The 288,358-nt window shown below is 41.6% G+C and overlaps 1 protein-coding gene and 1 long non-coding RNA gene across 3 annotated transcripts; both read left to right on the top strand.

The window, feature by feature from the left end:
- Positions 1-56,515: 56,515 nt before the first annotated feature.
- Positions 56,516-59,074, top strand: LOC118625779. The gene is made up of 3 exons (XR_004958723.1): positions 56,516-56,716; positions 58,305-58,537; positions 58,861-59,074. It is a non-coding gene; the product is annotated as an uncharacterized LOC118625779 (long non-coding RNA).
- A 34,185-nt stretch (positions 59,075-93,259) lies between these two features.
- On the top strand, positions 93,260-223,695 carry ACVR1 (activin A receptor type 1). Of its 2 annotated transcripts, none has more exons than XM_036254739.1 (11): positions 93,260-93,313; positions 146,193-146,494; positions 165,607-165,680; positions 187,412-187,675; positions 189,801-190,012; positions 193,802-193,901; positions 198,275-198,421; positions 206,041-206,316; positions 208,425-208,622; positions 221,592-221,722; positions 222,490-223,695. In XM_036254739.1, the coding sequence occupies exons 3-11, from the start codon at positions 165,614-165,616 to the stop codon at positions 222,622-222,624; spliced, it is 1,530 nt and encodes a 509-aa protein (XP_036110632.1). In that variant the 5' UTR covers positions 93,260-93,313; positions 146,193-146,494; positions 165,607-165,613; the 3' UTR covers positions 222,625-223,695. The 2 variants fall into 2 exon arrangements, with proteins under 2 accessions (XP_036110632.1, XP_036110630.1); XM_036254737.1 differs by lacking the exon at positions 93,260-93,313 and adding an exon at positions 134,907-135,081.
- The last annotated feature ends 64,663 nt before the right edge of the window (positions 223,696-288,358 follow it).

Here is a 288,358-nt window from a genome sequence, read left to right as displayed (position 1 = left end):
TTCCCTTGACTTCTATCTGTATATTTTCCAACAACCTATTTTTTGTTACCTTATTTCCCTCTCTTTTGTTGTTATTCTTATTACTTTTTATTCCCCTTGCCCTCCACCTGTAGCTTTTTCTCTAAAGACTTTGCAAAATAAGCAGATTCTGTGCCTGTGGAAGGTGCTGAGGCAGACTTGAAACCCACCCCAGTCATCTCTTCCCACGTGAGTCCACATAAGGTAACAGCTCTCCTTTTTTTGTTTTTAGTTTTTGAGGGTTTTTTGTTTTGTTTTGGTTTTTGCCATTTTTATTAATTTATTTTTGTTACAGATTTTCTCCTTTTCCCCCCTTAGACAACCTCTTCCCCCCCACCCCCACCCCCACCCCAGCATTGTTGTCTAGGTCCATTGGTTACCCATACATGCATATAAGTTCTTTGGTTTATCTCATCCCTCCCAGCTGCGCCCCTCCTCTGAGGTTTGTCAGTCTGAACCGTACTCTTTTTCTATGTCTCTGGGTCTATTTTATTCATCAGCTTATTTTGTTCATTATCTTCCACAGATAAGTGAGACCATGTGGTATTTGTCTTTCTCTGATTGACTTATTTCACTTAGCATAATACTTTCCAGGTCCCTCCATGTCGTCTCAAAGGATACAAGATCTCCCTTTCTTACAGCTGCATAGTGTTCCATTGTGTATATGTACCACAACAGCTCTGTTTTCTTTTTTTTTATCTTCACCCGAGGACATTTTTTTCATTTTTTATTCAGATAAAGTGGGAGGGAGAGAGAGAGAGAAAGAGAAACATCGATGTGAAAGGGACACATCGAGTGGCTGCCACCCGCACGACCCAATCAGGGCCGGGGACAAACTGCAACCGAGGTACATGCTCTTAGTGGGAACCGAACCCCGGTCTCTCTGGACCGCAGGCCAATGCTCTAACCGCGAAGCCAAACCAGCCAGGGCCTTTCTTGATGCAAATTCTCTCTGGTTAGCCAGAGATGGCTTGATTTAGTTCACAATGAAAGAACAAAACCTCCTATTACTCAGCTGTATATTTCCAGGCACTTGCAACTGGCTTTTTACTTCCTCAAATTCCAGACTGTGGCTGGCAGTCTTTCTCCCCATTCCAGGTTATAGAGGCTTGGAGTTCCCTACCCCACGACCACAGAAATCATTAACATACAAAGTTTTTTTAAAACATAGCCAGAAATAGATTGTTCTGAGAACAGGGACAAAACCATGAATCCGAAGGAACTAGAAGATCAACCCATAGGACTGAAATAGATGTGATACACACACCCAAGGAAGAGTGTCCAAACGAAGTTGAAGAGCTAGGATATGCTGGATGCTGCCCATGCGTTCCTCCAGTCTACTCTTTTCCCTTGCCACCCTTCTCTGAATCTCAGGCAGGAGGCTGGGCTATTAGACTGTAACCACAGGCTCCTTTGCCTCTGGCTTCCTGTTGGATTTCCCTGGTGGAGAGCACTATAGATCAGAAAGAGGTAGAAGTCAGGGTATCTATTCACTGGCTCCCTCCCCATGGGGTCACTACAGGCTGGCTGAATATTCCAGCCCTGTCAAGTGCTCTCTCTCCCGTTCTAGTCACCATTTTTTCCTTTGTCCCTTCAGGTCTTGGAGAATAATAGTACCCTTCTACTAGCCAGGGTCCTGCACTATCCCTCATGATTTCCCTGTAACCTGTCAACACTTTTGTTAATAATCCCTTTATTAAAGTCTCTTCAAATTACCTAGTTTGAGTAGACAATCTGTTTCCTGCTGTTAATTTGATATTTACACAAGGTCTCTGCTTTGGCATGGCAGAGACAGGTATATTTGAAAACTTGCAGTGGGAAATTATTAGGAACCCAGTTACCTGAAAACTAAGGCTCACAGGTGGAAATTTAAGTCACAGTTTACACAAAACAAAGAAGATACTTCTTTACTGAGGATTAATGATACAGAAAGGTGAATATATTTACTGACACCTGGGTACCAAACTCAAATTATTGAAAATAGCATAAGATTTACTGTGCCTTTATTATAGGCCAGGCACTGTGCTAAACTCTTAATGAGGAAAGTAGGTAGTGTACTCAGGAATATATTACATGAACAGTAGAGGGGAAACACCCGTCTTTGACTTTCTTAGCACTGCATAACTTTAAAAGCCAGCCTTAGCCCTGGCTGGTTTGGCTCAGCGGTTAGAACGTCAGCCTGCGGTCCAGAGAGACCCAGGTTCAGTTTCTGCTAAGGACACATGCCTAGGCTGTGGTTTGTCCCCAGCCCTGGTTGGGGTTGTACAGGAGGCAGCCACTCAATGTGTCCCTTTCATGTTGATGTTTCTCTCTCTTTCTCCCCCTCTCTCCCTCTTACTCTATCTGAACAAAAATGGAAAAATGTCCTCGGATGAGGATTAAAAAATAATAAAAATAAAAAAATAAAATAAAAGCTAATCTTAAAAGGATCAAACCATTCCTAAGTAAATTAACTATGTCCTAGAACAAAACTCAAGAACATGTATAAAAATACAAGACTATACTGCATCTTGAAATGTAAAATTCACAATTGCTAGCATCCAATAAAAAATTACCAGGCATGCAAAGAAGTAGGAAAATCTGACTTATAGTGATAAAGAAAAAAATAAATTAAAATTTACCCAGATTGACACAGATAATAGAAATAAATAGCCCTGGCCGGTTTGGCTCAGCGGTTAGAGCGTCCACCTGCGGTCCGGAGAGACCCGGGTTCGGTTCCCGCTAAGGGCACGTACCTCGGTTGCTGTTTGTCCCCGGCCCTGGTTGGTCGTGCGGGTGGCAGCCGCTCGATGTGTCCCTTTCACATCGATGTTTCCCTCTCTCTCTCTTCCTCTCTCTCCCTCCCACTCTGTCTGTACAACAAGTGGAAGAATGTCCTCGGGTGAGGATAAAAAAAAAAAAAAGAAATAAATAGTCAAGAGCATTATAATCCACATGTTCAAGACAGTAGAGGAAACCATAAGCATATTAGGTAAATAAATAAATAATGGTAAAAAGAAGACCCAAATCAAACTTCAAGTTGAAAAAAAAAAAATACAATGTCTGAGATACAATGTCCAGAAAATATACAGGATGGGATTAAGAACAGATTAGACACTGCAGAATAAAGTGTTAGTGAATTCGAAGACAAGTCATAGAAACTTCAAGATAAAAAAGACAGAGGGAAAAATGATCAACAGGGCATCAGTGAGCGGTGGGACAACCACAAGCAGCCTACTATACATGTAATTGTAGTCCCCAAAGGAAAGGAGAGAGAATAGAGAACAGAAAATATATTTGAAGAAATAATGGCTGGAAATTTTTCACATTTGTTAGAAAACACAGACATCCACATCCAAGAAACTCAATAAACCCTAATGGAAAGAGCATGAAGAAACCATACCAAAGCACATCATAATCAGATCAGGGAGCCCATCTTTATGGCAGCAAACCTGACAGTTCACCTGGCCTTCAAATGAGGGCAACATAGAGTGTTTCAAAGATGTGGGTATTCCCTTCATTAAAGTATTTCCCCATGGCTTAATGAAGGGAGTGCGTTCTGGGTCTCCCAGTGGAACATAGGTATGGGGATGGGTATATAAGCTGCATATGACAAATCTCCCTAAGTTGGTGGATTCTGTCTGCCACATGATGTCAGGAAAGCTCTGGGATGTCAACTTATTAAATGTAGGACACCACTGAGTACAAGTTTTAGTCAATCATCCAAGAAAGACGTTACAGCCACCTACCTCCAGCTGCACAAGCTTAATCTCTAGAAAGTGCACCTGTATCAATGAATTCAATCCAATCTACTGTTATATTTTCTTTGGACAAATGCTCTTAGAATGCATGCCTAGAAATGTTCCCTAGGTTTCTTTTGATATATATGATTGGCAAAGTCTTGAAATTCTTTTGAGGTATAAATTATGTGTATCCACCCCACCCAGGAGCATACTGCGATTTGTCCCAATTCACAGGTCATTGGTAAGACGGATGGGTTGTGATAAGTCTCATGGAGAATATACATCCCTTTCAAGGCATCTTCCCCAGGTGAGGTTATCACAGAATTTTCCCAGCAAAGGAAATATAACCATGGACTGTGATTATGGAACCACATGGTCTTACTACAGATCCATTTCTCAGAAATGACTGAGCTATTTAAAAGCTGGAATGGCCTACTGAAGACTCAGTTGCGGTGGCAATTGAGAGACAACCTGAAAAGATAAAGTTCTGTCTTACTAGGTGCAGTACATGCTTTGAATCAGAGGCCATTACATGGTGGCATCTCCCCAACAGCCAATATACAAAGATCTGGAAATTAAAGAGCGGCCGTCAAGTAACAATCTGCCCTGAAAAGGTAATTCAAAATGGTAACTCTAGTGGAACCAGAAAACGTTAACAATTTAAAAATAGTTATTTCCAGTTCCTCGTCTTGCCCTCTCTTCATTACCACTAAGCCACAGGGTTCTAAAAAAATATATTAAAATCCAATTTTAGCTACCTAAACATGTGGGGATCTTCGTACATGTTCACTAGTGTATTATAACATAATAACCTTTTAATAAAAGAAATGAGCAAAGATTTCCAAAATGAGCTGCAGAGTGCCTGGCAGCAACAAAACATCGGAGAGCCAAAAAACAAAATATTATGTGGTGTCCCAAATATGTTCTCCTGATTCCCTGATAAGCTCTCTAGTTTATCCTCCTATATGATCTAATAATCCAACAGATGCAATCCCCTAATGTTACAGGCAGACAAATTAACCTTAGAGTCGAGGGCACGATTCCAAAGAAATGTTATGAGAAAACAGTAGGGAAGGATTCCTGCTGCAGCCTCCCTTCAGCCTGCAGTGCCTTCCTACCCCAGGGATGTGAGGGCACGCTCTTGAGGTTAAGCGTCATAGGTCAAGTGGGTGTGACTATCTTCTTGGTCTTTTGGTTGGTTAAAAAAATACTTGCTGTGCTGGAAGCAATTAATGAGAAGAGTAGCTGATGAACTTGGTCTTCTGGCAGAATCTTGGCCAGACTGAGCTGTGTGGCTCTAGGGTGGAGGCATGTCCCCTCACATGCTGAACCGGTGCAGAGCCCTCCCTTCACACGGAGAAATCTTGATCGGTTTGGGCTTGATAAACTTTGCTGGCCTCACCCTGAGACCCCTGCCTGCCTTCCCAAATGTCAGTGGACACCCGGTGGATGGCAGCTAGACTTGGTATACCCTGGGACATTTGCTGAGTGGCCACAGCCCCAGCACTGGCTCTGAATTTGAACCTGTATAAGTCTGGTGAACACAACTTGCCCCTTCCTGGTGCGTCCCTGAGACCTATTTCATGCAACTCAAGTTCCACCAGAGGCTCTTCAGTGACTCAGCCTCTCAGGTAGTCGCAGTCCAGAGGCAGGCGGAGGTAGACCTTGGGGGTGCTTCAAGACTTTTGCTGACCTTCCCCGGAGTCTGGTGCTGGTAAAAGCTGGCTTTGTTGTGCAGCTTTGTCTTTCCTGCTCACACCCAGGCCCAGCAGAGGCAGCCACAAACAGTGGATTGCACAGTAGTTCCAAATAGGTTGCCCAGGGCCAGATACAGGCAGCATCTGTCATTGGCCTGCACCAGAGTCCCTCCCAAGAGGCCCAGAACCAACACATTCAGTGTCCAGCTTCAGTCAATATCTGAGCAGGATCCAATTAGCTTCACAAGGGGCATATCCAAAGGGAAGTTTTGGCAGGCACCAGACCCTGCTGAGGTGAATTCCACTTTGGTTGTCAGCACCTGTACAGCAGCTCATACACTGTGGTCGGGGGCAATTCTCATAGCCAGCCTGAGAGTAGACCCCACACACATGAGCCAATACCAATTAAGACTCAATTACAACAGGAGGGTCCACATAACTCACACAAGGGGCATTCCTGGAGCACCCAGATCAGGGGATCATGGAGACTGTACTATTGGGTCCTGTAAGACACCTACTACATAAGGCCATCTTACCAAAACTGGGAGTTATAGCAGAACCACCTAATACAAGCAAACACAAAGAGGCAGCCAAAATAGGAAGAAAAAGAAACATGCCCCAAATAAAAGGAATGGAGATCTCTCCAGAAAATAAGTTAAATGAAATGGAGGCAAGCAGCAGAATATACACTCTTTTTAAGAGCACATGCCACATTTTCTAAAATAGACCACATGTTAGGACACGAAACAAGTCTCAATAAATTTTAAAAGACTAAAATCATATCAAGCATCTTCTCTGACCATAATGGTATGAAACTAGAAATCAATCACAAGAAAAAAACTGAAAATTGTACAACCGTATGTTGGCTAACTAACATGTTACTAAACAATGAATGAGTTAACAATGAGATCAAGGGAGATATCAAAAGATGCCTTGAAACAAATGAAAATGAGAACACAACAACCAAAATTCTATAGGACACAGCAAAATCAGTCCTAAGAGGGAAATTTATAGTGTTACAGGCCTACATCAGAAAACAAAAATCACCTTGCCCTGGCCAGTTTGGTTCAGTGGTTCTCAAACTGTGGGTCTCAACCCCTTTGGGGGTCGGACGACCCTTTCACAGGGTCACCTAAGACCATCAGAAAACACATATTTCCTATGGTCTTAGGAACCGAGACACCGCTCCTCTCTCCGTCTTCAGGCGGGTCTGCCCACATACAGATATGCCCATATACAAGTACCTGGCATGATGACCTCATCACACCAACCCCATCACATACACCCCATACAAGTACAGGTGTATGTGACAGGGTTGGCACCATAATGTACTTATGCAGACCAGTCACACATGTGTAGAGAGCAGCTACTGTGTAGAAAACAGCTACTGTGTTGAAAGCAGCAGTATTCGAGGTAAAAACGACACTTCATGAATTATAATTACTGGGTAAATGTAAAATCATGTACTATAAAATTAACTACTGCAAAAAAAAAAAATATCTGTACCATGGGAACTTAATCTGGATGCTGATCAGTCTTTTTATATTCAGCTGTGGTTGATGTGAATACTGCCTCCTTGTGATAGTAACAGGTATGAAAAAACAACAACAACAACAACAAAAAACCCAACACAGAGAATGGTAAATCATAGGAAGCTTTAATGAACTGTATTGACTAAACTATGCCATGTATCATCTTTTGTATCATTAAAGCTATTGTTAAATATTATTTTTGTTAGCAAACCATCCCATGACAATGGATCATGTAGAGAAGAACATTAAGAAAATATAGTGAGGATTTTTTAACAGTATGGTTTTACCTTAATAATTACAGCAGGAATTGAGAAACCGCAATGTGTTAGTTGTTGTGAAGTTCAATTAGCCGAATCTATGAAGCCAAACAAACTAAAATGCCATTTTGATAGCAAGCATCTGAGCTTTGCCTGCAAGGATGCCAACTATTTTAGAAGCAAAGCTGATGGACTCAAGAAAACCAGACTTGATACTGGTGGCAAGTACCACAAACAAAATGTAGCAGCCATTGAAGCTTCATATTTGGTGGCACTCAAAATCTCCACAGCTATGAAACCTCACACCATTGCTGAGGATTTACTGTTGCCAGCAGCAAAAGACATTGTTTGAGTTATGATCGGAGACGAATTTGTTAGGAAATTGAGTGCAATTTCCTTATCTAATGACACTGTCCACAGAAGAATAGATGACATGTCTGCTGATATTCTTGATCAGGTAATCCAGGAAATGAAATCTGCTCCACTTCCAATATTTAGCATCCAGCTTAATGAATCTACAGAAGTTGCAAACTGTTCACAGTTACCGGTTTATGTGAGGTATATTAATGATGACGACTTTAAAGATGGGTTTCTTTTTTGCAAACCTCTTGAAACGACAACTACTGCATGTGATGTATTTGACACAGTTGGTTCATTTCTGAAAGAGCATAAGATATCTTGGGAAAACGTTTGTGGTGTTTTCATAGATGGTGCTCCAGCTATGCTAGGATGTCGATCTGGATTTCAACATTTGTTTTGAATGAGTCACCAAAAGTTGTTGGAACTCACTGTATGATTCATTGGCAAATATTAGCAATGAAGATGCTGCTACAAAAGTTACAAGAAGTAATGAAAAGCATCATAAATTCTGTCAATTTTGTAAAGGCGTGCATTTTAAACAGTTGACTGTTTTCACCACTGTGCAACAAGTTGGATGTGCCAAACAATGCTCTGCTATTTCACACTGAAGTGAGATGATTATCAACAGAAAAAGTTTTAAAACATGTTTTTGTGCTTCGTGATGAACTCAAAACATTTTTTAATCAGAAAGCAAGACAGCAGTTCGAAGCACTTTTTAGCACTAAAAGTGAACAGCAGAAAATAGCTTACTTGGTTGACATCTTCGCCATCTTGAATGAGTTAAATTTATCACTGCAAAGAACAAATTCAACATGCCTCAATTTGTCTGAAAAGATCTGATCATTCCAAATGAAACTTAAGCTTTGGCAAAAATAATTGGATGAAAATAAAATTTACATGTTGCCTACCTCATCTGCTTTCTTTGAGGAACATGACATTGAACCAGACAAAAGGATTATGATGATCATTTCTGTGAAAGAACACTTGCATATGCTTGCACACAAAATTTCATTGCACTTTCCAAATCTACCTGACACCCCATTTGCGCTTGCCAGAAGCCCATTCACAGTCAAAGTTGAAGATGTTCTTGAGACAGCACAAGAGGAGTTCATTGAACTTATTAACAGTGATGCAGCGAGAACTGATTTCTCTACAACACCAGTTACAAAATTCTGGATCAAGTGTTTGCAGTCATATTCTGTTCTGTCTGAGACTGTGTTGTGCCTTCTTCTTCCATTTCCAACAACATATCTTTGTGAAACAGGGTTTTTCCACTTGTGGGTTACCAAATCTAAATACAGAAGTAGATTTGTTGTAGAAGATGATCTTTGTTGTGCTCTTGCAAAGACTGCCCCAAGAATTTCTGATCTGGTGAGAAAGAAGCAATCTCAACCTTCCCACTGATGTTGGCTTTGTATGCATACTGTTGCAAAATATGGCAATGTAGTTTACTGTTGTTATATTAAAACTGTTACCCATGTTACACCATGCTTCAAGACAAAATTTTATTTACTTGTAATTAGAAATAAATATTTCACAATATATAATTATGTATTATTTTTGTGATTAATCACTATGCTTTAATTCTGCTCAATTTGTAACAATGAAAATACATTCTGCATATCAGATATTTACATTACGTTCATAACAGCAGCAAAATTACAGTTATGAAGTAGCAAAAAAAATAATTTTATGGTTGGAGATCACTACAACATGAGGAACTGTATTAAAGGGTTGTGGCATTAGGAAGGTTGAGAACCACTGGGTTAAAGCATCAGCCCATGGACCAATGAGTCATTGGTTCAATTCCAGTCAGGGGAACATACCTTAGTGTCGACCCATGCACCAAGAGGTCTCCAGTTCAATTCCTGGTCACAGCACATGTCCAGGTTGTAGCCCTGATCCCCAGTGGGAGGCATGCAGAAGGTGGCCAGTCTATGTTCTCTCTCATTGATGTTTCTATCTCTATCCCCCTCTCCCTTCCTCTTCTCTAAAATCAATAAAGAAAAAAATTTTTTTAAATCAATAAAAACAAAACCAAAAATAACCTCAAATAATCTATTTAACTTTACATTTAAAGGAGCTAGAAAACAACAACAAACAAAGCCCAAAGTGAGGAGGAGAAGAAAGGAAATAACAAACATCAGAGCAGAAATAAATAATAGAGTCTAAAAAAAATTACAAAACATTAATGAAACCAAGAGTGGGTTCTTTGAAAAGATAAATAAGATTGACAAACTTTTAACTAGACTCATAAAAAAAAAAGAGACAGGAACCAAATAAATAAAATCAGAGATGAAAGAGGACCAGTAACAACTAACTCCATAGAAACACAAGATATTGTAAGAAAATATTATAAACAACTCTATGCCAACAAATTGGACAACCTGGGTGAAATGGACAAATTCATAGATGCATACAATCTTCCAAAATTGAATCAGAGCGAATCAGAAGATCTGCACAAACAGATTACAACTAATAAAATTAAAGCAGTGATTAAAAAAATATTCCAATAAACAAAAGTCCTAGACTGATGGATTATCAGGTGAATTTTACCAAACATTAAAAGAAGAAATAACACCTATCCTTCTCAAACTATTTCAAAAAATTCAAGAGAAGGGAAAACTACTAAGCTAATTTTAAGAGGCCAGCATTATCCAAATTCCAAAACCAGATAAGGATACTACAAAGAAAGAAAATTGTAGGCCAATTTTCCAGATGAACATAGATGCTAAAATCCTTACCAAAGATATTAGCAAACTGAATCCAGTAATACATTATAAAGATCATACACCATGATTAAGTGGGCTTTATTCTGAGGATGCAAGCGTGCTACAATATCTGCAAATCAATATATGTGGTAGACCACATAAACAAGATGAAGGATAAAAATCAAATGATCCTATCAATAGATGTAGAAGAAACATTTGAAAAAATCTAGCACCCATTTATGATAAAAACTCTTGACAAAGAAGAAATATACCGCAACATAATAAAGGCCATATATGATAAACCCACAGCCAACATTATATTCAACAGGCAAAAACCAAAAATGTTTCCCTTGAAATTAGGAACAAGACAGTAGTGATCATTTTACTCAACATAGAACTGAAAGTCCTAGCCATAGCAGTCAGACAAGAAGAAAAAATAAAAGGCAACAAAATTGGAAAGGAAGAAGTAAAACTGTATTATTTACAGATGACATGATACTGTATATAGAAAACCTTAAAGTTTCTACCAAAAAACTACTAAAATTGATAAATAAATTCAGTAAAGTAGCATGACATAAAATAAATATTAAAAAATTGGTTGCATTTTTATACACCAGTAATGAACTATCAGAAAGGAAAGCTAAAAAAAAAATTCCATTTACAATTGCATAAAACAATAACACAAAAACCTAGGAATAAATTTAACCAAGAATGTAAAAAACCTATACTCAGAAAATTATAAGAAATTGAAGAAGTTACAAATAAGTGGAAGCATATACCATATTCATGGATAGGAACAATTGACATCATTAAAATGTTGTCTGGCCATTGTGGCTCAGTGGTTGAGCATCAACCCATGCACCAAGAGGTCGCCAGTTCCATTCCCAGTCAGGGCACATGCCTAGGTTGTGGACCAAATCCCCAGAGGGGGACATGCAGGAGACGGCCAATCAATGTTCTCTCTCATCAATGTTTCTCCCTCTCTCTCCCTTCTTCTCTCTCTAAAATCAATAAAGAAAAATAAACCTCCATACTATCCAAAGCAACCTATAGAATCAATGCAATTCCTACCTAGGTATTTCACAGAACTAGAACAAATATTCCAAAAATTTATATAAACCACAAAAGATCTTGACTAGCCATAGCAATCTTGAAAAGAACAAAGTTTGAAGAATCACACTGATATCAAACTATACTACAAGGTCATAGTAATCAAAACAGCATGGTACTGGCATAAAAACAAATATATATATATATATGTCAATGGAACAGAATAGAGAGTCCAGAAATAAATCCACGGTTTTATGGTCAATTAATATTTGACAAAGAAGGCAAGAACATACAATTGGGTAAAGATAGTCTATGCAATAAATGGTGTTGGGAAAATTGGACTGATAATTGCAAAAAAAAAATTAAATTGTACCATCTTCTTACACCACACAAAAGAATAAACTAAAAATAAATTAAAGACTTAAATATAAGACTTGAAACAATAAAAATCTGAGAAGAAAACATAAGCAATAAAATCTCAGACATTTCTCATAACAATATGTTTTCTGATGTGTCTCCTGGGGCAAGGAAAACAAAAGAACAAATAAACAAATGGGACTACATCAAACTAAAAAGTGTTTGCACAGCAAAGGAAAACATCAACAAAGCAAAAGACAACCTACTAAATGGGAGAACATATTTATCAGTGATACATCTGATAAGGAGTTAATACCCAAAATTTATTTTAAAATTTATACAATTCAACACCAAAAACCTCAAACCCAATTTTTAAAATGAACAAAAGACTTGAAGAGACACTTCTCCAAAGAGGTCATACAGATGGCCAATAGACATATGAAAAGATATTCAATCATCTGATGTCACTAATCATCAGAGAAATGCAAATTAAAACCACAGTGAGATATCACCTCACACCTGTCAGAATGGTTATCATCAATAAATCAACAAATAACAAGTGTAGGTGAGGATGTGGAGAAAAGGGAACCCTATGCACTGTTTGTGGCAATGCAGTCAGGTGCAGCCATTGTGGTAAACAGTATGGAGTTTCCTCAAAAAATTAAACAGAATTATCTTGGAATATATCTGAAGAAACCTGAAATGCTTATTCAAAAGAATATATGTACCCCTATATTCATTGCAGCATTATTTACAATAGCCAAGGTTTGTAAGCAGCCCAAGTGCCCATCAATAGATGAGTGGATAAAATAATGGTGGTACATTTACACAATGGAATACTACTTGGCTATAAACAAGAGGGAAATATTACTTTTTGTGACAGCATGGATGGACCTAGAGAGTATTATGCTAAGTAAAATAAGCCAGTCAGAGAAAGATAAATATCATCTGATTTCACTTACATGTGGAACCTAATGAACAAAGTAAACAAACAAACAAAATAGAAACAGACTCTTAGATACTGAGAACAGACTGACAGCTGTCAGAGGGGAAGGGATTTGGGGCGGGGGGAGGCTGGGTGAAAAAGGTGAAGGGATTAAGCAAAAAATAAAATAAAACCTTGTGGACACAGACTACAGTATGGTGATTACCAGAGGGAAAGGGGAGAAGGGGAAGTAGAAGAGGGTAAAAGGGGGAATAAATGGTGATGGAAGGAGACCTGACTTTGGGTGGTGAACACACAATACAATAAACAGATGATGAATTACAGCATTGTACACCTGAAACCTATATATTTTATTAACCAATGTGACCCCAATAAATTCAATAAAAAATTTTAAAGTATTATGTTTACATTATTTGTATACCTTAACAAATATCTCTTTAGAATACAATTTATCACTCAAAGTATGTCATATTGTCCTAAAATTGCTTATGCAATTTCTGTCCAGAGAGTGTTTCTTTAGAAGAATTCCTTATTAAACGTGTCATTGATATAAGCTCTGACAAACTTGGCCTCTAGTAAAGCAAATATGGGACTTAGAAAAGTGGCCGAGCTCCTATGGCTAAGATCTGAGCTTACCCAGGAGGATGGTTTTCAGGCTGCTGCTTCTATGCTGAGCTCTAGAGCTGTAGAAGGATTTGATAGCTGGGCAAATCTTCGAAAGAATATCACTCACGCATAACAATGACTATCAAAGGTTTAGGATCTAATTCTTATTTACAAATCATTTTTAGGGGCTTGAAATTAGGCAACAATGTACAACAATATGACTCTGAGTCCAGACTGGAAACCATCCAGTTATTTGATAAGGGATACACAAGTTCAGGACAACATGTAAGAGAGTAAATTAATCATAAAATCATTTTAGCAACAATAAAAGAGCTCAGAAAGAATTAGAACCTAGCTCTAAAGGAAGTATGTTTAGGGAATAGTCATGTGTCCTAACCAGAACTATGATAAATAAAGATATAGCCAAAGCTACGGTAAACTACAAAGAAAAGCTCTTCTCTCCATAGGAGACGCAATTTTCCTCATGTAGGCATAGTAGGTGTCATGTGGTAGTCCAGTATCTTCTGCTCTCCTAAGGTTCACAGTGTGCACCTTGGTTTGACAAGCAGATAGAAGGAAAAAAAGTAAATAGCTTTAGATCTAAACTGTTTTTTAAACGCCTATACCGAAATATATTCTTACACTGAACGTGGACTATATATTGGTAAAACCAATCTGTTAGGACAATTTAGCAATATATATCAAGGGCCTCAAAAATGTACGTGTCCTTTGAACAGGATATTTCACTTTAGCCTAAGAAAATAATCAGATATTTTTACTATGGTTACATAGAAAAGAAATAAAATGCCCAACAAAGTAATTCAAGTGTTATTTTCTCACAATGATTACTGCTCATTATATGAAGTAGAAAGAAAAACACAGGTAGGTTATAATTCATGTGCCCATTATTTTCCATTTTGTAGTTTTGTGTGTGTGCATATGACAAACTATGAAAGGACTTAGAGTAATTTTTCTAGTTTTTCTTTGTTGCATTTTAAAATTTTTCTCTAATTAAGAAAAAATAGCTTTCTTTAAGAAAGATATTAAGAGTAGCCAACTACTTCACAGAGTATTGTGACTTCGTGATTACATAAAGTGATTGAAAATAAGGCATCCGTGCCGTCCTGCTCACATAGGATGTTCTTCTAAAATACCTTTCTTCATCTTCTGTAATAGCTGCCTGACTTTGTGGGCCTCTGATCTCAGAAACATTGTGAAATTGTGCTAATATGTGTTTCATCATTCCTTAATTATTTGTGCCAACTGATGTGAGTTGAAATACCGAAAATATAAAAAAGATAACCTTAAATGAATTTGGACTTGGACTTGGAATCTGACCAGACGTATGTGCTTAGACATAAATGTATTCATCCCCCACTAAACCTCAGACTTTGTCTTCACCACTTCTTGGACTGGCTCCTACCTGCTCATTCTAAGGAGGTCCCCAGGAAACAAACAAAATCTGAGAAAGAATTGTTTGGTGATGGATATTTGACTCTGAATTGTAAATATTCATACATATAAATGCAAAAACACCCATATGTAATTATCCATATATTTATAGTCCACCTATAATATAGTAAATTCTCCATATGTCTTTGATTAAAGGGAGAGTTTTATTTGTGTAGATTCCTCCGGATTTGGTGGAAATGGTGACTGAGGTAATGCACAAAAAAGATGTCAGGACTGGCTACATAATTTAAAGGATCAAGTGCAAAAGAAAAATATGGGGCCTCTTATCCATTCTAAAATTATGAAGAACGTCATGATGGGAAACCAAGAATAGGACCCTGTAGGTGTGTAGCCACAGGTCATGTGCCCATGAAGCCAGTTCTGAGTCTTGGAGTCAGGTAGACATGAGATTACATTCTAGGTTTTTCATTTATAAAGCTTCAGTTTTCTTATCTGTAAAATCAGAGTAATGAGAGTATAGTGTCATTCTCAAGATTGCTGTGACAACTAAGACATTATACTGAGTGGATGGCACAGTGCCTGGCTTGTTGGGACACTGCTTGCCTTCTAAAACGTAAACTTTGAGGGTCTCTCCCTGACTTAAAATTATTTTTGGTTACCCATTATCTACAAAAGAAAATGAAAATGCATATTATGGCACATTAAGACCTTTACTATTTAGGTTGTATCCACTTCTCACGATTTCACCATCCACTACTCTCCCACAGGTATCAAAGTCCAAAATATAATGTGTTTTCACTTTTCCTTAAGGGTCAGTAATTATAATAGTCATAAGTGGCATATGTCAGAAACAAGACGACAGGCTCCAAATGGAGTTACTTATACTAAATCCAATGCCACCAAACCAAAGCTTCGTTACAGTTTTGTTTTGGTTCTCTCAGAAAATGAATATTAAACCAGTCAATTAGGAATCAACTGATCAGCACCAGTTAGGTTATCAGCCTAATAGACCCCTGTCATTCCCTAAAGGAAAGTGATCTTGCAATAACCAACCCACTTTAAAAAAAATCTAGTATAACTTCCTTGTTCCTGCTCCCTTTTGCCTGTGAGTCTTTCATTTTGTACAGTTCCTCTGACCTCCTTTCTATCTGTGAAATCAGATACTACCCAATTCAAATTGATTTTTGTTTAAACTCTTAAATTTTTTAATATGCTTCGCTTATCTTTTTAACACATATAATAATGGTTGATTTGTTCCAGGCACTGTGCTGAACATTCTGTTGGAAGGAACACTTATTCTCCAGTCTTGATGTTTCCTCCCATGAGAGGGAGCTCCATGAGCTGTAACACTCCTGGATACCTCTCCCGCCTTCTGGTGCTGTGAATGATCTCATTGGTGAGCTTGGAAGAAACTGGTTCTTTAAAGTCCAGCCTTTTCTTCTCTTTCTGTAGCAAATGTCCTCACAGGGAGCATGTGTTCTCAATTTACCTCAGGCATGCTGTTAGCTTAGAAGCAAAGATCTTTGCCCAGAGGGAGACCTGTTGTCTAGACTGCTTGTGATCAGGTGGTAAGTCTACTTCTGGTGTTTGGTGCCAGGAAGCCCACACTCTCCCATGTCAGCTTTTCCAATGATAGTGTCTCCTGTCTGCCTTACTCGTGTCTATTTCTTAATTGGTTCAGAACTGGGTGAATGACAATGGGTATTATTGATCAAAGCCATGAAAATACAGGCATGCTCTTTCCTTTATTTCACTTCACAGATGTTGCATTTTATTTTTTACTAATTGAAGACAAGGTCATCCACCAGCAAAAAGATGACAACTCACCTTGGTGCAAGAGTCGCATTATTGAGGGGGGTCTGGAATCAAACCCACAGTAACTCCAATGCATGCCTGCACCCTAATACTCTCTACATCTCTTAGCTCCTTTAACCCTCACTACCATATGAGATGAGCATTTTTGTCACCCAGTGTTTTACAGAGAAGTGAGGATTAGCGATCAAGTAAGTGGCATAGTCAAGATCTGAATGAGTTCTATCTGATGCCAAAGACTATGCCCTTAAATATTCTCATTTTGTTTTTGCATGAAAGTTTAATAATGAACAATAAGAACATTCAAATTTTGGGTTGATATAGAAAAGAAACCCAAAACAGTACTATATCCAGTGTACTTATATTCTATTTGGCAGAAAAGTAAGCCAAGCTAAACTTAAATTCAACAAATGCTGAATTTTATTTTAGGAAGAGCAAGCTGCAATCATAATAAAGAACTGTATTTACAGCTAACAGCAATACCCATGTTACTCTATAGGTCTTACACTATAATATGAAACTGCATTTTATGATCTACAAGGTCTGAGGTATAAACAGTAAAAGGTATCTCTTTGGAGATTTTTCATTAACCAGCGACTTTTTGTGGAATTGTTTTGTCTGTCTCTTCTCAAAACGTGCAAGGCGTCCTGGCTAAGTGGTTAGAGCATCGTCCCAGGCACTGAAGGGTTGTGGGTTCCATTCCAGATCAATGGCACACACTTGGGTTGCTGGTTTGATCTCGGGCCCCGGTTGGGGCTTGTACAGGAGGCAACCAATTGATGTGTCTCTCTCACATCAATGTTTCCATCTCTCTCCTCTCTCTCCCTCCCTCCTTTCCCCTCTCTCTAAAAGTCAATGGAAAAAATATCCCTAGTGAGGATTAACAACAACAACAAAACATGTGCAAGACATCTCTTTGATGGTGAACCCATTCTGATGTGAACATCTGACTATTTTCAACATTCTGGGAACTTCTCCATACACACCACTCCCAATCCCTGGGAAGGTTTGAATACCTACCCACTTAGTCAAAAGAAGGGAATTTAAACCAAGTTTTGAGGTAGCAGACTGCCAACTTATGACCACCTGAAGAATGAGCTCTGCCTACCTTTCCTTCAAGCAGGTGCATGAATGAGTCATCAAAACTTCACCAATGCTTTAATTATTTATGCTGATCGCAGTCGTGCTAATAAGAGAAACAAGGAAAGGGTGCAGTGCCCCAGAAGGTCTACAAATTCTGGCAAATTCAAATGCATCCACTTATATTCATAACACAGCCCTTCTCCGTGATTCTAGTCACTGTGTTTCACAAGTATTTCTACTAAGACTCCACCCCAGTGCACCCCTCTCTTGTGGCCATAAGAATGTCAACACCAAAATATTTTCTTCTTCATCATGTCTGTATCCCTCATACTTTGTTCACCAAGGTGTTTTTCCCTCTCTGTCATAGTTGTCTAATCTATTGATTTAATGCATCATAGTTCTACTAAGAAAGCAACATATACAGAATACTTCCAAGCATATAAATACTTTTTAAATGTAGGTCTTTCTACATTTCTCATATATATTACCTGACCTGACATTTCTCCCTTTTTTAATATAATGTTGCCTCTTTAACATTCCATTCAAAATTGCAACCGAAAAGGCAAAGAAAACAGGTGAAGGAATGTAATTTCTACTCCTTGTAACCTTCATTATTTATCAAATATACTCTCCTTTTTAGAACCATCTTCTCAGCACTTCAAGAACAGCCAGTGTTCGCTCTTCTACGGGCCCTGTGAATTATGGCAAGCTTCAAGAATCCTGCCTTGGAAAAAGCAATCAATGAGATTAGTGTGACACTTCTCTCTGTTGAAGGAAATGTCTTTTCTTTGAGAGAGAAGGTTTACTGATGGCAATCCAGAGGAGATTCTAGAGAACAATCGTAGATTCAAAACATGGGTATTAGTCTGCATGGCTGTAGCACCTTGTTTACGAAGAGGCTTCACTTTTATTGTCTCACCGATATTCATAAAACCTGGTATCACAGAGAATATTTCAAGGTAACATTGGTTAATAACATTATATAAATTTCATGTGTGCATTATAATCAATATATGTACACTCTGTTGCATGCTCACCACCAAAAGTCTAGTTTCCCTTCATTATCATATATTTGACCCCCTTTACCCAATTCATCCCTCAGTCACCCCCTTGCCCATTTTTCTAATTGACAACTTGAGGCACAGAGAGGTAAATGACTGGCTCAAGAACACATAAAGGGCCTGGCCAGCGTGGCTCAGTGGTTGAGAATCGAACCTGCACTGAGAGGTCGCCAGTTTGATTCCTGGTCAGGGCACATGCCCAGCTTGTGGGTCAAATCCCCAGTGGGGGGTGGGGGGATGCAGGGGGCCAGATGATCAATGTTCTCGCTCATCAATGTTTCTATCTCTCACTCTCTCTACCTTCCTCTCTCTATAAAATAAATTTTTTTAAAAAAGAACACATAAAGTGTGACCAAGTTAGTTTCAAGTTATAAACTTTGAATTTAAACTCCCCTCAGTAATCTGATTGTGAAAAGAACTTCCAGCTCCCACATTTCCTCAACTACATCCCAGGATGTAGAGAGTTCAAGAGTACGGCACCAGCTTACTTTGTCTTATTGCATGGAAGGGTACCCAGGCCAAGACTGAAAGTTTCGCATCAGGCCACAGGACTTTCACGCTGCCCAGTCGTCTTGAGTTGCCTCTCTTCTCTTTTCTCCTGTCAAGTGCTTTAAGTAGGCACTTCTAAATAGTTGATGGTGGTTACTGTGGTAACAGACGCTTAGGTTTCAGCTAGAAATGCCCCCTTTTAATGAGGCAATTTCAAGAATATTTGTGATAAATTACCAGACCACAGACTTATCTGTGGGACATTTTAGCTTGGAAAATCTAATAAAAAGAAAGCAGAAAGAATGAGCAGCAAATGCAATTGAGAAAATGGAGCTGGATTTGGAAGGGATGCCAGGTCTGACTACCAAAAGCCGAATCAGAATCAATTCAAACCAGAGTTTTAAATTATAAATGGCCCCTGAGGGGCTACCCCCCAGAATGAGCCAAGATTGCTCAGGAGGTGGAGTGGCACAGTGAGAGGTGGACAGGGCAGGAGCTGAGTCTGTCCCACAGAAGGCTGTGTATTTTAAAGAGCTTCTGTTTGCTATTTTATTGCTGACTGAGCTGTCTAAATATCAGCAACAATCTTCCTTTCATTTCTTCATTTCTCCATTTCTGAAACCAATAGACACCGTGACCTGGAGAGGACATAACCAACTAGAATGTGGAATTTGGCATTAGTGAATTTCTTCGAAACCTCGGTTATTCATAAACCCCAAAGACATAGCAGTCCTGATAATAATGTTCCAGGATTCTGTTATTAATCTCTTATCTATTTTGCAGAAAGATAAAAGGACTCTAGTACGTTGCTATACTAGAACATGAAAAGAAAGATATTGTAATTACCCCCAAAAAAAGACATGTCAATAATCCTTCTTATATTTTTATATAAAAGCATCCCTCGTCTAGATAAGATAGCTTAGGTTTATACCTGATTGAAAGTAAGAGGATAACCGAAAGAGCTTTCTCGAACACTTTCTGGCTGGGCTCCTCAGGCCCCTGCGGGAACGTCTTACTCTTGCTGCTCACGGAAAAGCACCAGAGAACAGATGCATTACAGCTTGTGACAGGAGAACAGCCTGTGTCCCACCCACTCCCTCCAGTCCATCTGGGAGGTGGGAGAGACAGGGAGCCCACAGAGAGGGGGGCTCTCCTGGGAATCCCTCGGGGTACCATGGCTAATGGTACTTTATTTTCAGTAGATGGCACTGTGTCTACTGAGATAAGCAAAGGGAGTCTAGATGGGAGATCCAATTGTTTCTTGAGAAAGTACACTGCGTATGAAAATGCAAGGAGGTTTTTTTTTTTTTTTGGTTTGTTTGTTTTTACTTAGTAACATAATAACACAAATACTATTCAGTATTCATGTTAGCACCGTCTTTGGAGCTTAAGGAATTTTATGATTTATTATTCTGGCTCAGACTCAGGGCTCTGGTGGAGCCTGGGGCCATTCTATGAAGGATATAAAGTTGGAATAAAATAAATCATTCTGAGTGTTCACTCATTTTATCATCCAAACACATACATCAGCACCTGTACTCCATCTGTGCCCTGGATTCCCACCCTGTGCACCAGAGTCCTCTTCCCCCACACCAGGAACTCTGACATCTCAGTTCCTGCCCAACACCCAGAAATCCTCACACCCCACGAGACAAGGCAACCAGAAGAGTTTCATGTACATTGATGATCCCGTGTAGCAGAACTGTTCCGTGGCCATGCACACTTAGTCCTTTCTAACAGATATCCATTTTTTTCTCCACTGAGTGATTTCAGAAAAGTCGACTCCAGCACCAGAAGACAAATCAAGTTTATTTTAAGGCGGTTGTGGTCTTTGAAATGGGAGGAGAGACTCAAGTTTGATTCTAAGAAAATAAACTCTCCACACAGAATGCAGGATGTAATAGATGAAAGGAGAGCTCTGAGCTAAGCACTGTGCTACAAACTTGATAGAATTCTTTTAGTCTTCACAATACTCTTGAGATAGGTACTATGCTACCCATTTTACAGATGAGAAAACTGAAGCACAGAAAGTTTGAATAAGCTGCCTAAAATCACCCTTGCGACTGGCCATATGACGAGAGTCTAACCATTGGAGAAGTCGGCTACGGGACTTCTGGGAAAGAGACATGCAAAGAGAAACATCTCATTTCTGTTCCTTGACATTGCCTTCTGAATGTGACCCCTGTAGTAGAGCAGTCATCTTGAGACAATTACAGGAGCCAACCTAAGACAATAAGACAAAAGTCTGAAGATGACAGAGCAAAATTAAAGAAAGAATCCTGGGATCTTGATGATGCTGTTGAGCTGCTGAATTAACCAACCTTCAAACTTAAGACTTATGTTTAACCACTTTGAAATATATTTTCTGTTACTTGTAACCCAAAGTATCCTAATTAATACAACTTAGGACTTAGCCATAGATGATTAGAAAAAGGACTAGTGTTGAACCAAAAGCAGCTATCCATAGGGTGACTGCCAAGGAGCCAGGATAGGAGAGTCCACCCATGAGAGCCTCTATATTGGATCATGTCTAATGAACCAGTCAGATCCTTTCTGGGGGAGCCTGAATAAGGTAACATTTTCTCCCATCTCATTGGGAAATTCTTCCCATTGATTAATCTATCTCTCTTCTGTATCTTCAATGTTTTCTGCTTATACTAGTACCTTCTTAAATACCATTAAAATTTTTATATTAAAATCTAACATGACACCTTTGTCAAATACAGACTTTCTTACATAAACCACTCTAAACAGCGTCTATTTCACAATCAACTTATTACAATTGTTGTCTCCAGTTCTGATCATTTAACCGATGGCAATTTATACCTGCAGTACCCCAAAAGGACATAGTCTCTGATAAATGTTACAAATTAGTAATAAAATAGATTATCAATTGCTGAGCAAAAAACTGCCCCCAAATGTTGTCATTTAAAACAGCAGCCACCATTCATTTTGTGTCATGAGTATGTGGGTTGACCAGGCTTGAGTGGATATTTCTATTCTGCGTGGCACTGTCCACAGCTGTGGTCATCTGGAGGCTTGAATGGACCGGGGCATCCAGCATGGCTCGTTCACATTGCTGGCCGGTTGTGATGGCTCTTGGTTGGGAGCTGTCCTTCTCATGGTCTCCTCCCTTGTGGGCTTCCCACAGCATGAAGCCCAAACTACCAAAACTGAAGGGGAAAATAGGCAACTCAACAACAATAGTTGCAAATATCAATATCACACTTTCACGAATGGATAGAACAACTAGGCAAAAAATCATCAAGGAAATAAAAGACTTAACACTATAATCTAATTAACAGAAACCTAAGCAATAACCTATTTAACAATCACAGAATGCACATTCTTCTTAGATGTACAGGGAACATTTCCCAGAGTAGAACATACTAGGCCATAAAACAAGTGTCAATAAATTGTAGAAATTGAAATCCTATAAAATGTGCTCTTCACCCACAGTGAAATAAAAATAAGAATTAAAAACAGAAGGAGCCCTTGCCCGTATGGCTCAGTGTTTAGAGTGTCGGCCTGTGGACCAAAGAGTCTTGGGTTCAATTCTGGTCAAGGGCATGTACCTTGGTTGTGATTTGATCCCTGGCCCTGGCTGGCATTGTATGGGAGGAAACCAATCGATGAATCTCTCTCACATCGAGGTTTCTCTCTCTCTACCTCCCTTCCTCCCTCCCACTTTATCAAATCAATATAAAAATATCCTCGGGTAAGGATTTAAAAAAAAGAAGAAGATAATTTGGCAAATTAAAAAAATACCTGGAAATTAAAAGCAATCATAAATAATCAAAGGGTCAAAAGGAAATAACAATAGAAATTAGAAAATACATTGAGACGAATGAAATCAAACCTACACACACCAAATCTTATGGGATGTAATAAAAGTAATGCCTAGAAGGAAATTTATAGCTTTAAATGGCTATATTAAAAAAAGAAGATCTTAACTCAATAACATTAAGGAACTATATAAACAAGAGCAAACTAAACCCAAATAAGACAAAGAAGAAATAATGTGTTAGAGTGGCAATACATGGAATAGTGAATAAAAAAATATATAGAAAAATCCACAAAATAAAAGTTGTTTTGTTGAAAAGATGGACAAAATTTATTGATTTTTAGAGAGAGAGGAAGGAAGAAGGAGAGACAATAGAAACATCAATGAGAGAGAAACATCGATCATCTACCTCCTGCACTCCCGCTACTGGGGATTGAGCCCACAACCCAGGCATGTGCCCTGACCGGGAATGGAACCAGTGACCTCTTGGTGCACAGGTCGATGATGCTCAACCATTAAGCCATAGTGGCCGGGCAAGACTCAAAAAGTTTTGAAGTGCATGCTAAAAATATGGATATTAAGGACAATGCCGGTTAGAGCTCAGAAAGAAAAGAAGAGAGCTGGAAAGAACGCTTCCATTTTGTTGTGAATATATAAATTATTATAGATTTATAGACTATAACATTGATAGAAATGCGGGCATTAAGGCCATTGGTGGGGTCTCAGATGGAAATGAGAAACATTGAAAACTGAAGGAAAAGTGATCCCTGTTATATCGCGATTTATAGAAGGTTGAACTTGCAAATGATGAAATTGGATATTTAGCTGAGATTTCTAAGCAAATGTTGAAGGAGAGTCTTGGTTCCTCTGAACTACTTACAGAAAGGGCAAGGAGACAGAACTGAATTGAAAAGGGAATTGTTAAACAAAAGGAAGCAGAATGTGAAGATTTGGAAAACTTTCAGCCTATCCATATAGCAAAAATTGAGAAAGCGTGTATTAAAGAGAACAGCAAGGGTTAGCTGGGCGATCACTTGGTAAAGAGTTCATGGGATAATGAGCAGAGACACTGCCAGACTGAACTGAAGAGAATGGAGATGAGAGAAAATGAAGGCATGCTCTGGGACTTCATCGATTTAACAGGACTGGACAAGAGTATATTCCTTTCAAACATAACTATTCTGCCAGTAACCATCTTTTCCTCTTCCTTCCTCTTTTCCTCTTTGAATGCAGATGTATGATCCAGAGATGATGCAGGGATCTTTCATTCATGAAGTGATGAAAGAATGGATTTACCAGGGATGGCAAAGTGGAAGAACAATTGAGTCATAAACAATAACAACATCATTAGTGTGGCACCAACCCTGGCTGGACCAACTCTAAAAGTCTTAGTTAAAAAAGAATGTTATAGCCCTGGCCGGTTTGGCTCAGCGGTTGGAGCGTCGGCCTGCGGTACAGAGAGACCCGGGTTCGGTTCCCGCTAAGGGCACGTACCTCGGTTGCAGTTTGTCCCCGGCCCTGGTTGGTCGTGCGGGTGGCAGCCACTCGATGTGTCCCTTCACATTGATGTTTCTCTCTCTCTCTTCCTCTCTCTCCCTCCCGCTCTATCTGAACAAAAAATGGAAAAATATCCTCTAGTGAGGATAAAAAAAAAAAAAAAAAAAGAATGTTATAAACTCTGCCTAAACAATAGTCAGTTGGGTTTTCTGTTACTTGCCATCAGAAGATCAAGTTATTTTTAGAGATGTAATATTGATACGTGTATTCAGCCACCCAATCAATAAGCGGGTATTAAACATACACTGAGTGCCAGGTACTGCTTAGCACAGAGCTTCTCAGTAGAAATGGTATAATTACTTCTTAGCATTTTCAACATTTGTGGGAGGTTTTTCTGGTTTTACAAAAACTGGGGGCTACTGGCATTTAGTGGGTTGTGACTGAAAATGCAACATTTCTTAAAATGTATCGAACAGTTTCATGCAGGAAGAATTGTTACCATCCTGCACACTTTTTGACAGCCACCGAGACATATATTTAGGTGCAAATGGTGATTTCAATGATCTGAACTTACTACCTAACTCAATCTTACAAGTAAATACCAAATACTTTCTACACATGTTCAATAGATCCAAATTTTCTAGAAATTTTCTGTTAGAAATTTACCATAAGTTGTTCCCGACATTTAGGAACCTCACCTCATGAGTGGCGATGCTGCACATGATGTATGAGACTCCAACATGACACACCTGTGTCAGACTACAGTTACCGTGATCTCATGCACATGGCGTCTACGTACAGGTGCCAACATCTGACTGTGGTATTGTGTCTCTTGGTCGCACCTAGACGTTTATATCTTGAAGTACATACATTTTATTACAAATAATTTTGCTTTTATTATTCCTTTAGATTACAGTAGGCATTGTATTGTTTTTTTACAAATAAGTATTATACATAAGTTGTAGTAATTTAAATATTAATTTAATGATAGAATTGTGAGTTTTATAAAATATTAATCATAAAAAGGGAAGTTGAACCCTGGCCAATTTAGCTCAGCGGGTAGAGCATCAGCCCGACCCCCGAAGGGACTCAGACTGGATTCCTGGTCAGGGGCACAGACCTGGGTTGCAGGTTCAACGCTGGCCCTGGTTGGGGTCGTGCAGAAGGCAACCAATTGGTGTATCTCTCTCACATAACGTTTCTCTTTCTCTCTCTTTCCCTCCCTCCCATTCTATCTAAAAGATCAATGGAAAACTATCCTTGGGTGAGGATTAACAAAAAGGGGGGAAGTTGGGCTTTGATAGAGCTAAGAATTAACTGGCTTTAATATTAATCTCATATCTTTACGAAATTGTTAAGTACCAATTAATATTTTTTAGTGAGATGACAAAAAAAGTCTAAAGACAAAGCAAGCCCCTGGTTTGGAAAACAACTTGCTCCCCAGCCCGGACCGCCTGCCTGTAGATGTTGAGTGTCTGCGCTTATGCCCTGCGGCTGTTTGACTCGATATGGAAGCTCCTGCCCTCGACCCACTGCCCCTGCTCCTGGTACCTGCTGGGGAGGGTTGTCAAATCATATTTCCAAGAATGTGGACTTCTTTCTCTTGAAGCATGACACCTTTTCTCTGAAAGGGGGACCCAAATTAGGAGGACCTCCCGATGTGTTGATAAACAATGACAGGAGGAATGTGACTCACCTAAGACCATCAAAAGGCAGCAAATGTTAAGAGCTGGAACTGAAATCCATATTTTCTGACTCCTGAGGCTAAATTAGTCTTAATCCAATGGGGTATGTTTTATATTTTGGGGGAAAAAAATGGGGGGATGAGAATATCTGTATATAGTCCAAAAGATCCCACTCCTCTTGGAGCTCAGTAGCTTTAAAAAGGTAGTTCACACTTACGTGTGAGCATCTCCTAGCAAACCTCTCTGTTTCTGAGTAATTTCACATGCTTGAGTTCCTTCCAGCCTACAACAGTCCCATGTTCTCACTTTTTAAGTGAGGTTAGTGGAGGATGGAAAATGGCAAAGATCACAGAACTATTCATTGATAAGGTGGGAACTCAACTCCCTGAAGTTCTAGCTGAATTTCTCTAATATAGTAAAGTACATAAAGGGAGTCAATGTTTCCCTCTTACTGTGGCTTTAAAAGGTCCTCGTTAGCCAGTTACACTTGGTCTCCTGTGCCTTCGTCACCATTCCTCACTTTTTCCTCCTCATCCCTCGTATCGGGTAGGCGAAGGTTGCTTCCCTTTTCTTTCGGGATCTTTCCATTTGACTCTACCAGGCACATTTCATCTGAGCAAATTATCGGAATCAGATAAGAAATTTCAAACACAATGTGACACTTGGACTAGCCTCAGTCTTGGGCAAATGTCTGAAAATCACCATAGTTGAGTTCATCATAGCTTCATATTTGTGACCATCTGCCCTTAATAAATACCCATAAAAGGGTTATAATACCCCATGTATTAATTGACCCTATAAAACGGCCCGTAATTTTAGGTGGCAGCAAGAAGGTAGTGAATGAAAAAGAACAAGAAAATGTACACTATGTACTTTGTAATTAAAAATGTAGAGGGGAGCTTAAATGGCATTTTTCTGAGCAACTATTCTGCCACTTTTGCAAATAAAACACTTGTGGCTACTAGTGACACATGCTGAACCAGTGGTGACTTGACTATAAGACAATTCTTCCTTGCCCTGGCCGGTTTCGCTCAGCAGTTAGAGCGTCGGCCTGTGGTCCTGAGAGATCCGGGTTCGGTTCCCGCTAGGGGCATGTACCTCGGTTGCAGTTTGTCCCCGGCCCTGGTCGGTTGTGCGGGTGGCAGCCACTCGATGTGTCCCTTTCACATCGATGTTTCTCTCTCTCTCTGTTCCTCTCTCTCCCCCGACCTCTACCTGAACAAAAAATGGAAAAATGTCCTCGGGTGAGGATAAAAAAAAAAAGACAATTCTTCCTTAATGAACAGCAATTTGGAGGTAGGTGATCTAGTTGGTCTGGAAACTCGTGGTGTAGTCAAGCATCCTGGATTCTCCCATCTTTCCTGGGGGCCATCCTCAGCATTCAACCAAGTCTCCCATTGTGGTCATACAGTGGCTGCTGGAACTCCAAGCCTAAAAGTCTCATGCATCAGCTAATACCTAAGATCAATACCTAAGCAGGAAGGAAGTGGGAGTGGGCAATAGGAGATTTTCTTCACATCTTGTGACCAAAAACACTAACTGTACTTTTGTTCTGGATATGCTTTTCAAGAATGTTTGTATAGCAAATAGCTTGGAAGACACAGTAACTTCCTCCATAGTAGAGGTCAGTTTGTTTACTGTCTGTTTTCACAAAGAAAGTATCTCCCTCCAGGGCAAAGGTAAGGCAAGTTGCTTGCTGTTCATTATAAAAGTTCAGGTTCCCCAAGCCCAGGGTTCCTCAGCCAGCACTAACGCACTGCATGTCTAGTCACACCCCATAGCGGATGGGAGGTGGAGGGATCTGACACAGACATGAAGCTCCTGCTGCTTGTGGAAACATGACTTAGAGTTTTTATACCTGGCTTGGAAGTTTCGTGTCTTCTGTGAGCACCCACGAAACCATGGCAGGCTAACTTGTTAGTTTGCAAAGAGGGCAAACACTCTGACCTTTCACAATGCTTAAGGCACACATGCTTTCTCGAACAACAGGATGTTTCGTGATTATCTTGTGCTTTTTGTGCTCCAGCTCTGGAATCAGCCACTCCCTCAGTGAGCCTAGTTCCTTGGGGTAGAAAATGGTATTTAAACGCCACATCTGAGTGCCAAATGTGCTCCTTACTATTAGCATGTCACTGCTGCCAGTACCCTCCCTGTAGACACAGCCACACACACACTCACACACACACCTGCATCTATTTTTTATTCTATATGTATTAAAAACCAAGCATTTACACCAATGCCTCCACTAATCCAAGAGCAAGAGTTTGTTCTAATCTTCTCTCTCTCTGTCCTGACACTAACTTTCTCTACCAGTGAGTAAACTGGTTCCCACTACCTTTTAAATATTTACTTGTTTTATTGATTCCCCAATTCTGTTGTCATTCTCTCTTCCAAATATATGCCTTCCTCACCCTGATCAGCTCTTATTCCCCAGTCTTCACTGACACCGCTCACATCTTCAGAGTAGGGGGTGACAGGTGGTATTACTGGTATTAGAGGTCGAGTTTTCCAGAAGCTCATTCTGAGATAGAGTTTAATGTGAAAAATAATTATTAGAAATCAACACTCATAGGAAGAAGGGGAAGGAAGTATGACTGGACAGAGGGAGAAGCTGGCTACAATGCAGTTCTGCAAAAGTCTTCACTAACCCGCTTGGAGCACTGGAATATCTAGAGAGCCAATCAAAGCTGTTGCACAGTAACTCAAAAGTGGTTAGGTCTTTATATACCCACAGACAAGCCAAGGACTGTAGGCTACCTTGAAATGGGTGTGTTCTTGGGCAAGGCAATTGTCTGCTGCTGAGATCAACGCTGAAGGAGTTGACAAGTAGAGCAGCAAGTTTTTCCTTGAAGAGGGATCATGGTAACGCATGTCCATATCCATTACAGCCTACCCTGTGCGTCACTCCGATACATTTTCTAGGTACATACACACATATTTGGAGAGCTGTTCTTCCAGAACTCTGATGTACTTCTCTTCCCAAAAGAAACTTAGAAGAAAAAGGTCAGTGGAACAAATTATAGCTGCTACCACTAGAGCTGATCTTAGGACCATAACTGACACCATCTTTCTCCTCCAATATCTGCTCTAGATTCCTCTTACTTCAGCACTGCTTCTTCTGGTTTGGGTGCCTCATGTGATGGTGTTGTCAAGACCCTAATACCTGAGGGGTATGAGCCCCTGGACACCATGCCCTCTTGAGTTCGGGGTTGCTGATACGTCTATTTACTATCACAGTTGAGGAAAAGAGTACAAAGAAAGCATGCAAATGTATTAGCTAGGTGCCACACTCACTGATGTATCCCTGCCCCCTTTGCACAAGAGCAGCTCTCGTGACTCCTGATTATCAGAGAGCATTATCCCTGCCAAGACAGCAACTTCTCCCCATTTGCTAGCCCCCGGACACAGGAGCTCGAGTGCCTAGGTAGCAGTGCAGTCTATATTTTAATGGGACACTTGCCGGGTCCCCCAGCAAAAGTCTATCCCCTTTGGAAACCAAGAGCTATCATCCTGTAGAGTCTAGAAATATGGGAACAGAAAGAACAAAGTCCCCAGTGGCTCACTGGGAGAGATGGTAATTGAGATCACTCCTGCTTTTATCCCCTAGTCCCTGGACCCATGTATTCATTTGACCAAGGGATACAGTGTCATAAACATTTTTTAAATTTAGTCTTCAGGAGGTTGGATGCCTTTTCTTACAAGGTGTTGCTTCTAATCTAGTGTTTCAGCTGTGTCCTCCATGGGTCATTTTAATGCTCCATCAGATAGTTCCTGAGTAGTATGGTATGTGACCAGTGGATCCATTGGTCATAGGTCCACTCTCATGCCTCCTTTGCAGGAAAGTGGGCTCCCTGCTCTGATACAGCGTTATATAGTCCTTTCCCATGGATAAAATATTTATAAGTTCTTAGACAGTTATAGAGGCTTAGGCTTTGTAGGCAGGAAGAGCAAGTCCACTCCCAGAATATGCGTTTATTTCTGTTAGAACAAACCTCGGGACTTTCCAGGATAGAAGGGACTCACGCAGTTAACTTTGTACCAATCGACTCCTTGAGGAATAGTACTATGTCAGGGGTTCGGCATTGGTGTCTGCTGCTGGCATGTTAGGCATTTGATGGTAGCAACAATTACATCACCCTTGATGTGTGGAACTCATGTAGAGCACCCACCTCTCCCACCATGGCCACTATATTCATGTACCCATTGAACCAGCCCTGGAGTAGCTGATGACAGAGACCAGTGGAGTAATCTTATTGAGTTGACTCCAGATCTTCCTCCATGGTTGATGCTCTCTGGTGGGCATTAACATTTGATATGAAGATCTTCACACTATTTCCCCCTCTCCTATATGTTCATCCACCTTCTTGTTTCATTCTTTCAACCTTATTCTTTCATGGACGCCTGCCCATTAGTCTGCATACTCAGGTCGCTTCTTTCACACAAAGTGGATAAACACGCACGTCACCCAACACTCTGCCCATCGGGAGAATTTTCCCTACTACTTTGTTCAAAGCCACTTCAGAATGAAGCTGTAGGGCAGCTGCTTTCATTTGTAAGCACCCACATACTAAGCTGTTCTATTTGTAAACCAAACTTGGAGTACTTGTTCTTCCATCAGCTGGTGATGAGAGATTCCTGATATGATCATAGTGAGGTGAGCAAGAAGCACTGGACACAGTGGTGAAGGTCGTGGGAGTCTGGGTTTGTGCAAGCTGCTTTTGCTCTCTAGCCCTTCTCGTGCTTGGAGCTCATGCTCATCTTACAACAAACTGCTGCAGGGCTCAAGCAACCTTTTGACTTGAAGGCTCCATGCAAACCCAGTTCTTGATAGGCAATTCTAGAAGCATGGTTATTTGGTGTCTTATGGTCAGGCATTTTAATCGCATATCAGAAGTTGTTTGTGTGTGTATGTGTGTGCGCATGCTTTTTAAGTATATAATTCTTGTGGCAGAATCTCAGGAGTCTCTGCTGTTGTTTTCCCACTAGGTTTTGCCATAAGACCAGGCACCACACTGCTGCTGTTATCTCTGATACCACAGGACCTGCAGGGTCTATGGCCCAAACCGCAGGGCTGTTGCACTGCAGCTCCGATTTGCTGCACAACTCTGTTTTGTACTGTGATCTACTCAAAGCTGACAACATTTCTTGCCACCTGGTATATGTGCTGGAGAAGTATTCTCTAGTGTGGAATATGTTCTCTTTAAAACTGAGAGCAATCTGTCAAGCATAGGAGTTCTTTCTTTGTAGTCGGAGGTATAAGATATAATGATTGTCTTTTACTTGGGAAGGTATGCCCTGAAGCACCCCTGTCTATAAGACTGCAAAACTTTACTTATATGTCAAGGCTTTGGTTCTTTATAGGATTTATCTCACGTGGAGCATGTGAGTCATAGTAAGTCTTCCAGTGTGCTAGCCACTTCTTATTCATTAGCCTCAATTAGCATAAGATCATTGAAGTAATGGGTCAATGTGAAGTACTATGGGGTGTCCAGATGGTCCATATCTCTTTGGACTATATTCTTATAAAAAGCAAAAAATTAACATAGCTTTGGGGCAAAACCGTAAATATATATTATTAACCACTTTAAGTAAATGCAAACTGTTCTGATGTCACTTTTTATTCAAATATAAAATAGTGCATTTTCCAAGTCAATTGCCATGCATCATGTACCTGAAACCATGTTACTCTGCTCTAGCAAAGATATTAATCATATCTAGTACATGGCTACAATTATGGAGGTAGTTTGTTTAAGTTTGCAGTAAACTATCACTTTTCCAAGATTCATTTGGTTTCTTTTGGAGGCCAGATCGGCAAATTAAATGGAGATATGATAGAGTCCATCATCCTTACATCTTTTGCATCCTTAAAGGTGGCACTAATTTTTGCCATCTACCCTGGGATTCGATCTTGGTTTGGGTCCTTGGATGAGATTGAGGGGATGATGGAGTATTTTCCGAGGCTTCTACTTGGGCTACCCCATTAGTATTAGAGAGCCCTTACTCTGAAGGCCAAGAACTCAAAGTTGGAGTTGTGTGAACTACTACATAGGTCAATCCCAATTATATATTTGGGGATCAGACCCTGGCCGGGTTGGCTCAGCAGTTAGAGCATTGGCCCATGGACCAGAGATTCCTGGGTTCGGTTCCCACTAAGGGCACGTACCTCAGTTGTAATTCATCCCCGGTCCTGGTTGGGGTCATGTAGGTGACAACCACTCGATGTGTCTCTCTCACATCCATGTTTCTTTCTCTCTCTTCCTCCCTCTCTCTCTCCTGCTCTATCTGAAGATAAGTGCAAAAATGTCCTCGGGTGAGGATAAAAACAAAATTTTATATATATATATATATTTCATGATCCTCAAAGATATATATATACACATACATGTATATATGTATACATATATACATGTATGTGCATATATATATTTGAGGATCATGAAAACGACTGCTGAGTGGATCAACAGATCCAGTAGGTTTACTGTAAGCAGGACCTTGGTCAAGACTCCATGAGCCTCCATTCTAATAGGGTGATACTTTAGGTTACTGATTCTCAACATCAAATAAGAACTTCTTTTCCCACAGTCCCCAAAGTATTTGGGATACCTAATTATAAGTGATTATTTAGTTAATAGGTTCTGCACCTGAAAACTAATTCAGGTTCAGTAGCTAAGCAAGGGATTATAACATTTACTTTCCCTCAATCTGGTGGCCTTCCCTTTTGCATTTCTTCTGATAATACAAGCTGAGTTACACCTTTGTTGGATACCCATCTCTTTAGCCCTTAGGGATACTGTGTTCCATTAACCATCTCCATTACCCTCGGCAGGTGAGACTGATGACTCTGCTACTCACTAAGAAAACTGCACTCGCCTTGTTTCTGGCGGTTAAGGGCCACTACCTGCTCTATATTGTTTAGGAATCCTAACACTCCCAGTGCTATCATTGGGCCTAACTCTGTAATGACCTCTCCTACTGTCAACCCTGTCTTTTAAAGGAGATCCATTACCAAACTGTTTAATGATGCTGAGACCCTCTCACCAGTGCATTATTTATGGCCTTGGCATTAATGTAGCCAATAGTCCTTCCCATTGTATGTACTCACCTGTGTACACAGAATGTGTCTCTCCCAGCCTTACATCTACAGGCATGCCTCATTTTATTACACGTCACTTCATTGCACTTCACAGATGTATATTTTATAAATCGAAGGCAAGACCCAGCAAAATGATTACAACTCATTTCATTGCAAATTCCCTTTACTACAGTGGTCTGGAACAAAACCTGGGATAGCTCCGAGGTGTCATTGTATATCCACTTCTGCATTCCGTGCCCCTTTCTCCACTGCCTACCACGGGAACTCTGGCATCTTAGTTTAATTTAGCATGAACCATCCTTTTCCCATGCTTCTAAGGGCCATACTAGTGGTGAGTTCACACCATCTCCTTGGATCCTTGACAGGATCTTATATTTTGAGGGTGTTCATAAATCAATAAACTCTCTTCTCTCCAATGTAAAACACCAGCCTGATCGATGGAGAAGCCTCAGATTCCAGTCCAATAATGCTCCCCCGGCTCCTAACACATTCTAGTTAGGTCTTGTAACTCCTTTGGGTGGTCTCTATTCTTTTGTATCAGGCCCAGCATGTCTCCATTTGTGTTCTGTTGGAACTTAACCCTAGTTATAGGCCTAACGACAAGGAGGAGAGGTGGGAAGGCACAAGCTGCCCCACAAGAAAAGGCTCTGTATTGTCTTCAGAGCTTGTAATGCAAAGGGGTGATGACTTCTGCAGGCCAGGGTTCAGAGCCATCTGAGGTTCCAAATCTTAACTATCTACCCAAATGTTCCCAGCTCGAGTGTGAGTGTTCCATTTCTCCTAGCTATGGTTCTGATCTTGACATATCAGAGTTGCTTTGAGTCAGCATTTAATCTTTTCCTATTATTGTCATCACTTAAAAAAAAAAAAAAAAAGAAGCCTGTGTATCCATTTACATGAGAGTGGAGTGTACAAGCATTTAAAGAAGTTTGTGAAAGGAAACATCAGATTTCTGACAGCAGTTAACATGGAAGAAAGTAAAGTGGGAAGATGTGGCAAGAGGAACTGGAACTACTTACTGTGCATTCTTCCATGTAGTCTGCTTTTTTTTTTTTTAACAAACATTTATACAATATTTTAACATATTAGAAAAAGTAAAATGATCATTGCCTTGGAGGAGAGATCTGAAAGAAGGAAGAAAGTGTTAGCATGGTTCTTGATTTTCCCCCATGAGGTTTGACCTCTCTTGACCCCATCCCAAGGAGAGAGAAGGAATGGGCGAAGACCATTGTGCAATGAACCTGTCTCCTGCTCCTGGAGAAGGTAGAAATGATAGGTAAAGGGCTTATTACCTGTGGTCAGCCACATTTTCATTCCTTCTTCAGAAGGGGCCTAAGGGTTTTGAGATTGCAGCTCAGATCCAGGGGCAATGGGAATTGCATCAGAAGCAGATCAACCTGTGTGCCTGCCGTGGAAAGGTGCTTCATCGGGGGGAGGAGGGGGCGGTCTCTCGGTGATGCCCCAGGAGGAGCTGAAGCTGTGCATTAGCAACTCTTCTCAGCCTTTTGGCAAATTAGGAGGATAGAAAAGAGCCCCCAAATCTGTATAGATGGAATAAAGCTTCTATCTCTTAAAGCATTTCATTAGACAGATTTTAAATACATTTGACAAATGTATTTATTTGGATGGTGTCTTGGCTTCCTGAAACTGCTGTAACAAGTGATCCCAAACTTGGTGGCCTCAGACAGCAGAAGTGTATTGTCTCACAGTTCTGCAGCCCAGGAGTCCGAAATCAGCGCCACTGGGCAGAAATCAGAGCATCAGCGGTCTGTGCCCCCTCTGGAGGCTCTAATGGAGAACCCTTTCCTTGACTCTTTCCATTTCTGTGGCTTCAGTATTTCTTGGCTTGTGGCCACATCACTCATTTCTCCTCTGTTTTCACATTACTTCCTCTGTGTGGGGTGGGGTCTCCCTCTGCCTCTTTCTTATACGGACACTTGTGGTGGCAACTAGGGCCACTCAGCTACCCAGGACAATCTCTCCACCTTAAGAACTTTAACTAAATCACAGCTGCAAAAATTCTCTTTCCTTCTAAGTTAACATTTACAGGTTCCGGGGATTAGGGCCTGACATTTTGGGGGGCCATTATTTAGTCTGCTACAGATGGACTGATTTAAAACATGTAATACATAAAAAAAAAAACAACAACAAAAAACAAAGCTCTGAGTTTTCAAAGAGCAATCTGCTTCTAAAACCCAGAATTGAGAAACAATGGCAGTTTTATATACTGCCAATCGGAAAAGAGACACTGTATAGATGAAGACACCATGGATAGAGAAAAGAGTTGGCGGTTTTGGATGTGAGCTCTAGACACCCCCTCCACACCCCTCACCTTCTGAACCAGAACCTCTCCATCTGATGCTGACCCTTATTGAAAGCATAGGCATGGATACTGGTGTACAGGCTCCAGGTCACAGTCCAGCTGCTTCTCATGGGCACCTCATGAGCTGACTTTTGCGTAATGAACAAGGATCTGTTTGTTGACCCATGTAGGATACAACAAGCAGGAAGTCAAATTAGAGCAGTAACACTAACTAACATTTATTAAGCATGCATTATAGCCCCAGTATGAGCAAATCAGCTCACAGGTACTGTCCTATTGAATTCCCAAAGCTAACTTTTGAGGTGGACTGATTCTTTAAGGCTCTTTGTTGGTATCCTACATAAACACAGGATTTATTGGACAAAAAGCCCCTGGACTTGCTCGTGAATCAGCGGACCTGCACAAACAGGGTCGGGCCAGGCAGAAAGGCCAAGAGCTCAGTGGCTGTCAGTCACTGCACTTGGTTCTTTTCTCCTTCTGGGGCTCTGACGTCAGAGGACTCTACCTACACCGCATTCCCCCTCCATGGGGGTTCCCTCTCAATTTGAATTCCAAGCAGAGTTCACCTGACTCTGCAGGGACAAAGGTGCTCTCGCTGGCCTTGCCCGGGACAAATGCCTCCCCTGTGCCAGAGGAGCAGGTCCAGTTATGAAAAAGGAGCGAGGAAGAGGACGGAGCAGACCAAAGTGATCATGGCTTCATAAATGGTTGCCCTCCTATTTACTGATGGAAAAATGGTGAAGCTCAGAGAATTTATAACTTCATAAGTTGGGAAGCCAGCATTTGAACCCAATTCTGCCCAACGCAGAGCCAAGATTCTTAACCAAGTCTCACCCCAGTATCTGCTATCGCCCAGGAATAAAAAAGGGCAAATTCTGAAGCAGTTTCCACATGAAATTACCAGGAAGAGTCGTGGTATCTTAGCCAATTCTGAGACCCAGAAAAGTAACGGTACAGTGAGAACTGTCTCTGTTTGTTCATTTGCTGGGTGTTTTGTGAGCAGCATTGATCGCTAAGCATTGGGGATGCAGTGTTGAACAAGATAGACACGTTTCAGAGCTTAAGTCCGGTTGCAAGAAGCAAAACTCAACTCAAACAAGTGTAAACCAAACAGCACTTGTTGGCTCAAGAGAATAGACACTCTGAGAGGGAAACAGACCTCAACAAAGCTAGATGCAATGCCATCGAGATTTCTCCCTTTCTCTCTTCATCTTCTGGATCTATGTTCGCCTGCGTTCGCTTTACCGGCAGGTAGGCTCCCCCACAGGAGGGCAAAGATGGGGACCAGCATCACCAACAGCCAGCAGCTGCAAGAAGATCCCCGTTTCTCCCAGCATTGGTGGCAATTCTGAAAAAGGATTCTGACTGGCCCTTCCTGGGTCGCGACTCCTGTGTCCACTCCTATGGTGGAATACGTGGGACCACGTGATTGACAGACCCACCAGGATCACGCAGAGTGAACTAAACATAAAAGAGAAGTGGTGACCCAGCAAAGGGGGGAAAGGCTAAAAGGCAGAAAAGGGGTTTTCCGCTCCCATGACCTAAAAAGGTTCTACCTTCTCCAAGCTTTTTCTATCTGCACAGTCGCAATTGTAGGTCCTGGAACTGCAAGTTGATCTTCCCTCTAGATGAGAAAGTAAGCAGGCATGTGAAACCCTTTTGCCGTCCAGCTAGTTAGAAAGGCTGAAGGGCTGACCTACAGCAGCAGAGTCTACCACCAGCTGCAGCCTTGTCACCGGAGAGATCATTTGAAATGCAAATCCTTGGGCCCCCCTCACCTCGGGAGTCAGAATGTTCCTGTTAGGATTCTTACACATGCAAAGTTTGGTCTAGTCTGTAAAATGATGGAATTGCAGGAAGGACACTGAGGAAAAACAAGATTCGGAGGTGGTAGAACTGAGTCAAAGCTGGGGTGAAACCTGGAGAATGAAAAAGTAAACTAAAGGGACGTAAGGGAGGGAAAGAGAACCAGGCACACGCAGCCGCCGAAGCAGCTCTTGTATGCACAGGGCAAGTTCTCAGGGGCCAGCCACGGCTTTCGAGGCCACGAGGGGTTTTGTGTGGCTTAGACGACCTCTGCAGCATGCTGCTAGAAAAACAAATTTAGGAGGCAGAAAGGTCTGAATGCCCATTTTGCCACTCATCAGCTTTATGAATTTAGGCAGATGACTCACCCTCCCTAACACCAGTCTTTGGATTCGCAAACTGGGGATGATGATACCTTCCTCCTCACTGTGTTCTCCTGACACAGTGGAATACGTGGGACCACATGATTCCGAGAGGTACAATGTCTGCAAAATAGTTGTTACCCTATCACTTGCCTCCCCTTTCTCTTAACTCTGTCTGAAGAATGGTGTCCAAGAAATAGGAAGCATTTAGGAAGAGAAAGGTTTGGATTTAATATGAAGAAGAGCTTTCTGACAACTTGAGTCACTTTACAGCCAGGAACTGCATCCTCCTTGTTATGGATTGACTGTGTCCCCCTCAAAATTTGTATGTCGAAACCTCAAACCCCAATGTGACTGTATGGAGGTGATTATGGTTAAACGAAGTTTCAAGTGTGAAGCCTTATGCAATAGGATCAGTGTCTTTATAAGAAGAACACCAGAGAGCTTGCTCCAACTCTGCCATGGGGGGACACCGTGAAGAGGTCTGCAAGTCAGAAAGAGGGCTCTTACCAGGGACTGTTTCCTGCCAGAACCTTGATCTTGGACTTTCCAGCTTCCAGAACTGTGGGAAAATGCATTTCTGTTGCTTAAGCCACCTACCTGCAGTGTTCTATTATCACAGCTGAGCAGACTAAGCTTTTCTCTCCTCTGGCACCAATACGACAAGCTGAGCGGCCGCCTCTCAAAGCTACACAGGGACTTTGCAGGAGGACGGTGAACTGAGAACAAACTGTCGCTCTCAGTGTATCCCATTAGAATCACCCGGGGAACTTTTTAAAAAGTACTGATGCCCCAGCTCTCTCTCCCAGACCAATTAAATTGGGATCTCTGGGTGTGTGCATTTTTAAATCGTATCCCAAGTGTTTTAACGTGCTGCCGAGGCAAGCTTGATAATCACTCCCTTAAGAGATCTAAGACCCTTCCAGCTCAAAGTTATTATTAATTTATTAAAACTTACATATGGAAACATAAAAAAAGAGTATGTGTCATGAACCCTGGTTTGCAAATACAGAAGAAGGAAAAAATAGAATTGTGCGTTTAAGCTCTCAAGTCACTAAACAAATTAATAGTGAAGCTATAATATCATATCTTTTTGTCTATGACCTTTGGAATTCTCTAATAAGATGCAAACTACCATTAGCTGGGTAGTAAAAAACTTGTTGTTTTGCTAGGCCAGCATCCTACCCCTTGTGTTGGAAGCAGCTTGTCTTGGGGGGACTGCTCCTTCCCATTCTATGTGGTCTTAATAGGACTGTCCATCACAGGGCCTCCCCCTGTGTCCCAAACTAAGCCAATCAGATGCTTTCTTCAGGGAGAATAACAGAGGGATTCTACATGGATGGCACTGGATTGTTCCCACGGCATGACTGAAGAAAGAGGGTGTATTTTTTACTAAGATCTTGTAGTTTCCTTTCTTCCCAAGATCTAGCTCTCAGCATTTTCTTTAACTCTGTGAGCTGCAGAGGATGCTTCCCATAAATTTCTCTTTCCACCTAGGTGAGACAGAGCTTCTTTTAGTTGCTTGAAGAACTGTTTCAAAAATTGGTACCTGGAAGTGAACACTACAAGCCACAAACTCTCAGCTGTGGAAAGAGCAGGAGGAGGCAGGTGCAAGGCAGTGAAAATTCCCTGATTCAGTTGAAAAAGTAGATTGAAGCCAGTTCTTTTTCTTGTGATTCCCAGTTTTCACAGGAGCCAATAAATGTCCTTTTTTTTTTTTTTCTTTTGCTTAATCTTGTCTGGATTAAGTAAACTACTTATGTAAAATGCAAGGGCTTACACTAGTAAGGTGTTCTTCTCTTTGTGGTTATTTGGGCGATTGATGGGTTGGGGCTCCCGTTGGGTGTGCCTTGGAGCACTTCTAAAAAATCCATTAGAGTACCCTCAGTGAACATCCAGACCCAGCCCAAACCAAGCCTTTTGCTTTTACAGACCTCAAATCAATAAATGAGAATAGGAAATTTAGGTGCAGAGAAAAGTACCCAGCGAAACTCTCCATCTTCCCAAGCCTGTTGTACTTACCAGAAGGAGTCTATGGAAAGCAAAAGGCAGAGCACAGCAGGTGGGCATAACAATAATGATGATGACCACCATTTGTTAAGCCCTTACTATGTGCCAGACACTGGGCTATTATGGCATTTAATCTTGGAAGAGTGATACCATTATAGTTTGTTTTATTTTGTTTCTAAGGTTGAGCTGCAGATGCACAGAATTGAATTGATTCCGTCATTCTTTTCCGTTACTGGCATGATATAATCATCTGTCTAGACATGACCCCTATTTTTTCTTATCTTCTTTATCCCTCATCACTAAGTGTATCTAATGTATGTCCTTCCGATCTATTTTCCGTAGACTTACAGATCCACAAAAATATGCAGTGTAGTGTCTGCCTTTAAAATATATATAAATGGATCACTGCATGTCCCACTCTGCAATTTGCTTTTTTTATTCAGCACTACGTTTCTGAGATCCATCCATATCGACATATAGAGAGAGCTAGTTCATCTGTTTAAACCGTTCCACTGTACACTATCATATATATATATACATATATACACACACACACACACACACACACACACACAATAGGGTACTATGTATTTTCAACCCTGATAGCTATCTAGATTGTTGCTAATTATTTTCTATTACAAAAAGTGCTTCAATGGCCCGGCTGATGTGGCTCAGTGGTTGAGCATCAACCCCTGCACCAGGAGGTCACCAGTTTGATTCCCGGTCAGGGCACATGCCCAGGTTGTGGGCCCAATCCACAGTGGCGAGCATGCAGGAGGAGGCCAATCGATGTTCTCTCTCATTGATGTTTCTATCTCTCTCTCCCTCTTTCTTCCTCTCTCTTTAAAATCAATAAAGAAAAAAAATTTTTTTAAGTGCTTCAATGAATAATCATATACATGTCTCTCAATGCATTGGGTAAGAGTTTGTAAGATTTACCTAGAAGTGGACTTGCTGGGCCTTAGATTTCATGCATCTTCAGTTTTAGTAAATCCTGCCAAGTTACAAAGTACCTTTACTAATTTATACTCCCACCAACAGTATATGAGAGTTCTTGGAACAGATGCTATTTTTATCTCCATTTTACAGATGAGGAAACACTCAACATGTCCAGAGTTAAATACTGTATCTATCTGAACCATGTCTATTTAACTCCAGATCTACACTATACAATATCACTATACTATACACACTAATTAACAGTTAGAAAAACATTCAGCTTCAAGTGACAGAATCTCCTAACAGTGACTTAAGCAATATGGGCATCTATGATCTCACTTAATAAAAGCCCAAGGAGATTCCAGAGCAGTTCAGTGGCTCAGCTGTGTTATCAGCAACATGGACACTTTCAGTTTTTAATTTCACCATCCTTAGCTATTGAGTTTTCACCCTTATTTTTTTTCCTCTCATCTGTAGGATGGCTGGCATTGCTCAGGCACCATGTCTGAGTTCAGACAGAAAAAAGGGGGGAATGGTCCTCTTTATGGGAAAGAAAAATGCCTCTTTGAATCTTCACTCAACCCAACCTATGCCCTTTTATTGCCTCATTGATCAGAGCCCACTTCTGGCCCAATCTTCAGGCAGAGGGAATGAGATTATTATGTCTGGTTTAGATCAAGCACGACTCAGCTACTGAGGCTGCAGGGAGGGTTTACCTTCCTTCATCTCAAGCCTTCTCTGTGCCTAAAACCTGTTCTGTCAGCAAGAAAGAAAGGCAATGACTGTTGGATAGCAACTTGTGTTTTCTTCTGTCTGTCTGACCTTTTCTTCTCAGATTCCCCCCCCCCCCCCCATGGCTTCTCCTCCCCATTCAATTGTTACATATTCGTTTCATCTTGGGCCACTTCCCAAAATACTTAAGACCAACAGATGGCCAACAGGTAAAATTTGAGTTAGTGCCCCTGCTGTATCCTCTCTCCTAGGCTGATAGCACCCATTTTCATAGCTTCTACTATCATTTACATACTGATAACTCCTAAACGCGTGTCTCCTCTTTCCTGAGCTACAGATCCATATGGATATAGCCTACTTAGAGACTGTAAGACACATCAAACTCAGCATGTCCAGACTGAGCTTTTCGCTGCCCACCTACACGTGCTCTTTCTCTCTGTCACGTCTTGTCTCAGTGAATGCCATCCCTTCCACCCGTTGCCCACATGAGAGACCCTTGAGGCTTCCCATACAACGGCTCTCAATGTGTGTGCTTTTCTTCACTTCCGTTGCAAACACCTGGATTTAAAACTTTGTTATTAAAGTTTCTGTGGTGTGGGCCAGCAGTATGGGGACCAGGATTTTAAATGCAGATCTCAGGCCCGACTCCTCAATCATAATCTGCATTTTGACAAGATCCCCAGGCGATTCATTAAAACTTGAGAACTTCTCATCTTGAGACTGTTTTTTTAAGCATAGTGCTCCTTTTATTTATTTATTTTCTTTATTGAGTTTAGAGAGAGAGAGGAAGGGATAGGGAGAGAGAGATAGAAACATCGATGAGAGAGAACATCAATGAGAGAATATTGATTGGCCGACTCCTACACGCCCCTCACAGGAAATTTGGCCCATAACCTGGGCGTGTGCCCTGACCCAGAATTGAACCGGGGGCCTCTTGGTACATGGGTTGATGCTGAACCACTGAGCCACAACGGCTGGGCTCATCTTGAGACTTTTGAGTGGTCTTATTAACTGGTCTCCCTGCATCAGACTCTTGCCCCCTAAAACTTTCTCTATGCAGCAAATTTCCTAAGTCACTTCCCTCATTAACTCCCTGTAACTGGCTCCCCACTGCTTTGGAGATTGAAGAACTCAAAAACCTACAGAATACAAAAAGTCTCATGGAAGTTTCCCTCCTGCGTGGTCCCCAGCCCCATTCTATCTGCCCCTCTGGGTACCAACCCCTTCAGTCTCCTTCCAGTACCTATGCCAGGCCACATGTTTCCCAAGCCAGTGACTTTTTGCCTGCTTCCCCCCTATACCCAGCATGATCTCATCTGCCCTGGCACATGGCTAACTCCTACCCCTTCAACTCCTCAGAGAAGCCCCTCTTTTACAGCCCATGTGAGGTCATGTGAGAACATGAGCCACTGTCACGTTCTCTCTGCCCACTGAGCTCCTTCCTAGCTGTACGTCAATAAAGGCGTGTGCGTGTCATTGTTTAACGGCAGTCTTCCCGCACCGCATCCGAGTTCTAAGACAACATCAGCTCTTACACCGTCACATCCTTCCGGTGCCCGACACAGTGCTCCATCCATGTTACACACTCAAAGAGTAGCTGTTGACATGATGAGCACGAAGGACTAACCATCTCAGGGAGTTTTCCTGGCTCAGGGTGGCCCTGCTTTCTTAGTTCATCTGGAATCAAAAATCTGCAAAACGACTGAGGAGGTCCCAGGAAGTATAATTTGACCACCAGCAAGCTAATCGGAGAAGAAAATGGCCAATTCTGACAGATGTATCCCGTGCGCGTGCTGGAAGAAAAACAGAAGCAGCCCGCCAGAGAGTGGTGGTAAACATTTTGTTCCCTGGGCCAGTGCCCACCTCCTCAATACACTCGTAGGCTGACCTTTAGAAGGACTTTTGTGTAGTGGGAGGTCTCTTTCAACCTCCAGTGAATAAGGGTGTGAAGTGCTGTTTGCTTTATTTCCTTTGTTCTCTGGCTGAGAAAAGTCTGGAGGCGGTTGAGTGAGGCTTAGTAATACAATTGCCTTTCCTTTGAAATGCTAAAGAGGGTTTCTGCTCCTGGTTTAGTATAATCTGAGAGTTGTAAAGGTCTGGAAGGGATCCACTCTCCTTTCTTGTGCATCTCGTTTCCTGCTGGCTAGGGGCGACTTCACAATTAATAGAAAAACCAAAGTTGTAAAAATGTTGTCAACTTTGCCCTCCAAGCATTTCTGCGTGGTGAGCCAGTGTAGGAGAGTTAAATGCTGAATTTACAGGGAGGGCCCGGAGAAAGGCTGGCTGTAGGAAGTCCCCGATCTGGAGTTGGCCAGAGATCCTGGGGTTTTTGGCTTTCTCCTCCCCGGGAGGGGCTGGAGTCAGAGGTCCATTTGATGAAGAGGGCAGCTATTCAGTCTTTTGACTCCCACACAGACATGGATCTGGGTTTTGGAGGAGTTTGAAATTTATAAAATTTGGAGGGGATTCTTTAAAAAAGAGAGCACAAAAATATAAATAAAGCCAGATTCCGAGCTTTGGAAAGAACAACGGTCCTCTGTGGCTTCATGATGCATCTACCTCTGCCCCAGCAGAATGTACTGGAAAAGCTGAGGATTTGAAGGCCTTAGACAAGTTACTCACTCCCGACAGCCTTAATTCTGTGAAATGGGACCCTCTGCCCCTCCTCCACAGCAATGGTTCTCAACCTGTGGGTCGTGACCCCTTTGGGGGTCGCACGACCCTTTCACAGGGGTCGCCTAAGACATAACACCAGCACAGTTACAGTTATGAAGTAGCAACGAAAATAACTTCATGGTTGGGGGTCACCACAACATGAGGAACTGTATTAAAGGGTGGCGGCATTGAGGGGTTTGAGAACCACTGGAAAGAAAAATGCATGAGAAAAGAGAAGGTACCTACCATAGTCGGCCCTTCGTAATTCACAAATTCTGCATCTGTGGATTCAACGAGCTGATACAGGTGTTCAGGGGGCATGAGGACCAGAGTGTCTATGACCCACTGTAGGTTCTTGGCTTCCCACAGAAAGAATTCAAAGTGTAAGCCAGCACAGCGTTTAAAGTGAAGCATTGAGACAGAATACGGGCTGCTCCACAGAGTAGCCCCTCCCTAGGAGGATTTATTTCTTTTATTGAGATTCATTTAATTAAGTGGTATGGCATTCAATAAAGGAGAACAATATTTAGGACTTTTCCAGGAAAGACTTCTCTGAAGAGCCCATGGGTAATTTTGTTTCCTTATATGGGCTTTCCGTGTCCTATCATGGCTCAAGGGTATGTCATTTATCATGCTAATGTATTACAAAGAGCGTATAATAAGGCTGGGGGTTGCCATGCAGCGAAATTAGTAGCCATGTTGGATTGAGCTGGTCTCTGTGCATTCTAAGCCATAAATCCGTTGGGGGTTGGTCTGACTACCTCCTAGACAGTCCTGGTAGCTGTTATCAGTTACAGTCATTTCACCACATGCCCTAGTTCATAACCACAGATGGAAAATAAAACTTGAACTGGTTGCTGATGTGTACTGTGTATTTAGGCCTACCATGATTGCGTCTGTCCTGAACATATACAGGTATTTATTTCTTTCATTATTCCTTAAACAATATGGTGTAACTATTATCTACATTGTATTAGGTATTAGGAGCAATTTAGAGATGATTTAAAGTATATGAGAGGATGTGCGTAAGTTAAATACAAATACTGTATCATTTTGTATAAGGGGCTTGAGCATCCTCAGATTTTAGTATCCAAGGGGGTGGGGGAGGTGGGGTGGGGTCCTGGAACCAAGCCCCATTGCGTACCAAGAGACAGTGTATTTGAGAGGAGATGCTCAATAAAAATCTCATATTGGAGTCCTGGCCAGTGTGATTCAGTGGTTAGAGTGCTGTCCTCCTGAGCACTTGAAGGGCACGTACCAGTGTTGCAGGTTTGATCCCCCGCCCTGGTTTGGGTAGTTCAGTAGGCAACCAATTGATGTGTCTCACATCGATGTTTCTCTCTGTCTCTCCCCCACCCACCTCTCCCTCCGTCCCTCCCTTCCACTCTCTAAAAATCAATGGAAAAAATATCCTCTGGTGAAGATCCAAAAAAAAATCTCATATTGGAGACCTCTTGTTGTAATTGTTTTAACGTGATTTCAAATCCACTTGTTTGTCATTGAAGTAAAATTGTCTCAATTTTCTTATTTATGACAAAGACAAAAAGGTTGATTTTCAAAGGAAAGTTATTTTGATATAAAGAAGTAAGCTTCGTAAGGCTCGTTGTATGTTGTTGTTGATTAGCACATTGCCGTTCAGCTGCTTAGGGACCTGCTGGAGGCTCATTGACAAGAAGCTGTGGAGAAGCCACTAACGTAAGGGGACATTTAGACTATAATTGTAACAGAGGGAAAAGCTTGTTCTCTCTGCTGGCCTTTGGCCTTTGGCCTTCGGACACATAGTGCCTGCTGCAGACCTGCTAATTAACTAGAGAAAGTCTGCTTGAGGCTGGAGCTGCCCCTTTGTCAGGAAGAGGTGGGGGAACATGCATAGAGAACTGGACGTAGAAGTGGTGGTCAGCTGACGGGCCAGAAACAAAGGGATTTAGAAATCATGAGCTTTTTCTTGGCTCTTTTCAGGCCTGGCTGTCTCCAGTCCCCAACTCTGGCCTCACTCGTCCACCCTCGCTTTGATCTAGAGGACACCTGAATTTTGAGTTCACTTAAGATGGATTTGAAAATTTGTTCTCCAAACTCTGATCTATTGAATACTGGCCGGTCTTTTGAAGCATCAGGCACACAAAACATGTACCTGTAACATAAGTATTGAGAGTTTGTGCCAACTAGTCAAGAGCTGTGGTCTCCCCGAGGCACACATGGCTGACCTACCTCTCTGAAGACCCCTAGGGGGTTAGCTCCTGTCTACGGGCTTCTCATGGACAGTGGCAATAAACTGAGCCATGACCCTTGAAGGAGTGATCCTGCCTGTCAACTCCGGGGATTTGTTCCCCCGCAAGGGCTTTAGCTACAAGGGGCTCCTGGTTGGTTAAGCCAGCTCTCCAAGAAACCAAACTTGTATAAAAGGTACCCCTCTAAATTTGTACTTTATTCCTTTCACACCCGTCTCCGGGAAAAATAGTGTAATGAATTTATTATTGCTATGGCGTGTTTTTTTTTTTTTTTTTTTAATTTGGCTTATTAAGAGATATTATCCTGTATACTCTGGTCTTAAGAAATTATTATACTTCTCAAAACAAACCTGTGTTCAATAAATTGCTGCCAAAGACCAAATCAATTTTGGAGTATAAATTTGCTACCTCAAACACCTTCTCTCAGTTATAGCTGCATTCCGGGCTACCTTCTCCTTTTCCTTAGTTATCTCCTTTAACTTTTTTGAAGTTTTTACAGGTATTTCTGCAATCCATCTGGAATGCATATTATTACTTGGAAACTTAATGGAAGTTCCCAGAACTGATAGCTGAAGCGAACAAATTTCGTTGGACATCACAAGGCTTTCTAATAAATTTAATTTACTTTTTAAAGAGGCCATACAAGGCTGTTGGTATTTTGTTTGTTTGTTTTTCCTTTTTTGGTTTACTTAATGTGGTGTTAAGTTGTTTTGCTACTGTGCAAAAGGTAATCCAAAAGTCAGTCTGGTGGTAGTGGTGGTGGTGGTAGTGGTGGTGGTGGTGGTGGTGTGTGTGTCTGTGTGTGTGTACAGGCTGAGAATCATATTGCTTATGGTACCTAATGTTTGCCATACCTTACCAGTTTCGAGTTTATAATCCTGAAGACATCTGAGTTTATAATAAATCAAAATCATCTAGTAATCCAGAAAGGAATGAAAAAGGAAGAAGAAAAACACAAAAATGATGATGTGAAATTACAGAGAGCAAGTAGGTCAACAGCACTGGCATTAGTTGGGAAGCCTCTGGCCTTGTGCTACCTCGTTTAACTCCCAGCTTTGCCATTACCCATTTTTAACCTATAACTGTTTCTGTTTGAACTTTGTAAATCTACCTTTGCTCATCTATAAAGCTGGAATATTTATAGGACTTTCCTAAGAGATTCGTCGTGTGGATTAAATAAGAAAATCCTCTCAATGTGCTAAAAACAGTACCTGGAACGGGGTAAACCCTCCATAAACATTAGTTATCATAAACATTAGTTATCACCTCCTGTTTAGTCTGTAGTGAGCTTTCTATATGTAGCCTCATGTTCACAAGGTTAAATGACCTGCCCAAGATGGGGAAATGCAGGAGTTTAGATAAGAATCTTATTTTAACACGTCTCCATTTATTGCTCTTTACCAAATCAAAGCTCCATTGATTTGTAAGAAAAATGTCTTTTTCCAAGTATCCAAATGTGGGGGAATATATTTCTCAGAAGTGAAGTCTAGTACTGCTCTTTCCATTACACTATATCGTGCATCTCTCCCTCAGATTCCCCTTTATTAAAACTGTCACAAGATACACTGAGAAATATTAAAACGTTTAAGAGTTTCTTTGAGCAAAAATAAATTTGAATCAGGCAATCCAATCGCACAGGTAGAAAGGAGCTCCAAGGACCTATACAAAATAAAACACATTTTGTTCAAGGTTACTTTCCCTTATGGGATGATACGGTCTATCAGGCAGATCACCTAACTACTGCTGATCAGGTGATTCCTGATGGACTGATTTAATATTGCATTTCTGGGTGAGCCATGCTGTACCTAAGTTAAGTCTCAGTTTGGTGCCATTGGGCTTAGAGCATAAGCAACTCCATTTGGGGCTTGTTGTCTTTTTTCTTTTTTTTTTTTACAGCATGTTGTCTTATAGTGGATGTGCCCATTGCCAGTATTATTTATTAGCTGGATTGCATGTAAATACATCAGTGTGAATTCTGCAGAGATTTTGGTTGTTTGCTTGTTTGTTCTTTTGTTTCGTACCTTCCATTTTCATCACTGCAAGATGTGATCCAGGCACTTGGTAGATCAAACTGGGAAGACCACTCTTTTCCTTTCTAAAGAAAACTACGAGGCAACTAACCAGATGGTGATATTTAAAATTGTATCCGAATTTAAGTTTTGAGCTAACTACTCTGTAGGGCATTTCAGCGGAGGCTGGGGAGACCTGGATGTGGAATCCCCCTGTGGGGAACAGTGTGATGTAGGAAATAAACTTCTTTGCTGTGCAGGAACCAAGTTCAGTAGCTACTTCTTCAGCACAAGTAGCTTTGAGAGTTTGGACAAATGACAGGGTTTATAAAATGTCACCAATAATTTCACCCAGCCTGCTTCTGAACGTCAGGGTGAGGATCCAGGATATAATGCGGTGCAATGTAATGTGTGTGGATGTGCTGACAAATGTAACCTCTGTGAATGGAATTGTTCATTGCTATAGCTCGTTACTCTGAGCAGGAATGAGATGGTGGAAGCTGGGTAAGTCGTGGATAGAAGAGACATATGCGGATGATTGTGTATGTATTCTAAAAGTCTAAAAGGGTATATGCCAAATTGATTACTGTGGTGGGCTTTTATATTTACTACTGTATTTGTAGATTGCTTGAACTATTTTTACAACAAGCATATATTTAAAAAAGTTTTTTTCTTTATTGATTTTTAAAGAGAGAAGGGAGAGGAAGAAAGAGATAGAAACATTGATGAAAGAGAACATCAATTGGCCGCCTCCTGAATGCCTCCACTAGGGATTGGGCCCACAATCTGGGCATGTGCCCTGACCGGGAATCGAACCGGCAACCTCTTGGTGCACGGGTCGACGTTCAACCACTGAGCCACACCAGCCAGGCATAGCATGTATTTTTTATATTTTTATTTCAATAAATTTTTTCAAAAGCAACAAAGAACCCTTGTGCTAAAGAGAAGTTCTTTCAAAAGTTGTTATTTGGTCAAATTGAATCCATTTTTAACACACCTTATTCCAGTCCCTCACCTCACCCCACCATGTTATCAGATCATGTGAAAACCAGCCCCTACTAAACTATTTCTTGTTAAATTCTATAGCCTAATATTTGGTGGCTGGTGGTTTTTGTTACATACCCTCATATAAGAATAGAATACCTCTTTTGAAAGAGCAATGACTGATTTTCACACTGCTAGTTATCAAGATTTATAATCAAAAGGGAACCAATTTGAGCAAAGAATCAGAAGTTTTCTCAAATCAGAAGCATAACATCTCAGAAACTGAAAGTTCCCCATTAGAGTTTAATGACAAAAAACTACCTTTCAGGAAAACTAAAATATATGGTTTCACCTCAGTGGCCAGTCTTTGTCTGGTGCTTTTGCTGGTAGGATTTCCTCCTCTTCACTTAGAAGTTGGTCACATGGCCCTGGCCGGTTTGGCCCAGTGGTTAGAGCATCGGCCTGTGGACTGTAGAGTCGCAGATTTGATTCTGGTCAAGGGAATGTACCTCAGTTGCAGTTTGATCCCTGGCCCTGGTCATGGTCAAGAGGGAGGGAACAAATTGATGTTTCTCTCTCTCTCTCTCTCTCTCTCTCTCACTCCTTTCTTCCCACTCTATCTGAAAATCAATGGAAAAATATCCTTGGGTAAGGATTAAAATACATAAAAATTTAAAAAAAGAAGTTGGTCACACATGCCCTGGCTGGGTTTTGCTCAGTGGTTAGAACATCGTCCCGTAGACCAAAGAGTCACTGGTTTGATTGCAACCAAAGGCATGTACCTCAGTTGAGATTTGTCCCTGCCCTGGTGGGGGTCGTGCGGGAGGCAGCAAGTCAATGTGTCTCTCCCACCTCGATGTTTCTCTCTCTCCTCCTTCTCACTCTGTCTGAAGATAAATAAAACAATATCCTCGTGTGAGGATTAAAAATAAATAAAAAGAGAAAAGAATTTGGTCACATGGTTATAGCTCTATCCTCAGCCCGGACGGGGCTTCTCACAGCTCTTCTCTGGAGATTTCTGTCCTTATTCCCACGCATCTGGTAGCATCGTCTGCATATAATTTCCAAATATGTTTCTCTAGCCCCAACCATCCTTTTCATTTCTGTAAGGCTTTTTGGTTATGAGCTCAATTTGGGTCCATTGCTGGTATCTCAATCCAAACATGCTCAAAGCCAAATTAAATTTTTTTTCCCTTGTACATCATAATTCTCCTCAACCAGGGTTGGCTAGGACTGTCCTTTGATCTTCAACTTGTCCCTTCTCTGTGTCCCTCTTCCCCCATAATCTTTTGCCTGTATTTTTTATCACATCCTTTGCTTCTTCTCATCTCCCTGGTTCAGGCTCTTGCTGTAAAAATAAAACAAGCCCCGGCCGGTTTGGCTCAGCGGTTGAGCGTCAGCCTGCGGACCAGAGAGTCCTGGGTTTGGTTCCCGCTAGGGGCATGTACCACACACAAAAAAGAGAATTTTAAAACAAAACATATGAGTAAAGAGATACAAGCAATGGGGCGGTCAGAGAAGCCGTCACAACAGGACTAGCATGTGACTCAGAACTTGAAAGATATTCTCCTTGAGTAGAAAAAGGTATTCCAAAATAATGGAACAGCATCAATAGAGGAACTTGAGGCACCATAATGTCTGGTATCATGAACGAAAGGCAAGGAAGCAAGTAGGGCTTCCAGGTGGGCTATGCATAGATATTGCCAATGATTAGGCTGGATAGGTATATTCATTCCTGGAAGAACTTGAATTTCATTCTTTAAGCAGTAGAAAAATACAGACTTATTTTATGAGAAAACCTATTGGGGGAAAAAAACTGTGTGAAAGTTAAGGAAACACAACATACAAGCATGAACTATCGCCATTGGAACTGGTGCACAACATATTTGCTCTTAGAATCAGTTGTTTCCGTGACTAGTTGCTTGTGGGAGCAGGAAGGGTGGGAGACAAAGGTGCTAGAGATGACTCTGAATTTGGTAGCCTGGTGTTTACAAGCAAATTAACCGACGCTCGATCTGTGTTTGTGAATGACAGCAGAGTTCAGTCTTAGGCATGTGGAATATGATGTGTCAGTGGGATATACAGGTGGAGGCGTCTAAAACACACTATTAATTACCTCGGTGAAGCCGATCGCCTGGGTAGCTCCCTGTTGGATAGATGGCTTTTATTTATATATTCCATCAACAGAAAGACAGCTTGTCTGGTCCTGAACCCACCATGATCCCTTACCCTCACCTTCCCGCTGCCCCATTTTAGTTAATGACACGTTCATTTTCCAAACTCCTTTTCTATTACCTATGAGCTGTTTTCCATTCCTCTCTCCTTTCATGCTCAGATTTACTTAGGCACCAAATCGTATTGATTTTTCCTTTACAGTGTTTCCCACTTCCACATATCTTCCGCCTGTTCTAGCTCTACTGCCTAGTTCTGGTCCTTATTGTTTATAGCCTAATAACCACCTTCTAATAGGGCCCTTGCCTCCAGCCTGTTCCCTAACAACCTAAACCCCTCCAGTGATCTTGCTACCTCTTTTCTCATAAACTCCCATTGACTTTTTGTTACCAATGAGAGAAAGTTCAAATTTCTTAATATTATAAAATTTCTAATATAATATATCTACTCTAACCTTCTCTTCAACCAAACTGACCTATTTAGTATCTAAAAACGATTTTCTCTGTCCCAGCCTTGGTTCATGCCTGCAATTTTATTGGAGTACACATAAAGGGTAAAAGATAAGTTTACAGAATTGCCTCGAAATCGATTAGATCGTCCATAATAGAAGAGAGGAGCTTGGTATACTGGCAACATCTCAAAGGGGACTTGGCAGAATATACCTGCCATGTGAGTGTGCTCCAATCACAGACCTAAAGTCAAGGGAAGGGAAGAAAAAGAAAAGATAAAATGTGGAAAGAAAGGAAGGAAGGAGAGGAGATAAAAGAAAGAGAAGCATATGAATTAGCCAGGGATGACACATATATCAGAGTTCTAAATAATAGTCTTTCTAAACTTAAAAGTGATTTCCCTCTTATCTCTGAGCTAATCATGAGCAGACACCAGGTCCTGGTTCTCATGGATTCCGAGCACCCAGCACCAACACCTGTCTTCTTCAATGAAAAGGTCTCAGTTCCTTCACGATCCCCAGGTTGTATTTGGCAACCATAAAGACTTCGTTTGCTTTCTGTGTGCCTTTTTCCAAGATGTCCAAAACGATATTGGGGGGTGGGGGGGACAAAACACTCTAAAAAGAGATTTTAAAATATGATCTACAATGAAAAACATCAATTTTACCCAAATAGTCTTATTTTTCAGTACATTTCCAGAATCATACTTGACTTTCTGTCTTATCGCCACCTTATGAGAAACTTGAATCATTCACTTTTTCCAGCAACGACCATTCACTGTTAGTCGCTGCCCTTGCTAAGCCGTATACTGCGCTCCTCCTGATAAGTGCATTGCTCTGTGCTAGTTGAAGTTCATCCCTCCCGACTCCACCTCTTCTCCATCTTGCCAGACCATTTGGAATTCTAATCCTGTCCTGGATGCTAGCCTTCCTAACTGACGATGGGTGTCATCTGCTAACAGCATGTATCATCTGTCAGCTTGAGAAGCTTATTTTCTGTTCTATCCATGTAAATTATTGATGAAATATTAAAGAATCAGTCCCAGAATGGAGTCCTGTGGGACATGATTTCTAATATCCCCGAGTGTGACATGAGTGCCATTGATAGCAAAGGCCGCCTACCACAGAGCCACACTTCCCTGGGGTGTCGTTTGAATGCAGACCTGGGGAGGAGAATAAAAAAGTCTTTCACAGAGCTAGGGAACACTTTGGGGAGAAACTCAACATACTGACTGCCCACTTTTCTGTTCGCTACTCCGTGTGTGTTCATGCAGTGAACCCTTCCACGCTCCCTAAGGCTGTCCAGTCCCGTGGCCCGCAACACGGACCCCGAGGCTGTGCGAACTGCCTGAGGCTGCCGTCCTCTGGCTGTCTGACCTTGACAAGACACTGCAGTTCCCTGTGCTTTAGTTTTATCATCTTAAAAATAAAGAGAATAGAAGTCACCTCAGAGAACTGTTCTGAGGGTTCCATTGCATGTAACGCACTTAAACGGTACCAGGCACATAGTGAATTTTCTAGAGATTTTACTGTCATTATTATTCCTTATTCAAGCTGCAGAAACTGGTATGAAGTGGAGCCCAAATGTGAGACCCAGGGGTGTCTGATTCCAAATTGTAAGCTCTTTCCACTCTCCTGGGCTGACTTAGATTCACAGCCCACATATTTCTGGAAGAGACTTCAGATGGCCACAGCGATCAGAAATGCATTCGCTTACACTGAAACCTGATTATTTAAACCGATATATTTTCAGTGGGGAGGTGTTTCTATTTGATTAAAACTTTTTTAAAAGCCAGATTATTTTAAGAGAAACATGTTAATCAACCTATAGTCAAAATAAAAGCCATAGAATCTTAGGTTTAAAAAACTGTAGGGATCATCTACTTTCATCTACAAGTTAATAAGAATCTCTTTTGAAGTTTTTTCTTTTTACTTTCTTTATTTTTCTAATTACTTAGTGGTAAGTGCTCAACGTAAAAAACTTGGAAAAACCTGAGAAACCCAGAAGAGGAAAATCACCCATAGTTCAAACACTAATGGTAATCACAGTTAATGTTTTCATGTATGTACTCTGTAGTGTTATTTTTTCCATACATAAATTTCCTTTATACTATATATATGCTATTTTAGTAGCCTGCTTTTTGAAACTTAGTAATAGATTTTAAGCATTTCCTATGTTATTATTATTATTCTTTAATCTGTAAAAAGATAAATCATATGAGAGTACCATAAATAATCCGACTACCCTCTTGTTGGACATTTAGCTTGGTTCTATTTTCTTTCCTACTATTATAAATAAAACTGTCACAAAGAGCCTTGTATTATGTTGTTGCATAATTCTCTCATTATGCACAAATCCTTTTTATCCTTAACAGATGGTAAGCCAGCCTCTGTTTGATCACTTCCAGTAACAGGGAGCTCACTTCTTTGCCAGACAGCTCATTCCATTTATGGACAACTCTAATTGTTAGAAAGTTCTTTATTTTTAACCAAAATCTGTTCCTCTTAACTTACACTCGTTGATTCTAGTTTTGTGGTCTGGAATTACCCAAAGCAATCTTTCCTTTTTGTATTTGGCAGCCCATCAAATACTTGAAGAATGCCATAATAAAACTCCCTAAGTATTCTCTCCCTGAAGATAAATATCCATGCTTATGAGCCTTACGATAAAAAAGGATGAGGAATTGATAGCAGTAGGGGGTTCCTCATGAAAGATATAAATACGTAACATCATATATCCCTTTTTGCTTTGGCCTCCTGGAAGCTCAGAGCCTAACTGGTTATCCCATCTTTGTAACAGTATAACCTTATCTGCTGCATATATGTGCACTATCTTTTCCCTTAGGTCTGATCATTCTATTTTGCCTATATTTTTCCTGGCTTTTATATTTTCCTAAAAAATAAAAATGAATCATGTATACACCTGTAAGCTCTGTACCTCTATAGTTCAGGGTGTATTATAAGTTCTCTATTTCCTTTAGACATTTCTTTGTATGACATTAGCTGATCATTTTTCTTTCTTCGCACCATCTCAGTATACATGCGTGTCTTTTACTTCCAGAAACTTCAAGAACAGTGGATTAGTTTTAATTCCATGCCCCCCCCCCCTTTTTTTCTGGTGCAGAAGCTTAATGGAATGGGAGGATAGAAAAATAATCTCCATTTTCCTGAACCATAAATAGTTTCTTTCAAATTGTTAGTATTGCCTGGCCGGTGTGGCTCAGTGGTTGAACATCGACCCATGCACCAAGAGGTCGCTGGTTCGATGCCTGGTCAGGCACATGCCCAGGTTGTGGACCCAATTCCCAGTGGGGGGCATGCAGGAGGCGGCTAGCCGATGTTCTCTCTCATCAATCTCTCTCTCTCTCTCTCTCTCTCTCTCTCTCTCTCTCTCTTCCTTCCTCTCTAAAATCAATAAAGAAAAAATATTAAAACAAACAAACAAAACCAAATTGTTAGTATCCCCTCTGTCACCCAGCAGCACCATCTTCAGCTCTCGAAAGAAACAAACAAGTGAGAGCACACATCTCTCCAGCCCTCAGACCAGGACGGACATGTATGTGACACTGCAGGGTGGACACACCTTTCCATACCCACGTGAGAATGGGGGGGGGCTCCCCACAGCGCCTCTGATGGGACGGTAGTATTATCCTCATTTTAAACTAAAGAAACAGAGGCTCTAAGAGGGGAGACCTGAACCCAGGTCCCCTAACTCTGAATCTGAAAGCCGCTCCCCGCCCCTAAGCACAGACACTTCAGAAGATCTCTAGACTGACCCCGGCCTCGAGGCTTCCACCAGCGATGGACAGGAGGCAGCTGATTCTGCTTGTTCCTCCTTTCGCTGGAGGATCCAGCTCTGATTATCCTCTTCCCGCAGAGAGAAGCGTGGTGGCTGCCAGTTGCATATGGCTTGACGAAGATAGGAGAGGACATAAAGACGGCCCCCCTCCTCCCTCTGCTCTCGGATGGGAATCAAGCAGATTGTTTCCTATTTGGAGGAAGTGGATGTGAGAAACCTAAGGCAGCAGGCAAACCTCAAATGGGTGAGAATAAAAACCACTCCCCCCCCCTTCCCGAGGTTCTGCCTAGAGGAGCCAGGTATGAAGGCAGCAAGGTTGTCTGCGCCAGAGAGCTAGACCGCCTGCCCCAGGAGCTTCCTGCCTAGAGGTGCCCTCCTGACGGGAGGCTGAGATTGCCCCCGGCCTCCCTGGAAGACCTCGCTGCTGGCAGGCTGGCCTGGTGTCACAGCTCAGAGTTGAAACCCTCTTAAAAATAGCTCTGTGCCTTTCTGGGTTTAGCAACTCGCACTTGAAAAGCTCTTTATTCTTTATAATGAATAGAGAGCAGGGACTTTTCACTGAAAAAGAAGAGCTCTAACACAAAATCAAGACAGACGGAGGGTGGTTCTTCTTTTGAAGCGGTGGACAGAGAGGGCTTTAGCACTCAGCTCTCCCAGGTATAGCCCTTCCCTTGGATTATTCTTGGAATAGAGGCATGGAGAGGCTTTGAGCCGCTCTGCTGTCAAAAGCGTCTGTGTGTGGCGGGCGGTATTTCTTTTCAGGCGACAGCACTCGCTAGAGACCAGGAGAACAGCCTGAAGTTGAAATTTCAATCTAATTGATGGACTAAAGAAGCAAAAGACCTGAAAGAAAGCCTTGCTCTTTGCCTTCCAGATGAGATCGCGAAGGCTTGCACCCCTCCCCTGGAAGGCGGAGAGGGGCTGGAGGCAAGTGGATGGGAGAGGGCGGTCAGGAAGCTGATGCCCACCTGCCTGGGCCGGGAGGTGTTGCTGAAGAACCCTATTTGTCAAAGAGCACAGATTGCTCAGTTTGTGTCTTTTCCAGAAAGAAAACGGAGTTCAGATAGAGGAATGAGGTAAAATTCTTAGTCCCCAATGTCAAGTCTTGTTTCAAAGAAATGTATTTTCTTTAAATCAAATGCGATGTAACTCCCAGGATCCCACGGAGCCGGCGAGAAATTCATTCTCAGCTATTCTTTGGGTCTCTTCTTCCACTCCAGACATAAGCACCGGGAGGCATCTGTGTTGCAGGGGAAAGTGGGGTAAAACATCTGAATTAGGCAGAGTAACCAAATTAAATACCTAAGTTTTCTAGTTATTAGACAGAAAACTCCAAATCACAGTGTCTTAAGAAGTGTATTTCTTACTCACACGACGTCCAATGTGACGATCCTGGTCAGGAAGACATTCTGGGCAGCGCTCCTTGGGCATTAACTCAGGGATCAGCTTCCTTGCCACGTGGGCTCTTCCAGCATCCTCTGGGCATTGCAGTCCTTCGTTCCTGCCCCTCGGACCACAGAGATGTTGGAGGTGGCAAAGGAAGGATCTTGAGGACATCTTTAGGAGCCAGGCAGAAAAGTGGTGTACATGACTTCAGCCCGTATTGCCTCAGCCAGACTCAAGCTCTTGGCTCCACCTGGATGCAGGGGCGCTGGCAGAGACATAGAGTTGACCTTTGTGCCCAGGGAGGAGAGGTAAAATAAATATTGATGACATTTAGCAAGTTCTACCAAATAGCTAATCTCCAGGTCACATCGTTTTTTCCTGCTCTTATCTCTCTTCACCCCGTGTGGTCCTTGGAAGCCTGCTGCTCTCTGTTGCAGTGGGATTAAGTGAAGCTGCAAGCTGTACCCTGTGTGATCTTTCTGCGTCCCCTGGTCAGGGGCATCATAGACCTACAATTCTAACCTTTCTCTGTCTAGGGAACAAAATCTGTTTCTCCTTCTCTCTGATCTTCCTCCAGAAGTCCTAGCCTAAGCTTGTCAACATGTTGCTTGTCAGTCAGTCGATGACTCAACCACTTTCTTGGAATGAAGGGAAGATAAAAATACAAACAGCACAATGCAAATCAATATTTCAATTAATCATCATGCCACCAAAGTGCATGAGACATTCGATTCAAGACTTCCACAGACTCTCAAATTCAAGAAAATCATCTTTTTTATTTTTAGCCCTTTTTTACTTCATTATAATCAGAAATGCCCCCCTCCCATTTTAGCATCTTTTTCATAAAGAAGTCATAATCACCATGATGGTATAGTAAAGAGTAAGAACATACTATACGCCCTGGCCAGGTAGCAAAGTTGATTGGAGCATCATCCTGATATGCCAAGGTTGAGCTTTGATCCTCAGTCAGGGCACTTACAAGGAATCAACCAAAGAATGCGTAGATAGGTGGAACAGTGAATATCTCTCTCTCTCTCTCTCTCTCTCTCTCTCTCTCTCTCTCTCTCTTCCTCCCCCCCCTAAAGTTAATGAATAAACAAAAACAAAACAAAACAAGAAAACAGAACATAGAGTGGAGTTGGGGATGTTGGGCAGTTGACTAGGTTGACAATAGCTAAGAAAGCTGATGCCATGTACAGTTATGAGAGTGAGCCAGAGCCAAATGCCTCAGCAAAGTAACACATTGTTACTGACCATGGATCTTTGAATCTTTTACAGATAGTTGAAAGCTTGGAGTGACAATTGCCATTGTTTGTTTTAATTTTTCCAAGAGATAAGACTGGATAGAAGTTGATCTGGTGGCTTTAATGAGTTAAAGTCTCTGGACCTTGGGAATGACATTCCCAAGGAAATTCAAGTGCCATTACATAGCCACAGAAATCTCAGAAGAATTGTGGCTCATGGGAGACAAAATATGGAGAAGCAGTCTGATTTTCAGGAACGGAGGAAAAGTGAGAATCATGGAAACTACAAATGTATAATTTGGAGTCTGGTTTATTGTAATATGCATCTAGATTTTACTAATAGATAATATATGACATCTTAACAGAACATAATAATTGCTGTGGACTGAATGCTTGTGTTCCCACCAAAATTCATAAATGTTGGAACCATAAATCTCAATGTGATAGTATTTGGAGATTGGGCCTTTGGGTGGTGATTAGTCATGAGAGTGAAGCCACGATGATGGGATGATGCCCTCTAGGAAGAGACACCGAAGCCAGCGTGCACTCTGTTTCTCTCTCTCCCTCTCTCTTCCCTACCCCCATGTGAGGACACATCAAGAAGATGGCAAACCAGAAAAAGAGCTCACCAGATCCTGACCATGCTGGCACTATGATCTCAGACTTCCCAGCCTCTAGAACTGTGAGAAATACATGTCTGCTGTGTAAGCCACCAGTTTATGATAATTTGTTACAGCAACCTGCATTTAGACAATAATCACTTTAAATTATAACCCGTTTGTTCAAAATAAGTCATAACCAACTCGTTACTTTTCCTGTTTTAGTTGTATCATTGAGTTATCAGATTTGGGGACTACCATAGACTGCTTCCATCTTGATTGTGTGGAAGGCCTCGATAGTAGTATATTTTGTTGAATTTGAAGCCATTGAATAATTAGAGTGTTGTTTAAGACTGAGCTTTGGGAAATTAATTAATAACACATTGCTCTTACCTGTCTAAATTCTAAAACATTAAATAAATAAACTCAGGTATCAACCCAATAGAGAAATAAATCTTAGCTTTGTTTTTAATAAAACTGATGGGAGAACATGGTTGATTATGTGCCCACAATCTGCCCCCTATTCTAATATCCCAACCCTCACACAGTTAAAATCCCCCATTCAGTCATGGGCACAGCTGGACTACTGTGGGTCTCCCCCTAGGGGGCAGCTCAGTGCTTGATGGAGGAGGACAGCTTATTATGGTCCTGAAAAGACAACTTCAAAGAACTCAGAGAGGACGTGGTTAGGCATTTTTAATGCCTTCTCTAAAATTCACCCATCACCAGGCTTGGTTGGAGATAGAGGAAGTGAACTAGAAGTGGTAGAAGTGATGATCCCGACATTTCTGGAAGGGCGGATGTTCTCACTTTACTGGTCAGGTTAGGAATGCGTGCAGAGGGTAGAGGGGCCACTTCGGCAAACAGTGAAGGAACCTAGAGGCAGTCTTCTCCTCTTGCTGCTGTTTCATCAACATGTTGCTCTTTGATCCGTATGAAGATATACAGAAATATATATCTTTTTTTTTGAAAATAGTATCAAAATAGGAAGAATAGCTCATTATGACAAATGATGGAACCACAATAAAAAATTACATCAACTGAATGCAACCTAGGCTGGAATCTTCTAGATACAACTGAATAGCAGTAAATGTCAAGACCTTTATTTAGGTTAAAACGTTTTAAAAAGAAAACTCCATACACAATGCAATTGCTCAGATACAGGTGGAGACAGACAGCTTTGACATCGATGTATATAAAAATGTCCTAAGGGCTTTAGTTCATCTGAACTTAATCTGACAACAGCAATCCACCTGATAAAAAATGTTAATGCAGGCTCTGTGTGTTCAGGAATTGATCGCTTAGAGTGTATCCCCTGGCAGGTGCTGTGCTGGGTGCTAGAAGTTGATGGTGGCACAGTATCTGGAATAATCTCTCCAGTAAAGTACACATACTTTGAGTCACATTAATGAATTAAAATGGAGCACTGGGGGGTAAGGACTTAGTTCTATTTCTTCAGGTGTCCCTTAGGCCATTTCTACTAATCCATGAGAACAATATTTGAATATTTTATTGGTAAGAATTATATTACCTGGAAATGACAAAAACGCTGACATGAACTAGCTTAAACAATAAGAAAATTTAGTATCTTTAGTTAAACTCTCCAAATGTAGAGCAAACACAATATCACTGGAGTTGGGGACCTGTTTTTCTGCTCTTCTTTGAACTTTCAGCCTCCAGGTGGAGGCTTTTTGGCTCCTCTTGTGGTTGGAAGATGCTACCATCCCTCCTGGTACAAAATGCTTCTTCATGTGAAAGTCTCTCTTCCAACCACTGAACAAAAGTTCTCACCTTTAGTCTAATTAGGTTAATTTGTATTATATGCTCATTCCTGTTTTAACAGCAGGCTTTAGAATAATGCCATGCACTGATTGGCTTAGGTCTAAATCCAGGAACCAATCACTTGCGAGGGATCAGAGTCACTCCCATTGGCTTGAGTTGAGAATAGGGTCAGCTTTCTGAGAAGTTTGGGAAACATGGAAGAGGGGGCTTGTGTAAATAGTATCTTGGTTCTGTTTGAAAGGAGGGAAATTGTGGGAATTAATGCTAAATAGGCAACTGGAGGAGAAAGAAGCTCTTATTGGATTGGTGGGCTTGGCCACGAGAAACTAGACAGCTTTCCTTTCTCTGTTTCAGGAAAACCTGTCTTCTAGTGGTGGTACATTTCTTTATGTGCTAATAGCTGTAACTCTTACCTTCAAAACCTTGCACAGTGGTGTAGATTCAGTTGTTCTGCTTCTCTGTATCTGACTGTCAGATAAATTCAATTAGGTGGGGTTAGCTTTGTGCTGATTGTGCTCAAGGTCCAGGTTCTACTTTCCAATCTGTTTCCTGAAAATAAGGATGACCTTTCAATCTTCATCTGTTGGATTTCAATGTCTATTTCTAATTAACTCATAACCAATAGGAGACATGATTATCAAAAATCTAAAAATCTCAACAAGTATGCCCTCAGGAGCAAGCCAGCAGCATCTAGAGGATTCTGAGAACTCTGTCACACACAGGAAATGCAGAGTTCAATATTGAGACATTCAGCTGCCATCAGATATGTAGATATATCGGATATGCAGAAAGTTCAAAGGGTGCAAATTTTCCCAGGCATAGCTGTGGAGAAGGCTGTTCTGCTATAACAAGAACCCTGTCATCAAATGTATTCACACACAGACTGGATGACAATCTTTCATGTATGCTTTAAAATGGAGTTCTGCACACTTGGGAGCTTGAACACAGTTATTTCTGGTGTATAATCCAACATTTAGTTCTATGGAATCTTGTTCTGTAGATATTTTAGACCTGTGATTTTCAAAGTGTGGTCCCTGGAGCAGCATCAGCATCACCTGGGAAGCTGTTAGAAAAGCAAATTATCAGGTGCCACCCTCGACCTCTGCTTATGAATTGAATTGTGTCCCCCTCAAAAAGATGTGTTGAAGTCTTCAGTGCCAGTACATGAAAATGTGAAAGAGGGCCATTGCAGATGTAATTAGCTAAGTTAAGCTGAGGTCATAGTGGAGTGTGGTGGGCCATTAACGCAATATGACAAGTGTCCTTAAAGTAAAAGAGACAGATCATAGATACAGATACACAAGTGGAAAATGCCATATGATGATGGAGGCAGAGATTGGAGTTATGCAGCTTCATGTCAGAAATCACCAAAGATTGCCAGCAAGCCACCAGAAGCTAGGAAGAGACAAGGAAGAATGTTTTCCTCCCTAAGGATGGTTTCAGAGGGAGCGTGGCCTTACCAACACCTTGATTTCAGACTTTTAGCCTCCAGAACTGAGAGAGAGAATACATTTCTCTTGTTCTATTTCTTTTTTTTTTCCAAAAAAAATTTTATCTTTATTGATTTTAAAAAGAGAAGAAGGGAGCCCTGGCCGGTTTGGCTCAGCGGTTAGAGCGTCGGCCTGTGGTCCAGAGAGACCCGGGTTCGGTTCCCGCTAAGGGCACGTGCCTCGGTTGCATTTTGTCCCCGGCCCTGGTCAGTCGTGCGGGTGGCAGCCGCTCGATGTGTTCCTTTCGCGTCGATGCTTCTCTCTCTCTCTCTGTTCCTCTCTCTCCCTCCCACTCTACCTGAACAAAAAATGGAAAAATGTCCTCGGGTGAGGATAAAAAAAAAAAAAGAGAGAGAGAAGAAGGGAGAGAGGGAGAGAGAGAGATAGAAACATCAATGAGCGAGAACATTGACTGGCCGCCTCCTGCATGCCCCCACTGGGGATTTGGTTACAACCTGGGCATGTGCCCTGACCGGGAATCAAACCAGCGACCTCTTGATGCATGGGTTATGCTCAGCCACTGCGCTACACTGGCCAGGCCATTTCTCTTTTTTTAAACCATTCAATTTGTGGTAATTTGTTATGGCAGCTCTAGGAAACTAACACACCTACTTAGTCAGAAACTCTCAGATTGATGGCCAGCAATCTGTGTTTAATAAGTCCTCCAGAGGAGTCTGATGCATGCTAAAACTTGAGAACCTGATTTCTATTCTGGAGCCAAACCAGTGCCTCTCACTCTGACATGCATGTGAATGAACTGGGGACTTGGTTAGAACAGCGATTCTGATGCAGTGGACCTGCAGTGGAGCCCGAGGCCCCACATCTCCTAGAAGCTCCCAGGTGATGCCAAACTGCCGGTCCACGGACCAGACTTTGAGTAGCCAGTATCTGGATCCGTACTGTCCAGCAGAACTTTCTGTAATAATGGAAATGTCCCATATCTATGCTACCCAGTAAGAAAATCACTAACCACGTGTAGCTGTTAGACACTTGAACTGTTGCTCTTCTGAGAATTTGATTTTTTAAATGTGTTTAATTTTAATTAACTTAAATTCACATAGCCACATGTATGACTGCAGGTCATCACCTTGCTCCTAGAATGTTCTGCATAGCTTTCAGGGCTCTCAACTTTTGTTCGTCGGACTTACTCAGAACGTGGTCGTCAGGGCTGGCGGGGGTGTGCCCTATGTAGTAATATCGGCGCTCCGTGGTGCCTCAGGAGCCACTGGAGAACATAAAGTAGATGGCAGGGTCTTTGCCCTTAAGCAACTTTCTGTTTATAACCAACTCTCAGTTGTATTTCTGCCAAGCCTGAAAGTGTTAGTTCGATGTGAAAGGGTAGGGGTGGGGGGAATTAAGCAATAATTAGAAGAGATGATGCTTGGCAGGGGCTTTTTTATCTCAAGGCTACCAGATTCTGTTCATGGAATTTGAGAACATGAGTGATTTGCATATGTTGCATAAATTTGCATCTTGTATTCAAGAGCCCTGACTCCAGCTCTATGAAGTACAATTTAATTAATTAGTGGAACCTACTAGCGTTGTATTCGGAACAGAATTCAGGCCATAACACCCACGAAGTAGCTAGCTGTTGACAACAATGCAGGAGACTGCAGACTAGGTCAGGAGGCACAAAAGTCAGGGGCAGAAGAGGTTCACAGCAGAAGGGGAAGGAGGTGTCAGGACCTTTGCTGCCATCTCAGACCCCTGCCAGCTATGCCCCTCAAGCCTTTGTGTTGGGGGTGGTTTATCGTCTACAAACAGCACTGGGTCAAATGAAGTTCCCCGAGCGAATGGAAATGGGCCTTTTGTGCCAGAGAGTGTCTGTTTCCCTGTCGTTGGCATCCACACCCATCTTGTCTTCTTTCTTTGCCTACCGCTGAATTCTGCATGGCTGTTCTCAGATCATTCTAAAGAGAAAAAAAAAAAAAAAATGGAGCAAAAGAGAAGATGCCAGGCCCTGGGATAGGAAGTTAAAAAAACACAGGATCTTTGTCATGAAGGAGCCAGCACTGCCGCGGGGAGAGGGACAAATGAGCGGTGACACCATACTGTTTGGAAAGGGAAGGATCTCGCAGGAAGAGGAGGGCCCACAGGACACAGAGACAAACTCCGCTCATGTGGAGGGGTGGGAGGAAAGTTTTCACACAGGAGGAGCTTAAAGAAAGAGAAGGGCTGTGGGTGGGATAGTGGGTTCCAGGAAGAGAGAACAGCATGTGCAGAAACAGCGTGGTGTGTTGAGCAAACTGTATCACTAAATGGGAAGGGGCGGAGGGAGGTCAGGGAGAGGTACAAAATCCAGACCAGCCTATAAATGCTTTATTAACTTGCTTTCAAGAGCAAGGGGAATGTAATTAAAATGGGGCACTTTGGTTCACCTCACCTAGGAATGGAAACGTGCCAGAAATCTAAACAGAAAGGCTAAAAGATCTTTCCCCGAGGAACAAAGTCATTCCCCCCTGGCATCTCCTCACCTATGCTCGCTGTAAATCTGCCCTTAACACTTCCTACACATGCCCCTTTCCAGGAGAACCCAAGTCCTTTTATGACCCCAATTGACGAGAAACAAGCACCTGCATAGTGTAAGCCCTGTTTTGCTGCCCATAACTAAATGTACCTTACCTTCTGGGTGGCCTGTAGAGGTCAGTGAGAGCTGAAGGGTCATTCAGAAATGATCATGCTCACCACCTGGAAGAGTCCCCTTGAACTATCGCAGCTCTCCATTGTGTTGATATTTATTCCCTCTTTTGTGGGGAACCTCAGGATCAAATGTGACACCTATGTGTAGCCCCAGGGAAGCTGCAGGTTTGTATGGCACCCCCTAGTGGCTAAATCTAAGAGACCCCTCCCTAGCTGTTGCGCTTAAGGCTAGAGACTTAGTGCCTCCCCTTGCCTGGGCCCTATAACTTGACTGTATCGGAGGACTGGCTTCCATTTCTCATTGATTTGCTAGATATTTCAGAAAAACACAAAGTATAGAGTATAAAATAACTAACACTCACCTCACCCTGGCCAGTTTGGCTCAGCTGTTGGAGTGTCAGCCTGCGAACCGAAGGGTCCTGGGTTCAATTCCTGGTCAAGGACGTGTACCTGGGTTGCAGGTTCAATCCCCGGCCCTGTTTGGAGTCGTGCAGGAGGCAACCAGTTGATGTGGCTCTCTCACATCAATGTTTCTCTCTCTCCTCTCTCCCCCTAACTTCCTCCCTTCCACTCTGTCTAAAAAAATCAATGGGAAGATATTTTCGGGTGAGGTTTAACAAAAACCAAGTCAAATAAAAAAACCCTAACACTTATGTACCTGCTCCTCCATTGATGGAAGAACACATTTCAAGATCAACTGAAGACTTTGTATATTCCTTCATAACCTCATTCCTTTCCTTCCTTTCAAGAAGTGATCACTGTCATGAATGTGGTGTTTATTATACCAAAGACCTGTCTTTATATGGTTATTATGGTACATTGTGTTTTAAATATTTTATAAAAATGTTATCTAATGGTGTCCCAGTAAATGTTTAACAGCGGGCTCTCCAAGGAGGGGAAAAAACAAAACAAAACCCCGATTTAAAACGTGCCAATTTCCATGGTGTAAATATTCCTACCATGGCCACTTTTTTTTCTTTTTAATTCTCAGCCAAGGATATTTTCCCACTTATTTTCAGACAGAGTGGGAGGGTGAGAGAGAGAGACATGGACTGGTTGCCTCCTGCACAACCCTGACCAGGGCCAGGGACCAAACTGCAACAAGGTACGTGCCCTTGACCAGAATCAAACCTGAGATTCCTCAGGTCAATGCTGTAACCACTGAGCAAAACCAGCCAGGGCCCACCATGGCCATGTTCAAGCCACCACATGATGTGAGTGAACAAAGACTGGGGAAGAGATGGACCCGATAGGTGTGAGCCAGCTACAGCACCTGACTGATTTATATACTGCTCTACACATCCTGCAGAGACTTGATTTTTTTCCCTCAACATTATTATATTTGCGATTTATTCATATGGATATGCATTTCTAGGATGTTTTCACTTATTCTTTATAGGATTAATTGCGCTAAAATTTAGTTTTCCTTTTGATGCATATTTTGGTGGCTCCCAGTTTTTTGACTCTCACAAATAATATACATAAGAATCATTTCTGAATGCACTTCATGATGCACTGGCACAAAAGACTCCAAATCTCAGTGAAACTGCTTGGGCTTTGGATATGCAATGATTCAACATGACTAGATTTTGCCAGATTTTTCTCCTAAGTAGCTGTAACGATTTACCCTCCCACTAGCACTGCATGAGAGTCTCATTACTCTCATTTTCTCCTATTCTCAGTTTTGACATAAGTTATGGACTGAATTTTGCCCCCTAAAATTCGTACGTGAAGCCCTAGCCCCCAATGTGACAGTACTTGGAGATAGAGTCTTTAAGAAGGGAATTGAGGGTAAAGGCGGCCATGCTGGTGAGAATGAGATCTGGTAGAACGGGTGGTCGAATAGAAGAGAAGAGACCCCGGGCTCACTCCCACTCTGCACCGTGCACAGGAGGGGCCTGGAGGACCTGGGAGAACGACCATCCTCCAGCCAGAGAGCTCTCACCGGAAACCAGATTTGCTGGTGCCTTGATCACAGATTTCGAGGCATCAAAACTGTGAGAAAACTCTTTCGTGGTTGAAACCACTCAGTCTGTGATTGTTTAGTTATAGGAGTAGCCCAAGCAGACTAATAAACAGACTTTATTTTTGCCTTTAGACAGATGCAGTTCTCTCTTCTTTTCTGAAACTCTTTGTTTCCTCCTAATCAAACCACAACTATTATCTAGTTCGGAGAAACTCCCAAACTGGCCTTTCCCTTAATAATTCACCTATTTACTTCTCTTCCCTCCACTGCACTTGGGCTGGTTTTCTCAGATCCCCAAATACCCTGCTCATTCTCATCCCAGGACCTTGGCCAGAATTCCCCGTCTTCTTCCCTAAGCACATCCACCTCTGACCTATTATTATTATTATTTTTTTATCCTCACCCGAGGACATTTTTTTGTATTTATCTTCAGATAGAGCAGGAGGGAGAGATGGAGGAAGAGAGAGAGAGAAACATCAATGTGAGAGAGACACATCGACTGACTGCCACCCACACGACCCCAATCGGGGCTGGGGACAAACTGCAACTGAAGTATGTGCCCTTAGCGGAAACCGGGGGAACCGAACCCAGGTCTCTCTGGTCCGCAAGCCAACGCTCTAACCACTGAGCCAAACCGGCCAGGGCTCCAACCTATTTTTTAATACACAATTCAAATGCCACTAAGAATTATGATTCCTGGTTCAAGTGGAAGAAAATCCAAACCCAACCCCTGTAGGCACAAAAATGGAAATCTGGGTTCAGGAAGAATAGAAGAGCTCTTCTCAGGGGTGCCAGGGACCCAAATAGTGCCATTAGGTTCCTCTTCTCATGTCCTACCTCCACCTCACCCTGCCTTGAACTTCATCTCTCCTTCCACAGACACTCTTCTTCCAGACTCAGGGCTGACACAGGGCCCCGGAAAGCTCCAAGCTTACGTCATTCTCTCTAATGCATAAGCCACAAGAAAGCTTCCGTCCTTCCTCATTTATAATGTTGGAGGGAGGGGCTCATTGGCCTCATTTGGGTCAAGTGCCATTCCTGTGTTCAGTCATCCTGGCTACGAGGATATGGTACTGTGACAGCTAAGCCTGAGGCATACATCCACACGTGTAGCCGGACAGTCACTCCACCGGAGGGTTTGGCATTGTTAGGATCACATGATATGGTGACTGCACACCTGCTAAAACCGCACGGAGGGCAGAAGATCAAACCACTTAAAGAGGGGATCTTTGATAAACACAAACAATCTTAGCTGCCATGTCTGGTCTGTGAAGCCACCTTCTCTGGCCCTCACCTCTTCTCCACTTCTGCATGGATACTGTATTTAGATTATCTATCAAGTATCTTGTGTTCCATGCTAATTTATATTCTCCTTAAAGTTAGGGATCATGTACCTTTGTAGCCCCTAACAGAGAACAGAGTCTCTATGAGGCATCTGATAAATACTTGTTGATTCTTAGAACCTGTGGCCTGCTATTTCTAATGGGAGCATTTCTTTTAAATCCATTCTTATCATCTTCAACAGTAGTTTTAACTCCGATTAGAATTTTGAAGGTATAATGAGATTCTGGAGATAATAACATTGCCAGAAATTTGTATGATGCATTGCAATTTAGGAAACACATTTCGTGATCCTTACAACTGAACAGAAGGCAGGTGCTATCCCCATTTTATAGATGAAGAAACTGAGGCTCAGTGTGGTTAGGTGTCTTGCCTAAAGTAGACCAGCTGTTAAGTGGCAGACACAGATGAGCTGCATTTTGACTGGGCTTTGGGAGCAAAGTTCTCTCTCATCCCCTAGAGAGGGCCGAGTGCTGTGGGCAGTGTGATGAGATCTCCTGGAAACAGCACCCTGGGGCACTGCCCTGAAGAAGCCCCCGATGGCCTGTCCATCATGAGAAGGGTCCAGGAATGCATCAGCCTATGGAAACGACCTACACCTGGGTACTCACCGCCTGCAACATGTGTCTGAAGCCTGGAACCCAAGCATCTTTGTGGCCCCGGACGTTACCGAGGAGAGATTCAGCCCACATTTGAATGCCAGATGATAGAAGCAAGTGGCCAAGCAGCGCGAGCATTGTTGCCAAGTTGGAATGGGAGCAAGTGTGACTAAGCCAATGGGACTAGAGGTGGCAAACAATCGTGTCTGGTTGGAACCGAGCACTGTGTTGGTGATAACACTTCCAGAGCAAGCAAGGGTGACCGTAAATCCGTGTTCCGAGGAGCCCTGTAAAGGAATGAGCCGCACAGACTTCCGTCGGGGACAGAAATGCAGGTCTGGCCCGTCGTTTAGCCTCCGCAGGAACAGAAGTCGGCAATGTCATCGCCAGGCCTGCTCTGCCTGCTGCCGGCCCAGCAGAGCTTGAGAAGGCGGAACTTCAGGCCCAGACGTCTTGTTTCTGTTGCTTTTGCCAGAGAGTTGCTCCAGAGGAGGTTCGCATTGTGTTATAATCACATGGTTTGCAAAATGATAGTTAAGAGTCTGTTAGCATTTCCACCCCAAACCTCATATTTTCAGCTGCTCACAGTGACTCAAATATAAGAATTCTCTTTAGGCTGAAATTTGGCACACAGGGTCTTAGGCCCAGCTGGGGAGCAATTTCAACCTTTTTTGGGACCGGATTTCAATAACATCCATTTGGCTGTTTTTGAATAACAGCAGAAGCACAACAGAAGAGAAGTGAGCATTTTTATAGCAATGTGTTACCATTATGTGACTCAAAAACGGATCCTGGGCATGCGGGGGGGCACCCTAGTAAGTCTCAAAAAACCCTGGTAGGTGATTAGCCTTTGAGTGGACTAAACATGTATGCTATTTTGAATCTACATTAAAAACCCCAACCACTTGTCTGCTGTTCAGAACAGAGGAAAGATTGTGTTTAATAACATATTGTGTTTTTGAAAAAGCAGAGTTGACTCAGGAACAATGACACATACCAGAGGATATTGAATTTCACGACACCCACTCCTTGGTGCAACTGGGGCAGCGGCAAATTGTAGGGTGCAACTGAGTCCCCAAATGTGGAGGAAAACATTGGGAGGAGCGGGGGGCAGGGACAGAAAGGCAGCAGTATGACTGCAGAGATAGGAGGAATATTGCTGGCGACCGAAGCTCAGGGACCCAAGATCTGGTTCTTCCTTCTGGAAGGAATACAACATCAGAACTGAGAGTCCCTCCTCCCTCCCTCTGCTCATTGACGACAACTCATCAAATCACAAATGACAGAGTCCAGAAAACCAAAATGATACCACACTTATTTTTAAATGAAATATTTCAGAAACATAAAGGAAGGCACTGAGAATAATATAACTCATACGTACCCACCATTCAGTATATGAAATAAAACTGCAAATACAGTTGAAGTCTCCTATGTGTATTTATCAGCTTTTAAAAATGATTTCCTTGTCTCTTAATATGAATGTTTACTGTTCTTCTCTTTAGAGAGGATACGTCTCCAGTTTGTACTTTATAGAAGCAATTATCTGTGGTTCCTCTTCTTCTTCCTTCTATATTATTAAAGTTTATCTGAATTCTGTTTAAATGTATGCCCCCCACCCCATGCCCCAGAAGTTCCAAGGTTCTACCACTGCACAGTAGTCACCTATGTCAAGGTTGGGAACTTGAGATTCAAAAGTGCCTTTCTTGGTTAAAGTGAAATGAAGACAATTTTCCTCAACCACTGTCAAAATGATGCCCTAACATACCTGAGGAACTTTCTGGCTGTTCCATTGTAAGGACTGATGCCCAGAGCCTCTAAATTCAGCCTTCTGTCCTATGAAGCTTGCTCTTCTGCAGTTTAAGAAGGTTGCCTACTGACATGGCCATCAGCCCCTCTCCTGTGCGATCAATGCCTTTGCAAATAGAAACCTTGACTTGCAGGCACACTGACTCAGGTTCTCTCCTGATCTCCCAACCGTGACTCCAGGGAGAGCTTCTAACCACACTGTAAAGTGCCAATTCTGAGACTTGGAGAGACATTGGACCCAAGAAGTCGCAGTGCAGCAAGCTGCAGAAATCCTGACAGTTCCCTTTCCAGAAGCCATTCCCCCACCTATTCCCGGCTCCTAGACTTCTGATTTTGTTCAGGTATCGGCTAGTCGTGTGCCTCAGGGAGGCTGGGCCCCTCTCCATTCCTCGGGCAGGAAAGAGCATGGCACACTGGGCAAGAATCTGGGCTCAGGACTCCTTCATTCAGCAGGTGGGTGATGTTAGGTGAGTTGCTAAAACTCTATGTCTCAGCTTGAGTCCTCTTGTCAGAGATTGTTATAGCGGGCATGTTGGGTGTGGTAGAGTTTAATGAAACAAAAAACCTGGGAACTTGTTAAAGTTGTTGAGTCACGGAATTTAGAAAGCACAGTACATAAGCTCCCTGAAGGCAGGGATTCTTGTCTGCTTCATTCACGCAAACATCTTCAGCGCCTAAGGCAGTGTCTGGCACATTGTAGGTGTTCCATAAATATCGAATGAATTGAAATGACTTGAATTCCAGATTCATCACATTTCAGACAAGACTTTTTGTTATATGAGGCCATAAATATCCTTACTTGTAGCCAGAAAAGCATCTTGGTGTAGAGATACCATTTGTGTGGACCATACACCATCCTTTTCTTGGATCTGTCCACTCACACCTAAGCCAACATGGTTGTGGTAGGAACCAAGTTAACACAGTGTGACTCTAGGGCCGCAGTTAATTCATTCAGGGGTGTGGGACTCAAACGGGACCAACCATAGTCTTTCCCCAGGAATTGGGAATTAGACTAAGAGATTCAATCTCAGTCTTGCTGTTTTTTGAAATGGAGGAAACCTGAACTTGTGGCCTGTTGGTAGGTGTATTTCCTGGGTGTACTCATGAGCATCACAAACAGACTAGCAGTTAGCAAGAGGACAGAATGGAGCAGGTGAATGGAGAAACCAGACAAAGAAGACACAGAGACTGCTCGTGCCGTTTAAGTATGGTCCAGTTGTTTTGAGATCAATCCTACATTTCAATTCTTGGGATCTGGGAAACACAGATTTTTTTTTTTTTTTTTAATAATCAAGTTTTTAATAAACCCCTTAGGGATTTTGAATTGGGTCTCTGCTACTTAGAGAGAAAAGATCCTAAATTTCTAAAATTATAGCTACGAATTCTGAGAAAACGACTCTTTACTTATATAACTTACCTATATCCCTGAAGCTGAAAACTTTTTTATAAAGTAGAAACACTGAGAGACAAAAAGAACCCAAAACATAACTGTAAACCTTTGGGAACTTTCACCATGAACAAACTCTATGAGGCTAGGTTGTCTCAAGTCTACCTTTATGCCAACGTTTACAGCCTTTCCAGTCCGACCTTTCTTTGTTCGTACAAACATGGTGACTAACGTGAGACTCTTCAAGGTTTACAATGCTGTGCTCCACTCCCCCCCGCCCCAGTTTTTCCATGTGGCACACTCCATAACTGGAAACCCTTTCTACTTTTAGCAGTTCAGCATTGAACTCTTGGAGTTCTTTTTTTTTTTTTTTTTTGGATTAGTTTCAAATCATTGCATGGTCATGCATTTATTTTATTTTATTTTTTTCCCGAGGCTGCATTGTATAATTCCAGGAACTCTCTCTCTCTATTAACCTGAAACTGTTGCTGTGTTCCATGTTGATAATTTTTTACTAGACCAGAAGGACCATCTGGTCTAAGGCCATGACTCTGTTGGCCATTTCTGCAGCTGCTGGAACATCTGTATATTCTGGTTTACCCTTTTATTATTGTCTGCTTCCCATTGCATGCAGTCTAAGGCCTGGGGACTACATCTGTTTGAACTTTGTTTGTGGGGCTCTGAGCATAGAGAAGTGTGTGGCTTGGAACACGGAAAACATTACTTTCAGAAAACTGGATTCAGGGAGTCATGCTAAACAGAAATGATGAGCGAGATCTGAGTCCAGGAATAGGTATTGAATTCCATATTCAATTCCTAGCTAAGAATGATTATTTTCAATGTTCCCACCTTTCAATGCTTTGATCTGAGCCCTACTCACACAATGGTTATTTCCTTGTAAGTACTTGTTAGTTAAGTTCTCTGTTTAAACATTGAGTTTTTATTTAGGCTTTTTAGAATTGTTCACCATACATTCTTACTCTTTAACATGTATTCTCCTCTTCTCTCTCTTTACACACACACACACACACACACACACACACACACACACACATTTAAAAAAAACAATCTTTAATGCTGGATCTATACTTGGCCAACATCTTCAAGGTCACTGATGTTACTTGCCTGTGCTGTGTGGGAGCCAAAGAGAGTGAGTCATCAGGGTGAATAATACCTCTGTAATACTACCAGATTGTGTTTGTCTCCACTTCAAAGCTCTTAGTTTTAACAGAATAGTATTTCTTCATCCCGCCCACCCAAACAGCAGTCTGGATAGCAGAGAGGCAATGGCTAGATGAACAGTAACATCGTTTCCATAAAACGGACTATGCCCACCCCACCATGCCCGCCTCCTCCCAATTTTCAGGGCAGACTTTTTCTTTCCTCCTTCCTTCCCTTCCTCCCTTCCTCCCTTCCTTCCTTTTATTTCTTCTTTTTGCCTCACCTAGAAGTATAATTATGCCTTTCTTGATCAGTATTCAGTCACTACTGCCCCTTTAACTCTTTACTTTCTTTTCTATCCAAAAACGAGTTTGTGACTTTCAGTTTGTCAAACAAAAGGAGGAAAAATAGAAAATAAATCATAGGAAGAAAGGAGAAAAGTAAAGAGGGAGGGAGGGAGGGAAGAAGGAAGGAAGGAGAGAAAGAAAGAAAGAAAGAAAGAAAGAAAGAAAGAAAGAAAGAAAGAAAGAAAGAAAAGTGTTTACACCCTAGAACCCATTCCCATCCCTACATCACCCTCATGATTCCTCTTGCAAAGACTCTGCTCTAAAAGGCATGTGCCCTTGGCAGATGGCAGGCAGAGTGGCCCTGATGAAAAGAATCATGGCAGAACCACCATTCTTAAGCACCTAACCAAGGTGCCAGGTGCTTTATACACACCTGTCACGAAATCAGCGGTTCTCAACCTGTGGGTTGCGACCCCTTTGGGGGTTGAATGACCCTTTCACAGGGGTCTCCTAAGACCATCGGAAAACACTATTTCCGATGGCGATTCATAACAGTAGCAAAATTACAGTTATGAAGTAGCAATAATAATAATTATATGGTTGGGGGTCACCACAACATGAGGGACTGTGTTTAAGGGTTACGACATTAGGAAGATTGAGAACCACTGCACTAAATCCTCATAACTGAAATAAGCCTTAGTATCTTTTTATACATGAGTAAAGAGAGGTTCTGAGACATTGAAGTACTTGCCCAAGACAACAGTCAATTATCAGAAAGGGAAAAAAATATCTAACTCTGTATGATACCAAGATCCATGCTTTTTTTCTCAGCTACTTGGATGAGAGGGAAGATACTAACCAGTCTCAAATTCCTAGCGTTTCCACGCCCTTCATTTACAGATGCCAATCTGTGGAATAACTTGAAAGAGTATAATTTTCTTTGATCATTCCTGTGTCACTTCAGCCCAAAGAATGCCCTCATTGTTTCTGACGGTATTTAGGAGTTCTTTCATACATTACTGAATAACCTATCTTAGACATTTTGCCAATCTTCATTCATGTCCTACATGTGCTAATCAAAGTTCTTGTAGACCTAATGTAATGACATAATTGATCATCCAAACTGGGAACTTTTGGTAACAAAAAGGAGTGCTGTCAATAACGACACTGGGCGACCCAGGGCTGCCCTAGACAAACTGGGATATATGGCCACCCTCTCAGGACACAAAATAGCCAAGCTAATGCCTCCTCTGGACAAAGGGAGTATGGGTAGTCCAGCCAGACCCAGACGCCATGCAAAACAAGAGAAGAGAGGTTAGCCCTGGCCGGTTTGGCTCAGCGGTTAGAGCGTCAGCCTGCGGTCCACAGAGACCCGGGTTCGGTTCCCGCTAAGGGCACGTACCTTGGCTGCAGTTTGTCCCCAGCCCTGGTTGGGTCGTGTGGGTGGCGGCCACTCGATGTGTCCCTTTCACATCGATGTTTCTCTCTCTTCCTCTCTCTCCTTCCCGCTCTATCTGAGTGAAAAATGGAAAAATGTCCTCGGGTGAGGATTAAAAAAAAAAAAAAAAAAAATACAGAGAAGAGAGGTTATAGGGAGGGAAGCTAACACTACCAGACCTAAACCTCTGTCTTGCAAGTAATTGCTGCATTTCTGCGCCTGCGTGCGGAGGATAGCTGGAAATAACTCAGAACTAGAGTTATCGTTGTCCTTGATGCTCAGGGAAGTGGTTCTCAAGCTTCTGTGTGCTTCAGAAGCACCATCATTTTTGTTTACAATGAGGATCCCTGGCCTCCATACCTTAGAGATGTTGAGAATATCATCTGAGGTGGGCTGAGGAAGCTGCACTTCAACACCCCTCTATAGGGATTTGCTCTAAGTAAATTATGAACTACCCTGGGAAGGAAAACAGTGTTTTATGATAGAAAGGCTTTGCATATTTACTCTATAAAGACAAGTACGATTTCAGAGGAATTTCCTGCAGGACTTAATAACACAACTGTTTACAACATGAAGATTTATTCCCAGATACCATCTGTATGGCCTGAATTACCATTTAAATCAAATAATTTAAACCATGTTAACCTTATAATTACTTTCAGCATAGACTTGGGGATTCTTAGACACCACACACACACACACCCACACACACACGTACACTCAGTATCTTTATATCGAACTCAAAGAAAAGAGGGGACAGCATTTTCTATGCTTTCTGATAATTACAGTAATAATAGTTGCCATACACTGAGTGATTTTCTTGGCGAGGAATTCATATACATCCCCTTGAATCCCAAAGCCCTCAGGAGTGAGTCATGTTAGCTCTGTTTTACAGGGGATGGACCACAGGCTCATAGAAATTAGGTGACTTGCCCCAAATCTCCCTGTAACTGCCTTGTCCTTGAAAAGTTTAGTGACCACATAAGCACCCTGTGAGTACTAAAAAAAGTTTGTTGGAAGGCCACATCATGCAGGTAAGCTAGTAAGACCGTTCTGGAAGAATAATTCCTCGTCAGAGAGCCCTGAATGCTGACCTTGAGAAATGCTGAGGTGTTAAGCTCATTGTTTGTTAACACTTAGGCAACTTGGGGGATAGAGCTAACCCTTTTCCAGGCTGGCCTTTTGTTGGTTGTGCTGCTGCTCCGCTCCTTACTCACATTTTCAAGGAAACACAGCAGAGTGACTGTCGGTGACCACGCCCCCTTCCTGCAGGCGGCCGGCTCCTCCCAGCCCGCGGCATCTCCACACGCAGCGCGTCCTGTGGCAGGTGCGAGTTGGTGTGTGACACATTGGGTAGTCATATTTCTCTTCCCCGTGGCCCTCCAAAGCCCTTTCCAACATAACTTTCCCCCATCTGTTCTCGTTTGCACTGCATAATAGGAGACAGGTTTTGGAACTTGGGATTCAAAAAAAAAAAAAAAACATTAAGAGAAAATAAAAATGAGATGGAATTTGAGCAGAAAGAAACTCTCTGGCTTCCCCGCCCCACCCTTCTCAGTTACGGGGATCAGTACCCGAGTATTTAATCGATCACGTTTTTACTCTAGTCCCATTGATTCTCTGGATGTGAAGAAATAGGAGAGCATTTTAAAAAATCTCTCTAAACTGCCTCGTAGCCTGCGTAGCAATAATGTCCACAGCCTGGCCCCTTCGTTAGCAGATACAGCGTTGCCCAGTGCTGGACTTCAAGTTTTTCCACATTTGCTCAGAATCTGTAATAAGTTACGTTAATCGCCTCCCGCCTCCCATCATTCTCCATAAAATGGAACGTGTGATGTGACTTTTAGAGCCCTTGGAGCCGGGTTTGCCGAAGTGCCATCAGCCCACCTATGTGTGCGCAATGAATAGCTTTGGAAATGGTACAAGCATCTTTAAATTGTAAAAGCAATGAATTTCGTCTAATATATTAGGGGGGAAAGTACAAATGGCACAGTGTACCTATGATCTCACAGACATTTTTGAATGGGATGAGGCTAACCTAGGCGTTTGTGATGAGAGAGTGAGCGCATTTAGAGAATGTTCAGGAACAGTGAAAGTGAGTGGCAGAACAGAAACAAGAGCGTAACATGGTGACTGAGGAAGGACGGCAGCAGAGCAGAGGCTCCTTTATTCTCTACGGTCCTTTCTTGAAAAGCTTTCTTGGATGGGCCTCTGGTTCCGATATTGGCTAAACCATCATCCTTGGGCGACGGCCAGCTGCCACCAGTCTCCAAGGGCTCATATTCCTTTTGCAGTCACAGCCTTCTTTAAGAATCTGATGGCTTCCTCCAGAAAACTGGACATTCCCACCTACAAACAAAGTACTGGATATGAGTTCTGGGTTTTCAGGACCACTTGGAGCTCACTTGTGGACTCCTGGAGATTTCAGGTCCATAAATTCAAGGTATTGTTCACTTTCTTGGCAACACTCTTCTCTGCTTTCTGAAGTTCACATGTCAGCATTGGTGCCTTTAAGCTGCACCTTCTACACGTCTACAAGGAACACTGTCTTCCTCCACTGCCTGCCCAGCGCAAAGCCACCCAGCCAGCTGCCTGCAGTCATGTAGGTAGTACAGAAAATATACACTCTCTTCCCTCCCTCCCCTCTTTTTAAAACCAGAAGGGTCTGTAGTGGGGAGTGTTGTTGCTTGCCCAGTTCACTTCCTCTCCCCTTGGGATCTGCTCCTCCTCACTCCAACAATGTGGTACGTGCGAGAGCTGACATTTCTCCAGTGGCTGACATTTCTGACTGGCCCAGAAAGAGGCACCACCCCAAGCCAGACCAATCAGTGTTTTCCCATTTTCCATCAGAGCTTGGAAGGAGAGGCACGTGATATAAAACTGAGGAGAGGGTCCTTATTGATTAATTCTGCAGATAAGAGTGCCAGGTGCAGACAGGTGATCTGTAAATGCTTTTGATGATATTGACTTCTTCAGCAGACCCCTTTGGTGCTGAAAATGTTCTGGTTTAGAAATCACTTCCATAACTCCCACTGTAGCTTCCCACCGTCTCCCCAAATACCCAGTTACCTGTGCGAAAGGTGGTAGTAATAGAAATGAGAAGAGTAATGGAGACTGTTAGCATGTACTGAACATACCCCAGACCTTGTCCCACCTCCACTGCATGTCCCCTTGTGCCCCCTACTGCCCTCAGCTCCCTCATGAGGCTATTATCTTCTCTACTTACAGAGAAGAAAACCGAGGTTATAGAGTCAGAAAGTGCTAGAACCAGTGTGCAGAACCAGGATTGCCTCACTCCAGACCTAGCAATGTTTTCTTTTAAAGTTTGGACTTTTTGCTATTCAGAGTAGTGAAATATCTTATTCCTGTCTCTGACTTTCAGTTGTTTCTATCACCCACCCCACCCCCTCCTCAGTCCTTGCCACTCCAAGAATTTTTGTCCAATTAAACCAGCCGGTACAGATGCATGTCTCTTCTTTTTAACTCAAATGGTAGCATATGACCCAATTTCTTGAACTTTGCTTCCCCCGACTCCAGTTACTACTCTGTTGAGGAGCTCACATCAATATATTGCAAACTTCCTTTGTTTTTTATTTTTAAAGCTTCATAGTGTTCCATTGTAAGGCTGTGTCATTATTTAGGGACTTTGTATCCTATTAATCCTTTTAGGTTGTTTTCAATCTTTGACTTTCACATATAGTGCTAGAATGCAAACCTTGTACATACATCATTTCACAGTTGGGTGAGGATATGTGCAGGAAATATTCCTAGAATGGACTTGTAAGGTCAAAGGATATGTGCACTTGTAATTCTGCAATATAATATCAAGTTGCCCTCCACAAACCTTGTACAAACTTCCAATTCCACCATCATGTACAAGAATAACTTGCAGTATTCTTGATGATTTCAAGTTCTTTTCCTACTCTTGCATCTGAAAGTTTCACCTTCTTTAAAATGTTTCATTTAAAAAGAAAACCCTAAGACTTAAAGTTACTTCCTGCCCCCTGGTATCTCTCTCTCTCTCTCTCTCTCTCTCTCTCTCTCTCTCTCTCTCTCACACACACACACACACAGATTTTTTTTTTCTTCCTGTTGTACATTTTAACCTACTTTGCTTAGAGCTCCCCCTAGCTTCCAAAGGAAGCTTGGAGGATAAACAGTTCAAGGGCTGGGATACTCTCAAAGTCGGTTCTGCTTAACTGCTCCACCAGCAGATTGTTCATCTCCAGACCATTTACCGCTAAGCCTTTCCGCGAGGTTTCCAATAACATCTTCTTCCACAGTCCGACGTGCCCACCACAAAGCCTCCTGCCTCCAGCCTTCCCAGTAGTTTGCACCAATTGCGTCTTTGCTGCCACATCGCTCTATTTATTCTTCACATTCTTTGGGAGGTTAATGACTTTGTGGAAATCTAAACCAGCCCCTCCTCAGGAAGTGGCAACAGTCTCTTGGAATAACAGAAACAAGTCTTGAAAGAGCTCTTGAATTCATCAGTATTTTCCATTAAAAACCAAAAGAAGTAATGACATGCATAGAAATTCAAGACAATATAATGACCAGTGACCAAAATCTGATATATTAATCTGGACACTGTCCTTTAAGAATGAGCATTCAAAAACTGTCTAAGGGAGGGACAGAAGCACCCTCCCTCCACCCCCCTTCTTCACAAATTCACATCCCTTTCCCTCCTTTAAGTCATCTCTAGATATTAATTAGTTAGCAAAGAGGAAGAACCAGAAGCAGTATATTCTTTGTAGTAAGAAGGCGTTGTCTTCTCAGGAACTCAAGTTCAGTTCAGAAACTTTCAAACATGGTTTTAAAGGCTTTTGTGAGTCAACTGTTAGTGAGTCACACAAAAGGGTCCTTTATTAATAAGCATATTCTGTTCATTATAGAGAAATGAAAGCCTCAGAATAATTCTCCAAATGTTTAAAGAGAAAACAAAAAACAACATGGTAAACATATCAGGACTTGATGAGCTGTCTAGGTAATTGGTTGTTTCTGTGCACCTGGTTCCAAAGACAATATTTAATGTGTTCTGTTCATTTTGCTCGGAGAAGTAAGTGTTACTCTACCCCCCCCCCCCGGATCACATCTGCATTAAAATTAGGGACGGCAGAGGCTTGTTTTAGTGAGTGGAAATTTATGCACATGAGTTGTCTCTTACACGGAGACAGCAATTATACCCTAGAAATGCAGTCTGTGGGAGAAAATGACATGTTCAACGCCGGGGAACGAAAGCCTAATGCTAAGGGGACATTAACAAGGTTGGGAACCCCCTCTCAACAATTAACATGACCATTTACAAAATCTGCAATCTATAAAATTATTTTAAAAACATGTTTTTCAAAACAAGTGGCTTTTTCTCCTTCGTTCTTAAAAAAAAAAAAATTCAGTAGCAACCATGAAGAATCTATTCTATTGTAACAAATAATATTTTTAAATCTCTTCAGATTTATTAATGACTGAAATAAACAAATTCCCAAGAGTGGTAGGTGACCCCTGGCTTAAAACAACCTTATAAGGACTTGGGGGGAAACGTGGCCAAGAAGTTTTTCACATTTACGTGAGGAAGTTGTGGTGTTTGAAAGCATCAATTTCTAATCAGAATTCTAGAACACAGGAAAATTGAACATAGTATATACAAATAAAAGTCCCTATTAGCTAAAACTGGTTTTAAACAATGCTTTGTTGGTTGACTTTTTAAAAAGGACAACGCTTGCCCTGGTCGGTGTGGCTTAGTTGGCTGAGTGTCGTCCCATGCACGAAAAGGTCACCAGTTCAATTCCTGGTCGGGGCACATGCCCAGGTTATGGGTTTGATCCCTTGTTGGGGTGTGTTTAAGAGGAAGCTGATCAATGCTTCACTCTCTCCTTTCCTCTCTCTCTCTCTGAAATCAATAAAAACATACTTTAAAAAATCTATTTAAAAAAATACAAAAAATTATAAAAAGGACAAAGCTGGAGCCACCAAAATGGATTTAAGTTTTTTCATTCTCTCTGTCCTCTCTGGAAACCGTAGGACATGGACGCCAAAGGATGTTTCCTGCCCTCTTTTCCCGTGTCCTCTCCACCTTTGTGCTTTCTGGGTACATATAAATTACCAATGACTGAACTTTATTTCATGTCCTAATTGTATCAGCAATAGAAAGATGTAAGCCCTGCTTAACTAAAATATGTTACAGCAAGTGAATTTGTTTTTGAGGTTTTCTAAGTTTTTAATACTTGATTCTAATTTTTGGTGTATGTGTATGTGCAATTTTATTTGTTTTGCTTCAAATTCTGAGTGAAAGCACTGTAAGTTTTTATTGATCAGTTATGATCAATAAACTTTGTTGTTGTTGTTAATCCTCACTTGAGGATATTTTTCCATTGATCTTTAGAGAGAGTGTCTGGGAGGGGGGGGAAGAGAGAGAGAGAGAGAGAGAGAGACATCAATGTGAGAGAGACACATTGATTGGTTGCCTCCTGCACAACTATGACTGGGGTCAGGGATTGAAGCTGCAACCCTGGTACGTGCCCCTGACCAGGAAACAAACCTGTGACCGATCCTTTGCTCCTCCAGCCAACACTCTAACCACTGAGCAAACTGGTCAGGGCTGCTATGAGGTTTTATGTTTTGTTTTGTTCTTGGGAAACTTGAGTTTTTCAATTAATTTTGGTATATTTTCAGAAAGTAACATTTATAGAGTAACTTCAATGGACCAAGCATTGGGGAAGAGCAAGCTACAAATTCTAAATCCCAACTGTGAAAAATACTAGGAATTTTAAATGTAAACAAACATGAAAGAAGTAGGTATAAGTGTTTTTAACATAGTCTGAACCACCAGATTGCTGAATCATAAATATTGTAAAACTATGGCAAGGCAACATGATATATGAGAAGGGGAGTGCTAGAATGGAATTAAGAGAATGAATTGTACATTGTATTGATTAACTACCTCTTTTTTTGGGAACTCACTCAAATTCTTTAGGCCTCTATTTCTTTTTAAAAATATATTTTTATTGATTTTTAGAGAGAGAGAGAGTAAAGGAGAGGGAGAGAGAGACATCAATGTGAGAGTGTAACATGAATCAGCTGCCTCCTGCACGCCTCCTACTGAGGATCAAGCCTGCAACCTGGGCATGTGCCCTGACCTGAATCCAACCAGCAACCTTTCGGTACACAGAATGATGCCCAACCAACTGAGCCACATGGGCCAGGACAAGCCTCTATTTCTTCAACAGTTAAAAAGTAAAATGGAGGTGGAGTCCACTAACCTGTTTTCATCAATAAATCAAAGTCATCCAGCCCTGGCGGTTTGCTCAGTGGTTAGAGCGTCAGCCTGCGGTCCAGAGAGACCTGGGTTCGGTTCCCGCTGAGGGCACGTATCTCGGTTGCAGTTTGTCCCCGGCCCTGGTTGGGTCCTGCAGGTGGTCGATGTTTCTCTCTCTCTCTTCCTCTCTCTCCCTCCCACTCTATCTGAACAAAAAATGAAAAAATGTCCTCGGGTGAGGGAAAAAAAAAAAGTCATCCACTTCATCATTTATCAACAAATCAAAGTCATCCACTTCATTATTCTCAACAACAACAACAAAAATAAGTGGGTTGGGGAGAAAAGGAGGACACACTGATCTCAAAACCAAAGGAGACTTACTGAAAGGTCGTACAACCAAACCACGGACGGGCTCATTGTCTAGATCCGCATGGATAAAAGACTTTTCTGAGAAAATCTAGGCAATTAGAATCTGAACTGGGGATTGGATGTACCAAGTAATCATTGATTTTGTTAGAAATCTATTTATTTTGTTAGGTATGATAATGACATTATGATTGGTAAGCAAATGTCTATATGTGTTAGAGATACTTAATGAAATATATAGGAATTGAATGAAATAATGGCCGAAGTTTACTTTTAAATAACGCCCCCCCCCCCCCCCCCCGAAAACCCTATCATTCTATTTCAGTGGCTGAATAGTGAGGGCTGTAAAAATATACAGCAATTTAAAAAATTTTTCACAATCAAATAGTTATCTAATTAAGGCTGTGTTGGACTATTACATTTTACTGATCCTGCCTGATACATAACTAACTGAAAATCAAGTGGAAGCAGATAATTCATGGGGGAGGAACTTCTGATGAACATTGATTGGTTAACAAATCTACACTTTTTTGTCAGTGGGGAGCCCTGATCTCTAGCGAGGGTAAGCTTTCCAAAGCGAAAATGCATCTCAGCTCGAGAGGTTGTGTACAACTGCCTTTGCTGTGTGTTCACTCAGGTCAATCAATTCCCCTTTTCCTCTCTCTTTTCATTAAGTAGGTTATGTAGCCATTTTAAATCCAGGAATAATCAGTCAACACGTTTTCCTTGCTGTGCGTGTATTTCTTTTCCCTTCCAAGGTCCTTTCCATTAGAAAGAGATTCAAATGTTTTCACATTCTGAAACTCCAGTTTCTTACATGTGATCAGAATAACATCGTTAGCTGTTAAAAAACTGAGACGTTTACTTCCTTCGTTCCAAATCGGATTTCTGCGTTAGAAACTGGAGGATTTGGTAAACTTTTGGACTCTGTAGTGGAGCACTAGGAGGAACCCAGTCATGATTAAATTTCAGACTGTTCTTGGCTTAAAAACTCATGTTTGTCGCCCTGGCCAATTTGGCTCAGCAGTTAGAGAGTTGGCCTGTGGACCAGAGAGTCCCGAGTTCGGTTCCCGCTAAGGGCACGTACCTCGGTTGCAGTTTGTCCCTGGCCCCAGTTTGGGGTCGTGCGGGTGGCAGCCACTCGACATGTCCCTTTCACATCGATGTTTCTCTCTCTCTCCCTCCCTATCTGGACAAAATATGGAAAAATGTCCTTGGGTGAGGATAAAAAAAAAAAAAATTAAAAAAAGAGAGAGGGAGTCAGTTCCACTGCAAAAATGTGAGAAATAATAAGTGAAAACCAAGTTAATCTTTAAAAGTTGTGTATAGATTGGAATTTCTATCTTCATTGCTCAGGAGGAAAGAAAAAAAGAAAGCTCTTTGTACTCTTATCGATAAAAATAACACTAATACTCTAGTGGGAAAAGAGGTAAAGGTCATTAATAAAAAAAATTAGAAAAATATAAACAGTCGATACATTTATGAATAAAGTAGAACCTCATTAGTAATCAAATAAATGCAAACAAAAATAGAAAATTTTTAAAATTTCCACATTGGCAAGGATAAGAGATATAGTGACAAAGAGAGTAAAGGATGTAGACAAGCCACTGGAAACAGTTTAAATTACTTGGTAATTGAAAATACAATACAGATTGCTATTTTTAGAAATTTATCCTAGGGAAATAATGAGATGCGGTTAAAAGTTGTGGTATATCCATAGGTTTAAATCAGTAGAAAAATCATACCCTCAGAGAATATGTAATGCCTTGAAAATGTTCAAAATATAACTAAGAAGAGAAAAACTATGTGAATTTATGTATAAGAATATGTATAGAAAAGACCAAGAGAACATTATTTCAAATACGTATGCCTACTTACATTGGAAATAGTAAAATTGTGATTTTACTTCCTTTGAAACACTCTCTATTACTTCTGTATATTTATTTTTATAGTGAATATTGGTTTATTTTAATTTTATTTCTAATTTATATTTGTTTATTTTTATTATAAAAGCAACAATTACTGCAAAACTTCTAGCAAAATACAACATAAGAATAAACAGTATAAATATGATGAGCGACTGCTAATGTCTATAGTGTTTTATTTGTGCGGTGATGTTTTAAAATTGATCACAGTGCCAGTTGCACAACTCTCTGAATATACTAAACACCATCAAATTTACACTTTATTTTCTTTTTATTTTCTTAAATTTTAATTTAAAATTTTTATTAGGCAATACATTCACATATTTCAAATTCAAAAACCACAAAACATATTCAGCAAAAAATCCCTTTTCCTCCATGAATTTACACTGTAAATGAGTGAATTGTATGGTATGAATTATATCTCAATGAAGTTGCTATAAAAAAGGAAAGAGTATAATGATCTCTGCATTGCCACCGTCCCAAGATTGCCACTGTCAGCCTTCCAAATTCATTTCTGTGCATCATACATACTTGTTTAAAGAATACAAATAGGATCACACCATGCATACTGTTTGAAAAGTATTTTTAAATACAACATGCGTAATTTTATAATCAGAAAGTATAATCAGACTAAAGGGTAATTAGGAGAACCCAGTTCCAGATCCAGCTTCATAACTACCTGTGAGACCTTGAGGAGGCCTTTTTAGGGACAAACTTTTTTCACATGTAAAAGGCAGGGCTGGGACTACGGCCCTTTGTACCTTTTAAGTTTAGAGTTCTGTGAGTCTATGCTTCGTGAGTGGGGATGTTATGGGAGAATTGCATGGATTGCCTTTCTCCATTGCTAGTGAGAGCGGGGATCTTGGGGCACTGCTGGAATAGCATTTCCAGAGGCCCCCATGGGAGAAGGAGACGTGGTAAAAAGCTTTACAGGCATGAAATTATATCCCTTAGTTTGCAAAGACCCATTTCCCTTAAACCAGTCCTTGAAGAGGGGTCACTGGGAATTCAGCAGAGCTAGAAGCAGAGCCAGTGTCCAAAGCTTCCGTTCCATGATGGAGCTGTGTCCTGGGTAGCACCAGACTATCTGCAGTCCATTAGTTTATTGTGTGTGGGGTCTACATGGCCGTGAGCCATGTGGGTGAGAGTAGGAGCATGAGAGCCCCACAAGCCAGGAGTCAGGTGCGAGTGGCAAGGGAGCAAAAAGGGCCAGGAGGGAGGAAACCCTTTTGCTCAGGAACTCAAGTATCTCAGATTTGGTGCCCTTGAAGTGGCCACACCCACTCTGGCCAATGACCCTTCCCAGGTGTGATTGACAGGCAAACACCTCACCTGTAACCCAGACCTTATTGAGTGTGCGTCTAAACTGCCTCTGCCCAGTCCCTTCTCCATCCATCTGCAGGGAACAGACCTGGAGAGTGTTAAACTGCAGCTTCCTGGCAAAGCTCTACAAACGGCATGCCTGTACTATAGGGCCTTCCCTTTGCTTCTTTCCTGTTAACCAGGGTATTACATAGGTATCAGGATACAATAACAGTAGTAAACACTTGGGTGTAATCACTTTATTGTAATAGCAAAGATTATGTATCAATAGGGACCGGTAATCTTTAAGATATAATGTTATGTTGATTATAAAAAAGAAAGCAAAGAATAGAAGAGTGTATAGCATGTTACTAACCTTTGCAAAGCAAAAGAGAATACACATATACTTTCATACGTCTACAACATTTCTGTAAGGAGACATCCAGAGAAACTGGCTTTAAGGAGAGGGGACTGGGTGGCCGGGCAATGGTTCCAGAACTTACTTCTCCTTTAGTGCTTGTGCATTTTGTATCTTTTTTAAACAATAAAATTATCATTAGGGAAAAAAATCTTGTTCATAAAGAAATATGGACGTCTTGGGTGTAATGATAAATGATCTTAAGCAAACTTGTCACTTATTCCTTTTCACTCACTACCCTGGCCTAATCCTCGTGAGACCCTCATGGTTGGGAGGGGCCCCCTCAGTCAGCGGCTCTGGCCGTTTCTCCCCATGTTCCTATCACTCCAGTCACGCTGGCTCCTGTCAGTTCCTTGAAATCTTAAGCTCCTTGTCCAACGCGGTATTAGCAACTTCAGAGAACAAGTTTCTTAGGAATTTCAACTCAACTCACGAAATTTCAAAATTGAAAGACCTCTGAAAGGCAACTCACTGCTCACCTGATACCTGCGGAGAAACCAGGCTCTGTAACCTGGAGTTACCTGTCCAAAGTCACACAGCCATTCCCCTGCTATATGGAATTAACCTTAGCAGCTGCTCCCTGGAGTTTTATTAAACAAAAGTAGGTTAATAAAAAGGCAGCCTTTGGATTTTAGATATTGGTAGAGGGGGCTACACAAGAACTTGGAAAATTAATTTGATTTTTTTTATCCATGAAAATGTCTTCGTGATGCCAATGCTCAGAGGGACCAATCAGGCAAAAGAATGTTCCCTAAAAATGAAAAGCCACTGTGATGCTGGATTCGACCCAGATTATATCTGAAGTATATTTGTTTCATTTGAGGGATAAATTAATTTGGTCATCTTGAGGGCATTCATCGATGGGATTAGCTTTTAAAAATCCACACATCCACAATATAGCTAAATTAACCATAGATGAGTAAATGAGAAACTTGAGCAGCTTCAGAATGTGAGCAAGGCTAAGAACAGGCCTGATAGCCATCTAGCCCTCAAAGTCACAAGGAAATGGTCACAAAGACGCAGGCAAAGGATGAGGGAAGGCTAGCCCTCTGGGAAATTTTCTTCAGAAAGAAATGGACCCACCAGCAGAGCACAAACATGCCAAATTCGAATTCCACTCTCTACACCTTATCTCCCACTTCACAAATATAAACCTGTATACCTTCTTCATTGGTTAGGTTTTGCTCCGTGATTGTTAGATCCTTTAAAAATACGTAAATTTCTATGTTTACAATGTTTATTATTTCTGCTTATAAAAGTAATGTTATAGAAAAGTTGTAACACATAGACATGTGTAAAGAAAACAAAAGTCAACCATATCTATGATCCAAAAAGATACTCACTGCACATCCTGGAATGTCTCCTTACAGTCTCTCATCTTTGTATATGTATATGTGAGCATGAGGGGTTCGTGTGTGCACGCAGGTCATGGGACTGGAATATTCCCTTAAAATTTTTTTTCAACGTGTGCCTTATTGTTGGCCTTTTCAAAGTTGTTAGATTATCCTTTTATACAAATCTCTGTGCAATTAATGATTGTTTCACAGCATAAATTCCTAAAATGGGATTAAAGTGACAAAGGCTATAGATATTTTAAGGCATTTGATACACATTACCAAGTTCCCTTCAAGAAATTGTTTTCCAGTTTATATTCTCTAGAGCAACTGAGTGTCCTTTATAAAATTAGTCTTACCAACAGAGAATATGTTTAATTCCTGACAAATTGTGTGAAATATTTCATTTGTTTTGTTTGCATTACCTTTTCTTCAATTTGTAAATTTCTCCCTAATGTTCATATGTAATAATTTTGTCTTTGCCTGTTCATGACATCTGCCCAACTTTCTATTAAAGTGTGCATTTTGTTAATTTGTAAGAGTTTCTTTTTCTTTTTTTAATATATGAGAGATTTTAACCTTTTGAGTTTATGTTACAAGTAGCCTCACTACTTGGCTCCCCCATACCCTTTTAAAATATGCTTTTATTGATTTTTTTTTTCATCCTCACCCAAGGACATTTTTTCGTTTTTTGTTCAGATAGAGTGGGAGGAGAGAGAGAAACATTGATGTGAAAGGGACACATCGAGTGGCTGCCACCCACACAACCAACCAGGGCCCGGGATAAACTGCAACCGAGGTACGTGCTCTTAGCGAACCGAACCCGGGTCTCTCTGGACCGCAGGCCGACGTTCTAACCGCTGAGCCAAACTGACCAGGGCTGTTTTTAATGATTTTAAAGAGAGAATGAAACATTGATGTGAGAAAGAAACATCAATCAGTTGTCTCCCAAAAACACCCAGACAGGGGATTGAGCCCACAACTTAGATATGTGCCCTGCCTGGGAATCGAATCCGCAACCTTCGGGCATACAGGGCGATGCTCCAACCAACTGAGCAACCTGGCCAGGCCCCCTTCTTTTGATTGTTCCTGAAAAAAATTCTAAGGTAAAGATTGTACATAATCAGCCAACCAATCTTTTTATTTTTTCTATAGCTTCTACTTAGAAAGTTTTTTTTTCCCCATTCAAAGATACGTATCTACCTATATTTTCTTTGAGTTAATTTATAATTAAAACATTTTTAAGCTCTTCATTCCTCCTGGAAATATTTTCAGGGTTGGTGTGAGAGGATTTTTTCCCAAGTGCTTCAACATCACTTTAATGAATAATCTTTCCTTTCTGCAATGGGTTTGTAATGCCTCTTTTAACACATGTTGGCGCACAGCCACACACCGGTTTGCATGTAACCTTCTGTGCCAGGAGTGACTGGATTAACTTTCCCAAGTGGTTAGTAAGTGTAGGCAGTTTGAGGGCTCCCTGTGTAGTGTAGCTCCCACAGTTCCTTGAATATGGTAGATGGCCAATAAAGTCTCGTATAAAATAAACAATTAATGACTCATTCATACACCTGGAAAAGTTTAACTGGAAGATAAATAAGTGTCTGTCCTGACTGGTTAAATGTTTACCTTTTGGGGAAAAGGGTGCCGGGCATGATAGGATTTCTAGTGGCCCTTTCAGGTTATGATTTTCTCTTCCACCCCCTACTATTCTGATCCAGTCATTTTGATCTTGGGAACATAGTATTGGGGTGTTTTTATGGGCTTCAGGATCAGGACTAAATTCCAGCTTTCAAGGCCTTTTAATGCATCATTCTCCAAGAAAAGTTATGATGCAGCCGGGTCAGTATTTCTCATGCTTGAGTAAGATAGAGACATCATTAAAGGTCCCATGGACCTTCAGCGATGCCTTCAATGATTTTCATTACAATATCATTTGAATAAACTGCATGTTCTTATAGGTACATAGCAAAAAAGGGTACTGGGATCATGGTTGCCTGATAGATATTCATATGATCCAGAATATGTGTCATTAATATGATATTAATTTCTTTGAAAAATATTGTAACTGAAGCAAGAGCACAAATTTCATGGATTGCCTAGAGAACCTGGAGGTCCCCTAAGAGTATGTGTCTTGGTTCCAGTCTAACAGAACAGAACTATGAGAATCAGTTTACCATAAACCACATCTGGCTCTCCAACTCAGCCCACTTTCTAAGTAGTTTGAGTGCCTACCTAGTCTTCAGTGTCAAGTTAATGTGAACAGTCACTAAATTAGATGTAAACTAATTTCCACATGCTTGTAACCATCATGCCACTATATAGGAACTGAATGTGAACAAAACTATAAACCAATGCTTCAAATGACTTTATTTAATGAGACAGATGATATTGTTTTGCTGAACAAAAATGTCTGCTCACATCATAAACTCGGTACTGCTGCTTGTGAGGAGCAGGGCTTTGAGCTCTACGTGCCCATACTGAGGAGCAGACTTAATCAGAATTTGTTCATTCCTTCCACCATTAATCTTTATTTTTCTTCAAGAAACCTTTAGAAATTGAATAGCAGTACATTAATCAATCAGGATTCTCATCAACAACAACAGATCTCAAACACCCCACCAAACTGCTGATGGAAGTTGATACATATAAGTAAGCCGATTTTTGCCTTACAGGTTTCAATAAACCATGTTCTGTTATACCATTATAAAAGAAAAACTCTCTAGAACCAAAAAGAAAGAAGCTTCGAGATGAAAGAAAATTACTCACTGAAACATTTTAAATGAAATCATTTTTCTGTATCACATCTGAGTGCAGAGAAGCCATGGTTATTGCCTGTAAGTCTAAGAGCTTAACCATAACTAGGAAGCTTTCTGCAAAATTTTATAAAATAAATTCCCTAAAACTTATAGGAAAATATTGTACAGGACTTTTAGGTCGCTTAAGACCCTGTTCCCTAATAGATTTTGAAAGCTGTTGACTTTTAGAAATGAACATGTTGATCTGGGCGTAAAGGAGGAGGATATGCAGAAAACAGAAGAGATGCCAATTCACAATGCAGCAGGCAATTAATTAAAGAGTCCTGCTCCTTGAAACATATGACAGAGGAGATCTGAGAATCTTCAAATAACAGAAGATGTAGTTCTTCCAAGTTACTTTAGTGGTGTGTTTTCCACCAGAGTTAGATCAATGGATTAGATATTGGGGTAAGGCAGAGGTTCTCAGCAGGGGACTATTTTGCCCCCCTCCCCCACCTTCCCCAAGGAGACATTTGGCAATGTCTAGAGGCATTTTTGGTTGCCACAACTATGGAGGGAAGGCATCCAATTTGCATGTAATGGACAGAGGTCAAGAATGCTGCAAAATATCTTACAATGCACCAGACAGCACCCACAACATTTATTCAGCCAAAGATGTCAATAGTACCAAGCTTGAGAAACCCTGGATTAAAGTGTCCAAGCCCAAGGACCGTTATCATTGTGTGGATGAGGCTTGTGTGGAGGGCTGTATTCTCCTGCTCTACACACACACACACACACACACACACACACACACTCAATCCATCAATCAATTTGTGTTGCAAGGCCACAAGAACTACCTAGAATCCTCCCAGATAGATTCCTGGAATACAAGTTAATCACAGGAGGGGTGAATTAGAGAATTTTTTGCATTGAGCCAGCCACACAATAAGAAATCACTGCAGAAGGAACAGATAAAAGGAACAGTTAAAACCATAACAGGATTCACTAGTTCATTTATTCACTTATTCAGCAAACCTTTATTGGGCACCTCCATGTGCCATTCTGCTAGGCATGATACATGGTGAACACAACCAAACCTGGTCCCTGCCTTCATGGGGCTTCCAGCCTAGAGACTATAGGGAAGATTACCAACAAGAGGCCAGTAAAATGAAGACTGTAATGTACAGGACTGAGGAACATTTACCAGCATCTGAAAAAGCCTCGACACGTGTGTAATCTCATTCTAACTCCACAACAAACCTCCTGAGACAGGCTCGAATTCCTTCTTAGAGAGCTTAAAAATGGGCCCAATGTCATACAGTTTGTAACTGGGCAGGTAACACTGAGGTCCCTGCTATATTTTTCTGAAGAGCAAGGATACATCTAGGCACTCTTGTTTGATCTGATGTGGAATTTCCTTTCCTGATCCCCACCAATCACAAGAACAAAGCCCCTTTTCCCCTTATGGAAAAAATGTGCCCGGCCTTCTTCATCTTCTTGCTTCTATAATACCTGGGGATTATTTTCTAGCTGTTTCATGTATAAACGCCTTGTGTTCCTAATTAGATTGTAAACTCCTGACCTGCAGGGCCCACATCTTCCATTTCCTTTGCAAGCCTTTGCAGTACTGCAGTTACCCAATAAATGCCTGCTGCATAAATGAACCTGTAGAGATAAAAATACTCTATGGTATTCCCATTTATGGCTTTCATGCTCTTATTTTGCTTTGTGATAGGATTGTACATTATAAGCTTCTAGAGGGCAGAGAAAATGGCTTAGTGCTTTCCTTACACTCGCAGACACCATGCAAAATTTGATCCTTGCATGCCTTTCTGATGCTCTGGATAATATTAGCACACTGGAGTGTTTTTTGTGTATCTAAGGACTGAGGTTGTCAGCCTTTCTTTGGCGGGGAATGTTCCTTCCTCCCTTCCTCCCCCCCGTAAACTCTCATGGCGCCTAGGACAGGGCTAGATTACTGCAGGCACCCCCCCCCCACACACACACACCGCCCCTTATTTATTACTAAGGAGGTGGACTGCGAAAATGGCAAGCTCCGAGGAAATGAGCAAAGTGGAAGGGGATTTGAAGGCAGATCAGAAATGGCCTGGCTGAGAATGCTGAGGCTTCTCTCTCAGAAGCCATCCTAAGTGTGACAAGCAGAACTCCAGCCGCGCGCCGCCCGCAGTCCCGGGGCCCGGGAGGCAGCCAGGCAGCCAGCCCGCCCGCCCGCCCGCCCCGGGAGCTGTCCAGACGGCCCCGCCCGCGCCTACCTGGGCACTCACCCGCGCCGCGCCGCCTCTCCTCCTCCCACCCCGGACGGGAGCCCGGCTCGGGCCTGCCCCGCCGTCTCCCCGCCTCCGAGGAGCCCCGTGGGCGGCGCGCTCGCAGCCTCCACCGGGCGGGCGAGACGGCGCGGGGTGCGCCGGGGGCGGCGAGGTCAGGCTCGCCGGGGCTCGGCGGGCGGCCCCTGGCCGGGCGCCTGCAGGGGGCGCGGGCACGGCCCCGCCCCGCCGCCTTCCCTCTCCCTCCCGGCTCCCTGGATCTGCGCCGGGAGGAAATGATGTGTTGCTGCCTGGTTAATCACAGCTCCAGACACTCATTGGCCGAGCGCTCCGCAGCCACTTCCTTCTCCTCCTCCTCCCGCTCCTCCCGCTCCGGCTCCTGCTCTTTGCAGCCGCTGCCGCCGCCGCAGCCTCCCCCTCCGCGCCGGGGGAACTTTCCTGCTCCCTGTGATCGTCTCCCCCGCCGATCCCCGGGCAAGCCCCCGCCCGGCGGCCCGCCTCGCCCGCGGCCGTCCTCCCAGCCCGTGCCGCTGCGCCTCGGGAAGTTTATTCCGCCCGCCCTCCTCCCCTTCCTTCTCCTCCTCCTCTTCACCCCGCCTCCCCTCCCTCCCTCGGCTCTTTCCCCGCGGTGGCTGCCGCTGCTGCCGCTGCCGCTGCTAGGCTGCTCCTCCGCCAGCCGCTCCGGTCCGCGGGCTGGAAAGCCCCTGGCCCCACGCACCGCCCCGCTGCAGCCGCCGCCGGGGCCTCCGATCGGGGCGGGCCGCCGGCCCTTGGCCCCGCAGAGTTCCGGGCTCCCTCGCCGGCTGCACCACCCCGCCCCGCGCCCGCCGGGGCAGCGCGCCCCACTCCGCGCCGACCTGCAGTGCCTGGCTGGCTCGCACTCCGCCTCCCCCGGCTCAGCCCCGAGCCGCGGCGGGACCAGAGGTGAGGGCAGGTCGCCGGCCGCGCGGGCCAGAGCCGGGGGGATCGAGGGAGGAGGGAGCCTAGCGGGAGAAGAGGCAGGGATTGGAGGTGGGAGGGTGGGCGTCTGCGGTGCCTCCCCCTCGCTTCATTCTTTTCTCCTCCAAGCTCGAGCCACTCTCGGTAGGGAAGCAGCCGCAGAGCCAAACTGTCTTGCTTTGGGCCTGAACTGCTGGTGGGATGTGGGAGAGGGCAGAGGCATGGAGTAGGGGGTCTCTGGTGTGCAGTGTGTGTGTATGTGTGTGTGTCTGTATGTGTATGTGTATGTAGTGAACTCCTTCAGGGTGTACGCCAGTGACTTGTAAATTGATCTGGCCGCCTGGCCACCGGGCTCACCCTCCTAGCTGTTCTTAGGAGTAAAGGGATGGGCGAAACACCCCCACCCTCAAAATATCCTTCTCTTCCAAGAAGGATTTTCTGCTGGAGAGACAGCCAATAAACTCTGCTCAACTCCCTCCCTCCCTCCGTTCTTCCTAGCTGCAGTTTCAAAAAGCTTCAAAGCCAGGAATGTGGGATTCATCTTCCGATCCCCAGAAGGCAAATGTGGTTACAGATGTTGCACGGTACTTTGCCAAGTTTAAAACCCTTCCTTCAACACTGTAACCAAAACAGTGAGGCTAGAACCCTGGGCGCACTGGGAAGAGACGTGGGCCTCTGGGGCCACCGGATTCACTAACTTCCGTCTGCTTCTAGACTGGCTCAGCTCTGTCCAGTTTGTGCCAGATAAGTCTCCCACCCCCTTTTCCCTGGAGGTTTGAACGCCCCTTACACGGGAGAGAAAGCAGTAGAGGAAGCTACTTAGGAGAGGAAAACATTCCACTTAGTAGAAGGAAAGCCTTGATTAAAAAGTTGTGCTTAATTTGGCTTTTGGAGAGAGGTAGCAAAGTAATACAATGGATTTATTAATTTTATTGGGCTTTGTTTTAATTTCTTTTTCTTTGAGGTGTGTGAGATGGGAGTTACACGATAAGAAAAAAGGGACTAATGTCATACATATATTGTGTATTTTTGAAAAGAGGCCTCAAATTGAGACATAACCCAGTGGTTTTTAAGGCTGTTGGCGAGATACAGACTGCTCTAACAGCCCAAGGGAAGGTGGTGGGAAAAAAATAGACACCACCTCCCTTTCCCCCCAAAAAAATTCTTCCTGGAAAGGTGGTGTTAAGAAATTTCAGAGATGGGCTGATCCAAGTGGCGGGCCTTAAATGGAAACACTATAGTATGTCCTGGCACTTGTCTCTGGAGGTGGGTGGCTGGCCAGGGGCCCAGGGTTGGGCAGCCAGCAGACACTAGACTTGTGCTGAGCTCAGACACTGGGCTTGCCATCCAGATTTACAGTTTGCTTAAGTATGAAATATGGGCCTCACCCATTTCACTGATGGGGGCACAGGGGTCAGGAAGTTATCTTCAGCCCGGATAGGACTCGGGTCACTGGTCTTCTAACACCAAATTCCTTTTTTTTTTTGGTGTGTGATTAAGTTGTATTTGTTTTCTGTCCTGAAATAAAAACAAAAACAAAACAAAACCAGAAGTCTTTGGAAGCTGAAATGGGTATAGGCCTTAAATTGATGGAATTGTGCGTTGGCTAATAGCATTTGTACTGTTACTCCTCATGCAAATACTCTAAGGTGGTGTATGATGTTGCAGTAAATTCTAGAGAGATGGCAAAAATCAAGGGCTGGGATGGGAACAGGTTAGGTTCACATGCTCCTTTTCCAGAAGTATAGGTGAGTTTTACTTGAAATGGTGAGAGTAGTTTTAAATAAAACTTGATTTAGGCAGTAGTTTTACAACTTTTGTGCTTTGGGAGAGAGTGATCATTTGGATCCAATAAGTTTCATGTTATCTCTAACTAATTTATAAGAATAATAAGGATGTGGAGTAAAGATGGAGGAGAATGCCACATTCCGGAATGTAATTACAGGCATAACTCAGAGGTATTGCAAGTTCTTTTCCATACCATCACAAAGTCACTGTCACAGTCAAGTGGAGCTGGAGTCTTGCCTTCACTTTGTAAAAAAAAACGCAACACGTGAAAAACAATAAAGCGAAGCACAGTAAATGAGGTATGCTTGTAGTTAATTTTATAAGCAAGGAACTTAATTCCATTAGTAGCATTGTGATGTATTATTTCAAAGTAATGATTTTCCAAAACTTTTCACTTGTCCATGGAACAGATAACAGCGATTGAATCAGTAAAGAGAAACTGGGTCTCTATCTCACCCTTGATTGTACTGAACTGCGTCCTGTTATGATCCTGATAGGCTTCTAGGTAAGGTTGGATTGAGTAGTGAAGACTTCTGGGAGAGGGGGAAAAGGGGCAGAAATGGATTTGAAAAATGATCCTGCTATTCAAGGTCATGAGGTGAATGTGGAAACAATGCGCTTATAGGGTACTTTAGGCAAAGAGGAGCTGGAACCTGTCCTCTGTGCTTGTTCTGCTGTTGGATCCCTACATCTTGATTCATTTTTATGTGAAGACATCTACGCACAACTTGTTAGAACTTAGGGAGAAGCAAACTGTTGATAGGAGAAAAACCCTCTATGTGTTTTGAATGAACTTGAACTTGACAGATATGATGATTGGGGGAGAGGGGACTGAGTGCTTAGCTCTTTAGATGTACTTTTAAAACAATCACATTTTACAATAACCATATATTTTCTTATTATTTCACTCCTTTACGATAACAAATTGAGGCTTGGCACACCTGAGTTGCCCAAAGTTGTAGTGGTAGAGCAGGGATTTGAATTGGGAGTTTGTGGGATTCTGGAACCCATGCTCTTGCCACTTTCTCCAGTGTTTGCCGAATTTCATTCATTCATGCACTGTCTTCATGAGTTTACCATAGCTATGCTAAGTCTTATTGGTCCACAGTAAATTTTTTTTTTAAAGCAACAATCACTCTTTAAAGACATTAGTTTTAAAGAGGAAACAGTATATCACCGCCATTTTTGGAAAGCCAACTCACTTGTTAGGAATAGGAGGTAATTATAAAGATGCATTCTGTTTCTCTTGAAACCCCAATTCAAGGTAATTATCTTGTGTGTGTGTGTGTGTGTGTGTGTGTGTGTTGCTGGAACATGGGGATAAGGGTGAAGGAGGTGGGTAGATGACCCCGTATTGGTGATATTCTGATTTTGGGGTTCAGTAACGGGTTCATGACTGCCGATTTGTTTTTAGACTTTATCACCTATATACACGATACATAATTTTTGTAAAAAGATAAAGAAAATTAAACACATAACCATCAACATGATGATTGCTTGGGGACTGTTCACTGCTCTATGCTGACTTAGCTTGGTGCCTGTGTGAAGAAGGCACATAAGAACAAATGGCTGATTGACAAGACCCTAGGTGATAATCTAAAGCAAAGATGATTGTTGCTATACCCAAGTAAGATGGAGGCATATCCCCTCCTCTGTTTTCTCTTGCTTCCACTCTCATTTCCAACGCAGGTTTCCCCTGCTCTCCGAATTAGAGTGTTCCTATGAAAGCTTTTGTAAGCCGAAATGGCATAAAGCGAAAAAGCAATTACTACTAATTTATATGGAAAAAATTTTGAGCATCCCAAACCCCCAAAATAACCTATGAAATCATACCAAATAACACATAAAACCCAAAATAACATTAACATATACTAAAAGCAGGAATGCACAAAATAAATGCAGATAAAGCACAGATGCTCGCAGACAGTTCAAAGCTGTGGCAGCTTGATGCTGAGATGCTGAGTGTGGTTCCTGGGAAGAGAGCTTGGTGGTGCCACCCTTCGCTGCTCCGGGTGCTGCTGCCACTCTCGGCTCCCAGAAAAGCAAATGCTGTTTTCCTTTTGGGCTTTTTTTTTTTCATAAAAGCGAAAATATTCTTCAGATTTCTTTCTGTTCGTAGAAACACATGCTATTGCAGGTCTTTCGTAAAAGCAAGTGGTGTCACATGAACTTTGAAGAGCGGGGAATTCCTGCATTGTGACTAAAATAATAGCATGGGTTACAGTGTGGCTTCTCCTGACTGGTTACAGGAGAGCTGGCACTTTTCAGCATCACCTTGTCTTACACATCGAGTGCTCCGGATGGGACAAAGAATGCTGTCATGAAGTGTTAAAATGCTTTTGCTTTTGCCCAGTGGTACGTGTGACTGTTCAGACCTGGGAGCTGGTAGTTAAGCTTAAAGCAGTGCCTGGGTACACTGTTAACAGCATTAAACTGATGAGGCTGGGAAATACAGCCAGTGGCGATTTTAATTGGAGTTCACTTAGTCTCCTGTTTTATTTTCCCCTAGCAAGTATTGGGCACTGTGGCTTTTTTCCTGGAAATGAGGATTTGAATTGGGTTTCCTGGTACAAAAATGCCTTCTTTGATCTCTTGGAGTGAAAACTTTGTGTTTCTTTCTGCGGCCAGTTCCAGCGCTCGGAAGAACCAGTGGAAGGTTCGCCTCTTCGCTTTAGCAGTTGGCCATAGACTGCTCTCGCTTGCCACGCTTGTGTGAGAAGTTCCAAACCAGCATCTGGCTGTAGGAAAGGGCATTTATATTAAAGGCTCCTTTGGAAAGAGCTTCACCAGGTCAGTGTGGTTGGCGCACCAGGGCCTTTGGTTCAGATGGGATGTAGTTTTGCTTGAACTTATGCTCTCAAAATTAATAAGAGACCCAGCAGCTTCCTTTTCAGAGTTAAAACAAATATTCCCCTGCCCCCAATATTCAAACTGACTGCACCGTTGAATACGATTCCTGTGTTCTTATGTGCATTTCTGGAAATCTGAGCTTGTTTATATGTCTGAAGACTCTTGTGGGATCCATGAGAGCTTTGTTTTCTGGAGCCACCACCACTTGGCTGTTTGATTTTGGGGTTTTAGTCTCTGACCAACATTCCACTTTGCCCATTACGGTTGCTTCATTGTTTGCTCTGGGTATTTGGCCTTTATTTCTGTGACTGGGAAAGTGACTTTAAATTTTAGCCTTTCCTAATTGCGTGAAGGCTGTTTTTTTGGAGGATGGGGCAAGGTCAGGGGTCCCATTTGGCACAGACCCTGACGTGTCCCCAAGAGTTCAGCCCTCTCATCACAAGGCCAAGCCTCGGCGTTCTTTTCCTGGGCCTCGCCCTTCCCCCCACTTTTGGGGAGAGCCAAATTCTTCAGGGCTCGGAATAATCTCATGGCAAGCAAGAATGCCTCCCGGATTTTGCCTTTTGACATTTCTCTAGCGTTTTATCATCTTCACTACTTATTCTGGGACTTGATTGATCTCTTTGAGGGCAAAGACTGCAAGTTATTTATTTCTCCATTTATTTGTTCCACACAATTCATTCCCCTTCACCAATTTAAAACGTTTCACATTCTCTCACTGGACTTCTTGAGGGTAAGGACTGTGTTTTATTCATCTTTTGTGAATCTTTTGCATCCAACACAATGCCTGGCCTAGACCACACAGTCAATAAATCGTTTTTTAATTGTGGAGAGAATGAATGAATGGATGGTTTGCACTTTAGGGGAGCACAGGAACCCAGTCCTTTAGGGTCTGAGTCTCAAAGAAGATGATACCAGACAGAGTGGGCCTTAGGAATGAGTCTGGAAAGCAGGGACGAAAGACATTTTAGGTAGAACTTTTTTTTTTTGGTTAATCCTCATCTGAGGATATTTTTCCATTAATTTGTAGATAGAGTGGAAGGGAGGGAGGGAGAGAGAGAAATATCCATGTGAGAAAGACACATTGATTGGTTGCCTTCTGAATGACCCTGACTGGGATCAGGATCGAACCTGCAACCCAGGTACATGCCCTTGACCAGAAATGGAACCCGTGGCTCTTCGGTCCACGGGCTGACACCCTAACTGCTGAGCCAAACCAGCCAGGGCTAGAAGGAAATTTTTTATACCTCTCTCTTTTAAAACAGAATATTAAAACTTGTACTTAGTGAATTCAACAAATATCTATATGAATGTGTTTCCTTTTCTGGTTGTATTTGGATTTAAGGATGATACCTCCTTCATTAGGAAGAATATCTCAACTAAGGCTTTATATCCTGCAGAGCAAGCAGTCCTGCCGTGTGTGTGTGGCTGGGACTGAAACACTGGTGAACTGACTCCTTTTCCCTGACTTCTCCTGTTGCACATGTTCTCAGACAGTTGACAGTGAAAACAGTGTGGTAGACAGAGCTCCTGTGAGGGGTGGAATGTGGATGACTGCTTTGGAAATGGTTGAGACCCAAAGTAGACTCCTTCTTTGATGGGTTTTAAGGGTTGACGTGAGTGGGCATGCAGCCTAGATCTTTTCCGCTTGAATACTGGATGGCCTGGTGACGTGCTCGTCCGTGAAGGCCAGGACGGGCCTCTGCTGGCTGCCATGCTGCATGGCTGCCGTTGAAAATTAGATCGCTCTACCTTTTGTTCTCTTTTAGCCAATTATGGAAAAAAAGTATTGATTGAAGTTCTAAAAAATAGCCTTGGCTTGGATGAGAAATGTACTGAGGGTAGAAAGGAAGGTAGGGGTAGTCATGGACAGAACTGGATATTAGATATGGGATGGTACTTGGTGATTAGAGAGAGGGTACTGAGAAAAATGTGCAATAAAAAGAACTTGAGTCCCGCTGGTGTGGCTCAGTGGTTGAGTGTCGACCCATGCACCAAGGGGTCACCAGTTTGATTCCTGGTCAGGACACATGCCCAGGTTGTGGGCCAAATCCCCAGTGGGGGGCATGTTCTCTCTCATCGATGTTTCTCTCTCTCCCTCTCACTTCCTCTCTCTAAAAGTAGAGGGGCCGAATTGAGGAGATATATTAAACCAAGTTCTGAATCCAGTGTTGGAACTATTAATAAATGCTGTTACACTCTTGGTGAAAATACAGGGTGCTTGATCACTCTCCTTACGTGGTTAATGCTTATAAGGAGATACCACCAAGAAAGCTGGAGCAGTTGGACTTGTAACTTGATGTCAGGGACTTACACAAAATAAAAATATATATATAAAGAAAAAGTGTGGGTGTTTATCTAGAGTGACCCTTGCCTTCCTTTTTGGGGAATAAGGGAAATGGTAAGGGACTAGTGTTCCAACGATATTTTTTATATGCTCTTTTGAACTTGAAGAACTGGACCATTGTGCACAACAGGTGGCAAGAACAAATATTCTCTGACTTTATGAGTCTGGTCTAGTAAAAAATGGAAAATCTCCATCTCAGAGATTATATAAACATGAATGTTCAATTTCAGTGTTTTGAAAACATTTTTGACTCTCGGCAATTCACTGTCCATCACAACCGAGTACACACACGTACATACACATTAAAAATAAAGCCGATCATCCTAAGTGAAACAAGCCAAACAGAGAAAGACAAGTATCATATGATCTCACTTATTTGTGGAATATAATGAACATAACAGTCTGAGGAAGGGGGTAGTTCCAGAGATGTGGAAGTGCGGTACAGACTGACAATCCCCCAAAGAGGGGGTGGTGGGGGAGAGATAAACCACAGAACTTATATGCATGTGTGCATGACCAGTGGACATGGACAACCAAGCTGGGGATGGGGGGGGGGGGGGAATCAGTGGGGGAAAAAGGAGAAACATCTGTAACAAAAATTAATTAATAAAAAAAATAAATAAAATAAAATAAATAAAATAAAACTATATACCTGAAACGTATATAATGTTATTAACCAATGTTACCCCAATAAATTTAATTAAAAAAAATAAAGCCGAACTGCAAGTTTCATAATATTGCAGTGCTTTCCAATTTCTATTCAGTTTTTTATTTAAAATGTTCAATTTCTATCAAGTTTTTACAACTTGCTAATGGGTTCTAACCAACAGTTTGAAAACCAGAACTGTTGTGGGTACTGTAGAAATCAGCCTTACTTTTTTTTTTATTGAACAGTTGCTAATCTGGATGAGATGTTTGTTTTTCTTCTTGTATGAATCTCAATCATTCTGCAGAGGGTTCCCACCTCTCTGCTCCCCCACCATCCCTCACCCCACTGTTTTTTAATCTGTGTAGGGGTCTTTGCTTGTTTCTTCAGATCAGATTAAAGTGACTAATGTATGCTTTGGACCAGCTCCTCATCTGGGTCCCAATCAGCATCAAAGGTGGGGCTAATTAATTTAAGTTGGTGGCAGGAGCCACTGAGCAGCCTGTTCGTTTAGATTACACTTTAATGGGATGGTGACTTTCAGTAACAGGGGACGGCAGCAGTGCCCGGACAGGTGAAGTGCACCAATGGGAGAGAGGTGGGGAAGATGACCACGCACATCTGTTGTTCAGAAAGGCAAAATGAGGTTAGTAGGGGACAGCTCTTTGCATTCAAAGATGTAAGTAAGAGCTTAATCGGTGGCAGCAGTCACCATCATTTTCCTTAATAAGGTTTCCCTGCCTTGCCGCTGCCCGTCATCTCTCCCCCTCTTTGTCCTTCATGTACTAAGCATTTACCGAGTTTAGTAAAGCTGAATTGAACTTACGGTGCACTTGAGTAAGGGATTGAAGAATCACACATGTAACTATGAGTGGCAGAAGGCTGAGTATCTTGGTCATAAGATACAGAGATAAAGATCAACCAACACCTTGGAGGAAGTGGCTGTTTGGCTGGCCTTTGAAAGATACCATTTTGATGTTATCATTTTGAGAATTATCTCTATGTGTGTAGGTTGTGGAATAGGCAACAATCCAAAGCCAGGGAATGGGGCAAGTAGATATGAGTAGTTGGCTTTTGTATAGGAGACAAGTTGTACAAAACATAGTTGCACATATTTTTAATCTTAGAATCAGACATAGTGCCTTGAGGTGCAGCTTCTTGGAGAGGTGTCAAGATTTGAGACAACTGGAAGGAACAGCAGATTGATGTCTCCGGTTTTGTTCTAATTCCAGGGCAAAGTATACTGAGTAGGGTGGCCAATACTTAAGTGGTTAGATTGCACACCCTCCCCACCTTTTTTTTTCCAAGTGTATATGCTAACTCCTGGAAGTTAAAAGTGCTTTGTGATGTGATAGGACTGTATAGAGTACTTTATAGTGATCACTGTAAAATAAAACTTCAAAATGGAGATTTAGAGCCAATTTATGGTTTATTTTGAATGCCAGGCTAATGGTTTTAGACTTGATTCGGAAAATAGCAACAATAAGATAATAAATAATACATGTGAAGGAGGCTCCAGCCAGGCCCCTTTTATTCTCCACTTAATGTTCACACCCACTCCTGAAGGTACCTACTTTTGTTATGCCCATTTTACAGAAGGAGAAACTGAGGCTTAGAGGGGGTGATAGAAAAGTTTACGGTCACGTATCTGAATTTATATAACCCAGGCTGCATATTCCCAAGTCATCATAGCAGAGGTTGGGAGTTGGTGGTCCCCGGGCTGACTGTCCCTAACAGTTGTGTCCTCTTTGATAATGCATTTAAAACTTTCAGTTTTGAAATGGTTGCCAACATTTAAATATGGGGAAGTTTCCCACAAAAGGTCCAAATTTCCAGCTGCTCCTGCAAAACTGGAAGCTCTGGCAGCACCAGGCCCGTATTCCTGCAGGGACCTGCCAGAGCTCCTTGTAATTAAGTCTGTGTGAGGGGACATGTATGCTGTGTTCCCAGCCCAGCTCATTCCTGTTTTCTCCCAGACACTGAGGCCCCGCTTCAGTTGCAATCTCCCCTTTCTTCCTTCCTTCCTCCCTCCCTCCCTTCCTCCCTCCCTCCCTCCCTTCCCCGCTTCACTCTTGTACACTAACAGATTTGTTCCTGTAGGCCTGAGACCCCTGATCTGTAGCCTCCTGTTGAACACAGATGATTGGTAGTGGTGAGGGTGCGTGCCCAGCAGCTAAGGGGACAAGAGAGTAGGTGGGATTAGGGTTTTGGCCTTGGGCTGAAGGAGCCATAGGGTGAATTAATCATTTTTGCGAAGAGAGGGAAGGATGGGTGGGGAGCAAATGTATCTGACTTTGGAACCTGGATGACTAGGAGAATGGTATCGATCTTAAAAAAAACAGCAGAAACAGAAGATTGTTAGGAGGAGCTGGTTTGGGATAGGGCTTGGTGTTGCCTTTCAGCGTGGGTGGAACAAGTACAGAGAAAAGGGCTCACTGAGTCCGGTCAGGAATGGAAAATACGGCACTGGAATTCCGGTGATAAGGATTGGAGCCGTGGCTTTGTATTAGCAGTTAGATCTGTGAGACAGGATGGACAAAAAGGCCATGCTGGGGCATTGGATCTGGGGGAGAGGTCCCTTTTGGAAATGGGAAGAAGTAGGCTAAGGTTTGAATGATAAAATAAACTAGCTACAAACAGTTCAAAGTCTCTTATTGACATTTTTGGGTCAAGTGCCCTATCTTGCAAATAATCAAATGTTTATCCTAATAAAGGAGTACAATAACAGCCTTCACCATTTGAGCATGGAAATTGGTAAACATCTGCTGCAGCATCAAAGACAGGTCTGCTGTTTGATGGGTGACATCTGTAACTTATGTTTATGCCTATTTCACAGAGCCTTACCTATTTAGGTGAAAGGGACTCTAACAATGATTTTTTTTTTTTTTTTTTTTTTTGAGTCACAGGTGATAGAGTGGCTGCTGGAGCCCTGAGATGGGGAAATTCGCCAGGAGAATGACTGCCTGGCATTTATTTTTGCCTTTAGCCAGTTTAGAATGGAATGTCCTTTTCTAATTCAGATGATTTTTTTTTTTCTTTCTTATCTTAGTGTGTTTGTTTGGGATCCTCTCCAACTCATTGTTACTTAATCAGTGAGGTCCACCCCAGTTGCTCCCCTTCTCCCACTTGGTTCTGTTTTGATCGCTAAAGGGCTTATTGTTCCAGGACATTCTCAGCACAGGTGGAGTGAAGCCTTCTCAGATGTGAGTATTGAGCATGGAACTCTTCCAGGAGGGCATTTTATTTGTTCTCAGGGACTTTTGTCCAGAAGGTTAGTCTTCTTTTTGAGCCATACAACTAAAAAAAAAAAATCAAATTGGTGTTCTTATTTCTAATTTATAGATAGCTTTATTTCAATACATGTGCATCTTAACATGATGCCTGTAATGTTTTTCTTCACATCATATATTTTTATTCATTATGATATTTTATGTTTTAGAAGTGATACTTGTGTTATGTTACATGTGCTCAATGCAAGACTTGAAAGATAGGAAAGGTATATAGCGAGAAGTAAATTTTGTCCTCCAGTTTTTCCTTTGCCTTCCTGGACAAAAACCGTCACAAACTAATTACGTAGTTTTCCTGTGATATTCTTTACATTAACAAACATATACTCATGTCCTTTTCCTGTATATTTATTTCGTATTGTACACATTTCAGTTCTGTACCTGGCTGTTTTCACTTAACAGTACATCCGGGAAGTGTTTTCTCTATCAATATAAGCAGAGTTTCTTTATTCTTTTAAAAGGGATTTCATTGTTTGGATGTATCATAATTTATTTAACTAGTCTTTTACTTGTTATTTTAGGTAATATTATACCTTAAAATGTTGCAGTGACTATTCTTACATGTACTACTGTATTTACTGACTTGTGTATAGATATATATATATATATGTAGATCTGTCTGTCTAGCTCTTACATATCTGGAAGTAAATGTCAAAGACTGAAAGGTTGTACCATGGGTTGGGTGTCTGAGTTGTGGTAGTGAAGCAGTGCATGATGGAAGTGAGAAAGCAACCCTTAAGGCTCAAGCACCAGTTTTATCTCTGGAGTAAACCAGTTTTGTGGCCCAAGAAAGTCACTTTCTTAAACTTTTTTTTGGGGTCATATTTTTCTTTTCATATTTGTCAAGAAGAACATAGATGCAGCTATTTCTGAAGTTTGATAACTTGTTGATTTGCTTTCAATCTCTCTTCTTTTTCGTCCTTCCAGTAAATGGAGCTTGATGATTTTTTTTTTTTTTCCACTATGTAAGTTTTGAGTTTGTGAAGAGCCCTGGGCTTCAGAAGCCTTGCTAACCACAGCTTTACTTTGATTGTTTTAAAGCACTCTGTCTGGTTTGTGCTTTAAGTTAAAAGCAGAGCTTATATGGCTGATTATTGTTTTTTTTTTTTTTTTTTTAATTTAATATGGTGAGTGGTAAGTGGGTATTTAGTGACCAAGAAACCCATATAGTCAGCATTTTATTATTGATCAGAAATAGAGGCAATGGATTTTTAGACTTAGAGAAAAGTTTTATTTTTATAATAGCTTAACAAAAAAAAAAAAGCAATAGGCATATGATAGACAGTCTTTTAAGAAACAGCTACATTTTATTTATGACTTTGGAGCAGGCCAGGGCAGTTAGCTTTTGATCTTTTAAAGTATTTTGTAATATGAAGAAGGCAGAGTAGGGATTATTGGAAAATCTGAGGTATTTATCTGGTAGAGTTTAATAAGATGGTTGGAGTTTCTGGTGGTTACCAAATTAGATGTATTTAAAAATTCAGACCCAAGTAAATAAAATTTAATATAAAATTCACATTTGTTCCCTATACTGCATTTTTTCTTTAGAATTGGCCCCTCAGAATTAAGTAGTGTCCTGGATTTTTACATCTGAAAGACTTGGAAATTTTGGACTGCTAATGGGAATGTAATTTTCCTGGAAAAGATTTTGAGTTCTTGGTTACTCATTAAAAAAATAAAATAAAATGGAAACAAAATTTCTACAATAATATATATGGATATATATTATATTTAACTTTTATTTGTTATATATTTATAAAATGGGACATTATGTAATCACAAAAAATATTATTTTAGATTAATTTTCAGGGACAGATTGTACCTTAAAAGTATCTTCCCAAAGAGGCTTTTGTTGGCATTTTTATCTAGTTAGATTTCTTTCTTCTTTCTTCTATCTTGCATATACTCCCATATATACTATGAGTATATCTGTAGGTAAATATCAAGTTCAGGGGCTATATTTGTGTGTGTGTGTGTGTATGTGTGTGTCTGTGTGTCTGTGTGGTGTGTGTGTGTCCTGTGCCTAGTATACACTGCTTATAGTAGGCATGCAGAGATTTTTGGAATGAATGGATGACGATGGGGGGGGGGGGGTATATAAAACAACATTCCATAGATAAAGCAGGACACTAAAACAGTACAATTTCATATATATAAATTATGTATAGTTCCATAGTACTGTTCCACAAACATTAATAAACATGTAACATAGTACAAGTCCAGGTTTGTAGTTGTATACATATGGATATAGAGAAAAGAATACCAAACTATTAACAGCTATTGTCTCTGGGCTGTGGGTTGTGCATACTTTTGAAGAGAAATTTTTCAATACAAAAGAGTGAAGTAAATATTAGAAGATATGTCACCTCGATAATGTATTTTACCCTTTCAGCATTAAAGGTGGTCACCTTACCTAAAATGATGTATTACAATACCATGGCCTTTTCTCCTCTTGAGTAAAATGTAGTGTGACAGGTTTTATATCTGCTTTAGAATTAAATTATTATCTGAGAGTTGCATTTTTAAGAAACGGGTTTTAATTTCACATCAGTTGGAGTTAAAGGGTAGTGAAAGTATATTAGATCTAGTACAAGCGTCTAATTATAATTATTGACACATTTTCAGATGCTCTCTTAAATGTGATACATTGCCTATAATTTTGACAGCTCTGACTGCATTAAACCTGCTGGAGTACTCTTTTTCACAAAGGTTTGTTTAAACTTAAAATTGTCAGAAGGATTCTTTGTGAAGTACATGAACACAGATTTGGAGGTCAAATGGTGTTTTATTTCCCACTGTGCTTGGTGATTTTAGTCTGTTAAATGTTAATCAGAAGATTATCTGGGTTTAGTTTTCATTTCAAGAAACCGGGGAATTTTATCTTTTTTGTACAAAAAAAATGGGTGATGATATTCCTTTGTGATTTGACTTTAATGCAATGTGAACATCGATTCTATTTATTTCTCTTGTTGAAGATTCCCAACCACAAAGCTCCAAACCAACAGATTTGATTCTGCACACAACCTTATTTTTTAAAAGTCTTCCCTATGCCAAGTGTGTGCATTATCTCCTTTGTGTGGCCACTCCCTCCTTCTATGCAGATTTGCTGCGTGGTTACAATGTGCCAGGCACTGGGCAGAGGAAGACTAGACTCAGAGAGCTCAGCGGGAGAGGCAGGAAAGCAAGCAGCCAGGCCACAACAGAGCAGAGCACCAAAATGGAGCTCTAAACGTGAAGTAAAGCTGGTCATCTTCTCTGGGGAATGATGTTCTCGACCATCTTGAAGGCTGAGTAGGAAGTTCCCAGGTGGGAAAAGCACCTTTGAGGCACAGAGGCTGGCAGGAAAGAGCGTCCTTTAGAGCGTGACCAGAGCCCTGCTACTCAAAACGTGTGGTCCTGGATCGGCGCTGGCAGCATCGATTGGGAGCAAGCATCACTAGAAATGCGGGTCCCAGGCCTCCCCCAATCCTTCTGATTCAGAACCAACATTGAGTCTCCCCAGGTGATGTAGATGCTTCTACAAGTTTGAGAAACGCTGGACTGGAACCCAAGAAGGTATCAAAGATGGGAGAGCTGGGAAAGTGGACGGGCCACCTGCTAAGGAATTTGGACTTTTTTTTTTTTTTTTAAGCAGGGGATTTGATAACAAAGAAATAATATTATCAGATTTATGTTTTCCTAAAATTGTCTGGAAGTATAGGAAGGCAACATTTACAAAAAGTTTCTCAAAACTTAAATGATCGAGTGCTTCACAAAAAACTGGCCTCAACTATTTTGAGGAATGAAGGGCATTCTGTCCTCTCTGACAGTGTGAATGACCATAGTACATTGGAAAATCTGAGAAGCTGGTATGGAGGAAAACCATTAACTTAATCATTTATCCTAGGCTATCCCTGGGGTCTTTTCAAGTTTATTCCATAGTGGAGCCATTTGTAGCCACACAGCTGTTAACCCCCCAGGGAGAGTGGATAGCATTTGCTGAACACATTTTGGGAAATGCTAGCACTCATTCCTAAACTTCAGACACGGCCTGATCTGAGTAGGGTGACCAGCTGTCCAGTTTGCCTGGGACTGAGGGGTATCCCAGGATGACAGACTTTCAGTGGTAATGCCCTGGGCAAACCAGGGGGACGCAGGCGCCCTTTCTGTTTACCATACGTATAACTGTTAATTTACTTTTTTCAATGGGCTCAGCCTTGTCTCTTACAGGCCTGTTTCAGGCTTATTCTAATGTCTGCACACTGGTAGCACGTGAGGAGTTTACAGAGCTGATGCCCATCCCCACCCTACAAGGTTGTCATTTAGTTGGTCTGGGGTGTACCCTGGGTGGTGGCATTTTTAAAGGTCCCCAGGTTATTCTAAGTTGCATGAATGTTTGCTCAAAGCAGTTATACCTGTGGAAATACAGTCTTGATGTGCACCTTGCAAATTTATTTTACTGTATACTAGGAAAAATCACTCATCATTAAAATAAAATAAAAACATTTTAGAAGCACTTAGCATCATGTTGGGGGGCCACCAGTAGTGTATGCTCCACACTTTGAGAAACACGTGTGCAAGCAAGGGGAGCAGCATGCTGGCCAAAAACTGACACATGTGGCCAGAGAGGTTGGTGGAGGTTTCAGAACTGGGGGAACTGATCTGATCTGGGGCAAGAGGGGGAGAATCTCAGGGTACTTGCGGGGGTAAATGGTACATAACGGAACAGGGAGGAGTGGGGAATGCAGGGAATTTGATAAGTCCTGTTTGAGAGGCCTTGGGATGTCCAGGGGGAGCTGTCGGACGGTTGTCAGAAGAAGGGTTGTAGCTCAGAAGAAAGGGCCGGAGACTGATGAGAGTCTCCCAGGTCCAGGTGGCAGTGGGGTTGCGGGTGGGGATCAGGTTGCCTGAGGAGAAGCAGGAGAAGGTGTTGTGCCCCAGGGTTGACAGGATGAGTGCAGGAAGGACCCGGAGAGGAGTCTGGGAACAGCTCCAGGAGTAGGAGGGATGCTAAGGAGAGAGCGTGTCTTCCTTCACTCACCCAGAGGAAGGGAAAGCTCCTCCGTGGTAGTTCTGTGAACCAAATAGATAAGCTCTTGAGGGCAGTTTGGGTAATTTAGGACTTCGTTTGTCATGTTTGTATAAGTTTAGCAGGAGGGAGGAGACAAGGTTATAGGGGGTTGAGAGGAAGGAGGAGGTAGCTAGAGCAAGTGACCCTAGAAAGTTTTAACTGAAGAAAAAGCCTGGGATAGTATGGGACCTTAGGGAATACGGTTTAAGAAGTAGTCATCTTTTGGTTACTCATGGAAATGATTTCAACGAGGAATAAACATGACAAGGAATATTCATATGTTTACAGAAAAATTGGCGGAGCCCTCTGGGGTTCCATAAAATGGCTTTACTTTCGAATCATAGCCACTCACCTTTTGTCCTTTTGTCCCCTTTTTCTCTTATTATTCCCTAGACACAGCAATGTCAAGTTCTGAATTTATATGTTTATAAATGTCATTAAAGTTTTTTTTTTTATGGTGATGTTAGCATATGATTAAATATTCAACCTTTGTTTTTGTGTAGCTCACATTTGTGGAGGGCTTTGCAGTTTACCAAAGCAACTCCATATCCTTGTGTGAGCCTCTAATAACCTTTGTACAGAAGACAGGGCCAAAAATAGTCTTTCCATTTTATAGAAAAGAGAAAAAAGAAAGACAGGGGAAATACCCTGAAGTTTAAATATGTGCAAAAGGACTTGCCGGTGATGAGATCCTGGTCTCCTGGCACAAAGGCTCTTCTCTGATATTTGGGGAGGGGTGGGGGTGGAGAGCGTGTCTTCCCCCGCCCCCCAATTCATTTGTCAGTTACTTGAGGGCAGGGACCGAGTGTCCACTGAGGAGTAGTTTAATGACTCCTTCACCTGCTATGCAGAGGCCTTGGGTTATGGCAGAGGCAGGAGGGCCTGTTGGCTCCGCCTTCCCACTCACAAGGGCTTCACGGTCTTGACAGCACTTGCGAATGTTAAGGCCCCAGAAACACACCAACAGCACTGAAAGAAGGTGTCATGGATTGTACAACTTTGAACTTGTGTCTAATTACTGGACCATGTAATTATCTTGAGACTAGCCTAATAATACTGCCTGGCATATTCCATAAATATTTTAAACATACGCACTTATTGTCACTGTGTTTTGGCATTTCATTATATTTTAATCCCAGGTGGCATTTACCACGGGAGGCTTCAGAGTGGTCCTCCTTGGTGGCTGGGATAGCTGGTGCGTGTGTGCAGGGAGGTGAAGGAGAATCAGCCCCTCGCGAAGCTCGCAGTCCAGTTGAGCTGATCTTGTGCTGTAGCCCCTACAAGACACACAATGGGCACTCAGTAAACACCTGTTAGCCCAGCCAGTGGGCTCAGTGGTTGAGCGTCGAGCTATACACCAAAAGGACCCATGCACCAAGAGGTTGCTGGTTCGATTCCCGGTCAGGGCACATGCCCAGGTTGTGGGCCTGATCCCCAGTGGGGGGCATGCAGGAGGCGACTAGTTGGGTGTTCTCTCATCGATGTTTCTCTCTCTCCCTCTCCTTTCCTCTCTCTCTGAAATCAATAAGGAAAAAGAAATTAAAAAAATAAAAATAAATGAATACCTGTTATTTTGAATCAGGGGAGATGTTATTTTGGATTACATATCGTCCATTTTATCACAGTGGACCACTGTTGAATTTTTTTTTAAAAATTATCTTTCCTGTGAATCGTTGAAGATACGGAGTTAGGATGTGGAGAAGGGAAATAATGAAAGAAAATAAAGACGTGGAATCAGCAAGTTTTAGGACAAGAGCCGGGAGGTTTTGAGTGAGCGATGAAAAGTTGAAAGCAGGAAGGGGTCGCTCAGGGGAAACTGGGAAGCTAGGAGGCACCTTTATTTTATTTTATTTTATTTTATTTTATTTTATTTTATTTTTTTGCTTTTTCTTCGCCTACAGCTTTTATTTAAAGATATTCAAGAAAAAAGGGTAGTTTACTTGGATATATGTATATTTATTTGACCAGTTTCTAGACCTGTTCTTGATGTATAAAAGTGAGAAAATGTAAAACCACCACACACTCCATTGCTGTCTGGCGTTTGTGGGACACGCTGCTCAGGTTACTAGACATTCCCAAGCCTTAAAAAGAAAAGAAAATAAATAAATAAATTAATTTATTTTGTTACAGCTGTTTCTCCTTTTTTCCCTATTGACACCCTCCTCCCTGCTCCCCTCCCCCCTCCCCTTCACAGTATTGTTGTCTGCATCTGCTGGTTGTTCATACATGCATATAAGTTCTTTGGTTTATCTCTGCCCGCCGTCCCCCCCACCCCTCTTTCTGAGGTCTGTCAGTCTGTTCCCTACTTCTGTGTCTCTGGATCTGTTTTGTTCATCAGCTTATTTTGTTCATTATATTCCACCAGTAAGTGAGATCCTGTGATACTTGCTTTCCCTGCTTGGCTTACTTGGCTTAGCATAATGCTCTCCAGGTCCCTCTCCAGGTCCCTCCATGTCGTCTCAAAGGGTAAGAGTCTTTCTGCCTTCCAGCTGCGTAGTATTTGTGGAGGCTCTTTTACAAGAGCATACCGAGGGGAGAGGAGGATGACACAGAAGTAATTCAAATCTGATGATGTGTTAGAGGGGAAAACAGAAGGCTTTTCAACCTTAATTATAGCCACAGGACAAAAGCACATCTGCAAAAGCACATCACAGGCCCTGGCCAGTTTGGCTCAGCGGTTGAGCGTCGGCCTGCAAACCAGAGAGTCCTGGGTTCAGCCCCCGCTAGGGGCATGTGCCACAAAAAAAAATTAAAATATAAAAAAATAAATTTTTTTTAAAAAAGCACATCACAACACTTTTTTTTTTCTACCTTTGCTCAGGGCTGGTAGTAGATAATCTCTTTTGTAGAGTAGTACATCTAAGAATCTGCACTTCAGTAAACATTACAATTTACTATTTTTTAGAATGCCATGGGTTGAGGAAGAGGAATGACTCCCTTTCTTGTATTTACATTAAGATGTCAAGCCACTTTTTCATTATGAAGCGAGGAACTTTTTAGTCATCGAGGAGATTTAGGCAGATGAGTTCATGTTTGGTCATCAGAAACTGTACCATTAGGAGCTTGTTTCTCTTGAGAGGAGAAAAAGGCAAAATGTGAGTCAGAGCATAAAGTCATTTCCCTCCACTTCATTCAGCCACCCTCCTGCTGCAGGACCATCAACTCACAAGGGCAAATTCGATGGTAATGACCGCTGGCTTTCATAGCGGGACTTTACAGTTTATAAAGCCATTTCCCCAAGACCACCCAGAGTTGTGCTCCGACGCTATATAAAGTTGGCACTTCTGAAGTGTGGGCACAGGTGAGCTGTGTTTCTAGGGAAGGTGCTCTAATCAATTTACAACCACCTGCAAGTCTGAATGGGATAGAGTTTTCTTTTGTGAGGAGGGGCTGTCCATCAGTTGGTCATTGGCATTTATGAGACCTGTTAAAAGGCGATAAACTAACCCATAACATTGGAAAGGTATAAAGTCTGTTTTATGGATAAACACTTTGCTGTACGTTTAGTATTTGCCAGTTCTATGGCAGAACGCCATCATTTTCTCCCTTTCTGTTTGCTCTTGATCGTTCAGAGCTTTCTACATTGTGTTCTTTTTTCCTGGTGATGGAGGTGAGCATCAACACATTGTGCAAATTTCTAACTAGAAATATGTCTGTGGGGGACGGATGTGAAATGGGAGGAATAAAAATGCTTCCATCTTTTCCTTCCTTCAAACTTTTCTATGGTCTGTTTGAGTCACGCTTTTATCGGTTCTTTGTTTTTTCTTGAATACCAACGATGTGTTAGGCCCTGTGCTGATATGTGTTGGTGACACAGGGACCAAAGGTGCTCTTGCTGGCCTCGGAGAGAATTCACAGCTTAGTCAGGAAGACGCATGAATCAGCGGTCACAGTAGAGCTCACCACGTGCCCACAAAGTCTGCAGCAGGTGCAGCAGCAAGTTCAGGGGACCGCCTCACCCGGTTTGGACGGGAGGATGTAGGGAAGGTTCTGACCCAAGCAGGTATTAAGCGCACACTTTAAGATTCACTGCAAATCAGCCTGGTAGTGTAGAGGCAGGTGGTCTAGTGTCGGGAATATTCAGTGTAAAGGAGAAGGCACAATAAGAGCATGGTGTGTGCCGGAAACTGAAAGTGTTTGGTAGCTACAGTTTAGGATACCTGTGGGGATTGAGTCATGAGAAATGGGTGAAGGTTATGCTATGAGGACTCCTTATTTTGAGCTGAACAATTCAGATCATACTCCTAAATAATGCTAGCTGCTAGGGAAGTTTAGGTAGGAAAAAGATCTGATTAGATTTGGATTTTCAAACAATCACTGGCAACAGTTTTTGAGGATGATCTTAAAAATTTTATCCATCTACCTATGCTATGGACCGAATAATGTGTGCTCCCCTCAAGTTCACATGTTGAATGCTAACCCCCAGTGGGATGGTATTTGAAGAAGAGGTCTCTGGGAGATACTTAGCTTTAGATGAGGTTGTGAGGGTGGGGTGCACATAATAGGATTGGAGCCCTTATAAGAAGAAATACCAGAGGACTTGCTCTCTCTCTGTCATGACACAGTGAGAATGTGAACTAGAGAGAGAGTCCTTCTCGGGAACTGAATTGGCCACATGATTTTGGACTTCCCACTTCCCAGCCTCCAGAACTGTGAGAAAATAAAGTTCTGTTATTTAAGCCGTTCAGCCTATGATTTTTTGTTACGGCTTTCTGAGCAGACTAAATACAATCTATTTTATTATCTGGGTGATTGTGAAACTAGGAACAGGAAGGATATTGCAGTAATTCAAATAAGTAACAATCATTTGGCGGCTGTGGTCTGTTTAGAAAAATATTTGAGCATGGAACTATTCATTTTAGCTTAAACACTAGTTTTGAGTTATTGTTGTTAAAGCATCACTGCTATGATAAGTCTATGGGGGAACTTTCTCAAATATCTCAGTGTGCTATTGTCAGAGTAATCCATGAATGCCCAGCGTCTTTTTATTGTCTTTTATTCTGCATCTTGGTATGGCTGAATTATCATTACCTGATACACCTCAGGGTTACATGTTAGATAGTCCTCCCCTGCTTTATCTAATTTTATTTATTTATTTTTTAATACTCACCCTAGGATATTTTCCATTGATTTTTAAACGGAATGGAAGGGAGGAAAGGTGGGGGTGGGGAAAGAGAGAGAGAGAGAGAGAAAGAGAGAGAGAAAGATCGACTGGTTGCCTCCCACACCACCCCAATGGGGCCAGGGATAGAACCTGCAACCCAGGTATGTGCACTTGACCGGAATCAAACCGGAGACCCTTTGGTCCTTAGGCTGACGCTCTAATCTCTGAGCCAAACTGGCCAGGGCCATTTCAACTGTTTTATTAAAAAAAGTGTTTTTTCTTTATTGATTTTAGAAAGAGAGGAAATGAGAGGGAGAGAGAGAGAGAAACATCCATGAGCGAGAACATGATTGGCCTCCTCCCGCATTCCCCCACTGGGGGTTGGGCCCACAACCTGGGCATGTGCCCTGACAGGGAATCAAACTAGCAACGTCCTGGTGCATGGGTCCACGCTCAGCCACTGAGCCACACCGGCTGGGCCATTTCGACTGTTTTAAAGGAATTGATGTTTGTATAGTTTTAGGAGTTCCATGTAACCTGTACTTACTGGGAATTAATACCATTTAGAGGGTCATGGACTATGGCAGACGGGGACTTGAAGTACACGTGTTTGTACATGTGAAGATGTGTCTTAAACATGTTATCCAGCGCTTCCTCCGCCGTATTTGCAGGTTGAGTCTCGTCTCCTTTCCCAAGGCCTTGCTCTTTATTTTTTTCTCTGCCTTTTCCCCTCAACCTTCTCCAGTTTATTCTCTTTGCTGGTGTTTTCCCTTGAGCTTAGACATAGGCCTATATCTTCTCTGTCATTAAAGAGAATGTTTGGAATGTTACAGCTTTCAAAGGCGGCTTCCTAAGGAGCATTCCAAAAAACGAGTCCGTGTTCATTGCTGCCCCACCGCTTCAGCTCCTGGCCATCTCTCCGGAGCAGCATTTATTCCCTCCCATCTTCTTCCAAGTTGCTCCCATTCACTAAATGTTTCTGAAGTGACAGGTTGAGGCCTGTTTCAGGGGTGTCCTTGTTTCCTCAGGGGTCTCTTCTTAGTGGTATCATAGGGGTAGGAGGAGCTATTTAATCCCACCATCCAGGGCTTGTGATTGCCCTGCTTAGACCCTCTGAGTGAACCCCCAGGCTTCAGTGAAATTCTGCAAAATTGGAAGATGCAGTATCTACTAAGACCCCACTCGGCCTTTGGATAACTCTGGCTGTCCTAAGGTGGTTATTTTATTTATTTTGTCTATAATAAATGCAGCTTCTATTTATCCTTTCAGTTATAATTATATTTTTCAGCTATACAGACTAGAATATAGTACTATATACACATGCTTGCAGCTGTAATATTCACCCCACTTTTCTGTTATCCGAACAAAATCTCTAGAGCTTCCAAGTGGTCCTCATCATCCGCCCACATTGTTGCTGATGCATTGTTTGATTGAAAGAAGTTCAACATTGGTATCTAGACCTACCGCAATATTCCCGACTGGGCTTTTCTCCCCTCTAATTTTTGGATGTCCATGCTTATATAATGCAGCCCAGACTGCTGTGCGTTTCAGACGGCCACACTATGCTTTTCACTGAGTTGACTAACAGCAGAAATCTCAGTCTTTGTCCCAGATGTTGCTGCTAGGTGCGGTTTCCCCTGCATTCTTCTTGTGGACTGGTGCCTTTGTCTTTTATTCCCTTTACTACAAGTAGGAACTTAAATGACCTTGACTAGTTTTCAGTTTGTCAGGTCTTACCTGTAGCAGTGGCCTGTTGCATGGGGTTCCATTTCCGTCACTTTAGGACAACACGAGTTCCTTCTACACTGCACTCTTTGAACGCAGTAGCTTACAGATACATCTGTATATCTTTTTGTCCACCTGGACCTCACAAGAGACTTTGTCAGATGCCTTGCTAAAATCCAGAAGTGTATGTTTCCTTGAACTTCTAGTTTCAGAAACTTATTGACAAAGGAAATTTGATTAATCTTTTATGACCTGCTTTTAGTATCGGGGTCCCCAGGGATGATCACTTTCTAAATGTTTAAACTCTAATCTCAGATTTTGCCTGGGACTTTGCCCTGGTTCTCTAGTCTGTTTACATTATTTCCTCATTTTTATTTTTCAAAGCGTTTATTGATCACTTAATCCTTTCTGACTTGATTCTCTGCCAATTCCTTGTTCCTTTCCCTGGGGACCTCCCCCCCCCACCCACAATTTTGGGATTTTTTTCTGAGGTAGCTTGTTCTCTTTTTTCAGTCTTCATCCTCTAAGATTCTCGATACTTGAATTGTCCATTAAGGTAGTCACTAGTCACAATTTACATAGAGATGTAATTGCCTCTAAGGAATCTACTGCCTTCAAGTTGAAAGCCAGAGCAAGAATCGCTGACACATGGGCTAGAAGGTTAAGGTTGACTATTCTGGGAATCAAGAGAAGAACACGGAGAAGTAGTGGTCATGATTTGACTTGCTTGTTGCTGTTGCTAGGTTGTACATGTATATTTGTGGCCCTGTCTACTATTAACAGTGAGTCATTTTACAAATAAATATTAATAAATTTATGTGTAGAGTATTTTAAAAATAAAATCCTATGTGTAGTGTGCCAAGAGATAATAAGCGTTGGAAGCAAAATAAGTCCTTAAATTTTGTCTTGTGATTCTGCGAAGTGATGTTATTCAAATAGTGCTAGGTTATTTGAATACTATACAATAAAGTTTGCTGTCATTTTCCAGTGTTGGAATAATTTCTGTATGCTTCAGTTTTTGTAAATACTGCCACACTTAATATTTCTTATTTATTAAGCAACTTTTAAAAGATATTCACCATAGTAAAAAGTGAAGAAAGTTGGAAGTATTTAAAAAATAAATTTTGATTTTAAGAATTCCTAGGAATTTTATTTTCTTGTTCCCAAATCCCAAAGTTGGGTGTCTGTAGGGAATTTGGGAACAATAGTCCATAGTGCTTGTCCCAAGTACTGTTTGTTTCTGATCTGTAATGTGATAGGTTCAGAAATTGAGAGTAAGTGTTGAGAAACTCATAGCACTTTGATGTTGCTGTGATTGAGCATGTGATTGGTGGACCCAACTCACTGGACAGACAGAGTGGTTTACAAAAGCTTTGGCCGATTTTGGATGGTAAATTTAGTTGGATAAGCACTGGTCTAGGTGAGAGATACTGATGGCTTAGCCCAGGCTTGGAGATAAGAGAAGAGGTCAGTTGGAATCAGGATATACTTTGAAGATAGAGCCAGTGAGATTTGCTACTGGATTAAATGTCAGATTATTCTAGATTATCTTTCTCTCTTAAGCATTTTATTTGTGCAATGTGGACAGTTATGAGATCTACACTCAAGGCGTTGTATTTACATCAAGTATTTCTCTGAGCTTGCTGGACATTTCTTTGCTGCTGTATACTCTTCCAATGTAATCATGTAATTGCCTTGTCCTTCAACCCCTCAATTGTCCACCATTGTATAGAGAAGACTGCTTAGGTTGATTTAAAAAAAAAAAAATTTTTTTTCTTTATTGAGAGAGGTTTAGAGAGAGAGGAAGGGAGAGGGAGAGAGAGATAGAAACATTGATCAGAAAGAACATCCATTGACCGACTCCTGTATGCTCTCCACTGGGGATTGGATTCACAACCTGGGCATGTGCCCTGACTGGGAATCAAACTGGCAACCTCTTGGTGCATGGGTTGATGCTCAGCCAGTGAGCCACACTGGCCAGGCATGCTTAGGTTGACTTTCAAGACATGTGGCATCTTCCTTCAGACTCTTCCCCAGGGTTATCTTCTCCCATGTCCTCTTGTTCTCCTAACTGCACTGTTCTAGTCAATCTATTGCTGCACAGTACACCACCCCAAACTTGGTGGCATAAAATGACAATCATTTTATTATGCTCACAATTTAGTGAGTTAGAGATTTGGAAAGTGCATAGTAAGGACAGCTTGTCTGTGTTCCACAGTGTCCGGGGCCTCAGCTGGGAATATTTGAAGGTTGGGGCTAGAATTATCTGAAGGTTTATTCGCTCCCATGGCTGGCAGGTGACGCTGGCAGAGAGCTGGAAGCTCAGCTGGGACTGTCAGCTGAGCCACCAAATGTGGTCTCTCTGCACAGGCTATTTTGAGCTTCCTTAGAGCATGGCGGCTGAATTCCAAGAGCCAGTGTCTCAGGAGACAGGAAATGGAAGCTGCTCGTTTCTTAAGACATGATCCTAGAAACTGTTACAATGTCACTTCTACCATATTCGTTTGGTCAAGCTGTTACAGAGCCCAGATTCAAGAGGAGGGGATATGTAATTAACCTCTAGGGGAAAAGAGAGACAAAGAGCTCTGGGGCCATGTTTTTTTAATTTTTATTTTTTTTTCTTTATTGATTTTAGAGAGAGAGGAAGGGAGAGGGAGAGAGGGATAGAAACATCGATCGGTCCCTTCCTGCATGCCCCCCACTGGGGATCGGGCCCACAGCCTGGGCCTGTGCCCTGACCGGAATTGAACCGGCGACGTCTTGGTGTGTGGGTCGACGCTCAACCACTGAGCCACACCGGCCGGGGGAAGGGCCATGTTTTAAATCTGCCACAGCCTCCTGCTTGCCAGACGTCCTCTTCCTGGACTGTGTCTGAGTTCCTCTTTCCGCAAACCTCTCTCCCTGCCTCTGCCCTCCACCCTCCCAGTTCAGCCTTTCTCACACCTCCTGTGGCCAGAGCCAGTTTCTCCTTCCTCAGTGTTTCCATAGCATTCACTACTATTTATAATTCTTCTGTGGTTTTCTTTCTTTCTTTCTTTCTTTCTTTCTTTCTTTCTTTCTTTCTTTCTTTCTTTCTTTCTTTCTTTCTTTCTTTTTATTAGTAGATTATAAACTCTTTGAAAGTAAGGACCATATCTAGTTTTCCTTTATGTCTTATAACAGATAGGTTCCTTGAATTGAACATTCAATGTCCAACTGAGTCTCAAATTTGGGACTCAGATGGGTTGGGACTTGGTAGTGGTTAAATGGAAATTTTTAATGAGAAAATTAAAAACTTTCCTTTTTAATACAGATTGTTTCCAAACTTTAAAAAAATTGGCTCTCGGTTGTAAAGTAAAATATCTAAATCTTTCTCTCTTATAGTCATAAAATTAGAGGAGATTACCCCTTTTGATATTATCAACATCTTCCTGTCCAGTTTAATCTCTGCCCGTGCTTTGCAAACTGTAGGTTGTTATCTAGTCCTGGACCAATGTAGTGAGTTACCATCACCACTAGAAATAAAAGGAAATAAAAGTTTGGAATAAAATTTCACATCTTGTACCCTGGCCAGTGTGACCCAGTTGGTTGAGCGTTTCCTGTGCACCAAAAGGTCGCAGGTTTGATTCCTGGTGAGGGCACATGCATTGGTTGTGGGTTCGATCCCCGGTCAAGGCATGTATGAGAGGCAACTGATCAATGTTTCTTTCTCTCATTGATGTTTTTCTCTCCCTTCCTCTCGCTCTAAAAAATTAATGAAAACATATCCTTGGGTGAGGATTTTAAAAAACAACTCACAGCCCGGCCAGTGTGGCTCAGTGGTTGAGCATCTCCCATGTACCAAAAGGTCACTGGTTCGATTCCCGGTCAGGGCACATGCCTAGGGTGTGGGCCCAATCCCCAGTGGGGGGCATGCAGGAGGCAGCCAGTTGATGTTCTCTCTCATTGATATTTCTGTCTCTCTCCCCCTCTCCCTTCCTCTCTCTCTCAAATCAATAAAGGAAAAAAACAAAACAAAAAAAACACAACTCACATGTTGCAAGAGTAAGAACTGCTTTATGAAAGTTTTGTTTCAGTTTTATACATGTTATGTGTGTCATGAACTAAAATGTAAGATATTTTTTATTACAGTTGGGGTTTAAAAATTTTGGAAGGCATTCTCCTATATAACCCCCTTCTAAACTCTTAGTATTCTAGTTCATTTCCTTTGTTTCTGTATTTTTAGTTTTTTCCTTTAGATGAACTTTCTCAGGACTTAACTGCAAATCTTCCTGAGGACCATATGTACACGTTCTTTATACTCAATCTTTTCTTCACCCATCTAACCTCTTTTTATCATAAACCTCAGTGCCCCAGTATGACATATGTTGCTTTCCCTCTTCTCCTTTGTAGATGTTAAGCCTAATCTCCTGTTCTCAAGAGGAGAAGAGGTGGAATCAGCTTATTCCTTTTTTCTCTTTTATACTTTTATGGTGGTATAGCACGCATACAGTAAAATGCAGAAATCCGAGGCATTCACTCCATGCATTTTTATTTATTTATACTTATTTTAAAAATATGTTTTATTGATTATTTTAGAGAGAGCAGAAGGGAGAGAGAGATAGAAACATTGATGTGAGAGAGAAACATCGATTGGCTGTCTCCTGCACACCCCCAACTGGGTATCGAGCCTGCAACCCGGGCATGTGCCCTGACCAAGAATCAGACTGGGACCTCTCAGTCCATGGGATGACACTCAGTCCACTGAGCCACACCAGCCAGGCTCGATACATTTTTAAATCTGTATTCTTCAATGTAAGTATCATACAAATGAAGATATAAAACATTGTCATCATCCCAGAAGGAAATAGCTTATTCTTAAATCCTTTTTGGAGTGAGGTGGGTGGGTAAGTTAGTATATTCTCTCCAACTCCCTTGTATGGCACATGTAGATAAAAATGTTGGGTTTTGAGATGCACAAAGGTCTAAAACAACTGAGTTAGGGAGTGTTAAAACAGAGGATGTTGAACATGAGCTTTGGAAGAATACAACAGGACCAGCTAGGGTGAACCAAGGGAAAAAGCAAGAGAGAATCCTTTCTGAAAGAATTCAGGGGAAGAAAGGTTTATCTGAATTTCCGAGGAGAAAACATAAAACTTGACTTGCTATTGCCACTGTAACAAATTATGAGAAACTTAGTATCTTGAAACAACACACATTTATTGTTTAACAGTTCTGGAGGCTCTGAGCGGAGAGTCCATTTCCTTTGGCTTGTGGTCCCTCCTCCATCTCCAAAGCACAGCCCTTCTCTCTGTTTCCATTAGTCACATTGCCTTCTCTCTGCAGTCGCAACTCCCCCTGCCTTCCTCTTAACGGGACACTTCTGATTAGTTTATAGCACATTCAGATAATCCAGGATAATCTCCCTATCTCAAGATCCCTAATTTAATCACATCTGCAAAGTGCCTTTGTCACATAAAGTAACATTCCCAGATTCTGGGGATTAGAATGTGGGTACTTGGTTTCTGTTCTTCAAGAATCTCTCCTCACAAAGGGCAGGTCTGCCGGATATTTGCTTCTAATTCGCCCCTTTTGAATATTAGATTAATTTTCCTTAAACACGACATTGTACATTTTATTCCCTTGCTCAGATGTCTTCTGTGACTCCCCTGTTAGCTAATGAAATTAATATGACCTAGATACACATTGAAGTCGCTTTTCACCCTAAGTTACATTTCAAGCTCTCCTCTCTCCTTACCCTGTAATGAGGCAGCGTGCATTTCCTCCGGGTTCGCCAGCTCGTCTTCTGTCCTTGGAGGTGTCTTCCTTCTGCGTGTGGCCTGAACCCAGCCTCGAAGCAGTGTTTTTCTCACCATCTGTATTAGTCTCCTTGGACTTGGATAACAAACGACTACAAACTTGGTGGTTGAGAACAACAGAAATGTATTCTTTCCTGGTTGGGAGGGAGGCTAAAGTCAAGGAGTTGGGCCTGGCCCTGCTTCTCTGAGGGCTCCCGGGAGGGGCCTTCCTGGCCTCTCCCAGCTCCTGGTGGCTCCTGGTTTTTCTTGGTTTGTGGCTGCATAATCCTCTGCTTCCGTTGTCACAGAGCCTTCTCCACTTTTCCTTTGTGTGACCATTATAAGGATAGTTGTCATAGGCTTTTGGGCCCACCCCAATAATCCAGGATAATCTTATTTTGAGATCTAGATTTTTTTAAACAGATTAAAACAAATTTTTTTTTTCTTTATTGATTTTAGAGAGAGAGGAAGGGAGAGGGAAGAGAGATAGAAACATCGATGAGCGAGAACATTGATTGGCTGCCTCCTGCATGCCCCCCACTGGGGATCAGGCCCACAACCTGGGCATGTGCCCTGACCAGGAATCCAACCGGAGACCTCTTGGTGCATGGGTCGACGTTCAGCCACTGAGCTACACTGGCCGGGCTTGAGATCCAGATTTAATTACATCTGGAAAGACCCTTTCCCAAATAAAACCCCATTGACAGGTTCTAGCAATTAGGTGTGGACATATCTTTTTGGGGTCCACCATTCAGCTCACTACAGTACCTCAGCCAGTAGTTGTTTATTTCTTTGACCTTTTTAACTACTGGCATAACTACAAGATTTGAAACCCCTCATCTCTGTCCTATTATTTTGCTCTTCAGTGGGAAATTCCTGCCTTTTCATCAGCCTTTGAGAGCCAGAAGACTTCTTTGGCTATGCAGCTCTGAGCTCCTGGCTAGCCCGTGGTGCCTGCGGAACTGAACAATAACACAAAGCATAGGATGTAAAAGTCCTGGCTTGGTGATTATGAGGGTGCTATTTTGAAATACAGGAAGTGATCTTTTTCACTCCAAGGTTTTTGTTTATTAATTTCGGGTGGTTTTCTTCGAGGAGCTTGTTCTTTCTCCGGAAGTTGGAGTGAGGGTTTGGGAGGGAGTGGAGCTGAGCGGTGTGGCAGAGCCTGGAGGAGAGCGAAGACGGCAGGGAAGGGCACACCTAGCAGGGATGTGGCCTGGGGGTCTCCAGGGAAAGCTGAGAGGCTAGTTGGCAGATCTGTTATATTAGTTGGGAATTTGTCATACCTGGTCTGGAAGTCTTTCTCTTCACTGGAATCCTTTCCAGCGGGTTTACAAAACTAGAAGACAGCTCCTGTAGGCACCTGAACTTGATTTCCCTCAGCACGATGGAGGCTGTGCCAAGGGCAGCCCCCAACCTCCTTCCCCGAGGAGATGCCTCAGAGCGTCACCTGCCCTGCAGGCTGGTGCTCCTTGGCCTGCCCTGTGGGCAGAGGTGCTTTCGGAAGCTCGCTGTGGGCACAGGTCTTAGGCTGTGTTCCCAACTATTTTCTTTTCTTCATTTGGCTTAAATCTGATTTTTTTATATGTATATGTATATATGTGTGTGTATATATATGTGTATGTATATGTATATATGTATACACATACATACACACATTCACATATGTGTGTGTATATATGTATATGTATATATGTATACACATACACACACACACACACATATATATATGTGTGTGTGTATATATATATATTTCCTTTTTCTATTGTTTCAGTCTTACTTTGAATGGATGCTGGCTGTCTAACCCTATTGTAGTTTGAGATGTGCTCCGATGTGTTTCGTACAGCATTGTAAGGTGACTGATTGGTATTTTCAAGCGGATTATACCTTCATTTGGAGTTTTGGTGTATCCACGAATCCTCCTATCCCTGCACAGGCCTGTGAAATGTAAGCAGCACGCGCAGTGACGGCAGTCTACAGCAAGGTTGCTCCACCAGGCATGCGTTAACCCTCTCCCGTAACATTGTGGCTGGAAAGGAATGCAGAGACTGCACCATACTGGGTGATGGTGTCTGGCAGGTGCAGGTTTGAATTTCATTCTGTCACTCTCCAGCTTTGTGACATTAGGGAAATTATTTAACCTCTCTGAGCTTCCATTTGATCATTTCCAAAGTGTGGGTAATAATTCCTATTGTATTGTTTGTTATTCATGTTGGGAGGAGTAAGTATGGTAATTAATATGCGTGCAAAACTCTAGTGTAGCAGTATCTGGTACCTGGGAGGAGTTATAAAAACGTGTGGCTGCCATCATTATTTACTTTGCAGAGAAAACCAGGGCACTGGCAACATTAAGGAATGGTTCCAAGTACCCACCATAAGTATCTAGCATGCAGGATTTTGTAAGCAGATCATTAGTGTGTTGTGTTACGTAGCGTTGGATACATCAGTCATTATAATCTGGCTGTATGGTATTCATTTGGTTAGTTTGTAGAAGGATTGGAATTTAGCATGAATAAGAACACACTTATTGGCTATGTTACTGAGCCTGAGCAGTGGTCATTTTTAGCTTTGTGAAGCTGTACTTCCCCTTGGTTCAAGGTTTCTACCTCCGAACTCAATGGAAGGATAGAATTTAGAGTGTGGTTTAATTAGTGTTAAATTTGTATTTGTAGGAATAATTTTGTGACTGTTCAAGTCTGAGACGTTTATTCGGTATCACTTGGCTTTTATAATAGAGATGTGATTAAATATATTGTTCTTTGAACTAGGAAACCTTGAATTCACACACTGCCTTGCTAGTTTTCAGGTAAAATCACAGTCAGTGAGCCTTAGAATAGTCCTGCCCAGAGTCATTGTTTTGGATTAAAATTACTTTCCCTAAGCCCCTTTGTATGAGAGATCATTTCTGGGGTTTCTAGGGGTGAAAATAAAAGACAAGGCACCAAGTGCTGGAAATCGAGGAAGTTGGGTCATCATGTGACCTGGAATATTGGTGGTGTGAATGGATGTTAAAGACTTTTCCCAGGGTTGATTAGCTTATGGGTTGAATTTCTTACATAGGCGCATGTACAGGAATCTGCTCAGATTTGGGCCTTACAGCAGGAGGTGTGGTTAGATGAATGAAGTCACTCCCAGGTGGCGTTTTCTGCTGCAGGTAGCATGTGGTGGGAACTTGGTTGCATGTACTGTTGTACCTCCGGTGCCTGAAGCTGTGCCTGCTCATTGAGGGTGCTCAGTACATAATGGATAAGTACACGAACGTCTGTCTACGGGAAGGACAGGCAGTGAACTTGGTTCAGAATGCCCTCTGTATTCCCTGCAGTCGATTACTGGATGGGCCTTTCCTTGGGGTCAAGAAGTGGTGTGGAAGAGAGATCCGTCCTCGCTGGGGGCAGTTATATGTTGGGACACCAACTGTAGGTCTGCGCTGTGCCAGGTCCAGGAGATGAATGGTACAAAAGACGGTACCCAGGGCCATCTTCAGTATTTGGACCATTGTAGTTTCTGTTTTTCAACAGTGGGTAGAACAAGGGTTATTTCCCAAGAAAAGTACTGGGGTGATCTCTGGGTTCACAAGATGGGGTGGATCGTCAAACATTCAGCCTAAATCAGTCCCGAGAACTTTGGTGCACTCCTTGTCCCTGAGAAGCAGCTGGTAAGTGTGGTCATTTATTTGTTTATATTATTTCCCTGCCTGAACAGTCTTAGTGGCCTTTTTGTCCTTCTTTTCCGTTTCCCCCAAGTGAGGAGTCAGGGCAAGCTCCCTCCACCCCCCTCCTGTGACCTACTATCCTCATATAAAAGAATTGATATAAAGGTTTGAAATCCCTAATAATTATGATTGAAAGGGGTTGAAAGGGAGTTGAACTCATTCTCTCCCTCCCCCTCTTCTATCACAATGTTGAGCCTGTGTGTTCTTCCTAAGGACCAAACAGATCTCCTTCATACGGTTTTCAACTTGAAAGGCTCCCTTTGATCTTGGGGGATCGGAGGCCAAGTATGGACGAGAGGAGGACGAGAGGAGGGAGAGAAGCGTGGCTTGCCAGGGTGTGGCGTCAGCTTGTATGGCTCACATTTCCTGGTTTTGGCCACACCTGGTTGGTTGTGCGGCATTTCGTGGGGGAAAAGCCTGCAGTTCTGTTACCACCAAGGGAGCAGGAACTGTGGTTGTTGTCAGTCCAGTGGCCAGGAGGATATTTGTAATTGTCGTGAGTGGCTGTGAGCCCACTGTGGTTCTGGATATGCCTCCTGCTTAAAGTCTCCGGTGTTCTTGACCAAACCCTGCCCTTGCTGGCCAGACAGTGTTAATGATAAAGAAGAGAGGGCTGCGCATGTGAGCTGCGGATGTGGCCTGCGGGATGGCCTGGGCGCTCTCCGCCTGCAGGTGCTGATGCTTTGACTGACCTGAACCCCCAGCGGAAGAGCAGGTGTCCCCCTCCCACCTCCCTTCAGGGCTGCGAGGGTCTCCTGGCCTTTCCAAGCTAGCCTCATCGACGTGGTGCTGACAGACCACTCGCTATCCAGAGTCCCCTTGCTCTCTGCCACACGGTCCAGGTTGGGTTAGGATTTATGACACCAAAAGAAAATGTGGATCATGAATTTAGCTTCTTCATTTCTCCTTGAATTCAGGTCAGATATTTAGACTTGCCTTGTGGAAGGGGCCCAAAGCAGGAGCCGGTTTGCATATTTTAGCTCACGTTAGCATATAAGGGTTAGAGGAGAAAAGTGAAAGAGTATGTTCTAATGGGAAACAAACAAAAATGCAACTTCTTTCTTGTTTATGTGATCAGGTGTAACGTGCATTCGTGTTAATTGGTGGGTGTTTTTAGAATGGAATGATGGTTCATCGGTTAGTCTGCCTTAGAAAGTGATGGAAAATACAGCCCAGAGTAGTCTAAGTAAGATGAGAAACTAATGGCTGCCATACTGGGGAGTCCAGGGCAGGGCAGGTTTTTGATCTGGGTTGACCCAGGTCCCAAGCAGTGTGCTTGGAACCCTCTTATTTCCCCCTAATTATTCTTTCTCTGTCAGTTTTTTTCTCATGTAGCCTCTCCCTTCGTGGTAGCGAAATGGCTATGACGTATTCTCCCAGGTTCAAGTGTAATGAGAAAATCAAACTTTCTTGTTTAGAAGTTCCTTTAAAAACCTGACAGGTCCAAACTGATTGGACCAAGCTAAGCGAAATCCTACCCCACAACCGAATGCCTTGTGCTGATTGGTCTAGCCCCTCTCCCCCAGTGTTCAGGCAGACTAGGAGGGGGCATGTTCCCAGTCCAAAGTCAAAGTCAGGATCGTGGAAGGGGGTAGTGTGTACAGAAGAAGCTGGAGAGGTGAACAGTTCCTACAAAACAATGCTATAAGGCACATATTGGAGGCTTATAGAGTCTTGTTCTTGGATCTCCTGCATTGTTGCTTAGTGGTTACCACCTCGGTTTTCAGGAAGCAGTAAGTTCTGGGTGTGTTTTCTAGGTCATTCTGGTGTCCCCTAGAAGCAGAGGGCCAGTGATTTTGCTTCTCCAGGGATGCTCCCTGCAGGGTATCAAATTGCAGTAGGTCTTAATGGCTGCCACACTAGGTCACTCCGTGGTGTGACATGAGCTTAGTTATCTTTCACTGTGTGCCATTACATCAATGATTGTAGCTGGACAGCTCTTCCTGACATATGTTTGTATGTCACTGAAAACACATGTTCTGTTTCTCTCTGGCCATTCACATTCATTGTAGGTGACTGTCTTGTCTGCATGGGGCTGGGGAGAGGGAAGGGAAGGCTGCATTTTGGCAGCACTTCAAGCCTGGAGCAGCATCCTGCAGCCAGCACCATAAGCTGTATAATTTGTCCACAGAGGCCTATGCATTATAGAAATGAAAATTCCTTCTCCGAGAGCCTTCATTGCTTAGCACGCAGCATTTTGGCTGTCAGAAACAGCTGGCCCTGCAGGGTGGGACAATGGAAAGGCGAGACCAGAGAGAGGCCAGTGCCTACTCAAGTCTCCCACTGCGAGAGGATCAGGTTTCTGAGACTGTCATTAACAACAGACTGCCAGGGGCTCTAAGGCAAAGCTTCCAGGGAGCAGCAGCCTGTGGCTCAGACAGTTAGTGATTTTCCCTTCTTTTTTTTTTTTTTTGCTGAATGGAACAAAAAGATGTATTAAAAATAAACTATTAACGTTTGTTGACTCTCCAGTTTTGGCTTTCCCTAAATGTTCAGTGCTGATTGTGTCTTCTACTTGTGGAGGAACATTTGTGGGGAAGTCAGTCCCTTCTAACCTAAGTATAGCTGTTATTGGTGCATTTTAGAAAACTCAAAAAGGAGCAGGGGAGAGGTGTCTGAGGGGTTGCTGGACATCTGCACATTGGAGATTTGCAACTTTCAGGTTCTACTCACGATGCTGAAAGGACCAACATCGAGGACCCACAGAGGCATGTTCAAGCATGAAGGAGAAAGCCTGTATGCAGTGTCCCCAGACGCATGGACTGGGGACAGGAAAGGGACAGAGCTGCTGTGTGGCTTGACCCACACAGCGCTGCTGTGGGAATCTGCAGTGTGGCTGGCTCCGTGCATTGCCCTGTATTGATTCCGTGACTCACAGAGCAGGATCTCAGCAGAAAGCATACTTAAACTGCAGAGGAGACAGCTGTCTGTTACAGGAGGACATCTTTTCTGGGTTCGGTGGCGCCAGTTCTTTCCTATTGGTTTGTCAGCTGGAGATGTACATAAAGGGTCCTTTTCGGGAAAAAAAACCAAAACCCATTGTTTTACAAATCCTCTCAATATTATTCTTGACTTTTATCATAATTTTTTTTTTATAACTGGACTTCCTATCTAGGAAAGCAGTAGTATTTTCTCTTTTTTTAAAAGCTACATGTCAAAATGTTTTTTTTGTTGTTGTTGTTTTTTTCCATATAGCAAAGGTCTAGAGGAAGTCTGAAGCCATGTGGGGAGAAGCACTTTGCCTTTTTGAAGTGAAGAGACATTGGTGGCTGAAGATAAGTTTGGCTGTTGGACTTTTGTTGTTCAGCGTGGCTTTCCCTCTAAATCTGTTTCCCTTTTACATGATAGAGGCTGAAGTTCCCAGATGTTGTTTGGATTAACGAGGGTATGTGGGGAGGGAGGGGAAAAAAAAGCTTTCTTAATGATAATAACAGAGTCAGACTGGCTGGTTCTGTACTGACAGGAAAATGGAGAGATAAAAACTCCATTAATGGTGTGTGCACTGTCTAAGTAGCTAATAAAACAATGCTGTCCTCACTGGAAACCGGTCCCAGACTGGCAGCGCCCTGTGCCAACTGCAGGAGACAACAGCTGCAGAGAGGGGCAGAAGTATTCAGTCGAGAGTCTGTGTGAAATGACTGGCTTGGGGGCGGTTCTTTTGTTCTCTTCCTCCTCCCACTTGCACCCATTTTTCTTGATGAGCCCTTCTTAATGCTCGATGTTCCAGAAATTGAACCACATCTGATTAAAACTTAATGGTTACTTGCAGAATGAAGTTGGCTGGTAGTTTCCAAGCCTATCTTTCTAGGTTAGTTTGATTTTGAGACCGTAGAAATTGGTAATTTCTATACAATGTATCCAAGGTTTCCTGTCTAAGTTGGATAGTTCTAGTTAAGAACCAGGAGAAGAGTCACTTGTCCAAGATGGAGCGCTGCAGTCCCCCGCAAATATCTTTGAATTTCTATGCTCAAAATTAGTAGCAAAACGCAATTTTTTTTTTTTTCCTGTTCCATCTCAATTTGGAGAGTGGCAAAGGCTTGGTTTAGTCGTGTTCATTGTACGTGGCCTTTCTGAGCCCATTCTCCGAGTAAAGCCTTCTGCTCAGACCCTGGCCCTGGCGGCTAGGTGCAGGGGCTCCCACCTTGGGAACTTACGATCCGCTGGCCAGGTGAGCCTCAGGCCTCCAGAGAAGGGAAGGGCAGAGGTGCAGTTTGAGTGGGATAGATGAGTGGGATAGAAAAGCAGCTCAGAAAATTCAAGAGAGGCCATCTGATGATCTGGTCCTGTCCTTGTTGAGTTCAGTTACTCTGACTTTTTACTTTTTGGTCTGTGAGGCGGAGAGAGCAGTTATTTGAGTGTTTACTTTTGTGCCAAATCCTGTGTCGCAGACTTGACATATATGAGGAAGTTGGTGTCTGTAGCCTTCGTTTGACAGGTAAAAGGGACAGAAATCTTGAGGAATTAAGTTTCTCAAGGCTGCAGGGTCTGTTTCTCTCGTGCTTGGGTGCAGCTGGAATGAAACACATGCTATGAACCAACAGTATGTTATTTACTGCACATAATTGCCCTGGACATCCAAAGAGGAGGTATGGGGAGTTCTTTATCTAGACCCATCAGAATGCGGGCGGTGGGGGTAGGGACATGCACCGCTTTTTAAATCCTGCAAGGGCTCTCTGGAGGAGGAGTCCTTATTCTGCAGCACAGTCCCTTGAGTGTGTGCCCTTGGGCAGGCACCGTGCCTGGGGACGGGGACTCAGAGCTGAAGAGGACAAAGTCTTGCTGTCAGAGGGTCGCTGCCATTTCCTGGTGGGCAAAGCCAGGGGCAGGGAGAACAAGGCTGGGTAGCCAAGCACCCCCGGGGAAGCGAATCTTGAGAAAAGTACCTGGTGCTGGCTTGTCCCAGTCACCCTCGGAAATGAGGGCTTCGAGCACGCGGTGAAGACGGTGGGTAAAAGGGTAGGGAAGAGCAGTAAGGCATGGTTTTAAGTGCAACCCGTGTTTCCCTTTTGGAAACTACAAGTGGATTGTGAGCTGTCTCAGGATCCTGCCGCAGACCTCTCTCTCGCAGGCCACTTCCAGGCCACCCCTCGGGGCCGGTGGCCACAGCATCTCAAGTGTGGTTTCTTATCTCGTGACTAAAGATGGCAAAGTAAGATCTAAGGGAAAACTATGTCCTTTTAGATAAAGCCTTTATGCTGGTCATTTTTTTTTTTTTTTTTTTTTTTAAAGTTTGCAGTGTAGTTTTGGTGAACTAGAGAGACTGTTCTGTGGAAAGTACGATTCCTTGGTTATTCATATTAGCTATTGAATGGCCTCTAGCAGGTCATGCATGCATGTCTGGGCATCGCTGTGTTAATTTTGTATGTTAAAAGGACTTGGGTGAGTTCTAGATGTGACACTTGGGTTTTCATGTTAGGATTTTTATTGTATAAATTGTTCCATAGTATTCTTTTTCTATTTATTTCTTTATTAAATTTTTTTTTTTTTTTAAATTTTCCCAAGGATATTTTTCTACTGATTTTTTAGAAAGATGCCCTGGCCAGTTTGGCTCAGCAGTTAGAGCGTCGGCCCGCGGACCAGAGAATCCTGGGTTCAGTTCCCGCTAAGGGCACGTTCCTTGGTTGCAGTTTGTCCCTGGCCCTGGTTGGGGTTGTGTGGGTGGCAACCACTCGATGTGTCTCTCTCACATTGATGTTTCTCACTCTCTTTCTCCCTCCCACTCTATCTGAAGATAAATGCAAAAATGTCCTCGAGTGAGGATTAAAAAAAAAAGAGTATGGGGGTGGGGAGGGAGAGAAACATCAATGTGAGAGAGACACTTTGATTGGTTTCCTTCGTGCATGACCCTGACTAGGGCCGGGATTAAACCTGCAACCCAGGTACATGCCCTTGACTGGGAATCAAACCTGAGACCCTTTGGTACTCAGGCCAATATAACTGCTTAACCACACCAGCCAGGGCTCCATAGTATTATTGATAGATGTTCATACATGCATCCATATTAATAAAGAAGATGAAGTATTTTAAATTAAAGGTGTTGTTGACCCCTTGGTTCACCTTTCTCTTCACTATAGATAACCCCTGGGGAATGGAATTTATATACCTGTTATCAATGTGAAAATTTCCCTTTAGTCTATCAATAAACTTTACTGGTTTAGGGATCCCTGCTTTTACCATCAGTTTCCAGTCCTGCTGTGGGGCAGAACTAGATTGTAGTCCACTGTGACTATTTCAAGTGATTTGTTATTCATTATTGAGGTACAAAAGTTTGACACACTTCAAATCCAGTTCTGCACTACCCTCTCCTTTGCCTTCTGTCTTCCAGAGTGAGAAAAGAACTGCATTCGAAGGCAAGACAAAGTGACTGTAATTTCTAGTTGTTACAATGTAAGAACTATCAATAAAAGGAAGGGAATGAGTATCACAAAGGTCAATATTATGTTTCTGATATTAGCAACAGCATCAATAATAGTTATGGCTAACCCTTTATAGGTGGTTATATATCAGGTCCTAGTCTAAGTGCTTTACATACATTCACTCATTTACTCCTTATAGTTACTCTGGAAGACAGGCATACATTTTAAATCTTAATTTTACAGATGAAAGAAACGGGGCACATTAACTTGCCCGACTAAGGCCCCAAGGATAGGAAATGGCTGCTCCTGAACCCCAACTCAGGCAGTCTGGCCCTCGTTCTGTATTTCTGTTTTGTGTGCTTGTTCTATTTTTAATATGTTTTTATTGATTTTAGAGAGAGAGGAACATCTGTGTGAGAGAGAAACATTGATTGGTTGCCTCCTGCATATGCACTCTGACCGGAGATTGAACCTGCAACCTGGGCATGTGTGCTGAGTGGGAATCGAACTGGCAGCCTTTTGGTGCTGGCCAGGGCCCGGTTCTGGATTTTAACCACAGTATAGGGGTAGGAAGATGATAGTGATAGAGGACACCTCGGCATCGGGTAGGGCATGGAGTGCTGGTAGTTACTTACAAAAAAAAAAAAAAATATGAGGGCCTTCATTAAAGGTTGTAGCTGCAGTTTTTAGTATATATGGATTGAATATATGTTCAAAATATGTGTTACATGTATGTGTGTGTGATGTATCAGTTCACTCACACTGTATTTGAGAAATGGCAGTAAATGTGTAACACAGTTTCCTTACCATTCTTACTGTTTGATGGACAGTAAACCTACATTTGGGGACCACTCATCTCCCATATTTTCACATATGGACACTGTGGAAGCGTTTCCCACCCTGGCATGCCCCTGCTTCTGCGGAATATTCGTATTTCTTTGCCTTTCCCCCTAAATTACCTTACGTGTTGGATCTTGTCTTCGCCAAAGGCATTAGGTGTTGACCGTCGCCCTGAAGGAGAAGTTAACACATTTGTTTGTGTGCTGGGAAAGTTTATATAAAATGATAGTTAAAACAAAATAACTTCTAAACACGTGTCTGACCTACTCTTCATATGTCTAAAGTGGAAAACTCCGGAAGGACACTTCACGGTTGTGTTAAGCCAGTCTAAATTTGGTTAAAAGTTCTAGGAGACACACTTGAATTTATGCCAGAATGTGTTCTCTTAAAATAAACCTGACTGCACAGCAATGCTGGTAGAACCAACAAAAATGCTGCACATGAAACAACTAACATGTTAAAAAAAAAAAAAAGAGGTTATTATCGAAGAGTTCCCTCCTCCACTACTTAATGCATTCAAAATTAGAACGAACAGAAGCCAGCGTTTTCCTTCCTGCCAATTTTAGAAAATAAGCCATTCTTAAACTTCCAGAACAGTACCGTTTCCCTTTGGGATTTATACAATTAAAAAGCAGAATCAGGGAGACAAGTGTTTATGAAATGGATGAGAGTTTAGTGACCCGAAACGCAGTGGAATTTTTCTCAGAATTGTTGACAGTGTGAATGGTAAACACAGGCACTTGCTAATGTTTTTATTTCCTTTTTACACTCCTGCCACACTTTCATGGTCCTGTCTTCTTGTTGAAGGAATCCCATCTCAGTGATATTCAGCTTTCTCCAGCCCCGCTGGAGAGCAGTCTCCAGCCATTTTAATATGCAGTTGAGGAAGACTAGTTGGTTAACCCATCTGTCTCCTGAGCAGCTGTGAGTGAGAGAATTTAGCTGGCTGTCAAGTCCCACCTGGGGGAGGACAGGGCTGATAACTTGCTAGTCTTCTTAGCTCTTAAATTGGATTGCTTTTCAAGGCTAGAAAAGTGTGGCACAAAGTTTATATCTTTATATTTATGTATATGTGTGTATACAAACACATGGACATATACACACATATGTAATTTTTATTTTATTTATTTATCTTTTAAATCCTCACCTGAGGATACTTTTTCCATTTAACTTCAGACAGAGTGGAAGGGAGGGAGGGAGGGGGAGAGAGAGACAGACAGACAGACAGACAGACAGACAGACAGACAGACATCGATGTGAGAGAGACACATCAATTGGTTGCCTCCTGCACAACCCCAACCAGGGCTGGGGATCGAACTATAACCGAGGTATGTGCCCTTGACCAGAATCAAACCCGCGACTCTGCTCTGAAGGCAGATGCTCTAACTGTTGAGCCAAACTGGCCACGGCTTATATGTAAATTTTAAAGGCCTTTTTTTTCTCTCTCTTTCATTGTTGCTTGGACAAATAGAGCACATTTTCAGTGAGAATGGTGTTACTAAAACCACAATGAAGATTTAATTTCACATTAAATTTTGGCCCAGTTGGGAATTTGGGTTATTGATGGTAAATATAGATTGTTCATATTGTCAGGTAAGTTGCTTCTTAAGAGTTGCAATAGCACAAAATGATCAAAAAGCTGATGTTTCAACTTGTGCTGATGTAGATTAATCACAGGTGTGGAATCTTGAGGCTTGCAATGAAAAGACTGTGAACGATCAACCTCAGGCATGTTTTATTGTATAGAATTAATCTATAAAAAGTGAATCTTGGTGCAAAACTATGTGCTCTAATTAACAGCAACTTCAAGCAAGAGGCTGTCATTCCATTAGTGGACTGAGTGCTTAATGAAACTTGAGATTAAAAATATAGAAAATGTCTCTACTTTGTGGTTAGTCACATAAACTACCCGAGTAAGGAATCTAGAGATTTAAATTTCCTGAGTAAGGAATCCAGAGATGTAAATTACCTGAGTAAGGAGTCCAGAGATTTACATATGATAGATAATATAGTCTTGATACTATAGCACATGCTTCTGGGAGCAGACCCTTCCCCTCCCAACTCCACATCACTCCCACCCAAAGCATCATGGGACCAAAGAGGACTCCAGAGGGGTTTGCCCTGATTGCAGGGAGACTGGCTTCAGTCCTGATCTTCACATCCTTCATGCTGTTGCTTCTTCCCTTCTGACATTCCTTTCTTAGAGCCCGCTCCATTTTAATGTTCTGCCTGCCGTGTTACTCTCAGTCTGAGCTTGGTGGTGATTCGCAGATTCTCAGTCTCATCCGATAGGTAGGTGGTGTTTGCCTACTTTGTAGCTGGGGACTGGAGTTCAGACAGTCATGGACTCAGGATTCCAGAGCCTGGGAAGCGAACCTATCTGATGTAGGTTCAGTTCCCAAACCGTGTAATTTCAAGCCTTTGGCTTTTCCCACAAAAATGAATTGGGAGGCAGAGTGTGTCCATGTCGTTAACAGGGACAGCACAACATACACTCAAGGTCTAAGTTTATGGGAAAAGTTGTAAGAGCTTTCTGACTATTTTTAAAAAGAACAGTTTTATTGAGTTAGTTCATATACCAAAAGACCTGTTTATGGTGTGCAATTCAGTGGCTTTTAGTAAATTCAGAGGTCTGCAGCATTCATCACTATCTGTCAGAACATTTTCATCACCCCAAAAAGAAGCCATCAGCATGTAAGACTGATTTTAAAGCTAAAATCACTGAGGTTGAAGTCAAAGGTTGGGCTCCCAATCATCCTGTGATCTGAATGGGACAGAAACTGAGTTCCTGGACCAACCCTGCAGTGGGTACCAGTGTTGATTTACTGTCATAGAATCCTCCAGAACAGTAAATTCTCAACCATTATAAAAAAAAAATGCCAATTTTGACAAACTCAAAAATCTCACATTCTTCTGCCCATTTTTATTATGAAAATAACAGGATTTAAAATTTTCCAAACTCTATCTGCCACCTCCAGTATTTTGATTAGAGAATCAGCTGCATCTCAAGACTTCTAGGTCATTTTATTGCAGGTTTGCTTGAACACATTAAATGAATCAGTACAGTCATGATTTGAAATGACTCATGCATTATGTAATTTCATCTGTAAATGTAGTGATCCCAGACAGTGAGTGCTAATAACAGGCAAGTTCACTCCTTGGATCATCCTTCTGCTTAACATTTAACTTGGTCCATTGCTTCCTCTCTGTTACGTTCTTTATGCTTATTAAATTAAGTTGAATTGCATTACATAGCAATTTATACATTTGTTCTTTTCACTGTGTGGTATAAAAAGGTTGGGGTTGGGAGAATGGCGGGGAGGGTGGGGAAGAACCATTAAGAAGATTGCATTGTCATGAGAAGAAGTCATCTTTTCCCCGCTCGGTCCCCCGCACCTTGACTGGTGACACCTGGAAGGGGGCCAGTGACTTAGAGCCGAGCCTCAGGAATTGTATCAGGGCCTGGTGCCAAGTGACAATCTCAGGGGTAATTTTCTGGGAAAAAAATTAACATTTTCTTATAAGATGAGGCATCTCATTTCTTACATTTTCCTGACAACATCTTAATTTCCAGTAATATTACAGTATTAGCATGGTCTTATTCTCAAGTTACTTTTCTGTAGTGTAATTTAGAAAGAGATTATGTTCTATAGTGTTGGAGGAGGGAATACTTCCTTGTTTTCATAGGTAAGTCATTAAGACGCTAAGGTTTAGTGTATATGTTTAGTATATACATTGTCTTTTTTTTTCTCTTCGTTTCTCTCTTAGTCTCCATAATTTAGGATTTGGGAGAGGTTTTTTTTGTTGTTTTTTTGTTTTTTTTTTGCTTTGAATTAAAAGCCATGACAACACTAAAAGTGGATTCTGGTAGGCCTGCCTTTTTTACCATTAGTATAATTTTTAGTGTTCATATTCCTCATGGAGGTTGTCTCTTCTACTTTGAATTCATTATCAGGGTTCATCCATGCATCTGTAACATTTATTAAGGACCTTATATTTTACAAGACTATCCCCGATGTTTTCAAGATGAAAAAATACTACGTTGAGGAATCCACAGACTCACTAGGCAGTGAAATAAATAAAATAAAAAAAATGAAATGTACTTTTTAGGTGCTGTGATAATTCAGTTTCGGAACTACAGATGAGGGTACATGTATTTCAGACAGGTGTGAGCCTGGGGATTTCAGGGAAGGCTTCCATCAGGAGGTGATTCTTGAGTTGATCCTGAAACAGCAATTTACCAGATGGAAAAGGGCATTTCAGGTAAGCGAGTACAAAGGCAGGAGGTGAACAAGATTGTGGTGTCCTCAGGGAGCTGTAAGGTGTGGTTAGGGTCAAGGTACCTGTGGGGTGATGGCTAGATGAGGTTGAGAGGTCTTGGGCCAGGTGATGGAAGTCAGGACATTTGCACATGCTAAGGAGAGCCATTGACAGTTCCGCTGAGGACAGGCAGCTCGAGGGACATTGGCATTGATGGCACTGTTGGCAGATACTTGGAGGAGATCACAGGAGAGTCACTTGGGGTGCTGCTGGTGGGAAACAGTAATGTTTGAGACAAAGGCAGTGATAGGGTTTGGATGGTAAATGTCTCAGATTCAGATTGGTCAATGGTGGTTGCATTGCATGAAATACAATATAAAGGAAGATTAGCAGGTTTGGGGTGTTGGGTGAGGTGGCTGTGCTCACTTTAGTTTTGTTAATCTAGAGTCCTTGTCTTGGAAACTGGATGCATTCTCATGCCCCTTGAGAGGCTGTTCTTGAGAGAACCCCCACTGTTTGTGTGTTCTCTATTCAGTTCTCTTTCAGTTGGCAAACATTATTGGTACGCAAATCAAATTAAAAGCAACCTTCTGTGAGTTAATAACTAAATTGCTAAATAAAATGAGAAATGTTATTTTTATTATTTTTCTTAATGAATGGGTTGGGTGCTGTCTCAGTAGAGGAATAGATTGGAAAAGCATCTTTAATGAAAGAGGAACCTTTCCTGTTAGCACAGTTCTTGAGGAATCCTGCTAGCAATTGTAAAAGAAATGTCTGAGCAGAGAATCTTTGAGCTGGAGAGAAGTTTAGCAATTTGGCCCACCCTTCTCAATTTTTACTTAGGAAAAACAGATGCCAGAGAGGGTGATTTCTCAATCACAGAGCTATAGTAAAGGGGTGTGTCTGACTCATTTGTTCAGTGTTCTCTTCATTGTACCTTAACGAATCCCTGCAAAGATCCCATCAAGATGGGAGGTAGAGTATGGACGATCTCCAAGGCTCAAGGTTGCTTAGTCAGTGGTAGACCCAGAATCACCTGGATTCTTGACTTTAATCTCATTTTAACTCAGTATCACTGTTCATCAGTCAGCAAATATTTGTTGACTAGTATGAAAGGGGTGTTATTATAAAACTAGAAAGTTAAATAAGAGGCTATTTTTTCTCATCAAGATTCTTGCAGGTTATTTTTTCAGATCACTCATTACAGGACTGGCAATTACTTTATATAAAATGTATATCTTGTCTGACATAATTATGGATATGGAGAATAAACACAGACACACGCAGTAACAACAAGAAAACAAAGCCATTCAGTATATTGTTTATTGTTAAGTTTTTCTTTTTCTTTTTTTTTTTTTTAATTTTATTGTGTCTTTTATTTTTATTTGTTCCCAAGTTCTTTGTGCATGGGGGCAAGCAGTTTCCTTCCTAGCCTGGAAATGCCTCTATGCCTGTGGGCAGGTAATACCTTAAACCAAACAATTAGAACACGAATGTTGATTTCTTCTTATTCAGTTTGTTCTCATTGAAACTTAATTAGGGAGAGTGATCTGGTGAAAATTTTATTTAGGTTGGTAACTGTGACATAAATATTTGCAAGAGGGCCTTGAAGAAATGATTTTTTTTTTTTTTTTTTTATCCTCACCTGAGGACATTTTTCCATTTTTGCTCAGATAGAGTGGGAGGGAGAGAGAGGAAGAGAGAGAAACATCAACGTGAAAGGGACACATCGAGTGGCTGCTTCCCGCCTGACCAACCAGGGCCAGGACAAACTACAACCGAGGTATGTGCCCTTAGCGGGAACCGAACCCGGGTCTCTCTGGACCGTGGGACAACGCTCTAACCGCTGAGCCGAACCGGCCAGGGCAAGAAATGATTTTTAAAAGCTTCAGTTTTCTGTTCATTCATTTTGGTACCCCTCCTTTGCAGCGGCCCCTTTCAGTGTTTTCGGAAATTTCTGAACATACAGTTTTGAAAACTTAATTTGGAGTAGTTATATAATAAATGTAGTAAGAAAACATATTGCCATCCTAAAGTAAAGACCGCCCTTATGAAATAGTACTTTTTCTATAATTCTTGTTATTTTTTTAATGTTCCTTGTGTTAACCTGTTTCACTCAATTAGGAGTATTTGATACTTTTTGCACTGCTTTGAATTTAAGTCTAGGGTAGAAATTTAGCTATTTACTGATAGAGAAGTTTTCTTTAGCAAATTTATGAGCTTGAAATTGTTAATGCTTCTGGTTTTTCTGTAATTTTAAGCGTCATTCACTCTGCAGATATCTAAGTAAGTCTGGCGTGATGCTAGACCGGTGTGGGGCATAGAGCAGGATGTCGGATGCGGATCCACTGCTTTGAAGAAGCTGCCACTGAAGCTTTGCAGATAGTGGCCTAGCGAGGGTGTATAGACACAGGAGCCCCAGAGGGAAGGTTAGGAGTAGCACAATGTCGACATCTCTTTAGAAAACCTGAGCGTCTGGTTCTGGCCCAGGTAGGTGGCACACCTGTGAACTCGTACAGAGCGCTTTGAGATCATTAGATGATGAAAGCCTTCGTGGCATTATGTGTGAGGGTAATCATCAAGGATTACACGTTACTGCGACAGCAGATAAAACACCCCGCCTCGTGGGGATGGGGGGCTGGGGTGCAGCCGGCGCGGGCTCTGCCTCATAAGAGCTGGGCCCAGTGCTCTGAGAAAGGCCATCCAGTTCCCGGTGAAGTCAGGTTCTGTTTTTTTTTTTTATTATTTTATTTATTTATTTTTGTTAATTCTCACTCGATATTTTTTCCATTGATTTTTTTAGAGTAGGAGGGAGTAAGAGTGGGGAGAGAGAGAGAGAGAGAGAGAGAGAGAGAGAGAAACATGAATTGGTTGCCTCCCTCATGTGCCCCAACCAGGGCCGGGGATCAAACCTGCAACCCAGATACATGCCCTTGACCGAACCCAAGACCCTTAGGTCTTCAGGCCGATGCTCTAACCATTGAGCTCACCGACCAGGGAAGGGTCTGTTTTGAGAGAAGTGGGTTGGGAGGATGGAGGAAATGCATGTTCCTCCTTTCTTCCCTCTGCCTACTCTCTGTCCCTCTCTATGCAAGATGTGCCAATTCTTCACTCAGAACCTTTTTGTGATTCGATACAGTTGGAATAGAGCCACTTGGGTTTGGGTTCGTGGGGTGTCTTAAAACTCAGAGCTCATCCAGGAATTGACATGACTCCATGGAGAAGCCACAGACCCATGAGCTGGGTGAAGACTCACAGGATTTGAAAAATGACCACTTATTGTATGAAGGGAAGATGGACAAATGGGGGGGCGATGTGACAGACTTGTTGAATTTTTTTATCGAACTACCAACTGCTCCACAAGGTCTACTATGCAGTTGGTAACATCAGCAGAGCAGAAATGCCCCTTCCTTTCCAAACCGGTTGACAAAAGACACCGCTTGGGGGTTGCGTAGGGAAAGAAAAACGGAAAGAAAAGGAGGAGGCAAGCATGGAGAAGGAAGAGAGAGAATGCGTGAGTTCCGTGGGATACCTAGGAGAGGTGTGTGTGTTTCTTTGTCTTCCTGTCTGTCTTTTGTTGAATCTTTTCCCTGCAGTCACACCTCCTACCTAGTGGGAGTTGACGAAAGGGTGTTCTATTTTAGTCTCTCGCCTTCCCATCTGGTGTCTGGATTTGTTCTAAGCTGCCACCAGTAGGGCAGTGTGTATGGGGTATTAGTCTTTCATATTCTCTCCGTTCAAGTTTCCCTGCACAGACCTTTATAATATTTACTTAAAAACTACTATTTTTTATGAGTCAAAATGGTCAAATTTTGGCCTTTCTGTTTGATTCAACCTAATAATTCAGCCCCTATAATGCTCAGTCTTCGTCATTGCTCTTTAACTATTGCATTTATAATGATGCCCCCCCCCCCCTTATTAGCGCCCACTCTATGCAATGTAGGCACGTGTGGCCACCCTCTGGCCTGAGAGAGACGGTGGGCAGGCAGTCGTCTAGTGATGGGCAGCGCTGGGATTCAATCCAGGCCCTTCCGGGCCAAGCCTAGAACCCTCCTGGTGCTATGGTGGCCCCCCCGCCTTTGTTCCCTTGAGTTTTCTCCTGGATCCTTGTGTTTTATCTTTCTGGCACAAATAAATGAGTCTTTGGCTGGACAGATAAATGGATTTTGATGGGCCACCTAACCACTGCAGATGAGGATGTTTGCGATTATATATTATAAGCAGGTTATCTTCAGAAAGATAGTGTGGTGCTTAAGTATACTCGTATCATGATCCATAGTGGATGCCTCTTTTTTCAGCCAGATTACAATTTAAACACTGGAGGAGAAATGTGCTCTGATACTTGGGCTTTACAACTGTCCCTGGGCCAAAGCATTAGGAAATCTCATTGTCATCCTGTCTCCACTTTGGCTGTCGTCTCTCTAGTCTCTCTAGGCTTCGAGAGGGACCGGAATCTGGTCCTTAAAACACCCTGGAGTTCTTCCTCATGCTTCTCTTCTATCCACAACTATTTTCCCTCCATTCTTCTAAAATGTAGTGAGTTTGATCCCTACTCAGTGTTTAAATATACGCTTGAGAAAATAGTGTTTCTATGGCAGAATGCCTTTCCAGGATTTCTTGGAAAGGGTCTCAATTCTGAAAAAAATTAGTTAAGAAATCAGGTAAATGGGAAAAGTGTTGGAACTCCCAGGAACACACTGATGTCAAGTTGGAAGCTAACCCCTGCGGAGCTGAAGGACGAGACTGACATTGCCCAGAGCCGGGACAGGGTAGGAGCGCAGAGCGGACAACCCGTCAGGATTCCCGGTGGCTGTTGCTAGGTTATTAATGTGTGTTCGTGGTCCTGTCTGCTATTACTGGTGTGCCATCCCTGCAAATAACATAAATATAAGTTCATATGTATAGCACAGAGCACACAGTCCTGTGAGTAGTATTCCAAGAAATACGTTTCCGAAACAAAATAAGTATCTAAAATGGTAATTTCAACATGTGGTTCTGTGTAGTGCTGTTCACCTTGCTTGTAGGTCCAAATGTAGGTTGTTGCAGGGGTCAACCGGCTTTTTCTCTCAAGGGCCAGAGAATGAATGTTTTAGGCTTTGCAAGCCTTATGGACTTAGTCGAAACTACCTGCTCCGCTGTTTCAGCGTGAAAGCAGCTATAGACCTGAGGCACGATGAACATATTCCATAGAAGTTTTGTTTACCAACAGACTGTGGGCTGGATTTGGCCCGCCATTGGACTACCGCCCAAAGATGTTCACTGGCATCTTCTAGCATTTGAATATTTGTGATGGGCTACCATTCTTCGTAAATTCTATTACGTTTTTTTCTTATTGAACAATTATTTTTAGATATCCATAATGATGAGTGAAGAATGTTTGGAAGTATTTTAAGAGTGAGCTATAATTTGAAGAATTCCAGAGAATTTCCTGGGAATTCTCATTCCCAAGTGCCAAAGGTTAATGACTATTATGTTTATATTTACGATTTGGAGGCTCCCAGAGAGGAGACAGCCTTCCTGCTCCTCTGCTCTTCCCCATTCAGCCAGCAGCTATCTTTTCCCACCTTCGTGTGGCGCCCCTTGTTCTTTGCGTTGCGTGGTGTCCCCTGAGTTTATTAGTTGTCTGGGGCATATGACCTACTTTCTTTCCCCCTGGGAGATTGGGAATCTTGGAAACCAGATGATACCCCCGTTGCCTTTCTCCAGAATTACGAATAGATCAAACCTGTCTTGCCCCCGTATTCCAGTGCCAGGAGTAGACTATTCTTCAGGGATGCTCAGTGTTTTATTGTGGCAGTTATTTTAGAGCCAGAACAAGAGGACATTTGTAGTATCATGCAGGTGATTTGTGTTATTGTTTGGGGTTGGCGTGCTTTATGCTTTCCTGCCACGCTGTTTTAGCACTTCTGCTATTCTCTGAGGGGTGGAAAACAGGAACGGGAGCTAAGATCTACTAGGAGCATTTAGTTAAATTCCTGCAAACAGTCAAGATGGAAATGAACTTACTGGTAATTAAGGACACGGATTTGAGAGTCAGCAAAGCTTGAATTGGTTCTGGGTTTTGCCACTTATTTAAAAAGTGTGATCTTGGACAGTTTTACCCAGCCTTGCTAATATGGTTTTCTTATGTTTCGAATGGGAATAATAATACCTGCCTCTCAATTTTGGTGTTGCTAGGATTAAATCTGATAAAACAAGTGTGAGATTAAGCACAGTTCTAGAACCAAGGGCTCACTAAATGATAGCTGGCCCGATTAGTAACACTCACAGGTAGGATGCATTTATTGTGTTTCAGGGGAAAGGAAACTGAAGGCGGTGGAATGATTTATGTAAGCTCACACTTAGGGGGTTGGAAAACTGGGTGTGGCTGTGTCCTCGGTCCACGTGCTGCCACTTGTAGTAGGTTAGTTAATAGTCATTCAGTTAATAGTAGGGTGTCTTTTTTTTTTAATCGAGGTACAACTGACATGTAACATTATGTTCGTGTCAGGTATACAACATAATGATTTGATATTTGTATATATTGTAAAATGATCATCACAGTTAAGTCTGGTTAACATCCGTCACCACACAAGGGATGCTGTCTTGAAAGACTGAGGATATATGCCGTATTTGGAAGCCACCGTTTCTAGAAGCCAAGGACACCGTTATAACTAAAAAGTTGAAAACACTTGCCCTGAATTTTTTCCCTGTTGCTTAGCTGCCATGTTGACTGCCAAGAACTTGTTTGATTTTAAGTGCCTTTTCTGCCTGCCTGTTAGTCAGGTCCCATCATTCTACAATGACTTAAGACATTATGCATGTTCTTTTCAATTGGATTAAACAAAAAGGTGGGACTGTGTTAAGCCTGCAATTGGAGTTGGATTTCTCCTTCCCCCTTCTCGCACTCACCCTCCAGCACTTCACAGGAATGTGCCTCTGACTTTTATGGGTCAGATTTTCACGGGCATGAGGCATGATTAGATGCCAATGATTAACCCTCCAGAGCCAAGCAAACGAGTTGGCTAAGGTTTTGGAAAAAACTCAGCTCAATGAAAGTTTTGTGACAAGTTGCTGGAGTGTGCTATTATAGATACTTGTTTTATAGCACTGATTTTAATTGATGCATATGTCTTTTTAAAAATTAGTTTTAAAATCACACTTTGTGGGGTTGAACACAACTGCTTTACACTACCTTTCAGCATCTGCCAAGCTTGCTCGTTGGCATCAGAGGTATTTGTGGGGAGATCGGTTCTGACCAGAGTTAAGTGCCCAGAATTTCCTCCCAACTTGAGCTCGCGTTTTACCAGCCAGTGTTCTTCCTTGCAGTTGACTACAAGTCATGGGTTGAGAGCTGATGAATTTTAAAACACGTATTATGTTTAATTTGGAGACATCATTTTTATTCACTAACTCCTGAGCATCAGCTGTATGCTGGGTGCTAGGTTCTTTGGAAAGAGGATGTAGCAGAAGAATAAGAAAATGTTATCGTATTCTAGTTTAAATTAGTTTCGAGGCAAAACCCAGTTCAAAGCAGAGGATTAAGTGCCAAGTTGAGTCATATAGGATATAAGGACCAGAGTAATTAGAATGGAAAGACCTGGAAAATAGAAGTATTAGGGAAGGCTGAACAGAGGCGGGAGAGCCTGGGCACCAGTTTGAAGGATGAGAAGGTGGTAGGGCTAGGGAAGCAGAAGCATCTGGGTAATTTGTTAAAAAGTCCACCTGTGGTTTGGAAACACAGAATCAGAAAAATATGCAGCAGTGTTTTCTGATTTTCTTGCTTACCTAAATCTGCCCCCAAACAGTATGTACTTATATATTAGAGGTGGTTGGCCCTAGGCAGGGCAGCTTAGCACTGGCCCCCTCCTAAAATGCAGTTAGTCTTTGGCAGAGGGGAAAGCAGCTTCAGTGTGAATCTGCCAAATTTCCCTGGCCCCAGCGTCTTGGAAAATACCAGGATTTCAACAGTTTGTTCTGAAAGTCAAGGTTTGTGAATGCTACTGAGCTGATGAATTTGTTTTTAAGGATGTCCATTCTGGAAATGCATTTTTACTCTTTAACTTCTCTAAATGATTGCTGAAAATGTCACATTTCTGGTTGACCTTTCTACAGGGGGGTGGAGGGTGAAGGGGTATTTTTGTGTGTCTTATTTTTAGTGTGCCTTACAATTTCAAAATCAAATTGATTGTGAGCCTCAATTTAAACCAAAGTGAGGACAGGTTTGACATTATTTGCAGAAGCATTTCCTTGAATTTCAAGGTTGATGTGATTTTCCTTCCAAATAATTATTGAGGAATGCTGTATTTTGGGGCTTGTTTTCTGCTTAGATGTATTTATGTGGAAGTTTTCTTGGCAAAATGTTCCTTGAGGTTAAAAAAAAACAACAACAACAAGAGAGCTGTTTTCCGAAAGGAGTAAGTTTTTTCAACGTTTTGTGTCACTTAAGTATTTGAATGGGAAAGTTTGGTTCTACTAAAAATTTCCTCTTCCTTTGGCAAATGTTGATGTTTTTAAAGTCTTCCTAAAGGAAAAGGGAGCTTGGGAGGCTTTTTGTTTTTCCTTAGTTATCTAGAGTCCCCGTCCCTTCCGCTGGGTGCTCCTTTTCCATCATTGTTTCATGAGCCTTTGAACTAGATCTATCGGCGGCTGAGAACGGTGCTGGAAAACGGACCCAAACCAGATTGTTGGTGGGTGGATATGCAAGAAACTAGTTCCTCTGGTACATGGGGCGCCCTAGAGTGGCCAGGTGTCTGGAAAGACTTTCACTCCATACTGTGCACTGCTTGAACGTTATATTCTTAGACCGACCTCATAGAACAATGAATATATGCAAAGCCCTTGGTTTTGTTTTTTTTGTAACGGCTAGAGTCAATGATGTATGGGGTGAATGGAACTTGATCTTGAAATTTACCAACTGCAGGTCTTACTTGGTTTTGTGTATTTGGAAAAACACTTCAAGACCAGTGTGGGTCTGTGACCTCAACATACTGCACGTCAGTGTTTTTCAACCCTTCCCATACTCGCTTGGATGATAAATCTGCTTTAGTTTTGTGGTCCCAATGGAAAGGCCTGTCAAGTATGCGCTTTCTTTAGCCAGTACGTTCCCAGCTGCAGGATTTTCTTTTGCTGAGATGGTTTTTCTTTCTTCTTTCCCTCTGCAGCCCCGAGCCACTTGTGAGTCTCGCCTTGCCAGAGCAGGAGCTGCTGGAGGACTGCTCATTATTCCAGGAGATTCCAGGAGCACCTCTCCCTCCCCATGTCCCTGGTGAACTAATGCGTGCAGCTCTGAACACGAGCACACTGCGTGCAGGACTGCGGGAAGCTATGACCCGGCACCAGCTCTGAGGTAGCTGAGTCAGCTTTTCCCCAGGAGCTCTCAGAGCAGCATCGCTGGAACCAGCAGTGGAGCCGTTTCAACCCATCAGCTCTTCTAATGCTCTTTGGCAGAGATCAAATCTACACGGTAATTTCTTAGCCACAGTGATCGTTTTGTTGGTTTAAATAAATCCAATACAAGAAAGTTAGGGCTCAGCCTTAGTTCTTGCATTGCCTTGAAGGTAGGCTTTTTTCTCCGACGGAGCTGCACAGTTCTTAAAGTTTGGCCAAGTTGTTCAAACACTACCCACATTTCCTTAAATATAAAGTGCTCCTGCCATTCTTTTCACCTTACATGGCCACTACTCCTCCCCTCCCCTCTTGAAATAGACTTAATGTTTTAGAGTAGTTTTAGGTTCACAGCAAAATTGAACAAAAATTACAGAGAGTTCTCATATACCCCGTTCCCGTACATTCACAACCTCTCCCACTATTAGCATCTTCACCAGAGTGGTGCATATATTGCAACAGATGAAGCTGCATTGACACGTCATCACCCAAAGCTCACAGTTCATATTAGGGTTTGCTCTTGGTGTTGTACATTCTGTGGGTTTGGACAAGACTGTAATGCATGCATTCACCATTATAGCATCATACAGAGTATTGCACTGCCTTAGGGATCCTCTGTGCTCCACCTGTCTCTCACTCCCCACCCCAAACCCTGGCAACCATTGATCTTTTTACTGTCTCCGTACTTTTACCTTTTCCTGAGCCACATTTTCATATTATGCTTCCTGTGGAGTACTTTGAAATCTATGTAGAGAAGTCTTGAGAATAGGATGGAATGGTTTTAAGGTTGTGTTAAGCTGTGGCGTTAATACACGTGCCTGCTTTAGACTAGAGTCTGTAAAATGTTTCTGAGGGGAGGCTTTAAGTGCTAGATGTTGGTGCGTGTATGTATCTCTGAGCTAAAGGCTGGGATTGCTCGGATGTGATTGGAAACTTGTGTAGACAGAAGCAAGGTGCTCAGGATTAAAGTCTGCAGGGTTGGTCCCTGCAGCCTCCTTAGGTTCACCACTTTTGGGGAAGGTCTCTAGTTGCTGTCAGGGGCTTTCTTTTTTAAGGGAAGTCTAATTTATTATTTTTAAAAACTTTGTTCTTTATATAAAAGTTTTTCTTTGATTTTTAATTCCAAATAGTATAAAAGAGTGTAATGTACAGATATAATATATATATATAATTTTCTCTCTTCTCTCTTTCACTTGTAGCTAATAATTTTGAACACACACTTTTTCACATACAAATCTTTTCCTACACAAATGAAATATACATATTGGTTATGTTTAAAAATTGATGGAAAATGACTATACATTTTGTTTTATGACTTGCTTTTTCCCTCTACTTCCTATGTTGTGGGTATTTTCCCTTTTAAGCAGAATTTTTTCTTTTAAGCAGAATCTCAGTCTAACTAATGACTGCTTAGTGTTCTTTATATGGCCATAACATAATAATAACCAGTCCTCAAGTGAGGGGTTAGCCTATAATTTAAAGGGGGAGATAGGAGGAGACTCACATTAAGGAAAAAACAAAAGTCATGACAGTTGACATTGGACTTTCAGTCATGAGAGGTGTGTTTTTATTTTCTAAGGCAGATGAGACACAGCTTTGGATTGTTTCCGAGGTATCATTTATGTCAAAAATTTTCATCTCGGGATGCCTGGAAGGAAGTTTTTGGGCACTAGGCTGCATTAATATATTAGCATAGTTGTTAGTTTTGGCTACCATCCTTGGAGCAATTTGAAATATTTTCATGCCCAGTTAAGGTGGCATGAGGTTGAATTAGTTTTAAGAGGAAGTAATGAACAACGGGGATGGAATTAAGAGATTGACTTTGTTTTGCATATATGCCTATTTGAAGGAGGGGGAGGAGATGGTGATGTTAGTTACTTGCTAACCCTGTGATTCTTAATTATGTATCGGGGTTAAGATTATTCAGCTCAGTAGTTCCATAGTGTAGTTGACAGTTGGAATCACCAGAGAAGTTTTAAAATATCTGGGGTTGGGCCCTGGCTGGTATGGCTCAGCGGTAAGAGCGTTGCCTGTGGACCAGAGAGCCCCAGGTTCAATTCTAGCCAAGGGCACGTACCTCAGTTGCGGTTTGTCCCCGGCCCCGGTTGGGGTTGTGCGGGTGGCAACCAATCAATGTGTCTCTCTCACATTGATGTTTCTCTCTCTCTATCTCTTCCTCCCTCTCTCCCTCCAGCTCTATCTGAAGATAAAAATATCCTCAGGTGAGAATCCAAAAAAATAAATAAAGTCAAATAAAATATCTGGGGTTGGGAATGAATATTTGTGTTGTTATTTTATAAACTACTTATTTGTAGGAAGGTAATATAATCAATGTTTATAAGTTTAGAAAGAAACAAAAGAGTGAAAAATAAGTCTCCCAAGTGCCCAGTCATTCTTCCTAGAGGCAATCATTGTTACCAATTTCTTGTGTGTTCTTCTAGAGGTTTCAGGTCATATGTAATATACTAGCATGTGACCTATAGATTATTGTAATTTCTTTTTCTTTCTTTGTTTCTTTTTTTACACAATTAGTGATATTTACTGTTTTGTACATTCTTTCATTGAAATACTATTTCTTGAAAGTTCTTCCTAATTAATACTGCATTATTTCTATTTATTTATTTATTTATTTATTTAGTTTGTTAATCCTTACCCAAGGATTGATTTTTTTTTTTTTTTTTAGAGAGAGAATGAAAGGGAGAGGGATGGAGAGGGGGAGAGAGAGAGAGAGAAAGAGAAACATGGATATGAGAGAGACACATTGGTTGGTTGCCTTCTGCATGACCCAATGACCCCATGTGGGGTCGGGGATCCAGCCTGCATCCCAAGAATTGTACCCTTGACCCTTTGGTCTGTGGGCCGACATTCTAACCTCTGAGCCAAACCGGCCAGGGCAATACTGCATTCTCTTGAAATGGATGCCTAGTATTCCACTGTGTAGATGCACTGTGATTTATTGAACCAGTACTATATTGATGGCTATATAGATCATTTTCAGTTTTATTCATTAACAAGACTGTAGGGAATAACCCTGTACATATATCATTTCAAACATGTTCATGAGCTTATCTGTAGGATCCATTTCTAGTAGTAGAATTGCTGGGTCAAAGGGTACGTGCATTTTAATTTTGGTAGAAATTTATCACCAAGTTGCTCTGGTCACAAAGCTTGCGAAGTTTCAGATTTCAGCAGCAGTGGGCGAGAACACGGCTTCTTCACACCATGCCCATTCCTGTGTGGTTGTCAGACTGATAGGACTTTTGTCTTTTCCAAATGGATAGGTGAAAAATGACAGTTTATGGTAGCTTCAGTTTGCATTGTCTCATTTTGGTTGACGTAGAATATCTTTTCATAAATTTAAAGGTGGTTTGTATTTCCTGTTCTGGTCCCTTTATGTTTGTGTCCTTTGTCTCTTTTCCTATTGGATTCTTGATCTTTTTTTAAATCAGTTCACGGGAGCTCCTATGCATGAACAAAATTAGTGCCCCTCTTTCATTCTCCTTGCGATAGGATATTTATATTAGGTCTTTTATTTCCCTGTGCAGATTGTTTAAATTTTTATAACCTTAAATTTATCAATTTATTCATTCACAAATATTTATTGAATGCCTCTCCAGGCACTCAACGGGCTGTAGACCAGTCAAGAAAACAGATCCCAGTTCCTGCTCCATAGAGCTTACATTCTAGGGGAAGAGGAGATAGTCAAGAAAAGACGTTTAGAAAGATTTATAGAGATAATATAGCATCCAACTTTTTGTGACTTCAGGATTTTGTGTCATGGTTAAAAGACTTTTCCATTCCTTAGAGTTAAAACCCTACCTCGTGGTTCCTTATAGTGTCATGTGTTTTTGGGTTTGAATTTTTGATTCATCTGGAATGTTAGGTATGAATCCAACTTAATTTTTCTATAGGTGCTCTATTAATTAGGGGAAGGCTGAGCTGCTGTAAGCAACACACCAAAATATGCTCGGTTCAAAGAACACTGATGTTGAGTTTTTCTTCATTTAACAGTCCCAGTGGGAGCAAAGCCGGTCAGCAGAACAGCCCATATTCACAGGTCCCTTTAATTGTCACTGTAGATATTGGCATGATCATAGCTGGCTTGCTACCATATCTGGGTTCCCTCAGTGTGAAGGACAGAGGAGAAAGTCCAGGTCAAGTGATCAGAAGTTGCGTACATCACTTGTACTTCCATTGGTGGGAACTTCAGTCACGTGTGCCTTTCCAGCTGCCAGGCAAGGTCAGGGATGCAGGCTCTGCTGGTCAGCATGGGCCCATGAGAAGACGAAGAGGCAATGTCAGTATAAAATTGGCACTTGTTATTGGTTAGTCACTCTGATTTTACTGGAGTCCCCAACTTTTCTCCTTTGATTTCTTTTGTGTTATAAATTCCCAAATACATTTTGGTCTATTTTTGGGATCTCCATTTACTTTCATTGATGTCTATGCCTATATGTGTATCAGGATCACTGTTCTTTTTTTTTTTTTATCCTCACCTGAGGACATTTTTTTGTTCAGATAGAGTGGGAGGGAGAGAGAGGAAGAGAGAGAGAAACATTGACGTGAAAGGGACACATCGAGTGGCCGCCACCCGCACAACCAACAAGGGCCGGGGACAAACTGCAACCGAGGTACATGCCCTTAGCGGGAATCGAACCCAGGTCTCTCTGGACCACAGGTCGACGCTCTAACCGCTGAGCCAAACTGGCCAGGGCTCAGGATCACTGTTCTTTTGTTGTTTGTTTAACTCTTAGAGCTCAATATGATTTTTTTCTTTTTGATAGAAGTAGTTCCATTTTCTAGAATTTTTATATTTATTTTTGTGTATGGTTTTTAAAAAATGATGTGATGCTCTGGCTAGTTTGGCTCAGCAGTTAGAACGTCGGCCCGCGGACCAGAGTCCCAGGTTTGGTTCCCGCTAAGGGCACGTACGTTGGTTGCAGTTTGTCTCTGGCCCCGGTTGGGGTCGTGTGGGTGGCAACCACTCGATGTGTCTTTCTCACATCGATGTTTCTCTCTCTCTTGTGTGTGTGTTAGTCTGCATCTTTGTAAAACAACAACTTTGTTCTTCTCCTTTTACATTTTCGTTGTAAAATAAAACCCAAATGCAGATATCCATGCAAAACATGCATTACTTAGTTAAATTATTACAGGGTGAATATTTTTTTGTGACCACCAGGCAGGAAGAGAGAACAGTAGTGGCCTCCTTCGCCCATTAGCATGTCCCCATCACTTGGAGCCCCTCTGCCTGCGGGAGTAACCACTTCCCTGATTTCCATGCTGATTGCCTTGTTGCCCTTCTTTATGGTTTCTTCCCCCATGTGCACGTACCTGGCTACTGCAGTTTAGTCTTGCACATCTTTTTATGTCTTTAAGTCTCTTAAACCTTAAGTTCCTCTTTTACTCCTTTCCTTTCCCTACGGTTTGCCTGTTGAAGAATCCAGTCATTTGATCTCTAATGTCCCACTGGCTAGATTTGGTGATTGCAATCTCCTAGCTCAGTGCATTTTCTTTTAGTGGGACATGGTACTTTAACACCACAATCTGGGCCCTGGCAGTGTTCACTGCTGCTGGGTAGGTCATTGTTTCTAGGCCTGTCTATTGAGAGAGGTACATACACATAGAACACTTCATGAGCCTGTACCGATAACTTCCACTTCCAATTGTTTGTAAGGTTCGTACCTAACCTTTTCTGTGTTACATCGGTGTCTCCTAATACCCACACAGAGAATTCTGGTTCTCCGGGCAGCAGGGGTGCTATAATTCGAAGATGTCGTAGGCACTCATTTGCTCTCTTCCATGTCATACACACACCTTCTCAATACTGCCACAATCTACCACCCTACCGCTAGTTATGATACCTGAAAAGAGATAAAAACAATTTCTTTTTGGAATGCTATCCCACTCTCCCCACACTTTTTTTTTGGGGGGGGAGTGTTTATAGTTGTTTAAAATTGGGCAAATTAAAACACTGATTAGCCTTTAGATGATATTTACAGGCGGGATACTTTAAATTTTGTTAGGTGAGATGTTGGTTTTATATTTATGTTTAGACAAAAATATTTGTTAGAGACTTTGTGGGTGTAATGATGTGACATTGGGGTTCTTGTTAAAATACCCCAGGAGAAAACTGGCAGAATAGAGGAAATAAGATTGCTCCTCTTTGAAACTGGGTGGTAGGGTGTTGTTTATTTTTGAAACTGGGAGGCCAAAAATAGGGTTTATCATACTATTCTCTGTGTTTCTATGAAACTTGAAATATCTGGAATAAAACATTTAAAAAAATCAATTTTATAAACAGTGAAAAGTCAAGAACATATGACAGGGGAAGAAGGCAATATGGAAGGAATAGACCGGGGGGGGGGGGTGCATTATAACAAATGGGTGATTCATTCTTAACCTGGTTGTTTGGTCTCAGCTGGGTGGTCCTGAAGCTAAAAAATTGGGTAACACCTTGAGCGTGAAGATTTAAGGGATGAGTGGCAGAAGAGGAAACTGCCACCCAGGGACACTGAGAAGATCCAAACCTAGAAGTAGACACCAGCGAGAGTGGAGCCTTTGAGTCCTGCCAGGGAAGGAACCTGGGGAAGAGGGTTCTCAGCATGGTGTTCTGCAGCGCAGACCTGAGACCAGCCTCGGCCTCCTCAGCACCACCTGCATTACTGAGGGGCCGGAATACTGGGGGGTTCCTAGGCCACATCCCAGGTCAATCGAATCAAAGCCTCTGGGCATGAGCTTGGGAATCAGTTTTGAGAAGCTCCCCTGTGAAGGTGAAGGATAAGGTAAGGTCTGCAGTGAATTCGAACCTCAGCGAGAGGTGTCTCAGTGATGGACAGAGTGGAGGAGAGGGAGGGTAGGGAAGGAGCTGTGTCAATTGCTCTTTATGAAAAGTTTTCCGTGAAAGGATGGAGAGGACATGTGGGAGGACTAGGGGCTGAGGGAGGCAGGATTGTTGAAATAGTTGTTGCTTATGATAATGTAAGACAGGTTTGCCCGCGAATGTGGAGGATGTGATTGGTCTCCGTGCAGGATCCCCGAGTAGTCGGGCTCAGCGAGAGCTCAGTGCACCCGCCGCCACCCTGCCAGAGGGATTATTTTGGGGGAAGAACTTGATTTGTGATGGCTCAGGGAAAGCTTGGAAGTTGTCTTCTTGAATTAGATGTTCTTTTTATTTGTTGCTATTTTGAATTCCATATTAGAAGAAGAGGGGCACCCAAGTCTTCAGTGCCTCCGCTCCTGTTCTGACCGGACTGCCGTGTCCCTGCAGAAGGCCCGGGGGTCTAGGGGGCTGGCACGGGCACTGCCCGTGATGGTGCACCCCGCCCTCTGCATGTTCTCCATGTTCTCTCCCCGTTTCCTTTTTTCCATTTAAAGTGTCACTCTCACAACCGCGCAAGGGGTTGCCTGGAACGAGGTGGTGTTATTATTTCAGTTATTAGCTTTGGGACTGTGGGAGGGATTCTCGTGTCTTCACGATATCATAACCGCCTTCGAAGGTGGTGGAGAGAGACGGAGGTGAGAGTCCTGCCTCGTTGTCTTCTGCCTCAGAGCTTTGGTTCGTTTTTTTGTTTTTTTTTCTTTATTGGTTTTTTTAGAGAGAGAGTAAAGGAGAGAGAGATAGAAACATTGATGAGCGAGAACATCGATTGGCTGCCTCCTGCATGCCCCCCACAGGGGATTTGGTCCACAACTTGAGCATGTGTCCCGACAGGTAGTTGAACTGACGACCTCTTGCTGCATGGGTCGATGCTCAACCACTGAGCCACACCGGTGGGCTCAGTTTTGTTTTTAATGACAAACCCAATTCATCAGTTCTCCCTGTGAGCATTTTCATGCCTCTCCGGAGCATCATCTTTTCCCTGAAGTTTCTTTCTTTTCCCCCCACTTAGTAGAGTGCATTTCTCGTCGCTTTGACCTTGTCCCTGTTATTTAGGTCAGTGAGTGCTCGGGGCTCGGTGGGTGGTGTTCAGGTGACATCAGTTTCCTGGTCCCTTTCCACCTACTGCACAGAACCACTACGGCCTCGTGTCCCCATCTTCCCCTTGTTTTCTGTTGTGGTTACTTCAGTGCCAGCCAGTTCAACTGTGTACACTGACCCTGTATACACTGCTCGTTTTCTTTCTCACGATCGTATTTATACTTTTGATGGATATATTTAAATGAACAGCTGTGCGTTTGTTGAGTCATACCAAAATTATCTGATTCTGCTTTAGCTGTTTGACTGGCAAAAGCATATTTCCAGCTAAGTTGTGGGAGAATTCCATTAATCACATGATAGATGGGGGAGGGGACACATTTGTTTTAAGGTTAGCGTCCATTGATTTGGGTGCTATTTAAGACGTCGCCTGGAGAAACTTTATAAAGGTGTAAATAACTAGAAAGGTTTAATAGTAGCTTGGTAGGCAAGATTCCCTAGAATCATTGCTGTGCAGATGAAGTCAGTAGCGGGTGCTGCTCTGTTAAGTAGCTAAAGGGTCTTTTAAAGAGTTCCTTTCTATAAAGACTAGTGTTCTTGACTCAGCATTCTTGGAATTCATCAGCTAAGTATTTTGTTTTAAGCCTCCTGAATAGATACCATGTGATCCAGGAGATGTTACAAGTTCCTTTTGCTTCAAATGTATTAATTGCTAATTGTAACCTCTGATTGAGTCTTTGGCTCCCATCAGCCAGATATGTTTTTCTCTTGACACTTCCTCGGGGTTCTTTCTGAAGGTTATTAATAGGCATGGAAGCATGGCTTTCCAAATAACGTCAATAACTGTTAGAAGACCGGGGGTGGAGGGAGATAATGTGTCAATTTCTGACTTGTAGGAGATATATTTTCAAGCTACAGAAGCTGTCTTAGAGGTCACTGGGGATGGCTCTGGGCAGATCAGCTGGTGTCTGCAACTAGAGATCCAAGGAGTCCTTTCCAAATGGGATATTGTCCACCAGGGAGTCGTCTGGTATACCCGGAGTCTGCCAGCCGTCTTTTTGTTTGGCTGCTTCTCTTGGATGACACCCTTGAAAACTGAAATCCAAGTTACAAATGATATCTTTTAATTTATCTCACATACCTGGTTGCTGCTATACTAAATCGAGGAGATGGAGCAAACCCTCCCCCAGTCATTTCCTTGCCAGCCTGTACAAAATTCCTTAAACCTCACCTTCTTCTTCCTCCCCAAACCAACGTGGAGCATAGACTAAGAAGTTAAAACAAATGTGTTTCAATTTACATCAGGTGCCTCGTATGTGCTGGGCCTGGGTATGTAGCCACCAGCTAGACTGAGTTCTTACTTTCATGCTGCTTGTATTTTGGTGCCAGGAGCAAGAGGGGGTGGGAGAGGGGAAACATACAAATCACCAAACACGTAAACAACACGCTGCACACGGTGTTCAGTGCTAGGAAGAAGACACGGCAGGGAGACAGAAGGCAGGGGCGAGGCTGGGGAGGTCTGAGGCAGGAACGGGCTTGCGTGTGGAGGTGGGATGGGGATGAGAAGGGAAGCCCTGGTTAGGCTGGTACATAAAGGGCCTTTTCTCTCACCCCACAGAAATATGCTCCAAAGTCTCCCAGTTAAAAAAAAAAAGAGAGAGTGGGTTTGCAGGGGGAGAGAGAGAGAGGAAGAGAAATCTGCCTCCCTGGTGCTGACATCCCTTCATGGTCACCCTCCTTGAGATTATGATAGGTTCATCATCGCAGCCTCAGAGTGGGGGCAGTTACGGCAGATGGTGGGGGCCTGGAACACCACTGTCTGGGAATGGGAGGGCTAGAAAGGTCTGCCCTATTTGACGACCGGAAAGTTCAGGCATAGTTAGAAATGAGACAGCCGGCTGAGACAGCTCCTAACTGAGGACTTGGGGAGGAAGTGGGATTTTAAATGAACTCCACAGTTGCATGTCTAAGAGATTTGTGGGGAGAATGACAGGCTCCTTCCTACCAGTAGGTTAAAAAAAAAATTGTTCCAGCCACAGTTTGTGAACCGGAGGGCAAGGGGTGGGCCCTGAGCTGCCGAAGGGAATACAACCAAACAGCTGGGAGATGATGGTTCTGTCGGTTGAAACAAAGCAGGAGCCCTGGCTATCTGATCCAGAGGGAATGAAGTGGAAAATGAGGGGCAGTTTCCATGGAGTCAAGCATGTCGAAATAAAACCTAGCCTTGAGGTACAGTAAGGCATGGAGTGGGTGACTGAAACATTGGAATCTCAGAAGCTGAGCGTAGTTATTGTCTGTGTATCTGGTAATGTTGTAGTCAAGTCAATGTCAACACTGTAGACACAGTAAATTTACTGGGGATTCTCTGGTTCTTACATGGTAGCCTAAATTAAACCTTTCACTTAACTTTCATTCATTTAAGCCCGATCTTCCCCCAACCCTTGGTCTCTCCCCCTCCTTTGCAAACCATATCTTGGCTCCATCTGTCACAGCTGGATTGTTTGTAGTGTAACTCTTTCAGTCAAAATCCTTTTTTTCCCCCCAGGAAATAATCTGTAATTATTTCCTCTAACTACAGGATGAACTGATCCAGGGGCTGGGTTTCAGTTCTATAGGACCTGTCCAAGAAGCTATTTGTATTCATCTATCACCAAAGATCAAATTACATGCTAATATTCTGAAAGTAACACCCACCACAAACCCTTCAGCTGCAGTGAAGTCTATATAAAACCGAGCCCTGGCAACTTGCACACTGCCAGTTCAGACAGAGTGTGGTGTTAAAAATATTTCACAGGTCATTTGTGAGCTGGAGAAAAGACCCGGACTTAACTTATATGGTATGATGGCTTCGGGTCAGCCTTTCTCTGCAGCTGTAACTGACAGCCCATGTCATTTCCCCCCATTAAGACCCAGGTAGTGTGGAGCAAGCTGCCCTTGGTTTCTCTCCTCATCTTTTGAGCATAGAAGAGGCATAACTGTGCTCACATAATGGCTGGTTTTTGTCCCCCTTGGAGGTGGTTGTTGTAAGTATCCCTTCCCTCAAAGTTTTATGTCTAGAATTTGTCTTACTGGGTCTAACTTTGTTCCGAAATATGCCTGACTTACACTAATTTCTGTTTTTATTTTGAGATGTGAGTTACAGAGCTGAGAAGTAGGGGCGGGGAGATGTGAGATAGAAATCACTTGATGTATTGGCAAGGTGGTTTATTTTTTTTTCTCCACATCGATATCTTTTTTTCAGGGGTGGGGGGGGCGAAATTTGAGATGACAGAGTGTAGAAATTAATTTTGAATTTAGAGACATGGAAAGAGGGCATGATTGAAAAGTGGTCCAAATAACCAGGAGTAAAGCAGATTTTCTAAGACGAAACTCACGGTGGTTAAAGTGCAGAATGTGGAGCCTGGGATGAGATGTTAAGGATGAAAAAAGCAGCTGAGCCGTGGCTGATGGGCGAGCCAGTGGTTGAGACCTGAACTCTCATTACTTCTGACCACCCACTGAAAATTCTATCCCCTGAAGATTTTATAGATTTTCTTATCTGTAAAATGGAGTGAATATGAGTATTTCTTTTAGAGTGTTTTGAGGAGAGATTGAATGGGATAATACACATGCCCCCTAAGTACAGTGCCTGGCTTGGTTAGTAAGTGCTGTCACTGTTAGGGTATTAATGATGTCATTTTGAGAGGAAGCAGAATTACTCTGATTCTTTTTCTGCTTTGCCTCTACCATTTCCATCAAAGAGAATGAGGTGGGGTTGTTTTTTTGTTTGTTTGTTTTTTTCTTATTAAAGGCATAACATAGACTTGTATAAAGAAAAAACTGTCCCAGAAGAGGAGTGACAACCTCCATCAGTGGTGAGTGACTTCACCTGGATGGTGTCATTCAAATGTGGATGGGTGAATGTACAGCCTGTCTGTCAAGATTCTTTCTAACCTGGAGCCGGTTAGATGTTCAATTGAAAAGAGTATCAAAAAAGTTCCTATTGAACGAGTAGGTCCTAAGTAAATTAAATGTTGACAAATGGACAAACCAAATGAGTTTAGGTCACCAGCCCTGACAAATGAACATTTTTGTAGAATTTTTATGACAGGAAAAACAATCATAGGATTCATCTTACAACTTTCCCTTCATCTTCAATATTATAGATAACACATTGTATGCTTTTCATACGTCTGGGTTTGAGAAATAAATAGCCTTTATTCTCACAGTAGATTATCAACTAGATTGCTTAATATGCGTTCTAAAAGTTGACTCTAGAGTGTACTATACTCTGGATAATTTTGTGACCAGTATCCAAATGCTTTGTGATTTTGGGGGGGTAATCAATGTATCTGTGGTTTGATCCAGCTGTGAAATTGTGATGAGCAAAAGAAGTGTCAAACTTGGTCTCAAGCCTACACATGTTAGAAATTAAGCTAAATGCTCGATCCTTAACTGGATATCAGTCTCATCTATAAATGGAGTTTGCTTAGTACCGTGGGATTTGGAAAGCAGTTCCGTTCTGCCCTGGTGATTTGCCTGTTTTTAGTAGAATTATCACGGGAATACTCTTATCTCCCAAGATGGTCGTCCTGAGACGTTGTAAGAGATGGTACTGACTTTAAGAGGGTACCTTAGTTGAGTCGGTAAGTCCTTATGTCTGAATCAAGATTACTTATTAGGGATACAGGGCCTTTTCCAAGAACAGAAAGGAGATGGTGTATACTGCAGGCAAAAATTCATGCTCTGAACCCTTCAGATAATATCCTGCAATTCCTAGTGGCCTGTGATTTTTCAGTTAGGAATTTTGACCTTAGAACATTGCATAAGGATTTGGTTGAACCCAAATGAGATGAGCAATCGAACACCTTCTTATCACAGGTTTATGTCTCGTTTAAAAACATACTTAGTTGTGTGCATAAAATATTATTTCTACATTTTAAAAAATCTAATGCCTTCTTCCTTGACCATAGATTTTGTTTACTTCCTTGATGTTGAAGAGGTTAATGAGATTTCTAAACCTGTGGAACAGTAGGATTTCTGTCAGATAGTGGGTAAATGCCCAGCCTAAAATAGGTGGGACTGTCTGGTTATCTGTATGGTAGAAGGACTGATCATATAAGGAATAAGGGGATGGTTCTCAAAGTGTGAGCCAACTGGAGTTTCTGTGACTTTCTCGGGGTTCCACGAGGTCCTCCTTCTTCCCAGTGACATATATGTTCAAGACTGGATTGTTATACGTACTTCAACCAAAACATCTTATACCAAATTGAATGTAGAATCATACAAGAGAGTCCAGTTGTTTTCTAAGCAAACATTATAGAGATTTGTGAAAATGCACAACAATGCTACTTTTGTCACTGTATATTTTTTGGAGGGGATACAGTGTGTGTGTGTGTTTTCATTTATATAAAATAAGGTAGCATACTTCTTATTTGAAAGAAATGCAATATTTGTAAAAAGTCTCTGATTTCTAATAGTGTGAATGTTGATAGATACAGCCCACAGAGACAAGCCTGCTAGGGGCTCAGTGCTTTTCAAGAGTATAACAAGATTCTGAGACCTGAACGTGTGGAGACCACTGGCGTGGGGCATCCCTGAACTGTTGAATTACTACCCCTCTCTTTTCCCACTACCAGTACCTATTTTTTTTTTTTTTGTCAACCCACATCTGAAACTCTTTAGTCAAAATTCTTCACAGCAGGGGAATGGAAAATTTACTTTTAAAGACAATATTTTCTTTTTAGTGTATTTTAAAATTAGAAATAGATCCTTGGGGCTTCAAGTTGGGGTGTCAGCATATTGATATTTCTTAATTAAACTATGATGAGGAGATTTATTCCAGCATATTCTCCTTTCTACATTCTTTCCCCCTTTCCTTTCGGAGGCACCGTATTCAATAGCTGAGCGGACTGGTCAGCAGGCACCCCGGGTACTGAACAAAGTTGCAACCAGGAAGTGATGCTGATGTTTTTTTCCCCAAAGATTTTGGCAGATTTTGAGCTGTCTGTCAGTAAACAGTAGATTAGCTTCGGGACTGTGATTTTTTTTTTTTAAACCCTCACCTGAGGACATTTTTTTCCATTTTTTGTTCAGATAGAGTGAGAAGGAGAGAGAGGAAGAGAGAGAGAGAGAGAAACATTGATGTGAAAGGGACACATCGAGTGGCTGCCACCTGTACAACCAACCAGGGCCGGGGACAAACTGCAACCGAGGTATGTGCCCTTAGCGGGAACTGAACCCAGGTCTCCCTAGACCACAGGCCGATGCGCCAACTGCTGAGCCAAACCAGCCAGGGCAGGGGACTGTGAATTTAAAACCCTTTTTTTTTTTTGGTCTGTTTTCTCTTTGTAAGCCTAAATTAATATTTTAATTTTGCTTGCACAATTATGATCTGTTAAGGAATATTTTTGGGGCATGGGCTTTTCTTGACTTTGTGACAGGAAAAAATGTCAACGGTGATTGTCTTTTAGATCTCTTTTTCATAATGAAAGGATTCTTGATTTTGAAACTTGAAGCTCGTTAACTGTTAACTTTTACTATTACCTGAATGAAACTTCACAGATTAATGTTACAGAGATGGAGAATGTCTTTGTTAGTCCTGACATTTCTTTTTGGGTGTGTGTGCCTGTGTGTAGGAGAGGGCTGGAAGAGATTGCTATGTCTTTAGAATTTAAACCTAAATTGAGCTGATGAATTCAGGGAAAATTCAAATTAGAGAAGTGTTAAATGTGCACCTACACGACTCTGGTAGCAGTGAACAAAACAGACTATAGATTTTGCTACCATCAAGTTTACGGTCTAGGGAGACAAGCAGATACTCAAAAGCACACCGGCATGAATAAGTAATTATTAATTATGATAAGTGCAACAAAGGGCATGTGAGAGTGTGATGAGGGCATAGGAGGGTGCAAGCTTCTAGAAGGAAGCGGCATTGAAGTTGAGACGTGAAGGAAGAGTAGGAATGTGCCAGGCTGGGTTTGAAAGAGGGTCCAGTCACCGGGAACGCCTCGTATACAAAGGCTCTGAGATGGGCAGGAAGCTGGCCACTTGCAGTGCCTGGGAAATTGGGGTGGGGAGGGGCCAGTGGTGAGAACTCAGGGTGAGGGGCCTTGAGGCCATGAGAGGTGAGTGCAAGGCTTGCTAGGGTACCTTGTCTTACTGAGGTGCGACCCTGGCCGACTTCTCCAGCCTTCTTGGGTTTTCTCCTCTTTCTTTTTTTATCCTCACCCATTATCTTCAGGTAGAGTGGGAGGGAGAGAGGGAGGAACAGAGAGAGAGAAACATCCATGTGAGAGAGACACATTGACTGGCTGCCACCCACACGACCCAACCAGGGCCGGGGACAAACTGCAACCGAGATACGTGCCCTGAGCGGGAACCGAACCCGGGTCTCTGGTCCGCGGGCTGACGCTCTAACCACTGAGCCGAACTGGCCAGGGCTCTCCTCTTTCTTTATAACTCTTCTCTCTAGGCTCTGTGTGTCCTAGCCTGGTGTTTTTGTTTGTCTGTTTGTTTTTAACTTCCAAATATGTCTTAAGCCCTGAGGACACACCATGCTTGCCCTGGCCACAGGGCCTCCGTGGACACTGAGAAGCTGTGCCTTTTTCCCTAAATGCTACCCTTTCGTAGTACCTCCTGGTCATCTTTCTGGTTCTTATTTAGATCCCACCTCCCCAGGGAAGCTCCTCCACCCTTCAGGAAGTCTCAAGTTGTTTTGTTAGCAGTCTTGTTCAACCTTTTTTTTTTTTTTTTAATGAAATTTAATTCAGTTTTGAATTATGCAGTCTTTTGGATGATTATTTGATTACCAACATAGACAGCAAGCTCAGCAATATTAAGGACTATGTTTTATATCCTTATTACTCTTAAGTTTCTAATGTCTAGTACACAGTAGTCTCTCAATAGCTGTGGAAGGAAGGAAGGAAGGAAGGAAGGAAGGACTGGAATTTAAAGATAAGACTGAGATAGTCCAGTAGTTTCCAAAAGCTTTTGATAACATATCCCATCGGTTAAAAAGTTTTCTGAGAATGCACCCTCAAAATGGATGTTGGTTATACGTTTTACGTAGAATAAAAACTATATATTATAAAACCTGCATAAAATAGAAATTCTAAAAAGATTAAAGACGAAATATTTAAGGGACTGCTAATAGTGATGACATCTTATCATTAACAGAAATCTCAAGTCACTCAGGATGTTTATTGTTTATGATACCGATGCAAATCAGTTTTCAAGTATTTTTTAATTTTGAAGTTAGGGAACCTTCTTTATGTCAGATTCAACTGAATGTTAATTGCTTTTTTCTAGTCAAGTGATTAAGGAAGAACCACAGGAAGAGAGAAATCAGCTCCACATTTTCTTACTCTTCTCTACAGATTAATAACATTTAATCTGTAGTTTCTTTCATGGTTTTAGAACATGTGCAACTGGGGGAAGGCTCATTTCATTATAACTCTCCAATACAACCTGTAATTCTACTTAAATGGAGCCTTGAAAGTATAGGACTGTACATGGGTGTACTCTGTACGCTTTCACGCTGTATCTCCCACTCTTTCTGAAAGATCCCTCTTGTGCTGGGACTGTCATAGAGAACAAATAAAGCCTCAAGTTATTTATGGCTCTATTAGATGAAAACATTTTTTATAAGATACTTTTAAAAACTATTTATTGATTTCAGAGATAGAGAAATGTCAATTTGTTGTTCCACCCAGTTCATGCACTCGCTGGTTGATTCTTTTTTGGTTGTTGTTAATCTTCACCTGAGGATATTTGGATATTTTTCCATTGATTATTTTGATTGAGTGGGAAGGAGGGAGGGAGACAGAGAAAGAAACATTGATGTGGGAGAGACACATTGATTGGTTGTTACCCACATGACCCTGACTGGGGTTGGGGATTGAACCTGCAACCCAGGTACATGCTCTTGACTGGGAATTGAACCCACAACACTCTGGTGTGAGGGCTGACACTCTAACCACTGAGCAAAACTGGCCAGGACACTCATTTGTTGATTCTTGTATGTGCCCTGACCAAGAACTGAAACCTCAACCTTGGCGTATGTTCTAACCAATTGAGCTACCTAGCCAGGGCTGTAAGGTAAAATTTTGTGTATATTCATTCCATAAGTCGATGAGTTGTCTTGCATGACCATTGGAGGTGAGTGGTTTAGTGCTAGAGACTGACATAGACAAATAATTGATTCAAGTGGTGTGTTAGACCAGTGCTGGGGAGCAGAATTCACTGTTGATAGAGAGGTGTTTCACCAAGCATTTGCCTTTTTTTTTTTTTTAATATTTTTTTTATTATTATTGTTATTTTTTTGTGGTACGTGCCCTTAGCAGGAACCAAATCCGGACTCTCTGGTCCACAGGCTGATGCTCAACCGCTGAGCCAAACTGGCCAGAGCTTAAATATGTTTTTGTTGATCTTTTTAGAGAGAGAGGAAGGGAAAGGGAGAGAGAGAGAGACATCAATCGGCTGCCTCCTGTGTGCCCCCCACTGGGGATTGAGCCTGCAAACCCGGGCATGTGCCCCAACTGGGAACTGAACCGGCAACCTCTCGTGTACAGGACGTGCCCACCAACAGAGCCAGACCGGCCTGCGCTGCCTTCTGAGCTAGATTATGAACGACAGGAGGAGGCAGCTGGGTAGGAGAGGAGGCCCAGGGCATTGATGGCAGATGGAACCACACTCTGTTCATGTTCAAAGGTGGAATCCTTATCTGGTCGTGAGGGCCCCGGGGGCCAAGGTGAGGCCGTTTGTCACAAATAAAGGCTCACTGTAGACAAGATCTATGTGAGCATGGAAAGAATAATAACAACAGGAAAAGAGCTCACTCAAATTCCAAGTGCTTTTAAAAATATAAAAGGAAGGTAATAAAAAAAATCTCCATTCCCTCTTCCTCCTCTTGCTGTTAGAGAAAGGATAGGCCGAAATACAATTGTAAACACATTGAAATGAGGGCTGGTTAGATAGAATGGGGATATGGGAAGCGAACAGTCAGGCTACCAACCTCAAAATTTGATCGTAAGAAGACGAGACAGGTGTCCCCTCTGAACTGCTTATGTGGCAAAAGGTTTTTGCTCTTTGCTTTGAAGCTGTAAGAGGTTGCACACTAACCTGTTCATTAAAGAACTTGACCAGTTTTCTTTTCGTTTTCTTTTTGTTAATCCTCACACAAGGATATTTTTTCATTGATTTTTAGAGAGAGTGGAAGGGAGGGAGGGAGGAGAGAGAGAGCGTGATGTGAGAGAGGCACATCAATATCAATTGGTTTCCTCCCACACATGCCCTGACCCAGCTGAGGATCAAACCCGCAACCTAGGTACATGCCCTTGACCAGGAATTGAACCCAAGCCTCCTTGGTGCACAGACCAGCACTCCAACTACTGAGCCACACTGGCCAGGGCGACCAGTTTTCTTCTTTATTTTACCATCTAGAAAATCACAACTAGACAAAGGTTTGAGTTTCAAAAATTATTTCTTGTAATAAAGAATTAGTATACCAAACTATCATCATACATCTGGAACTGTTCAAGATTGTTCAGATGGAAAAGTTTGCCACTGTACTGTTCTAACTGATAAAATCGAGCTTTTGCCAATGTAGTTTCAGGGCCATGTCAGCTTGAAATTTGTGTCAGGTATCTTCTTTTCTCTGTTATAGTTTCATATATTACACGTTTACACGATTTCTTCCTGCCTTGGCCGTGTCTGTCCTCTGTTAAATTTGAGGTTAATATAGGGATGCGTTGTTGTGCCACAGCTGAGGGCTATGTTGTAGGTTTGTTTGTTTCCCTTGGGGCTGGATGAAGAACTAGGTGAAGTAAGTCTCAAGCACAGTCATTTGGCTTGAATGATCCCATCACTTCATCTGTATCCTATTGTAAGAACAGTCTATTTATGCCTCTCAGAGTTTTTAACTTAGTGCCAATTCTGCATTCGATAGGATAAGATAACATTCAAACCTAAAATCCTTTGGGAATGCCTTGCCTGAGATAGCTGCGAATTTTTCCTGTCCCTGCTGAGTTCTTTCTTTGTAAGAGGGCAGGCTCAGGGAAAGTCACCTTAGAGTGGCTACCAGCAGGAGGTACATCTGATTAACTTCTTAAGATGATTTGTTTAGATCCTTGTAAAGGGTATATGTTTAAATATCCTAAGAAATAAGGCAACATATGTGAGGGGGATTTGCAAGAAAGGCCTTGAATGGCAGTTTGAGAATGGTGTGCTTAATTTAACTTGTCATCCTGCAGTTACATTTTTTGTCTTACTTATATCTCTTTTTTTTTTCTCCACAGTTGTACAATGGTAGATGGAGTGATGATTCTTCCTGTGCTCATGATAATTGCTTTCCCTTCCCCTAGTATGGAAGGTAAGAGGCTCACAGCTCTTTGGGGTAGGAAAGTGTACAGTCATGTGCCACCTAACGACGTTTCGGTCAAGGACAGGTAATATATACGATGGTGGTTACGTAAGATTATGAAGATGAAAAATGCTGATTACCTGGTGACATCATAGCCACCATGAGGTCATAGTGCAACACATTACTCAGGTGTTTGTGGTGATCCTGATGTAAACAAACTATGCACTGCTGGTCATATTAACAGTTAGCACTTACAATTATGTATAGTAACATGATACTTGATGGTGATAATACATGACATTATGTTACTGGTTTATAAATTTACCATACTTTTTATTGTGAAATGTACTCTTTCTACTTATTAATAAAGTTTGCTGTCAAACAGGATGCCACGTTCCACTGAGCAGCCTCATGCATCTCGTGTTTACCACGTCTTTTGATCGCATCATTTTTGCTTATGCTTGATTTAATCTCGTGGTGTTTTATACAGTAACATGCTGCACAGCCGTGTAGCCAGGAGCAGTATATGATGTAGCCCAGGTGTGTAGGAGGCTGTACCGCCCAGGCATGTGGGAGTGCACTCGATACCATGTTTGCACAATGACAAACTCACTCAAGGACGCATTTCTCAGAACGAATCCCCATCCTTAAGTGGTGCACGCTTGTTCTGTGTATGATTCGACTTACTCTAAACAAGTTTGTTTTTAATCCTATCAGACTTAACACTCCTCCCCCTCTTCCCTCTATTATGACTAATTTTTAGGCTATTTTTTAGGTTCACAGCAGTATTGAAAGGAAGGTGCAGAGATTCTCGTACCCCTTCACCCCCACATGCATTGTTTCACCCATTATTAATGTCCCCCACCCAAGTGGTACATTTGTTATAATTGATGAGCCCACACTGACTCATCATCACCCAAAGTCCATAGTCTACATTAGGGTTCACTCTTGGTGCTGTCCATTCTCTGGGTTTGGACAGATGTCTAATGACATGTATCCATTATAGTATCATACAGAGTATTTTACTGCTCTAAAAATGTTCTGTGCTCCACCTGTGCATCCCTTTTCCCTGCCACCCTTCATCACTAGCAACCACTGATCTTTTTACTGCCTCCATAGTTCTGCTTTTCCCAGAATGTCACATTGTTGGAATCATGCAGTGCAAAGTCTTTTCAGATTGGCTTCTCTAACTTACTGATATGCATTTAACGTTCCTCCATATATTTTCATGGCTTCATTGTTTTTTAGCACTGAATAATACTCCATTGTCTGGGTGTACTACAGTTTACTCATTGACCTATTGAAAGAACATCTCAGTCGCTTCCAGGGTTTGGCAGTTTTGAATAAAGTTGCCGTAAACAGTCGTGTGCACATTTTTTGTGTGGACGTAGTGTTCAGCTTCTTTGGGTAAACACCAAGGATTGTGATTGCTGCATTGTCTGGAAGAGTATGTTTCGTTTTGTCAGAAGTTGCAAACTGTCTCCCAAAGTGTCTGTACCATTTTGCGTTCCCACCAGCAGCGAGGGAGTTCCTGCTGCTGTACATCCGTGCCTCTCTTTGGCGTTGTCAGTCTTCTGGATTTTGGCCATTCTAATAGGTGTGTAGTGTTGTCTTATTGTTGTTTAAACATTTAAAAAAATGTTCAAATGTATTTATTGATTTTAAAGAGAGGAAGAGAGAAGGAGAGAGGGAAACAATGATGTGAGAGAAAAACATTGATTGGTTGCCTCCTATATGCATCCTGACAGGGGACCGAACCTTAAACCTGGGCATGTGCCCTGACCAGGAATCAAACCAGCAACCTTTTTGGTGCATTGGACAGCGCTCAACAAGCCGAGCCATGTTTTTGTGTTAATTTGCATTTCCCTGATGACATGTGGAACGTCTTTTTATATGCTTATTTGTCATCTGTATCTGTTTTTTGGTGAGGTGTCTGTTAAGGTCTTTGGCTCATGTTTTAATTGGGTTGGTTGTTTTTTTTTTATTTTGTATTTCCGAGTTATGTGTTTTGGATGACAGTCTTTTATCAAATGTGCCTTTTGCATCTATTTTCTCTCAGTCTGTGGCTTGTCTTTTCATTCTCTTAATATTGTCTTTCACAGAACAAAGATTTTAATTTTAATGAAGTCTACCTTATTAATTATTTTTTTATGGATTGTGCTTCTAAAAAGTTATTGCCATACCCAAGGTCATCTAGGTTTTCTCTTATGTTATCCAATAATATTAGATTAAATTTCTGTTGAACAGTGTGTCGTAAATCAATGTGGGTGTCTATACTACAGGTTCTGCTCTAAGCAATGTTGTTAAAAACATTCCAATAATATTGCAGTGATTTTATTTATTTATTTATTAAAATATATTTTTATTGATTTTTTTTTTTAGAGAGAGAGGAAGGGAGAGGGAGATAGAAAGAAGCGTTGATGGGAGAGAGAAACATTGATCAGCTGCCTTCTGCATGCCCCCTTCTGGGGATCGAGCCTGCAACCCGGGCATGTGCCCTGACCGGGAATCAAATGAGACCTCTCAGTCCCTGGGATGACGCTCAGTTCACTGAGCCACACCTGCCGGGCTACTGCAGTGATTTTGATTAGTACCAAGAGGATGTGAAATAAAGATCCTGCATGGCAAGTTTAAAGGAATCAGAGGTGTTTTAACCAGAAGAGAGATTGGGCCCTATGTTGAAGGACTTAATAAGAAGAAATGGGCTGGAAAGATTTGACGGGTTAACAGTAGTTCTCAGCTAGGGGAATGACCTTCTCAGGCATATTTGACAAGGTCTGGAGACGTAACAGGTAAGTTTCTAGAACTTTTCCTCCTCTTTTTAATGGCTGAACACTATGATCACTATCACACAATCTAAAGAATATTGTGGAATGAAGTTCCTCCAAATACGATGCCTTTAGTTCTGTGTGGTATTAAGAAGTTCCTTTGTGTTTCGTTTGATATAATGGGTGGTCACAAGAAAAAAGAGTGTGTGAGAAAAACTGAGGTGGAAATGTAGTATGAATAGAGAAGTGGAGAAGGAATCGGGGAAAGAGAAGAGGAAAAAGACATTGGTGGAACAATATTAACAACCATGCTATTGGGTGATTTTTCTTGCTTTTAGCTCTTAAGTTGCCCAGTGAATCCAGCAAATATCTTCTTAATGCCACAGTAAAGGTACATAACGAAACAAGTTAGTCTGGCTGAAATGGGAACAATTGCCACCAAGGCTGTGCCGTTTAATATACCACCATGACTAGGAGGTTTACAAGCAGGGGAGAGAATAAATCATTCTTTAGTTGCAGTAGCTTTTTCTTTCTCTTTTAAACAGAATATCCAGTGAGTACTACAACCGAGAGCGCTCTGATCGTAATTGCAGTTGCCTTAGTCCTGTCTTCCCTTCATGACTCAACTCCTTGTTAACTGTCAAAATCATATTCTATGAAAAGACTCTTTGTTTTTGGATATTTACTAGGAATTTTTTTTTAAGCCACGGAGAACCCCTAATTGTAATACACTCTAATATACTCAACGTTAGTCATAAAGCAAATGTTAAGTACAAAATACTTCACCAAAAGAGGTAAATAATAGGGCAGAAAAAAGAAAATCTTTATACAAGCCCCATTGTCTCTTGAAGAACTTTAGACTACGAAGTTTAAAAGGAAGTCAACCCGTGTTTGATATTTGCAGAGCAGCTGCAGCACCTTATTAATTGTGCTTCGTTGAAGCTGATGGCATTCTTGGGGCATAAATAAGAAAGTCATAGAGATTTTGTTCGCATATATTTTGTGTGATAGTTACTCTTCTTGGTCCATTAAAACAACAACAACAACAACAGCTTTTTCTCGTTGTCTCCCAATTATTCCCAAATGTCTCTTAAATATTGACTAGACATAGTTTTATCACTTCAAATAATAGGCACCAAACAGTGACTTTGGTAGACTTTGGCTAGTACGAGTGGACTGTAGGACATTTCTCGAGTTCTCTGCAATCCTAAATGCCTTGGGGCAAAAATGACCAAATAACTTTGGAAAATACTGCTTACTCTAACTGCCTCTTGGCTGACTGTAGGGACTGTTTAGGGAGTAGTTAATACGTGCCAAGTGTTGGGCTAACTGCTTTGTATGCGTCACTTTCCATAATCCTCATGATGACCCGAATGAGAGAGGTTTTTAGGGATGTACCACTAGCTGTCCTCTTCGGAATTTTGCATTTTTCTGGTACCTTAATGTAGCTACACCCACACGCACATTATATTGGGTGCATGCTCGCATCTAGCTTGATCCAGTCTGTTGGAAAGGCCGAGATGAGATCTTGTAATAGCAAATGACGAGGCTGCTTTACCTGGGTTTGTGTTTTCTCTCTGGTCTCTCATACCAGTATTCATTTTTCGTGCTCATTATATACACAACTCTAACTGCAGGAAGAGTTTTATTTGCTCTCACAGAGAAGAGCACTTGAGTCCTAATTACCCGTGTATCCTTCCTTTTCCTTCCCATTAATAAGACTAATCATGCTCTAACACCGTTATTATGCCGCCAGGGAGAAGTCCATCTTTGTTCCAGCACCTCTGCGTGGCTTTCCCTTTGTCCTGGGAGCATTGCCGGTGGGGACCGTGACTCAGATACTTCAGATGCGATGTTGCTTCTTCAGAAATATTTCAAAGCTGAGATGACCCATATTTCATTACATTTCTAAGCCGTCGTTAGATTTTATTACAGCGAGGGAGGCTGGACTTTGCAGAGTTCTGAGCGAGAAATTTGGGCCTGTCCTAGAAAAGATTGCGAAATCCTAAATTATTTTCAGGGTTGACTTGATTTTAGTATTTGCAAAGCTCTCACCACTCAGACTTTCCAGCCCAGTTACCCAGTGAGGGGAGGAAGGGGTAACTTCAATGGGCTTTTTGTTAGGAACCACCAAGGTGCCCCTCTTTGCCGCGGGTGGGGGAAGAATAGAATAAGCCTTTCTTTGAATTTCTCATTATTGAGGGTTCGGGAAGTTCTCGAAGGGGTGAATGAATGCAAGAAACATGTCTCAGTATTAAATTTATTCCTCTCATTTCTCATTACCATAATTTATCCCTTTTGTTCAGAACAAAACCTTTTTCATTGACACGTCATCAAATGAGACTTTGGGGGGAGATAATTGAGATGTACTGAGCTATTTGTCACTCCTAGGAGCTAAAACGTAAATATCTAATAAAGCTGTGCCCTTTTCAGATACTTCTGGATTGTCATATTTTCTTACCTAATAGAATGATGGTGTATTATCTGATGCAATGTGAGCTGTGACAAAGCTCCCTTTTAGCTTTCCTTCCTGGGGGATGTTTGTTTCTTCTGTGGGTGGTTAAACTAGAGCCACATCCAGTTTTTGAGTGCCCCCCCCCCCCCCCCGCGTGGTGGATCTTCCTAGTCAGTGAATATTTATATAAGAAGGAGTAGCAGTGGGGTGTGGCTAGGACTCTAAAAATTAAATCAAAGTTAAGTATTGAACAGAAGGGAAGACAAAGCCAAGACCCTTCTTTTTTTTTCTTCAATTTTTATTAATTTATTTTTGTCACAGATGTTTCTCCTTTTGCCCCCAGACTCCCTCCTCTCCACCCTACCCCCCACTCCCTTAGCATTGTTGTCTATGTCCATTGATTATGCATGCATGCATATACGTTCTTTGGTTCATCTCATCCACTCCCCCCACCCTCACCCCCCTACTCTGTGGTCTGTCAATCTGAACCATACTCCTTTCTATGTCTATGGGTCTATTTCGTTCATCAACCCACCTTGTTCATTATATTCTACAAATAAATGAGATCATGTAGTATTTGTTTTTCTCTGATTGGCTTATTTTGCTTAGCATGATACTCTCGAGGTCTTATCCTTTGTCTCAAAGGATAAGAGATCTTTCTTTCTTATAGCTGCATAGTATTTCATTGTATATATGTACCAAAGCTTTTTTATCCACTCATCTATTGATGGACACTTGGGCTGTTTCCAGATCTTGGTGATTGTAAATAGTGCTGCTATGAACATAGGGGTACATATTCTTTCTGATTGGTTTTCAGGCTTCGTAGGGTATATTTCTAGAAGTGGGGTTGCTGGGTCAAATGGCAATTCAATTTTTAATTTTTTGAGGTAACACCATAGTGTTTTCCATAGCTGCACCAGTCTGCATTCCCACCAGCAGTGTATTAGAGTCCCCTTTTCTCCACACCCTTGCCAGCACTTGTTGTTTGATGATTTGTTGATGGTGGCTATTCTGACAGGTGTGAGGTGATACCTGATTGTTGTTTTAATTTGCATCTCTCTGATTAGTGATGTTGAGCATTTCTTCACATGTCTCTTGGCCATTTGTATGTCCTGTTTGGAGAGGTGTCTATTTAACTCCTCTGCCCATTTTTTAATTGGGTTCTTTGTCTTCCTTTTGTTGAGTTGTATGAGCACTCTACGTATTTTGGAAATTAACCCCTTATCTGATGTATCATTGGCAATTATGCTCTCCCATACAGTGGGTTCCCTTTTCATTTTGGTGGTTGTTTCTTTTGCTGTGCAGAAAGGACCCTGCTTGTTAAATGATTTCCTTATGGTCAGCAGTGAGTGGGCAGTGCAATAGCTTCTGAGCTTTTATTTTATAAAGGTAGGTCTCAACAGTGAAAGGGTGGATGTCATTTTCTTCTTTATGGAAAACCGTGAAGCAGGAGATTTATAGGAATGTCGTACATGCAGCTATGATATTGTGATTTATAATCATTCAGAGGACCAGGATATATTTCAGATATATTTGGTCTTCATATTCAGATTCCCAAACCCTTTGGGATTTCCTAAGTGATGAGAACAACAGTGGCATTTCTTATTTTGTTAATGAGGCAACTTTTGGATCTCACCCACCTAAGGGGGTAGGAGCCAACCATGTGGTTCGAGTATTAGTACTTTCAGTCTCACTCCTGATTTCTGGGGAAGGAAGAGGGAAATTGAGGTTGAATCAGTTGCCAGTGGTCAGTAACTTAGCCAATGATAACTTTGTAATGAAGCCTCCATAGAAACCCAGAAGGACAATTCATTGGTCCCTTTTTGGAGACTTTCTATGTTGAGGAGCTAGAATGTTTCTGTGTGCCACTCTGGAGATCCCTCAACTCCAGGATAGAAGCTCCTTCATTTGGGACCTTGCTCTGTGTATATTTTCATCTGGCTATTGATTCATATCTTTTAATATCCTTCGCAATAAATCAGTAATCTGGTGAGTAACAGGTTTTCCTGAGTCTGGGAGCTATTCTAGCAAATTAATCGAAGGAGGGGATTCTGGGACTCTCTGATTTATAGCCAGTTGGTCAGAAGCATAGGAAACAACCTGGGCTTGAGATTGGCATCTGACACGGAAGGTGGTCTTGCGGGACTGAGCCCTTTACCTGTGGGATCTGTCTCCTGGTAGACAGAGTCAGAACTGAGCTGAATTTCCAGATACTCTGCTGGTGTTTGAGAACAGCTTGTTGATGTGGGGAAGCCTGCACACACACACACACACACACACACACACACACACACACACACACACAGGAATGGGGTCCAGGCCTGCCTGCACACACACACACACACACACACACACAGGAATGGGGTCCAGGAGCTCTTTAAGCAACTTTAACTCTGGAAAAGAAATAAACAGCAAGGGAAGCAAAAGATATTTAAAAATTAATTTGTAACTTTCAAAACACTGCTCACTGTCTTCCAAAACTTCCCGCTGCCGCCCGGCATGACCTCAGGCAAGCTTCCACAGATAATGATTATGTGAATAGTCATAATTACTCAGATCTCATGTCAGTTCCAAAATAGTGGAAGACACAGGGCAGGGTGGCTTTCAGACTCTCGCTGTGACTCACAGTAAGAAATATTTTAGAGTGAGATCCAGCGCATCCGCATTTAGAAATATCTTAGAGTAGGACCCACACACGTGTGAAACAGAAACTTCATGAACAGTCATTGCTTTTACTAAGTTTAATGTACTCTTCTCTTTTCTTTTTTATTCTAGTCTGTTTTATTTCATTTAAAAAGAAGGAAGGAACCTTGTCTTGAGCCACTAGATTGATTTAACTACCCACAAATGGGTCATTACCCATAGGTTTTTTTTTTTTTATCCTCACCCGAGGACATTTTTCCATTTTTTGTTCAGATAGAGTGGAAGGGAGGGAGGGAGGGGGGGAGAGAGAGAGAGAGAGAAACAGAGAAACATCGACGTGAAAGGGACACATCGAGTGGCTGCCACCCACACAACCCAACCAGGGCCGGGGTCAAACTGCAACCGAGGTACGTGCCCTTAGTGGGAACCAAACCTGGGTCTCTCGGGACCGCAGGCCGACGCTCTAACCGCTGAGCCAAACCGGCCAGGGCTTTACTCATATTTTTGAAAAGACTGCTCCAGTCTGCGCCCGAGAGCCGTTGTCCAGAAGCCCCAGCCGCCCTCAGGTGTAAGCCCTGTCGTCTCACCTGTACATTTTCCAAGAAAGCTGGCCTAGACCCTTTTCTTTTTCTCCTAACTCCGTGTGGCCTGACATCCTCTCTCTCGAGCTAGGGATTTGACAGGAAGAGGGAAGTTTACATTTGAGCCTTCTCAGCCTTGATCATAACAGCGGAGCAGCTGCTGCCTGATTCTAATCAGCTGATCTGTGGTAATGCTGCTTCTAATTCTTTGTTATGGGTCAGAGCGGAGCGTGGACTTTCCTAGGGTATGTGCATTCGGGGGATGTGGGAAGGAGAAGGAATAGGAGGGAGAATGAGAAATTTGTCTTGGGAAGGGGGTGGCGAAATTCACCTTAAATTTAAAAAAAAAGAAAAACACCCACAATACAGATCTGCCTGTATTTTTTATTCAAGTGGTGATTTGGAGGGGGGAATGGCCTCTTTTATTTATTTATTTTTTGCTGTACTTGTTTTACTTTCTGAATTCTGGTACCTACACCAAGCCAGCTTGAATGAAAAATACAATCAGATTTATTCCGGAAAGTTGTAAATGAAAGGAGAGGGGAGAAATACCCACAATCCAGTTTAGAATGTGACTTCTTTGATGAAGAATGCCACAAATGGAGTTACACAGTCATGGCTTCTCTTTATTCTTCATAGCATGTCCTAGTTCACATGCTTCACAATGTCAGTCGCTTTTGATAGGTAAATGGTGTTGCTAGTCAAGAGTGTCTTCTGAAGGGATGGCTCTTGGTCATGCGTAGGAATCAGGCCTTTTCCGGGAGAGACAAAGTCAAACACATGAGCCATGTCTTCCTCTCTACTGTGTCTCTCTGTGTACGTGTCATTCCACCTGTCAGGGTCTGTTACCTCAGTGGCTCGTGGGAGACAGTAGCAGGGTGGTTGTGAGGAGCCGTGGGGAGTACATACATGTAAAGTGAGCCTAGGGTGTGAGAGGCCAGCACTTCGTGGTGCCCATTGTTTTTTTATTTTATTTTATTTTTTTATCCTTACCTGAGGACATTCTTCCATTTTTTGTTCAGATAGAGTGGGAGGGAGAGAGGGAGGGGGAGAGAGGGAGGGGGAGAGAGAAAGAGAGAGAGAGAGAGAGAGAGAGAGAGACATCGACGTGAAAGGGACACATCGAGTGGCTGCCACCCACACAACCAACCAGGGCCGGGGACAAACTGCAACCGAGGTACACGCCCTTAGCGGGAACCAAACCCGGGTCTCTCTGGACCGCAGGCCGATGCTCTAACCGCTGAGCCAAATCGGCCAGGGCGTGCCCATTGTTTTATTCCCAGTGCCTAAGACAGTGACTGGCATGTAGCTGATGCACAATGAATATTTGCCAAACAAATGAATAAGTAATGTTGACTACAATGATAATTATTATTGTAATATAAAAAAGATATTATTACAAGAGACAGACAGGCAGATCTGGGCTAAGGAGATCAGAGAGCACATCCTTTCAAAGCATTTATCTGAGTTTGGGGGAAGAGAACCAGTTATAAGACAATCTTACATTCTTATTTTAAAATTTTACTAAATGTATTGGGGTGACATTGATTAGTAGGATTATTATGTAGGTTTCAGGTGTGCAGTTCTATGACACATTATCTGTATGTTGCATTGTGTGCCAACCACCCCAAGTCAAGTCTCTTTTTGTCACCATATATTTGACCCCCTTGTAACTCTTCTTCCACCTCCCACCCTCTTTCCCTCTGGTAACCACCTTACTTTTGTCTGTGTCTACGAGGTTTTATTGTATGTTTGTCTTGTTTGTTTGTTGCTTTCTGTTTTATATCCCACATATGAGTGAAATCATGTGGTTCTTGACTTTTCTGTCTGACTTACTTTGCTTAGAATGATCAACTCAAGGTCCATCCATGTTGTCACAAATGGCAGTATTTTATCTTTTCTAATGGCTGAGTAGTATTGCATGGTGTACGCATACCGCATCTTCCTGCAGTCATCTGTGGAAGGATTCTTCAGTTGTGTCTTGGCCACCATAAATAATGCTTCCATGAACATACAGGTGCATGTGTCTTTATGATAAATGTTTCCAAGTTTTTCAGGTAGATACCCAGAAGAGGCAGTGCTGAGTCATATGGTCGCTCTGTTGATTTTTTGAGGAAACCTCCACACTGTTTTCCATAGTAGTTTGTACCAGTTTCCATTCCCGCCAACAGTGTATGGGGGTTCTTTTTCCTTCACAACCTCTCCAATACTTGTGATTTCTTAAGACAGTCTTACCTCCTTGTAGTTGAGAAATCAGCACGAGTACACTGGCAGGCACTGGTGGCGTCCGCTTAACTAGAAGGGGCTCCCGCCGACCAGGAGTGACCTTCAGGCAGACGAGGCAAAGGTTAGAGCACAGCAGCAGGAGCATTGGGAGGGCCTTGCTGTCACCCTGGGCTGGGGACACCCGCAGGGAGAAGAGGACCGGAAGGGTGAACAGGCCTCAGACTAGCAGAGAAAGGACTGAGGACTTGTTGGGCAGGGGCCGGGCCCTGAGCACCGGGGCGATGGAGGACACCGCCAGGGCAGTCAGCGTGGCCAGGGCGTCTGGGGAAGGGATTCCGGGTGAGAGCTGAGGCCCTGCCAGCCTGGCAGAGCCTGGCGCCGAGGGCACTGAGAGCTCCTGAAAGATTAAGTTGGGGCAGTTTGTGTGTTTCGGAAGAGTTGTGGGTGGAAGCCGATCACAGGGCCTGGCAGGATGAGAGGTCAAGGGGTGAGAAAATGCGGTCCCCCTGCAAGGTCGCGTCAGGGGAGCCCGCATAGTGTTCAGAGGCATCCCGACAACCAACTCAACGGTGGCAGACAACAAAAAGGAAAACAACACCACACCGTAGCTCAAAGAGTAGACCTCGTTACAGGTGGTGCACAAACACTAACGGCGGTGGCAAACAACACTCATCTAGTAACAATTCCATGGCTACTTTTATTATGAAAGCAGATGTCTGAGCTGCTGACTTTTCTAGCAACTTTTGCAAGACATTTAAATCCCTCTAGCTGGCCCTTTGTTCCTGTGTTACCATGGAGTGTCAATAAGCCCAGCTCAGAATAACCCGGGCAGGGAGACAGAGGTACAGCTTGCTCGCTGGCATGCTGGCTGGCCAGGTTACACTGTTTGCATTGCTCCCGTCTTGGGAGGAGCACTGGGCAGCTGGTTGCCCTGGCAGCTGTGAAAGGTGTATGTCTCTTGGCTGCCCGGAGTTTGAAATGCAACCAGAACTTGTCTGCCTACTGAGCATGTGCATCTGATAGCAACTGAAAATAGCTCACTGAGCACCTGTCCCTTGTACACCAGCCCCTGGCCGACTGCCATGTAGGACAGTGTGGCCTCACTTGGTGGACAAGGTGAGGGGCTGAGTAGATTTTCACGGTGTTTAGGAAGATCTTGGGAACTTTGGCCCTGGCTTAAAAGGAAGGAAAAGAGCAGCAGGCTCTTCGGAGCCGTTCTGTGTGGCACCTTCCGTGGTTGGTGGGTGGTCACAAGTGGCTGCGTGTGTGCAGGGTGCGGTGAAGGATCCACCCAGTTCTTGCTCAGCCACTGTGATCCAGTAGACTGAGAAGGTGGAGTTTTCTCTTGGAGGGAAAGACGTTCCTCAAATCACCCCTGGATGGTAGCCATCCGTGGTTCATGCTGCCTCCGTTTCGAAAGGGGGAGGCATTGAGTTAAACTCCTTTGCTACCTGCTTTGTAATCCCTGGCGATTGTCGGTCGATCGCTTCTACAAGGTGTCTCTGTGCTCGATGAGTCTTTCCCAGCCGTCTGAATTTGGGCACAGAACGGAATCACAGCATGTTGGGAGCTGTCTGCTCCCCTTTGGGACTCGCTCCACCTCCTTCTGGGCTTTCGTCTCTTCAGCGGGCTGCCGTTGTTGGGCATGCTTGGCACGCCAGTGGGCATGGAAGCAGACTCTGGGAGGAAATGCTTCTGAAATGACTGGTGGTATTAAAGCTACTATTTAAAAGTGACCCCTCGTAGATACTTGGGTTATCTTTAGGCCGTCAGGGCTCTGCAGCCACGGAGCCAGAGGGAATCTGTGGAAACCCTGGCCAGTTGCTCCCGCCGTGGTTTGTGTTTAGATATTCTTGCGCCCCAGCCAGTGGCCTCGTGACACGTCTCGGATTTAGCCGCCTGTCTTCTGCCAAGGCCCAAGATGACTGGAAGCGGGTGGTGTGCTCCGCCACAGATCCCGCGGGGAGGGAGTGTGCGTGTGAAAGGCCGGCCCTGTCACAGCTCTGTGAAGGGCCTTCAGGTGCCACCCTCGCTGTAGGGACCCGGAGCCTTTCTGTGGGCTCAGGGATAGGGACCCATACCCAACCTGCCCATGGCGATGGTTGGGTCTGAACTGTATGATGAATAAGCCTTCTTAAGGGTGTTTTATTTGGGATTAATGAATTCTTGTGGACCTTATTAATCAGACTGGTAGAGGAGAGAAGATTGCAAAGCAAAATTCAAGTTATAAAGACTGGACTGCAGAGGCACAAGGCTTATGTTCGTGGGATTGAAGGCACAGGTTCCTGCCGTTGTTAACTTTCTGTGGATTCTCCTAGGGCCTCGGGCCGTGGCTGGGGAGCTGGGGGTAGGGAAGTAGGAGGTGGCACTATCAGAGAGGCTTGGGTTCTGCCCAGCATTTCACCCTGTGTATCTTACTGTCTGTGGCCTCATCTGGGCAAGAAAGAAAATAGTCTGGAAACTACCTGTTCCCTCTGTGCTTTTGTCTGGCATGGGGTAGGGTAGGGAGCCAGGGAGGAGGACTTCAGCTAATTCTGGACAATTTTACCTTTAGCTTTTGGGTTCCACAATGCCTGGAGGCTGGTATTGTAAGATAGTTGTTCAACAAATTGGAGCCCTGCCCATCTTTTAAAGGGTTTATCTCTGTGGTTTGAAAGCTTCCAAGAAGGGTGTGGCAGTGTGGCGGTGGTGGCGTGGGGGTGGTGGCAGGGCAGCGGGGTGGTGTGGTGGTGGTATGGTGGTATGGTGGTGGCAGTAGCAGTGTTATGGTGTGGCAGCAGTGTGGTAGTTGGTGTGGCAGCTGTGGTGTGACAGCATGGCAGCAGTGTGCCATGGTGGGATGGCGGGATGGCGGGGCAGCAGGGTGGTGTGGGGGTGGCCTGGCAGTGCTGTGGGGGCGGTGTGGTGTGTGGCAGTGTGGTGTGTGGCGGTGTGGTGGCCGTAGTGTGTGGCGGCATGGCAGCCGTGGTGGTGTGGTGTGTGGCGGTATGGTGGCCATGGTGGTGTGGTGTGTGGTGGCTATGGTGGTGTGGTGTGTGGTGGTGTGGTGTGTGGTGGTGTGGTGTGTGGTAGTGTGGTGGCCATGGTGGTGTGGTGTGGTGGCCGTGGTTGGTGCGTGGTGGTGTGGTGGCGGCTCGCAGATGACAAGCAGAGAAGGATTGGTTACCTTGGAGGCCCGGTCCCTGCATCCCAGCGCAGAAGGTCTAGGGGAGGGCTCAGGAGGGTAAACAGTTGGGTGCTGAAGCTGCCCTGAAGTTCCTTCTCCCCTGCCCTTTCCCATCTAGGGCCCTTGTTTAAGGTTTTTATTAAAACTGAACTTTTTTTTTTCTTTTTTTTTCTTTTTTTGTGGTATGTGCCCCTAAGCGGGAACTGAACCAGGGACTCTCTGGTTCGCAGGCCGACGCTCAGCCGCTGAGCCAAACCGGCCAGGGCAAAACTGAACTTTTTCATACGGAGCCTGGGAAGGAAACCTTCAGTGGAGCAGCCGTGGGGCAGGGGACAACCAGATCAGGAGCACCTCCCACACGTGGACAGACCCAGCAGCACATCCTGTAGACGGCGCCCCATCACTGGCTCTCTTCTGAATCTAAACCGTGACTTCTCTGAGGCGTGTGTGATCCACGGGCTCTTCCCTCTTCCTCAGGCTGCGGCGCCCTGTTACTCTGTTACTCTTCCTAACTGGGGCCTCCCTCAGGCACGGGCGTGGTCAGTGTGCAGGGACGGGGGTCTGGGTACTTTCCATGAGGCCTTATGATTGTTTTGCTTTTCTGAAGCAGATTCAAAAAGTTTGAAAACAAAATGAAGAAAGGGGTCATTACTTTCCCCATATTAATAGCCCTTTAAGGAACAGTTGCTTCGCAGACAGGGCACCTGTGTTAAAGGCAAGTCTTTGATATGTTCAGGGCATCATAAAAAGCATGGGAAAGACAGACCGATATTGTCTTAGGTCAATACGCCATAATGTTCTCTAACTTCTTAGTCACTTAAACACAGACTGTTTCTGGCTTTGAAATAGAAGGTGTGGCTGCTGCAATGGGGCTTAATTTACAGGGATTATTTCACAGACGAGGAGTCAGCCCAGACACAAAATAAACAGATGGCACTTTTTTCCTCCTCTCTCAGCTTTAGCAGTTCAAATGCAGTATGACTTCAGAATCCTTATCACCTTCAGCAAAGCAAGAAGGGGAAAATGATGTCATTCACTCTTTCTGACTCCCTGCTGAAAACACCATTCTTTTCACTGATAGGAGAAAAATGGCAGCAAAGACCAGGGGCATCTCATTCACTGCTGAGCAGGTGAGCCCTGAGTGGCCCCTCGGAACTGACCGGAGTCGGGCACTTACTGTGTCCTCAAATTAGCCATCCCAGGAAGGACCACTCCTAACAGCCCTGCTGTTCTATAATGTATTCATTCCCTGTTTCAGGAACTCTGGTGTTTTACCTCTTAATTCCAGCAAACAAACAAGCAAACCAAGACCCCACCACACCCCCAGAAGGACCGGTTCGCCACGCTTGTGAGCCCGAGTAGGTGAACAGATGTGATGCTGTGGCGAGCTCCTCTGGAAGGAGGGTTTGCACAGACACGCTGGCTCGGTGACTCAGCCTTGCCTTAAGATCTCTGCTGACATTTAAAGACTTTATAGGCTCAGTCTGCTCTGAAAACCAGCATCGTGTCTGTTCCCACCTCTAAGCCCTGTCTGTGAGGAGAAAATTAATTCTGAAGCAATTATCAGGCTGGTGCTCCTGCCAGGTACCGAGACAGGTGTGGGTATGTAGACAGTGAGTGTATTAGGCTCTGTTCCTACCCTCACGGTGCTCACTATCGAGAGGAAAGGCTTGGACATTCAGCAGGCATGCAGACATGTTTGTGAGTATATACAGGTGGTTTCTGCTTTAAATCTGGGTGTTTGGACAAAGGCTCTCTGAGGAAATGATAGGTAAGCTAAGATCTGAGGGGATGATAGGTACCAACTAGGTGAATGGAGTGTTGGCAGGGAGGGAGCTGAGCATTCCAGGTGGAGGGAATCCTACAGCCGAAGGACCTGAGACCCTGACGCAGGAAGAGGCCCTCCAAGAACTGATGGGATCTGGGGAGGCCGAAGAGGCAGAGATCAGATCAATCAGGACTTTTGTAGACCAGATTAAGGATTGTGTCTATTTGGAGAGTAACGGAAGCCAGAGAGCATCAGGCTGTGCATCTGAATGGGGGTGGCCTTTGCTGAGTTAGGGAACCTTGAGGAAGAGCACATTTGGAGTGGAGGCATCATGAGATCAAAATCTTGGAAATTCCAAAACCGTTTTTTAAAATTTCATGTGATCTCGTTCAACTGTAGCTATTCTCTCAACTCTTAGGACAAAGACAACATTTATCTTTGGCTTGACAACTTTACCAAGTAACAATTTCTCTGATCAGAAAAAAAAAAAAAAAGTGGTTTGGATTCTCTAAATGAGCATTTTATCATCAGAACATTTAGGCACTTGGTGTATTTTATCCCTGAGCACATAGCCAGCCTGCTTGCCAGACCGTCAGGTGCGCTTCACGAGGCATTCCGCGTGGACCTTTGTGTTTCTGTCTTAGGAGCAGGCTTGCTGGCAGTGATGCCCGGCATTGCAACATCCTTCCTTAAGCCTTTGTTTAATGCCAGAGACCTCAAATGCTTTCAGATTCTGGAGAGGTGCCAAACTGTACTCTCGGATTAGGAGACAGTAGGAGGACTCCCATATCTATAAGCCTAATATAAGCTGTCATTTCGCATGAATGAGTCATTGATACTGTTGGAAAGCGTCCAGGGATGCTTGGGGTTCCTTTTTGTAGCCTATCAAGTTCTGAGCTGGTTGGACTTTTATAACAAGGTGAGCTGATAAGAAATTTGGGCTGTGCCTTTTGCTGACCCCTGGGGTCACAGTTAGAGGCGGGTTACTTGTAGCATTGTCTCATTTGTTTGTTGTGTCAGAGACTTCAGTGAGCAGTGTGGGGTTCTGTGGAGCATTTACAATGGTAGTCAGTTTAGATGCCCTATAGCATTACGGAGTGCATGCCGGGCAGGTGGGAGGGAGACTCCGGGGAGGGCCCCACCCTGTGGTGCCCGGATTGCTCAAGTCCCTCTTACAACGCACCTGTGAACACTTTTACTCTGAAGTACACGATTACCCCAGACTGTGGACACGCTTAAAAAGTCCACGGCGCTCGGCGCTCCCTCTTCCTCTGCCAGTCGACGACCGGGCCATGAGAAGAGCTGAGTCATATGGTGAGGTATTTGCCCGGAACAAAAAATATCTTTTAAAAGATTTGGCCGTGGTGAACCCCTGGAATTCTGAGCCTCCTCCTCCGGTTGGGGAGCCAGCCCTGGATCCTCCCAGGGGGCTTCGACCTCCCTGCTGCTGTGTTTGCGGGGTCCTGCCCCAGTGGTACAGGGGACCGGCAGTGCCAGCCCTAACTGAGCCATGCGGGAGGTGCTTTTAGAACAGGTGGGTGCTCCTCAGAGAGGGAATACCTCTGGCTTGACTTTGAAATTACTGAATTATTTAACCCACTGTCAGTTAGGTGGAGTAGACTGCTGCCTTCTGCCAGGGCACTTCCTGGTTGTTTGCATAGCAGGCGTCAGACCCTGCACATCGGTAGGACGCCGCCTGTCCGTGCAGGGACGATGCACCGAGCAGGCGACTGGCCTGGGCTTTCCTTGCTGTGCGCTGTGTTCGTCTCAGTCTGAGAGACTAGAGGTCCGCAGACACTTGCCTTTGGCCCTAAAAAGGGTTTTGTGATCATTCTCGAACCCCCACTCCCTTCCCACCACAGTCCCACCCCAAATAAAATATCATAGGCCCACACATGTTATATTTATTCCTCAATATTGACAAGATTAAAACCGTGAATCATGGGCATTCTGGGGCCTTAGAATTGTGGATATTAAGGTCTGAAAATGCTACTTTCTTCGTTGAATTAGTAATCCTAGCTCAGAAAACTTTTGGCATCTCTTTGACTAATCCACCTTGTTAGATAAAGTTGCCACAGTGGCGTTTAACTTACGTGTATGTGTGTGCCCATGGGTGCGTGTGGTCATTTTTATGTTCTATGAATTTAAGGTCTGTATATTTGGCTGTGTATGAAAAATAGATAATTAGCTCTGCTAATTAGTTATATGGGAATATACAAATTAAGAGGATGAAATCTTGGTGAGAAGCACACTAGGAAGAAGTTGGTACAGGTTTTGTATTTTCCCAGTGGCTAACTGCTGAACTGAGCTCCTAACTCCTCCAGATCTGAGTTTGAGTTAATTGTTACTGTTATTATTAATTATTATTATTATTTCTTTATTGATTTTAGAGAGAGAGGAAGGGAGAGGGAGAGAGAGATGAGAACATCGATGAGAGAGAGCATTGATTGGCCACCTCCTGCATGCCCCCCACTGGGATTGGGCCCACAACCTGGGCATGTGTCCTGACCAGGAATCGAACCGATGACCGCTTGGTGCATGGGTCGCCACTCAACCACTGAGCCACACCGGCAGGGCTTGAGTTAATTATTACACATCATTAATAGCTGTCTTTCTTACCTTTTTTTCTTTTTCTTGATTGTGGAAGGGAGGAGATGAAAAGCCTGTTTTTTGGAACTCTTACAGAAAAGAATCATCGCCTTAAAGGTAGTTAACCCTGGTCATCTATACTCAACTGCTATAGGCTTATAAAGATTCAGGAGACTTCGATATATGGGTGAACCCCTTTGACTCAATTTATGATCTCATAGTGGGTACAGTGGGTTGAATATTTTACTGAAGAGTGTATTTACTTGAGGTTGGGCTGTTCAATTATGGCAGAATTCTTAAGTTACAGTCCAAACCTCTGTCAGACTGTCCCCCTGTCTTGTTAGAAACTATAGACCGTGGGCCCAGCTGGTGTGGCTCAGTGGTTGAGCATCAACCCATGCACCAGGAGGTCGCTGGTTCGATTCTTGGTCAGGGCACATGCACAGGTTGTAGGCCAAATCCCCAGTGTGGGGCATGCAGGAGGCGGCCAATTGATGTTCTCTCCATTGATGTTTCTATCTCTCTCCCTCTCCCTTCCTCTTTCTCTAAAATCAATAAAGAAAAAAAATTAAAAACAAAACAAAAACTATAGACCATCAGTGGGCCTAGAGTTTAGTTTGGGCTGGAACTTTAAAAGTAGACTTCACTCTGAGAGCACATTAGAAAAATTAGTTGTTTTTTTTCTTAATTTGATATTTTTTATTAGAACCACAAGTGTCATCAATTCTTTGGTCCTCTGGACCATCCATTTCCATAGGACCAGTAATGAGTGAGCCCTCTATGGTCTAAAGTTACAGTTGTCCCCTGGCATCCTCTGGAAATTGGCTCCATGACCCCCAAAATCTGTACATGACCAAGAGGAGTATATGACCTGTGTACATCCTCCCATATTTAAGTCATTGCCAGATTACTTTCAGTACCTAATACAGTGTAAATGCTGTGTAAATAGTTGTTATACTATATTGTTTAGGGAATAATGACAAGAAAAAACTGTACATGTTCAGTACAGATATAGTCATTGTGGGCTTGACTACATAGTATATATACATCAGCCACAATGTAACACTTTTTTCAAATATTTTCTATCAGTGGTTTGTTGAATCTGTGGAGGCAGAACCGGCAGATGGAGAGTCGACTTTACTTGTTTATAGTTGTTCCTAGTGGACCATAGCAGGTACAGCAAGTTAGGTAATTTGTAGTGTTTAATCCATTATCAGTCTGTGAACATCTAATCTCCTATTTTATTTTTATTTTAACCTTTTGTCCCAACCCCAACCTAGCATTGACAGACAATCTCTTTAATGTGTTAGGTATGTATCGTTGGATATATATGGTCTTTAAAAAATATTTAGCATTTTAAAATAGATGCTTATGTTTGAAATTTACATAAATTGCATTATTACACAGTTTTAAAATATAGTCTTTCTAATTCCCTGTTCTAGATCACAAACACATCATTATAACAGCATTAACTGCCCCTGTCCTTACTTCTGCCCATCCATTTCCCTCCAAAGAATCATCACCTGTTGGGCAGCATAGTTGGCAGCCCTCAGCCAGCTTTGTGCCATTCAAGAGTGGCAAGCATGTCTAGACTCCCTAGAAATATTATCTTTCAACTTGCTTTTGGCAAGTGTAAACTTTTGCTAGATTATGTCAACAGATATATATGTTTCTCATCCTCATAGAAATAGATCGGAGCTGTAATTTCTCTTGGATTTCTCTAGGCAGGGAAAATAAAGACTATCTCTTGGCTCATTAAAGTTTTTGCTCATCAAAAATGTCTGAGGGCTTTTGATTCTCCGGGGTGAGTTGGTGACATACATACACTGTCAGCGGCTATTTTGGATTTTCTGCTTCCAGGCATGTCTTTGCTCTTGGATGAGCCCCTTGTGGTTTTCAAAAGAACTAGCAAGTCAATTATAAATAGAAGGCCTGTGTCTGTGTCTGCATGCACTTACTCTGTGGGACGAGGCACCCACATTTCAGTGGGCAGGGAACTATTTTCACTTTGAAGAGGGAAGAAGAAAGATTAAGAATGCTTTTTTCTTTTGGAGATAACCCACATCTCTGCACGCACCCACGTAAATCTGTGTAAATGAACTTGACATTTTCAGAGACCTTACCTTAAGGTTTCTTAAAAACACAGCCACCCGACCTGTTATTTTAAGAAAAGCTGCAGCTGCCTCGCAGACCTGTGGCCGAGGGTTCGGGATCAGGAGGCAGACTGCCTGCATCTGAGACCATCCAGGGGCGCTCTGGGCGCTGCAGTTCCTGACGTGGACAGTGTGCTTCGGCGAAGGCGACCTCCGCCAACTAACCAACCGGCGGCTGCTAGGACCTGCCTGTTTATGTTCTCTCCTCACTTCCCTTCCCAACTAGTAGAAACTGTTGGGGCCAGCAAGTCTGAACCAAGCATCTAACAAGGGATGGGGAAGAGAAAGAACGATGTGAAAAATGAAACTGTAAATGGGTGTTCTGAGAAAGAGACAGTTAGGTCTGCTTAGGTGTGTTTCTCTGATGATACAGTTCTGCCTCTTCCAGTTGCATGTTGGACCCACCAGGTGTGGGCTGGGCCTTGGATCCATCTGTAACCTTATTGTTCAGACATTGTTCTAGTCCCTTTGTCTTCCTGTGCCCTCATCCTCAATAATTAATGTCAGACTTTTTTCTGCCAGTTGAAAATATGTAAGCAGCACTGCATTTCCATTGTAATTAATGTAAAAACTTCAGGAGTACTACTACTGAAAAATTAGTCAAGGGATCGAGCTTAAAATATTGATAATATGGATTTGCAATTATAGACTTGTAAACTCTTATCATACTGGTATATTTCCGAAGCAGACTGGTAACAGCGGGAACGTGGACATTTCTGGTATTACTGGTTGATGGAGATTTGTATGGAGCTAGCAGGAACTGGTATTAACAGCAAGCATATTATTTAGGAACCATTTAATAATTTTGTTTCCTGTATTGATTTTAGAGAGAGGAAGGGAGAGGGAGAGACAGATAGAAACATTGATGAGAGAGAATATTGACTGGCCACCTCCTGCATGCCCCCACCTGGGGATTTGACTCACAACCTGGGCATGTGCTCTGACTGGGAATCGAACCAGCGACCTCTTGGTGCATGGGTCGACGCTCAACCACTGAGCCATACCAGCTGGGCAGGAACCATTTTTTTTTTTTTTTAACATAAAATAAAAGAGATGAGCATTATGTTCTGGTAAAACATTTTATTTTGATGCAAGAATTGGGAGAGGAGAGCCCATAAGGCTGAAGAGACATGAAAACCACAGTGGGAGACGTTCATTCCGAATCCTGTGGACAGATGATAACCATTCTTTGGCCGAGTAGGATCTCGGAGAGTAGACAGCTTATGCAAATGCATTCAAATACTGAGAAGTGGTTATTACTTGGCAGTTGGTCAAGTGAGAGTACAAGATCACAGAATGCGGACAGTGGCCTTGGGGAAACTGTATTATTCCCCCAGTGTGTGTAAAATCCATTCAGTGATTACCCCCCCTTCCCTTCTCTCCCGCTGCAGACGAGAAGCCCAAGGTAAGCCCCAGACTGTACATGTGCGTGTGTGAAGGCCTTTCCTGCGGGAACGAGGACCATTGCGAAGGCCAGCAGTGCTTCTCCTCTCTGAGCATCAACGATGGCTTCCACGTCTACCAGAAGGGCTGCTTCCAGGTCTACGAGCAGGGGAAGATGACCTGCAAGACCCCCCCCTCGCCTGGCCAAGCCGTGGAGTGCTGCCAAGGGGACTGGTGTAACAGGAACATCACGGCCCAGCTGCCCACTAAAGGTTCCCATGGACTGTTCATTTCTAGATCGAGGACTTTTGTCAGGGCTGTGCTGATTCTGTGTGGGTTACCGCGTGAGCACCGCAGGTCTTTCCTCCGCCTCTGAACCAGAGGCAGTGGTGATAGGGAGTAGTTCTAGGTGAGGAGGAGAGAGGCACAGCCTTTGGCATCTAAAAGGAGGAGGGACCAGATGTCTCTCTACGGTCACGAGCAGGTGAACAGCTCCTGACATCCTTTTCGGTTAATGAACCCTGATGCCATGCATGATGTCTGGAAAAATCTGCTTAGTAAATACTCATCTCTGCATCGAGAGTGCAGGGAGGGAAATGGAATATAAGGTCCTAGGGGGCCCGCATGGAATACCTTTTCTTCTTTATGAGGCGAGAAATAGAAAAAGGCTCCCCAAACTCTCCTCTCCTGTCTGATTCCCAGTGATCTATCGCTGAAATTTGAAGCCATGGAGATGCCACACGAACCTTGTAGTTGATGTGGAATCTTCTCTGCATTTTATTCAGTATGAATTTCATAGTCCTCCTCTGGAAATGTTTCCCCATAAAATGATCCCAAAATTGCTATCTCAAAAGTCCCTACAAATATTAATGTACCTTAGTCTTTGTAGATTCACTCTCAGTCATATTTACTTTCAATATAGCGTACATTTTTAATAGGCATGATTATTTAATTTTGCACTCACAAAAGAAGAAACAACCCAAAAAGTGGAGTAAGAGACATACTGGGAGCATCCACTGCCAGAAATGTCAGCCAGCAAGGGAGGAGACGGAAAAATGAAAAAGACTGATATATGAGCACGTTACAGTAATGTTTGAAGTTATAGTGATGACCTTAAGGCATATAGAAAAGGTTAAATTCTGATAAGCATAGGCTTGAATAATAGAAAAGGATTTTAAAAAGGGAGATCAAGTATTTAAAAGGTTAAAACTGAAAGGCTATCTTATGGAATAAACTATACTGAGTTACACTTATTAAAAGAGTGGATAGACATGAAGAAATATCTGCATTCACACGAGAAATGTTACCTACAGTTTGAAAAGTTCCTAATTTGCAGAATACTCTGCTAGACTCTGAGTTGTAATAGAAAATTTATTTTCTTTCATTAAGGATTTTCTAATGTAATCATAGGCACAATATTTATAATTTAATGTTGTATATAATTAGTTTTACACTTTGTAGTGCAAATGGTATGTGCCATGGACTATATTGCCAAATTGTTGATGGATTTGGCTTTGGAAAGTTAAAAGAAATGTATAAAGGAAAGTAGGCATGCGATTGGATCAATGAAGGGGCCAGGGACATGAAAAAGAGTAAGTCATACGTTAGGAAGAATGGGGCTTGGTGACAATGTCTGAAATTCAGAGAGGATTATTATTTTGGGAACTTTTAATTGTGGACCTTCACTATCCAAGTAAGAAATTTTGATTTAACTCTCTAGGCCAGTAGAAAGTCTTTGTGAATATTTGCTTGAGTGGCATGTGGGTGTTGAAGTGCATGACCATGTATTTGAATGGGAAATGTAAGAAATAACGTGTGAATGAAGGAGTGAACTGGTGACTCAGTGAATGCATGTTTTGAGTGAATGGATGTTGAAGACGGTGAGTAAAAGAACAGATGAAGAAATAGGTTCCTAGGTGAAATCACGATATAAAAAGATCAATGAGAAGTCAGCCACAGACATCTAAGACACTGGAGGGAGAGACTACAGACTGGGCAGTTTGTTCTTAACTCGGCACTGTCTCCTGGGGATATTAGAGCACATTGTCTGTCTGCAAGGTGTTGATGATAAAACATCCATACAGATCAAATCCAAGTTAATAAGAGTAGTACCAGAGATTTGTATAGTACTTTATATTTTAAAAGCACTTTCACACAAATGCATTACTAGAGTTGGTTCTCAATGGATTTTTTTCCAGTTGTGTCTAAATGAATCATCGTTAAAATGACTGGGCTATTAGTCAGGTGTTAGGAAGCATGTTAGTCTTAACACTTTGTGACATGTGAGACTTTATGTTCAGGATCTGGAGCTACTTGTTAGGGTATTGGTTATAAATATTAAATAATAAGTAAACAGCGATCCTTACAGCCAATTACTGTTTTCTCCCCCATTTCCAGGGAAATCCTTTCCTGGAACACAGAATTTTCACTTGGAGGTCGGCCTCATTATTCTGTCTGTGGTGTTTGCAGTATGCCTTCTAGCTTGCCTACTGGGAGTCGCTCTCCGAAAATTTAAAAGGCACAACCAAGAACGCCTGAATCCCAGAGATGTGGAGTACGGTACCATCGAGGGGCTCATCACTACCAATGTTGGAGACAGCACGTTAGCAGTGAGTTGGTGACTCTGGGGAATCCCAAGCATAATGTAGGTGGCTGAGGATGCTTTCTTATTTTGAGCATGAAACCCTAACCAGTAACTGTTGACTGGACAGTGTGCGCACAGAGCACTGGCCACGGACATCCTAAGCAGGAAAATGCTGGCACCTGTTTAGTCTCCCCTGTGTGACAACGTTAATTTTAGACAACGTGTACATTACATGAGAGAGGGGATTTACTTTAGTAGATTTTGGTGAGTAAGGGAAAAGGGACAGAGAAGGGTTGCCTATAGTGTTCGGGGGTGGGGGAACCTTGTAATTTATGCTAATCAGTTTCTCTGCTTTTAGCAATAAAAGTGATTTTATAGAAAGCACCTTTTGCTTAATATTAAAAATCAGTTTTCATTCTAGATTATTTTAACACCCTGTAATTTAAGACTTTAAAACTTGACATTCAAGAAAGACGCTATTAAATTTTTCATGCTCCTGTGCTGCCCCCTTGTGGAGTGCAGTCATTTGGTTAAACCAGTGATGTCCAGTAGAAATGTGTGCACCACACAGGTAATTTAAAATTTCCTATTAGCCACCTTAAAAAAAGTCAAAACAAACAAACCAAAAAACCCAGGAGGTATTAATTTCAACAATATAGTTAACCTAGTATGTATAATTATCATTTTAACTTATAACCATAAATAATTATTAATGAGATATTTTACACTTTTTTTGAACTAAGTTTTCAAAATCTGGTGTGTATTTTACATATACAGCCTATTTCAGCCACCGTTTACTTGCTCGGGGTCAGCATGTGCCTAGTAGCTACCCTACTGAACAGCACAGGGTTAGAAACTACTGTATGTGTGCATTTTAAAAGCACTTTTTTGCATATTTTTTGTTTTTTAATTCTCACCTGAGGATATTTTTCCCATTTATCTTCAGATAGAGTGGGAGGGAGGAGGAGAGAAGGGGGGGAGAAAGAGAGACATCCATGGTTGCCTCCTGCCCACCACCCTGATTAGGACCAGGGACAAACCACAACCAAGGTACATGCCCTTGACTGGAATTGAACCCGTGACTCTTAGGTCTGCAGGCCAACGCTCTAACCGCTGAGCCATACTGGCCAGGGCAGTATTTTTAAATGATAAAATCTCATTAAAAAGTGACTGTCTCTTTTACATTTTAAAATTGTCAAGTTTTAATTTAAAAGAAACTTTAAGTGAGAAAAGGGAATCATTTGCTATAAATAGGTTACTATAAAGAACAAAAGAAAAAAGTACTAACACTCTGAAGGGATATTGTGCTGTGTCTGATGCCTACTCTGAAAAAGGCGAAGATTGGTGAGTTTAGAGAGATGTTAAAAACATACCAGTCCCTGCCTTGACCAGTTTGGCTCAGCAGTTAGAGCGTCGGTCGGTGGACCAGAGAGTTTCAGGTTTGATTCTAGTCAAGGGCATCTACCTCGGTTGCAGTTTGTCCGCGGTCCCAGTTGGGGTCGTGTGGGTGGCAACCAATCGATGTGTCTCTCTCACATCGATGTTTCTCTCTCTCTCTCTCCCTCCCTCCCTTTCTCCCTCCCACTCTATCTGAAAATCAATGGAAAAATATCCTCTGGTGAGAATTAAAAGAAAAGAAAACAAAACAAACATACCAGTACCAAATTAAGATTCCTTTTCATAATCTGATCAATTGAAAGATAATCAAGGTAATAATTTTGTAATGGGATTCAATGTTACTTAATGCCATGATCATGTATCACCTAAGGTCACCTTGTGTTAAGTCTTGCTCTGCTAAGCAGCAAGCTTCAAAGTGTCTGACACTCCACCACTTCCTTGTTGCTGGAGAAGACTCACCCCCACCAATTTTTGTAGCTCAGGTGCTACACCTGGGCCATTTTGGGTGAGCTGTTAAAACACTGGGTGGTGGCAGATACAGGCTGGGAATATCCCAGCCTGCGTCTTCCCCATCACTGGGCCACTCATCAAGTGTACTTTTTGGTACGAAAAAGGGCGAAGGACCCCTGTTTAGGTTCCATTTACCTACCTATTCAAATTGTAGTACAGCACAAGTGGGAAAAGAGGACATTGTATTTCAGAACGTGGAGCATTGCAGTATTTTGTTAGATATATATGTAGAAGTTCATTTCATGTTTTAAGAACAATTAAATGAGTTTATTGAGTTAATAGTAAGCCGATGCAAGGCTGAGTCCTGACCAAGCTTTAGGAAAGTGAGATTCTAACCTACATCAGTCAGGTGATTACTAATCACCATTTAAATCGTTTTTATGATTTTGAAAGAGGGATGGGAGTAGATGCTAAAATAGCCTTCTCAACTCAACCATGTGAGATGATGGTTTTTTGTTTTTTTTTATAGATGACGCTATAACAACACAGTAAAGAACACTGTTTAAAACAAGTTGTCATTATTGGTCTTTGTACTTGCTCATTTAAGCAATTTGCTCATTTCTGACTCAACAAAGCACATCTTACTAAACAGCTCCCCTACATTGAAAAAAGAAGTCCTGGGGTCCTAGAGTTGAAATAGATATTTTGTTGTCTTTGCTTGATTTCCTCCCCAACCCCATCCTGGGAACCAGGATGATATATTATGGGAAAAAAATAACATATTAGTTTAATTTTCGGAATTATTCTCTCAAAAAATTGAATGAATAAAGAGAAAAAAGAACATCAAATAGATGGTTAGAGGGATGGGAAGTCTACTTCAGCCACACTCAATTTCTGTTGATTATCCATTTTGTGGTTTTTAAGGGTTCTAAATGTCTTCCTTTGGGTGTTCAGCTTTTGGTAATTTTGCTGATCAACAGCACTTCACAGTGTAAGTAAAAAAAAAAAAAAAATTGGATGAAATTCAAACAAATCAGTGTATCGCATTAACAGGCCAGCTAGAATGTTTGGAAAAGGATGCGTGAGGAACGTCAGCCCCCTGTCACTGCAGCCTGACCACATCGCAGGGACACCCTGTACCGTCCACTGCAGACAGCCCATTTCTGGTACAAAAAGACCTCTGCTTCTTGGCTGCTGCTTTTCCTACGAAGGAAAAATTTATGAATGAGCCCATTGGGAATCTTTTTCACAATATGTTCTTTTTTAGAAGTAGAGCTGGGGCATGGTTTTATGTTTTCAGTGAAAGTTTTAGTTTTTCTATGGTTCGTGGCTGACATCAAGGAATGGCACGGAGGTGTTAATTTTATGACCCCTTTGTGCCTCACTCACCTCAGAGGTAGCACCTCCATCCAGGTAGCCCCTCTCTGCTTGAGTGAACCGGTTTGATGACCCACATGGCCACTGGTGTCTTTCTACTACGAGCAACACTACAGTCATGTGTTCCTTATTCCTATGTGTATGTTTCTCATTAGAGCCCCTTAGTTCGTATGTCAGCTAGAGGGGATCCTTTGCTAGAAACTGACAAGCAGAGTAGGATATGGTCGGTTATGCCCTTGGACTTGAAGTTCTCTGTTCTACTGCTCCCCTTTTGCTCAGTCTACTTCCTGGACTTTCTAATTCGCATCTTCAACTTGTCCACTCAGCTTCTTTATATATTTAATTCTAAAATCATGGGTGCATGGAAGGACCACTTATCTCTCAGGAAGACCTAGCCTGTAGTAGGGAAAGGACGAGCTTCTGGTTCTCCCAATAAAACCAGTGCTTCCTGTATCGGGGCGGTTCATGCACACTGACGGGCCACGCGGCAGGGTTGCTGCCTCTGCGTGAGTTACTGCGCCGTGCATGCTCAGCTCTGAACCACGGGCTGTGTCTTAAGAGTTTCTTCTCTCCTTGTCTTGACCCACAGGACTTACTGGATCATTCGTGTACGTCAGGAAGTGGCTCTGGTCTTCCTTTCCTGGTACAAAGAACAGTGGCCCGTCAGATCACACTGTTGGAGTGTGTCGGTAATTCATTTTCCCTTCCTTTGTGGGTTATTTGCAGTGTTAGTTGTGGTTCTAGAAGTAGGACGGCCCTTGGGCAAATCTGCTTCTTGTTTCCTGTTGCTTGTTAAACAGCAGGAGAGGCGGGCTTGCCGTGTGGTGGGGCTGTGTGTCTGTTCTTCTTGTGCCTTGGGAGCGCCTGGACGTGGACAAGGCCTTGTCAAATAGTCTCATTGGTTAGTAGAGAGAATGCTTGGTCCACAGCTGTCAGTTGCAAGTACACCCTTTGGGATGATGGGAATGCTTGAAACGATTAATATGGCTGCTCCTGATTGTAGGTATTGAATGATCTGAGGTAAGTTGGCTTTTGGACCGGAAACTTGCTTATTGTGATTTTCTAATCCCTCTTCCCCTGCCTTTAGAAATAATGAAATAAATTTACCAAAGCTGCCTTTTGGACTGCTTTATTTAAACAAGAGCCATGGCCACTCACGGTTTTTCCATATAGAAACATATTTACACATAGATGGAATCATAGGGTGTGTATAATTTGTGTCCCTTTATTTAGTTTTAAGCTCACACACATTTCCCTGTGCTGGTACACATCATAAGTATTTTTAAAGACTGTGTTATCATTGTCTATTGAATGTTCATTTTCCTTTAGCAGTACTGCTTGAGAAAAGTTTTGTATATATCGCTTCATTTTTTAAGTCCTCAGAATAAATTCCTAGGAATTTAGGGTTCCTGGGTCAAAATATCTGACTTTTTTTAATGGCTTGTTTTATATATTGCCAGATTGCCCCTTAGAGAGATGGTACCTAATGCTTTAGTTTATTTTTTTAATTTCTTAAAAGATTTTTCTTTTTATTGATTTTTAGAGAGAGAGGAAGGGGGGGAGAGAGAGAAACATCAATGTGAGAGTGAACATCTGTTGGCTGCCTCCTGCACGCCCCCTACAGGAGATCGAGCCCACGGCCCGTGCAAGTACCCTGACCAGGAATCGAACCGGCAACTTTTTGGTGCACTGGGTGATGCCCAACCAACTGAGCCACACCAGCCAAGGCCCTCATGCTTTTATTTAAAAGTTCCAATTTTTATTAGTTTTACTTTTATGTGGCTTATATTTGCCAGCCACATGATAGTTTTTATGAATTTCTCCTTTAGATGCCATGCAGGGATGGCCACAGTGGTGATGTGGTTGGCAAAGTCTCCATCCTCTCCTCCTGATCCTCCTGGTTTCTCTGGGCTAGACTGGGCAGCTTTGGGGGAAGTGGCTCCCTCCACCGCTTGGCTGTTGTGCGCTGGCTCTTCTTCCTGTTTTCACGGAAACTAGGACACCCCTAAACCCAGTACAGTCCGCCACTTCGCGCTTCGACTTTCGCAGCTTCACTCTATCGCGGTGTTTTCAGATATATTCATTAAAAAGTTGATGGAGACAGTGAAAACGATACAGCGCACGCTCAGTTGTCTGAGTCAATTACACACCCCTGTATTACAATTACAATTACAATTGCTGTACAGATGGACTGTAGGCCTGTGTATTCGAGCACCCCAGGAATCCTTCAACGCCAGGGGCGGCGCTAGAGTCTGGAGCTGATTAACCGCGATGAACGGGCGACTGTGGGGGAAGGGGGTGGGCAGACGGAGTGGGCCGCCTCAGGCACACAGGTGCCCACGGAGCCTGGTGTCTTCTCCTAGGTCTTTAGCTACTGCAGCTGTTCTGAGCACCACTCACGCTTCTCGGCAGGGAGAAAACAAAAGTGGAGATGCCCCCATGTGCTCGTTGCATACAACCAGCATTGTCTTTTTCTACCAATTAACATCCTATTTGACGATGACCTGGGGATTCTGGGTAGTGTGAGAAGGCAGTGAAGGGAGCCATGTACCCGGCTCACTCACCCCCTCCCCCACCCCGTCCAGGGCCACAGGGCGTTCCCAGAGCAGCCGGTCTCCAGGGCAGTCCTCTGAGACTGACCCGAGTCCAAAGGGCAAAATAATATTGTACCCTTAAAAATACGTACTGTTTCTGGTTGTATACATATTCTTCAGTCTTTTTAAATAATGTTAATTCAGTCATAACATTTTGTTGGTTTAGGGCTAAAGTCTTTAATAAAAGCAACGCCTTTTTATTTATTTATTTATTTTTATTTTTTTTATCCTCACTCGAGGACATTTTTCCATTTTTTGTTCAGGTAGAGTGGGAGGGAGAGAGAGGAACAGAGAGAGAGAGAGAAACATCGATGTGAAAGGAACACATCGAGTGGCTGCCACCCACACAACCAACCAGGGCCAGGGACAAACCGCAACCGAGGTACATGCCCTTAGCGGGAACCGAACCCGGGTCTCTCAGCACCGCAGGCGGATGCTCTAACCGCTGAGCCAAACCAGCCAGGGTGCAACGCCTTTTTAAATAACTTACAGTGTTCGTTGCTACAGACTTAAATAAAAATGTATGTGATTACTTGCTTGGATAGTATGTTATCGTTTTTGGTTCAAAAGCAAAAGAAGTTGGACTAGGTCAGTTTTTTTCCCCAGGCAATGATCAGTGAACCCCCAAATTTCAGAGGCCTGAGGGATCCCCTTTGTGGGGCTCCCTAGGCAGCTCTGCTTCTGTTTTCAGGGACATATTCATAAGGATGCATTTGCAAAAAGCATTTTACAACATAAAAGCATTTGAAAACCATTGAAGTATATTTCTATTTTAATTCTTTCTACTTATCCTGACATCCATCTCCATTTTCTTTTTAAAAAGGCTTTAAGGGAACTTTATAGTAATGTCCGCAATTCTCTGGGAAATTTTTCTCTCCTTCCTAATGAGACTGTAAGAACAAAGGGCACCTAAATATACGGAAGGGAACCAAAGGCAGGAAAAGATTAGCCTACCATTTTCCAGCAGCTGATTTTGTAGTATCTTCAACCCAACCTTCATCGTGAGCTACGAATGCTGGGCAATTGACTATTAATGGACTTTATTAAAATCAGTCTTGTACTAAACACTATTTGTGTGGTCTGACAGTGGCTCCCAATGACCACTTAGCACAGTCAACATCCTTTTGGATTATCATCGGTATTTAACAGGGGCATTGTTTGTCATAAGGAAATCGAGCTTGAGTGGTTTTGGTTATGTTTCAGGTGAGTCACCCAGACAGACACGCTTTCTCTCTCCATGTTTGGGCTCTCAGTGGCTTAGTTTTCCAGCAAAGAGCCGTATTCCTGTCTATGCAGGTGGTGCCACAGCTGCTTATTACCAGCCGTGATTCCCAGCAGCCACTTGCCCGGGTAGAAAGCCCCCCTGCACGGCGTGTTGTATCTCCTGCTGCAGGGTTATCTAGGTGCCGCGGACGCCGTCGCCCTTGATTATACCCCATGCCGATCCCCAGAGCCTTGTGGTAATTACCGCCTCCTCCCAACCTCCCTGCTCACCCCTGCCTATAATTAAGGGGAAGAATGGCAGAGGGAGCACGGAGTCGACACGCCGAGAGTTGTGTGGCTGCCGCAGGCGAGGGCGAGCACCCGGCAGAAGCATCGCAACTAGTCACCACATTCTGCAAAATGTCCCCTCGCGTTGCGTTTCCAGGGTGGCCCGCTTGCAGGGCTAGCAAGCAAATACCCATGACCAATGTCAGGAATCAGAACGGCTCTGGGATTACGTGTTTAAGACTTTGCAAATCCGCTTTTGAACTCTGTCCTCCGCCAAGAAATCCTTTCGGGAAGGCCGTGGCTGCTTGTCCGTCTCCTTTGCAGTGTTGTTTTTTGTGTGCTGCGTGTGGTTGCCTTTTTAATCCTTCAGAACACACATTTCACACCTAACAGTCTCCTTGTTGGAGACTATAAACGTATATGGAAGGCCACATATACTTTTATGTTTTTCAACACAACACTGGAATTTAATCATCTCTGCCATTTTCTAAGTTTTAGCAACTTTCATGTGCTTTAAAAATTTTTTTTTATATTTATTGTTGAAAGTATTACAGATGTTCCTCCTCCCCACATTGATTCCCTCCACCCTGTTCCCCTCCCCCCACCCCGCAGCACCATTGTCTGTGTCCGCTGGTTATGCATATATGCGTATAAATTCTTTGGATTATTTCTCCCTGGCTCCCATCCCCCTTCCCTCCGAGGGTGTCATAAACCATGTGTCTTTCATACCTTTTAATAGAGGAGTTTAAAAGTAAAACTGTCATTCACAGCTAATTGTACAGCGCAGATACTGAGGGTGTTTACGTTGTTATCACAATGGGGTGGCCGGGAGGGACAGGTCCTGCCTTTACAGGTAAAAGGTTGTGGTATTTATATCCTCATAGTGAGTTTTCCCAGTGAACAGTGGCAGGGCATGAACTGTACTGGCTACTTCTTCTGTCCCCCCACCCAAAGTCACCTCTGTGCTGCTTTCCCAGGAAAAGGCAGGTATGGCGAGGTGTGGAGGGGCAGCTGGCAGGGGGAGAATGTCGCTGTGAAGATCTTCTCCTCCCGGGACGAGAAGTCGTGGTTCAGGGAAACAGAACTGTACAACACTGTGATGCTGAGGCACGAAAACATTCTAGGTAAGTAGAAGGATAACGCCCCTCGTTGATTTTATCTAGAAAGAAATGACGTGCCCGCCTTTGTCCTCTCTGATTGGGTGTGTATGAATTTGCCAGTCTGTCCTGAAAAGTGGTATAGGGATCTTGAGCATTTATATCCTGTTTAATTTTTTAACACCAATTTCTGGTTTAAATCTGCAAAGAAGCTAAGGTTGAAGGTTCTCTTGATGGTGAAAAGGAAATTGTTATGGTTCATTCTTATTCTGCAGGTTGTTATTTAAACAACAAAATTTGCCTCATATTGTTCACTTCAGGGCTTCGTCGGTTGTTCTCCTTATCCCACACCCGTTTTGAATATTTATTACTTGAATCAAACCAAGAAAGATCTTTGGACAATTTCCTAGAGATTCACAGCTCCCAGGGACATCGTAATTAAATGCACATTCCCTCAAACTAGGCATCGTTTTTTAAAACCCAGATTTACAGGGGGATTTAGCATACATTTTAATTTAGAAACTAAAGCTTAAAAACATTTGTGAAATATGCGAAGAGCTCGTTGAAATACTGCAATGGAAGTATAAAGGGTGAGGATATTTCTTGCGTCCATTGGCTTATATGTTTTTTGTAAAGTTTCTGTAAATGTGTTTATACTAACACATCCATGATGAGTGTTGCCTGGCATGCTTTTTATTGGGGGATATAAAGTTCACATAGAATTTGACCTGTATAAGATAGCGTTGGCTACTTCGTGGCTATTGGATTAGGTTTGGCATATACAAAGCTGTTGGCAGAATTTATTTCTATTCCAGTACAGTCATGTGCGGTATAAGTTTCAGTCGATGACGGACAACATATACAACAGTGGTTCCATAAGATTATAATGGCTGGAAAATTCCCGTCGCCTGTGACATTGTAGCTATGGAAACATTGCAGCACAACACATTACTCTCCTGTTTGTGGTGGTGCTGGCGTAAACAAACCTACTGCACTGTCGGTATAGAAGGATAGCATACACATTACAGTATGTAATACTTGATAAGGAACGACTGTGTTACTGGTTTATGTATTTACTATACTAAACTTTGTTGTTATTTTAGAGCGTGCTCTTTCTACTTATAAAAAAGTTCCCTGTGAAACAATATGCCATGTTATGCAAGCAGCAGCCTCACATTTTCCGTGTTTACCATGTCTCATGATTGCATCATTTTCTCTTGCTCTTGATTTAATCTCATGTTGTTTTACACATTCAGTGTAGCCTAAGTGTGCGGTGTTTATAAAATCTACAGTAGTGTACAGTAATGTCCTAGGCCTTCACATATGCTCATCATTCACTCACCGACTCACCCAGAGCACCTGCAGGCTTCATTCGTGGTAAGTACCCTGTACGGGTGCACCACATCTTATCTTTGCAACACATTTTTACTGTACCTGTTCTGTATGTAGATATGTTTAGATACACAGATACTATCGTGTCATAATTACCAACGGTATTCGGTGCAGTAACATGCTGGACAGGTGTGTAGCCTAGAAGCAAGAGGCTGTACCATAAAGCCTAGGTGTGTAGTAGTCTGTACCATCTAAATACACTCTGTGATGTTCACACAGCAACGAAATTGCCAGAGAACACATTTCTCAGACTGTATCCCCATTGTTAAGTGTGCATGACTATACTGCATTTAGCATTCATTTAGCATTAAACCTGGGCCAGGTTGTCTGCTGATAATGGTTTGACAGCTGACAGCTGTCCACAGCTTTGCTTCAACACTAGGGTGGTATGTTCCATCCCAGAATTGTCTCAGTTTCTGCTGTTGATTTTTTCCCTTCCCTTTCCCCTTGGGCCCTAGCCATCACGTAATCCTCCTCACGTGTATTGTTGTTCTTGGTCTCCCCTTTTTAATCCATCTCTCTACGATGAGCTATTTTCTACTGGGGAGCTGAGGTACTTCTGCTTAAAGTATCTTTGATGACGCTCACTTTGCTTGCAACAATTGTGACTTCTGGGCCTGGCATTCCAGACTTCCTATTTTGAGGTCCAAGGAGTCTCTGAAGCATCCTATACAAATCTACCCACCTGTAGCCACTTCTGATGTTTGCCCTTCCTTGGGATTTCCATGGACATTCAGGACTCTGCCTTTGTTCATATTGTTCTTGATCACCCACTATCCCTGTCCCACCCTCCAACCACCCCCTCCACCCCTTCCTTCATCAAAACATCTCAGTTCCCTTCCAGTCTTTCCCAGTAGATTTAATTGTGCTTTTCTGCACTTCTTTCTTTGAACCTCTGCTGTGACTCTTGTCACACATTGCCTTGAGTTGAGGTTGGATGCATACACCTAACAAAAGTAATGATGGCAATGACAACATTACATTTCTCTTTTAATGTTCATCACAACCATAAGAGGGTAGGTACGCTTGTGTCCCAGTTTTAACTGATGCGATAACTGAGGTACACAGAGTTTAACACCACCCAACAGGTGGAATAGTAGAGGTGAGAATCACACTGAACAGTCTAATTCTTAACCACAGCTCATACCCTACACTGTAGTTGGCTAGATGATCATATAGTAATACAGTTGCTTTTTAATCTGGAGTCAGGGAATGAGGTGAAAATTCATCAACAAGTCAGAATTACCCTTTAGAGTCTCAGATTTTCCTCTGAACCTGGAACAGACTGAAGTTGTGCAACAGATAAAGCATTAGTTGTGTCAGAAGCCGTGAGGTACAAGAAGCACTTAGCTTTGAACATCAAAATTAATCTTAATGGGCAGACGCACATTTGCTAAGAAGCATGGGGTCTGAGACTCACTGAAAAGGTGCATATTCGGGCATCCCCTCTTATTTGTTCTCATGGGCTCACAGGCTCATTGAGCAGAGTTCTCTAGATATCACTGTGCTATGCAAATAGTCACGTTATCCATGCACTTAAGTTAAATGACCTATGGTACCACTCCACTGTACAATGAGGACAATAATTATTTCCACTGTTTTTGCTTTCACATTGAGCACTGAGGACAGTGTACTACACATGGTACGTGCTCAGGAAATAGTTATTAGATTGGATTTATTCCCAAGGGAGATGTGAAAGTCACCTTTGCCATATGATTCATATGAGAGAAGTTAGGTTTCCTTAGGGTGATCACAGAGGGCAAAACAGTTTCCATTTGTTATTACCAATGATTCCCCGAAATTTTGAATTTATGAGCTCTTTTTTCCCTCATCATAATTATAGCCAGTGGACTGATCTTACTGTGTAGTCCTTTTAAGTGACAAAGTTTGTAGAAATGCACAACTTCTTTCCCTGTTTTACCAGCTTTCTGAGACTTTAAGGCTTTCTGTGATGATTTCCTTCTCCATTAAAGGAGCATATTGTATTTTGAATATCAGATCATGATCTCCCCCCACCCTCGAGTATTGCTAATTCTAGCTCCCCCAAATACATAATTAAATTACTCATACCAACACACACACACACGCATACATATAAATCTCTGGGCCCTCATTGTTCATCCTCCTAATTAAACTAGTAAAACAGTATCTTTCAAATGGACTAGTTTGGTCTTCAACTCTTCCTTTTGCTGTGTCTGGTGGAGAAGTCAACAGGTAAGTGAGTAACGGGAGGCCCCGTTGGGTAGTGGAAATCTGGGGAACTGGTTTCTCCTCTCAGCACCGTTAGAGGCCCACTGTGTGGCTTTGGGACGAAGTTGTATGTTTCTGTGCATTCTTTTCTTCATTGCTAAAACCAAAGAAGTTGAGAATTACATTCCAGAGTCTTATTTTACACTCTTTTGAAAAAAATGGTAAATTTCATGTTATGTATATTTTACCATCTTAACCACACGGAGTGGACAGCACGGTCCCCTGGTGTAGCCGTCACCGCCCTGCACCTCCAGAACCCGCTCATGCTCTTACAAGGGGCGCCCTAACGTTTTCATCAGTCCTCATTTCTGGAGATCAATGGGAACTAAAGGGAATGACCCACAAACATATTAACTTACAAAATTATTGTGGTTTTCATTGAACCCTGGGCTATTTTAAAATAGAATAAGAACCAGCTGTTCTTGAATGCTTCCTATGTGTTAGGCATCCTATGAAGAATTTTGTATCTAACAACTCTTTTATTCCCACAGTAACCCTTTAAGGGAGATGATGACGTTATCCTTGTCTTATGAACGAGGAAAGTAAGGTGGACATTTTCTGTGAGCCGCGTGAGGTCCCGCCGCTGGGGAATGGGGGAGCCGGTAGGGGACGGGAGCTGCTCCCCTGTGCGGGGCCTGGCTCCTCAGCCTGCAGGGCTGCCCGGGCCGGGTTCCTGGGAGGTTGCCAGGAGGCTCTCGGGAGCACTGGCTACTTCACTTCAGATCTGGGGTTTTATTTGAGCCCTTGAGGAGCCTGGGAGGATGACTTTGGCTGTTCACTTCCTGCCCCTGTTGTGAACACGTCCAGTGACGGTGCCCCAGTTCCAGCCTCCGGCACCTGTTCGACCTCTGCAAACAGTTCGGCGCTTTGACTCAAAACGCAAATGTCTTAGAAAAATGCTCTAGCGTTCTGAAGAAAATGTAGTAATATAATTCATACCTGAAAGATAGTTTTTTAAAATCTTGCTTACTTAAAAGTTATTTTTTCTGAACGTCTAGAGCCACGATTTTCAACCTTTTTCATCTCATGGCACACATGATCTAATTACTAAAATTCTGCAGCACACCAAAAAAAAAATGTTATATATTTTTGTCGATCTGACCAAAAATAGGTATACTTTTTATTGATTTACAAAAAATAGTAGTAATAGTAATTACCTAGCCTTTTTGCTCAAATAACTTTTTTAAAAAATTAAATGCCTATACATGCATATAAGGATTTCTGGTACTAAGAATTAACCAATCAGAAGCAACCTTATTATGCAACGTGACCAATAAGATGCCAGTCTATTATATGACCTATATATGTATGGTTCAAGACAGGGCATTCACACAGACAGCTGGTGTTGTGTTGGCTGTTGTCATTTTTTTTTTTCTTTTTTTATCCTCACCCGAGGACATTTTTCCATTTTTTGCACAGATATAGAGTGGGAGGGAGAGAGAGGAAGAGAGAGAGAGAGAGAGAAACATCGACGTGAAAGAGGCACATCGAGTGGCTGCCACCCACATGACCAACCAGGGCCGGGGACAAACTGCAACCGAGCTACATGCCCTTAGCGGGAACCGAACCCGGGTCTCTCCAGACCGCAGGCCGATGCTCTAACCGCTGAGCCAAACCGGCCAGGGCAGCTGTTGTCATTTTTTAAATTTGACAATTGAAGCAGAAAGAGGTCAGTGCCCCTGACTGAATAGTCAGGTACTGCATGTTTTAAAAATTCTTGCAGCACACATGTTGAAAGTTGCTGGTCCAGAGCATAATTAATGGGACAGACAGAATTCTTCCTTAAGACCCCAGGGGCTTAGGGAAGGTGAGAGAATAACGTTTTATTTGTCATTTATTTATTGTTCTAATCAAGTGTTGCTCTCCCTCCGGGGGAGAAATCAGTAGAGGCTACCCAAGTATACAGCAGTAATTTAACTTCTTTTGAGTGGTGCTTTTATATTTTGGGGTATTTATTTTTGAGAAAGTCATTAAAGATTAATATTTGATTTAAAAAGATAAAGCAGAAACATTTCCTTGAGTAAGAATTACTCATGTCTAAGTACCATCTTGATCCATGCTCTGGCCAGCTCAGGGCTCCAGGGAACCCCGGCTCTGTGGAGTCGGCAGCCAAGAGAGTGAGAGACTGAGACTGGCTGTGGGGACCATCCCAGGGGAAGAGGGGGACAGGGATAGGAATCAAAGTGTGGGGATGCTGTTTGTTCACTTTACGGATGTTCCATGGCTACAAATGTTAACTTGTTTTCCTCTGAGTAGAAGTCAACTTGTTTGGGGGTGAGGGTATGGGTTCTAGAGCCAGACTGCCGGGGACCGTGACTGGCCCTAATGTCAGGGATGTAATCCACCTGCTTCATGTGGTGGTTGGAGGATTGCACGTGAAGTGCTTGGTGCGCTGTTAGTGCTCAAGAATGGATAGCTGCTTCTATTGTCAATGATGCTGCTCTAAGACAAGACCTTTGTCCATTCCCAGAGCTTTCTATGCGAGGTATGGTAAACCAGAAAAGCTAGCTCCAAAGTTGGGGTTGCAATTTAATAGCTTTGTGATTCTTGGCATCTCCCGGCAGCAACTTCGTCATTTCTAAAATGAGTATAATGATATCTATCTTACTGGTCTATTGAGGAAAATCCCATGAGAAAAATATATGTGAAAGTGATGTAAATTTTACACAAAGTGCTGTGTGATGGTAAGGCATTTCATGCATTTTTCTTTTACTTGACACTTTCACAAATCATTAAATTCTTCCTCAAACCATATCTGTCTTTTAATAATTTTTATCTTCTATTTATATGTCCCAAACTTTGCTACCTATAAGGTTCATATACATAACATTATATATATGTATGTGACATTATATATTATAATCAATACATATATTATAAAGTATATTGTGTTATAATACACAGTAGGGCAAATGTAGGTTATAGTATTATAGTATACAGATACATAATGTATATTATATATGGTATATATAATATATAAAGAGCACTGAAGTGCTTTTTTAGCATTATTCTTTATAAAATATATAGAAGAATATTATTATATAACATAATATATAGAGAAGAATAATGCTAGAAAAGCAGTTCTGTAGCAAAAATGACAAGTACACATATCACAATTTATTCCATAGGTTAGGAAGTGCCTCTGACTTATATAGTTCCTTCACTGTGCTCAAAAGTCCCCACAGAGTATCTAGAAAAGTTTCTTTTTACCTCTTTGTTGACATCTGTCAGTATTTCACTTCTCTTCAAGACCAGTTGTAACTTCCTGGTGGAACCCTGTTGAAACATGTGGTCTGAATTATTATGATTCTCTACTCTGGGCTCACGAAGTACCTTTCACATTCTGTTGTAACTTTTTCCTTTTTATATTTATATCTGTCTTCTTTTCCAGCTAAAAACACTATCCTCTTGCTTTTCCTGTGTAACTGACAAAGAGCATCATAAGATGCTTGTTATATTTAATTGGTTCCTTTTTTTATTTGATGAATCTATTAATCATTTAACATAAACTGACCCTTTAGTTTACAACCAATCCAAGAGACTCCAAGGAGCCTAAATGAGTTGTATTACAGAACAAATCACAGGCAGAGTCAGGACTGGAAGACAGATAACCAGGTTTTAGGTGTCTGCTCTTTTTGGGTAGTTGAATGATCTGTGCTGGGAATATCAGTGTGAGGAAGAGTTTGGCACTATCATTATGGGTAAGCACACAAAAAAAATATTTCTCTTTACATCTTAATGCAATATAGAATATTTTTTAAAGGATGATTTTACCATGGCAATGAACATGAAATTTTCCTATTCATTAGCAGTACCCTTTTAAGGAATAACTACTATCATTTTCCTTTGTTGATGCTTCTGTAAATCTATTTTCATGGCAGATGGTTAGTTTAATTATTATTTGTTATAGGTGATGTCTACTGCATGGATCACTATTTCTGGATACTGAAAGTTATAATGTGGACTTCTCATATGTCTGTTAATTTTGTTTCTGCTCTCTTCAGGTTTCATTGCTTCAGACATGACATCAAGACACTCCAGTACCCAGTTGTGGTTAATCACACATTATCATGAAATGGGATCATTGTACGACTATCTTCAGCTTACTACTCTGGATACAGTTAGCTGCCTGCGAATAGTGCTGTCCATAGCTAGTGGTCTTGCACACTTGCACATAGAGATATTTGGGACCCAAGGGAAACCGGCCATTGCTCATCGAGATTTAAAAAGCAAAAACATTCTGGTTAAGAAGAATGGACAGTGTTGCATAGCAGATTTGGGTAAATGTTTGCAAATATTTTTTTTTTAATTACTGTTTTTACTTTTGTTGTATTCCCATGTTAACAAAGTTGCCTCCTTTCCCTGCCAACATTTTGCTGTGAAAAATTTCAAGCATGCGGACAAATTGAAACAACTTCCTAGTGAACAACCGAATCCCAGTCACCTAGATGCACTCATTAATATTATACTGTTCTTAAACTTTATCACATACTCGTCTATCCCCATTCACAAATTCTTCTTAATCTTTGATACATTTCAATGTAAGTTACAGACAAAAGAGCTCTTCCCTCCAAAGACTTCAGCATGCACACCACTATATCATTCACTAGAGTTCATTATTTGTTTGTTTATTTTTCTTTATAGGTAAAATTTAAATTTTATGGGAAATGCACTAATCTTAGGTATACATCCTCAGGGTTTTGACAAATGTTGTAAAATCTAAATCCCTATCGAGGCACAGACTTTCCCATTATCCAAAACCATCACCTCATGCTCGTTGAGTCGATCTCTGCCCCAGCCCGCCACATTGTTGCATTCTGATTTCACAACCCCGTACACAAAGTGGGTACACACGCAGATAGCATACAGAATGATTTTGTCTTAAAAATCGTTTCTAAAGTTGTTCTTCTATAACCACATCAAAATTATCAATGAAGAAAGAGGAAAAAAAAATCCCCAAACCAATTTACCATTTGCTCTGCCTGCTAGAATATCTTTTTCATGTGGTGTTAGGGTAACGCTCAGTGTGGCTTTAATTGCATTATAAGTAAGATTATTTTTATTTATAGTGACATTGTACGTAAAGCCATATTTACCCTTTTACTCATGCTTTTTATGTCCTAAGTTTGAAGATATACATTCATTTCTGCCATATTCTGCTTGATAGTCCAGCCCACACTCGAGGCGTGGGGAATTGAGCTTCACCTCTTGAAATGAGAAGTTTCAGAAAACTTGTGGGCTTAGTTTTAAACTGACACAGCTAGTATCTCCCTGCTCTATTTAAACCTCCTTTTTACTATGTTATTTTGACTCTTTGGTACTGGAAATAGTGGAGCGGCTTGTATGATTTGGGAAATGTTTACAGTGGCCATAGAATAAAAATAAGGGAAAGGGGGACCAGTCTGATTTAGTCTAATGAAGTTGCTGATATATTTGGTAATTCTTAAGGCTGAGATAACATGTGCTGTCTCCCTGGTATGATATGGTGTCATGATCCCACACATCCAGAGCCATGGAGTGGGAAGGGAAACATTCTCCATTGATGGCTTGTGGGATCCCCAAAGGATTGTTGGGTTGCAAAGGCTTACAGGGGCTGCTTATTCCACTTCACTATTTTTTATTATTTTGAGTGTTACAAGAATAAATTCCACTTGGTCTGCATATGCATCAAAAAATAATTCCATTTGCAAGTCAGCCATGCATGCATCTGTGCAATCCCCTGGTCTGTGAGGAATGCCAGGTCCCTCTCATGGACTGGGGAGTTCGGAAATGAGTCATGGTGTTAGGAAAGTGCTTCAAAACCATTTAACAGAAAAGTTGTGCTTTAATGAGGTCCAGGTTAATGTTCTCTACACGTGACTATCGAGAGAGGCCGTGGGTTTGGTCGGTGTTATTGTTCTGGTGAGCAGCTCATTCTTCAGTAATGAAGCAGCCCTTTGTGTAGTGATAAATTACTTCAAATTCTCTGTCTTGCACTGAAATTTGTGTTTGCAGACTAGTGGGAGCTGTGGTGCAGCCTGAGAACATCGCTGGCTTCTTGTTGGGCCACTGTGAGGCTCCCGTTTGAGATGTGAGCCTGTTTTCTGTGGACTTCAAACCGCGGCCTCCCCTTGGTTTGGTGCATTAGCTCATTATTTACTTGGAACTTTTTGTCTCAGACATTCATATATATGTTAACCTAATAGCCTCAGTGCTGCTGACAACAGTCTGTGTTCCTGCTCTCACAGACGTGATCACAGTGGGCACTGCAGAGATGCCTCTGAGTGTAATGCCACCGTGACCTGGGACCACAGAGGGTGCCTGTGATGGGGGTTGGTTTAAAGTTCTGCAGCAGTTCTCTCTGAGCGAGGAAATGCGCCGCTTCACACTGTTGTCTTCCTCCTTCCAGGCCTGGCAGTCATGCATTCCCAGAGCACCAATCAGCTCGACGTGGGGAACAACCCACGCGTGGGCACCAAACGCTACATGGCCCCCGAAGTTCTAGATGAAACCATCCAGGTGGATTGCTTTGATTCTTACAAGAGAGTCGATATTTGGGCTTTTGGACTTGTCTTGTGGGAAGTGGCCAGGCGGATGGTGAGCAATGGTAGGTATCTGATCTAATATCATATTGTCCGTGTTCAAGGCCTGCTGATTCTGCTACCCTTAAAGGGGCAAAAGGGATATTTAAGTCCACGTCGTTCCCTGACTCCTACTTGTCAAGCGGCCGGCATCTGTATTTGATTTCTGAGGGGTAGGTGGAAGGCGATGGCATTGTATTTTAACTGCGCAAGAGGAAATGATGGTTGGAAAAGAATATTTCTGGAAGAGATGAATTATTCCTTGTTTTTTCTTTTCATTGGTCCCTATTTCCTTCCTTCCTTCTTTTCTTCCTCTTCCTATTCTGCCTTTCTTTCCACCTTCCCTCCTTCTTTGCTCTTCTCACAAATGAGGTTTAATGTGAGGAGAGTGAACAAGTAAATCTAAGGGTGAGTTCTGCTGTTTCAGATAGTGTTACTTAAGTTTAGATTATTTAGAAAAGGCTCAGGTTGTACATGCAGAAGTCAGTCCCTCGTGAGAAGCAGGCTGTATACATGAAGTTTAACTTCAGGAGGCCCGAATAGGTGACTTACACTGTACTCTTGTAAGTCAGATCATGAAATGGTGTCGCCTTGGCGATTAGGGAAGCATGTGTTCAATCATTTTTACCAGGGTCCCCTACAATAAACTCTTACTCTTGTCTTTCCTGTATCCAGATAAGCCACAAATACACTGTTGAACTTTACTTCAAGTACATTGTATTCTGAAAGTACTACATATACTCTTTCATATTGTACATGACCCCTCTACCCACAAAGTTGTTCTTATAGCAGAGTCTTTTATGTCGACTGAATCAACCTTTTCACAACTAGAAATACCTTCACAACTGGAAATCTCATTTCACAGAGGATGTGTGCTCCATCCCACCACCCACTGATATTTCCTTGTAAGGATTGAGATTCTTGGGAGGAAAGTGGATCGGGGTAACTTAGTATAGTTTTGGTGTACAATAATTAACATTGGCATGTCTTCATGGTAGCTTTTTTTTCCCTTCCCTAGCAGCAGAGTATTATTTGCTTTTAACAAACTCTGTAAGGATACCAAACCTAATGTTTTAGGTTAAACATAAACACACATGCATTGCAACCCGACAGTTCTTTTAAAGTACTTTTGTTTTAATAGAATCACGAACATTTTTCTTGGTAATTATTTCTCAACCATTGGGAGCTACCGACTAGCCTTTTGTGCCATTCAAGCGCCTTGAGAATTGTTTGCAACAGAGAGACTTGTGCTAGTTTATAAAGTTCTGAACTTTGCCTGAAATTGCACATCGACTTTATTTCCCCTTCCGCCTCCCCAATCATTCTTGAGATCCTTGGATCTGAGAATCTAATTCTGATAAGTATATCTGAACAGACATCTTAGAGAAGGATCGGTGTTATTATAAACCATGTGATGGGGAACTCGCCCCAGACTAAGAGGAAGCTCATGTTCCAGGGCCAGGATGGTAGCTGACTGGTTGCGGGTGTGCTGGAGCCGGGCCAACAAGCCTGTGCAAAGGGAGCCGGGCTCAGCAGAAACCTGGGATTTGGACTATGTAAGAACTCATGTTGCAAACTAGATCCTGTGTCACAGGCACAGACCCACGTGGCTTTTCAAGATCAGCTGTGATTAATGTTCGGTGTGAAATTGCCATCATCCATTTAGAGTGTAGCTCAACCAGTGGTAGTTGGCTTGATCCAGCCCATGTTTAACATTATTTTTGAAAAAAAAAATGGATGAAAAAAAAAAAAAAGCCCTGGCCGGTTTGGCTCAGCGGTTAGAGCGTCGGCCTGCGGTCTGGAGAGACCCGGGTTCGGTTCCCGCTAAGGGCACGTACCTCGGTTGCAGTTTGTCCCCGGCCCTGGTTGGTCGTGCGGTGGCAGCCACTCGATGTGTCCCTTTCACATCGATGTTTCTCTCTCTCTGTCTCTTCCTCTCTCTCCCTCCCACTGTATCTGTACAGAAAATGGAAAAATGTCCTTGGGTGAGGATAAAAAAAAAAAAAAAATGGATGAAGGGTAGAAGAGAATATTTGGTTGTTTTCTTATTTTTTTTTTCTCCCCCTTACGCCATCATTTAGATTGTTTTCTGGCTCCTGAAGTGTTGTGGCCCAAGCATCTCTTTTATGGTGTGGTTTGATTTTTAGGGGGAGTTACGGGTATGTCATTAGCATTGGAAATCAGCTACTGACCCTTGGCAATGACTAATTTGATATTCTCCTGTCTTTTTCTCTAGTCCCCCTTCACCATAAATATTCGTATGCTCACGTGCACACCAAACATACAGAGAAATGTTTAAACTTAAACTCGAGAATGTTCCACACTGCCTACAAACCTGTTTTGTTAATCTTAACATCTTAATTATTACCACCAAAATAGAAAGAAATGAGCCGAGTAGGGAAAAAGTGAGAAAAATGTTGCCCTTCGATTCCAGATTCATGTTTCTTTTCACTTCTATATGTGTATATTTTTTACTTAGTTGTGATCATCGTCTAGGTACTGTTCTGTGTCATAGTTTTTATCCGTGTGTGCCTTTTAATGTTATTAAATAGTCTGTTTTTATTTAAAATTTTTTTCTTTGTTGACTTTAGAGAGGAAGGGGGAGAGAGAGAGAGATAGAAACATAAATGAGAGAACATCAATTGGCCGCCTCCTGCATGCCCCCCCCTCCCCCCCAGTGATCGGGCCCACAACCTGGGCATGTGCCCTGACCAGGAATTGAACTGGTAACCTCTTGGTACATGGGTCAACGCTCAACCACTGAGCCACACCGGCCGGGCATCTGTTTTTATTTCAGATGGTCACACGATATTTTATTAACCACTTTCATAATGTTAGACATCCTGTCTCCTGCATTTGCAGCCTATAGTAGACATCTTTGTACATACAACTTTTAATTGGGGGAATTAATTCTTAATTTGAAAAAAAGTAGCCTTAATAGCTCAGAGAGTATGGTTGTTTTTATGGCTCAACACAGATTGCCAAATCACTTTCCTGAGAGTTGTGCTAACTCACAACACCCCACTCACCCCAGGGTGTGATGTGCGTTTCAGTTTCTTGCCAGCTTTAGCAACTGTCATTAAAGGAATATATATTTTCAAAATTATTGCATATAAAATATACCACATTTAAATATATGAATATCTTCAGAAGGTCATTATAATTATGTATCCTTTGAGTTCCTGAGTCCATTAGAAAAACTGATGACCAGATAGGGCTCCCGGAGCACTATGATCCTCAAGTGGACCATGAATATAAAAATAGGTTGCATTTTGTAATTTTATTGGGATTTTACATTTATTTGCTACTCATAATAAACCTCATGCTGTTTTCTGTACAGGAAATGAGAATCAAGTCCATTTCACATCTGAAAATTTCTCAATAGAGTTTTTTGGATTTTACTTTTCGTGTCTAGTTTGACACTGAATGTGGGATTTGTAGGAAGGAAAACAGTTTTCTCCCCTTTACCGTGTGACTTTTTTCATATGAATTTAAGGCAGGGTTCGCTTGAATCAGCACTTCTTAAACTGGAGTGTGCATCAGAATCACCTAGAAGCACAGAGTGCTGGCCCGCCCCAGAGTTCCTGACTTAGCAGGGCAGGGTTGGACGGAGAATGGCCCTCTCTAACAGGCCCCGGTGCTGCCCCCTTCTGGGTCAGGGACTAGACTCCGGAGATCTGTGGAAGTGGAACAGTTCGATCAGTTTCCCCAGGCCAGGAGACGAGGCCTGCTCCCGGGACGCCAAGGCAGCCTGTCCGAGCAGCACGCCCCTGCCTGTGCCCTGATACTTAAGGAATAACTTGCGTTCGCTCCCAAGCTTCTGAGGGGTCCATTTCTGCCTTACGAGCCTTGGGCCTTCACCTTTCTTTCTAGATTTTTGCAATTTCTCTAGCAGTATTCTACTTTTCCTCTTTTTATACTTGTGCAGACACATCTGTTTCTGGTTGCCTGCGCTCAGTGCCGTGTGAGGAAAGAGCTTGATGTGGATAAATGGGAACTCCGTGACTGTGGGCTTGTGCGTTAGGCTGTGTGACCAGAAACGTCTAGCAGCCCCTTGCAAGCTTCCTGGGCACGCGCCCTGTTGAGTGTAGCTGTTCCTTCTCTGGAACTTGCAGACCTTCCATACAGAGGCTGCAGAGCCTGGTGCTCTGATACTGTGGCCGTCTGCTCACGGATTTAAACGTGAAATAAAATAATCTTTACTGTCCATCCTTCAGCACATCTTTTGCCTGTAGCGTCATCCGAGCAGCGTGAGCCTCTTACTTTTACGGGGCTCCCAGACTACTGTATATTTTAACCCAAAGTTTCATTGCGATTTAAATGTCCTATAAATTTGTCATTTCTGTGATACGTCCCCTTTAGTATTGTTGATAGCCCAGTTATTCTTCAAAGGACCCAGAGAAAACCCAGTGCTAGGTTTCCCATCAGAATATACAGTGGAATTTTGGAAAAGGCAGTATACCCAGATGGTATATGCAAACACATTAAAAACATAAGCCATATCCATTCCTTTATCGTGTTTGGTTGCCACACACACTGCCGTCTTTCCTGGCCATGTTTCCCCGTGGGGCCAAAGCACGGCACGCGGACCCCCGTGGGGTGGTGCCGTCTGTAGAGCTGTGCAGAGCTGGGCCCACCAGAGGCCCTGCACTGTATCATGAACAGGCTCTGAAATCATACTCTCTGACTTGCTAACTTACATAACGTTTCATCATCCAAAAAATACCGATAACATTAATATCCACTTTAATTTTTTTTATCCTCATCTGAGGACATTTTTGCATTTATCTTCAGATAGAGTGGGAGGGAGAGAGGGAGGAAGAGAGAGAGAGAAACATCGATGTGAGAGAGACACATCGAGTGGTTGCCACCCACACGACCCCAACCGGGGCCAGGGACGAACTGCAACCAAGGTGTGTGCCCTTAGCGGGAACTGAACCCGGGACTCTCTGGTCCATGGGCTGATGCTCTAACCACTGAGCAAATTGGCCAGGGCTATAGTATCCACTTTAAAGAGTTCTGGTGATTACATGAGATAATGTATGAAAAGCACCCCTGTGCATGTCTGGCATACGGTAAGCGCTCTGTAACTCGGCCATGGGTGTTGCTACTGTTCCCCTGGGGGCCTGTGGGTGACAGAGGTCTTATGTGTACGCCCAAGGCTCAGTGGCCCTTTCCCTACCTCTCCTTGTGCTGAGCCCTCACTGGGACACAACCCTTGCTCCCCTCTCAGTGCCCGCAGGAGGGCTATGTGGGCACACTCTGGTTTCACCGTTACCGGCTTTGATTATTTTGGGATGGAATCAGTGTTAAAGTGTGTCGAAAATATTTGTATCTCTGCCCTGGCCGGTTTGGCTCAGTGGTTAGAGCGTCGGCCTGCAGTCCGGAGAGACCCGGGTTCGGTTCCCGCTAAGGGCACGTGCTTTGGTTGCAGTTTGTCCCCGGCCCTGGTTGGTCGTGCGGGAGGCAGCCACTCGATGTGTCCCTTCACGTCGATGTTTCTCTCTCTCTCCCTTCCTCTCTCTCCGTCCCACTGTATCTGTACAAAAAATGGAAAAATATCCTCGGGTGAGGATAAAAAAAAAAAAAAGAAAAAGAAAATATTTGTATCTCATAGGAAAATTTCTGCTAAACTGTATCTCTTGTGGAGTGGGGACTGGGAAATACTTGTTAATAAGTTTGTTTGGGACACACACTTTGCAAAACCTCTCGTGACTCTTGGGTTTGCCAGGGAACCGGGCACAGTGGGCGCGTGTGTCGGAACCAGGAGCACTCTTATTTCCTCCAGGAACTCAATATCCAACACGTTTCACAGTTGTACCTCACTGTTTTGTGTACGAAGGTTTGACCTTGAACAAAGGGAAGAACCATCATATTAGGACACTTTTTAAAAATATTTATTGAAGTAATTTCATTCCCATCAACGTCTCTTTGCCTCATCTTCAGATTATTCAAAGTATAGTGAGATCCCTTATCTGCCATTTAGAAAGCCTCAAACCTTGAAACCCAAAAACTTTTTCATAACTTACTTGGCAGAACACCTGAACATTTAAGGTTAAGGCTTGACCTGCATTGACATGAGTCTGTCTGTAGCCTTTCTTTATTTCATTTAGTGTGACTAAATGAGCCCTGCAGAAATGGGCTTGGCTGTGGGGTTTTCCTGTGACCCCACTATGTTATCACATAAAGCTAGCATGTGACTCTTACTACCTTTGTAAAATGTAAAAAGCTCCAAATTCTGAAAACACATCTCAAAGGTTTGGATGGAGGATTGTGGACATACAATCAACCTTCATTTAACTTATATGAACGTAGTGTCTATAACATGCTCAGTGTAGTGTTGTGCTCTGGGACGCAGTTGAGCAAAAGAGAAGAGAAATATCCACATTAAAGGTGCTCACATTTTAGTTGAACAAGTTATTATAAATTAATAGTATAAGCCACTGTGTTTGAGGTACACAAGCTGGTGACTGAGCGCAGGGTGGACACTGAACCTTGTCCAGGGGCCCGGACTTGCGGCCTCAAGGTCGGAGGGTCTTCCTAGAAGGTAGAAAGCAAGAACTGAGTCGTCAATGAGATGAACAGGAGCTACTCATTTGGACACGCGTGGGAGCATGTGAAGTGGAAATGAGAAATAAAGGCAGACAGTGATAACAGTTGGTCTCCCAGCTAAAGGAAGAGCTGTGGGAAGTCGCAGAGGTGACCTGTTGACGCAGCTGTAAATATTTCCTGTGGCTGGTGCCCAGGCAGGTGAAGGGAGACGGTAGTGGGGAATGACTGTTACTGGGCAACGGGCACCAACCATGCCATGGGCAACACTGATGGAATACGCATAGAGGAGGGACGCAGCCAGCTTTCCCCTTGTTTTTCTCCTGAAGATGTATTGCTGGAGGCAGAGGTATGTGGTGAAGGGGAGGCCTTGAAGCGGAGAGACCTGTAGGTCCCAGATGCAGCTGTCAAGGGGGTAGGAGATGGGGGCCCTGGTCTGAGGCCTGGGGAGGGTCACATAGAAAGCCTTGTTTCTGGAGACTTGCATTTCAGAAAGGCCTCTCTGGCGTGTCATGCTTTTCGAAGTGCTACGTGGTGCTTTCCTGTTGATCTGCACACAGCTTCGTGGTGTGTACTTTACAGGTGTTGGCACTTAGCCGTGGCAGTCGGGCGTTTACACAGACCCAAGCAAGAAATTAATAGTAGGGATATTGGTTGGTAAAGATAGATTTGCCCCAGCGAAGAGAACACTTTCATTGAGACATACGCACCAGGGGAAAATGATTGTATAATTCAGATACACAGGCCAAAAGTTGTGGGGGAGTAGGTAAAGAATAATTCCTCCAGTTTCTTTCTGGTGGCCCTTTGGGTCGCACCAGCAGCTTGCCATGGAAAAGCAGGGCTTGGCTCGGGGCCTCCTTGCTTGACCTCCACGCAAAAGGCCCTCTTCCCCACATTTCCGTTTCCTCTGTTGTTTGTTCCACTGTTTTGGCACTCGAAGTGCTTCGCATGTTTAGTCACTTCCCCAGAATTCACGCGGCCCTCTGCTGGCTCACGCTCTGCAGTTTGTTCATCGGGTGCTGTCTTTAAAGGACTTCGACTTCACTTTTTTTTTTTTTTGGCCTGGCTACCCAGATTGTTTGTCACTTTCTGGCAGAAACTAGGAACAGTTGTAAGTGACTTCCTACCTTAACAGCACAAATCATTCACAGTCTGGCCTTGACCCATTTTCTTCACCACCCACATGTGCCCCATTTCAGCCACAGAGATGTCCTTCCATCTCTCCAACTCTGAGGATGTTTCATTTGTAACCCCTCATCTCTGCTGCCTCCTCCCCCCAGCCCCGCCGGGACTGCCCCCTCTCCGGGGTGCTGTGTCTTCCTTCCTCTTCTCTGCCTTGGACACTCATTATCTTTCTATGGCCACCCAGGCCCTAGCTTCTGGAAAGGTGACTTATACTTCCATCACCTCCAGTTGATGTCTGGTACTTCATAAACCACACAGGGGTTTTCTTCTCTCTGCCCCTACCTCTAATGCTAGTGTAATTTATTTTCTCAGCTCCCTTTCCTTTTTTCCTGTTCCTCATCACCTACATTGCATCTTTTTCAATTTTGTGTCCTTAGTGCCAAACACAACCTCCGGTACACACAGTTTAAGGGATCAGAACGGTTACTGAGTGAATTTAGGAACCAAGTAAAAATATAGTGAGGATTTCTCATGTGTCTTTGCCTTTCAAGATATAAAGTAAGTAGTGAAGTGAAAAAAGATTGAGACTTTTTAAAATAAGATTTCATGCCCGGCTGGTGTGCTCAGTGGTTGAGCATCAACCTGTGCACCAAGAGGTCACTGGTTCAGTTCCTGGTCAGGGCACATTTGATCCGCAGTAGGGGGCGTGCAGGAGGCAGCCAGTTGATGTTGATGCTTCTCACTCTCATTGATGTTTCTCTCTCTCTCTCTCTCCCTATCCTTTTCTCTCTTTCTAAAAAATCAATAAAAAACATTAAAAAAAGAAAAGGGTTCATTATCTAAGCAAAACAAAGAGCTGGGCTTGTCCTCATCTTCCACTAGATGTTGAGTTCCTTGAAAACCAAGAGTGTGTCTTACATTTTTATCACCCTCAATATGTAGCAAGGTGTTCCATACTTAGTCGGCCCAGAATGTACTTTATATTGATTGAAATAATTGCTTTCCTTCAGCAGAGGGAGTTTCGCATGACAGCCAGAGTTTAATCCCAGGCTGATTTTCTTCTGGAGAAGCATGACTAGTGTCAGATGGAAACAATCAACAGTTGACCGCTGGTTGAAGAAAGAGGCGTGACTAAGCCCCAGACATAATCAGTTAGATGGCCTTTCTTTTTAAACTTGATTCCTTTTGTTAAAACATGGGGGCATTTAATAAGGTCAAAATGTGGTAAATATAAACACAAGGGGAAGCTTCGGCTTTGTGTGGCGAAATTCATTGGGAGGTATGACCAAATCTCGTGTTTTAAAAGTCCAGCCTTGCTGTTTTCTTTTGCTTTTAGAGGAAAATCCAACTAGCGTTACTGTTTGCATTCAAATAACCCTTCCCAAGCTAGCCAGACAAATTACCTCAAATAATTGGCTATCATCCTAGATTTTTAAAAATAGTTAAACCAGGTTATTAAATATATTCTCTTTCAGAAAAATTGAAAGGTGGGAGGGGCATATCTCTTATGTTTGCTATAAATTGAGGTGGCCCTTGAAAAGGTATAAATTATCTTGCAGACCCAGGTCCAGTGGTATTTTATTGGGTGTCTGTTGGTACTGAAAAGAACTAAACTATTTTTGTTTGAATGCTCCCTGGGATCCTTACACGAGAAGTAGGTAGGGTCTCGGAGGTTGAGCTGGTCCCAGTCGTCTTCTGTGAGCTGTGGTTTATGCCTAATATGAGCTGTTTATGATTTGCCAGGAAACGTTTTTATTTAATCCAGTGACTGAAATACATTATATATGCAGTTATGCAGTGTGGAAAAGTTAATTAGACAATAGTATCAATTAGAAATTTACTTTTACATAATTAGAATACCTTCCATTTTAATTTTATATTTAATTAATTTATTTTCAACATGTTTTATTGATTTTTTTTTAGAGCAAGAGAAAGGGAGAGGTAGAAACATTGATGTGAGAGAGAAACATTGATCAGCTGCCTCCTGCACGCCCCCCTACTGGGGATGGAACCCACAACCCGGGCATGTGTCCTGACCGGGAATCGAAGGGGACCTCAGTCCATGGTATGACACTCAAATCTACCGAGCCACACCAACCAGGCAATACAGTCCATTTTAAAAATAAAATCAGTTGGACCTGCGAAGTTTTAAGGAAAAAAAATCTAGTATTTCTTTAATAGAGGCTCCTTATCATGTCTAATCTTTTGTGGAAACTGTGTATTTATATGGTATTTATAAGAATGGATTCTCTTAAGTAATTTAATTTTTTGTTTCATTTCCATGTGTGATTCCTGCGGCTAGGACTTCCAATCTCTATTGAATAAGAGTAGTGAGAGGGGCATCCTTGTCTTGTTTCTGACCCGACAGGGAGAGCTTTTAGCTTTTCACTGTAGTTATGATGCTAGCTGTGGGCTTGTCTTACACAGTCTTGATTATGTTGAGGTCTGTTCCCTTTATTCCCACTTTGCTGAGCATTTTTATCACAAATGGACGTAGACTTCTATTAACTGCTTTTTCAGCATCTATTGAGATGATCATGATTTTTTCCCCTTGGTCTTTTTATTGTGGTGTATCACACTGATTGATTTTCAGATATTGAACCATCCTGCAGTCCTAGAATAAATCCCACTTGATCATGATGTATGATCCTTTTAATGGAGTGTTGAATTCAGTTTGCTACTATTTTGTTGACAATTTTTATATATATTTTCATCAGGGCTATTGGCCTGTACACTTTTTTTTCCCTTTGTCTGGTTTTGTATTTGATGGTTTTACAGAATGAGTTTGGAAGAGTTTCTTCCTCTTGAATTTTTTGGTATAGTTTGAGAAGGGTGGGTATTAATTTTTCTTTTAACATATGGCAGAATTTACCTGTGATGCTCTCTGGTCCTGGACATTGTTTGTTGAGAGGTTTTTTTGTGTTGTTATTGTTTTTATTTTTTTATTACCTATTCACTTTTATTAGCATAGTCGGTCTGTTATGGTTTTCTGTTTTTTCTGATTCAGTCTTGGAAAGTTGTATGTTTTCAGAAATTCATCTGTTTCTTCTAAGTTTTCCAATTTGTTGCCATTTAATTGTTTATGGTATTATTGTATGATCCTTTGTATTTCTATGGTGTCATTTGTAACTTCTGTTTGATTTCTGATTTTATTTATTTGATCCCTCTCTCTTTTTCCCTGATGAGTGTGGCTAATAGTTTTCTCTTTCTATTTGTTTAGTTTTTATTTAATTAATTTCTTTTTGATTTTTATCATTTTCTTTCTTATACTGACTTTGGGTTTTATTTGTCCTTCTATTTCTAGTTCCTTTGGGGGTAAAGTTAGATTGTTTACTTGGGATTTTTCTTATTTCTTGAGGTAGGCCTGTATTGCTATGACCTTCCTCTTGGAACTCCTTTTGCTACGTTCTATAGATTTTCAAGAGTTGTGTTTCCATTTTCATTTCTCTTGAGATGTGTTTTGATTTCCTGTTTAATTTCTTGTTTGACCCACCCACTGGTTGTTCAGTAAGTTGTTTTAGTTTATACCTATTTGTGTGTGTGTGTTTCTAGTTTTCTTTTTGTAATTGATTTCCAGTTTTATACTATTGTGGTTGGAAAAGATACCTGATAGGATTTCAGTCTCCTTGAATTTATTAAGGCAAATTACTTATCTCCATTTCATTAGGGATTTTTTTTCCTTTTATAATTGTTCCTTCATTTGGACCATATTCCACTGTCTCCTCATTTTGGTTGCCTTTGTGTTTGTTTCTGTGAATTAGAAACAGCTGTCTCTCCCAACCTGAAGGAGTAGCCTTGTGTAGAAGACATGTCTGTGTAGACTGCACATATCAGGTGGTTTTGGCTGGACAATTGGAGCGAAAGAGGGCATGTGTGGCACCCTGGGGAGACAGCGGGCTGGGGCCGCAGTGGGTTCCAGGAGCACCCTGGAGGTCCACTGGCTGGGGCCGAAGTGATGCCAGCTGGGGTGGGGGTGGTTCAGGGCACTCTGGTGGCCTTACAGGCCAGCTAGAGCTTAGACCGAGCTCATGCCTGTGCTGTGCAGGTGGAAGGGAACATCAACCATGGTGCTCGCAGGCATCTCCCATTCTAGAGAGTTTCTGCAGACTCCAGAGAGTTCCCACAGTTCCCCACCCATTTAATAGGCACCTTGGAGTTAGTAGATGGATATTTTTACATATAGTCTCGGTACCTTTTAAATTGCTGTTTCACTGTTGTGCCCCAGAGCAGGTGAATCTGCCCACGCGGCCCCTCAGTGACATCCCTTCTTGCTGCAGGTCACCCTGTCTCGCAGGGTTCCGACGTCTCCATCTCTCCAGCTCTTCTTTTCGTGGTCCCTCTGTCATTTGTTGTGCAGAGCTGTTCAGTCAGCCCAGGTCTCCAGGAGGCAATGCTCTCTATACAGGTGTATGTGCAGTGTGTTCATGGGAGGAAGTGAGTTTGGGGTTTTCCTATGCAACTGTCTTGAACCCCCACCCCATCCCTAAATGATAAAGTTAAAAATGTTTTTCTATTTCTGGAATTACTCTTCTTTGAGAAAATAAGGAGTTGATGTAATTCTGCTGGGGGGAAAAAAAAGGTTTCTAAGGCATTCGATCAGAAGCTGAAATGAGCCACTTTCATATTTGCTTGGGAGTAAATGACTATTCTTCTTTACATTTTATGCTTCAAACTGAGAGTAAATAATTGAGCCATCAGAGAACTGTACCTGGCAGCTAGCAGGTACTCAGTCCATGTAGAATGAATGAATGAGGAAATTTATAATTTGTATTAATTATTTGCGTCCTCTCAATAAGGGGGGAATTATTTTATAGCAAGTACTTTTTTCCTAATCATAACCAAAAGGGGTATTTTGATAATGTTCTTTGACTATTTGTTTGCCTGTAGCTCTAGTTTGTGGACAACTTTTTATTTAATTTAGGATCTGAAATTACTAGATTCATGTCAAAAGATTTCGTGTCATTTTTTGATTACCAGTGGAATTTTTTCTTGGTTCTTCTGTGTTGGGCTTTACATAGCTGTTTATATACACTCTTGGAGCATTTTGTTAATAGTTGTAATTATAAGAGAAGTAGTCATCTTTACTTCTAACAGTTACTTTTCCTCCAGTTACTCTGCAGCGCTTCTATTTATTGTCTTGTTCCCCACTTATTTTAAGACCTACCTGTAGCTTTCAGAATTACCTTGAAGTGTGCCAGAGGTGATGAGGAGGGTGATCAGTTCTTTTCCTGTCACATTATACTGTGACACCCATCAACAAAAGCCCTGAGGGAACCTCTGCTCCCTTGCTAAGCCAGCACAATTCTTGTCCATGTGTGCAGGTATCGTGGAAGATTACAAGCCACCATTCTATGATGTGGTTCCCAATGACCCCAGTTTTGAAGATATGAGGAAAGTGGTCTGTGTGGATCAACAGAGGCCAAACATACCCAACAGATGGTTCTCAGACCCGGTAAGAGTGCCACTTTCTTAGTTTACAGCTACCCTCAGCTCTGCTTGTTCTTCAGCTTCAGCCAGTATGGTTCTTAAGTGATCTGCCTCCACTATCTATTCCTTTCTCTCCTGTTTTATGCAGAAAGTCCTTAGATCTGGTTGACTAGGTTCAGAAAATTGTCTCTCTCTTGAAGGAGCCATAGCTGATAGATCTTGCTAATGACTGACAGTATTCAGAAGAATTTCTCCTACTGATTAGCCCTTGAAATTGGGAGTCTCATTACTATACCACTGGCCCTAAGACTGTAGTTTCATGTGTCAACCAAAACACCCAATGATGCCTTTCACCGTTTTCTCCATCCCTGCATATCCCAATTCCATACGTGAGCTGTTCAATACTCAAGATCCTTGTTGCTGCTCTTTAGTGGCAAATCTAAGACATTGAGAAGTGACCCTTTCTGCACGTTGCAGTATGAGCTCTGGGCTAGTATTGCCATTTTTATCACCCATAAATCCATCAAGGGGTTCAGCCTGGCCTGGGTGATTGACCTGATAAAGTCATTTGGTAATGTAGGAGTCCAAAGGACAGATGTCATGAAGCTCAGAGAAGCTTCTTTATCAGTGGTCAAGGCCTTGGTTATTGGTTTAGAAAAGATGGCAATGACAACCACTTCAACTTCACAAGACCTACAGAGTTCTGTAGAATGGCTGATACATCTGTCTGCCCAACTTCTCTGTCCTCTCCAAACCATTTTCCACTGTGGTGTTTGTTCTTTCTCTCCTCAGACATTAACTTCTCTGGCGAAGCTGATGAAAGAATGCTGGTATCAAAATCCGTCCGCGAGACTCACAGCTCTGCGTATCAAAAAGACTTTGACCAAAATCGATAATTCCCTAGACAAATTGAAAACTGACTGTTGACATTTTCACGGTGTCAAGAAGGAAGATTTGACATCGTTGTCATTGTCCAGCTGGGACCTAGTGCTGGCCTGACTGGTTGTCAGAACAGAATCCATGTGTCTCCCTCCCCAAATGGCTGCTTTGACAAGGCAGACATCGTACCCAGCCATGTGTGGGGGAGACACCCAAACCACCCTAACCTCGCTCAATGACTGTGAACTGGGCATTTCACAACTATTCACACTGCAGAGACTGATGTTGGACAGACACTGTTGCAAAGGTAGGGAACTGGAGGAACACAGAGAAATCCTAAGAGAGATCTGGGCATTACGACAGTGGCTTTGCATATCTTTCACTCCCCACGGGAAACTCAAGGAGGTGGTGAGTTTTTAATCAGCAATATTGCCTGTGCTTCTCTTCTTTATTGCACTAGGAATTCTTTGCATTCCTTACTTGCACTGTTACTCTTAATTTTAAAGACCCAACTTGCCAAAACATTGGCTGCGTACTCCACTGGTCTGTCTTTGGATAATAGGAATTCAATTTGGCAAAACAAAACATAATGTCAGACTTTGCTGCATTTTACACATGTGCTGATGTTTACAATGATGCTGAACATTAGGAATTGTTTATACACAACTTTGCAAATTATTTATTACTTGTGCACTTAGCAGTTTTTACAAAACTGCCTTGTGCATATGTTAAAGCTTATTTTTATGTGGTCTTATGATTTTATTACCGAAATGTTTTTAACACTATACTCTGAAATGGACATTTTCTTTTATTATCAGTTAAATTCACATTTTAAGTGCTTCACATTTGTATGTGTGTAGACTGTAACTTTTTTTCAGTTCATATGCAGAACGTATTTAGCCATTACCCATGTGACACCACTGAATATATTACTGATTTAGAAGCAAAGATTTCAGTAGAATTTTAGTCCTGAACGCTGTGGGGAAAATGCATTTTCTTCGGAATTATCCATTATGTGCATTTAAACTCTGCCAGAAAAAAAAAATAACTATTTTGTTTTAATCTACTTTTTGTATTTAGTAGTTATTTGTATAAATTAAATAAAATGTTTTCAAGTCACAGAGTGAATTATTTTCAGTGTATAAAAAAGATCTACAGCCCTGGCCGGTTTGGCTCAGCGGTTAGAGCGTCGGCCTGTGCACCAATGAGTTGCGGGTTCGATTTCAGTCAAGGGCACGTACCTCAGTTGTGGTTCATCCCCGGCCCTGGTCAGGGTTGAGCGGGAGGCAACCAGTCGATGTATCTCTCTCACATCAATGTTTCTCTCTCTCCCTCTCTCTCCCTCCCTCCCTCCTTTCCTCTCTCTCTGAAAAAATGGAAAAATATACTGGGGTGAGGATGAAAAAAAATACATAATATAGAATGTTTTCTTATGGGAAGAATAGAAAAGCATCATACACCGAATCTGCTTTTCAAGTCCAGTACTGAACGTGAGGGTTCTAAGAGGATGTCTTCCAATTTGAATTTGGTATCAGATCATTTGAATTTTGTTTGTGTTTTTCTTTGGGTGTGATTTCTGTGTTTCTTTCTTGGTCGGTTTCCCCGACTTCAGAGTTCGGGTAACAGACCCGACTGACTCACCCCCCTCGTACCATGGTTGTGAGTACAGCTGGAGGGAGGCTGTCCGAGCGTTGTGTTCGGCGTCGGCCATGTGCGAGTGGAAGGCAGTCTTAGCATCTCACTTGCTGCTCGAGGAGAGCCCATGGTTGGCGTTTTTCACTCACTTTGTCCAAGGAGATGGAAAAGGCAGGGTTTAGAGTAGCCCCCAAGGAGAAAAGTGTGAAGATTCTGAAAAGTTCACCAGAGGTAAGTAAATAATACATTCACTTGGAGGTTATTTATTAAAGTCACATTTAACTTTTAAAAACATTTGTGGTAAAATCCACACAACATAAAATGTATCATCATAATCATTTAAGTAGACAGATCAGTGGTTGTGCTGCTGTCTCACCGTCTATCCCCAGTTCCCTTCATCTTGCAGAATTAAAACTGTGTCTATTAAATAATAGTGCCCTGTTCCTTGCCACCCCCCCCCTCCCCCCGTCTCGGGCAACCCTCATTCTACTTTCTGTCTTCGTAGTTTAAATACTCTAAGTCCTCGTGTGAGTGGAGTCATACAACATTTGCCCTTTATGTGAGGCTGGCTTATTTCACCTCGCATAATGCCCTTGAGCTTCATCCTTATTGCAGCATATATCAGAATGTACTTCCTTTTTCTGGTTGATAATATTCTGTTGCCTGTGTATACACATTTTGTTGATCCATTCATCTGTTGATGAACACTGGGGTTTCTTCTGCCTTTTCCGGTTATTGTGAATAACGCTGCCGTGATCGTGGGTGTATAAAGATTTGAGTCCTGGCTGTCAGTTCTTTTGGCTAGGTACCCAAAGTAGGGGTCACGTTTAACTTTCACTGAAGTATTGCATATGAAAAGTATACATACAAAGAATTGTACAGCTTGATGCATTTTTATCAGTTCGATAGATTGGTTGCACCCAGATGGAGCAGCAGGACGTTGGCGTCTCTAGTGTCAGCCTCACAGCAGCAGGACACATTCCCTTTTCCTCCTTTCTGGTGTGTAACCAACTGGACATCCATTACAGAACAGAAGTGCCTCTGCACCTTACACCAGGACACCAGCAATTTTCACCCACCCCTGCATCTGAAAGTGGGTGGGTCAGACCTTGGAGGAGGGGAATTTGCTGTGGATGCAGAGGATTTGGTGAGTACCCAACACCCACGTGCCATGATCGGAGAAGGGGAACGTGGAGAGTCCCAAACACTCTTGGGAGGGAGAGATTTTGTAGATAGCTGCCAACCTGACAGGAGAGTCTGGCATGCCAGAGGAGGGAGACAGAAACTCTTTCAAGGTGGTGAAGGAGGGCCACTGAGGTGCCCCTCCCAAAGGAGACATTGCAAAGCACAGCATCTACCTCTCTGCCAGAGGAGATGGCAAGAGAGAGTGGCGAGTGACAGACTGCTCGGCTCCGTAGGTTGCAGCGAGAGGGGTCTGTTTCTCTCTAGCAATACCCGAATTACTGAGGAGGACTCTCTTGGGGTAGAGGGAGATTTGGGACTTCAGCAGGAGGTCTACCCACAGACCTCTGGGAGCACCCCACTCAAGGACCCTTGTGTTGGGCTGTAGGTACCCCCAAAGCCTCAGGCACAAAGTCTACACCTCCCAGCATGCTGCTGCCAGCTCTCTGTGCCCTCTGGTAGGGCAGCCCTGAGAGGCACTCAGGTATGAGAAACCAGCACTTGAGCTATTATAGCACCACCTTCTGGAATACAAAAAGAGGGTTTTCATCGCCAGCCTGGCGAACCATAAACGCCAAAGTAAATAAATCTTCGCTGAGGAAAACGCTACTTCAGATGTGAAAGCACAAGTGCGCACGCCCCACCCCGTGAGCCTCCAGGCACGAGGTCTGGGCAGGTGGCAGTGGAGGTAAACATGCTGCTCACCTCCCCCACAGCCACTTCAAGGTTACAACCACATCATACAGCAGCCATCGCTGAGAACCACAGGGAGGCGAGCTGACCAGAGGTCCGAGAACTGAGGATAGAACCAAGGATGTAAAGAAACCGTGGAAGGCTGGTAGGGGCGCAGACGCAGGATGGGCGGGTCTCACCCATGATGTGGCAACTAACAGACTGACACTCTCAGAAGAGTGAGTGGGAGGGAAGAGATAAACCATAGAACTTACATGTATATGCGCATAACTGATGGATATGGACAACAAAGTTGTCCCAAAGGGGATGGGGAAGAGAGTGTCAATGGGTGAAAGAGTGTCAATGGGGAAAAGAGAAAAATGTGTAACAAAAATAAATTAAAAGAATCAGGAGGAATATCTTGAGTGCAGAAGCCCCTGCTGAGGAGTGAGGGCTCCCAGCCCCATTCTGGGCTCCTCAGGCTGGGACACCAGTGCCAGGAAGAGGAGTCCCCATAACATTTGGATGTGAAAACCAGTCGAATTGTGTCTGAGTGAGACGGAGGCTGCTGGAGACGGGGATCCTATTGAGGGTCCATGCATAGATTTGCTCGTGAACTCACTCCCTCTGGCCCCCAACACAGGGCCAATAGCTCAGCAGGAGCCAGGGACATATGAGGACTGACTAAAGTGACTAGTTATAAGACAGGGGCTGAAGGGGTAGGGGTGAGGGCCGCTCTCTGGGATGGAAGTGCTGGCAGGCACCATTGTTCCTTTGTTAAACACTCCTTCCACTCAGCCTGCAGGCGCAGGTGGGCACCAAATCCGAACTCTCCATTAACCTGGCTAACACCGTCTCACCTGGTGATTCCCTGAGATCCACCCCACCCAACTTGTGTATCTGGCCCAAACTTCTTCTGGTAGCTGCTCCACAGAAGCAGCCTCTCTTGGCTCATGCTGTGGACTTTCTCAAAATATCTCAAAGGTTCACAAACCCCAAATAAGCAGCGGCTGGCTTCAGCATCCCCTGTACCTCTCTACGTGACCACAAGCCTGGCACAAGTGGCAACCAGTCTTAACTTACATTGTAACTCCCATCAGTTGGCCACAAGGTGGCATAAGCAGCAGTCTTGGCTTGGACTGTAGCTTCAAACAGTCCCAAAGCCTGGCACAAGTGGCAGCTGACCTCAGCTCACATCCTGGTGCCTACAAAAGGGTCCTAAGCCTGGCACTAGTGGCTGCCAGCCTTGGTTTATAGCATAACCTCTCCCAAGTGCCCCCAAGCCTAGCATAAGCAGCAACCAACTGAAAATCACTTTGTATCTCCTACCAGGTAGCCCCAGAGGTAAACATAGTGGCTGATCTTGACCAGCACTGGAGCCCCTCCAAAGGCTCTAGAACCGACACATCCAGTAGGTAGCTTTAGACCAAATTAGAGTACCACCCAGCAAACTCCACAAATGACACACTAAAGGGTGGGCTCAGTTGGCACAAGAGCCCTGCTAAAATGATTACTGTTCTGTGGGTCATCCTTCACAAAACAGCTCATCTGCTATAGTCATAGCAAGTCCTCACAGCCATTTAGCCTGAGGGTCAGTCCCACACAAAGGACACCTCTGGAGCACCTGGCTCAGGTAACAAGGAAGACTGCACCACTGGGCCCTACAGGATACCTACTACATGAGGCCACTAAGCCAAGACTGGGAGATGTAGAATATCTACCCAATACATAGAAACAACACACACAGAGACTTAGCCATAATGAGGAGACAAAGAGACATATCCCAAATGAAAGAACCCAGCAAAGCTTCAGAAAAAGAAGTGAATAAAATGGAGAGAAGTAGTCTACCAGAGACAGAGTTCAAAACACTGGTTATAAGGATACTCATGAACGTAGGAGAAGAATAGAGGAATTCAATGAGAACTTCAACAAAAAACAAAACTATTCAGAAATGAAAAACAATAACTGGAATGAAGAAAACCTTAGAGGGAATCAATAGCAGATTAGGTGAAACAGAGGATCAAATAAGCAATGTAGAAGACAAAATAGTGGAAAAGACCCAATCAGAAAGCAAAAAGAAAAAAAATCTAAAAAACTGAGGATAATTTAAGGGATCTCTGGAGTAACACCAAGTGTAACAACATTAGCACCACTGGACTACTAAAAGGAGGAGAGAGAGCGCAAGGGATTGAAAACCTATTTAAGAAACAATGACTGAAAACTCTCCTAATCTGGTGAAGGAAATAGACATACAAGTCCTGGAATTCCAAACAAGATGAACCCAAGAGACCCAAACCAAGACAGATCATAGTTAAAATGCCAAAAGTTAAAGATAAAAAGAGAATCTTAAAAGCAGCAAGAGAAAACAGTAATTACAATAAGGGACCTCCCATAAGATTATTTGGTAATTCCTCAACAGAAACATTTTAGGCCGGAAGAAACTGGTATAATATTTTAAAAGACCTACAACCAAGATTACCCAGCAAGGCTATCATTTAGAATCAAAGGGGAGATAAAGAGTTTCCCGGACGAAAAAACAAAACAAAACAAACAAACAAAAAAAACACTAAAGGAATTCATCTAAGAACTCTTGAAGGCCTTCCTTAAGTAGAAAAGAAAAGATCAGAATTGTGAATAAGAAAATATGGGAAAGAAAAAAATCTCACTGACAAAGGCAAACACTTAGTAGTGTATCAACCAACTATAAAGCTAGTGCTAAAGTTAAAAGGCAAAAGTAGGAAGATCATGTGTAGTTAAAATAATAAATTAAGCAATACACACAAACACATAAAAGAAGTAAAAAATAATGTCAAAAGCAAACATGGAGAGAGTGAGTAAAAATAGTAGTGATTTTAGAATGTGTCAAACTTAAGTGACTATTGGCTTAAAATAGACTGTTATAAACATAGCTTGGTATATATGAAGCACATGGTAACCACAAACCAAAAATTTGAAAGAGATATGTAAGAAATAAAGAGAAAGGAAACCAAATACAACACTTTAGAAAGTAATCAACACATAAGAGGAAAGAGCAAGAGAGTAAGAAAGGAACAAAGAACTAAAAAAAAAAAATCAGAAAACAATAAAATGGCAATAACTACATACCTATCAATACATGTACATGTCAGTAGACTAAATGCTTCAATCAAAACACATAGGGTGACTGAATGGGTAAACATAAATAGACAGACAGACAGACAGATAGATTAAACCGTAGCCAGTGGGGCTCAGTTGGTTGAGCTTCATCCCATGCACCAAAGGGTGGCCAGTTCGATTCTTGGTCAGGGCACATTCCTAGGTTGTGGGTTTGATCCCCAGCTGGAGTTCTTGCAAGAAGCAGCCAATTGATATTTTGCTCACACATCAATGTTTCTCTCTCCCTCCCTCTCTCTCTCTAAAATAATAATAATAATAATAATAATAATAATAAATAATATGACCCTTACATATGCTGCCTACAAGAGACCCACTTTAGACTGGAAGTAAAGGGATGGAAAAGATGTTTTAAGGCAATTTGAAATGAAAGAAAAGGTGGGGTAGTAAAACTTTTATCAGAAAAAATAGACTTTAAAATAAAGACTGTAAAAGGAGATAAGGACATTTTATAATGTTAAAGGGATCAACCCAACAAGAGAATATAATTCTTGTAAACATTTACACGCCAAATTAAGAAGCACCTAAATATATAAAGCAAATATTGATGAACATAAAGAGAGAGATAGACTAATACAGTCAGGGTAGAAGACTTTAATACTATACTGACATCAAAGGATAGACCATCCAGACAGAAAATCAAGGAAACATTGGCTTTAAATGATACATATACCTATGGACTTAGATAATTTTAGAACATTTACCCAAAAGCAGCAAGTGTATATGGAAAATTTTCCAGGATAGATCACATGTTTGGCCACAAAACCAGTCTTAAATTTAAGATCGAAACCACATAAACCATCTGCTCCAATCACAATGGTATGAAACTGGAATTCAGTTACAGTAAGGAACATGAAAAACACAAACAGGGAGGCTAAATAATGTGCTATTAAACAATAAATGGGTTAACAACAAGTTAAAGATGAAATCAAAAGATGCCTTGAGACAAATGAAAATAAAAGCACATTTAAATAAAATCTGTGGGACACAACCAATGCAATTCTAAGAGAGAAATTCATAGCAATACAGGCCTACCTCAAGAAACATTAAAAACCTTAATCTGTACTTACACCTAAACACATTAAAGCCAAAACTGAGTAAAAGAAATGATAAAGATCAGAGCAGAAATAAACAATATAGAGTCTTTAAAAAAAAAACCAATATCAAAAGCTATTTCTTTGAAAATATAAACAAAACCAATAAACCTTTAGACAGAACTCATCGAAAAAAGAGAGGGCTCAAATAAATAAATCAGAAATGAAAAAGGAAAAGTGTCACCAGACACAATAGAAATATAATTATAAGAAAATATCCAATTATATGCCAACAATTGGATAACCTATAAGAAATGGATGCATTTCTAGAAATATACAATCTTGCAAGACTGAATCAGGAAGAGACAGAATCTGAACAGACTAATGACTACTAATGAAATTGAATCAGTAATAATAATTTTTAAAAATCCACAAACAGAAGTCCTGGACCAGATTGCTTCACAGGTGAATTTTACCAAACATTCAAAGCAGAATTAACACCCTTCTTTTTCAAACTATTCCAAAAAACTGAAGAGGAGGAAAGGCTCCTGAACTCATTTTATGAGGCCAGTATTACCATGATACTAAAATCAGACAAAACACTACAAAAAAAGTAAATTATAGGCATATTTCTAATGAACACAGATGCAATATTCTCAAAAATATAACAAATAGAATTCAGCAATGCAGTAAAAAGCTCATGCATCATGATTAATGGGATTTATTCTGGGGATGCAAGGTTAGTACAATATCCACAAGTCAATTAACATGATACACCACGTAAACAAAATGAAGGATAAAAATCATATGATTATATCAATAGATGCAGGAAAAGCATTTGACAAAATTCAGCACCCATTTATGATAAAAACTCAGCAAAGTTAAAAAAATAAAATAAAATAAGAGCCCTGGCTGGTTTGGCTCAGCAGTTAGAGCATCAGCCCATGGACCAAATTGTCACGGGTTTGATTCTGGTCAAGGGCGCAGTTCGGTCCCTGGCCTTGGTCAGGGTTATGCGGGCGGCAACTAATCGATGTGTGTCTTTCACAGATGTCTCTCTCTCTCTCTCTCCCTCTCTCTCTCTTTTTTACCCCTCCTACTCTATCTGAAGATAAATGGAAAAATATCCTCGGATAAGGATTAAAAAAAAAAAACAACTCAGCAAAGTGGGAATAGAGGGAACATACCTCAACACAATAAAGCCCAGATATCACAGATCCATAGCTAACATTCTCAGTGGTGGAAACCTGAAAGATTTTTGTTTAATTACAGGAACAGGGCAAAAATGCCTACTTTTCACCACTTTTATTCAACATGGTCTACTCTCAGCAACTTTCAAATATGCAATACGATATCGTTAACCATACCACCATGCTATACAACACATACCCATGGTTAATTTTATAATTAGAAGTTTGTACCTTTGACCCCCTCATCCATTTCACACACCCCCATCCCCAAACTCTGGCAACCACCAATCTGTTTTCTGTATCAGCTAAGTTTTATGTTTTTTTTTTAGATTCTACATATAATTGAGATTATATATTTGTCTTTCTCTGACTTATTTCTCTTAGCATATTTACTCAAGGTTCATCTATATTGTTGCAAATGACAGGAAATCCTTATTTTTATGGCTGAATAATATTTTGTTATATAATTATATATATATTATGTATATATATATAATACACACACACGTAATCTCACAATTTATTTATTCAGCCATTGATAGGATGATCCTTTGGTCATTTTCATGTCTTGACTATTATGAATATTGCTATACTGAAAATGGAGGTACATTTTTTAGTTAGTGTTTTCATTTTCTTAGCTAATTAGTCAGAAGTAGAATTTTTGGATCATATGGTAGTTTAATCTTTAATTTTTTGAGGTACTTTCACAGTTTCCCAGTGGCTGTACTAATTTATATTCCCACCAGTGGTACACAAGGTTTCCACTTTCTTTACATCCTCACCAACACTTATCTCTTACCTTTTTGAAAATAGCCATTCTAACAGGTGTTGTCAGGTGATGAGATCTCGTTGTGGCATTGATTTGCATTTCCCTATGGTTAGTGATGAGTGCCTTTTTATGTATGTACCTGTTGGTCATCTATATATTTTCTTTGGAAAAAATGTCTATTCAAATCCTCTGCCCATTTTTAAATTAGCATGTTTTTATGCTATTGAGTTATATTTATATGTTTTAGATAGTCATCTCTTATCAGATATAAAATATACAAATATTTTCTCCCATTTTGAATGTTGCCTTTTCATTTTGAGGATGGTTTCTTTTACCGTGCAGAAACTTTCTAGTTTAATATAGTCCCACTCATTTATTTTTGCTTTTGTTGTTTTGGTTTTGGTGTAGAATCCAAAAAAGCATGGCCAAGACCAATGTCAAGGAGCTTACCTCTATGATTTCCTCTAGGAGTTTTATGGTTTCAAGTCTCTAACCCATTTTGAGTTAATTTTTGTGTATGTGTAAGATAGTAGTCCAGTGTCATATTTTTGTATGTACCTGTCCAGTTTTCCCAACACCATTTATTGAAGAGACTGTCCTTTCATTAATTGACCATATATGCATGGGTTTCTATCTGGGCTATTTTGTCCCATTGTTCTATGTGTCTGTTTTTATGCCAATACCTATATCTGAACTTTCCTCTTGGAAATGTTCTTGGTTAGAAAGGTTCTTTACAAATCCCTCTTCCCTCATAGCAGAGGGAGCAAGGAAGATGAGAGGGTTGTGCAGATTGGGTACTGGCAGAAAGTCATCCTATTATGTACATAAAGTTCTCAAGGCAAACGAGCCAAGGGACTGTGCACAGAGACCACATCCCCAGCTTTTGGGATTTCTTGGTCTCTGATGCCATGTCTGGTAAATAGACTATTGGCTCCAGAGGGGAAGCTGGCGGTCTCAAAAAAGGAGAGAGGAGTTCATGCCACAGGGCAGCATGCATTGGAAGAGAGTTGCAGCAATGTTGGGCAAAAGCATTTATATTGAGAAAAATGGCCTTTCAACAGCAGTGGGCCAGGTTCCCAGACAGGCACATTTTTGTCCTAAAGTCCTCCCTCTGGCCTCTCACTCTCTCTCTTGGGCGCATGATGGCCCTGCCTCTCCTCTCTGTCAGTCAAGAATGGGACAAGGACACAGAAGAGGACGGGACAAAACTGGCTGCCCTCTTTGTTTCTGTGAGGGGTTTATCTCTTCTTTGCCAAAGGGTAAATGTATTCATATTTATATGTTCAGGTTCTTAAACAGACCATAATTTTTGAAGGAAAGATTGTTAATTAGCCTGATCACCTTGGGTAGTGTAAAAAGTGATCACATCTATTAAAGAAAAAGATACTGATATTGCTAACGGCTGAAAAATATACCCAGTTGATACAATTGCCCCCAAATTGTGAGTCTTAAGGAATTGTTTGAATTGGTACCACATTGTCTTTGCCCATGGAGCTGTTCAGTTCCTCAGCTGGGGCACCTTTAGCCTCACCTCAAGGTCAGCCCTGCCAGTCCCAAAGTTTTGATATCAATGCAGTTTCAAGTTTCCTTAATTATTCATGTACTTTGTTTTATACATATGCTTCTTCTTTTTTTTTTTTTAATCCACACCCGAGGACATTTTTCCATTTTTTGTTCAGATAGAATGGGAGGGAGAAAGAGTGAGAGACAAACATCGATGTGAAAGGGACACATTGAGTGGTTGTCACCCACACAACCCAACCAGGGCCGGGGACAAACTGCAACCGAGGTACGTGCCCTTAGCGGGAACCGAACCCGGGTCTCTCTGGACCACAGGCCAGTGCTCTAACCACTGAGCCAAACCGGTCAGGGCCATATGCTTCTTTTGATAGTCTTTTACTGATGATCTGCTAAGAGGCAACTTGTAGCTGGTGCTGAGAAACATCAAAGAGCAAGTGCCATCCTGCTTTCAATGAAGACAGCCATGCAGACATGCAGTGGGTACTTCCAATGTGTCAGGAGTCCTGGGGCAAGAGCTTTTTATTGCTGCAAGATCTGTATAATTTCTGCTGTCTGGGTTAAGTCACTGAGCCCTGTGCATGTTCCTGTAATTAAGCCTGTTTGTTCTCCTGTCCTCACACTCTATCACTTCACTGTCACCATTATCTGGTACCTACTTTAGAGTCTTGTCTTAAAAGTTATAAAACTTAAAAGTGTAGCAATAATAACTAGCATGTGTAAGCCATTTAGTATGCACCAACACTCTCTAAGGGCTTAACATTAAGTCGTCTAATATATCAACTTAGCAACCTAATGAGAGGCTATTATTAACCCCATTTAAAGATGAAGAAGTTGAGGCATGGAGAAATTAGGTAATTTTCATTCCTGCCTTGCAGTGACAGTCTCCTCTAGCTTTTGGAGTTCTGTCCTGAATACAAATTCTCATGTCTGCATTTACACTTGCTGGCTGGATCTCGGTCACTGCGTGCCTGGAGGAATGCTATTTGCAAACAAGAAGCTATTTTTTTTACAGGGTCTTTGTATCTTGTTGTACACGGGCTTTGTTTCTGGCTCTCTTCTCAGTGTGAGCTATTTGATGACAGGGATCACTCGGAACATACTTGGTATCTAATAAACTCTTCTCCTCCTTTCATAGTAGATGTGCCATACATGCTGGATCTTTGTATAGAGCCTGCCTTGCTTGGCAGCTTTTTCTAGTCTAGGGCTCTTACATTTAAATAAATGAGGTAAATTGAGGGTAATACAAGAGAGAGTAACGGGGGACTGAGACATATGGGAAAGCATGGGTCCAATCGATGGAGGCAACTACTATTCACGTCCAGCTAGTTGCTGCCATGCAAGAATGATGACCCTTGTGTGGCCACATTTTCCAGTTTTTCAAGATAAGTCAGAACTCGGGATTGTTATATAAAATTTGCTAATTCTTAAAAATACTTCCAAACCAAGAAAATCTCTCAGAGGTCCAAATTTTCTACATGAGTTCTACATGTTTTTCTTTGGTAAAAAGCTAAGTAATAGTTTTTTTTGTTGTTGTTTGTTTTTTAATGACTTGTTAAGCATGCAAAAACACAGACACACATATGAGTACTCAAAAAAATGTGCCGAAATCCAGGAGGAGCGCCGAGCCAGATGAAGCAGCCATGAAGCTGGTAGGCTGAGACGAAGATTGCAGGGAGAGGGACAATCCAGGTGGGGACAATGGAGACCAGTGAGAACAGCGTTGGGATGAAGACAGAAGTGTAGAAACTCTATAATCACTGGCCCAAATAGGGTTCTTACTAAATCTGTTCTCTCAATAAAGTTGCAGTTCATAGGATATAGCTAAGGAGTCATGATTCTTTGTCATTGTGGCATCGATGTGACAGGGTGGTGACTAAATCTGTCTTGAATTTTGGGTGAATGTCCTTGCTCCCTATTTGAGAACCTGCTGCTTTATGCAAGAGTTTTATAGAAACTCCTTTTGCCTGTAGTCATACCCATAACCCATTATTCATGTGTACTATCAGCAAGGCCCATAACACCAGGCCTGAAAGGATAATTCTTCACACACACAAAAACACCACACACATGATTTCAAAAAGACCATAGGTTCACACGGAATGTGTTAAATATTTCATGGAAGATGACACCATCTCTAGTAGAGTGAGAAACATTTACTGATTCTATGAATGTTTCTTCAATATCTGTTATGCAGCAGGTGTAGTGGTAAAGCAACTGTCACTGAGAAATAATGGGTAACAAGAAGTAAAAGCTGTGATGTCTATCTTTTCAGAAATGTACTATTGGTGTGGAAAGAAAATGGAACCAGCCACAGGGGAGTATGTTCAAGAGTGTTGCAAAATGAGAAGAAGGAGGGGAGAGAAGTCAGAGGAAAACAAACCTTCTGACTTTTGACTGAGAGTCTCTCTGCCAATTTCTCCTCACACATGAAGGCTTATTATTTACTTTGCATACTCTTGCAATATTTCAAAACAAAGTCAGATTATTTCCCCCTTTTACTTTTAACTCTCAATAAGTTCTAGGCCTTATTAGCGTTGCCTATTACTGCAAAACTTACTATGGCCTCTGAATGGCATGATGTTTACAGCATGCTCCTAATTGTGATATTGTCCCTAAAATCAGTAAATTAGATGGCGACATATATAAAAAATGAGAATTATAACCAAATAAAAACCAAGGTAATGTCACCAAGATGGCAACATATCATGCTCGACTCTGCTCTTCCTCACAAGAACAACTATTTGTGGACAAGACATCACTGAGAACATCCTAGAACATGAGGTGAGGCTAAAGGACCCTCTTGGGTCAGAGACCAAGCCAGACCACTTGAAAAGAGTAAGAACAGCATCTATGAACTGAGCACTGCCGCTCACTCCCCAGGCCATCACAGCGCCATGCCAAGAAGTCTCTGAGCCTGCAGTGCCTCCAGGGGGGAAGAGCCCAGGGTGGACATTTGCTTTCCCAGCTTTGTTGGTCATTTCTCGGGAGCTCCCCCTCACTTTGGTCTCACTCCGCAGGAATTGCAAGGGGATCTGCAGGACTTGGCCACAAAGAAAATGAGGAAGGGTTTGCAACAACCCAAACTCAGATCTTGGCAGAACATGTTCCTACCTTCAGCACCCAGGTTGTAGGCCCAACCAGTGATTTTGCTCATCTGCAGAATCAAGACAGTGGTGTAATCTAAATAGGGAACTCAGTGGAGTGCATAAAGGTCCACCTGATTTGGGTCCTCAAACAAAGAACCTTGTCACCCCTGGAGCCTGGCCCACTGCTGAGTATAGCTCTTAGCCCTTCCTGACCAGAAAGGCTGGCTAGAACATCTAAAAGCTGTATAGCCTGGTGACACTTGAACAGAGAGTCTGGCAGGCACAGCTGACCATCCACAGAGCAAAGCCAGTGGACTCGTTTAGCCAGGGACATTGGGGCATGGGTCAGCTTGAGTCAAGACCATTAGAAAGTGCCATTCCAGGCTTGGAGTTGGTTATCCTGCTCTGCCTGGACAGGAAAAATAATTTCTAGACTTACCCATTGCTGAATACAGTCTTCCACCGTCCAACAAGGGAACCAGAGCAGAGCACTTGAGAAGCTGTTCAGCCCATCAAATGACTCTGCATACAGTGGCACTTAAAAAGATAGCAAAGCCTGTGGCTTTCCCTATCTACATAGGAAAAACCAGTGGCCTCATCTGTCCAATGAGTTCAGTGCATATTCTTGCCTGATTTGGTTCCTCAGCAACAAGTCACGCAGGCCCTGGGGCACATTCTGCTGCACCAACAGGTCAGGGAAGCTAATTCATAGGCCCACCTACTGCTGGGTGTAGCACCCAATTATAACTAGAAAATCTAGGCAGACAGGAAGCCCATTCTATAGCCTGGCTTGGGCACAAATTCAAGAAAACAGTTTTATCCAACTCTTTCCAGTCGATAGCAACTTACCCAGCCTCAGAGCTCAGGCAGTGGCCTTGTTCAAAGTTGTTATTAGTGGAAATGTCCAGAACCAAACTGAGCTTACTGATTCAGAATGGTCTCTGCCAGAATGAACCTTTAAAGCCTGGGAGAAGAGACTGCTTACTCAGATTCAAAGATACCAACGTAAGGAATCAAGGATAATGAAAAATCAGGTAAACATGACAGCAAAGGAAACTAATAAAACTCCAATAAATAATCCTAAACAAATGGAGACTTGTAAAATGTCAAAGAATTTAGAATAATCATCTTGAAGTTCAGTGAATATCAAGAACACACAAAAAACTTTTAAAAATTTAGTAAAAAAAATGAACAAAATTAAAAATTCAAAGAAAAAGAAACAAATTCTAGAGCTAAGTATACAATGGCAATGGCTGAATTGAATAACTCAATAGAGAGCTTCAAAAGAAGACTTGACCATGCAGTAGTAAGAATCAGTGAGCTAGAACACAAGACATTCAAAGTTATCCAGTCAGAGAAAAAAAAAGAAAAGAAAGAAAAGAAAAGAAAAGAAAAGAAAAGAAAAGAAAAGAAAAGAAAAGAAAAGAAAAGAAAAGAAAAGAAAAGAAAAGAAAAAAAAACCCTGGCCAGTTTGGCTCAGCGGTTAGAGTGTCGGCCTGCGGTCCAGGGAGACCTGGGTTTGGTTCCCGCTAAGGGCATGTACCTCAGTTGCAGTTTGGTCCCTGGCCCTGGTTGGGTCGTGTGAGTGGCAGCCACTCGATGTGTCCCTTTCACATTGATGTTTGTCTCTCTCTCTCTCTCTCCCTCCGGCTCTATCTGAACAAAAAATGGAAAAGTGTCCTTGGGTGAGGATTAAAAAAAAAAATAAGAAAGAAAAGAAAAACCACAAAGAAAGCCTAAAAATTTAATGAAAGACAATCAAAAGAAACAATATGTACATTATAGAAATTCAGAAAGAGAATAGAAAGAGAAAGGGTCAGAAAGTATATTTGAAGCAATAATGAATGAAAACTTCCCAAACCCGGGGAGAGAAATGGACATCCAAAACCATGAAACACAAAGACCCAAATAGGTTGAGCCTGAGTATAGATACAATACAACTAAGTTGTCTAAAGTCAAAGACAAAAAAAAAATTTTGAAAGCAGCAAGAGAAAGAAATTCCACAAATGGAACTCACAAGAATATTAGAAGATTTCTCAACAGAAATGTTTCAGGCCAGGAGAGAATGGGATGATATATATATATATATATATTATATAAAAAGGAGACATTTTATATATATAATATATTGAAAATATTTGAAGTAAAAAACTCATCAAACAACAATTCTATAGCTATCAAAGCTGTCCTTCAGAAGTGAAGGAGAGATAAAGATTTTTCCAAACAAAACTGAAGGAGTTCGTCACTAGATTTGTCTTACAAGAAATGGAGTTCCTTGTGTAGAAGTAAAAGAACAATAATAAATATAATAAAAATATAAGAAGCTTGAATAATGCTTACTGATAATGATGAATATATAGTCAAAGTTTGATTTTGTAATATGGTAATGATGCATAATTTATTTACAACTCTAGTTTAAAAGTTAAAAATGTGGTAAAAATAATAATGACTACAATAATCTGTTATTACTTATGTAATATAAAAATATGTAGCCCTGGCCGGTTTTGCTCAGTGGTTAGAGCTTCGGCCTGCAGTCCAGAGAGACCTGGGTTCGGTTCCCACTAAGGGCATGTACCTTGGTTGCAGTTTGTCCCCAGCCCTGGTTGGGTTGTGTGGGTGGCGGTGGCAACCACTCGATGTGTCCCTTTCACGTCAATGTCTCTCTCTCTCTCTCTCTCTCTCTCTCTCTCTCTCTCCCCCTCCCACTCTATCTGAACAACATATGAAAAAATGTAAAAAAATAAAATAAAATAAACATAAAAATATGTAAACTGTGACAACAATAACCTAAGGTGTGATGGGGAGAAGTAAAAGTGTAAAGCTTAGGAATGCTAATAAAGTTATCAGTTTAAAATGGTATGTTGTAATTTAGATATTTTATGTAAGTCTCATGGTAACCAAAGGGAAACACTTGCATTAATTATACAAAAGGACATGATAAAGATGTCAAAACATCCTGATAGCAAAAGACATCAAAACACAACAAAAGAGAGGTGGATAAGAAACAATAGATATACAAACAGCCAGAAAGCAACCAGAAAATTGGTAATAGTAATTTCTTACCTACAAATAATTTCTTTAACTGTAAATAGGTTAAATTCTCCAGTCAAAAGGCATAAATGGCTGAGTAATAAAATAGCAAGATCCAACATTATGATGCCTATATGGGATTCACATTAGTCTTAATAGTGCACATAGACCAAGAGTAAAGGGTTGGGATAATATTTTAAGAAAATTACACACACACACACACACACGACAAGTATAAATATTTATGCACAATATTGGAACAACTAAATATATAAAACAAAAACCAACAGAGTTAAAAGGAGAAATAAACACTAATACAATAATAGCTGGGGACTTTAATACTCCAGTCTCAACAGTGGATAGGCCATCCAGACAGAGAATCAATAAGGAAGCAGATGATTTAAACAACACTATAGGTGAAATGTCCCTAACAGACATGTGCAGAACATTCTGTCCCACAATAGTAGAGTATACATGGAACGTTTCCTAGGATAGACCATGTGTTAGACCACAGAACAAGTCTTAGTACATTCAAAAAGTGAAATTGTTCCAACTATCGTCTCTGACCACAATGGTATGAAAAGAGAAATCAATAACAGAAAGAAAACTGGAAAACTCACAAACACATAGAAATGAAACACCTTCTTGAATAACCAGTCGATCAAAGAAGAAATTAAAGGGGAAATAAAAATGTATCACAAAACAATATGAAAACACAACATGAAACTTATGGGATAGAGCTGTTCTAAGAGGGAAGTTTACAGAAATAAATGCCTACATTAAGAAACAAGAAATAGCCTAGCCCGTGTGGCTCAGTGGTTGAGTGTCGACCCATGTACTAAGAGGTCGCAGGTTCGATTCCCAGTCAGGGCACATGCCCAGGTTGTGGGTCAAATTCCCAGTGGGGAGCATGCAGGAAGCAGCCAATCAATGTTCTTTCTCATTGATGTTTCTATCTCTCTCTTCCTCTCCCTTCCTCTCTCTCTAAAATTAATAAAGAAAAAATTTTTTAAAAAACAACAAGAAATATCTCAATATAAAACTTAATTGTACATCTTAAGGAACTAGAAAAAGAACAACAAACAGAGTCTAATGTTAGCAGAAGGAAGAAAATGAAGATTAGTACAGAAATAAATAAAATAGATAACAGAAAAACAATGAAAAAGATGAATAAAACTGAGTTGGTTTCTTTGAAAATATTAAAAAATTGACAAACATTTAGCTAAACTAACCAAGAAAAAAAGAGAGAGGGCTCAAATCAACAAGATTATAAATGAAAAAGGAGACATTACAACCAATACCACAGATATGTAAAGAATCATAAGAGGCTACTATGAACAACTATGTCAACAAACTGGGCAACCTTCAAGCAGTAGATAAATTCTTAAAACATACAACCTACGAAGACTCAATCAGGAATAAATTAAAAATCTGTACAGACCAATTACCAGTAAGAAAATTGAATGAATAATAAAAAAAAAATTCCAATAAAGAAAACCCAGGACTAGATTGCTTCATTGGCAAATTTTACCAAACATTTAAATAACATGAATCCTTCACAATCTCTTCAAATAAAATAAAAAAGAAGGAAACACTCCAATATTTATTTCACAAGGTCAACGTCACTGCAATATCAAATCCAGAAAAGGACACCACAAGAAAAAAAACTACTGACCAATATCCCATAATTTTTGCAACATAGAAGCAAAAATGATGAATAAAATCCTACCAAACAAAATGCAGTAGCACATTTATAGGGTCCTTTACCACAATGAAGTGAGACTTATCCCTGGGATGCAAGGATGGTTCTACATACACAAAATTAACACAGTACATTATCTTAATAGACTTTTTTTTAAATCACATGATCATCTTAAGAGATGCAGAAAAGTTATTTGACAAAATTAAACATCTGTTCATGATAAAAAAAAAATCCTAAGTTAGGTATAGAAGAAACATACCTCAACATGATAAAGATCATATATGACAACCTCACTGTCCACATCACACCTACTAGTAAAAGGTTAAAAGGGTTTCCTCCAAGATTAGAAACAAGACAAAGGTGCTCACTCCCACGACTCCTATGCAACCTGGTACCAGATTTCATAGCCTTCCAGTGCTGAAAGGTTTCAGTAGTGGAAAAACAAAACAAAAAAACAAATCAGGTTTAGCTGCATTTTAGGAGATTAGATTAGTACCTCATTTATATAGTTCTTCTAGTAGCATTTTAGGAGAATAGATTAGTACCTCATTATCTATTTCTTCTCCAAATCTTTATGAATAACCTAATGGCCGTGCACTGCAGTCAATCTAAATATAGAGGACAGAGTCATGCCCTTGGCATTCACAGTCTAACAGGGGAGAGAGCCATGTGAGTTAGTTTCTTATGTCGCTGTAACAAATGACCACAAATTTAGGGTTTCAAACAATATAAATCTGTTAACTTGCAGTTCTGGAGGTCTGAAACAGGTTTCCCTGGGCCAAAATCAAGGTGCTGGCAGGATCGTGTTCCTGCTGCAGGTTCTAAGAAAGAATCGCTGTTTTGGCATTTTTCAGTGTTTAGAGACCACATTCCTAGGTGTGTGCTCCTGCATCGCCGTGACCTCTGCTCCCATGTTCACATCTCTGACTCTCCTGCCTTCCTTTTTCCCTTTCAAGAACCTTGTAATTCCACTGGGCATACCTGCATACTCTAGCTCAATATCCTTAATTAATTTCATCTGTAACGTGGTGTTGTTTTTTTTTTGTCATGGAAGGCTACACATTCACAGGTTTGGGGGATTAGGATGTGGCCATCTGGGAGGAGGGGCACTATTCCTTCCATCGCAGCAGGTAATTAAAGGATGAGCAAAGCCTGGAGAGAAGGCTGGAACCAAGATGAGAGCATCTCTCTAAATTGCTTTATTTCAGGTAGTTGCCGAAGAGGGCATTGTCATAATTCTGCAAAGACCAGTTTGCTCTCGTGATTTAAATCAGACTAACTCTGGAATATTTTTATGTCCTAAGTAAAAAAAAGTCTAGGTAGAATTTCTCAAATTATCACTGCAAAGGGACAAGATAATTATTTGTTTTTGTGGCATGGGAAACAGCAAATACCTTCCGGGCTTTTGTCTCGCTCCTAAGTGGAAATTGATTGAGCACATAGCAGTACTTTTCAAACTTGAATACACATACAAATCTGGCTAAAGTGAAGATTCTGATTCATTAGATCAGGGGTACAGACTGAAATTCTGATTTCTAATCTGCTCTCTGGTGATGTGGTGCTTATCTGAGGGCTACACAATGAATAGCAAGGACCAAGATTTTTGTCACAAATCCTCCTGACATACACAAAAGAACAGATGGAGAATGTAGCTTAGGGGAGAAATGAGTCATTAGCTCATGAAGAATATAGTAAGATGTGTGTGCGTGTGTGTGTGTATGTGTTTGTGGTTTATTAACTAGTTTACTCATAGAAGAAAGAGCTTAATACTTGTGCATTTTCTTGGAACCAAGGATACTGAAAGGGAGCAAAGAGTCTGACTGTGAATGTATCTGGTCTGGGTTAGAAAATTGGGGGATTTCACTCTTTTAGGGACTATTAGAGATACACTTATCTAAATTGCCAAGGAGCCAGTGATGTATCAGAGCCGGCAGAAACAGTGATTGCAAAAATTATCACTAATTTTGTGACCTGGTTATTAAATCATTAGTAGCTTGATATCATCTGTAGTTGGAGTACTTACCCCGTGGAGATTGATAAACACTACACAAAGGGCTGGCTTGCTGGCTTGCTTTCCCTTAGGGAGCCACTTTGCTAGCCGACCACTGCCCCAAACCACTGTTTCCTTTAATTTGTTCATTTCAGCAACTGACAGGTGGTATTCTGGGCCCAGACTCAGCCTTTCCCCTCAGCCTACCTGCCTTTGCACACTCTCAGTGGCTCCCACTCTGAAAATGCCACCCTATGTGTACAAGGAGGTTCTCATGGCATGCTCTGAACCCAGACTTCTCCTAGTTTCCTAGAGCTGAGTTGCTATTTCTGGCTATGACTTTCTCAGAAATAATTTAATGTACCCTACAAAGAATCACACACTTCACTTGAATATTTAGACTTTGTGAGATGCTCCTAGGGCAGCGTGGAACAAACCACTTATCAACATACCACTTCTTTTAGAAAGAAAGTTGGCCAGTCACATTTACTCTGTCACTGGTGGTCTAATCTGAAGAGGGATACTTTAGGGGGAGTATGCAAAACCCAACCTCGTGAGTGGGGCGTGGGTGGGAAAAGAGGGCCCTAAAGTGCAGATAAGAAAACAGTGCTAGAGCGGTAGTGCTTGGGGGTGTGTATAGGGGGATTGTGAACAGGGATGAGTGGGTGGGGAGTTGGGTGGAAGGGTAGAAGAAAGGAAAACAAAGGTGATAGTTTGCCAGGATGCCCAATATTAGTTGGTTAACTGTCAACATTTGTGTACTGATTATTAAACAATTACTCTGGCACTAGACAATTCATGAAGTAATTTTATGTAACTTCTCTAATTTGATTCTTTCTTATTCTTATAAGTTGAGTTGGTAACAGTATCTTCATATTTATTGATGAAGAAAGTAGGTTTTATAATATTTATGTGACTTCTCCCAGGGTCACGGAGCTGCTATGAGGCCAAGCTTAGATACAGGATAGGTAAACTACAGTCTTCAAGCCAAGTATGGTCCACTCTCTGTTTTTATAAAGACTTGTCGGAACACATCCATTCCTAATTGTATACTCCGGTGTGGTAGCTTTTGCCCTACGATAGTAGTTGATTAGTTATTAGTGTTTTTTTGTTTTGTTTTGTTTTTTTCCTGAAGATAACTTTAATAGAGGTTAAATCTTGCCTCTTGGAGTTAAAAGTCAAAGACGAAGGGCATCACATCTGGCCGGCTCATGTGCTCTTGAGTACTTTCCAGTGGCGTGGAAACCAAAGAACAGTGTCCCTCTGAGGTCAGGGGCAGGGTTGAGGCTGTGCTGCCCCAACCTCATGCTGACCCACACTTTCTCGAAGTTGTCTTGGAAACAGAGATTGTGGCAGATAGTATTCCCCCAGCTGTCAGAGCTGTTTGGGAAAAGGGGAAATGTCAAATGAAACTGTAGATCTATTGCACGTTGGGGGTAGGGGTACAGGTTGGGGGGGGGGGCTGTTTCTTAATGCCAGTGCAATTAAGTAGGTACTTCTTAATTGAGAAGGTCTGGACCAGAGCCCCCTCCTGGATGTTGGCTTGCCCAAGCCTCTGATTTTTCTGAAGCTTTTGGGTCACTCTGAAGGAGCATCAGATCTACTGCCTTGTTTCTAGGGACTTCCACCTTAACACTATGTCTAAATAGACTGACTGATGCTCTTAACTTTGTCAATAATCTCTTCCTAGTAAAGGGACAGAACATTCTGGGCCACATAGGAAAGACTAGGTAAGTGACCGGGAAACGATTTCACAAGTCCAAGTTTCCAGAAATCGTTTTCTCTCTCCTTTTCCTGATACTCCTTTTATATAGAAACCCTGAAAGACAGGGTGCCCTTTTCAGTGATCAGTAACATAGTAACTGGCTCCAGAATCCAGTAGAAATCCTACTGATTCTCTTTCAACTTCTAAAGTAACCTGAGGCTCCTCAGAGAAGACAACGATCTTAGTTCCCAGAGCCTTGCCGGTGGCTCTTGGCCCCATCAATTTTCATCTTAAAGGGCACCTGGAGATGGCATTTCCTCCCATCTTCCCTCTCTGGAGACCATCGGGGCATTCCCTCTTCCAGTGCCTTGCTGGTTGAATATGCGCATTGGTCCTGCCCTAGCTTAGGGGCCTGTGGACCTGTCCCACTGTTGGGGCTGGGGTTACTCACCTGATGAGACTTCTTTTTTCTGGAATTACCTGGTCCTGAATGAAGGGCTTCCACCAACAAAGCTGCCTGCTTCTTCATCTCTATATCTTTTTTCTTTTCTTTTGCCACATCTCTGTTATTGAACACCTTGCAGTGGTTCTCAACCTTCCTAATGCCGCAACCCTTTAATACAGTTCCTCATGTTGTATGTGGTGTATCTGCATGTGGGCAGACCCGCCTGGAGATGGATAGAGGAGCGGTGTCTCGGTTCGTAAGACCATCAGAAATATGTGTTCCGATGGTCTTAGGCGACCCTGTGAAAGGGTCGTTTGACCCAAAGGGGTCGCAACCCACAGGTTGAGAACCGCTACCTCAGATGCTATTTCTATTATTTTGGAAGTGTTCGTTTCCAGCCCTATTGCCAATTTTTCGTTTCCTCCTGCTGTCTGGAGCACTCCAAGAAATGAATAAGCACCCAACGCTCCTCTCCCTCCTTCCTCCTCCTCACTCCTGGAAGTAACGTTTTTTGAAGGCATTCTCTAAATCACCGCACTAAGAAGGCAGAGTGCTTCTCTTCTGGACCTTGTTGGACTTCCCTAACCTTGCTCTGGAGCTCAAATCATTTTATAGTCAAAATGTATTTTCTAAGAGTACTTTATCTCTCCTTTCTTCTTGTTCCCAGGTTCTTTCTACGAGGAGGACACAGTTACCATCACGCCAGTTTGATAATGAGGGAGCTAAGTTGAGTTGTGGCAGAACTATGTGAGAGTTCTCTTCCAACTCCTACTCTTAGCTCAAATCATGCTGCCTCCTGACCACATGTTGACTCCTTGGTGCTTGTCATTTATCTCAACACAGGAATGTTGAGGACACGGGTTGCTTTAAGAAGCTTATTATAGGGCATAAGAGTAAAATATGTCTCTGTAGTTATAAATCAGGCCCCAGAAAAACGTTTTAGGGAAGAACGGTTTTCCAGTGAAGGCCTGTTTGCTCCTATAGTCAAGTCTTCTTTACGTTTCCTGATTGATTTCAGAGAATTGCAGAATCACTCTAAGGTGTGTTATGTAATCCAAGCCGCAAAGTCTGTGCTTGAGGAATGGAAAGCCCAGAGAACCTGGGTGAATTGTCTAAGGTTATAAAACTAGTTTAACACAGAACTAGGAATAAAATCCTGCTTTGATTCCTAGTCTGCTGTGTTCCTAGGAACACTTAGGTACTTAAGAAATTCTAGGGCCCTAACATCAGTTACCTGAGTTGATGAGGGAGGCATGACTACATTCATGCAAATCAGCACTCCCACCACTGAATTTAGCATTGACTTGCAAGGCCCCACATCACAGTGTAGGGTGTTCAATTATCTCTATTTTTAAAATTTCAAGAGTCAGATTGTGCTACAGACCAATCTGGGCTTGGTGGAGGTAGGATATCAGTACCCAAAACCCTTCATTTCAAATTCAAAGTCATTTCACTTTAGTTTTCCTCAAGGTGGCTCTTTGCTTTAGCTAGAACTTTTCCCTCACAGCTTAAACTACTGCAGGAGGCTCCTGTGTGCAGAACCATTACTGTCGTCCTCAAGGCCAAGTGTGGCAGACCAGTTGCCTGAGGAGGAAGACGTGTTTGATGAGAACATTCTTATTTCAAATGGAAGAGCAACCTGAGGTCTTTGGTGGGTGGCTTTTCCTTGAGAAGGAGCTCTGAAAGTCCAGGTGGCACTTGGTCAGGTATATCTAGAGCATGTCACTGAAAGGGCTTGGTGTGTTTTGATGCTGAGAGGGCGTAGTCTAGAGCCAGACTGTGGAATCCTTTCCAGGCAGCTCTGTTTCCAGCTATGTGGCCTTACTTAGAAGCTAAATCTCTCTCTGCCCCGATTCTATGATGTCAAGCAGAGATAATAAGTGAGGTCTATCTCAGAGGGTTGTTGTGAGTTTTAAATGAGTTAAAACATGGATGGTGCTTTGGACCATTCTCAGCACATAAACATATTGGTGACTGTTTTTGTTGTTATCGTTGCCACTGACAAAATATAAAAATTTGGAAAAGCATTTGATCTCTCAGGGTCTCAGTGTCCATAACAGTAAAATGAGGGCAATTATCTTTAACTTGCAAAGCTGCTGTGAGGAGTTAGGGAAAGAGTGAAGTGTGAACTCCAAAGCAGTGATCCTGTGAGGGTCATTGAGGTTCCCTCCATTTTACCTCCTTGTTGCCTTCCGTTTCTCTTCTTCTTCTTCTTCTTCTTCTTCTTCTTCTTCTTCTTCTTCTTCTTCTTCTTCTTCTTCTTCTTCTTCTTCTTCTCCTTCTCCTTCTCCTTCTCCTTCTCCTTCTCCTTCTCCTTCTCCTTCTCCTTCTCCTTCTCCTTCTCCTTCTCCTTCTCCTTCTCCTTCTTCTTCTTCCTCTTCCTCTTTTTAAGTTGGTTGTGATTTTTTTTTCTTATTTCACATGTTCGTTTTCTTTTTCTGTCTCTCCATTTATCACCCTCTTTTAATTTTAATTTAGTCCTCTAATCAATGTTATTGAGGTGTAACCTACATATAATTAAGTGGATGCCTTTTAACTGTGCAAGAGGTGGGTTTTTTAAAGTGTATACACATGCGGATCCACCACTACAACCACGACTTAGAACATTTTCATCACCACAAAGGTAGTCTTGTACTTCTTCCCGGGGAATCCGCACCCTGCACACCCAGCATCGGTAACTAGCGATCTGCTTTCTATACCGTCATAGATTGGATTGGTTTTCTAGAGTTTCATATGAATGTAATCCTACAGTGTGTACTCTTTTGTGTCTGGCTCTTCTTCTTTCAACGTACTATTTCTGAGATTATCCATGTCATTTGCAGTATTTTTATTGCTGTGCAGTATTCTATTATAGGAATGTGTTAACAATTTGCTTCTTTATTTACCAGATGTTGGACATTGGTCATTTCCAAATTTCAGCTATGATGAGTAAGTCTGCTATAAACATTTATGTACAAGTCTGTGTGTGAATATATGACTTAATTTCTTCTGCAGAAGAACTGCTGACTCATATGTTAAGTATATATTTAACTTTATAAGAAAATACCCATATCATGTTGCATTCCACCTAAAAAGTCAGGTTTCAGTTGTCCCACATTTTCTCCAGCACTGGGCATTGCCAGTATTTTATTTTAGCTTTCGTAGTAGGTGGGAAGAAAAAGTATCTCATTGTGATTTAATTTGCATTTCCCCATGACTAACATGTTAAGCATTGTTCCATACTTTAATGGCCTTTTGCACTTTTTTTTTTTTGGTATAAAGCTCTTGTTAAAATATTTCCTCCATTTTTTAAAACAAAATTCACATATTTTATATTGAAATAAACTATACAAAATTGACTTTCTTCACCAAAAAGAACAGCAATGTTTTCTGTATTATTCCTAGATAACCACCAAATCCATTTTGTAGGTTTTTCGGGTTTTGCTTATTAATCAAGACGAGGCAGTAGATATGGTCATGGAAAAAGACAGACTAAAACAGACAAATCAGTTGTCAGTATCCATGGCCTCTGATCCAATCTTGACCATGAAACAGAGTGTTTGACACGCACCTGTTAGAAAGCATGTGAAGATACAGGCTCAGCAAAGGAATGTAAACAGCAGCAACCAGCTGTGGAACAACAATTGGCATGTTCTTCATTCAGTCTTTAACTGTAACTTGTTCCTTTAAGAGCATTGAATAAAGACAAAATCTACACTGAAATCCTTGCTTGGTGCTCACACGTTTCTTTCTCTGTCTGGTAATTCCCTTAACTATCCATTTCAGATTTTTAACATTATACTTAAAACTCCTACTATTGAACTCTGGCCGATTTGGCTCAGCAATTACAGTGTCGGCCTGCGGATCAAAGAGTCACGGGTTCAATTCTGGTCAAGGGCACGTACCTTGGTTGTGGTTCGGTTCTTAGCCCTGGTCGGGGTCATGTAGGAGGCAACCAATTGATGTGTCTCTCTCACATTGATGTTTCTCTCTCTCTCTCTCTTCTCTCTCTCTCTTCCTGCCACTCTTTCCAAAGATAAATGGAAAAAAATATATCTTCAGGTGAGGATTTAAAAACAAAACAAAACAAAAAACTCCTGCTATTCAAAGGTTAGTCATGAGCTTCATTCTAAGATTTTACAAAATGTATTGCTTCCTCCCACACCTGCTCAAAATTTATTTCTTCAAAGAACTGATAATTCAATACCTGACAACTGGATCCAAGTAATCATAAATGTTATGTCTCAAATGACTCAACTAGAACAATTCCAAAGTATCATTAGCAGGGGTCACACAGAAGTGTAACATTATTTTGGCCATTTTTAATTGGATTCTTGTTTTCCTATTAATGAATTTTGTGTTTGGTATGTATTTTGGATGTAAGTTCTTTCTTAGATATATGAATTGTGAATATTTTCTTCCAATTTGTGTCTTACCACAATTTACCTTAGGTCATTTTTCAAAGAGAAGTTTTAAATGTTGATGAAGACAAATCTTTACTTTTTTTTTTAAATGATGCCCTTTGGGTCCTACCTAAGAAATTTTTGCCAACTCCAAGGTTGCAAATACATTCTCATATATTTTTTCCTAGGAGTGGTATACCTTTATGTTTCACATTTAGAATTGTAGTTCATTCAAAGTTAATTCTTTTATATGATATAAGGTACAAGGCTCATTTTTTCCCCATATAGATATCCAGTTCCAGTGCTATCTGTTAGAAAGTCTCCCTACTCCCCTCATTGAATTACTTAAGCAACTTTGTAAAAAATTGTATGGCCATAGATATGTGATCTGTGTCTGTTCTATTATTTGTATTTTATGCCAGGAAAATATTTTCTTATTGTGGCTTTATAATAAGTCTTAAAATCAGATGTGTGTAAGATGTAAGACCCTTTTTTTCTTCTGCCAATATAATCTTTGGAAACATATATACTTTATGTCCATTGTATTTTCATATGAATTTTAGAATCTGCTTGCTAATTTCTACAAAAATGCCTGCAGTGATTATCATTGGGATTACATCAAATCTATTTAGGAAAAAATTGCATATTAAAAATATTGAGTTTTTCTATCTAAGCATGAGGTATCTCTTCATTTATTTAGATCTTATTAATGTCCTTAGTGATATAATTTAGTTTGTAGTGTAGATATATAACTGATACATAACTCTTTTTGTTGTTGTTATTATTAATCCTCACTTGAAGATATTTTTCTGTTGATATTTAGAGAGAATGGAAGGGAGGGAGGGGGAGAGAGAGAAACATTGATGTGAGAGAGACACATTGATGGGCTGCCTCCCACACGACCTCCAACCAGGGCCGGAATCAAACCTGCAACCCAGGTACTTGCCCTTGACTAGAATCAAACCCTTAACCTTTCATTCTGTGGGCTGATGCTCTAACTGGTGAACCAAATGAGCCAGAGCATATAACTTTAAATTGTTTAATTTTAGAATTTTACATCCTAATTGTTGATTGCCAGAATATTTAAATACAATTGATTTTTGTGTATTAATATTGTTTCCTGAGACCTTGCTAAATTTACTTATTGCTTGCAGGAATTTTTTATGTGGCTGTACATAGACAATTATATCATCTACAAACAAAGGCAGTTTTACTTTTTCTTTTCTAATATGTATGCTTTTATTTGTTTTATTTGCTTTTCTAGCCTTATTTCACTGGCTACAACCTCTAGTACAAAAATTGAAGAGAACTGGTAAGGGTGATTTACTGTCTTATTCTCAATCTTAGAGAAAAAGCATTTAGTCTCTTTCTATTAAATTAGCCGTAGGCTGTCTGTAAATGTCTTTTATTTGGCTGAAAAAGTACCTTTCTACCATGGCAGGTATCACTAAATGGTTAGAGCATTGGCCCATGCATCAAGGGTTGTAGGCTCGATTCCTGGTCAAAGGCATGTACCAGGGTTTCAAGTTCAATCCCCGCTCCAGTCAAGGTGCATGCAGGAACCAACCAATCAATGCATCTCTCTCACATCAATGTTTTTCTCTCTTTCTCATTCACTCTCTCTCTCTCTCTCTCTCCCTCCCTCCTTTCCAATCTTTCTAAAAATCAATGGAAAAATATCCTCAAGTGAGGAGTAACACAGAAAAAGTGACTTTCTATTACTAGACTGTTGAATTTTTATTGTGAATAAATATTGACATTTGGCAAATGTTTGTTTTTACATCCATTAATATGATCATATGTTTTTTTTATTCTGTTAAGATAATGATCTCTATCAATTGATATTTAAAATGTTATGCATTTCTGAAATGAATTTGTTCAATAATGTCATTTATTCTCCAAGATGGAAAAGGGACCTTGGAGACTGTTTCTTTTCTTTTTTTTTTTTTACTTGATTTTTTAGAGAGAGAGAAAGGGAGAGAGAGATAAAAGCATTGATTGGCTGTCTCCTGCATGCTCCCTTCTGAGGATCGAGCCCACAACCTAGGCATGTGCCCTGACCAGGAATCAAACCGGGACCTCTCAGTCCATGGGATGACACTCAGTCCACTGAGCTAAGACTAGCTGTTTCTGAAACAGAATTGGAACCAACCATTCTGATTTTAACCCCATCTTCACACCTAAAAGCCGTTATTAGCTAGAGCCATTAATTCCAGAGTCATCGGGTGTTCTGCAGTGTGAAATGAATTGCTTCTCAGCTCTCCCCACTGCCAGTTTAGGATTTAGCTTCTTGGGTCTGCTATGGCATCCATGTTTTAGAGCTTCTGAAAAATTTTGGCTGTAATCTTTTCTCCTGGTATATCTTTATGGTATTCTTTCCAAATATCTTTCTCGTGGAAGATAAATGTACACTTGAAGGTCTATTCTTCTCCCAACTCTAACAAATAGAGATACTGACCAAACTGAGTCTAGGGGTAATTCTACTATTCCTCGTGTCTTGGAAAATTTAGGTTTCCTCAATATGTTTTTTGCATAATAGGATTTGTGTCACAACTGTCAACTCTGGCTGAATGAGGGATTACAAAAGAGTACACTTAGTATTCTATGTTAAATAAGACCTCATTCATGAATTTTTACTCTTTCCAAATGCAGTATAGTAGATCTGTAAATCCCTCAATTGATTTGATTGCTTTTCTCTACACTCAGCTTCTAGGTGAGAGAAAAGTTCAAATATAACAACCCTATCAAGGATTTAGTTAAAATAAACATTCTCACCTGTTTCTTGGGGCTGAAGAGCTGGGAGGCTACATTCTACTTTCTATATCTAAATAACAAAGAGAATGATGTTCTGAATGATAACCTTAAGACAGTATAATATCTTCTATCAAGTGAAAATTAAATTATGTTCTATATTTAATTTATAAGGTAGAACTTTAGATGTTTCAGAAAAGTTTTTAACAATGACAGTGAAACATGAAGTGTTTCAGGTATCTGCAAGCCATTCACCAGAAAACTCACATTCCCAAAGTTATTTTAGTTTTATGGCACAGAAATTAATAAATGAACAATTGTCCAGAATATTTGAATAGAGGGTGTTTTTAGTCAGCAGAAGCTGAGTCCATAGAATTGTATGCTTGAGCCCACATCTACAGCAACAAAACATTTTCCACACAGAATCTGTTTTAGTAATTGCTTTGCAGTTGCTGCCTCTAATGAAACTTCCAGAATCACAATGAACAAACCATCTTCTATGGAAAATCAATACTTCACATGACAATTCAAAACATCAAGAAAAGAAAAAACATTTTTGAGACAGACCCTTATCTCTGAGTTCTGTGGAGACTCAAATAAACATGAAACAGAGTCCTTCCTCTTGAGAGTCTTACAATTTGGATAAAGAGAATGACATCATATGTATGTATAAGTTTAAGTAGGAGGGTATATGCTGTGTTAGAGGTAGGGGTGTTCACAATTTTAAGAATAATATAAAGAAGGTAGGAAGACTTCATTCAAGAGCTAGGTAGATCCACCAAATCAGAGGAGAAATTAATTAAGGTGATTATTGCTTTTGCTTCTTAGCTTATCCTTAGGTTTTGAGTGGTAGGGACTCGGGGGAATTGTTTAGATGCAGAAAGTTTCAATATAGTGGCAGCTCCAATGATCATATATTTTTCATTGTAGAGTTTGAGTTTCCCAAATATCATGAAGATAATATTTTATATATAATAACATATATTTCATATATTTATACATATTTATCAGGTCTATTCTAGTGAAAGAAACTCATTTTAAACTACTTTAAGAAAAAAAATTCTGGGGTGATCACTTCATAAGTTATATGAATGTCTAATCACTATGTATACACCTGAAAAAAAAACCTATTGAAGAACGTTATTGACAAGGTCAATGATAGCTTGGATCAGGTATGAATAGATCTAGACACTCGGATAATGTCACCAGAAATTTCTTTCTCTTTGTCTCTTGGTTCTATTTTCCTTTATGTTGGCTTGATTTGAGTGCAGGCTTTCTCTACATGATGGGAATTATGGTCATCAACTCGGGTCTCATATGGCTGGTACAGCTTTCCATCTCAGATTAGGAAACCTTCATTCTTAGAACCCATATATAGGAAGTGTCCAGGGGACTCTGAATGCCCGATTTGTGAATTAATCATGATGGACAGAAGATAAGTGACTGAATTTTAATCACATTGGAAGTGGAATGTGAGTCTCAGGCATGGGTGAAAGATTGGAGAGTCACAGTTGGAGATATTGCACATCCTAAATACATATTATCCCATCTTAGGTATTTCCTATCATCGAAGACCCCAATTCTTGGGAATATATTTCTCCCTGGGGACCTAACTGCTATCATGACTATTAACAAATTGGGCGCTCACGATGAAAATGGGCTAATGAAGAGGGTGAAGACTCTATGAGTTCAACAGGACCTCAGGATTCCTTTGTCCATGTTTCCCAGGCGTCTTCTGAGTATTAACACTCCCTTTTATTTTTATTTTTCTGAAGCCTCAGAAACATAGAGAATTACACTGATTGAAATGCAATCTGTAAGACCTTGGTAGCCTGAGTTGAAGTAGCAAATATTCTGAATCTCAGGTCAGGAGGAAAATCATACTCATGAGAGAGCAATGCAAGTGTTTCAAAGTCCAGTAAAAAAAAAAAAAAAAAAAAAATGGAGGCCTTTTCCCTGCAAAACTGAAAGGGCAGGGAAAATGTCAAGACCCAAGGACAAGCAAAACTGTTGTAGCTTTTCAGATTCAGGTTGTTTGTTTGTTTTAGGTGGCTCGGGTATATGTGAGACAATGAGAGAGAGAAGGAGTGATTGGGAAAACAAGCCTTGGAAGGCAGACCAATGCAAATCTCCAGCATTAGGAATGTTCCTCTGGTTATTTAGTAGTGAGCAGTGTGTTGAGAAGGTTTCAGAATCTGCAGGAAAGGATGGTGTAATTAGTTCAAAAGATCATCCAGGAGCTTGAGAGTGGTAGCAGATGTACAGCCCCAATAATTCTCTCAAGGGCATTTGGTACAATAGTTTGAGGACATATCCAGAACTCAAAGCTAAACACAAATACTTAGATTGCTTCATGGAATAGAAAATCAGAATTATAAAATGCTTTAATCTGTCAAGTACAGTAGGCATTAAAATGAGAAGCACATTAGTAGATTCCTCAAGTATTCTGATTGGGGGTGGGCCTTGGGGGAGCCCAGGAAGAAATATATTAAAAGGGTATGTCAGTGAATTCAAAAACCACTTGCAAGTTTTTTGGAAAGAATTCATGCTTAGTAACCAAACAAATACAATGACTATTAAAGCAGACTGCTATTTAGCAATCAGCCATTGCCTAATATTAATATATTTATCAGTTTCTGTTGCCACTCAATCAACTTAAGGATGCTACTTTATACATGAAATAAGACAAAGTTTCTAAGCATGAATAAGATGTTTTCCTTCCTTCAGCAATAAAATATTTATTGAGTGCCTATTATATGCCAAGTGTGCTAGGCTCTGGAATACAAGGCTGGTTATGACACATTTTCTCTCTATGTGGAATTATAAATTTAATATTTCAGTGTAATAAATACTAACACAAGCCATGGCCACAGAGCAACAAGAACAGAGAAGACTCACCCTGCCTTGGGATTTAGGGACTACTTCACAGAGAAGGTGACATTTGAGACAGCTTTTAAGGGTTGACTAAATGCTGTTGGCTCCATAATTTCCCCTGATTCACCTGTGGGCTTTAAAGTATTTTTCTTTTAATTTTGAGTTCTTTATAGATAAGGTATAACAAGGAGCTAAGCCAAGAAAGAATGGGATAAAAAGAGAAAATTTGCTTAGTTTAGCAGAGTGTTGAACATCAAAGGAAGAGTTATAAAACTTTGAGTGAATGGAATAATCTAATTATTATGTGGCGACAGCTCCTCTTTCTCTAATTTTATTTTTGTAGTAAGAACACAAATGAAATCTACACTCTGAATACGTTTTAACTGTACAATGCAGTATTGTTAACTATAGGCACGGTGTTGTATAGTAGATCTCAGGAACTTAGCCATTTGCATAATTAAAACTTGATACACTTTGTACAGCAATTTCCCATTTTTTTGCCCCAGCAACCACCATTCTACTCTCTGTTCCTATGAGTTCAACTCTTTTAGAGACCTCATATAAATGGAATTATATCTGTCCTTCTGTGACTGACATGCCACTTAGCATAATGTTCGGGTTTGTCCATGTTGTTGCATAGGGCAGGATTGCATTCTTTTTTAAGGCCGAATTGTATTCTCTTGTGTGTATATGCCGCATGTTCTTTATCCAGTCATCCATCAGTGACCATTTACATCACTGCCATAGCTTTGCGATTGTGAGTAATGGTGCAATGGACATTGGAGTGCAGATATTTTTATGTCAGGGCTGATCTTCACAAAGTGGTAGGTCTCTTTCAGTCGGGACTGAGACTCTGGAATCTTAGACTGTTCTCCATCATATGACTGCATTAAAATTAATCAAGTCACTTTCAAAAGCAGGCTCCACTCCTTTGAGTGGCACTACCACAGCGTCTGAAATTTGAACCTTAGTAGAGACTATAATGTAGAATAAGAGAACATCAAGCTCAGTTCTCTTAGAAGATGATCTGCAATCAACTAAGTAGGTTTGGATAATATGCTACATCTTCCCTATTGGGATGTCCCTTGCACATTACTGTATTAAAGGTACCGAGAAGTTCTATGTTAAGAAACCTATTAACCAAATGTTACCCAAAGGAACTTAACCCCAGAATGTGTTTCTCATTTTTTTAAACGCTCATTTCCAACTTTACATTTGGAAAATTGGACCCATTACTTTGTTACACAGATTGGCTTCCTTCCCTAAGTTTTCCAATATGATAAAACTACTTTCTAGTTCTCCAGGTCCACTATCTTGAACTTTCTATTTCATTCCTTATATAAAGTATCTTACAAAATTGCTACTGATTCTTTAAAATTCCTTGAAATGTTTTATATCCTCATCCACTCCCTCTATTTCCCATCAAAGCTTTAAAGGACTTGAAAGGAAAGATCGCAATTAATTAATTTTGGATCTCCCTTGAACCTTAGAAAGATGCTTCACTTGTGAAGATCAAGGATGTCATCAATGCTCCTCAGCTCCTTCCATACATTCATTGATACTGCTGCTAGTTGTATTAGCTATGGTAAAGACTTAGCATTAAAAAAAAAAAGACCCCCAGAATACAATGAGTTAAATAAGATATTAGCTTATTTCACTCTCCTGTGATAGTCTGGTTGGTCTAGGTTGGCTAGGCACTTATAGTCTATGAGGATATTCAGGGATTCATATTTCTTTTAACTATAGCTCCACCAGGCCCTGGGCGTGGTCCTCATCTGCAAGATTGAAGCTGAGTTATGTGTTGTGTCTTCACGGGAAGAAGAAAAGCCGAAGACCAAGAAAACAGTTTTTCTTCAAATTAAAGATGATTTGAAAGTGGCACATCACAGAAGTTGGCGCTAACTTGGTCACATAGTTACATCTATCTGTGAGTAAGAGGCCTAGGAAATGTATTGTTTAGCTTCTTGGCCATGCATGCAGGAAAAGGAGTAAAATGGAGCTTGGGAAGATTAATATTCTGCTCTACCATTTTCTCTGTACTCTGGCCACAAAATATTTTCATCTTTTATTCATTCATTTGGCTATGCATTTATTCATTCAGTCTGTCAGCCACTTATTTATTATATTTGTTTATTCATTTAAAATATATGTTTAAGAACCTACCCTGTGTTAGTCTGTTTTCTGATTATCCTTATGAAGTTTAATAAGTGAGGGGTGTTGTAAGCCCTCATTTGGGCTAAAAACTGGGGGGGAGATATTCTTGGAATGGCTTCTTAATCTTATGAGTGAGGTTACCTCTGTGCGTGTGCTCACCTTTCCTGTACATCAAAGGAGACTACTCCAGTGGCTAAAAAAGGTTGTTTGGAATGAAGCTTTCTGAATGGGTAGATTGAAGTACTTCAGATACAATCTCTCTTTCCTTCTAAAATTTGAATAATTAGAAAAAAACTGGCCCAGCTGGTGTGGCTCAGTGGTTCAGCATCGACCCATGCACCAAGAGGTTGCCAGTTTGATTCCTGGTCAGGGCACATGCCCAAGTTATGGGCCCAATCCCCAGTGGGGTCGTGCAGGAGGCGGCCAGTCGATGCCCTCTCTCATCAATATCTCTATCTCTCTCTCCTTATCCCTTTCTTTTTCTCTAAAAATCAATAAAGAAAAAAATTTTTTTTAAAGAAAAGAACTGTAGGCCAAGTTCTTGACATTTTTTAATTAACTTTTTGTTCATTTTTAGAGAGAGAGGAAGGGAGAGGAAGAGAGAGATAGAAACATCAATGAGAGAGAAAATCGATTGGCAGCCTTCTGCATGCCCCTCACTGGGGATTTGGCCCACAACCTGGGCATGTGCCCTGATGAGGAATCACACCGATGACCTCTTGGTGCATGGGTCAGTGCTCAACCACTGAACCACACTGGCCAGGCAGGCCAGGTTCTTTAGTAGAAGTATCATAACACACACTGGCCAGTGTGTCTCAATTGGTTGGGCATTTTCCCGTGAACCTAAAGGTTGCCGGTTCGAGTTCTGATCAGGGCACTTGCCCAGGTTGCAGGCTCGATCCCTGGTAAGGGGTGTTCAGGAGGCAGCCAACTGATGTTTCACTCTCACATTGATTTTTTTTTCTCTCTCTCCTTAAAAAAAAGCAATAAAAATATTTTTTAAAAATGCTTTTTAAAAAAGTATCATAATGCATGTTTCCATTTCATGGTCTAATATCCCTTACCTAGTAAACTTCTATTTCATGGGAAGCTGGTCAATAACTACACAGGAATTAATGCAAAAAGTCTGTCAAGACAAACACCCAGATGTTTCCATATCAAACATAATAATCTTCATCTGTCCAGTCTTGATGAGAACCTCTTCATGCACAAACGATGAAAGCCTCACATTCTACTCTCTAGTTCCTCATTCTCTAAGGTGCCTTGGTAGTTTCTAGACAATCTGCTAACTTCTTGGAATCTATAGTTCTGCAATGAAGAACCACCAATAAGTCATTTGACAATAATAGTAATATAATTTGAGCACACTTACTTTCTCTTTTTTTCCTCTTTTACTTCTTTTTCTGCTCTTCTCTTGTTCCTTTCTTTGTCAAGGCTTGACAAAGTCCATGCCACATTTTATCAGCACTGAGCAACTAGCCATTTACCCAAACAAATAAAATATGAGCATTGGGTGTAATGACCCATATTTTCAAACATAATTTACATTAATAATTACCATGTGTTAGGCGCCTCATCTGCACTGGGCATTGCCCTGATGTGGCACAGAGGAGGCCTACGTCACCATGTGATGGTACTTCACACAAATCTCTTTTAGTCACTTCTATCACCCTGAAAGAGAGTTTTATCTTCATTTTACAATTAAGGAAATTGAGGCATTGACATGTTATTCAATGTGCCAAGGTTACAAGTTAGAAACATGCCTGAGAATCCTTGCTTATGAGGCTGAAACCAAAGGAGTAGTTCTGTTGTTTGAGGTTTTTCTTCTCAGTAACATTAATATTCGGGGTCCACTGGGCTTCTCTTCTAAGTTGACCAATTGAAAGTGTTCAGAGATCCTGATGCCAGATACAATGGCCGGTACAGAATATCAGCGCAGCCTTTGAAGCCTATGAATTCAACGGCTCCTTTCACTTAGCAGAGTTGTTCTTTTCCAAAAGCAGTAAGTACAAGGTGAAAAACATACCAGGAAGAACAGCGAAGAGGAACATAGCGTAAACATCTCCTTTCCTTCCACCCATCCTCTCTTCATTCAGCAAATATGTAAGAAGTCTATTACCTATCAGGCACTCTAGGTGTCCTGGGCGGTGAGCAGAGGCTTCCGGTGCAGTGGAGAAGATGGCAAGGAAATCGTGATCCAGTGCGAAGTGGCCAGTGCCGGGATGGGGTTAAGTCTGTGTTGCTCTGGGAACACATCAGAGGGGATCGCCAATAAGACTGTGGAGGAGGCGAACGGTTCCTGGTCTTGTCCTGGCAGTCTCAGAGGCCATACCCTTTGCCTCACTTCTGTAAGGACCACCCTTTTGATTTCACTGCCTCGGTTAGCAGAAGTTCTAATATACGCATGGCTGGGTCCTTTGCCAGGAATTATACAAGGTCTGGGTGTCTGTTAACATCAGAGGTACAAGAAAGAGCCCACTAAGTAAAGCCCTAATAAATGGTAACTGTTTATAAATAAATCCACACAACCAAGGATGCTATTCAAGAGGCAGTAAAATGTAACCCAATGTTTCCCAAAATAAAGAAAATTAACAGTTTTGCTTGCCTTAGTCTGGGGCTTGTGAAATTCATATCTGCTCAGTCTTAAGCCGTTTTCTCTTTTCATACTAAACATTATATATGGGCAATTTATAATTTCATCTACCACCTACAAGGTAATGACCATCCAAACATGTCTTCAACTTAATCTTTTCTCATGTGTTTCAGATCCATATATGTAGCTCCTTGCCTATTGGACATTACCACTTGGATATTCTACAACCTCTCAAACTTAACATGTACAAAACTTTATTTATAATTATTCCACCAAATCTCTAATGACTCCTGTGCTTCCTACTTTTATTGAATGGCACCACTATGAATCTATTTGCTCGGGGTAGAGACCTAGAATTTATCTTTGACTTCCCCTTTTCTCTTTCACATTTCCACATCCCTTCAATAGCCAACATAAGCCTCATAGATTTGAAGTCCCAAGTTGCTCTTGAGTCCAGTCACTTATTTTATGCCTATAGTACTAGTATTGTTACTACTCTAGTTGAGGTACCATCATCCCTCACTTGGGTATTGCAGTAGCTGCCTAATGATTGTCCTGACTCTAATTTTGCTATAATGCAGCCCGAATATTCATTTTGCAACACAAATCTAGGTCATGTCACCACTTGCTCTAAATATTGAATAGCTTTCCATTGCCCTGTGTATTCAGACCTATCTCCCCCATAGGATTTATAAGTAAGTTGACCATATTTCTCACTTTCCTGTGATAGTCTCAATTTATGTTTGTTATTTCAGCATAATTATTAACAAACTCTCCTTTTCAATCACAGGTGTGTTCTGGTTTGGTCAATAGATGATAAGGACACCCTATTAAAAGACTTTTCATTATGGCTGGTCATTCTTCATGTCACAGCTCAGTTTATTTATATGTCTTACCTGCCATCACTCAGAGCAACAGTACTCCTGCCCTCACAGTTTTTATCACACTGAATTATGTATTTATTTGTCTGAGCCACCACTACACAATAAACTCTATGGCGGGGATCAGATTTGTTTTGTTCATATTTTCCCAGGAGTTCCTATTTTCTCAGTTAAAAAATAAATGCTCAGTAAATATTTGATGAGTCAATGAATGGATTTGGGCATATGTATCAACATATCTAGGCTCTCAAGCACAAAGTGGATAGATACAAGGAGCTTGATAGTCAGCAAGACACAGGGGAGGGCCATCCATATTACTTGTACAATGGACCTCACAGTGCCCATCAGGAATATTTTTTCTCCTCCTGGTAGCCAGAATAAATTTTTAAAGTGTGATTTTACCTGTATCTACAAAAGGCTGGTGGTTGAGGCATGAGATCTCAGGATATAAACTTGCCTTGTTCCCTCCCGTCCCTAGGTCGCTTACTCTGCCAGGAAAAACTCAAAATGAGCTCAGGGTAAGGTGTGAAGTGGCAAGTGGTTTGGTGCTCCTGCACCTCCACTTCTCACGTCCTGTTTCTTTAGGGCACCACGCTAGGCTTCTGAGGGAATTCCAAGTCTTCCATGAGGTTCTTCACACCTATAGTTCTACTTCTCAGTTGCTCTCTTGGTTACCTTCTGAACATATTTCCCTTTGCCTGACTAGGCACAGGAAGAGCGGGGATCCACAAACATGGCCTGTGGGCCAAATATAGTCTGCTGTCTGCTTTTGTAAATAAAGTTTTATTGGAACACAACCATGACTATTCGCTAACATACTGTTTATGGGAACTTTCCTGCTGTGATGGCAGAGTTGAATGCTTGCAACGAAGGTCCTGTAGCCTTCAAAACCTAAAATATTTACAATCTGACCCTTTACAGTAAAAACATGCTGACCAGTGGTCTTGTGTCCCAAACCTAGGAGATCTTGGGAAGAACCTAGGAACTTGCTACTTCAAGTGTGGTCTGTAGACCAGCAGCAGCAGCAGCATCAAGGAATTTTTTATGGATACTTGGGCCCACCCCTAGACCTACTGAATGAGAAACTGTATCTTAACAGGATCTCCAGGTGATTTGTGTGCACATCGAAGTCCGAGGACTGACCCAGGTGCCTCGGGAGACCGGGAAAGTCCCCCAAAGCACTCACTCCTGAGAGAACTTTGCCTCTAACATGTACATAAAGGTGAAGTTTGGTGTGTTTCAGGAGTGTCACTAAGAAACAAGCCATACTTCTTAACCCTAAGGAATAAAACCTTAACAATAGAATTTTAGGACTATGGAGACAGGCAATTTGAATATTTTGGGGTCAGGGACACTTGAAATACTGCACAAATCACACCATCAGGCACCCGCAGGCTTTGACTATGAAGGAAGCCAACCTTGAGCACTTTGTGAGGGGTTCAAGGTTGGCTATGAGGGGTTAGTGGTGCTGATCAGAAGCCATTGCTCTCTAATTACCTGGGCTGTGCTCCACTTTACGGCAATGACAAAAATACCCTGTCTCTCTTCGTCCACCTCACTATTTCTGAGTTCTTTTCCCCTATGTCTGTAGTGGGTATTAATAGTTTTGAGGGGGAGAAGTTTGGTTATAAAAAAACAACAAAAACATTATTTGCTGTCCATAATTTGCTTCGGTGGCTCTAAAGTGCAAAAAGAACTGTGATGCAAACCAAGGCTGTTTTTCTATGGCTCTTGAGACATCACACTGGGAGCAGGTCCTGGAACCCTGCAAGAATCCAGCTGAGCCGTGGGACAGCCTGAGAGTGCCTGTTTCAACACGAGAAGTACGCTGATTGCCACCAAACAATGCTTTTATGTGAATACCAGCAAGCGCCATAGATGCTCCGTAAGCCGCTGGGGCGGTAAGGCAGGGAGTGTTTCCTATAGCACATGGTGTTCCTCTTTAGAGCAGGAGAAGCGTTTGCCTCCCCAAACAATCCAACATGAAGTCTGGAGTCGTGGACACAGTGTGCTCTCTTTTGTGGTAAATGAGCAGTTCCAGTGTGTCCACCTGGGCAATTTAATAAATCTCATCAGCCGCTCCATCATGGTAACACATTATCCCAGAGAGGAACAGAGAAGGAGTTGATTCTGTTTGTCTGTTTTTGTTGCTGTTGCTTTGCTCAAGATTTTTTGTTTCACCAAGCTTGGGCTCAGTTTCCTTTATCAAAGAGGAAAGAACACTCTCAATTTATTAGCTTATTAATTTGGATAAAAGTACTCTCTGTACCTTTTGCAACCTGAGCAGAGTAGCCCTAGTCACTCTCAATGCAGAGCTACCAGTGACAGGGGACAGGGGTGGCTTAAAACCATGGGTTTTCTGCCCTTACTAAAGCCATTTCTATAGTTAATTTTGATAACTTTTTTGACTAATTTTGATAAACTTTTCTTTATCTCACTTTACCGTTTTCCTAATGCAGATTCAAATGAGTTAGTTAAAAATTAAAATTTTGTCTAAAAGGAAAAAGAGGAGCAGGAGAGACGTGGGTATTCAAAGTGGGTATTCAGGCCCTTGAAATATGAAGCTGTCTGCGCAGACTCACTCAAGTAGCCTCTCAGCTGGGCACGGTAGTTCACAGACTTAAATTTCACTTGTGTTCCCTAGTTCCCCTGAATGACTCGGTGCCCAGTAGCTCAGGGAAAATGGAGAGAGATTTAAGATTTTTCTGGACTGTTGCAAGTTGTTCTCATCCAATCCTTTGCTGTTATAAATGTCGTTTCTATATGTAGGGAATGGAGACTACCTATAAATATTTCCCATATTTAGGGAAAGTCCACTTTCTCTTCCTGCAGCAGGCTGTTCTGATCCAAATAAACTCTGTGAATGGGTGGAATTGATGCTCTTTCCTTGCCTATTAATACATTTAAAAGTACCTGAGACTGTAGTTCAGCAAACAGTACCTGCTCTGGGCCAGGCTCTGTGAGCAGATTGTCCTTCAGTTACTCCTTACCCTATCCTGGAGCACAGAGATGATCAGCCAGCTCACCGATGAGGAAACAGACTCGCAGGGGCTATGCTAGCCATGGCACCATGCTACACTGTGCTATGAATGAGTTAAAAAGACATCCTTTATTTATTTATTGTTAACAAGTAATGGTTAAGGTGTCTAATATATAAAATGCCAGACACTGTAGTCAGTATTGGCAGTATGTCCACCTCATAGTGGAAAAAGTGCAGAAACCAAAGCTTTTTCCTCTTCCGTGAATGAAATGTTTGGTAGGAATGGAGAACAGCCTATTGATTGAAGTAGGGTTCTTGGGATATTTTTACATTCATTGCTACCTCTGAGGCCCTGTTAAACTGGATATTTCATGGATGGCATGGACTATCAACCATTTTTAACCTTTAGGGAAACCTCTTTATTGTCAATGTCCTAAATTATGAAGGGGTATAGTCTACTATCTTACACTCCTTCTCTTTAATGTAATTTATAAACAAGTCACATTGAGTTATATTGCCCAAACACACGGTATACATTCCTCATATCTAAAACAATGAAGTTAAATATCACATCTCTGAAACAAAGTTGAATGGTACTTGAGTAACATTGAAGAGGACTTGATTTACCTCTTCAGTCTTTGGAGAATCTCCTTCCCACCCAGGACTAGTTCTTCAGGCCTCTGCAAGGTAAGTGACTTCTTTTGAGGGAAAGGGACCTTGGGGATAGGTGGAGGTAGGCAAAAGGGAAGGTATAAATGGGGACAGAAAGAGACTTTGCTTGGGCGATAGATATACAATGCAATGTGCGGATGGTATTTTATTGAGTTGTACACTTGAAACTTGTGTGGTTTTGTGTACCAGTGTCATCCCAGTAAGTTCAATTAAAAAAATAAAAATACATGGCTTAAAAGAATGAAAAATTTATTGTTGGTTAATAAGTGTTAAGTACCATGAAAGATTCAAGTACACTATAGAACACGTGGGAGACATGCTGTCTGCCCATTAATAGCTGGTATTCTAAGAAATCTGACAGTATAGGCCTTCTAGTGTTTTAGGGTGCTCAACAGTATTTAATTATAAAAACTAAACATGATCCTTCTTATAAACTCTGTTAATTGCAGAACAGAGTTTCTGTATGAAATTGAATTAATTTTAATCCTTTGTGGTGAGGAATTTCGATTATGAAGTACCCAAAGGACTTCATTATGAGGCAGCTTCATTTATAAACAGGGCATCAATCCACCTATTTTGCTTTTGAGCAAGATGCAAACTTAGGTAAAATACCCCCTGGGGTGAGGCAGATGCCTTGAAAAGTTGCATTAGTAACTATTTAGAGTAACTGCTTATGATTCATGAGCTAAACGAGGTTTTTTTCCTGTGGCTCACCAGACCATCTGTAAATTGGCTTGACACAAGGCTTCAAAAGAATAAATACATAGTAAAAAATTCTGAGCTAGAACCGAGGCTGTTTTCTTAATTTAATTGGAAATCCCAGCGCTTTAGTGTTTTTGGTTTTAACCCCATCAAGTACCTTTTATTTGAAACTCTCTGTTAAATACTTTAATAAAGTCTAAATGTTGACTCTAGGTTGGTTCCAGCATATAAACTTTAACATAGGGTAATTAAGTAAATATTTCTCATTTATTTTATATACGTTTCCTATTGTTTGAGTATATTAAATAGGAAATATACATGTCTAGGAAACTCTTAGAAAAATAATAAAGTAACTTATTATATAACCACTAGATCTCTGACTTCATTCTCCAAATACAAATACCACAATGACTTTAGTAATGAAGAGTACACGTATTAAATGATAAGTGTAACACATGACATTGTACAATTCAAACAACAGAGTAAATAAAAAATGAGGGTGATTACTCACTGCTACCACCTATTTTTAGGTATCCATAGAATATAAAATTCCAGGCCCTTTCACAAACATACCTAGATGTATACATATACATACATGTATGTAATTTTTGTTTTAAAAACTTTGACACCAGATTATACTTATTGTATGGTAACTCATGGTTTTATTTTTATCCTCACCTGAGGACATTTTTGCATCCATTTTCAGGTAGAGGGGAAGGGAGGAAGAGAGAGAGAGAGAGAAACATTGATGTGAGAGAGACACATCGACTGGCTGGCACCCACATGACCCCAACTGGGGCCGGGCACAAACTGCAACAGAGGTACATGCCCTTAGCGGGAACCGAACCCAGGACTCTCTGGTCCATGGACCAACACTCTAACGGCTGAACCAAACTGACCAGGGCTACCTCATGTTTTTTAATTTTAAAAGTGAACAACCATGTATAAAGATTAAATTAATTTTTAACAGCTGCACATTATTCCATGTATCATCTTTTAAAAATCAATCTCTTGTTGATAAACATTGAAGTTATTTTCATTCTTTTTTTATAAAACACACTTCCTGTTGAAGATATCCTTGTAAATTTTCCAATAATATTAATCATTGGAATTTTAATAGGTTACATTTATACTTGACTCAAAAAAAAAAAAGGATACATGAATATATTATAAAAATAAATCTCTCTCCCACTCCTATTTCAGAATCATTCAGTTTCTTTTCTTTAGTTGTAAATCCTCCCAGGGATTTTCTGTGTGTCTGTGTGTGCACAGAATCTCCCTTTCTGACGGTTGCCAGATGGGAGAGGCTCTGGAAGAGATGGGTGACAAAGGTGAAGAGATTAAGAAGTACAGACTGGTGATTACAAAATAGTTACAAGGATGTAAAGTACAGAAAATATAGTCAATAATACTGTAACAACTATGTGTGGTGCCAGATGGGTACTAGATTTATCGAGGTGATCACTTTGTAAGTTCTATAAATGTCTAATCCCTGGGCTGTACATCTGAAACTAATATAATATTGTACATCAACTGTAATTGAAAAATAAAAAAGTATCTAAAAAAAGTCTTCACATATGCTGCCATAATCTATATACTTCTTTATAACCCTTTAAGTCATTTCCCATTTTTGCTATTACAGTAAAGTAAATATCCTTTATGTATACCATTTTCAAAAATGGTTGTCTATCTGTAACATCTTAAGTGTGGAATTATTGGAACAAAGATTATGGGCAATTTTATTTGGAAAATTTTTAAAATTTCAAGCCTTTTTTTAGAGAGGTTGTACCGATAAACTTTTCCACCAACAATGTATAAGAAATATACATTTTTATAATGCATTTTACATAATGCGTTTTCCCTCCAACTCTAACATTGTTTCTCTCTCTGCTCTATCCTGGCAAAGTGGTAGGTGAAACTATCACCTTGCTAGGATTCTGTTTACTATTTTTAAGAATTATCAGTGAGGCTGAACAACAATTCATGTGTTTAAGAACCATGTATTATATTCCCTATTAATGTTTGTTTTTCTCTATTTGATTCTTGGACTTTACTATATATGTAAATACTTCACATTAGTGTTTTTTTATTAGTGATGTTGGTTGAAAATTTCCTCCCCTCTCCTCTCCAAAGTTGTCATTTGATTTTTGGTCTTTGAGTTTTTATTTTCACATAGTAGAAATTATTGTTTTTAGTTTTCTGAGTTTTGGTTGACATTTAGAAAGTTCATTCCTTCTTTTAAGTTGTTTAAAAGAGATTATTTGATCTTTTTATAACTTTTATGGATTAATTATTTTAAAAATTTAGATCTTATATTCATCTTGAAGTTATTCTATTTCTTTTTCTGTATCAAATTTTGACTCTACTTACACTGATTACCACTCAACTTACACGACACAAACCCCTGATTTGAGACTTGAGCCACTCCACTAGTCTCTCTCAGTTGTTGTGTTTTTTGTTCTGTTTTTTATTATCAAAGGGTTATTTCATAAACATCTGAGTATGAGGCAGGATAATTCCTTGGCTATAATCATAGCTTGTGGAAGGAGACAGACTTTGGTCTAAATCCTGCTGTTTACTAGCTGTGGCACTTTCAGAAAACGTGAGTAGATACTGACGGTCATAGTTGTGTGATGCCTACATCATAAGGTTGGTGGGTGTATGAAATGAGATGGTATACGTCATCCTGGTCCACAGTAAGTTATTGCCAATGTTAGGCATGATTATCACCATCATTATTAATGTAGATGTTCATAATAACAATGTTGTGATTATTATTATTATTATCATTATTAAAGTCAGTTGGGCAAGTGGAGTCCCATTGAGATAACTTCTTCTGCTGACCTCAAGAGGAGCATGAGTGATGCCAAAGGTACACCTAGTGGCAACATCATTGTCCAAGGGGCTGTCTCTGGACATGCTCACTCCCAGAGTCACGAGTTTTAGAGCTGGATGGTGTTGACAGGTAGGGAAAGAGCATGTCCCCTTGTTGTGCATTGCACACGGCCACCTTGGCTCTGAACAGCCTCACTCATGTCCACTGATCTCTGCAAGAAGTCTGCAGACTCTTACTTGTCTAACTACGAGATTAAAATGCAGGCCATTAGGCCTGGAGAGTAACAGGTATAAAAAATAAAACTGAATATATTCATTACCCTGGTGATTTACACAAGTTAGAAGTCATAAAGGATAGCATCAATTGACTTTAATATTTAAAAGGTCATAATTTCTGTACAATAGATGTCAAAGGAAAAGTTAACAGACACTTGTCAACCTGACAAAAAAATGTTCATATGCCTAAAGACGTCATGAAAACTAAGAAGGAAGAAAACCTAACAGAAATTCAAAAGGTACAAATAGTTATAAACATGTGAAAAATGTTCAAATGCATATTAAAACAGAGATACATTTTTGCCCTTCAGCTAGACAAACATTTAAAATATTTATAATAGACAAAAGCAAGGGTACATTGCAGGTAGAATGCAATGTGCAAGTACCTAAAAAATGATACTATTCCTACTCTTTGAACAGGCAAACACCTCGTCTAGATGTCTTTTCTGCATACATGTGCGCACTAAGATACATGATTAAAGGAATAATTGTCACGTCATAAAGAAAAAGTGAAAATAATCTAAATATCCATTAGTAGAGGGATGGTGGATATGGAATGTAAACAATGGTTAAAATCATATACATTGTTTATTTTTATTTTTAAGTTATAGTTAACATTCAATATCATTTTATATTAGTTTCAGGTGTGCATCATAGTGGTTAAGCATTTATATAATTTATGACGCGATCTCCCAGATAAGTCTAGTACCCACTTGGCACCATAACAGTTATTACAATATTATTAATCCTATTCCCTATGCTGTACTTTACATCCCTGTGACTATTTTGTGGCTACCAATTTGTACTTCTTAATACCTTCACCTTTTTTACCCAGCCTCCCAAACTCTAAAATCATATAAATTCTGACAAGGAAAGATTTTCCCAAACATATATGAAAAAGCAAGTTGCAGAACAAATTATGTAGTGTGATTCCATAAATGATAAGAAATATTCCAGACAAAAATATGTATTGTAAATATAAGTATATAGAACAAATGTCTGGAAATATGCACACCTAAATGTTCACTGAGAGTGCTTCTGATGAGGAGAATGGAGTCTTTTGATGAGGTTGGGTACACGGGGAGGTGGGTAGGAGAGAGCGAACGGGAGGTTTTCACTTTCCATTCTCTCCACAGGCATGCCTCAAGACACTGCAGGTGTCATTCCAGACCCCCGCAATAAGGCGACTACTGCAATCCCACCAGTCATAACCTTTCTGCAATGTGTAAAAAATTGTAACATCTGTGAAGCACAATCAAGTGAAGTGCAATAGAACAAGGTACATCTCTGCCTCTGTTGTTTATAAGGTTTATGAGTAGAATGTATTCGAGTACTTATGGCACTAACCATGTTTAAAAACGATGCCATGGTTATCTTCACACACTACTGCTTGCTGTGAGTTTTAATGGAATGATGACTTCAAAGACCTCACCTAAGATCGCGTATCTTTTCAGGATACAGTTGGAAGACCAATTCTGAGATCACAAGTAATCAGGGCGTGTAACAGGATTGCTTCCTAACCAGTACATTTACGGCTGGCTTCACCGCAGCACGTTTCAAGATAATGCCGAGGTCCTCATTAGAGCTGGAGCTGGGTTATAATGAGGTGATTTTGCTGACAAACTGCACCCAGCTCCGTCATACTAAATTCTACACTGCAGCAAGTAATGTCAGCCTCTGGGATGGACTTTCTCTGCTGCAATCCTGCTGAACTTTGGCTTTTTAACATATAAGAAAAACAGTGGCAGCATAAAACTTCCCTGGTATCATTAGGATTGGGAAACTGACTTGCAGTTGTTTGGCAAAGCCATTGCACAAGACGTCGTTAATCTTCCTTGAAATTTCACGAAAAGGCGATGGGTGCCCTAATACCCCTGAATTTTCTGCCTTTAAGATTGGCCTACTGGTGTTGTTCATTGTTTCCCTGCTTTTGACAGAGACAAGGGTCCAAAAAATATTTTGCTTTGCTCTTCTCTGCACACACTACCTGTATAAGCAAAACACAGTGGGAGCCGGCAGTGGTGTTCATCTCAGGGAGACCTCAGGAAGGAAGAGGCCTGTGACAAGAGAGTAAGTGCCTGTCCCCTCCAAAGGAGGCCGCTCTGTTCAGTTCCAGCTGGTTGTCACCGTGTTGGAACAAGGGTCCGGTGTCTCAGAGTTTCTACTTTTTAAAGAGAAGCAAAAAGTCCTAATGTCATGTGATGTCCCCCAATTTTTGAATATTGAAAAATAGAAAATATCAATGCAAAACACAATGTATAAGATTCACTTAGCCAACCCCACACAGCATACTGAAGACAAACTTAGCTTATGGGCCACCACTTTGCAACTTCCAATTTATGTCATTCCTTTTGTCTTGGATGCTCTGCATCGTCGGTTCCCAAAACATGGCTGTGCACAAGGGCTAACTGGGGATGTCACTGAAAATACAGACTGTCCGGCCCCACTCGTGTATTAAAGTTGAAACCGGCAGCTCCCCTATGGACTTTCTGCAGCGAGCCCCACAAGAGCTTCTGGCCCATCGGCTATAACTGGAATGGCAGACGGGATCCACCTTGAACGTAAATCCCAACCCATGAGTGGTGTGTAACTAGATCATTGATTTCAGGACGACTGTGAGGTTGTAAGGAGATTTGCGGGGCAAAGACTGGTGATCTTTTAGTGATGAGTGATGCCTAGGTTGGGCCTAGGTGAGGGAAAATGTGGAACATGTATAGTTTCTTTGCTGCCCATAACCCATTGAGTAGGTCTATGCTTTTAAAAATAGTGTTTAAATCTCTCCATGATATGATACCTCCCCCCTTCTTTAGTCGTCTTCCACTATGTCCTGCTTCATATGTGAGGCTTCAGAGACGTCAAAGTACTTATTGCTTCTCACACACGTCATTCTGTTTTGTGCTCTGTGGCGGTTTTCACCCGCCACCCCCTCCCTTTCTGGCTGACTCCGACCACTTTCTGTTTAAGGCTCAGCCTGGACATCTTCTTTCAGAGGAGGATTTTTCTGACCTTTCTCTCTCCCCCGTTATTTCAGGATAGATTAAGTGTCTTGTGCTTCCTCGTCAGTGTCCTAAGAATATCTCCATGATAGCATTTGATTCCTGTTATTAAGATGATCAGTTTACACTCGCATTTTCTCTCTAAACTGGAAGCTTTCCCATTTTGAATATTTTATTTGTGTAGGTATAAATATGCAATATATTATTGATTTTATAACAAAACTACATCTGGTACATCCATGGTGCTAAATTAATATTTATTTAGTTGAACTTGGCCATTATAATTATATATAACCTTGTAGTATATACAGTTGTATTGAGCACAACTTTCTTGCTGGATTATGTCTCGCTTAAGGGCAAGGTACCTGGAAACAGATGTTAAAAATAAGTTCAAGCTGCCCCAGCCAGGCGACTTGGTTGGTTGGACTGTCATCAGAAAGGTTTCAGATTTGATTCCCTGTGGGTGCACATACATAGGTTGTGGGTTCAATTCCCAGTAGGGCCACTTATGAGAGGCAACTCACATTGATGTTTCTCTCTTTTCCTCTCTCTCTAAAATCAATGAACATATCCTTGGGTGAAGATTTAAACAAAAATAAGTTAAAGCATAAAAGTGCCTTAGAAATTATCTTGTTAATGTATTTTTCTTGTAATTATATACAAGAGGAAAATGAGGTTAAGAGAAGAGGGTAGACCAGGTGGTTAACTTTTGTTTCTGGAATCAGACTGTCTGGGTTCAAGCCCTGGTCCTACACTTCCTCGTTGTATGAACTTAGATTTAAATTCTGAGCTTGTTTTCTGGTGTGAGAATGAGGCCAATCATGCCAGGTCCCTAACAGGGATTATACATATGTTCCTTCGGTGAGAAAATCCTTTTCTAATGCTTGGTAACATTCCTGTCATGTTGCAAGGAATAAATAAATGTTAGCTGCTATAACAGGATAAGTAGTTTGCCCCTAAACACAACAGTTAGTGGAAGAGCCAGAGGAGAACGCAAGTGTTCTGACTTCCATTCCAGCTACTTATGGAGTTTAATTGGTCCTATTCTGTGGCAGGCTAGGTGTTTCTTAGTTCTCGAATTGACCCAGCCTCCAAATGCCTAATACTTAGCATGTTTTCTCAGATGAGGGCTTTTTGCTAGAGCCTTTAAAAGTAGTGTTAGGTGAAGAGATTAGCCAGAGAACATAGATGCATAATTCATAGACACAGACAACAGTGAGGTGATAGCCAGAGGGAAGGCGGGATGGAGACTGGGCAGAGGTGGGCAAAGGGTGGTGGGGGAGTGAGGTGTGGGGACATCTAAAATACTGGCAACAATAAAAATAAAGTTTAAAAAAGTAAGTGTCAGGTAAAGAAAAAGTGTTCTCTAGCAAAAACCAAACAAAATGAGAGCAATAACAAAAGATTTTGGACTAAGTGAATAGACAAATTGTTTTCCTCACATGTAATAGATTATGTAAAGCATTGACATTAGTCACTGAATACATTTTGAGTCAGGTTTGCTTACAGTAGTGAAAATAAAATCATTCAAGTGGATGGTGGGGAACCATGCCTGGCTGTGTCTTCTCAGTGACACTGTGTGTACAGAACAGCAAGCACCTGCAAGTCCTTGCTAAAGTCAAACAATAATCACTGAATAGTGTGAACAAATTAGTTTTCTAAACATTGTCTGTAGCATTTCCTATGGTTGAAGTCCTTGTTTTTAAATCAACTGTTCCGGATTTCTCATTAATCTGAAGAAATCAAAGAATATTTTACCATTGCAGAGGGGCAGCAGTGTGCATCTCTTCAGTTCTATACGGAATGTTCTGTCTGATGGAACATCTGGCGCCCACTGCCTTGCCACGCCTCCAATATCCAGTCAGGGCTTCCAGATGTTGTTTTGTAGTTACCATGTAACCATATTCACTAGAAACTGATCCTCTCTCTCTCTCTCTCTCTCTCTCTATATATATATATATATATATATATATAAAATCAAATTAATCCGTTTTTAAAAGACCCCCATTTTATTTTATTATTTATCTTTATTGTTGAGAGTATTGCAGATGTCCCTTTTTTCCCCCATTGCCCCCTCCACCCGGTTCCCACCCCACCCCAGGCTTTCACCACACTATTGTCTGTGTCCACAGGTTATGCGTAGATGGGTATAAATTATTTGGTTAATCTCTGCCTCTCTGACCTCCCCCCTTTCGTCTGAGATCCATCAGTCTGTGCAGTGCTCCCAAGCCTCCAGACCTGTTCATCGGTTTATTTTATTCATTATCTTCCACACATAAGAGAGATCATGTGATACTTGTCTTTCTCTGACTGGCTTGTTTTGCTTATCATAATACTCTCCAGGTCCCTCCATGCTGTCTCAAAGGGTAAGAGGGGGGGGAAAGATACCCATTTAAAATAAATATTTTTAAATTAATCAGTTTTACTAGATACCATCAAATGTCTTTGAATAGTTCCAGCTTTGAAGAAGACAGAAATAATTCTGTTATTACTGAAAACAATAATGCTTAATTATAGATTTAAATCAGCGTATGGTAGGAACCTAAGTCCTTTTTAAAACAAGGTTCATGTTATTTGTACAGAGTTTAGACTGGCATGGGACCTTGGTTCCTTATGACAATGTGATGTACCAAACCTAACCGAGACTGCTCACTTCCAATTTCCTTGTTAACGAGTAAGAACCGTGTCATATGTCACCAGCTGACCCATCATTGGCAAAGGGGAGGACTTAGTCAGCGTTTCTCAACCTGTGGGTCGTGACCCCTTTGGGGGAAGAACGACCCATTCACAGGGGTCGCCTAAGACATAATGGTAGCAAAATTACAGTTATGAAGTAGCAACAAAAATAATTTTATGGTTGGGGGTCACCACAACATGAGGAACTATGTTAAAGGACGGTGGCATTAGGCAGGTTGAGGACCACTGACTTAGATAAATGAGAATTCATCCTGTGGGATTGAACACATAGCAACCAACCAATCAGAAGGTAGGACATATGAGTGATAGAGAAGTAACCAACGGTGTGTACTATATCACAAAGAAAAAATTAATTCAAAGAAAGACTCAGCACTTGGATAATGAGTGTTATCTCACACTAAGGATGGCATTCCTAACGATAAGGCATTCATGTTCATAAACACCCAAGAGGATAGCAGGTGCACAAAAGCAGTAACTGTTGTGAATTTAATTGTGGTAGTAAGATGTATCCTATTTAAAGACTGCTTTAGTATCTATTCACATGTAAGATGTATTTAGGAAAACTTTTATTGTTGCAGGCTACAAACTGGTACTCATTAATAAACAGGTTTCAGTTAATCAGTGGGACTAATGTTACACCTAGAAGTTCTGTAATACTAGTTGTCCCCAAACCTGGCTGTAAATCTGAATCACATGGGCTTTGAAGTTCCAAGGGGCTATGGGATAGTTGAAGAGCATTCGTGTAAAAAATGGAACGAATGGTCCAAGGTATTTCTAATTTGAACAATAAGAAATCTTAGAAACATTTTGTGACCTATAGAATTTAGAGTAACAATATATAAAGTAAACACACCTGCTCTAAGCACACTGGTGTTCTTCAGTGGGAATAAAATGTAGTCAGGTGTGAGTAAAAACCTTCATTAAAAAAATTGAACATACCGACTTTTGTTTGCCTCTATCCGGTGGTTTTTAACTTTCTTGATTCAAGGGCCTCATTGAGAATCTAAACAAGGTTATGGAACATTTCCCAGAGAGATGCACATTTGCATATTCACACAATGTTTTGAATATCAATAACTTGTTCTCTAATGTTCTTGGTTCTATTAGAAAAACTGAAGCAGTATAACTAATAACTAACAATAGATACCATTAATGGAGACCTTGCCAGTTTTTCCAAGTTCCACTTGAAACTACTGAATTAGAAACTTTAGGAGGCTCAAAAACACAATTTTATGAAGTTCCATTGTTGTTCCTGATGAAATTAATTGGATCCCTCTTGATTAGTAAGAGAAACAAGGGCTTCAGAGTCAGACAAATGTGAGTTAAAAATGCAAACTTTACACTCACGAGCAAGGGCAAGACTCTCTGAGCCTTAGTTGACCCCACCTATGAAACGGGAAGGGTAGCTGTCCGCGCAAGAGTGTGTGACGGTGATGTGAGATGGTGTATGATGGCATCAGAGCACAGCCCTGTACAGTAGGCACTACAAACATCTGTGCTTCATGGGAGGCCTGGTTTGTGTGCAATGAGAATATTGTCCAAATATTCAATAACTATTTGTGCCAAGAAATTTGTGCCTAGAATATTTATATGAAATGTTAAAAACAAAAATGATAATACTAAAACAAAGATAAAATAGCAATGGCATGAGCTGGTGATGGCTTTTATTTGAACAACAAAATGTATCAATCATAGTAAGCCAAAGCTTCAGAAAACAAAGCTCACTGACCCCGATATCCACAGATCTCACCTTTAACCCCAATTTTACAAGGCTTTTGGAAGGTTTCCAGTTCCCAAAGCTTTTAAATTTTCATGCCAATAAGTACATTCTTGGTGGTGTGGAAAGAGACTCTTTCAAGTGTCCAAAATGGTCCTGAATTAGGAAAAGAATAAAACAAACAGTGTCTTATGTCTAGCAACAAACAAAAAGGATTCTTTAAACATGATGCAATAAACATCATGAAGAATTAAGATTTGGAGATTTACTCTGATTGGTTTTTTGGTCAACAACAACAAAAATTCTACTGCAAATGCTAGCTTTAAAAAGGACAAAAATAGAGAGTATGGGTTAGGTTAAAAAAAAAAAAAAGTCATTAGAGGCATTAGGTGAAATAACTCAGGGAATGGAAAAGGAGAAAGTGGGCAAAACCAGGGGAAGCAGTCATGGCTGCTGGCATTTTTGGAGGGATTTTAAGGTAATTTACCTGGGAAGTTTTCTATTATTATTATTTTTTTAATAATTTTTTTCTTTATTGATTTTAGAGAGAGAGAAAAGAAGAGAGAGAGATAGAAACATCGATGAGAGAGAACATTGGCCGCCTCCTGCATGCCCTACACTGGGGATCAAGCCCAGAATCTGGGCATGTGCCCTGACCAGGAATCAAACTGGTGACCTCTTTGTGCATGGGTCGATGCTCAGCCACTGAGGCACACTGGCTGGGCTCTATTATTTCTTATGTTAATGCATCTTTGACTGACCCATGGATCAAGAGGGTAGATCTGGAGCCTTAAGGTCAATGACAGAGTGTACAGAAATAGTTTCAGATCAATGAAAGAGCTTAGTGACATTCAGAGACCCATTATTATTTCTTAGAAAAACATATAACATAAATATGTGTTATGACCTAATGAGTGTTCTCTCAAATGGGAGTGTGGGCAACTGTCTATGAATCAGTACCTTCATAAAGGACAGAGCCAACTTCTGTTTGCCCTTTTGTGGTCTTTACAGTTTTCATTTATGCACCTCACAGAAAATCTGGAAGTGTATATATACCCTTCCTAGAGAAATATTTTACGTTCCCATACAAGTATAATGTTTTGTGGATTGATCACTTTTCTAACGTTCTTGGTCATTTAGGGAAATGGAAACATGGTACTTAGTAATAATTGTTTCAATTATTTATTTATTAATTAAGCTAATAATAGTAGCTACTATTAATTATTATGTTGAAGACATTGTGTTAAGTTCTTTATATACATTATCTCATTTAATCTTCACCTTGACCCTATGAATGAAAGAATAATATTGACCCCATTTTATAGATGAGAAAACTGAGGCTTAGGGAAGTTTAGTAGCATGCTTAAAGCTCTACAGCTAGCAAACTGGAATCAAACTTTCGTCTGTTTGGTGCCAGAGCATATGTGTATACTCTTAAGCACTCCTTCACACTACCTCTAATTTATTTATATAATTTTTTTATAAGCTTGAAAGATCCCATTTTCCAATCTAAGCTCTAGTTTAAGGATTAGTGAACCTTCTGAATTTGTATGCTCCATTGTGTGTGTGTGTAATATTTGTTTTTTGTGGGTTTTTTTTGGAGATCCAAAGCTTTAATCTGATTCCCTCAGCCTATCTCATTTAAAACTATAAAGTATCAGTCATTTCTCCCAGGTTTTAGCTACAGATTAAGTCAGGCCATCACAGAGCCTCATATCTGGGCCACACTGACCGTCTTTCCTCTACTCCTCTCACCTCACTAGTTTGCTATTATTGAGTTGTTTTTGGAATTATGTCCTACTCCTAAATTGAAGAATACTACCAAACACAGCTGTATAATATCTACTACTGCATTTACTTTAGGAATATTTTTTAGTGTTTTTTAAAATTTATTTTTCAGTGTCTTCTAAACAAAATCCCAAGCCGTAACTTACTTTTAGAAGAAAAAAATATCTTCCTTATGTGTAATAAAGAAGTATCCCTTTACTTTAAAGCTAAAATGGCAGATTCAAATCTACACTAGATTTAGGGCCTGTGTAGAGGGTTTGGGGCTACATATTTGCATTTTACCTTTTCCTGAGTTACATCCATCTACTCTCACTTGTATTTTCCCTTGGTTTGAATATATGTATATATATTTCCATGTATTCTTGTAAGGCATCTTGAATTTTTTATGGAACACAGAGGAATATAAATAAAAACTTTAACTTTCTCTTCTTTCTTTTTTTATGAGTCCATGTTTAAAAAGAGGCAGAGCCTTGAAATCTTGCAGAAATTTGTTTTTTTTATACCTTCACCTTCAAGATACAAGGAAATGGTTTCCAGTTAGGGTAACAGAGCAGGCTAAAATTTATTGTACACAGGGTCAACATTTTTCTCATGAAAGAACTTTGGATTTTCTCAAGTAGTTGCAATAAGTAATTGGATAAGAGCCTTGGTGCCCTGGGGCATGATTCTTAAAAACATTGTAAACCAGTACAATCAATTGTGAGTTTTGCTGGCGGACTATAAGAAAGTCAGGAAAAACCTAAAGACAGCTTCAGCGATGTCTGGTCTGAAAGCATGTATCCAGAAAATCTTTTTCACAGCCTTGGTTTTAATTATCTCCTTCATTTTTGTTGTTGTTGTTGTCTAATTACAACTTACATTTTCATTGTTTATTTAATTATCTCCAAGAAAACTTTTGTAGTTGTTGTTGTTGTTGTTGTTGCTTCTAGTCAAGATCAATCTTATAAATCCTAGACCTATACCTCAAACTACTGGCTCCTCAGCTCTACTTGGTGTCTCACAATCATTCCAAACTCAGTGTCCAAAATGGAATTTCTACACATCCAGCCTGACTCTTCTCAGCATTCCCTCTCTGACTGAATGGCGTCTTTGCCCACCCAGTGCAGACATCAGAACCCTGGGGGATACCATGAATCATTTCTCTCCTTTCCTGTGTCTTTCTCCCTCAACACACTTCTCTTCTTTCCATATTCCCTGCCACAATTTGTTCCTGCCAGAAATCTTTTCTTCACCGAGATGACTGAATGATTCTCTCAGCTACTAACCTAGATTTCACTCTTGCATGGGGACAGCCCATTCTCCACATCAGATGCTTAAGTGATACTTGAACACTTCAATCTCATTGTGTCATTCCCTTTATTGAAAATTTTCAGTGACTTTCCATTACTCTAAAAACTAGGGCCCAAATCCTTAACATGGTCCAAAGTAAATGACTTGATCTGAATACTTTGGACTCATCTGTAGCAGGGGATGGGCATTTACATTTATCGAGTGCTTACAGTGTACAAGCACTTACATCATCAAGTGACATTAATTCTAGTGTAATTCTCACAATTGCCCAGTGAAAACTCATGAGAAAGGAAATGAAGACCCAAGGACTAACTTGATCACAGTTACAGTTATCAAGTGGCCAGGAAGGCAATAATTCAAAGGTCTTAACAAAGTCCACTTTTTTGAAACAGCAGAAACAAATTTATCTTTTTGTGTATTGTGGAACTATGGAGTAATACCTTCCATGTTGTAGGCGGTTAATAAATATTTCTAAACAATGATGTTGATTTATTTAGGTTTTTGTTAACAAAAGAAGATGCTGAGATCTAGGTCTGTTTGATTCAAATGTTAAGAAACCATTTGCATCACCTCCATTAAAAGAATGAATGAAGAAAAGACAGTTATTAGCACTAGTGTTTTGATATAGACATTAAAGATGTATTAATGGCCTAGTAAACATAAAATTTAAGGGAAACTTTGGGGCTTTGTGGAGGTAGTCTTAATCAAAACAAGATAGAAAAGTTAAGTTTTCTATCTGCTGCTATGCCATGTGCCATCAGGTACTTTGACCTTTGAAGTTTATGAAAGAATATTTAAAAATCCTTGTTCTCATAACAGTCTGAGGAACAGGATAGACCCAGAGATTTGGAAGTAGGGTACAGACTGACAATCCTCAGAAGAGGGGGTGGGGGGAAGGGAAGAGAGAAACTACAGAACTTATATGCATGTATGTATAACCGATGGACATGGACAACAAAGCTGGTGAAGGGGTGGGAGGGATGGGGAGGAGGATGTCAATGGGGAAAAAGAGAGAAACATCTGTAACAAAAATAAATCAATAAAAAAAATAAAAAGACATTTCTTGGAAAAAAAAAAATCTTTGTTCTCCATTCTGTTTGTCCTAAAGACATAAGAGCTTGCGAGATGTGTCTGTACTAGAGCAAGACATATTCCAGGGCCTTGAAGAAGCAGATGCCAACTGGTCACTTCTCTGTCTCCATCTTATTTTCTGGGCTTCATCTTTTAAGACATAGTAACACCAGGGTAATGGGACAGGCCAATCTCTTCAGAGAAACTCACCTTTGGTGCTTTTGATTGAAGATTTGACTGTCAGTCATCCACAAAGATAAATCTGGTAGTGCAGTGATTGGGTCCCTCACTGCTCCATATGTGTGCATATGTACACTTGTGTATTTGTGTGTGTCTTTTTTTTTTAATTCTCTCCCAAGGATATTTTTTTGTTGATTTTTAGAGAGGACGTGAGATAAAGATAGATAGAGAGAGAGAGAGAGAGAGAGAGAGAGAGAGACATCGATTGGTTGTCTTCTCTATGCACCCAACCAGGGATCTAACTTACAACCTAGGTATGTGCTCTAACTGGGAATCAAACCTGCAATTCGTTTTGGTGTATGGGATTATGCTCCAACCACCTGAGCCACCTGGCCAGGGCTGTCTTTTTTTTGCCTTGGGTTCTAATATGGTTCTCTTATGAAGTGGTAAATTCACACCTTCACACCTCTATGGTGGGAGGAGACTGAAGGGTCTCACTTTAAAGAGTTGAATATTCCCAGAGTCAATAATGTGGTAAAAAAGGAGGCTTCTCAGAAAAAAAAATAGAACATCTAGAAGGTGGGCTTTAAAATAGTATAAGAGCAAATGTCTATTTTTCTCCAGGGTCAGCCTCCCCTGTTAAAGATAGTTTCTGCCCAATGGACTACAAGGAAATAAGCCTGGAGCTGGAGGAAAATGCCTCTTAGGAGACCACAGAATAAAACTTGAGCAAATGATATTTTATGAACTATGTTGTCTGGTTTTATGTTCCGATTTGGTTTTGTTTCCTTTTTTATCATATCTAAGCTTTAAATGGAATTTGTTTAAATGCTCTAGCCAGTACTAGGAATTTAGAGGACAGTGTGTTTTATATTTGAGCTGGAGCATTGTGAGCTGAACATTTTCTTCTGCTTGTGCTCCTCCTGTCCCCACTCTCTGGGTCCACGTGGTGGAGGCAGAATTGGTTAGTGAGAAGTCTATCCATTCACTTCTTTCCCACATGACAATATTCTCTTCATTGAAACCTTAGAAGATATTAGACTCCATTGATGAAACAAGACTCTGGTTTTCTTAGAGGAATATCTGGAGAATCTTCTTTTGAGATTTTGAGTTTCTCTAGAGCTCTCAGATTTCTTTCTCATCATATTGCTGTTATTTGAAAGTCATGTAAGAAGAAAAATGTTTTCTTCAAAAAGAAAAGAGTTAAAGGTATAATATGTAAATAGCTGACATAATATATAAATAGCCAGCTGTTGTAGTAGCCTGGTAGAATTTTATTCAGTCTGAAATATAATGTATTTACAAATAAACCTATGATTTCATAACCTTTCTTTGAATGGGAGGAATGAGTGAGAGACTGGGAACGCTTTGTGTAGGAGAGAGGAAACAACAGGGTGGGAAACGGGAGAGACTGAAAATATCAAAGACGAGCTGGGGTCACTTTGCCTCTTTCCCTGGAGCAATGCATATTTACTTTCAGCTGGATATGGGCCAGCGGGCCCTGCTCTGAGTCCTTTTGCAGTGTGTGGGAAGTGATAAGCTATGAGCCTACTTGGTTTCGAGTGATAGACCAAGTACTGGGTGACCTTTTCCTCCAACCACAGCAGAGTTTCTTAAGAAGACTCTGAACCCAGAGAATTCATAAGTAGAGGTAGCTGTGGATTTTACCGCTCTCAACACAGTAGATAAGAAGAAGAGGAGCATCAGGGAAACAACTCACTGCATCTTCCAAACTGTGTGGTTTGCTATGTAGTTAAGCATTCTAATGTTGGGGTCATCGCGAAGAAAATGGGTGGAATGATAGTGACTGATTGTAAACTTGTAAGAGCAGAGACGTCTTAGGGAATGCTTATCACAAGGACCTCACCTGGCAACAGGGCAGTCAAAGTCATTGGGTCACATAGACAATCCCGCAGGACGTGACTGAGTTTGGGCTCTACGGAGATCTCCCAGCGCACTGCTTTACACTCCAGAGTGTGCCTCTGGAGCTCCGGCCTGCTGCCCACCGCTGTTCCTGACAGGTCCTGTTCGAGAAGAAAGCCCGACTTCTGAGTGTAGGGACGGGTGGCCTACTCAGAGGGGTAGAAAGTCATAATTTTTGATAAATATTTTTCAGGGCTTTTGTCATTGGTAATCTTTTTTATTTTGTACATTTTGTTTTTTATATTTTGCTTTGGAGAAATCTTGAGGAACCAAGGTCCTGCCAGACAAATAAACAGGCAAATGGAAATAAACAAATGCAATCATGTGTCTCTTTCATTTGCAAACAAGTCACTCGTGCAACCGATGTCTGTACGTAAACTTCATTTATCATCACAGCAGCAGAAGAAAACAAAGAGCCTGCATTTCCCAAAGAATTTCATCAACAATATTAGATCCTTGTGAATTTTAATTATGGTTAAGCATTCAACTTCTTTCTTTCTCCCACGAGTGATTAAAAGTCTGTTCCTTATTTGTCCTACTTTTTTTTTTTTTTTAATTCAAAAGGACTTTTATATAATCTTTATCATATTATCAAAGGTTTTTGCATGGGAAAATACTAGTATCTCCATTTTGTGATAATAATAGTAGCAACATTATATTTTCACAATAGTCTAAAAGCATTTTGCTCACAAAATAAGCCTTAAGGGTAATTTTCCCGTTTTATAGATGAAGACTATAATTTACCTCAATTTCTGACTGTAACTTTAGAAAATGCAATCAACTGACCTAAATTCTGGAAAAGTGAGATTAGAATCCTGGGCTTTTGTATCCCAGCTTGTCGTTCCTTTTGGACCAGCGGCACCTTTGAACATTGACCCTATCTGGAGGGAATTGCCTACTTTATGAATCCCTACATCTCTCTATAAAAGCCTGATACTCAGCTCCCGAGCCTCCATGAAGTTGCAGGTAAGGTGAAGAAAGCCAGAGCTAGTGTCAGATGCAGCAGTTGAGAGGTTCTAGCAGAATCATCCACTGTCCACCTTCAGGGTATTCACGGTGCAAGATGCACTGTGCCCAGTGGAGGGACAGGCACAGAGCAACTCTGAGACCAGGTCTGTGGCAGGATGTGGAATATTGTCCCTGGCTGTATAACTTCCATGCCTGGTTCATAGGCTTTTCTGGAGAAGCTATGAGCTACTTAATATTCTTTAATATAGTTAATTTCTGCTTAAACTTATTAAGGTAGGTTTCTTTTATTTGCAACTTAGAACCTTGACTGATACAGAGCTCAAATTTCTTTTACTCTGATGCCTTAGCACTCCATCCCCCAAGCCAGAAAGTTTCTTATCAAACATTATTTGGTCACTTTTTAGGTTTACTCTCTCTCAGTTTTATCATTCGCTCCCCACCCAAACCACTGTCTCTAGTTTTCTAATGTGAATACAAAGGGGGTGAATCTTTAGTTATAAAAATGCTGCTGTGCTGAGCTAACTCATTTGTTCAACAAATGTAATGCTGATGTGCATGAAGCAGAGGGAAAGATGGACATTCACTTGGAAAATCAGGGTTGAGGCCATGTGATCGAGGGTCTTAAATGTCATTTATTCATTCAACAAGTATTTATTGAGTGCTTATTATGTGCCAAGCTGATTTCAGATGCTGATTAGAACTGGCAAAATGTCTCAGATAGCTTTCAGTGATATGGTCACATTTGTGCTAATAAAAAGATCCTTCTGGCTGAAGGGCCAGTACGAATAGGTTGAGAGGAGTGAATCTCAAGAAAAGGAGACCATTTATGCACCTTTTTGACATTTCAAATAAAAGAAGATGGTGATCTGAATAGGATGGTGGCAGTAAAGTCGAAAGAAGTGAAAAAAATTGAGACATTTTTTTAAAAGATGGAATCCATAGAAAATGCTGACTAAAACCAAGGTATTGGGCTTGAGTAGTGATAATTACTGAGGTGAGACAGAAGGAGAAGCAGGATGGTGGGGCAGGCCATATAGGTGGGAATATCAGTAGGACATATGAATCCAGAGTTCAGGAGCAAAGTCTGGGCTATAGACAGAGATCTGGGTGCCTTGAGCACATGACACAGAAATAAGCATTGAAATCATGGAATGCATGAGATCACTTAGGGAGAGTGTAGAAAAATGAGCTAGTACAGCAGTTCTCAAGGTGTGGTTCAGGGACCCTGAGGGTGCTCAAGACCTTTTCAGGGGTCCACAAGATGAAAAGTACTTCCATAAGAAATACTGAGATGTAACTTGTCTTTTCCACTCTCATTCTGGCTCAAATGTCCAATGGAGTTTTTCAGAGGCTACACGAGATGTAATTATGCCATCAGTTTGAAGGCTAATGGAATGTGTATTCCTGCGTTTTAAGAATTTCTCAATTTACATTTCTAATATTGTAATTGTTGATAGGTATAACCCACTTGGACAAAAACTCTTTGGGGTGCTCAGAATTTTTCAAGTATAAGGGGGTCAAGATAACAGAAAGTTTGAGAACCAGTGTGCTAGAGAATTTAGTGTAGATTCTATAGGCAAGGGTGAGCATTAAAGATTTGTGGGCAAGGCGAGCATAATGAGAGTCAGGTTAGTAGGAAATTGTTCTGATGGCAGCCTTGAGGACACATTATGATGGGGATAACATAAAGTTGTGGAAGTGATTTAATTGGTTGGCTTTACAACTCAGGTATGAAATTTCTAGGGACTTAGACTATGGAAATAAGGATGTGAATGACAATGGACAACACAAAAGGAAAGTAAATATGACTTTATTATTAACTGAATATGGTTGCTATTGGAGAAATGAAAAGAGTAAAGATAACTCAAGTTGGACCCATGTGATGAAAGAAAGGTCTTGCTTTTCCTACCATTTTAAGCACAGGAAAAATGATTCTTGATATCTGACAGGGATTCATGAGATGAGCACTGTCCAGTAGAAACATAATAAGAGCTACTTACGTAATTCTAAATTTTCTACCAGCTGTATTAAACAAGTTAAAAGTTGAATTTTAATAATATATTTTATTTCACACAATATATTTGAATATTATCATTTCAATATGTAATTAATATAAAAACAGAGGGCTTACTTGAGGGAGAATACTAACTTGGAAATCCAGTGCATATCTGTTTTAAAGTTACATTTATTGGGGTGTCCAGTGCATATCATACACTTACAGTACATATCAAATCAGACCAGTTGCATTCCAAGTACTCAACAGCTGTAAGTGGTTAGCTTTAGACACAGAAAGCCTTAGACTACTCTTTTGCTTGAATCAATATGATCAGAACCCTAATGTCATTTTGCCTGGGGTTGAAAATAACTGTCTTTTTTGAGTTATTTATCCAGAGAGGGATGGCTTTGTGTCAAGTCATCTAATTATTCTACCTCTTTGTGAGCCCACTCTGGCAGGGCATCATTACAGGCCCATTCTAAGGCAATGATCTGCTCAGTGGTGGCTTGCTTACTTGGAACGGATTCTCTGACCTGCGTTTTACAGAGAGAGCCTGTACTGGACACAGCTAACCAGCCCAGCACATGGACATTGTTCAGTGGAAGGGAAAACAGACAAGTTTGAGTTATGTGAAAAGACCATATTAGTAGTTTTAAAAGAATATGGAAATCAATAAAGGGGGTGGCCATTTAAGAAGCTAGGGAAAGAAGATAATGTAAGTACTGAAAACAGACTTAAAACTTTTAGCCGTGGCCGATGAGCTAAGGAACTGTTTTGATATTTCACATTACTCATGTCCACAGAGTGGTCATTATTTCTCTTCTTAGTGAGACCTGAGTTGTCCCATTTATAGACACATTGAAGGCACATATGGTAGAATCTCAGTCAAGGTCCCTAAACACATGACTATGTTTATGGAAAAAAAATTAATAATCTAAAGAAGGAGAAAGAAAAGGAGAGACCAAGATTTCCTAGTGCAAAGATTTCCTAATGCAAAGAGTAAGAGATGAGATGAGTGAAGATGAATGTGCTGTGCACTTTTCGGGGAGAACGTAAGTTTAGGGAAGGAAAAATGCTGTAAAATGGGAAAATATTAGACATTGATAGTATATAGCAAATTATCATAGTATGCCTCCTTACCAGATGCTCATACCGTGGTAAGTATATGTTCCAAAGTGAAATGAGAAATTAAGATGCATGACATTTGAGTTTCTGGAAAGAATAATAACAAATAAATGAACAAACAAAATAGAAGTAGACTTATAGATACAAAGAACAGACTGGTGGTTGCCAGAGGTAAGGGGGGTTGGAGAGGCTAGGTAAAAAAGGTGAAGGAATTAAGTACAAATTGGTAGCTTAAAAAAATAATCATGAGGATGTAATGTACAGCATAGGGAATATAGTCAATAATATTTTAACAACTATGTATGGTGCCTGGTGGGTACTGGACATATCAGAGGAGCTGCTTTGTAACATATATGATTGTCCAATCACTATGCAGAAATTAATACAAAACAATATTATATGTACTGTGGTCAAAAAATAAAAATTTAGAAAGAATAATAAAAGAAAGCTGTATGGCGAAAATATCCCAAACAATCACATCTAACAAATGGTCACTTTCAAAGTTTAGTTATCACACACATTTATTTTCCTTATTAATTTGGAATGTTATTCTGCAGATGAATCAGATCTTTATAATCTCAAGTCCCTATTTTTGATTTCCTTGCTTATGTAAGAGTTACTCACCCAAAATCTGTTTTACTGTTGGGTTATGAACTCCTCGATTATTTGTTGTTGATGCTTTCTTTGGATTATGAGAATCCAGGAGTCATGATGTAATGTTGCTATGGTAATGAATATGTACAAAGAGATGATTAAGGGTGGGGAGAAGGTTAAATCTTGATACACACTAGCATGTAAATTTCTTTCCAGTGAAATAAAAAAGTCCCAAATGTAAATGTTTTCTTTTGATGTATAAAAAATATGAAAGATGTTATATCACATCTTGAACCACACCTTTCTATTGCTTATTTAAATAATGGAAGTTAGTCAATATACTCAAAAGAGTATTTTCCTAATAATGTTTCATTAAAAAATATATTGGATTAAGATTGAATTAATTTCTAGTATTTATGAGTTAATGTATAAATAAATTATACCTTTTAAGTAAAAATTGGGACATATCATAAGGATGAAGGTTTTTTTGGTTGCTATAAAGGTGGCCTTAAAGACTCGAGAATATAGAAATATTTATAATTGCTCAAGATGTACTTTTTCTTCCAGGCTTCTGTAATATTGATGTTGGAGAACATGATGCACAAGAGAACACAGGGAAATGGTATTTGAAGACCTAGTTTAAAATACTCCTACAAATTAATAACTTAGATTTTTTACATATTAACCTTTTTTGTTGTTGTGTCACAGAACTTTGCACCAAGAATTCAGAAGACCTTTGTTGGCTGGCCATGTTGACTGGCAAGCACTCAACGATTCTTTTGGTTTTTTATATTGTGCTTAAGACAAAGCTCTTTGCTATCTGATGAGGATTCATTAGACCTGCACTGTCCAATGGAGATATTTTAAAATGATCTACTAGCCATATTAAAAAGTAAAAAGGAATAGGTGAAATCAATTTCAGTAATATACATTATTACTCAATATGTCCACAATGTTATTATTTAACATGTAAAATATATAAATTATTAATGATATATTTTACATTCTTATTGTGTATTAAGTTTTTAAATTCCAACTTGTATTTTATACTCACAGCACATGTCAGATTGAACTAACACAGTTCTAGTGCTCACTATCACATGAGGCTACTGAAGACCATACCATGTGGATACCACAGCGGACAATGCACTATTAGACTAAGAGGAAAACATTGAGTTTGTTAGAATATTAAAGTTTTTCAACATCAGAATTCTCAGGATAA

This window comes from Molossus molossus, unplaced genomic scaffold (assembly GCF_014108415.1).
Source record: "Molossus molossus isolate mMolMol1 unplaced genomic scaffold, mMolMol1.p scaffold_m16_p_11, whole genome shotgun sequence".
NCBI classification, from domain to species: domain Eukaryota; kingdom Metazoa; phylum Chordata; class Mammalia; order Chiroptera; family Molossidae; genus Molossus; species Molossus molossus.
Note: the sequence above shows the minus strand (reverse complement) of the source record. Positions and strands in the feature narration are given on the sequence as shown.

Excerpts from the sequence above, each read along its gene's own strand:
- ACVR1 (XM_036254739.1), top strand. The coding sequence starts at position 165,614 with ATGGTAGATGGAGTGATGATTCTTCCTGTGCTCATGATAATTGCTTTC. Across the intron at positions 187,676-189,800 it reads GGCCCAGCTGCCCACTAAAG|GGAAATCCTTTCCTGGAACA; the intron begins GTTCCCATGGAC and ends CCCCATTTCCAG. Across the intron at positions 206,317-208,424 it reads GTGTTGCATAGCAGATTTGG|GCCTGGCAGTCATGCATTCC; the intron begins GTAAATGTTTGC and ends TCCTCCTTCCAG.